Source organism: Mauremys mutica, chromosome 6 (genome assembly GCF_020497125.1).
Source record: "Mauremys mutica isolate MM-2020 ecotype Southern chromosome 6, ASM2049712v1, whole genome shotgun sequence".
Lineage (NCBI taxonomy): Eukaryota > Metazoa > Chordata > Testudines > Geoemydidae > Mauremys > Mauremys mutica.
The window spans coordinates 99,340,615-99,628,972 of record NC_059077.1 but is presented as its reverse complement, the minus strand read 5'-3'; the positions used below and the strand labels follow the sequence as shown (position 1 = coordinate 99,628,972).

The 288,358-nt window shown below is 42.2% G+C and overlaps 1 protein-coding gene across 2 annotated transcripts; it reads right to left on the bottom strand.

Annotated features, from left to right (window-relative positions):
* Positions 1–46,753: 46,753 nt before the first annotated feature.
* SLC24A2 (solute carrier family 24 member 2) lies at positions 46,754–251,394 on the bottom strand. 2 transcript variants are annotated; one of them, XM_045020327.1, is made up of 14 exons: positions 250,989–251,394; positions 249,396–249,515; positions 247,674–247,856; positions 231,009–231,142; positions 229,681–230,772; positions 138,170–138,208; positions 136,806–136,914; positions 107,470–107,520; positions 87,801–87,899; positions 85,718–85,824; positions 68,141–68,275; positions 52,523–52,612; positions 50,481–50,647; positions 46,754–47,003 (listed from the first exon to the last, which is right to left on the bottom strand). In XM_045020327.1, exons 5-14 carry the CDS (start codon positions 230,614–230,616, stop codon positions 46,754–46,756), a joined length of 1,983 nt encoding a protein of 660 aa, XP_044876262.1. In that variant the 5' UTR covers positions 230,617–230,772; positions 231,009–231,142; positions 247,674–247,856; positions 249,396–249,515; positions 250,989–251,394. The 2 variants fall into 2 exon arrangements, with proteins under 2 accessions (XP_044876262.1, XP_044876263.1); XM_045020328.1 differs by lacking the exons at positions 231,009–231,142; positions 247,674–247,856; positions 249,396–249,515; positions 250,989–251,394 and adding an exon at positions 244,153–244,183.
* Between the last annotated feature and the right edge of the window lie 36,964 nt (positions 251,395–288,358).

Here is a 288,358-nt window from a genome sequence, read left to right as displayed (position 1 = left end):
TATCTTTCATACTGTACTGCAGTTTTCTTCTAACAGTGTTAAGCCTTTGCATTTAAATAAGGAAATAATTCTCATGACTTTAACCACTTTTCTTTTTCTGTATTTCTTCTTATTTAGTGCTAGAATTATTTATTATTATTTTTCCCTTTGGAAGCATGGATACTGTGCAAAGAATCATTGTATCTCGTTTACGTGAATGATTATAATAAGAGTCCAGAAACAGTGGATAGTACTTCGATGTAGTTAACTGCAAGGTTATGCAATTGATCCTAAAACGAAGAGTTACATCAGCGCTCAGATCTGGCTCCTGAGGGCAGGGACTATCCTCTTGTTCTGTGTTTGTACAGCAGCTAGCACAAAGGAGTCCTGGTCTGTGATTAGGGTCCCTTGGCACTACCACAATCATTGATTGGCTACCTGTATTGACTTTGAGGCTGATTGGATGGAAACATTCCATGAAGCGCTTGTCTTTTTCTCTGTTCTTTATGTATTTGCCTTTCCTCAGTGAGTCTTCGAGTGAGTGGATGCATTTGTTCCAATGAACCTCCTAATGGGACACTGTGGATTTTGTGGTCATGTGGCTTTGGCATTATGCATGAGTGCAGAACAGTGATCCTCAGATGGTTAGAAGACCATGGACCGTGCAGTGTCCTACAGAGTGATTGTACATAATGTCTTCTAATTTTGAGGATCTAGGTAATTTATTTATCTAGGGGCCTATATGGATACCATAATATCTGGGTACCAAAGTACAAAGTGTCTGTAATAATATGGTCCGCTGGCCAATGTAGAGGATAAAAGCCCTTGATATTGGTATCACGAGCATCTTCTTTGCTATGGTGACAGGGGGCTGGGTTTCTGGAACACAAGGTTTTGAGCTCCTGTGCAGCCATGGAGTTGTTATAACTCTTACCCTTTTCCCAGCATAAATTACTCAGCTCAGACTGTGATACTGATACCATTGCTGTATGTGTGGTGGGGATTCTGGGCACACTGTTTATCTAGACATGTCTCACCTTGTGGATCTAAAATACACAAAAGGCATCTCTTGCTTTCTCTCCATGACCACAGCCAGGGCTGCCATGGAGAGATCCAGAAGTAAGAGTATGAATAGAGGATCCTCATCCAAGGACCAGAGATAATCCAGCACTCAATGTGTATTCCACATCTGATTGACAGCATACCACACAGTGGCAGTAACTAAGTGGAATTGGATAGGGTTCTTTTAAGCTTTTCATAGGCTTACTTCAAAAAGAGAGGTTACGTATGGGGAAGTAGTTTGTGAGATTATCTGCATCTTGCAATGGTTTCTTAAGCACCATTTAGACTATTGCATGCTTTAGGATGTGTGGTAATCTTCCCCTCTTAAAAAGTGTTAATAATGTCTGTTACTAGCATCCCAGATGCTCTCAACTCTCCTCCATCAGAGAAAAAGGGTGTGGATCACAGTCACAGGTGGTGGTTGGCATTCTGGCAGTGCTATGAATGCGACAAATTCTAAAATAAGAGGTATTGGGTTATTGGGCCTGTGCTTGGTATGTAGTCCTTGGTGTCCAGTCAGGCCCTCTTTGATGTGGGCCGTCATCTCTGGCAAGTAGGCTGATCATTCCTTGCAGCAAGAGTCGTTGGGTTTTGGAGTCAAGCAGAGGTGTTCAGTGGAGCATGAATTAGCAGCTGCTATGGCAGTAGAAAAGTAGACTCTCTTGGCCTCTTCCACTGTGTGGATGTGCATGCCCAAGAGACAAGGATTAGGTCTGAGGTTCTGATGGAGGTCACTGATTCTAATCCAGTTGTCTTTAGATTGATGAGTTGCAAAAGAAGAGGGGAAAAGGTCTATGGTGCTGGCAGGTTATAACACATTTGCACTGAAGTTAATCTCTATATAGAGCATCTATTTCTCCTCAGTTATATCTTCATCTGTACCTTAATTGTCCAGGGCTGCCCAGACTGAGGGGAGGGGACAAGTGGGGCAATTTGCCAGAGGCCCCAGGCCCCGCAGGGGCCCCCATGAGAGTTTTTCAGGGCCCCCGGAGCGGGGTCCTTCACCCGCTTCAGGGGCCCCGGAAAAATCTCGCGGGGCCCGGGCCCCCAGAGCTTCTCCCACTCCTCGTCTTCGGCGGCGGGGGGTCCTTCCACTCCGGGGCAGAAGGACCCCCCATTGGCGAATTACCACCGAAGCGGAACCCGCCTCCGAAGTGCCGGGTCCCGCTTCGGCGGTAATTCACCGGCGGGAGTGGGGGTCTTCGGGGCACTTCGGCGGCGGGTCCCGGAGTGGAAGGACCCCCCGCCGCCGAATTACTGCCAAAGCAGAGGCCCCCGCCGCCGAAGACCCCAGGTCCCCCGTATCCTCTGGGCGGCCCTGGGGGAGGGTGCACTTGACCCAGCTATCGGGAGCTATGCTGTCTGGCACACTAGAATGAATTTAGTCTAGGCTGGGCACATGCAAAGGAGTCAGCTGCGGGGAAGGAGAGGACATGCAAATCTGCTGGGAATGCGTGTGCACACTTAAAGGGGGGATGATTGCTAGTAAATATATTGTGGAGACGTGCTGGATACATGGAATCGTAATTGATTTTAGGTTGGGGGTGTGAATGCAGGCTAACCTGATTTTGCGGGGGCATAGATAGGCTGGTTACAAATGAGTCTAATTGGTGTGTTTTTGGCAGGGCATGCAAACTTGACTGATAGGGGAGAACACCAAACTAGCCTCTCCTTACATAACCATCTTCTACACCAACCATCCACAACTACCGGTGTTGGGAAAAAATAATCTACTAAAGGGTAGAAGAGGAAAAAGGGGTAGAGATCCGTGCTTTCTGGGCTCTCATAGTGGTTCTGTACTTGGGTGGTGGCAGCATTACCAATCCAACGTTAGACTGCCAGAGTGGGGAATCAGCCTTGGCATGGTTGCAGAGCAGTGGGATCATTTTGAACCAGAAACACAGAGCTCAGGATTTTAAAAGGACACATTTTTCCTTTTGGAAGCCTGCAAAGCCAGGGAGTCTTTTTTTTTTTCTTTTCCTTTCTTTTCCTCCTGATGGGGGAGCAGGCATGCAGAGGGTTCAGCCTGCAGAGCCAGGAAATCCAACAAGCAGGGTGTGGGGTTTTTTTTTTAGACTTTTTTCAGAAGAATTCGGTATTGTTCCTGGTGACTAACTGACTGACGTATTCCACCAAACAGGGGCCTGAATTTTAGAGATGTGGTCGGGGGGAACATTGATAATCCTAATTCAAATGGCCTATTTCTAGTCTCATAATTCACATGAAATTTTGTTTGTGGTGTACATCCAAGAATGAAGTTAGTCTGGGCGCACATACAGGTAATGAGATGGGGTGGGACGGATCACAAACCTGATAAAAATGAATGTGAGCACAGGCTTAATATTGAGGGGTAGTGCTTGTAAATGTATTGAAGGTAGGTGCTGGATACATACCCTCTTCCCCCACCAAAATCAAATCAAGTTTGTATGTGAGTGCACACAAACCACATTGATGGGGTATGGGCAGGCTAATTACAAATTAATTTAATTGGTGTGTGTTAAGGGGTGCATGCAATCTGGATTACTGGGGAGGAAGGCACCAATCTAGCCATCTCCTACATTACACATCCACAACAAGAAGTTTTTTGGGGGAAATGTAACCAGATGAAAGAGAGAAGAAGAAAAGGAGGCTGTGTTCAGGTGTGGTGCGTGGTCTGTTAGAATGGAAAGTCTAATGATCATTCAGTAATTGTTATTTTTAATATGGAAGTGCTTCAAACTGGGACACTGAGTCATCAATGTATTTATATATGTTCCCAACTGGAAGCACTAACATCAGTGGACAGGGTCATAGACTTTGTTAGTCAGCAGCATATGTACTCTATGGAACTGGGGTTTTAAGGCTGAACAATTACAGGTTTTTTTCTGTTCTTTCTTCATTTATTTATTATTATTTGGTTAAATGGGTATTTAATACAAACCACTACCAGTATAGGTTGCCATTTTGCATAAAATAATATTTTATAAATAATAAATCTCTTTATAAAAACATAAATAAGAGCAATAAATAAATAATTGACTTCCATAAATATCCTGTTACACGTAAATAGTAGCAACATCTTTTAAAATTCCACTGCATCTCATTTCACATGATGTATAAAATATCAATAGATTTCAGATAGTACTTCTAAAAATTTTGGTTTCCAAACTGTTTTGTGAGTTTGTCCTATAATTGAAAATTTTCTGATTCCACTTGGATTCTCTTGCCAGCACTGAGGCTGAACTGCTTCTCTGTTAGGAAATAATTGCTATCTCTTCATTTTCATCCTCATAAGCTCTAGGTTATAGAATATCAGGGTTGGAAGGAATCTCAGGAGGTCATTTAGTCCAACCCCCTACTCAAAGCTGGACCAATCCCTATGTTCTGCTGTTATACTGTTATTGAAATATTGGGTTTGCTTAGCTGAGAGCTAATAATAGCTTGACAGGGATAAGGAAGAATGCTTTATTTTGTAGAAGAAAGGAGAGCTTTGTAATAGATACAGACGGCTTTGCTTGATAAGTTTTATAGATTTTTTTTCTATATATTTAGATAAAGATTATGTTGTGTTAATATTTTATTGGTGGGTGTTAAATTTTGTGCTTTTGTTATTTGGTTAGTGCAAATTGGCTTGGAGCAAGATTTTTTTTTTGCTTTGTGGCAGAAAAAAAGCTAGTTGAAAAGTTCAGGGTACTGTGTATGTGAGGTTTTTGGAGGCTATAAATTTAATATAAAATATTTAAAATATATAAAATATAATTTTAGTTTGCCACAGCCGTCCAGAGTCCAATGTCCGAGCTAGGAGAGTCCTGTCTGGAGTCGCCAGAAACTGTTACCGAAATATCAGGTTTGCCTAGCTGAGAGCCAATAACAGCCTGACAGGGATAAGGAAAAATGCTTTATTCTGCAGAAGAAAGGAGAGCTCTGTAATAGATACAGAAGGCTCTGCCTGACACAAGTTTTACAGATTTTTTATACACATTTAGACAGACCATGCTGTGTTAACACTTTATTGGTGGGTTTTAAACCCCGTGCTTCTGTTATTTGGTTAGTGCAAACTGGCTTGGAGCAAGATTTTTTCTGCTTTGTGGCAGAAAAAAAGCTAGTTGAAAAGTTCAGGGTACTGTGTATGTGAGGTTTTTGGAGGCTTCTGCCTTCACCTACTGGCCGTTTGCAAAACTATTAAAAGGGCGGAAAGAGGGTACCAAATAGCTTTTACAATACTGTGGTTATACTGCATGTTAGGGTTCAGAGATGAGATTTGATCAGAGAAGAGTTGAAGCACATACATATACAGCAAACATACAATGTCAGCAATGTTAAAGGACCAATCCTTTCTTTTAAAATTCTTAATTGTCTCATAACTTCTTTGCATCGATATCCTTCATTCATAACGGTTTTCAAGTACACAAAATGTTACTGCAAGGAGGTAGGAGGGAGAAAAATTGTTCTCCTTAACCTCTGAGGATAGGACAAGAAGCAATGGACTTAAATTGGAGGAGGGGTGGTTTAGATTGGATATTAGGACAATCTTCCTAACTGTCAGGGTGGTAAAGCACTGGAATAAATTGCAGAGGGAGGTTGTGGAATCTCCGTCATTGCAGAGTTTTAAGAGTAGATTAGATAAACACCTCTCATGGATGCCCTAGATAATATTTAGTCCTGCCATGAGGGGACTGGACTAGATGATCTCTTGAGGTCCCTTCCAGTCCTCTGATTCTATGATTTTGCATTTTAAACACTGAGTAAATGAACAGAATATTATCACATAAAATGTAATTTGTGCAGTTGGAATTTCACAATAGGGAGTCAGTTGCATAATACAAGGTCAAGCATTATGGAGTGTTACAAGTCACTGTGGGAATAACCAGCAGAGAGGAGGGATTCCACTGCATCCTTCTGTTTTAACCTCAGTAGTTGCAGCATCCGGAACTGAAATGAAATGGGAATTGGTTGAAACACAAAAGGGAAAAAATAATTTCCATTGTATTAATCTCAGTTACTTAAATGAAAATATAATTTCTTCACATCAGAATCTCATGAGTCTTTTAGTATGTTGTTCATATTTTTTATAAATGGAACGAGGAAGCTTCTCAAGCCTTGGAATACAAGACATAGTTCTCATGAGGACAGATGAATGAACAGAAAAATGATAATCATAGAAATACACTACATATGTAACTGTCAGAGTACTTGGGCGGAGGTGCGAGGGGGAATATCACTACCTGATGACCAAAGTGTTGGTGAGGTGGATAAGGATTCCAGATGTGTACTTTGTTGCATGGTCTGCCAATTACCTACTCCATGACAGCACCTGATAGGTAGGAGATTGTGAAGATGTACAAAAATAAATAGTAGAAACACAGAAAAATAAATCCATGTCCCTGAAAATCCATTTCTAGTACAAGACAGGAAGAGCCTAAAGCTGCTGCTATGGAAATCAGTTGATCCTATAGAAGAAGGATCAGGCCCTATATAAGCAGAGTTATAAAATATCCACTATCTCTGTTCAGCTGTATAATTGACACTAATGTTAACAGCCGAGCTCCAACCTCTTTGGAACCCCCTTCAGGTAGCCGAAGGTTGCTATCAAATCCACCCCCATTCTTCTCTTCTGCAGACTAAACAAGCCCCGTTTCCTCAGCCTCTCCTCGTAAGTCAATGTGCTCCAGCCCCCTGATCATTTTTGTTGCCCTCTGTGGGACTCTCTCCAATTTGTCCACATCCTTTCTGTAGTGAGGGGCCCAAAACTGGATGCAGTACTCCAGATGTGGCCTCACCAGTGCCGAATAGAGGGGAATAATCACTTCCCTCAATCTGCTGGCAATGCTCCTACTAATGCAGCCCAATATGCCATTAGCCTTCTTGGCAACAAGAGCACACTGCTGACTCATATCCAGCTTCTTGTCCACTATAATCCCCAGGTCCTTTTCTGCAGAACTGCTGCTTAGTCAGTCAGTTCCCAGCCTGTAGCGGTGCATGGGATTCTTCTGTCCTAAGTGCAGGACTCGGCACTTGTCCTTGTTGAACCTCATCAGATTTCTTTTGGCCCAATCCTCCATTTTGTCCAGGTCACTCTGGACCCTATCCCTACCCTCCAGCATATCTACCTCTCTCACCCAGCTTAGTGTCATCTGCGAACTTGCTGAGGGTGCAATCCATCCCATCATCTGGATCATTAATAAAGATGTTGAACAAAACCAAAGTCATGCTTTGTATTTTTATCAGGCATGTCCCTTGGTTGTAATAATTCAAAGAATTTTTTAATAATCAGAATCCATGTTCACCATTTTTACTGGTTCCTTCTCTTTTAACTTTTGCTTTCCCCTTGGCGTAGGCAGGGAAACTCTTCTCCTTTGTTTAAACCTCTTCATTTCCTGTGGTTACATTTCATTTTCTGGTTCTCTTTCCCTAGCACAGACTGTGCTGGATTTTTCCATCATGTCAGGAAAATGTGTTTTCATTCAAAAAGAAAACTATTTTCACTGGCATTAGAAAGGAAAAATCACATGAAGAAACCACAAAAACATTTCTGTGCATATTAATTTGGTTAGCGCCTCCCAACTATTCCTGCACTTCTTGTAAGAAATTTCAGATTTTTGCATCAGCGACATGAACATTTCTGTAAAGCAGAGAAAGCAGACTTAGCAGAGCCCCCAGATCGCCATGGGCTACGCTCCCCAGTTTCTGGTTACTTTCCGTGGGTGTTGGGGAGGTGTATTCCACACCAGGGTGAAGTCTAGGGGAAGATGTGGAGGAGAGAGGGAAATAAGTCATGTGAATACGACGGCAGGCTAAGGTAACCAAGTAAACACAGAAGCCAAATCATCTTTCTCAGTAAATCTGTATGGTAACAGCCACAGGTGCCGGCTTCCTCCAGGCCCCAGGGGTGCTCAACCCCCCCCCCCACTCTGCCCACGGCCCCACCCCCACCCGCCCACTTCCCACAAGCTCCCACCCCTGCCCCGCCTCTTCCCGCCTACGCTCCTCCCCAGTTCCTGCCCCCACCCCTTCCCCAAACCCCTGCCCTGCCTCTTCCCACCCACTTCTGCCCCTCCTCTGAGCGTGCCCCATCCCCGCTCCTCCCCCTTCCCAGCGCCTCCTGCACGCCGTGGAACAGCTGATTGTGGTGGGTGGGAGGTGTTGGGAGGGAGGGGGAGGAATTGATCAGCAGGGCTGCTGGCGGATGGGAGGCACAGGGGGGGAAGGGAGGGAGATGGCTGCTGGTGGGTGCTAAGCACCCACTAATTTTTTTCATTTTTTCAGCCCTGGAGCACCCACGGACCTGGCGCCTATGGTAACAGCAATTCAGGGGTGCTGGAACAATTTTTATAGTGGGGGATGCTGAAAGCCATTGAACAAAAGTGTGAACCCCATATATGATGGAAACCATGCATTCGCTTCCTAATATTACTTCATGCTGGGCACCCCAGTGCCCCTGCTTCCAGCTCCCCTGCTGCATGTATGCAAACAGCTAGTCTATTGTTTGAGGAAAGTTAGTTACAAACTGCTCAGAGCCTGCTGCAGAGGATCCGTGCAGGGATAGAGCCCTCTGCATGTGACTCTTACCTGTGCCACATGGAAGTGAGATGAGGGGCCAGGGAGTAAGATGCTTTTGAACATACTTCCCCCTTGGGTTGTTCTTCTTACAGTTATGATCCACGTGGGGGGCCTTTAGCGAGCAGACGCGCATTGGGCTCTGGCAGTTAGTTTGCAATGTCAGCGGCACAGTGTGGAAAGACCTTGTGTTCCGTACAGAAACCAGAGCCTCATCTGTTTCTATGATGAAAAAGCTGGAGACAAACCTGTCACTATTTCCTCCCGCCGACCAACGGAAATCATCAAATGGCTCCTTAAAGAAATGAATTGATTCTTCCACGTAGCACAGCTTAAAAACAGTGTGATGGAATGATTGTCAGGAGGTTCCCCTCTGCACCGTAGCGGTAATGAATTAGACAGACTTTGAAGGAGAATTTGTATGGCTCCCACATGCTCTGTTATTGCCACATACCACCAGAGAGGGGGATACATTTTGGAGGTTGTGAACCAATCCGTTTATAATCCTTGACTTGTTTATACAGTCTATTTTACTTTTTTTGCTCTCGTTTTCATGTCATTGTGTTTTGTCAGTATAACCTGTAGGGTTCAGCTCCACCAAAGAATGAATGAAGGCAGAGAGACTTGAGCAGGAAAGAACTATTACCACTGATAGGCACAGCTACTGAAAAAGCCTCCACCATAAGAAAGAATAGGCATTTATTTGAAGTGTTAATTCCTTGTACATGCCTCTAAACCAGCAGGTCCTAAATTGAGGTGGCACATGAAGGACCTGATGTTGGTCTTCAGTGAACTGGCTGATCCCACATTCCTAGTACTGAAATTACTATAAATGCGTTCCTAGTACTACTTTTCTTTGTAAGCATTTGCTGTTCCTGCCACGAAGGTGTTACCTGATCTCGAATAGGTGGGGAAATGGTCCATAGAACAATTTTTGTAAGATTAGATCCACCTCATATACAGAGGAAAGACAAGCAAAGGCTTCTGCAATGGCACCATCTGTTGAGTTTGAATGTACAGAGGCTCCTATAAGCAACTCCGTATTTTCGGTTGCATGATAAAAGGGATTTCCAGTAGGGAATATGTTCTTATTTTTTCCCTAAAGGCAGATTGACAATCATTGTGAGAATTCACACACAATTTGTTTTTATACTATTTGAACATTTAATGTAGTGGCTGTTTGATTTCTTTTAAATAAGAAATCTCTGGATTTAGTGTCTGGCTTAAATTTGTCCTAGGCAGTGCTAGGATTGCCTAGTAGCGCTTCAGAATACTATCTACATACCCAGATTTGGCAGAGAGGTAGATCCTCACTAGGTCTGGTCTAATGGCCAAGGCCGGCTCTAGGCACCAGCCTTCCAAGCATGTGCTTGGGGTGGCACTTTCTAAGGGGCGGCACTCCGCCCCCCGCTTTTTTTTATTTTTAATTTTTTTTGCTTGGAGTGGCATTGCCGGGAGCCGGCCCTGGCGCAGCCACTCACCCTGTCAGCGCACGAGCCGGGATCCACGCCCCCTGCCCCCTGCCCAGCCCAGCGGCGCCCTGCACAGCCCACTCGGGGAAACACTGCACCACCCTGGGGAGACTCAGAGCGGCAGCGGCAGCAGGACTCCTCCTCCCTCCCTGCATCCCGGGCCCTGCCTCCCTCCCTCCCCAGCTCCTCACATATTCTGGGAGCCCCTCTCACCGAGCTCGGGCTGCGGCGGTGGCAAGAAGGGCTCCCAGAGTCAGGGCCGCCCGGGGGGGGAGCAAGTGGGGCAATTTTCCTTGGGCCCCATGGGGGCCCCCACAAGTATGTCGGAGGCTCCCCCCATCTCCATGTTCCCCGATCCCCCAGTGTCTTAGCTGGTAAGGGGGCGGGGCTGCGAGCTGCAGCCAAGTGGCGGGAACTCAGGCCCTGCTGGAGACACCACGCCGCTGCAGCGCTGTCCGGGAGAGGGGGTAAGCGGCATGGTAAGGGGCCGGGGCTGGAGCCGGGCACCCCCCTGACTCCATCCCTCCCCCAGCTCCGAGCCCAGCCCCTCTGAGCCAGGCACCCCCGACCTCATCCCCATCCTCCCCCCCCCAGCCCTGACCCCCAGCTCCGAGCCCAGCCCCTCTGAGCCGGGCACCCCCTGACCCCATCCCCCACAGCCCCAACCCCCAGCTCCGAGCCCAGCCCCTCTGAGCCGGGCACCCCCCAACCCAGAGCCCAGCTCTCTGCCCAGCCCTGGGCAACAGCAGCACCACCCCCAGGCAGCGACAGCCCATTGGCACCAACAATCACCATCACCCAGCAGCAGCCCGTTATGTAACTGTAAATGTAGACATACCATTAAAGCATTTAATGTTTTAAAATAATGCATTTAGTGTATTTTCAAATTACTACAAATTAATTTTTGAATGTATTTCACTAGTTATTTTTTACATTTCCAAATACATGTTACTATAGTATTGCAACATTTTCTTTTTATGGAAGGGGCCCCTGAAATTGCTTTGCCCTAGGCCACCTGAATCCTCTGGGCAGCCCTGTAATTGTCAGTCTGGGAGTTTATCCAATAGGCAACTTTCCACTAAGGCAACTATTAAAAATCAACAGCAATAGACTTTTCTAATTAGATTATTGATCAAAAACATCCTGAGCCATCCCTGTTTGTGAGATACAAACTAATTTTGTTTCTAGTTACTTTATTTCAAATGCCTTCAGTAAACAAACAATCAGATTTCCCTCTTTAAAACATTCACATCAACCTTTTAAAGTGGAGTCAAGGAAAGTTTCCTGAAATTAGGAAGCTGCTCAGTCCACTGTTGCCAAATTAAAATGGGATAACTAATAAGTATATAACAACTTACCCAGATCTCCCACAATCACTTCTTGTACCTTAAAAAAAAAATCTGTTCTTCTTTCAATCCAAACCAACCCCCACCCACAATGTATTCAGCTGCCACAGTGATGCACATTGTATAAATATGTACACAGAGGTGGGGATAGTTACACATACTGGACATTAAGGTTATTTTTCTACTGTGCAGAGGTTCCTTAGTTTCTCTCTCTTGGTAGGTTGATAGACCTGGACTGGGTGCTTGAATTTCATACCTACTTTTCTTGTTTTCCCAAATTCACATTACTCCTGGGGGAATTCTGCACACAATAGTTTAAAATTCTGTATATTTTATTTGTCAAAGATAACATAATATAATCACACCAGTTTCAGTTATTTTTGGTCATTTATTTCAAAATACCTGTCAGCAAGTATGTCTCTAACAGTACAGACAACAAAAATGATCCAGGAAAGGTTTTTTTGACATAGATGCTGTGGTAGGCATATTAATACAGAACTCTGAGTAATTCATTTAAACTACAATACAGAACCATATTTCCCGCATGCCTCAGAAGCAGTTTAAAGGCTTGAGGGAGTCAGGGGTAATGGAGGAGCTGAGGGAGAGGGAAGTAAATTGCTGGGAAGGATCCTGGGTGTGAACTTGGAGAATTGTTGGGTATGGGTGGGAAAAGTATGGAACAGGTTTTTTGGTGCGGGGTAAGGAGAAATTGTTAAGGAGATTCCCCCATGCAGACCCTGGCTGACCCCTTGCCTTTCCCATTCAGTCAGGCACATCTGCCCTTGTCCCTATGCGTTCCTGCACCCTTTTGTGTCTTTGCATCCCCTATCCACATGTATCCTTCCACACCCACTCCCCCTATCCTCATGTGGCCCTACACCCCTCCCCCTGTCCCCATGTGTCTCTGTGCCCCCACCCAGTCACTCCCCTGTCCCTATATAGCTCTACATCTCCTCCCGCACCACCATGTGGCCTTGGACCTTCCTCCCCACTGTGGCCCTGTGCCTCCAATCCCATTCAGCCCCTGCCCCAGTCTGTCCTCCCCCACTAGCCCTTATGAGCCCCTTTATGACACCCCCCCCCAGCAGCAGTATCATAGCTGGGGGGAGCAGGGGAGCGGCCGCTCCCCACTGAGCACATTTCCCCCAAAGTGACGCCTTTTTAATTTTTACACTATCCCCAGCAGTCTGGGTCTTCGGTGACAATTTGGTGGTGGGTCCTTCAGCTGCTCCGGGTCTTCGGCGGCAAGTCCTTCAGTCTTCGGCAGCAAGATGGGTTTTTCTTTCTTTTTTTTTCTTTGCTCTTTTGGCACCTTTTTTTATGTGTTCGCTCCCCCTGCTGGTAGAACCTGCCTACGCCACTGCCCAGCAGCCCCACACTGTCTGTCTCCCCATAGCCCCTGTCTCCTGACCTGGCGTGCTGCAAAGAAGGCAGGCTCTTTCTCCTCCCGCTGGCCGGGAGTTGCTGCTGTGGTCTATTGCCACAGCATCCTCTGGTGGACAAAAAAGTCAGAACTGCAGAAGTTATTTTCTGCTGAGAGCTGCTGCTGTTCTTGCGCCACAGTGCCCTCTGGTGGGGAAAAATGCAGAACTGCAGCAACATTTTGGCAGAGCTTTTTTGTATGCAAAAAAATAAAAATGTGTGATTCATTAATTATGTGCACGCACATAGAGTCATAGAATCTCAGGGTTGGAAGGGACCTCAGGAGGTCATCTAGTCCAACCCCCTGCTCAAAGCAGGACCAAACCCAACTAAATCATCCCAGCCAGGGCTTTGTCAAGCCTGACCTTAAAAACCTCTAAGGAAGGAGATTCCACCACCTCCCTAGGTAACCCATTCCAGTTCTTCACCACCCGACTAGTGAAAAAGTTTTTCCTAATGTCCAACCTAAACCTCCCCCTCTGCAACTTGAGACCATTACTCCTTGTTCTGTCATCTTCTACCACTGAGAACAGTCTAGATCCATCCTCTTTGGAACCCCCTTTCAGGTTGAAAGCAGCTATCAAACATCTCTTTCTATTTTTTGAAGAATGGGGTTGCCTATATGCCCAACCCCTATCTCACATATGTTGCTGCAAGGCCTAAAACTACACAATTGGGCTCTATTCATTTTTTAAAAATTGGATCCGATTTTTGTAAAGGGATCAGAGGTAATTGTGGGAGATTTGCATTATTTATTAATAATCCAATTTTTTGTCTTTGAATGCACTGGACTGAGCAGCTTCATACTTTTGGGAAATGTCTTGATTCCTATTTAAAAGGCTTATGTAACTGTTTTAATTTCAACAGTTATTACACTGCTGACTGCTACTTTTTGCTCACCTTGATCAGTTGAATTTGAACAAGATATGGCCTTTGTTGTATGGAGAACTGTACATAGAGTTAAAATGCATAATTTCCCGGGATTGTGTATGCATGAATGTATGTTATCTTTTTTCCCTTCTGTATTAGTGGATTTGTCTTGCTTTCATTTCTTTCGATGCACTATGGAAGTGGTCATACACTGCAGGTGTTTCCCCTAAGATAATGAAGGGCCATAATCCGTTTAATGTGGATGTAAGATTTTAACTGCAGTTTCTGCTAAGAACTTTTCATAGAGGCCCGGAGTCCACAGTTTGGCCTGGGCCATGAGGGCTGGCTAACAGACAACAATACATAGCTAAGAGAAAGCTGGGGTAAACAGATAACCTTGTGTGTTTCAAGTCATTGAGCAGAGTCAGCATAACTCTGAATGTAATTGGGCATCCTTATCACGAGTTATAGACATGTGAAGCACTGAGAAAGGCCTCATGGTTACTCCCTAATGCAGGGAGAAGATAGTGGGTACAATACCCCTCAGATCCCAGACAGAGTTCAGGGAGAGGCCTAATATGATTGACATAAGTTATGACACCCTCACAGATGTATGCCAATCCTAGCCCACAGAAATACAAAGGTAAACTTATAAACAATTGTTGTTGTTAAGAACTAATTACTACTTTTTTGCTTTAAATCTCCATGAATGTACCTGTTGGTCAATCAGGAGAGCTGCTACCTCATTCCCCTGAACTCCAAAATTAGGATTTAACCTATACACTCTAATAGCCATAGTTTGGGGATAATTACCTATGTGTCAGCAATACATTAATTTGGGCCATGGGTGGCACCATTATGTAACCTTATAGACCATTGGTTTATTGTGCTTCTCTTGTTTTGCTGCTAGAACCTATCCAGGGGCTTGGGAAAACCCATCCCCATTGCTTCTCTCCGCCCAATGAGCACCGTATATAATTTATTGTAATTAATTATTCTGCAGTGTCTCTGAGCCTAATAATCAAGATGATAATCTGCTAGTGCTGTGCATAATAAACTCCTGTGCTTGATGTCTACATGGTGTGGATTTATGTTTCTTCAATGAGAAGCTGAGAAAGAGAGAGGGTGGGAGATCAAAGCAGCACAAAAGTTGTAAGCACAGAGAGAAACTTTCTTGCCCACGATCTTGAGATTCCTAATACAATAATTCCTATAGGCGGATCATTCATCTGTGTGACATACACATATCTGTCTATATGAGGATTTTGTCTTCCATATGAGGATGTTAACAGATTAAGCCTCACAACACACCTATGAGATTAGGAAGTATTATAATTGCAGATTGGAAGCTGAAGCACAGAGAGATCAAGAATCAGTTTTTGAAATGAGGCTCAAGGTCTGGACACTTAAATATGTGTGCACAATGACATGTGTAAATGGGGGTTTAGATACCTAAATAACTATTGGCATATGCTGTTGAGGTAACTGCATAGGCCAGGACCTCTCCCCACTACCACTTTGGCCCTGCATAACATATCCAAGGTCACACAGCGAAATGGCAGCAGAGCTTGAACTAGACCTCACATCTTCTAAGTCCCTGACCTGGGCCTTAAACCACAAGGCCTAACAACCCGAGGCAGAACTTTTCAGATTCTTTAGCTGGCTGGACTGAGGAAACAGTGTTTTGGCTCTACAGACAGACCACTAGAAAGAAGGATGCGAGCCAAAGCTAGCTCATCTTCTTTCTTGAACGAAGAATGGACTGCTCAGTGATGCGGCCCCCTCCCATCCCATACTCGCTAGAGGTGTGCAGTGACCTTAGTATTTGTACTGGTGGTTTTCTTTGTCGCAGGATTTCTTTTCATGATCCACACTTTGGCTTCCTCCAGAAACAAGGAGGAGGGAATCTGCTGCAGTGGCTTCTTTATGTATATAAATAACTGACTCTTGTTGGCACAAACTACAGTAATGATACCAGTTCACTTTTGTGATCCCACTTTATATCATATCTCAGCTTACTATTGGTGGGCCCAATCCTGCTCCTGTCAAAGCAGTGGGACAAGATCTTCAGAATTGGGACCTTCAGAGCATGCCATGTTATCCTGTGGTGTATACGGTGTTAACTTGGAAGATGACTCATGTTGCACTGTAAAATTAAACCAACTGCCCCCACACAAAATCTAAGAGTGGTCAGTACAGAAGCAATGATGGGGAGGGGAAAAAAGAGGAATGAAAGGGGGTAAGCTGAAAGACCATTTCGTACAGAAATAGAAATGTTCCCCTCCTCCCCCCCCCGAAATTGTGCAGTTTTGTAACCGTGGGACGAACATCACTACAGAGGTATTTCTGTGTTCTCTGTAACTTTGATCTGATGGGTTTAAAGAATCCCGTCATCAGGCTCTGGTATCTCAACTTTCTCTCATTGTCCTCTTGACAAAGGCATTGAAAGGATACTGAATAGATATTTCTTTTAATGCTACTTAAGGGATTTTTTCCTGTGAATCTCAGTACTTCCGGGCTTTAGCACTGCCTTTGACCCAGATAAGATCACACACATAGCTCTTTCCAAACCAGTGGAGTCTGAGATTTCATTTTCCTCATAGAGCCAAGAGAAATATCTTCTCCAGCCACAGACCTTTAAAAAAGGAGCAGCTATAAGAATTAACAATATATTTCTTCTGAAAGGTTCTTGAGAGACACAGATATAATTCACCAGGGTTCCTCTCCAATTGTCCTATAAGAAAACTAAAGTGGGAATATAAAATGTTCTAACTATGTAACATTAATTAAGAGTAAATCAGATTTGTCTTAAACAGAAACATTTTATTATCTCAAACATGCTTTAGCAGAGGAAATACTTTTGTTTAATGGACATTGTATTAAAAAATGCTTCAATTGAAATTATCAAGTAATTTTAATCATTAACTTTAAGTTTTGCCTTGATATGTGTCACAGCTACAAACTGCTTTGTCTGCAGTAGCGTTTTACCACTTGTTAGTTACAATATTGTTGAGATTTCCTTCAAGACCTTTTCCACTTGGCTTATCCAAACACCTTGTCCAGTTCTGGGAGAACATTTTATCCAGTTCTCTGTGATCCAAAACACTCAATTCAACTCTGGATTTTGTCACACAGGTTCCTTTATTTTGCATACAGCAAAGCTACACTGAGTTGATCAGACTCAAACTTAGGTGGGTGGGCAAAGCGTGTACCGCACATCCAAAGTTACACAGACAACCTCATCCGTTATCTATGCTTACACATTACTTTGCATTTGCTATATATTAAATCACACATTTTTGGATTGTCTTGGTTACTTTGCAGGAACCAATCCTTGTACAGCATACTCTGTCCATATGCTGTTCACGTGAAACCTGATTTTACATGCCACATTTATCTTGTCCATAGTCCCTAGCATGAGGGTGTTGCTGCTTAACTAAGCTAGCACAGACATCCTGACTCTAGCATACTGTTTATCAAACCTCTATTTATAACTTAATCTTCCATTCACCTTCCCAATTATGCCCACTGAGAAATGAGGCATATTAGTTATGTCAAGACAGGCCTACTCACGTTAGCTAACACTTGGTTTAAAAACAACAGAAACCCTTTTTTTCCTGATGAAGACAAGGCTTGTGAGTCCCACTGAAGTTAAGGGACTAGATCCTTAACCTATTTAAATTGCTGTAGCTTCATTGAAATCAATGGAGCTATAGCAGTTTACACCGGCTGAGGATCTGGCTACTCACCGTGCATACTGTTAAGTATATGCATAAGTCTTTGCAGGATTGGGATCTTGGTAGAAAAATTCATGACCGAGGCCTGGTTCTGTTGGCATAGCTATTAGGGATGTGGGTGTGTTTGTTTGTTTTTGTTTTTTCGAACATAACTATGCTGGCAAAAACCCTAGTATAGTTGCAGTTGCAGGTATACTGGCAAAACTGTCCTTTTGCTGGAACAGCTTATGTGACTCAGGGAACTGGTATAGTATAAACTATACTGCCAAGAGGCCTTTATTTTTTTGCTGGTGTAATTGTGTCTACACTAGGGCTTTTGCTGATATAAAATGTAAAAAACTCAGAGTAAGTTTTGCAGACCTGAAGAAGAGCTCTGTGTAAGCTCAAAAGCTTCTCTCTCACCAACAGAAGATGGGCCACTAAAAGATATTCCCTCACCCACCCTGTATCATCAACACAAACAGTTATAGCAGTAAAAGTTTTAAGTGTAACCAGGCCTTGATGTCTGAACAAACTAAACATATGGTAAATGTAGTCCAACCTATAAAACATTGCACGTACAAAGAGCTCACATAAAGCAGAAACAGCAATTTAGTTGAACCATATAATCTTTATATAAAATAGTCAGTAATTTTGGCACTTTCAGTACTTTTCTATTCCATTTATGTAATTTAGATATGAATTTTAAAAGGACATTGTCAAGTCAGGTTAAATTTGACCCTAAATTAAGGTTATATAAAAACAAACTTCTATAAAACTGAAACCAATAGAAATGCTTCCATCAACTACTTTTTTTTCCCCAGTGGAAACTATTTAATATAAACAAACCTTCCCCTGGGGGGTTGGCAGCCCAAAGCAGAGTTTCCACTAGGACTGAGAATCTGAAAGTGAAATTGACGGGAAATTGGCTAGAAACATAAATGCAATTAGAGTCGAGCAAAAAATGCACAAAGTAACCAGCATAGACAGTAAATTCTATTTTGAAAAAATCATGATGAAATCCTGGCACATCTGAAGTCAGTGGGAGTTTTGCTACCAACTTTAGTGGGGCCAGGATTTCACTCATAAGGGTTAGTAACCAGATGTTATTTATAATATAGCTCTTATCTACACCGAATTTGTGCACCTTAGAAAGTAGTTTAGTTAATTCAGTGTAACCATGCTGTGGGGATACTCTTATCCCAGTTTGAGTGCCTGAAATCAATGCATTTTAAGGTGTGGTTTTTTAACCAAGTTTTTAATCTAAATCAGTATAAAGCATTCTTAGTCTGAAATTGTCTACATGAGGGATTTGCTCCAATTTAACTACATCGCTTTTGATTTAGTTAGATTAGTTTGCAAACTGTGTGTAGGCAAGGCCATCAGTAAGCCTGTTACTGTTACATAAGTTAGCCTGATAGCATCCCTTTTACATGTTTGTGTTCTGTAACTTGCTCAGGTAATTTTTGCGGAGAAAGATGAAGCCTCATAATCTCTTAGGATTATATTTTTGACATTTTAAAATTCTCATGAGGGGAAATAGCTGAGATTTTGACCCCTCTTGACCCTGGTCCTTTCTGAAAAGTTTTATTTTCCATTTCAGTATCCTATGGTGGGTTTTGTTTTCTCAACTAAGTCTGACTTAAATTCGTATGTGTAATAACCAAATGATGACTCACTCTAAAGAAACTATTGTGTAAAGGTAATGGCATTGGATAGTCTGCATGTACTGATTTGCCTTAGTGGAAAATCCAGCTGAAACTGTTCAGCTGCTCTCTCAATATTAATTATGATTTATTAATTAATTACTGCAGTGCCCGGGACTGCTAGTCATAGACCAGGACCCTATTTTGATTACAGCTAGACAGCTAGATTTTGGAACAGAACAACACATCTGTTGGTCTGCTGGCTCCTGAGGCTACTGTTCCTCTAGTAAAAGTCCAGTAGAAACAGTTTGTCTAGACTAGAGTTGTTGGTTCTGTTTTAACTCCACTTAATGGATTGCCAGTTGACTTAATTAACTAAAGGTAGAACACGCCTCCAACCTAAATATACCCATAGGGTTGACCAGGACCAGCTCACATGTCTTTGAGCACCATTGTCATAAGGTTGCAACAGGTGCTAAATAGTGTTTAAAGGTGAACACATTTGCTAACCACGCCTACTTTTCCAAGGGTAGATGAGTCCTCATTGGCTCTGTGGCTGGTTTACTATGGGTATGTCGACAGTACAGCTGGGTGTGTGTAGACAGACCCACACCAGCGCCTCTCAAACAAACATGCTAAAAATAGCAATGTGGACATTGTAGCACAGGTGCCAGCACTGGCTAGCTGCCCAAGTCCAAGCTCACCAACCCTTTGGGTGGCTAGTCTATGGCGCTGCTATTTTTAGCACATTTGCTTGAGTAGAGCTGGCATGTGTCTGGCTACCTGGGCCGGGAGACATGTTCCCAGCTGCATTCTTGACATATTGTATGTGTCCTTGGGAAAGTCATTGTTGCTCATATTTTCCCAGTGCATCCAGTTTAGGCATGCAAGTCAGGGTTTGCGTGCCTCTAACCAGGTGTTTGCATGCAACCTTGTACATGATGATAGAGAGAGCAATATAACCAACCCACCTGCTGCATTTTGTCGGAGAAAAACTCAGTTCTCGCTTTTTCTTTGGGTGCAGCAAAATCAAATACTTATTTCTCCAGTAATTACAATAGAGGGAGGGAGTGCCCTAGGACACAGGGTCGCCCCAGTCCCGGACAGGTCTCTCAACAGGTAAACAATTACAGCAAGCATTTATACCTTTGTTACAGACAATAACAAGCAATAATACAGACAATAATGAGCAACAACTGCATTTTGTTTATACATAAGCCATCCTGCTATCTTATTTTTCTCACTTCTAGGAAACACCAGTCTACATATTTGGTTATCAGTTGCAAGGTCGTAATAACTTCTTACACAGTTCTTTCCCTCTCGCCTCACACCATCCTCGCTTCTACAAGTCTCATGTCATTAGGGTTACAGTGTGGCCTAACTCTTGCTAACTACTAGCCTGACTCTTGCTAACGGACTGACATGCATTAAGATCCCCTTCAAATCCTTGTTAATTCTTTCCCTACTTCCACTATTTATAAGGAGCTGAGCAGGCTGGTGCAGTTGTCTCCTAGCTTAGGGATTTTGCCATCTTGTTTTCAGTAATTAGATCTCTTGCATGTGTCCATGAATGCACCTGCTGCTAAGCATTTAGTTATTGACTTGATTCCAAGAAAGAGTGCCCCTGCAGCAGCTTTGCAAGTGCCACATATTAATCCAGGTGAGGATAGCAGCTTGTACGCAGTAAAGAGCAGTGACCAGCTATAGCAGCCATGCCCTCTTTCTTGGCATGCTGAGATATTCATGCCTCTCATAGAACTCATCTTGCCATGGATCTCCTTGTGGGCAGTTTGTGTCCTATGAGGAAAGCTGTGGGGTTGCTGGATTTTCCTTTTTTTTTTTGCTTCCAAGAAAAATCTGTTCACAGAGACCTTGTGTCAGGCTCTGTGTCACTAGCTTAGCTCAAGCTAAACCATGGCAAATGTCAAAGCAGACTTATGCTAATAAGATTATTTTTTCCCCCTGATGAGAGACTCAGTTTGCCAGGGCTGACTTTCAGGTAGAGCAATGTGTGCTTTTGAGCAGTGTCACCTTTATTCTGGCACCCAAACTTCAATGGAAACCAAAAGGAAACTGAGAATCCCTGATTTATACCAATTAAACAAACTTTGGTGCCAGGCTCACTGGTGGTCCAAAAAGAGCTGGCTCTCCTCCTTGTTTCCAGATGCCTAACTTGCATTACAGACAGCTAAAAATAGATATCCCAGATTCACAGCTGGGATAAATTGCCCTTAATCCATTGATTTGAATAGAGCTATGCCAAAGTACACCAGCTGAGGCTCTGGCTCTTGTTATATACTTCCCTAATGTTGCTTTTCTGTGTAAGCAATTGCACAGGAATGTTACATGATTGCAAATGAGGACAGTAGGAAGAAAAGCAGTCTGCAAGCAGGGTGGATTGATGTAAATCAAAGCAATTTTAAGTTACCAATTTTAATTATGATTTAAATCAGAAAGCAGGAAACCTTGATTTAAATAGATTTTAATAGTGTTTTGCATTTGCGCTTTAAGAAAATAGCTAGGGCTGTCGATTAATCACAGCTAACTCATGCGATTAACTTAAAAAATTAATCACGATTAATCACATTTTTAATCACACTGTTAAACAATAGAGTACCAATTGATATTTATTAAATATTTGTGGATGGTTTTCTATATTTTCAAATATGATTTGAATTACAACACAGAATACAAAGTGTACACTTCTTTATATTTTTATTACAAATATTTGCACAGTAAAATATACAGATAAACAGTATTTTTCAATTCACCTCATACAAGTACTGTAGTGCGATCTTTTTATTGTGAAAGTGCAACTTACAAATGTAGATTTTTTTTGTTACATAACTGCACTTAAAAACAACAATGCAAAACTTTAGAGCCTACAAGTCCACTCAGTCCTACTTCTTGTTCAACCAATCGCTAAGACAAACAAGTTTGTTTACATTTACGGGAGGTAATGCTGCCCACTTCTTATTTACAATGTCACCAGAAAGTGAGAACAGGCATTCTCGTGACACATTTATAGCTGACATTGCAAGGTATTTATGTGCCAGATATGCTAAACATTTGTATGCTCTTTCTATGCTTCGGCCAGCATTCCAGAGGACATGCTTCCACTCTGACACTCATTAAAAAACTAATGCATTAATTAAATATGTGACTGAATTTCCCAGTACTATTTTACCTGCATTTTGCCATATATTTCATGTTATAGCAGTATTGGATGATGACTCAGCACAAGTTGTTCGTTTTAAGAACACTTTTGCTGCAGACTTTACAAAACGCAAAGAAGGTACCAGTGTGAGATTTTTAAAGATCCCTCCAGCACTCAACACAAGTTTAAGAATCTGAAGTGCCTTCCAAAATCTGAAAGGGACAAGGTGTGGAGCTTACTTTCAGAAATCTTAAAAGAGCTACACACTGATGTGGAAACTACAGAACCCAAACCACCAAAAAAGAAAATCAACCTTCTGCTGGTGGCATCTGACTCAGATGATGAAAATGAACATGCTGCTTTGAATTGTTATTGAGCAGAACCCATCATCGTCATGGACATATGTGCCATGCGAACATCTGTTCTTACTTTCAGGTGCCATTGTGAACAAGAAGCAGGCAGCATTATCTCCAGCAAATGTAAACAAACTTGTTTGTTTGAGCAATTCGCTAAACAAGAAATAGGACTGAGTAGGCGCTAGAGTTTTATGTTTTATTTTTAATGCAGTTTTTTTTGTACATAATTCTACATTTGTAAGTTCAACTTTCATGATAAAGAGATTGCACTATAGTACTTGTATTAGGTGAATTGGAAAAATGCTATTTATATATTTTTTTACAGTGCAAATATTTGTAATAAAAATAAATATAAATTGAGCGCTGTACACTTCATATTCTGTAATAATTGAAATCAATATATTTGAATGTAGAAAACATCCACAAATATTTAAATAAATGGTATTCTATTATTTAACAGTATGATTAATCGCAATTAATTTTTTTAATTGCTTGACAGCCCTAAAAATAACTAAAGAAAGGCTGATTCTCATTGCTTGGTAACCATTAAAACATGTTGATTTGTAACTAAATATAGCCTTTACACTAAAATGTGTAAATATAGCAGCACCAAATTGAGAAATTATATAGCTTAATTTATGTTTATTCAGATGGTTAAATTTTTATATTCTTGTTAGACAATGGTGAATGATGCATTTCTTATTTACTAGATTATTTTTTTTCTTGTAATTTGTGTTAAACTCTATTTGGATGAAAATTAAAATTCAATAAAAATACAAACAGCATTAGTGTTTATTTAAAAAAAACCTAATAGTAAATGTGCTTGATACTATCTTTTTTTTTATCAAAACATTTTGCATTTAAAACTGATTTATTAAACAAAGGAAGTATTATCTGAAGTCAGTGTATGGAACTGATTGATCTAGTTACTGTATCTGTCAGGATATTTAGAACTAGTAGATCTCATCCTCTCTCATCCAGTTTTTATTCTTAAGTTGGAAGATGAAAACAAGCTTTTCTGCTTTTTCAGCTCCTAATTGGTTTCTTAATTTCAAATGAACCAGTTGAATAAACTGAAGAAAGTATTTTCTCTGCACCTGCAGAAGGGGCTGCTGTTGTCAAAAACTTGTTTAGCATTTCAAACTCTGGTCAAATTATTGCCTTTTTTCCAGTCTGAATGTGTCTAGTTACAACTTCCAGCCACTGGATCATGTTGCACCGTTCTCTGCTAGACTGAAAAGCCCATTACTAAATATTTCTTCCCCTTGTAGCTACTTGTAAACTGCAGTCAAGTCACCCCTTAACCTTGTGTTGTTAAGCTAAATAGATATACTCAAGGAGTTCAGTCACTTATAAGGCATGTTTTCTAATCCTTTAATCATTCTTGTGGCTCTTCTCTCAGCCCTTCCAATTTAGCAACATTCTTCTTGAATTGCCTTGACTAGAGCCAAATGCAGTGGTAAAATAATCCCTCTGCTCCTACTTGACTGTTCCACTTAGGCATCTAAGCAGCATCGCATTAGCTCTTAGGCCACAGCATCACAGTGGGAGGTCATCTTCAACTGATTATGCACCACACCCCTTAATCTTCTTCAGAGATTTACTGTTTCCTGGGAGAGCATCCCCCCATCCTGTAAGTATGGCCTAGAGTCTTTGTTCCTAGATATTTGCTTTAGTTAACTTGATAGGATATTGGGTGTGTATACCTAGCAACAAATATATTGTGTATCTTTTATGAAACAAGCAAAATTGTCTCCCCTAAGCTTCCCCAATGTGTTGTTGTGTTTGTCATGAAGATTTTTAACTTGTCAGAGCTTGGACCCTTTCTAGCTTGCACAGTACTGAACAGTTTGGACTGACCTATGTTTGGAATCAAGCTTTAGTAGATATTATTTGTATTATCCTGGTACCATTGGGTAGGTGCTGTACAAATATAAAACAAAGATAGTCCCTGCCCTTAGGCGCTTACAATCTGTGATGGGCTTGATTCAGATTTCACTTGTAAATCAGGCATAGCCCCATTAAATTCAATGGCATTGTAGCTGTATACATCTGGTATAAGTGAGATCAGAATCAGGCTCACTAGCATTAGAGTCTAAGGATATAAATCATGATAACTGTGCTGGTAAGCTAAACTCAACATTGGCATAGTTACCAATGTGTGTACAGATTAGAATGAATTGAAAGTCGTTTTATGCAGTTTTATCAAAAAAGTGATTTCACCGAAACGTTCCTGCTGGAAAACTTAATTTTCCAAAGCACCATTTCAAAATAAAAGTTTCATTCTGACATGTTGATTTGGGATGAAAATGAAAGTCACTGATACAGTGAGATGGTGCTTTTTTTGTTTTGTTTTTGTTTCCCCCCCATCCATAAGTTGTGTCCAAAGTGCAGATTTCTGTAGGAGAGTTTAAGTGATGTAAAAAGGATAAACCCAACAGGAAATTGACTAAAAGTTTGGATTTGGAGAAACCAGACCAGGTTAGGTGCCTAAATACCTTTAATAATCTGGCCCACCAGCCTTTTTGCAAATCTCTTTGGAGATGTTCCTTTCTTGTGTCCTTTTGTTTCTTGTTTCTGATGAACAAATCCATAGATGGGATTTTTTTCCAACATGCCCTTTGTAGCCAAAGCCATGGTGTTGATGGGCTTTGACTCACTCCCACTAAGAGCTTTGTTTAGTTTCATGAAAGCCAAGCACAGGAGAGCCAATAGATGGGAGGTACAGTCCTTGGGGCTGTGTTGGATATTTACAGCTATGGGAAGAAAACACCTGTTTTTAGAAGTTAAGCAATGGACTATAACAGCAATGGACTACATAAACCGTAAGAGGGCCAAACAGCCCCTAATAAGTGATACACACACATTTCCTGGTGCTAAAGTGTTTCAAACAAGGACTGGAAATAGAAGTTAAAAGCCACCCTTAACATTTCCCAGTGTGTAGGGTTCAGCAGGAAACTTGGTGGCATAGAAACAGCATACCAAACATTTGTCTCTACTCCTCAGCACACGCACCCAATGACACAAAAGATGCCTTCTAGAGAGAGAGAAAACATCTGTGCAAAACTCAGCCTGACTCTCACTAAGTAAGAACAGGGCCAAAAACTAGAGTACTCTGGGAAACCAAAAGCACACTCCAACCACATAAGAACGGCCATACTGGGTCAGACAAAAGGTCCATCTAGCCCAGTATCCTGTTTTCTGACAGTGGCCAATGCCAGGTACCGCAGAGAGAAGGAACAGAACAGGCAATCATCAAGTGATCCATCCCCTGTCACCCATTCCCAGCTTCTGGCAAACAGAGGGTAGGGACACCATCCCTATCCATCCTGGCTAATAGCCATTGATGGATCTAGCCTCCATGAATTTATCTAGTTATTTTTTGCATCCTGTTATAGTCAACATCCTCTGGCAAAGAGTTCCACAGGTTGACTGTGTGTTGTGTGAAAAAATACTTCCTTTTGTTTGTTTTAAACCTGCTGCCTATTAATTTCATTTGGTGACCCCTAGTTCTTGTGTTATGAGAAGGAGTAAGTAACACTTTCTTATTTCCTTTCTTCACACCAGTTATGATTTTATAGACCTCTATCATACCGCCCCTTAGTCGTCTCTTCCAAGCTGAACAGTCCCAGTTTTATTAATCTTTCCTCATAGGGAAGCTGTTCCATACCCCTAATCATTTTTGTTGCCCTTATCTGTTATATAGTACTGCCTTTTAACAGCATTTAATAGGTGAGAGATGCTAGTTATGTTGTTGAATTTATCCTTCCAATGCATTTAACTGCTATGGTGATGGACATGGTTATAAATCTGAAGAGAGAAGATTTTTTACTACAATATTTATTGTAAGGTGTATAAGGAATACTTAATATTGCCTTGTATTGCTTAATATTACTAACCTGAGAAATTAAGTTAGTTTAAGTTTTATTCACGGTGTGTGATTATTGTATGATTTATGCTGGAAGTATCTCATAATTACAGGAATTTCCAATTACTATGTTCTCTGCATGCATTTCCCTCTGCTTTTGCATAGTTCCTTTTAATTCTTTTTTCTTTCTTTTCAGTTGGGGGCTTCCTTCTTGTCCACTTGTCTCTGAAGCTGGAAAGAGTATGCGAGATTAAAATCAATAAGAAATGAACTCCAAAATAAAAAGGATTGTATACAAATTAATTTATTCAAATTCACCCACAATTTTTTCAAATTACCCAATATGAACACAATCTCTGAAAAGTAAAACTGGGGCAAAAGCCATGACTCACAGCTATAAAAAGCACAGGCAACATCAAGTGAGTGCTTAGCCAGAACTTTGCCCACTGCGTAAGAGGGAAATGATAGTGACTATAATGTAATTGCAATATAAATTAGGGGAAATAACTTGTTAAACTAGCATCATACCAAAAAAAAATAAGTGACAGAGAAATATTACCAAGAAAATCCAATTCAAAACTCAAGATCTCCAAATTTCTCCATGACAATTTGTACACAATGCAAAACAAAATTAATAAAAATTCAGCATGATCTCTAAGGGAAATGTGAAATGTGCAATGACACACATTGCAATATCAATGAAAAAAATACACTGATTCGAAAAATGCCAAAAGGAATCTCTCTCTCTCTTTTTTTTTTACACAAATTAAGAGCAACTGCTGTAAAATCTTCTCTCCCATATTATAGTGGGGGGGAAAAATCATGAAGCATGGCTGCACAATCCCAGTCAGGCTGGCAAAGAGAATAACGGGCCAGGACTTTAGACATAAAGTATATTTGGATGGGAGGGGAAAACAAAAAAATAGTAATTGCTGAGACTTGTACCCTACTTACAGGGTGCTCATTCTGACCAGTGGGCTACAGTAGCATAATGGCAAGAGACTAAAGGGCAGGGACTCGATCTCTAGTTACCAGGAGGTCACTGTGCCAAAATGCCCCTAATCCCCCACATAGATCAAGGAGGGAGGCAAACTAGACCCTAAGTTTCAGAGTGGACAGTCAACTTCATCAGCTAAAGGCACATTAATGCCAAGTGAGAAGGGGGCAGAGACCTTGCCCTCAATTACAGGGAGGTCAGGCTGGTCAAGGTAACAAAGCCCTCAATATGTCCTATAAAAGAGAGGCTCATGATGTGCAGCCTAATTACATGTGACCGTAGTTGCGAGGTGCTCACTCTGTCCAGGGTCCCTTTCCTTCTCCACCTTCAGTGACTTGCTTGCTTTCCTTCTATTTGCTCGTGGTTTCTTACAGGCTCCCTTCTTCTTCTCTTCCTTGGAGGCGCTGGAAACAGAGAGAGGGAGAGAAGTTAAGACAGCCTTAGAACAGACCTCAGACTCCAAGTCCCCAGTGCAAACTGAGCGTGACCTAACGAGGCAGCCTTGTTTTCCCAGAGTCTGTGGACAGCCTGCAATTCTAGCTCCAAGAGAGTTCCACGCTGTCATCATACTCTTCATTGGGATTCCATTCCCTCCCCGGGGACACCGTGCTACCAAATACGTCCTATTCCTAAGGCAAAAATGTCTCCACATTTCTCCTTCACAGCTAGTACACACTGCAGCTCAAGATTCTTAATACAAAGAGATCAGGAGTTAGATGACCAAGGGCAGTGTGAAATTATTCAACACCATTGACTTCAGAACGCATGACAGCAGTATTAGTTTTGATCAGTCTTATTCCAAAACTGCCAAAGGAACCTCTCTTTTGGAACTTACCTGCAACAGCTGCAGAATGTGCCATCTCCAGCAGGATATTAGCCAGGAGGCTTGGCTGCAGAATTCTAAGCAAGCTGGGAAGGGAGGGTGATGGGCCAGGACCCTGGACAGAGTTTCTCAGGGGCATGACTAATAGAGACTGATGAGACCAGTGGGCTACAGTCGTATAATGGCAAGAGACTAAAGGGCAGGGACTCGATCTCTTGTTAACGGGCGGACACTCTGCCCAAATTCCTAAAATGCCCATAATCCCTCATGTAGATCAAGGAGGGAGGCAAACTCGACCCTGAGTTTCAGGGTGGTCAGTCAACACCACCAGCTAACTGTGCATTAGAGGGCAGAGATCTTGCTCTCAATTACAGGGAGGTCAGGCTGGTCGAGGCAGCAAAGGCCTCAATATGTCCCATAAAAGAGAGGCTCGTGATATGCACCCTAATTACAGGGTTGTCACGCTGGCTATATTGCCAACGGAGACCTGAGCCCTCATTACAGGGAGGTCACACTGCTCAGGGTTCCAAACAGCTCAATACCCCCCCATAAGCCACGGCTGTGTGACTTGCACCCTCATTACAGGGTAGTCACTCTCACTAGCTGGCCACAAGCGGATCATATCAAGAGGCCAAAAGCCCCTCTCAGCCTCACCTCTGCTCCTCCTTCATCCCCCTCACTTAGGCCTGAGGGGCTGCAGCAGGCTCCCCTCTCCCTCTTCCAGGCTGTCTTGTGTAAAATGAGTTAGCAGCTCCAAGCTGGGAGTTGAAACACCTAGATTCTATTTTTGGCTCTGCTATTGACTCACTTTGTGACCTTGGATACATCTATTGGTTTCTCTGTGCCTCAATTTAGGCCTCTGTAAGTCTATTTCAGTATTGTTCCCTAACTAATGGGGCTATTGTGAGACTTAATTGATTGGTCATGTCACAGAACTGCAAAGCATTATTATATGTTATTTGATATTTTGTTGACTTTTATGTCTAGTTTAGCATTATTGCCCTCAGCTTCTTAAAACTTAAATTTATTTCAAGTGAAATTACCTTTTTTATATGAGGTGTGTGTATTGCAATTAACTTTCAGCCTTATGGGCAACCAGTTATTGGAACATAAGTCTCACACTCAATATTTTTGGCTTTGAAGCTTCATTTTGTTTGAATCTTTATAAATAAGTTGTTATGCAGTATTAATACACCCTCTGCAAGCTCAGGAAAAACAGAGGCAATGGCAGCATTTGTGCTCCTACACTTTGAAAAATGAGAAAATAACATTAAAAAGAAAAACAACTCTCAGGTTTGTTTGTTTTTTTAAATAGGAGACACAGTTACCGTACAGAAAAAGAAAAGCTCAGTCATCACATAAATAACAAGATTTATTCATTGCGGTTGGGATTTTCTACTTATATCATTTTTACACTGATGTACCATCATTGATTTTAACAGAGGAATGCAATAGCTCCAATACCATTTTTAAAATGATTGTCTAAGGCATTTTAAAAATAGTTTGTAAGTAACATACTTGACATTTACATAATACATGATGGTATGATGTGGGGTAAGAGTTTTATTGGTGTTCATTTGTATCATCTGCACCCACCTCATTATTGCAATGGCACCATTAATCATAATTAATGCAACTTTCTCAAACTCATGACACTAAATCTTTTACATCAAACCTGCTAATCAAATATTATTTTTTCTGTATCCAGCAAAGTGCTGAGTACCTCTGTCTTCTATAAATTACAAAATAACGATTCCTCAGTCATTATATTACATTTTATTTACATTCCCCAGTTACAGCCATATGTTAATTCTCCAGTTCTCGTATTACAGTTCCATTCCCACTCTGGAAATCATATAGATCATATTATGCAACATGCTATTTTTCATAGAACATTTACTTCTCAATTAGATTTATAGTTTCCAAAATTCTACAAGCCCATGAAACGGTGTGTATCTGGAGTGATCCTGTTACTCTCAGTGGAGTTACTCTATATTTACACCAGTGTAGCTAAGAGCAGGATTTGGCCCAGCATAATTAAACATTGCAGAAATATGTAGGTAAGAAAAATAGCATGTTACCATTTGCCATTTTGGATATCACGCTGATGGTTCTTGGGTAAAGCACTGTGGCCTATTCAGTTTTTGGTCATTAGCTAATAACTGAGTTAGAGGATGTTGTTTTGTCTTGACACTTTGGAGACATGTATAACTCATTCAGGCTGGACTGTTGGATTAATATGTGAAAACCATAGGATAGATCCTCCCCTGGTATAAATCAGTGTAAATCCATTTAAATCTCTCTACTTTCAACCTTCTCTGGCATTATTTTTTTACCTCCTAGTGATAGCAATTGTGATTTACACAGCAAATGGAGGGAGTATGGTAATATGGGTGCTTTATACACAGATATACAGACAAGATCCTTGCTTTGAGGGCTAACAGTCTAAAGAGGATGAAATCTATCCCTGCTGAGACAGCCAACTTAGGGTCTATGCACCACTTAAATCTCACCTTAGCCATACAAGTGGAATTCAGGTGCCGCATAGGCCTTGTGCTGGCCTTCTCCAGAGGAGCCAATGTCACCTATGATGCCGAATATAATTGTTCTCCAACTCTTTTTTTTCAGAGTACGCCAAAGCCTGAGAGCACCTGCAGCTCACAATACAAAACCAGAGAAGATTTAATTGTTGAATTTTGTAGCATGGACACTTTTGCTTCTATGCAAAACAAACCAAACAAACAAACAGTTTCACTTATTTAAAGAGAACATCCCAAAGGCCCACAGATTATGTTAGTAAGAAATGTCTACTGATTAATCATTTTTCTATGTCTGTGGGCATGGGGTGGGAGAGAGTGGGAGTAGTAGTTTCTTATGTAGGGTCTCACATCTTTCTCTTCCATGCAGTATAATGCTGTTGCAGGGACATGAAATCTTGCTGTGGGCTATTCTGAAAAGTTGAATGCTGTTGAGGTTTCAGAGCAATGCATTTGAATGCTGGCAAAATCTAAGCCCAAGTGATCCTCCTCTGAGCAATTTCTACCCTGGGTTTCAGACGAGGCCAGACACACTTAAATGCATGTCGAGACGACACCCCAACTCCACCTATTAAAGGTTCATTTGGCTTGAGAACATGTTTGTGTTTTTGCAGATGATTACAAGTGGCAAGAAGGCTGAGTGCTTGCATAAAAGATATACGGTGTGAGCTTAATGAGCTACCTGATAGGCATGACAAAATGAAAGCAATCCAGATTCCCACTTATATTTTATCACAGGCCTTCAGAGCAACTTGCATGTGAAGCAAGACAAACCAAACTGCCTTGCGCTGATAATACTTAGCAACTGCTTTAAGTGACACGGTGTGACCCTAAGAGCATCCCTATGCCAGAAGGCAGGGGACTTCCTGGTATTTAGCAGTGAGTTTCAGCTGGCCTGACCAGCTCAGTGTGCCCCAATTCACTATTGTTATAATCTGTGATACTAAAAGGTATCATGTCACATGTCATTGGAAAACGAATCACTCACTGATCATTAATATTCTTACGTGATGTATGTATGGTCAACACACAAATGATTACACAGATGTGCTGGAATTATCACTAAAATGTGCTGAAATCAGGCATATTAGGGGAGTTGATAAATATTTTTTTTTTACCATGGTTTCACCTGCATGAATGTGTCTCCCATGTATGTTGATCAAAGACAAAGAAAAGCACAATTGCATCCAGGCAAACAAAGCCATCAGCAGAGCACATGGGGGGAAAAAGTGATCACTTGACAATCTCAACAAGGGATGGAAACTGCTTCCCCAGGAAGTCCTCCTGCCTCTTGAAGTAGGGCCAATGAACTTTGAGAATATACATTTCAAAGGTAGACTAGACTATAGAGAGAGGGGCAGAGAACCCCTAAGTTATCCTTTATCTGAGGAGACAAGGAAAACCAGTGCCTTGGACTTTGTGGGGATCCTGTCTAACAGCTACTCAGCCATTGCTAGAAAAGGAAGATTGATGAGGAAACTGCCTTGAACAAGGACTGTAGCTTGTTAAACTAGGTCTTAGTCATTAGAAAGCATATTTTTAATTTTATTTGTTTGTAACACTTTCTACCTTTATCCCTTATATTTGAACTCGCTTATAGCCCATCTTTTTGATTAAATAAATGTGTTTTACTTGTTATCTAACCCAACTCAGTGCTTTGATTGAATTGAAGTGAATATTAACTCTGTCAAGATAACAAGCTGGCTCTTGAAAGAAGAATGTTCTGTGAATGTGGGCTGTGCATTGCAGAAAGACATCACAGAGGAACTTGGAGGCTGGAATTCACTGATTGTTACCTCCTAAGCAAAATTTGGCTTGGGAGAGCCCTGAGGAGTTTAGTGGCAAGGCAGACAAGTTGGTATGTCATGGCGTTATCATACAGCTTAGCTGCAACAAAGCTTCTGCTTGCTGAGGCTGAAAGGGGGAGCCCGATGCTTCACAGCTCTGGGTATCCCCAGCAGCTTGCCACACGCAGGACTCGGTATGCACCCACCTTCTTCTAAAATGAAGGCTAACCTGAAGCTTGTCAGATAACCTTAATAGTCTGGTTATCAGTTTAAATCATCAGCGGGGTGTCACTTAATTCTCAGTACACAGGAGCAGCTCAACCAATTAAAACAAACCAATCCTGCAGGACTTTTGCAGTTCATTTAATTTAAACCAGGAGCTTCTAGGCCAAATGACTTCCATGGTTGTTTCATGTACGTTGTGCTGGATCATAACTTGGGAGGACTCTTTTTCTAAAACTAAAAACATAAAGTGGTTCTGTTTCCAACACCTGCTGCATCATTGTCCATTGGCTGGGTATTTTTCTTTCTGCTTTCCATGTTGCTTTCACTATATTATATGATGCCTGCATTCTTGGTCAGCCTGTCTCTGTCCTGCTTCCTGAGTTCCTTTAGTCTGAACATTTGTAATTGTGCTGCACTAGTGACAAGCTATTGTTTAGACCTTTTCCCTGGACATTGCAACTGCCCTTCTATTTGGAGGCATCGCTCCAGGGTCAGATCCGTTTTTCTCAACGGTCTCTCTCCTGTAACTCAGAATCCCACGTCCCACAAGTGAGTCCATCTCTAAATCAAGCATCTTTTATGTTGCCAAAGTTATATGTGGATGCTAGAGTTCTCAGTTCTGTAAGGATCTATTCCCTCGTCTGCTTCTTGGTTTCAGGTAAAAAACAGTGTCGCTCTACAGTCTCATTCTGTCTGGGATCACTAGTCACCAAACACTTTTATCAGCTGTTTCGGGCATTTTTCCTGGTAACAAACTTTACTCACTTTGCATCCTTTCCCCCAATAAAATAGTAAAAAAGCTTTACCTTTCTTTCCCCCCCTCTTTATTCCCCATGATCAGCTCTGTATACAGACTCAGGTGTGTACTTGTGCAATTTTTTTTTAAATATCTGGAAATCCAGCTTTTCCGGTGGCCTGAATCCCTGCATGCTGTCTGTCTGCTCTGTTTCTAGCAGCTGTTTTGTTTTCCTGTTAATCACACTTTCTTCCTTGCTGTGGTTCTCACTAGATGTACTGCTGCCACCGTGTTTCAAAGACCATGTTATTACCCAGCATGAGCGGACTTCATGTTTCTAAAAATTAAACCAGGTCTTTATTATGAGAACTATTTACAGAGACCTTGCAACAACAGCTACCATTCCAGCCATATGCAAACAGATTGTCTTCCTAATGCCTCTCTAAATATTTCCCTCCTGAAACCTGTGCTCCTCCTTCCAAGTTCCATACAAGCTGCTACAATGCTGAAGGTTGAAATTCTTCAGCCACTGGGGAGGGCAAGAGGCTGGGAGTCAGGACTCCTGGGTTCTATTTCCAGGCCTAGGAGAGAGTGTTTAGCATTAGGAGTGAAAAGCACCAGGCCATTATGGATTAAATCCATCCTTGTGCATCCATTAGCAGCTTTATGCGCCACTTAAACCCTTCAAACATGGCATATGTGGTATAAATGTCTTGTGCTGGCCTTATGCACAGGGGTGAATTTCACCCTCTGGGTCCAGTGGGATTGGGGCAGGTAGCTGTAGAGTTCAAATGGAATTAATTATGCCATTATCAAAATCATTCTTGATTTATGTGCATTTTCCAGTATTCAGGATTGGATGCTTCAATCAGCCCCGTTGCACTTTGCACCAGCTATTTGACACAAAACGAATTTCAGCCAGCTAAGTTGCCCACAGGAGAATTCCTCCTGTGCAGGGGGAATCTCCATAGCTGTAAAGCTAGCACTGCAGAGGTGAGGTAGTTGCCTCCTCTGATTGATGTCCGCCCTAACCCAATGTACGGGGAAGAACGGGGTGTGCTGGGGGTGGCAGGGAGCATGGTGGTGCTGCGCTCTACTACACTGATCCTCTGGTAGTGTATGGAGCTTATGCTACTGGCAGAAATTAGAGTAGGCCACCTGCTGCTTTAACATCTGCCAGCGCTGGGCATCCAAGGTTCAGGGAGTCATAAGCACTTTCCTGCCTTTGTCATGGTCCACAACAGATGCTCATACATAGTGGAGAACCAGGGCCTCTGTCTTTGACAGAAACATATGCCCTGATAACGAACAAACATTTTGCATTCTTCCTGACGCAGTGATGTTTGCAGCCTGGCAAGTAATTATTTAGTCAATGTATTATAGCAAGGTATTACAGTCGTCTTTACTCACTCCTAACATGCCAAGTGATTTACAACCTTATCATCAAGGCAGAAATAAATAAATAAATGAAAATACAGCACAATGTTTTATTTAGAGTGTGTGTGTGGGGAGTGATATGAAAGCCAAAATTATAAATGGGTTAAAAATGAGCTAAAGTCACGGAGGATAGATCCATCAATAGCTGCTTGCTACGATGATCTGGGATGCAGCCCCATGGTCTGGGTATCCTAAACTATTTCATCCTGTATCACCACAGGGCTTTATAATCTATAGATCATGTAATAATTTCAGTTAGCAGCACAATAAAAGTCAAATTAGTTGCACTAATTTGACAATTTATAGTAATCTGGATTACTGCAGTTTCCTACAGATTGTATTAGCATGATAATGGTATTTCTGCCACTGGGATTCTGGTGATGATACTCTTTGTTTTGTTAGTTTACATAAACTGAATCATTATGAAAGTTGAGTACTTAAACTCCAAGAGAAATGGGTTTGTAAATATTTTAAGTAATGTGGAGGGTTAATGGTCATAACGTCAGATGCATCGCATTTCCTTTCTCGGCTCCTCCTCGTTGAAGACTTCAACTACAGTATTTTCAAAAGTATTCAGCTCACATCCTCTGCTTCCTTCCCCAGACCTAAAGACCTGTGTAGTTTGAAAGCCTGCACATTCCACCAACAGAAGTTGGTCCAATAAATGATATTACCTCACTTATCTTGTCTCTCTGTGTTTAAGGGTGTGATGGACCTTTGGTCTGACTCAGTATGGCCGTTTTTATGTTCTTATGTAATGGTACAATCAAGAGAGGTAGAGTTGCCATCTGCTTTTTAGTCCCCTCTAGAGTTGGGGTGGGTGCGTCAGGGACATGCTGAGCAGTTTGTTTATGTGCACAGGGATATCCCTTGAATCCTCCAGGGATGACACTTTCATGGAGCTACTCTGCAATTCTCTGTTGAAGGTTTTTGAAGCAGGACTGCCTTATTTCTTTTGCCAGGGTAGAACACTTTCCGACACCACTCTGTGATAACTTCAGCAGACACCATTGCAGTACACAGGCTAGCAGCATACGGACCTGGGTGGCTTCAGGATGCCAGCAGCAGCTGTGCTGTCTCTGCCTTTGTTACCCTCTGGAGTGAGATCTCAGCTAAAATCACCACTGCCTATGGAAATGCCATTGCCCTATACTACTAAAAGAGGGGTCGGCAACCTCTGGCACACGGCTCGCCAGGGTGCTTACCCTGGCAGGCCGGACCAGTTTGTTTACCTGCTGCCTCCACAGGTTCGGCTGATCACAGCTCTCACTAGCCGTGGTTCACCATTCCGGGCCAATGGGGGCGGCAGGAAGCGGAGTGGGCCAAGGGATGTGCCGGCCATGGCTTCCTGCTACCCCCATTGGCCCGGAGCGGTGAACCGCAGCCAGTGGGAGCTGCGATTGGCCAAACCTGTGGAGGTGGAAGGTAAACAAACTGGTCCAGCTTGCCAGGGTGCTTACCCTGGCGAGCCGCGTGCCAGAGGTTGCCGACCCCTGTACTAGAATCATGCAACTGAGCAATTCCCTCACTTAGGAAAGGAATAGATAATAAGACAGAAAATATCATAATGCCACTATATGAATCCATGGTACACCCACACCTTGAATATTCTGTGCAGTTCTGGTCACCCCATCTCAAAAAAGGTATATTAGAATTGGAAAAAATGATTAGGGGTATGGGACAGCTTCTACCTGAGGCGAGATTAAAAAGACTGGGACAAAAGAGATGACTAATGGGGTATATGATAGTATGTAAAATCATGAATGGTGTGGAGAAAGTGAGTAAGGAAGTGTTATTTACCCTTTTGCATAACACAAGAACCAGGGGCCACACAATAAAAATTAGCAGGCAGCAAGTTTAAAACGAAGTACTGCTTCACACAATGCACAATCAACCTGTGGAATGCATTGCCAGGGGATGCTGTGAAGGCCAAAATTATAACTGTGTTAAAAAAAACGAGATTAAATTCACAAAGGATAGGGCCAGCAATCGCTGGTAGCCAAGATGACAGGGCTGCAACCCCCATGGTCTGGGTATCTTATGCTTTTAACTGCCAGAAGCTGGGCGTGAACAACAGGACATGGATCACATAATAATTGATTTGTTCTGTTCATTCCCTCTGAAGCATCTGGCACTGGCCACAGTCAGAAAACAGGCTACTGGGCTAGATGGACCATTGGTCTGACCCAGTAGGGCTGTTCTCATCTTCTTAATACATGATGAATGGGCTAGGCAGATACTGGTGAGTTGTGCTCGTCAGCTGCTGAGCCATTGGCTCATGAATATAAGAGACTTTGCTCATATGCCATTCCCATTTTCTCTGTATCTGCTTGGCCTTAAACAAAACAGAGGGGGTATGTGTGACTGTGAGAAAAATCCCCACAGAGGGGAGGACTGCTTTGTGGTCCTACAAGGACGTGAAGCATTTTGGCCCAGATTGTGATTGGCCCTTGCATGGTTATGCAAGGACATGCATGAAGGTGCACCCAGTCTCTACCCTTGTGTGGTTGTTCACAAGAGCTTCCCACCAAGCTCACAAGAGCTGCCCCCTCACCCCAAGGATGAACCTGGTGAAAAGGGTAGTGAGAGTGAGGGTGGGGTTTCCGGGAGAACATTCTAGGCCAGCCTAATATGAGCTGCACATCCTCTGTGAGAAAGGAGCAGTCCCAGCAGGGATTGGGCTCGTGGAAGCACAGTTTTTCTGGTACTCCAACTGGGCTGTGTGGTTCTCCATCTCTCCCTACTCAAGGCTGTGTGGTTAAAGCCACAGTCTAGTCCTTCATAGGTTACTATGACTTATAGGCCCAAGTGAAAAGCAGGCCCAAGCCTGTTCAGTGACATCAGCCTGGACACCCTCCCTTGCCCCCAATACTAATGCTCTTTCTAGGATTCCTCAAAACACCAGGGAGTTCACCAAGTGTCCCATGGTCTCCGTTCATCCAATGAACTATCCAGGAGCCAGTTGCATTATAGCTCCCAGCAGCTACTTCATCCTTGATGAACTTTATTTAAACTGGTTCTCACTATGGACTGTGCTAGAGATCTAAAGGGCTGGCAGCTGCCCAGAATTCCTACTACACTGCCTCTCCCAGAGGACATCTGCCAGATGTCATCCTGCAAATAAATGAGCATTGTGAAATGCACAAGATAGAATGTTCAAAGTTGCTGCCATCTGCTAGCTGGGTGTGGAAGTTTAATAGTCACATAAAGCATTAGAAGTTTGAGGTCTATAGAATTTGCAAGTGCATATTAGCAATTTGGGAAAATTCAGCCTAAGGGCTCTGAACCTATTAACTTGCTAGTTCTCTGCTCTTCTTTTGCAGAATAGGAGTGCCCAAGTACCTGTGCTCATAGCTCTATACAATAATACCACACCCCACCTATATACCAATCTGTGCATTTGCCAGGTATAATTTAGGTCTGCACTTACCCGAGGGAGGATGCTCTTGTGGTTAAGACATTGGACTGAGGGTCAAGAGACCTCAGTTGACTCCCCGCTCCTGACACTGATTTCCTGTGGGATGCTGGACAGATCACTTAGGCTCTAATTCAATAAAATGTTTAAGTCTCTGTTAACGCCAAATTAATTAACTTTTCCCACTGACATAAGTAGGACTGCTCGATAGCTGAACGTTAGGCCCATGCTTAAATACCATGATGAATCATGGTCTTGATCTCTGTGCCTCAATTCCTTATATGTAAAATGGGGATAATAATATCTCCTTATTATGACCCTTTGTCTATATTGTCTACTTAGGTTTCAAGCTCTTTGGGGCATGGACTTTTGTTTACTGTCTGTATGCACAGAATGTATCACAATGGGGCTTCACTCTCTGTTGAGGAAACGAGGTGCTATTTTAATGCAAATAATTAATAATAACCTATATTTATAATAGAAGTCATAGAAATGTAGGACTTGAGGAAGCCTGGAGAGGTCATCTAATCCATCCCCCAATTCTGATATCATTATAAAGTAACAATAAATAGTTTAACGTGTATTTTTCAGAGCTGTAACAAGAGACTCAAGACAGAAAGAATACTAAACAAAATGACATCTGTTTAAGCCTTTTTTTATATTTCACACTCAGAAGACTTAGTTACATAAAGTGACTTATATGAGGAGCTGATTATCAGTAGTACAAAGATGATACATTAGTGTGAAAGAGAGTACACAAGCACAGTGAAAAGTTCTGTAGTTATAGTGAAGTAGTACATTTGACAGCAAGGGATTATTTCCAAGAACCTATGTGTAAATAAATATAACTTTCATACTATGTACAAACTTGTATTCAGAGTATATATCAATGCAGAGTTATAGTACAGTTTCATTCAGTGAATAATGATCAACACACACACACACAAGCTGTAATTATCTCGGGGCTACACAAGTCGGTTTTCCATGACAAAAGATTATTTTACATAAATAAATAAGGCTAGGGCTCCGGCTTTCTTTTCCTTTAAGTTAAAAATAAAGGAACAAAGAGTTTGAAAACTGCTGCATTTAAAAAAAATAGTTTCTTACAAAAATAACATCTAGTTGTCATTTATAACATACTACTAAATTTTTCAAGTGACAACATATGGAGCTGATCTTGCAAATCCTTACTAGCATAAGTAGTTCTTATTCCTGTGAGTAGTCTTATTGGATTCAGGATTGCAGGAGTAGGCCCATTATGAGGAACTGAAACCAGATAACGAAAACAAAAAAGTAACATCTGCAATGTTTATTTTTGACAATAATTTCAAAGTTGTTGCTTTTCAGCAGATAGTTTGACTCTGGAGAATTTAAGATACTGTAGGAATTGTGATAGAAGTATCTTAGTTTCTGTAAACTTAAAACAGAAGGTGTTTATTTTACTGAGGTTTCATTTGGGGAATATATTAGAGTAGTGATGTGAATTAATTGTGATATTAGGCCTGAGACTTAATTCTTTGCAACCCCAAAACATCCAGTTTTGGGTGTACAAGGACTGCAGGATTGCTGCAGGATTAAATGCCTTACTGCAAAAATAATGCACATCATTTTTTAAAGTCATGCTGTAAATATTAAGAATATGGGCAAATTCTGCTTTCTTTTATCTCATTGTCTTTACTAAAGTTGTGCTTGTGTAACTGAGGGTAGAATATGGCCCATCGTATATGTGTTATTCTACCTATCTGAGGTCATTTTGTTAATTACCACATTAACATTTGATTCCTGTTTTGTCTTTTTTTCATCAGAAGATAGAATTGTCGTGTATTTGTAAGAAAGTGTCAGCATTTTGCTAACATATGATGATTGACTTAACAATATCTTATATTAAACATTATGTAACAGAGATGCAGAATAGATTATTTATTTAAAAATTAATGCCCATATTCAGAATCCAAAAATGAGCTGCCTTTTTTTAAATGGCTTTGCTTTACACTAAGAAAATTATGTAACATAAAATATTATAAAGTGCAATATCTTTAAACATACATAAAAATTTCATTTGGGTTACTCTGGTTTGATGATAGGGAGAATTTGCTGTAACTCTATACTTATGTACAGTAGAGTTACCCACTCCTAACTCATATACATAGTGTGTGTATGCGCATATATATGTGTTAGGAGTGGGTAAACCTACTGTACATCAGGTTATATATATATATATATATATATATATATATATAAAAACTTCTTATTCTGTAGGACATCTTGTTTAGGGCTATTTAGTCTTCATGAAATCATGAGTACAAACACACAATAGGCCTAGTACGAGCTTTGTCTACATAAGGAGTATGGGACTGTGTCTTACATTTATGTCATATGGGTACAATGCTTTGTATAACTTTGGTCTGGAACGTTTTGGTGGCTGCTTCTTGCTTTCATTCATACAAGAAATGATTAAGACTGATCCACTGACATTTCTGTACTTACGGTAACAAATTAAGAAGGATCATTTTGAGGAGTGAAATTAACTCCTGTGCAGCAGGTCAGTGCAAAACCTATGAACAACTTGAATCAACCTTAAGCGCTCAAATTAGGACCAAAAACTTCTAGGCCAAAGTTATTCAAATTATTTTATATATTTGCGATTCCTCAAGCTACCCATCTCACTCATATTAAGCTTCCCAGGAAACAGGAAAATATTAAACAGAATCAATTGGTCCAAGAAAAACACACACGCTATCAATTTTATTAACTGCTTCATCTTATTTACAAGGGAAGGAAAATAACTTCCCAAAATACAAGTGTTTAAACTATTACATCTATTTGTAATTAGTGTTGACTGTATGCTCTAAACTCTCCCTGAAGCATTTCCAATGTATATATTTTATGTTGTATATTTTTCTCTTCAATACATGCACACAACTCCCATTACAATTACATCTGTTTTGCCTGTGTGTCAAAACCACACAGATTCCAGGGGTAAAATCCAGGCCTCACAGACATAAATGACAAAATTTCTGTTGATTTCAGTGGGGCCTGGATTTCACCCCTGGACATGGTGTATCCTGATTCATACCCTCATGCAAATCCATTAGCTTCAATGAACTGACTAGTTAAGAGCAAGATAATATTAGGCCAAACCCAGACAATATTGAACTGGTCGGCATAGTAAGACTCAGTATCTAAAACCAGTGGGGTCTAACTCTTCTTTCAGGGAGCATGCAAAATTTACTCAACAAAATGATCTCAGTCTTTCCCAATTCCTTGTTAAATTTTTTTCACAATGTTTATATGAATAAACAGCATTTCAATAAAATAACGATAGTCAAATAAATATTTTATCTTTTTTGTTACATCTATTAGGTCCAATTCTGCTCTCATTTACACCTTTGCATCCCCAGTGATTTCAGTAAGGGTATAATGCAACAAAATTTGTCCCAGCCTGTTTATTTCTAATATCGAACAGCATATTAATGGACCTTCCCGAAGTCAGAGCTCCAAGTACTTACATTTTTTTTCTACTCCCATTAGCCTTGCACAACCAATACAGTTATTAATGAGTGAGTTGGATTCTATTCCTTTCTGTGCATCAGCAAGTGTTTACTACATTCCAATCCAACCTGTGTAATGTAACATTACTGAAGGCAATGCGGTTGCCTAAATGTCACTGAAAGCCTAATTTGGCCTGCAGAAACTTTATTACAGGTGATGATGTATAAGAAAGAACGAAGCTTGAATCTCAGATCCCAGGCTGAGTTTTAGGGCTGACAGAAAATAAACATGTTATAGAATCAATGAGCCACAATAAATATGGAATAACATAATGCCATTTTGCAGAATCACTGTTCAGCAGCCATATTTCTTGAAAGATACAGTGGGCAAAATGATAGCTGCATAAAAATATCCCATGTAAAAAGATTTCTAGGTACTTCAGATCTTTACAGAATTCAGGGTACTCATATATGTAACTTATTTTCTGGTAGATCTTCACATATAGTGATAACAATAATATAAGTATAGTGACCACAACATTCTTTAGAGTATGTTATGGACACTACATGGTAGGTGCATTACCATAACAGATATTATATATGATCTCTTGATAAGCATCTGAATAACTTGTGTCACCAGTGTATTTTAATTCTATGCTCTAGGAATATGTAGACAGTGAGATCAATTGAACAAACAAGCAGAATACAGACAGGCATTTGGAAACTAAACTGGCTCACAGTAAAATGCTACAGTTAATGTTGCCTGAACTGTTTGTTCCTGCAAAGATTTTTGCATCTTGACACCGCAGTATCTCCAAGCACCACAGTTCCATGCATCCAAATTATCTACCCCAGAGTTTCCAGCACAGTTGTCTGTAACTAGCAAACACTTGTAGGACCTAAACAGAATTTTGCAAATATGGGGCCAGATCCTCAAATGGTAGAAACTGGCGTAGTTCCACTGAAGTTAGTGGAGCTATGCAAATTTGCATTATCATTTGAATAAGGATTTGCCTGATAGACACAAGGCAGCAGAAGCTGCACGTTTTGTTATTCTTGGGGAGGGGTAGGGAATCACTTTTAATACCTTCCAAGATGAATGTGTTGGCAGAGGCAATCTAACACCACCAACTTCCTTGAAAGGGAAAGAATGAGTCAGGTATTTTAACATAGCACACAAATGCAGTTACAGTATCCCAGTGACTAGGCCTACTCAAAAATTGTCCTTAGAATTGTCTATGTGACCATTGGACTGAAACATTTTCACTGAATACCATCTTGAAAAAATTATTGTTCTTTCTCTACCATGCCACAATATTGTATCATATTCAGCTGCTAATGACTTTACTCTCCAGAGCACGTCACAGCTCTCCTAGTGCAACTCCTGTTACAGATGTAAATAGGAATGGTGGCTTTTCCCCTTCTGAGTGTAGAACAGATTCTGATGGTAGGTGCACTAGTCTAAATGTGGGGTAACTACACTGAGAGCTTTAGTGCACTGAACTGAGATCAAAATCTGGTTTGTGTGTTTTATTGTTTTAAATGTCAAACTAGTGTGTCTGAACTTTTTTTTTTTAAAACTAAACGGCAAATGCCTTTGTAAGCCTGCTCTGTTGGTATAGAACTACCTGAACATTATATACTTCCTGTCTTTATAAAATGATTTCTGTGCCATGCCTGAAAGATAATCTCCTACTAAATAGCAATCTATCATTGCATTACATTTACCTCTGTAGCCACGCTTGCTTGCTAGTTTTTCTGTTAGTTTTGACTGTCTGATCCTATTTATATCTCATGTGGCTGTGCAAACATTTGACATATACCTAATCTGCATATATATGGAATAAGCAATGCTTGGAAGATCAGCCTGAATAAATATGTTTCACTAGTTTGTTTAATTATACTGGTCAATTCTAACTTTCTTTTGAATTAAAAATGTATAATTTTTTGTCAGATTTCTCGTCTCCGTCCTTTCTACCTCCCTGAATTTCTCCTTTCAGTGTTGTGCCTGCACCAAGACCTCCTGGCTAAAGGGGAAAAACAGCTGCAGGAAACTGTTAGGCTTTTCAGGAAATGTCAGACATTGAACCTGGGGTATGTCCACCTGAGCCAGCAATTCAAGGTCAATGTCATTTTCTAACAGGGAAAGAATATCACTTGAAGGAGTGACTCACCTATTCCAGTGTAAGAAGATTTTAAATCTCATTTGAAACATAATGTGTCTGCTTTAAAGTACAGTCTTGTGAGTTGTTTCATAGCACTGCAGAAGAGACTTTTCATCACAGTGCACCTTGCTAGATGTTTCTGGTACTAGTCAGATATTTATTGTAACTTCAGCAAAATGCGTGTCCTCTTGTGAGTTTGTGCATTTCAGTATATTGTGTATGATTACACATACACCTCACTTAAAGGTTCAACACACTCACAAAGTCCTGCACATATTCTTTGTGGTCACCAGCTCTTTTTATTCCTCTCATCTTAGGGAAGAAGTTCTAGGGGCCACTTGAAAACTTTGTTTTTGCTTGATAAAGCTACTGTGAGTATTGTCATCTAAGATATCACAAAGGATTTGGTGGTTCCCTCGGGATACACACAAGAGTTGGGGTCAATTCTACCCTCACTTATAGCTGTGAAAACCCCCTGAGATCAGTGGGATTTTATTGGTGTAACTGAGTTCAGAATTTGGGCCCTGCATTTTTTCCTCACAGGACTTCCATTGCTTTCTGCTGAGGTCACTATAAGTATGTACCTGCTTTTACACAGGACTGTCTCCATATACAAAAATAGTGAGCCGGTGCCAATGGCACCATTGTAGGTAAGATTGCAGCACAGATAAGGTGATTTCAGAGCAATAGGGGATATGAAATACACCAGGTAAACTTCTGCTCACAGTTACACAGGCACAAGTGCCACTAAAAATGCAAAGGGCACTGCAGGTGTGTAATTAAGAGCAGAGTCTGGCTTTGTATGCAATTCTGTACCTGCGTATTAAATCCTAGGCACAAGAAGTGAGTAACAGACGTTGTAGTAACTGTAACTCCTAATTTTCTTGCTTTTGTTCATTAATATCTTAACTTTAATAATATATACTTTTTTCTTTTTGTTATAAATATATATTTCTTACTGTTTGATCTACTGTTTTCTCCGTTTTTATGCTCTATGCAGATATAGTTATGTAGAGATATAAACATACATACAAGGAATACAATGAGGGGCAAAAGTGCTGAAAGCATGGGATATAGAAAGAAAACATGGCCATAACATCAGAACAATCAACCAACCAAAATGTGCTGGACCCTCTGTTCATAGTCCTGGGCATAGTATTTCCACCAGAAACAACTCTGAAATGGGTCACTTCTGGAAAACAGATACACAATGAAATTGCATGAACTTTAACCAAACACGGACCTTGAAAAAACAAACAGGCATTACCCAAAATAATTTTTACTCAGGTTTCAAGTGTCCCATTTTATATCCAACTATAGGAAATGTAAAAGCTTTTTCTGTAGGAACACTGATTTCTCTCTCTTTCCTGGGCCTTTTTTGTTCTAATTTTGGACCTGCTTCTCCTCTCATGACTTCAATCTGAGCAGGAATGGGCTCTCTTCTTTCATGGGTCCCCTTAGACCTCCATAATAAACACATGCTACCACTTCAGTGACTCTAGAAGATTTCTGCCTGGGTTTCAACCTGCAACCCCTCCATAATACAATTGTTAGATCCCCCTTGCTAAATTCTCAGACTTACAGGGGCAGGCCCTCAACTGGAATAAGTTATCATAACTTCATTATGGAACTGTGACAATTTACATCAGCTGAGGATCTGCCCCAAAGCTGATAAGAAAGTATGCAAAGTGAAGGACTTATTCACGGCAAATAATGGTGGAAAATAGTCTATAAAAGGATATTCACTTCAGCAAGTAGGCAGCTTCCCATCATGCAGCTGCATCTAAATTTTATATGAAATACTACACACAAACAAATCCAGCCTTCTTTCTTATATGAAAAGGCAAGCCTACAGTGGTAATAGCATCAGAAAGACATTGGTACTATTTATAGTATTGCTGCACTATAGAAAAGTAGTGAATTCACTTAGTTGTGTTTTCTACTTGCATGCTGGGATGATGCTAGAAGAGGCCACAAATCCCCAGTTTGGGTTTCACCTTTGACTATCATGAGTCAGCCTACAGTTCATCATCAGTGCTAGAGCCAGAGTGTCTGGACGCTGCAGAGTTTAGCAGGATTCTATTGAAACATCATGTTCACTTTGCCAAGGGCTTCTAAAGGTCCGCAATGTGGATGTCCAAAATGTGCGCAAGCTCACAGCATATGAATCCATCTGAATGAGAGAAGTGTGCGGCCTTTTCTGTTACTCATGCAGATGCTGTTGGCTAACATCTTCCACTGATACATTCAACAGGTAACTACATAAATCCCAAACCAGAGGTTTGTGTTTCCCCGAAATGGATACTAGCGTTCTCCTTGCAAGGTTATACCTGTATGTATCTATTATTCTTTGTTTCTGCATGTAGGCATATATTAATATAGAGAAAGAGAGATACAAGGAAACATAGCATATGTGTAGTATATATAATAACTTGCATTGTTATAACATACATACAGGACCTCTGCTAGTGAACAGTGAGATCTTCCAAGTGCCATGCAAAGAAGCCTAAAGGTAGCTGATCTCACTTCTTATGTGTAACTGTTTTGTTCAGCAGCAAATGCATCAGCTGAATATTTTTTCCACTTCAAATCCAGCCCTTTTTAGACTCTTTATGTATTTATTTTTGTAAGGGTTGTGGATCCACTGTTTATTCTCAGGGGATGCTGTCCATTGCAGATATTTGTTTTGTTCGAGAAACGGCACTTCCTACTAGATGGAGACGGGACACAAGATCACTTTGTCCTCCAGAAGGACACTGACGATCAAGAATATGAAATACAGACCAAACATGGTGAAGCCCAAGAATTTATTCATCCTCCACTTGCAGAGTGCAATGGAGAGGATGACAAAGAGTAGCATGATGAAGAGGAGGACGATAGCACAGAACAATCCATTGCTGCTGACAGTCACCGGGACGAAGCCGTTAATTGCAGCATACATGAGCCATGGAAGGGGAAGACTGAAAAACACAAAGAGAAATTGGAAATGCCATAGTGAAACAAAAAGTGGTATTAAGAATATTTTGAGGCACTTCAACATAAAGCCATTCATTTAAACATAATGAAGCCCATCTAATAGGCTAGTGCAGGGACACAATAAAAGAGGCATTAGGTAACATACTAAAAAGAAAAATTCTGTACTGGGCCTTGGGGGATGGACTAGATCGGGCTGAGCAGCAGGTGTGGCTAGGCTGACAACAGACATCCTGTTTCACAGCAGTTACCTCCAGAAGAGGCCAAGGCACAGATTGGCAGGTTGCAGAAGACTGGGCCCAGTGCACAAGGTGGTGAAGTGAATGGGATTGCATATTTTTTGTGTCTATACAGCACCTAGCACAGGGGTCGGCAACCTGTGGCACGCGTGCCAAACATGGCACGTGAGCCGATTTTTAATGGCATGGTGTTGCCTGCCCGAGTCCCAGCAGGCAGCAGCATGCCATTAAAAATCCTGCCCAGCCCGGCCCGGCCCGCTCTTCTTCGCCCTCTGCCCCCTCCTGCGGGGGCAGGGGGCAAGGGGTAGTGGGCAGAAGCTTAGTCCTGCCGGCTCCCCTGCCTCATCCCGCAGTGTGCTGGGTTCCTGCCCCTCCGCCGCCTCTCCATTCCTCCCTACCTGCCAGCCGATCAGCTGATGGCCCTTGTGAGGGAGGCGGTTGGGGAGGAGTGGAGTCAGCATGCTCACTGCTCCCGGAGGAGGCAGAGAAGAAGCAGAGTCAGGGCCTTGGAGAAGGGGGGGTGGAATAGGGGCATATCCCCTCCAGCCCCCTGCCCTGACCCCCCTCACACACACCGAGCCCTCTGCCGTGACCCCCCTCACACACACCGAGCCCTCTGCCGTGACCCCCCTCACACATCCACCAGCCCTCTGCCCTGAGCCCTGACCCTCCTCACACACACCCAGCCCTCTGCCCTGACCCCCCTCACACACACCCAGCTCTCTGCCCTGAGCCCCACAGCCCCGCACACCCTCCAGGCTCTGCCCTGAGCCCTTTACCCCCCCTCATACACACCCAGCCCTCTGCTTGACTCCTTCACCCCCTCACAACCCCAACCCTGACTCTGGCACCCCCACACATACCCAGTCCCCCCCCCCCGACACCTGCACCCCCCTCACATGCCCCCAGCCCTCTGCCCTGGCTCTTGCACCCCCCGCACATACCCAGCCCTCCCACACCCAATGCACCCCCCACATCCTGACTCTTGCACCTCCCACATCCTCACTCCCACCAAACGGGAGCTCCTGCAACTCCCCCCCCCACATTCCCACCTGCACCCCTTGCACCAAATGGGAAACTTCTTGCAATATGTCCACAGCCTATGTTCTAAGTAAATGCACTGAGGATGCTTAGTGATTTAATGTGTGTAGGTATTATATTTATGAGTTGATTATTTAAAAACAAAACATACCACTGGGTTCACCATACTAATGAAGAGTGAGGTCCAGAGTCTCAGCTGAGCCCAAAGTGATGGGGTAGCTGACAGGTGGTGATATAAATAAACCATTTGTACTCCTCCCCAATGTCTGGGGACTGTTCTGTACCAGCCCAGCCAGTGGTGTAATTTAGAGCATCTCCAGGACTGCTCTACATTGCTTCAGCTGCTGATGGCCTGCAAGGGTTGTTCTGGGAGCTGGGATTGCTGGAGTGCCCCTTACACTGAGTGTTAGGGTGTTATGCTGTCCCTTCACCACACGGATCCTCCTGTGACTGACAGGGAATATTCTATCAGCCAAATACTCTCAGTTTAAGTGTGCTGTGTGTCAGGGGTCTTACCCCTGTGTGTAAGGGGTCTTACACACAGCGCATTTAAGGGGACAAGGATCTGCCTAAAGAATGCCCAGAATTTTTTGGCAAAACCCTTCACATGCCAGAAAGTGAGTGTGCAACAACATAGGAATGTCCGATTAAACTGCACAAAGCAGAATTTCGCCTTATATATGTACTCATCTGGAGGTGTGGGGAAGAGGATTGTGCCTCTGACTCTCCATTAACCATAATTTTACCCAAAATACTAAGTGGGGAATGGTGGTATATGTTTGTTCCTATGAGTCAGTACAGAAATGGAAATTCTGTATGGAGACGACTCAATCCCACAGTTTGTTTAGTCTCCACTCAAATACTATTTTAAGTTTCTCCCATGACAGCACTTTATCTTGTTAAAAGAAACTACACTTTATGGGCCATATTCTTTCCTCAGCGATGCTGGTGTAACTCAGTTGATCTCAGTGGTGTTGAACTGGAGGATGTCAATGAGAGGAGAATTTGGCCCAATAACTTGTTATTTGCACATTAGAATCAATCTGATTATCAAAAATATAATGCGAAATCTCCTCCTGCTGACATCTGATGGCAAACAAATAACTTTGGGGATGGTGATATTAGAGGTGGCCAGATTCTCAGTTCTTAGTCTTAGGGCAGAGATGGGGATGGGGGGGGGCAAAGGAGACTTTAAACCCTCCCACCCCTTCCTGTATTTTGAGGCAGCCAGGAACCTGCCTGGCCCTAATGTAAGTTAAAACAGCCTCAAGGAGCCTTTAACTTGTGTTAGGGTGACCAGATGTCCTGATTTTATAGGGATAGTCCCGATATTTGGGGCTTTGTCTTATGTAGGCACCTATTACCCCCCCCACTCCCTGTCCCGATTTTTCACACTTGCTGTCTGGTCACCCTAACTTGTGCTCAGCTTCCCATGGCCTCGATGGGGGCAAACAATACATTACACCTGTCCATACCCCGATCATCATTATACCAGGGGCTGGAAGCAGGGCCGGTGTAGAACCCTTTTGCTCTATAGTTGCCAGGGAGGCCCTCTGCACAGTGTGTATTCTCAGGGTGCCATTTCTCCCCACTTTAAGCCTCCCTTCACTGTCAGAACTATGTGAAGAGGCCTTAGAATAACAGAATCAGTGCCTGTGTGTCTGGATTTGTCAGGATTTATCTGGACAGTGGAACACTCAGTGGTACTGACTACAGCTGGGCAGGTACTGCAAGAACAAAAGGCATTCATGATCACTGATCACACAAACAGCTGTACCTTGGAAACAGTATGAACAAAAGGGGCAAATCCCAAACTGCTGACTAAAGCAAAGCATGCTTTAAATACGATACCTGCAACAATATTCTTAAAGACTTTTAAAATGTGAAATTTACCTGACTGAATGGTCCCTTACACACACAAACAAACAAACAAACAGCAAATTGGAGGCTCAAACAACTGATTCATAACAAGCTGATTTAACAAATATTCACTTTTGACCTGATTATACAGTAACCTTGATACAAATCAAGAAAGACAGTAAAGCATGTTGCATGTGTAAGATACTTTATTTTGAAATCTATTTCTGTCACATGCAAAAGAGCAGAAAACAATGGTAGCTAACACTATGACAAAACATTTAAGTTTTTATAACTTAGCCATAATTATCTTTGTGCAGTACTTACCCCACTGTTATGTCAAAGATGTTGCTTCCAACAGAGCTGGATACTGCCATATCACCTAGGCCTTTTCGTGCCACAATAACACTGGTAATTAGGTCAGGGATAGAGGTGCCTGCAGCTAATATAGTCAATCCCATGATTTCTTCACTTATGCCAATGGTCTCACCAACCTAAAAGGTATTGGGAAAAGTACAAAAGAATGCAGAGAGGTCATGGGAGGAATGGGCATTCTTTGCTGTAAAGTTGGTTAAAATGGAAAATCACCTAGGGGCACATTCTAGCCTCAATCTTTGGTAGGATGGCAATGGAAAGAGAGTAGACTATGCTCCCAAGTTTTTGGAACATGACATTTTTTAGTTTTGGAATTAAACCATCAAGATGACCCTGCTGACTGAGTGACTTTTCTAATACTTACTGCTAGTAAGGAGAAAAAGATCACATTTATATTATTAATGAAGCAGTCAGTAAGGGGAGAAGTGGTTGGTTGCTTCTTTAGGGCCAAATACTGCCCTGAGTTGCATGAGTTGCAGGATTTATCTGGGGACGTAAGAGGAGAGGGGTCTGTAGATAGCAGGCCATGAGATCTCTGTGCTAATGACAGTACATTGCTACTGCACCCACTGGTGCTTTGCAGCCCCAAATGAGCATTTTCTGCCAGTATGGGGAGGTGGTTAGACCCTCAGCTGGCTAACATGTCTTGCAGTGTCCTGCATGTGCTAGTAGGATATGCACACTGCTGTTTTTAAGGACGCAACAGAGTGCATATCCTACTGCTTATTCTATCCTGAGCCATCCTACCTTGTGCTCTAGGACCCACCACACAGCTAATAAAACTTTACTCCTCCTCCTTGACAACCATGGCTTCAGCAGCTAAGGGCAGCCCTTAGCTTCCAAGTTGTACAGGCAAAGACTTTGCTTTTAGTTGTGTGTAGCTTTACTGAAGTACAGTGGCATTTAAAGCCACTGCACTAGATAAATAATAAGAAATTACCAGTGTGACCAATTCTGTATATGTCTCAGAAGGCAAACCACCCCCACTAACGGCAACATCAGGGTTTGCAATAGAATTTCAACTGGAACTTGCAGGGGTTGAATCCTTCTGAACCTCTGTGAATCAAGCTCCATGGTTCAGCTGGTGAATCCCTCAGAAACCGAACAATGCATGATTTGCACAGCTCTGGTTTTCAGACAAGAACAAACACTTAAGAAAAATATGAGGCCAAGGAAAATGATGCTAAAAATTAGACAAACATGCAGAAATGACAGGAAAAAATGAATAAAAATCAGCACTATGGAAAAGATGTTTCCTTTTGTAGGTCACCTTTACAAGGATTCAACTCACTCAAATGTATTTCCATTAAGGCTGAATCTTGCAAAAAGAAAAAAATGTCCATTGAGTTCAATGGGAGTTTTGCCAGAGGAGGGACAGCAGGAACTGGGCTATTGTTAAGGATGAAATTCTCCCCAGCAAGCATGCAGGCCCTTTGCAAGACTCTTTGCTCCACTTAAGCCCTATGATGTTACTGTCAGGTGAGAGGGGTCATGGACAGAGTGACTGAGGAAGGGGTCTACATGCTAAGCCCATATAGGCCTTTGCATCATAGTTCCAGGCTAAAGAGGAGTAGTCCATATAAGATTTTCAAAGAGGCATTATTTACATAGCTATCAGTGAATGGTTATTGCTGGTTCTAATACGAACAGAATGATCAAACATTTGTCAGCAAATGTGCACAACTCACCTTTCCAGACACTGAGTAGTACTTTACTCTGAGAATCATTCCAGCTTGCAGAATAAGGGGTTACTCAGCATGTGGTAGGTTTGCAGAATCTGGCCCTAAATGACTAGTCACAAACTGAGACACACAGCTATGCATCCGAAGAAGTGGGCTGTAGCCCATGAAAGTTTATGTTCAAATAAATTAGTTAGTCTCTAAGGTGCCACAAGTACTCCTGTTCTTTTTGCGGCTACAGACTAACACAGCTGTTACTCTGAAACCTGAGACACATAGGAAAACTTACATTTCACACCTTAATCATTGTCTTACCTGATGTGCCCACCAGACCATTAAATAAGAAAAAACTGCTATCCAAGTGATTGCTCCAAAGAATGTGACAGGAAAAAATTTCCTGGAGGACTGAAAGAGAAATAAAACAGAAAGAGTGTGCATTTATGTTAAATATTGACCAATGCATATACAGTCCCTAAACAAATTCAGAATTACAAACATATAGTGATCTAAGAAAGTTAGAAGAGGATTAAGTAGCTGAACCTCTGCATGTCCTGATCCTGCAGTTCTTGCACAGGCAAACCTCCTGCTGACTTCAATAGCAAAATAGCCTGTGTCAGGATTGTAATATCAGACCCATAGCGATGATCCTGATCATGCCGAATAGTAAATATTGGTTTGCCATTCATTTTGTATATTCTTAGGTTGAAACTTGCTTCAGTGCTTTACTGAATCAGGGCCTTGACTTTGAATTTACCAAATAACTTTTATTCATAGACTTATAGACTTTAAGGTAAGAAGGGACCATTATGATCATCTAGTCTGACCTCCTGCACAATGCAGGGCACAGAATCTCACCCACTCACTCCTGTAACAAACCCCTAACCTATGTCTGAGTTACTGAAGTCCTCAAATCATGGTTTAAAGACCCCAAGGTGCAGAGAATCCTCCAGCAAGTGACCCGTGCCCCACGCTGCAGAGGAAGGCGATAAACCTCCAGGGCCTCTGCCAATCTTCCTTGGAGGAAAAGTCCTTCCCAACCCCAAATATGGCAATCAGTTAAACCCTGAGCATGTGGGCAAGACTCACCAGCCAGCACCCAGGAAAGAATTCTCTGTAGTAACTCAGATCCCACCCCATCTAACATCCCTTCACAGGCCATTGGGCATATTTACCTGCTAATAATCAAAGATGAATTAATTGCCAAAATTAGGCTATCCCATCATACCATCCCCTCCATAAACTTATCAAGCTTAGTCTTGAAGCCAGATATGTCTTTTGCCCCCACTATTCCCCTTGGAAGGCTGTTCCAGAACTTCACTCCTCTAATGGTTCATAAGGAATCAGTTTGAAAGTGGAAAACAGCTGTAACAGGCTATGATATTCTTTAGAGCCATTTTCCACTTTTGAAGTGATTCCTTGTGAATAAAAGTTATTCATATTCAAGCTAGTCCTTATCTTGAGGTCTCAAAGCACGAGTATCATTATCCCTGTTTTACAGATGTGGAAACTGAGACACAGGGAGGTGAAGTGATTTGCCCAAAGTAATCCAGCAGGCTAGAAATGGGAATTGAAACTAGGTCTTCTGAATGCAGGCGACTGCCCCATCCTCAAGGCCACGTGCACGCACTCAAAATATTCCAGGTACAATTAATATAAAAGGTTACTTTTTGCCAACAAACTCTATAGTGAGAATGTACTTTTTGTACAACCACAAATGTTGTTGCAGAGTCCGAAATGATAAAGAGGTACATTTTGAAGTTTTTAGCTCATCATATTTTACTTGGAAAAATAACCCTTTTATTTTCAATTAACATAGTAGGATGCAATTAAGATGTACTGGTTACTGTGGACCCCCTTTGCTTTGTTTTGTAGAGAGGTTCATCATAAAAGAAAGGTAAACCTGTACACACAATAATGTCTTTGAAGCCCATTAATGAGTTCCAAAATCTATATCACACCAAAGCAGACTCATTTTTAATTAGGATTTCTCCTTTACTAATGTCAAGCTTTGAATGTACAGTATTCTCATAACAAATTAATGGGTTATATTAAAATTCATTACTTATTTTGGTCTCTGTGCCTTTCAGTGTCATTCATCATCCCCACTGCCTTTTCAAGCCAGTCATACCTGTTTAAAAGGGAGAGCTTACATTAACTAGTTTGGCAGAGCAATCTTGATCGTAATTCTGTTTGGAATAATCACAGTGTAAATCGAATTGCTGGAGGATTATCTGCTACTTGAAGTCTTTAAATCAGGATTTGGGGACTTCAACAGCTGAGTCAAGGGAGAGAATTATTTCAGGAGTGGGTGGGTCAGCTTTTGTGGCCTGCATCTTGCGGGAGGTCAGACTAGATGATCATAATGGTCCCTTCTGATCTTAAATTCTATGATTCTATGAATTATGGCTTGAAACTAAATTTGTATTGCGAATGAATGCTTCAGCATTTGGTACTGCTGGCACAACTTGCTGACGAATCAGAGAGGGCAGTGCAGAACAGGGAAGAAAGTTGGCAACATGTGACCTCCAGAAGAAGGAAGAGGCGAACCCACATACCCCCAATGCAGATAGAGGTAAGAAACCGTTTTCAGGCTCTCTGCACAGGTACTATGGCGGAAAATGGCTTGGAAGAGTCATCTGAGGGAAGGAACCAGAAGGAGACCCCATCAACCAGAAGGCATGGAGTGCATTGTCCTAGGGATGGGGGTTCCAAGACCACGACACCCAAGAGGAGAAGATTAGTGGTGGTGTCAGGGACTCCCTCCTAAGTGGGATAGAGTCATCCACCTGCCTTCCAGACCAGGAAACTTGAGAAGTGTGCTGCTTGCTTGAAGCTAGAATTCAGGATGTGACGGAATGTCTGCCGAGATTGATCAAGCCCTTGGACCGCTACCCCTTCCTACTTCTTCATGTGGGCACCAATGATACTGCCAAGAATGATCTTGAGTGGGTCACTGCAGACTACATGGCTCTGGGAAGAAGGATAAAGGAGTTTGAGGTGCAAGTCGTGTTCTCATCCATCCTCCCTGTTAAAGGAAAAGGCCCAGGTAGGGACCATCGAATTGTGGAGGCAAATGCGTGATTATGCAGGTGGTGTTGAAGAGAGGGCTTTGGATTCCTCGACCATGGGATGTTGTTCCAGGTAGAAGGATTGCTAGGAAGAGATGGGATCCACCTAACAAAGAGAGGGAAGAGCATCTTTGCAGGCAGGCTTGCTAACCTAGTGAGGAGGACTTTAAACTAGGTTCACCGGGGTGACCTAAGCCCAGAGGGAAGTGGGGAAGTGGGATACTGGGAGGAAACACAAGGAGGAGGGTACAACAGGGGAGGCCTCCTGATTCACACTGAGAAAGTAGGGCAATCGGCTAGTTATCTTAGGTGACTGTTGTGACGGGTTCGATCACAGAAACCCCCCTGGGAGCTGCCAACTGATGTGTCAAGACTACCTCTGCTCCTGTTTTCCCTGCCAGCTCAGGACTCCAGCACCCTATCTTGCTGAGCCAAACACTCCCGTCTGCTCCAACAAAGACCCAGGGTCTGAATTACTTGCCCCAAAGCTGCAGGTTTACCTGAAAACAGCTCACAGAAGTGTGCTTGTCTTTAGCACTCAGATGCCCAACTCCCAATGGGGTCTAAACCCAAATAAATCCGTTTTACCCTGTATAAAGCTTATGCAGGGTAAACTCATAAATTGTTTGCCCTCTATAACACTGATAGAGAGATATGCACAGTTGTTTGCTCCCCCAGGTATTAACACATACTCTGAGTTAATTAATAAGTAAAAAGTGATTTTATTAAATACAGAAAGTAGGATTTAAGTGGTTCTAAGTAGTAACAGACAGAACAAAGTAAGTCACCAAGCAAAATAAAATAAAATGCGCAAATCTATGTCTAATCGAACTGAATACAGATAAGATCCTCGCCAGTTCCAGAATGCTCCCTTTTACAGACTAATCTTTTAGCCTGGGTCCAGCAATAACTCACACCCCTTGCAGTCTCTCTCCTTTACTCCAGTTTCTTTCAGTATCCTGGGGGTGGGGTGGAGAGGCTTTCCCTTTAGCCAGCTGAAGACCAAATGGAGGGGTCCCCCAGGGGTTTAAATAGACTCTGTCTTGTGGGTGGAGACCCCCTCCTCACTCCTATGCAAAGTCCAGCTCCAAGATGGAGTTCTTGAGTCACCTGGGCAAGTCACATGTCCATGCATGACTCACAGTCTTTACAGGCAGAAGCCATTGTCCACATGGTATCTTGTATATCTCCAGGAAGACTTCTTATGTGGATTGGAGTATTCCAAGATGCATTGTTCCCCAAGTGCTTCCTGATTGGGTACTTAACCTTGTGAATTCCTTCCTAAAGAAGATGACCAAATGCCTCACAAAGCTTACTTAGAAATCAAGCAAGTATACAGCCAATATTCTTAACCTCGAGTACAAAATGATATATGTGTACAAATAGGATGAATAAATATAGTAGACCATAACCTTTACAGAGATATGTTACATGGCACAGGCAGCACAAAACATATTCCAGTTATGTTATAGTCCCATAAAGCCTTATGGGAGGTACCGTCACACCTGTACATGAACGCAAGCAGCCTGGGAAACAAGCAGGAAGAACTGGAAGTCCTGGCACAACCAAAGAACTATGATGTGACTGGAACAACAGAGACTTGGTGGGGTAACTCACATGACTGGAGCACTGTCTTGGATGGGTATAAACTGTTCAGGAAGGACTGGCTGGGGAGGAAAGGTGGAGAAGTTACACTGTATGTAAGAGAGCAGTACGATTGCTCAGAGCTCCAGTATGAAACTGCAGAAAAGCCTGTTGAGAGTCTTTGGGTTAATTTTAGAGGCGAGAGAAAGAAGGGTGATGTCATGATGGGCTTCTGCTATAGACCACCAGACCAGGAGGATGAGGTAGACGGGGCTTTCTTGGACAACTAACAGAAGTTTCCAGATCACAGGCCCTGGTTCTCATGGGGGACTTCAGTTACCATGACGTCTGCCGGGAGAGAAATATAGCAGTGCACAGACAATCCAGGACGTTTTTGGAGAGTGTTGGGGACAACTTCTTGATGCTGGAGGAACCGACTAGGGGCCATGCTCCTCTTGATCTGCTGCGCACAAACAGGGATGAATTGGTAGAGGAAGTAGAAGTGGGTAGCAACCTGGGCAGCAGTGACCATGAGATGGTCGAGTTCAGGATCCTGAGAAAAGGAAGGAAAAAGAGCAGCAGAATACAGACCCTGGACTTCAGAAAAGCAGACTTTGACTCTCTCAGGGAATTGATGGGCAGGATCCCCTGAGAGGCTAAAATGAGTGGGGAAGGAGTCAAGGAGAGCTGGCTGTATTTTAAAGAAGCCTTATTGAGGGCGCAGGAACAAACCATCCCAATGTGCAGAAAGAATAGCAAATATGGCAGGTGACCAGCTTGCCTTAACAGAGAAATCTTTGGTGAGCTTAAACACAAAAAGGAAGCTTACAAGAAGTGGAAACTTGGACAGATGACTAGGGAGGAGTATGCAGGGGTGTAATCAGGAAGGTCAAAGCACAATTGGAGTTGCAGCTAGGAAGGGATGTGAAGGGTAACAAGAAGGGTTTCTACAGATATGTTAGCAACAAGAAGAAGGTCAGGGAAAGTGTGGGACACTTAGTGAGTGGGGGAGGCAACCTAGTGACAGATGATGTGGAAAAAGCTGAAGTACTCAATGCTTTTATTTCCTCGGTCTTCACAGATAAGGTCAGCTCCCAGACTGCTGCACTGGGCAGCACAGTATGGGGAGGAGGTGAGCGGCCCTCAATGGTGAAAGAAGAGGTTAAGGACTATTTAGAAAAGCTGGACATGCATAAGTCCATGGGCCCGGATTTAATGCATCCAAGGGTGCTGAGGGAGTTGGCTGATGTGATTGTAGAGCCATTGGCCATTATCTTTGAAAACTCGTGGTGATCGAGGGAGGTTCCGGGCGATTGGAAAAAGGCAAATATAGTGCCCATCTTTAAAAAAGAGAAGGAGAATCTGGGAAACTACAGACTGTGAGCCTCACCTCAGTCCCCGGAAAAATCATGGAGCAGGTCCTCAAGGAAACCATTTTGAAGCACTTGGAGGAGAGGAAGGTGATCAGGAACAATCAACATGGATTCACCAAGGACAAGTTATACCTGACCAACCTGATTGCCTTCTATGATGAGATAACTGGCTCTGTGGATATGGGGAAAGCCGTGGATGTGATATACCTTGAGTTTAGCAAAGCTTTTGATATAGTCTCCCACAGAATTCTTGCCAGCGCGTTAAAGAAGTATGGATTGGATGAATGGACGATAAGGTGGATAGAAAGCTGGCTAGATCGTCGGGCTCAACAGGTAGCGATCAACGGCTCAATGTCTAGTTGGCAGCTGGCATCAAGCGGAGTGCCCCAAAGGTTGGTCCTGAGGCCGGTTTTGTTCAACATCTTTATTAATGATCTGGATGATGGGATGGATTGCACCCTCAGCAAGTTCGTGGATGACACTTAGCTGCAGGAAGAGGTAAATACACTGGAGGGTAGGGATAGTGTCCAGAGTGACCTAGACAGATTGGAGGAGTGGGCCAAAAGAAATCTGATGAGGTTCAGCAAGGACAGCAACTACCTGAAGTGGAGTTCCAAAGAAGATGGAGCTAGGCTGTTCTCAGTGGGGGCAGATGACAGAACAAGGAGCAATGGTCTCAAGTTGATGTGGAGGAGGTCTAGGTTGGATATTAGGAAAAACTATTTCACTAGGAGGGTGGTGAAGCACTGAAATGGGTTCCCTAGGGAGGTGGTGGAATCTCTAGCCTTAGAGGTTTCTAAGGCCTGGCTTGACAAAGCCCTGGCTGGGAAGATTTAGTTGGTGTTCATCCTGCTTTGAGCAGGGGGTTGGCCTAGATGACCTCCTGAGATGTCTTCCAACCGTAACCTTTTATGATTCAGACTTTAAACAACAAACATTCCTTAAAGTCACTGTTGTTTTGGCTCTCACTCACATCAGATTATTTTTAATGAGCAAGTGGTAATGTTTTACAAGCTTATGTGAATGATCACTAGGACTGCTTGTGTGAGTAAGTGCTCTCCATTGGGAGAGCCTGTCTAGCCTGTAATTGTGGCTGGACTCTACAGCACTTCTGTCTGTGAAACTCCTTTTAGCTTTTAATTTTTGGGCTCACAGACTACAGGTAAGGCTTCGATTTAGTCATGGAGGTCACAGCAGTCACGGATTCTGTGACTTTACCAGACTTCCGTGACTTCTTGGATTTCAGCTGTTGGGGCTGAAGCCAGGGTTAGAGGCAGGACTGTGTGCCCCTGCCCTGCAGTTGGGGCTGGAACCAGGACCTTGCAGCCCCTGCCCTTCGGCTTCTGGGGGGGGGGCTGCAGCTGGGGCCACGCACCCCCCTCACAGCTTCCCAGGGCACTATGCCACCCCGGCTGCAGCTGGGGCTTGGCGGAGGCTGCAGCCAGGGCCGCGCACCCCTGTCCCGCAGCTGTGGCCAGCTCTGGAGTGAGGGCTATGCACCCCCCTGGTTGTGCCCCCTGCCATTGTGGGGGGCTCGGCTTGTTAGTCCCCCACCCCATCGGACTCCATTCCTCTCCCCTACCTATCCCCGGGCACCGATTGTTTTTAGTAAAGTCACGGACAGATCACGGGCTCCCCTGTGAATTTTGGTTTATTGCCTGGGACCTGTCCATGACTTTTAGTAAAAATAACCATGACAAAAATCTTAGTCTTAACTACAGGCCATTCTCCTGCTTAGCAAAACTCTCCAACCAGTAACTTCCTCAGACGGTGCATTCAGATCAAACCATGAAATCCTAGGTGAATCCTGCAGCTTCCATTTGAACTATCATTTCAGAATGTAAGATGTCTGATACATGCAGCCTCTGTCTGTTCCTCCATTCTCTGGAGCACAGCTCTCCCCATATAGGCATATGAGTAATTTCCAACTGCAGGGAGAGAATTAGGCTCAGAAATGTACTGAATGTTCCCATTACTTTCCCTGAACATGACGGCAATTACAGTCAGAGAGCAAGCACTCTTTGAATATTGTCCATTCCGCATACTTAAGTCAGTCTAAAGACTTCTTTTTCAGGGAGCTCACAGAAATTCAAGGCCAGCTCTACTATACATTACCTCCTCATAGACCAGAACCCACTCAACCCACCCACATTAGGCAGAACAGGCATTCTCCTGGGGCAGCACAATCTTCAGGGACTGTTTTGTGTGGGTGACTGCAAGCTAAATGGAGTGCCTGTAGATACTACTTGCGCCAACAGGAGGTTTTCAACCTTTTTAAATTTGCGGACCCCTAAAACATTTTGAATGGAGGTGGACATTTTAGACAGTCTGTGGCGCCCCAGGGGGCCCGTGGACCAGAAATTGAAAACAACTATTCTATGGTAACGACGACCTTTCGTGGACTCCTCAGAAAATAGAGAAGTCCATGGACCACAGGTTGAAAACCACTGGTGTAGGTAATCCATCTCCCTGACAAGTGGTAGCTAAACTGATGGAGGAATTTTTCCATCAACCTAGAGCTGGTCTACACCAGGGGTTAGGTCAGTAGAACTGTCTCTCAGGGGGCAGATTTTTCACACCCCTGAGAAACAAGCTATACCAAAGTACAGTCCCAATGTAGTCCCAGACCTGAAGAAGAGCTCTGCATAGCTTGAAAGTTTGTTTCTTTCACCAGTGGAAGTTGGTCCAATGTATTACCCCACCTACCTTGTCTCTCTAATATCCTGGGACCAACATGGTCAAAACAACACTTCTGGCTGCTGCAATGAGTATATGTAATTTTACTTCAGTGGGAGTAGGACTGAGCCTGAATGGGGCAAATGATTCAAAAGGATGATTTTTTTTTAGACATCCATTTCAGTATTTTCACAGTCCATTTTTTTCAACTTTTTGGATTATTTTCTTATTTTGTGTACATTTGTAGTGTTTTCTTTAACTGAAGGCAGTGAGATGGTGGTATGCGTGGTGTTGGCAATCAGCTTTAAAATTCTAGGAGAGCCAATCAGAGCAGAGGGATTTGCATATTCTTGTCATCAAAAATAACAATACTATGAATTATTCAAATTTTAGCTATTGGCCAATAATGGCTGTCAGTCAACCAGAGTACAGGGTTATCCATACCATATGGTTGTTGTAAAATAATGATATAGTGTTTATGCAAATCAGACATGGAATCAACTATAATGCAGAAAACTGCATAGCTGAGAATTATGTCAGTAACTTTAAAGCATACAAGCACTCTGACTGTCTAAGCCAATTTTGTTCCATTATAATTAGCTGATAAGCAGTAGTTCAAGGCTATGTGTACTTTAACAGACTTTACAGTTTAATTATCTATTTTTAAAAGAGAAAACATTTTAACTGAAAAAGTGCAAAATGTAAAACCTGTGCCAATTGTAGAAGCTGAAATCATGCACAAATCCAATAAATATTGTAATAATTTGCATACAGACGAATTTGAAAAAAAGAGTGGGAGTACTGTTTTTTCTGAGGCTGGATCTTCAAAAAAAATTAGATTGTAATTATTGTTAAAGTTTCTGATAGTCATCCCTGCGAGTAATTCACAAGCTCCTGGGAACAATCAGAGCTGTCAGTTCTAAAAATTTTCCTAGAAGAATTAGTCAGAGCTGTCAGACAGCAATTTTTCTCAACATCTCTTTCCAGTGGAGTATGCAGTTGTTGTAATGGTTGCTTTATAAAGATCCTAGCACCCAGTTTTATTACCAGTTGGCTCTGCTGTGGTCATGGTAACAGGACAAATCAAAAAGCATGGTTCATACAGTAAATATGCCATTTCCACTTAGAGATGTCGTCTGAATTTAGTAGCTTGAATCTAGATTTGTTGGACTGGTGTTTCTTTTACATAGTGCCTTCATTGCTCAGATATTTTTCCCGGGGCACATCTGTACAGAATTCCCAATGGTAGTTGAAAAATATCAGAGTTTAAAATGAAGAGGATTATGATCAAAGAATGTTTTCAGCAAATGTGTTGTTTCTTAGAGCCTGATCCTGCAAGGTGTTGAGCCTTTAATTGTTTGGCAAAAAAATAAAGGATTTTTTTACCTTTGCCCACTTTTATTACTAGCGCTTTTATTTTATATTTAATCTTAATACCTCATATATTTGTCTCATATGTACATTTATTTGTGTGAACTCTTTATTCTCTATTACTCTAGGCATTTGATATAGTTTATCATTCATTATATTTAGATCATTTAGGCTCTGATCCTGAAATTGGGTCTGTGCGGGCACATCTTTGTCCTTGTCCAGAGTCCTGTAGATAATAATGGTTCTACTTATATGGAGTCTCATTGTAGTTAATGGGACTCTGCCTGGGCACCAGGGGAAGATTAGGATTTTGTGGTGCCTCTGTGCCAGAGCACGTGGGGGCCCCTCCACACCCCTTCCCCCCCGAATCCCCTGACACTCCTGCTGGGGAAATGGGGTTGGGGCACAGGGGGGTCCGCTCACCTGGTGCTCCAGCCCCCACGTCCACCGGGTGGGTGGGCAGAGCAAGCTCCCACGCCCTGACCCTGTTCCCCGGCTGGAGCGCTCAGTGGGTGGAGTGGGTTGGGGTGCAGGGGGTGCCCATTTTTCTGGACCCCCAATTGGCTGGGGCCCCTGGGCACGGGCTCTGTTGGCCCAATGTCTAATCTGCCACTGATAGGCATAATGATTTTCCCCATGTTAGCACCATGGCAGAATTTGAGCCTTATTATATTTTCTTTTTTCAGAGTGAAAAGGATGGAGGCAGTTGGGGGCGGGGTCTAGTGGATCAAGCACTGGACTGGGACTAAAGATACATGGTTTTATTCCTGGCCCTGCTTCTAGTTTGGTGAGTGACTCTGAGGAAGTCACTTCACCTCTCTGTCCCTCAATTTCCCCATCTGTAAAATGGGGATAATGATATTTACATCCTTTGTATAGCTCTTTGAGATCTATTGCTGAAAAGCCCTGTGCAAATATGAGTTACTATTATTACAACATCTAGCTATTATTATTAATAAAGGCATTTGAACAAAAAGCCAACTGATAAATCCCTATGGAATAAATCCATCCGTAATGTACTGCCAGTTACTTCAACAGCATTACAGTGAGGATGGGTCTAGCTCCATAAGCAGTTGTCTTAAGTAAACAGTTTATTAAGCTAGCAAATGCTTATTAAAATGGGTCATTTACTGATTTAATTATGGAGCTGCTTTTCAACTAATATATAGACCACAGTAGTTACATTTCTAAAAATAAAATAAAATAGTAATTATCTGTACATTGGATAAATTCAGGAAAAACAAAAACAAAGACAGCAGGGATCCCACTGATTTAAAAATTGTGTTTCATGTTAGAGAGTTTTGCTAAATTTGGCATTCTTTAAACCATAAGGATTTATAGAACTGACTGTAGTTTGTTCTAGTGCTGGTAAACCCTATTAATACTTCCCCCTTCAGCTCAGCTAAAATATATTCAGAAAGGAAGGTAAAGGAGAAAAGGAAAAACACCCTCAGAAGAAAGGTATGGGGAGGACAATTTTCAGAAGTGGGCACCCACAGAGGACGTACAAAGCTCTATCTGGATTCTCAAATCTGCACTTAGCACACAAGTGCTCATTTTATGTGCTTAACTGCCAACACAAGCCTCCAAATAGGGAATTTGAATTTCCTATCAAAATGATCACATTTGCAAATTGTGTCCAAAGTGTTTAGTTTGCCTTCAAATCTATTTGACTGTTGCCATAGGTTTGCTCAAACCTTTGACTCAGACTGTACATGTAAATCTGAATTGTGAAGCACACTTTGAACCATCATAATCAACCACTATTTTGGGTGGTAAGGGTGGGGTGACAGGCAGGAGCAAGCCAGAGAATTTTAGACACAAACAAGCTAATGAAGCATCTGTGACAAGTTAGGCAGCTGGGCACAGAGAATTTCTGCAACCATCTGGTTAATTCTTTCACAGTAATGTTCAAAGTAAACAGCTTGTCACATCGATACATCCTGTTACCTATCCTGTTATTATTACATGTGATTACAAACTGCATATAATATTAGGCTCTGTTTCCTGCTATTCCCATGTGACAAGCCATTCCTTTCTGTGAATCAAATTCTTCTTTAGTTTCTGCCACCCATTGACTTTCAGTATATACATTTATACTTCATCCTTTGTGTTATGATATAGTATGTCCTATTGGGATAAATTATTTTTTGTCAATGGGCCAGATCTGGAGTGAGCACTTCTGATGTAAACCGTCACATGATTTTTACAGTCACTTGAATATTAATAAGATTTTTGATTTTCATTAAATATTTTTATTAACAACTGGTCTCACACAATATAAATGTTTGAGGCAATTGAATAAAAATTATTACAAGTAGTGTTGCAGTTAGTTTGAGATTTTTATTCAAAATAATGCACACCACTTCCCATGTCTAGGTGTAATTGAGAATAGAATTTGAAATCCTTTGTGTATAACTTTATACATCCTGATTCGTATTAATAGTCAATGAGACTGCAAAATAAAGACCAATACAAAACTGAAACCTGTATCATACTGTATGCTGTTATATGTTATTAAACAACACATTTTAAAATAGTTGTTTGAAATCTAAAAGAAAAAACCATTAAAGCACAAAAGTTAGAAGGGAAAAGTGAAAATTTATGCCTTTTGAGAACTCTTTATCAAAGAACAAATTGACAGTCTTATTTTAGCTTGTGTTCTTTGCACTGAACTGAAGCTTTTCAGTGTATGGGAGGGGAAATGTGATGGGAGGAAGAATTCAGAACACTGATTTAGACCCTTATACATTTGTACATCCCCTCACTTTGCAGTTTTAAATCTATTTTTGAACTGAGCAGAAGAGATTAAAACACTTACTGAGGTATTAATCGAGCTATTGACTTTTTAGCTTTCATGAGTCTATGAGCTATTACTGTTTCAATATGTAAATACGAGAGAGCTAGGACATGACAAACTATTACAGTCATTTTTATTAATATCCAACCTTCAGTGACTGCAAACACAAAGATCAGGACGAAATTAATGGATGGTCTGCATGTGGAAAGATTGCTGGATCTCATCCTAAAGTGATAACCAAGAGATTGTAAATAATATAAATACTGGGCCAACTCCTAAATCCATCTTATTCCGTTTTTACTCAGTCCTTACTCAGGCTAAACTTCCTTTTAATGAAAGCTTGCCTGAGTAAGCTTGCATTCAAGAGACAGTTATATTTAGGAATCAAACCTGTGTGTAAAAATGTTTAAAAAGTAACAATTAAGATTACTGTTCCTGAAAAAAACTAGAGAAAACAATATATTTTAAAATATTTTTTTACTTCTTTTTATTTCAGTGGGATGACTCGTACTTAACATAGGACATGTGCTTAACTCTCTCTCTTAATCAGAGCCATAACTGCCAAATGAAGATGAAATTTATGCCTTAGGCGTAATTAATCTTTTGATATTGTTTTTTTCTGGTTATTTTTCTTCTTGCCTTAATAAAACATTTGAAACAAACGAACCAAAATAAAATAAAACGCAAATGTGCGTTGTAAATTGTCTTGGGAGGACTCACGGGCAGATGTAATAACTGAAACTACTTTTAACTCATTTTTTGAAGCTGTCTAGATTTCACACTGATGGTATTAATGACCATTTTAAATGTAATTGTACTTGTGTTAAAACATCTTAAAAATAAAAAATGTTTTTTAAAAATTGATTTGTATAGGCCTAATCCCTCTTTCAGTTAGACCTGTACAACGTGCCTGCACTGGTCTCAGAACTGAATTTAAGTATTTAATCTTCCACTGTACTGTGTCGTGTGGTGAGCCCATGCTGTGCAGTGACCCTGTCAGATGTCACAAGCTAAGTAGGGTCAGATAAGCTAAGCAGAGTCAGGCCAGGTCAGTTCAAGTGTGGAAAATCTAAGTGCTGCAGGCAGTGGTTTTAGGGATCCAATAGGTGGCAATCTTCCCTTTGAATCAATACTGAACCAATACCTTAGCATGGTGTTCAGGGGTGAGGAGTCATCACTGGGATGGGATGCAAATCAAATGTTCTGATCAATTGTGGTAAAAAGACATCCAATGGCATTTTTAGTAAAAGTAGACATGTTAACCCCCTGTGTAGTGGCTCTGATAATTATAGTCTGCCTTCCTAAAACCCTTAAAGTGTCAATTAACTAAGGAAGAGCTCTGTGTAACTTGTAAAGCTTGAAAGCTGGTCTCTCTCACCAACAGAAGGAGGTTCAGTAAAACATAATAGCTCATCCACCTTGTCTCTCTATGGTACTCTTCTTCACTTTGCCATAAACTGCTCTGCCCCGTTAAAACCAGGATGGAGCTGCATTTTAATGCTGGATGAAGTAATCCCTTTAAATCCATTACATACCATTCCTCGCAGGGGTGTTGTGGGGCTTAATTAACTACCCCCTGGTATACACTTAATATTTAGATCAACCTAGATATGTTTCTCAGGTTTGTGAAAAATTCATACCCCATAACACCATAGTTATGTCGACCTAATCACAGCTATGTTGAGGCAACAATTCTTCTATCAACACTGCTACCACCGCTAGGTGAGTTGTAAGGTGTTTTAATGTCAATGTAGGTAATAGATGCCACTGTAGAGCCTGTAGTGTAGACATGCCCTAAGGGTCTGATTGTTCCCCTGACATTTGTGGGCAAACAGTATCGTCTTAACATTACAATCCTCTTTTTTGTTAGCGAGAGTCAGCTGTTACCCTAGTATTGTGTCCCACATTTCTCACTCCTGTGCATGTTTCTTGATTGGGTCCAAGATCTGAGACTGAAAAGGGGGGAGGGGGGGAGGGAAGAAGAGGGAGACTCAGAGACCAAGTCAGGAGGACACGCATCATCATTCTTTTAACTCACAGGGAATCAGCTCAGATAGTAATACTGGCAGAGGCTGCATTCATTTCTGAGTACAACCACTCTGAAGACTGACACGCCAATGGGGGTTGCTAGAGTATGTTTGTGGCTTCGAATCAGAGAACCATGTGCGTCTTAAGGACTGTTTGCTCTCAGGAGAAGCCCTGTTAGCACTTTGGCCATGCTGATGAGTTGCCAGAGGAAGCTGTGATGCAACCTGGTCCTTTCTTTGTAAAGCATTTTGAGCCTAAGTTGAAAGGTGCTTCAGAAGTGCAAAGTGACATTATTATATATAACCATTTTATTTGACTAAAGTTGAATGTTTAATTCTTCAAGTGAGTATTTAGATGTTTAGATTAAACTAATGTTTAATTAGTAAAGTGAGAAAGCACAGACTTTATTGCTGTTTCGGAGACACTAGGATACAGGAACTGTTAGGGGTCTGCACATTCCTGAAACTCCCTATCGGGTTAAGTAATGCATAGTGGACATCAAGAAATGGAATTATCAAGGCCCACAAGAAAGAGTTTCTCTCTTTGTGCCATAAAGATTTATGCAGATAATGGCAACACATTCACAATGATTAGGGTGACCAGACACCAAATGTGAAAAATTGGGACGGGGGCAGGGGGTAATAGGAGCCTATATAAGAAAAAGACCCAAAAATCAGGATTGTCCCTATAAAATTGGGACATCTGGTCACCCTAACAATGATACCGCCCGGATAATCATTAATACTTGGTTTAAAGTTGATGTTTGCTTCAGAATTCTGATGGTGTATTTTCTCCACGGGTGAAACTGCTGAAAAATCACAAACTCTACTTTTACATTAATTCACTAGGCTTTGTAAACCACACAAAGTTCTTTATCACATCTTTGCCTTAAAATAGAGGGATATTGAACTATATTAAAACTATGCCAAAGGGGGTTAAAAATGTTCTAGAAGACGGAGAAGTTTGAAACTGTTCAATGAAACCATTCCATTGTACAAAACACATCAGCTTATAACAACAGTGTGGTACTCACAGGCTTTCTGACATCTGGCAGGGTAATCCACAATGGAAAAACAATGGGGAAAACAGCAAGATACATGAGCTGTTTGCGTAGGGTGTCAGGCCAGGCCAGGCTGAGAGGCTGCTCTTCATCATCGTCCTCTGAATTCTGTCATAAAAATGGAAGTGAATAGAAGGTAAGTTAGGTGAATAAAGTCAGCGATCTCTTAGGAGAAAGTCATGTGAACTTCATGCTTCGAAGAAAGACTCATTGGCTGCAGCTATATTACAACTATTGGGCTTGAATTGCCAGTGTTGGTGCAGGAAGGTGCAAGCTGCACCAGCCTGTGTCCCTAAAGAAGGGCAGATTATGCTTACACTGCCAGGTATGTGATAGCAGCCACGGGGGGTGGAGCACTAAACTGCAGCTGGAGCTTCGCATGAATCCTGCTGGCAAAGGCTGCCTGGGGATGCAATGAATCAGTGGCCCCTCCATTGCCAATGCTAGCCATTCTTTGGGATTGCACTGACCAGCTTCAGGCATCCTGGCAGAGTGGAGATGTTGCCCAGTGGGCTAGTTTGCTTTATTATATTCACTGCTACTGTAGCCCAGTGGGCTAGCTCACCATCATTATATTTACTGCTTTGCCTTATATTCAGCAGTAATGCAAGAAACCTACAGGCCCATGTGCTGTAAGACATTAGCTTCAGCAAGTCAGCATACATATGTCTGGGACCTTTCACCTAGATAAATGGAGCTAAAGCATAAGGTCCATGTATAACCGCAACCTTTAACATAAAGGATGCGTTAAAGCAGGTAGGCATAGGGGCTTTCCTAACTTCATACCCTTTTAAGCTTAACAGATACACCACAACTTAGAACTTGGAAAGAACCAAAATAACCAGCTAGGACAGAAATAACAAACGTGATACCTAACCACAAAAGGGCCATAGTAATGAATTGACATATATATAAAATTGAGATAATTGAAATACTAACCTATAGAAAAAAGACACTCCAACATTAGTGAGATGAGAAAATACAAATAATAAGAAGGAAAAAATCTCCTACTGAATATGCATTGAATGTAACTGTGTCAGCATAACAAATTATAAAAGGGGCAGTAGGAGAGAGATGTAGTCCTTGGGAGGTGCCAAAATGATGGCCACTGGTGATGATGGGGAAGGTGATGGTGTTGAGGAAGATGATGGCTAACATTTCAGGTTGTTCTACAAGGGATGATGTGAGTATACGGATATGCAGCTGTACATTCTGTAGTATCTCCATCTATCTTACTGAGTTGGGGTGTTTGTAACTGTGCTAAATGTATTAATAAACATCAAAGGGTTCCTATATTGTGAATGTTGCAACTGTGCACATCAGGGTTCCCAACTATATAATAATTTGAATAATACTGGGCCTGATCTTGGGGCAAGAACCTGTCAACCCTCAAAGTGATAACTGGGGATTCTTAAGTAATCAATATAATTAATACATAATCTAAGACCAGGCTACAGGGATTGTATTCTTTTTGTGCCTCTGACACATCGCCAGACAGACTTCCACCACTGTTTCCTCCATCCTGGGTTATACTGGGCAAAACTAGAGTAACCCAGGCTGGAATCAAGACCATCCATAATGTTTTGCCCTCTGACCTTTCAGCAGCACATCAATTTTTTAGCAACTAACCAGCAAAACTTTAGGGAAAAACTCTCACTCACATGATGGACCTTCACTCCAATATTTTAATCTCGCTACACACAAGTGTTTTTGTTTGTTTTTACACCCTACTGTTAATTGCTTTTCAGCCACTTGCTTTACCACAGGATAAGCTTGGAGGGACTTCTCCTGTGACATGGGATCTTTATGGCTGGCTACATCACTTTTCCTCTGCCCTCCTTTCACTCCTTAGCATGCAGGTGATGTTGGACCCTTTAGGACTGCCATAGAATGCCACTAATGGGCATGACCTAGACTACTTTGACACTTACACCTGTTTTCTGGCCTTTTTGCCCAAGAGGCCAAATTCATTCTTGGTGTAACTCAAAGAGGCGATGTTAATGAGGTTACACCAGTTCCAACTTACACTGATCCAACCCCATGAAAGTCTCCCACTGAGTTCAGTAAGAGAACGCCCAAAAAGCAATACATGGTATAAATTGGATTTTCCTCAGAGCATGCAGAGATGTGCCTACTTTTAAAAGTTATTTTAAAAAGAGATTAGAATTGAGATCTCACACCTTTCTGAAAATTACATACTATTCTTCAAATAAGTTTATCCGGTGCTGTGGAACATTATCCTCATGTTTCTATGAATTAAGACCTTGTCTTAACAGTGCTTAGCTAAGGTTTTTAACGGTGCTGCAAGAGGCTGGTTTCAGAATCTACTATTTGGTAAGTTAATTGCACAGCTCTGTAATTTTGGGGGCTTATTAATAGTTCTGTTTCAAAATCCATTCCTAATTATCCAAATGTTTGGAAGGACTAGAAAATCATGCATTTGATGACTTTACAAGTAACTCAAGGTTGTCATCTCGATAAAGCGATCATTTAAAATGTCCCTATCAACACTAAAGGACACAAAGCCTGATTCTGATCTAAGTTTTCCCAGTTTTATATCTGTATCACTCCATTAGCTTCACTAGAGTTTTACCAGATTTACATAGATACAATCAAGCCCATATCCACAGTCCCCTCTTGATGTGTTCGTAAATGCAGCTGCCTTACCAATTATACACACGTTAAGAGAAGACCATATCTTGTTAGTTCCTATACGTCTAGAAATCCCCAACTAATCTGAGCGATGAAAAAATGACAGTGAACTGAAGAGTCACAGGTATTTATCATGACAAGGTTTTACAAACAGATATGGGTACAATTTGTCACACTCTCACCAGAGAACGTTAAGCATCTGAACAGTTTAAGAGATTGGCGTGTCCTTTTATCTTTCTGTACACTGCCAAAGCAGGCAGATGCTCAGCACTTCATTTCCATAATCTATGGCAGTTTGACCTCTTTAGAAAACCTGTGCAGGTGCAAGACTACTTTCTTCAAACCAAATCTGTTCTCTCCATCTCCAGATTCTGGTAGAAGCTACTAGGGGTGGGGGAATCAGATGAAGCTAGATACCTAGCTTTGAAATAATGATTATTGAGGTAAAATAGGAGCACAAAAGAAGCAATTGAAAGGTTGCCTAGGTAACTCTTTCTGAGTGGCCTGGGTATATTTCAAGCAGCAGACTCAGCAGGAATAAACCTCCATAAACACTAGTTTCAAAAACAGCACTGAATGACTAAGTATTTTCTGAATTATCATATTTAGAGATTAGCATCAATTAGTAATCTTTAATCATGGTAACTCTGAACATATATTGATATGTATATGGACACACACACATTTGTAGAACATGTAGATGTTAAACACACAATTCGTGCATGCAGTACTGTCCATTCTGATCATATGCCTTTTGATTCTGATTTTTGTTCTGTGTAAACCAGGACTAACTCCACTGGTTTTTAGTAGAATTACTCATGATTTACCCAAGTACTGATGAGTTCAGAATCAGACCCACTGTTGTCTTACATGGGCATAGAAAATATCGCAAACTATGAAACCTCAGAAGCTCACCACATAATTCTCCAGAGGGATGGAAAGGAGACTAATTATAGTGACAAATTTGGAGCTGGTGACATGAAAAGCGAGTTATCTGAACTAAATCAAAGTCTCTTCAATTCAAAACCAAAACCTTTTACTGTTTGCACACACTGGGAAAACAGCATCATTTTATTCTCTGGTTTCTCTTCACCGGGATTTAGGCACAAGTCTGCAGTTTATGTGGCAAACAATTTAAAACACAGCTATAAAAAAAATACAAAGAACCACAAGGCACCCACATGGCACTGTGAATGGCTATGGAATTATTAACAGGTGGCAGCTTCTGTAATTCTGCATGTGACTCTGGGTTCTAAGCAGAGATTTTGCAGACACTGTAGTAAAGAAAAAGGGAAGCATACACTACAATTGGTTGCAGGTCTCTTATTCTGGTGAAAATACTTAGCAGAAAGATATTGTACACATCACAAGTCATTATAACCTTACTAGGTCTGAATACTGCCCTTAGTCATATGCATACGAGTTCCAATGGCAACAATGGAAGTTGCGTATACATTATAATGGGCACAATTTGGTCTTTAAGGTCTAATCCTTCATTTCTAATTTGAAAGAGTAAAGGATGCAGAATCAGGGCTTGATTTGCAGAGTTAATGAGCTCCAACAACTCACATTGAAATCAACAGAAGCTGAAGATGTTCAGAATCTTTGAAAAATCTGACTAATGGGGAAAAGCAATACTGAGTTATCCACAAAAGGTTGGAGTGGAGAAAAGAAAAAAAATCACCACGACTCTGAGACAGTATAAGTGTTACACTCGGAGTCAACTCATCCCTGAACAAACTAGAGAAATACAACCTAGACGGAGCTACTATAAGTTGGGTGCATAACTGGTTGGAAAACCATTCCCGAAGAGTAGTTATCAGTGATTCACAGTCATGCTGGAAGGGCATATCAAGTGGGGTCCTGCAGGTATCAGTTCTGAGTTCAGTTCGGTTCAATATCTTCTTCAATGATTCAGATAATGGCATAGAGAATACACTTACAAAGTTTGTGGTTGATACCATGCTGGGAGGGGTTGCAAGTACTTTGGAGGATAGGATTAAAATTCAAAATGATCTAGAGAAACTGGAGAAATGGTCTGAAATAAATAGGATGAAATTCAATAAGGACAAATGCAAAGTACTCTACTTAGGAAGAAACAATCAATTGCACACATACAAAATGAAAAATGACTGCTTAGGAAGGAGAACTGTGGAAAGGGACCTTGGAGTCAGAGTGGCTTACAAGCTAAATATGAGTCAACAGTGTAACACTGTTCCAAAAAAAGCAAACATCATTCTACACTGAATTAGCAAGAGTGTTGTAAGCAAGACACAAGAAATACTTCTTCTGCTCTACTCTGGGCTGATTAGGCCTCAACTGAAGTATTGTGTCCAGTTCTAGGCGCCACATTTCAGGAAAGATGTGGACAAATTGGAGAAAGTCCAGAGAAGAGCAATACAAATGATTAAAGGTCTAGAAAACATGACCTATGAGGGAAGATTGAAAAAATTGGTTTTGTTTAGTCTGGAGAAAAGATGACTGGGGGCATGATAACAGTTTTCAAGCACATAAAAAGTTGTTACAATGACAAGCAAGAATTTTTTTTATCTTTAGTCTCTGAGGATAAGACAAGAAGCAATGGGCTTAAATTGCAGCATGGGCAGTTTTGGCTGGACATTAGGAAAAAATTCCTGTCAGGGTGGCTAAGCACGGGAATAAATTGCCTAGGGAGGTTGTGGAATCTCTGTGATTTAAGAGCAACGTAGACAAACACCTGTCAGAAATGATCTAGATAATACTTAGTTCTGCCTTGAGTGCAGGGGCTTGGCTAGATGACCTCCTGAGGTCTTTTTCAGTCCCATGATTCTATTATTCAATTATTCTATGAGTGAAATAACTCAAGTTAGACCAGTCAGAATGCTTGCAATATTTCTGAATTAAACCCATCTGCGGGATACATTTTTTTGGGAGTACTTTTAAGTGTAAATGGATTTCCGTGTCCTTACTAAAATTCCTGGTTTTTAATAATGATGAAACTTCATTTTGATGCTCTTTGGCTGCCTGTATGACCAGAAATCAATGTGCCAGTCTAACAATACTAGGTATATTTCCCTCATGAAATGACAAGAAAGAAACAAAGCAAGAGGGCAAAAAGATTCATTCTTTGGTGAGATTCAGTTGAGAAAAATGTAAGCAGATACCAATCTAGCACAAAGGGCACTGCCAACGAAGAATGCTAAAAACATACATTTGTGAGTGTTGTGAAGTACTTAGATATCTTCATTGCCTGGATTCCTAAACTGAGCCTAATAACAACTGCAGTTGCACAGAGGTCAGGTTAAAGTTAGGTTGAAAATCAGGCCATACATGTGTAAATGTCCATCTGTCCATGCAAATATACATTTGTGTAAGCAGACAGATGTGCCAACAAATTTTGCAGGTGCATTTTAAAGGCCTCATTTGAAAATGTGGATCAGAATATGCCAAGGAAAATATAACTATATATGTTATTCATGTTATGAATATAACTAATTCTTTAGTATTCTAGATAACCATCAGAATATATGAATTCTGTTCCTTTCAAACTGACTGCCTCAGTGAACTGTCAGTGAAGAGAATAACTTACCATTATAGTCTTTATAGTCTTCCCCATTAAACTTATTTAATACCTGTCACAGTACAAGTGTTTTTTTTATTAAGATACGTGTGAAATCTCTACAGTTATTCATAATACAATAACTGTACCAAAGATATTACACGAAAAGGTAATTTGTGTGGTTTACTTGCTACACAAATCTTAATTGTCTCACTATTCCCTCGTGCTATGCTCCCTGCCTCTCTCTGCCTGAGTGTTATATTGTTTTCTCTCATCTTATACTTAGACAGTAAGTTTTTTGGAGCAGGAACCATCTTTTTTTATGTGTGTATGAACAGTGCCTAATACAATGACTGAGCCTCCAGGACAGTAGACCCCAAACTGTGGGGCATGGAGGAACATTCGGGGGACATGGCAGGGCCCTGCCTGCCCCACTGAGAGAGTGCTGGCCAGCCCCACTCTGCCCCCAGCTCTGCTCCAGCCCCACTCCTACCCCAGCTTGGGTCCCTAACCACAGGCCCTGGCTCGCGACCACAGCTCTGGCCCCACTCCTAGCTATGGCTCCCGATCACAGTTCCCGGAGAGGGCCCAGACAGGTTCCATTATGAGTAAGGAGGGGGTGCGATGGAAAAAAATTGGGGACCACTGCTGTAAGTGCTACCGCAATACATATAAATAAATAAATCAATAAAAATGTACTAAGAACTACACTAGACAGATATCCCGTTTACGTGTTACATTGTGGGTCAGTAGGGTATTTTTGCAACAACAAAAAAATCAAGTTTTTATTTTACAGAAATGAAGGTTGAGAAAATAATTCTGTAATGTGTCTAGTTTACTCATAATCAGGCCATTTCTGAGAAAACTTTAGAGTGAAAAGTAACGACTGTATGACTCAGAGCATTTCAACAATGCCAACAGATGGTGACATTTCATCAGTAACTCTTTTGTTTATAACCAACAGATTATACCGATTCCCATCTGCCAAAATCATAGTGTATTCACTGCTTCTAGCAAACAGCAGAGAAGAACTGTCTGTTTAGATGCTTATGCTCAAAATATATTACTCAGGAAAAACAGTTGTTCATCTAGGACTGCAGCTGAAAACTGCATTTTGTTCTTGATGTAAAAAAGTCTGAAAAACAACCCACCTGAAAATTTATCAGTGTTACCAAGTGTGTAAATACTTATTAACTGCTTACAATAAATTGATTACATCTTATAACAGGGATCTCATATGAGTTAAAAATATTAAGTTTTGAGGCTCATTATATTGCCCCAAATTAGACAAGGACTATATATTTTTCTGTTTGTGCTTTTCTCCTGTATAATGATTCCTGACACAGATAATCAGCACAGAATTAGCATCAGGTTTCCATTGAAAATGGTAAAAAGGCAGACAGGGACCATTTATGATTCACTTTGATCATGTTGAAGGATAGATATCATACCATGTGTAAGAGTGTTCCTATCCACTTTCTGCTTCTTAGTGTTACAAAAGACAGTCGTGGCTATTTGTTTCTAGACAGTAGACACCACCCACCAACATGACCTTTCTTAATGAGGGAATTAAGATAAAAATAGGATGACATCTCAAAATGTCGCCTGCCTCAAATTGATATCTTATTGTTCAATGTTAAGATCTGCTTTTGTTCTACAAAAAAGCAAATCTCAGGCTATTTTATGTCCTCACCGAGACAGAGAGGAAGGACAGTTAAGTGGGTTAAGATGCTAGTCTGGGTCTCAATTCTGCTCCACCATAGACTTTCTGGATGACCTTGGGCAGGTTATTTAGCCTCTGTCTCCCAATTCCCCATCTGTAAAACGGGAGGATAATAATACTTCTCCCTACTTAACAGAGGTGTTGTAAGGCTAAATAAATTAAAGTTTGTGAGGTGCTGAGTTCCTACAGTAACAGTGGCCATATAAATACCTAAGAAGAAAGAAGAGGAACCTCTCCTTGTGGAATCATGTGGCAAAAATTCAAGTTATGCTACCCTGCATCTATTTCTTCTTAGGATACATTCCATTTACATAGATAACTGACATTAATGATAAGGGTGTATGAAAATCCTCCATGTACTGTGAAACCACCAGGTGGAGGCTAGATTTCTTTGGTTGGATTTTATGCTGATAAGGACTATGTGGATGTTTTTTGTCCCATATGCCATTACTTCAATCTGTATACCTTCTGTGTCTACTGCTGGAATCCTGGGAAACTAGAAAATCCTGAACTTGTACCCATTTATTTCCCTCAAAGTTACGCTGCAGCGTTCACTGGTGGGTACAGAAAGAGACATGTAGAGTGCTGTATTACAAACTATGCTCAGCAGGCCTGCAAATGGAAATAACAATCCTAGTGATCTGGAGATGCAACTGAAGAGTAAGCCCGTCTTGTAGCCTCTTTCCCACTGTCCTATTTTTCAAAAAAAAGAAAAAGGTGTACAGTAGAAAAAAATGTAGAACAGACCAATAAATAGCCATGGGAATACAATGATCAATCCCATTTTATGGCAGTGCAATGATCTCAAAGTTACATAAAAGTTAAGTTGACAAGAGAGATCTGCACAATTATTTCAGGATCAATGAAAAGGCAAAGGAGAAGATTTTCAGGCAGCAGAAAATGCTTACTGATCAAAAGAATATCAGGCACTTTGGGATATATTATTACCTTTCAACAAAGACTTTTGTCCTCTCTTCCCCTTTCTTTCCCAAACTGAAGCATTTAACATATTTTGGGAAACACATCCAGTGACTGAGAACACGCCTATATTTAGATTCAAATCATGCTAATTTGATGAAAAGGGCCACACATTCCTTGGAAGGGAATAAATATCTCAGACAAGAGCTTTGTCCTGAAATGCACTAACCATGTGCTGCTCTTTGGTGAAGAAAGCTAAATCCACTTTACCACAGTTGCTCAAGTAAGCTGTTTAGTAATCACACTGAAAACAATAAAGGTTTAGTGATGTGTTCTCATTGCATCCAAGGTGCCTTTTCTTTTCATGAAAAGTTATCTTTGAGATGGTTGGCATATATAAGTTTTCCAATTAGGTTTCCATGGAAACTGGTGAAAGGGTGTGTGTGTGTGTGTGTGTGTGGGAGGCAGGAGGAGAAGGTGTTAACTTGAAATTGGATGTTATTTTTAGGAAAGCCACAGGTTAGAATGATTACAGCTGAAGCGGCTTAATCAAGTACTTGTTAAGAGGGATGGCAAGGGAGAACTTTCAGAAGGATCATTTCTCTATATGGCAATCTATAAAATATTTAATGAGATACCACCACTGTCCTTCTAGTCCTCTTTTCATTTTGTCAGACATGCTCAGTACTAAGCTATAAATATACCGTGTTATATAACAGAACTTTCTCCTTCATGGAAACCTGTTAAAGGTCAAAAGGAAAACTACAATAACTAGGACTAAATCCAAAGTAAGATGGAATACACTGCAAGAGGGAAGAAAGCCTAGGTTGGCCAGGACAAAAAAAGGAACATTTTACAGATTGGATTGGAATTTTTTTTATCCCAGTGTATGTTTTTCCTCTCAAGAGGGCTGAACCAACACTCACTAAAGTCAATAGGAGTCACTCCTTTTAACTTCAGTGGGACTTGGATTGGACCAAACATTAATATAACTGGCTTGGATTGGTGGACAGGGCTACAAGGGAAGACCTCTCAAGACTTCTGCAAGCAGTCCATGGAGTCTGGCAGAGGTCCAGCAGAACTTAGATCCTCTACTGGAGAAAACTGGGGTCAGGAGATGAGAATTTGAAGATGGGCCTGGGAAGAAAGGAAGGAGCAAGATACTGAGGATGGGGAAGAGAGGAAGATGAATGAGGAAGACAAGAGAGAGAAAGAAGGTCGGAAGTAGGATGAAATTCATCCAGTCTTCTACAAGTGGTTTATAGGCCTTGTGCTGCACTCTGCATAGGAGTGAATTTCAGTCAGAGAATACAACACTGAAAAAACAAAAGAGGGAAGTGAGGAGAAATTAGACTCAGGAAAAAATGTACAAAAACAAAACAAAACAACAAAAAAACTAGAGAGAAGGAAAAAGGAAAGGGAAAGAAGGAAGAACAAACAGAGAGGTGTCAGACAGAGTTACTTTTTTAAAATAAAGTATAATTTCAAAATGTTATAAAATATAAAAAGCAAAAAAATAAAATTTCCCTACTCCTCTAGCTTTAGCCTCAGATCTCCCTAAGAAGCTCCTCTTCTCTTCTTTGCTGGGAGGCCTTTGCTCATTGTTTTAGTTTAAAAAAAAAAGTATTTGTAAACAAGAAGAAAGAGCTTATCTACACACACTTCTAGGGATGGTATATGGAAAACAATAATTCCAGTATTCAGATAGTGGCTGCATTTCACCTCAGACAAATGTGCATCAGATACAGAACGTCATAATACTATGTTTCTGATCTAAAGATTTAGATTGAGCTATCACAATTTGGACTAATGAAGGATAAAATGGCCAGAAATGTGACCCTGTGTATTCTTGACATGGGAACTGAATAACAGAAATATGATATGCAGGGGTGGCTCCAGGCACCAGCACGCCAAGCGTGTGCTTGGGGCGGCAAGCCACTGGGGGCGCTCTGCTGGTTGCCGCGAGGGCAGCAGGCAGGTTGCCTTCGGCAGCTTGTCTGCGGAGGGTCAGCTGGTCCCATGGCTTCAGCAGACCTCCTGCAGGCTGCCGCCGAATCCGCAGGACCGGGGACCTCCCACAGACAAGCCGCTGAAGGCAGCCTGCCTGCCGTTCTTGGGGCGGCAAAATACCTAGAGCCGCCCCTGATGATATGGTAGGCACAAGACAGAAGACAATTAGTTTCAGATCAGTTGCAGATCTTGCCGGTTCAGAATGCAAACAGGCTATGATAGCTTTCCATGATCCAGCTTCTGGTAGTAAAATTACATCCTGAGCACTCTTGCTCCCCAGCCATCAGTTTTCAGAACAGCGGTTTTGCCCTGAATGCAAATGTGGGGCTTGATCCTTCAACGTGGAGAATGCCTCTGACACCCTCAGTTGCTGTACCAGATAACTGGCAGATAGCTAATGTAACACTCATTTTTTAAAATGGTGCCAGAAGCAGTCCTGGTAATTACAGGCTGGTAAGCATAAAGTACCAGGCAAATTGGTTGAAACTATAGTAAAGAAAAGACTTATCAGACACACAGATTATCTTGATTTGTTGGGGAAGAGTCAACATGACTTGTATAAAGGGAAATCATGCCTCAGCAATCTATTAGAATTCTTTGAGAGGGTGAGCAAACATGTGGAAAAGGGGGATCCAGTGGATATACTGTACTAGGACTTTGAAAAGGTACCTCACCAATGGCTCTTAAGCAAAATAAGTTGTCATGGGATAAGAAGGTAGGTCATCTCATGGATCAGTAACTGGTTAAATGACAGGAAACAAAAGGTAGGAATAAATGGTCAGTTTTCAGAACGGAGAGAGGTAAATGGTGGATCTGTATTGGGACCGGTGGTGTTCAGCATATTCATGAATGACCTTGAAAAAGGGGTAAACAGTGAGATGTCAAAATTTGCAGATGATACAAAATTGCCCAAGATAGTTAAGTCCAAATCAGACTGCAAAGAGTTATGACGGAATCTCACAAAACTGGGTGTCTCAGCAACAAAATAGCAGATGAAATTCAATGCTGATAAATGCAAAGAAATGCATATTTGAAAACATAATCCCAACTACATATGCAAAATGATGGGGTCTATATGAGCTGTTACCATTCAAGAACGAGATCTTGGAGTCATTGTAGATACTTCTCTGAAAGCATCTCCGCTCAGTGTGCAGCAGCAGTCAAAAAAGCTAACAATGTAAGGAACCATTAGGAAAGGGATAGCTAATAAGACAAAAATCATAATGCCACTATATAAATCCATGGAACGCCTACACCTGGAATACTGCATACAGTTCCGGTTGCCCACATCTAAGATGTATTAGAATTGGGAACGCGCACAGAGAAGAGCAAAAAAAAAATGATTAGGGGGATGGAAAAGCTTCCATATGAGGAAAGATTAAAAAGACTGAGACTGTTCATCTTAAAAAGGAGACGACTAAGGGGGGTGGGAATATTGGAGGTCTATAAAACCACAAATGGTGTGGATAAAGTGACTAAGTAAGTGATATTTACCCTTTCACATAGCACAAGAACCAGGGGTCACCCAGTGAAATTAATAGGCAGCAGGTTTAAAACAAACATAAGGAAGTACTTCACACAAAGCACAGTCAACTTGTGGAACTCATTGCCATAGGCCAGAGTTGTAATGTTAAGGCCAGAATTATAACTGGATTTAAAAAGGAATTTGATAATTCCTGGAAACTAGGTCCATCAATGGCTATTAGCCAATGTGGTCAGAGACACAACTGCATACTCTTGTCCTTAAACCTCTGATTGTCAGATGCTGGGTCTAGATGATAGTGGATGGATCATTCCATAATTGCTCTGTTCTGTTCATTCCCTCTGAAGCACCTGGTACTGAACACTGTTGGAAGACAGAATGCTGGCCATTGGTTTGACCCAGTATGGCCATTTTTACATTCTTATCAAGATTCTTTGTGGGGGCAATTGCTCCTTTTACCTAAAATTGCACCTTAATTTTCACCCTGCCCCCCACTCTTTTTATTTCCCATAGCCTTTTTTTTCCTGCCTCTCCTCTTCATCACCTCCTACTCGTCACTGAGTTTTCCTTCCACTCTACTCAATGCCTGTCTCTCCTGCTTCTGTCTGGTCTATGCTACTTTCCCAGCATTGACTGGGCACTTCTTCTTACTCTTTAGCTTTAGGGTAGTACCACAGTCAGGCCCAGCTAAGACAAATATTCTAACAGTGTTCGAGCCAAAGAAAAGCAGGAGTACCTTTGACAACGGTCAATGTGCAAAAAAGAGAATTAGTGTTTATCTGATTCTTACAGAAGTATTTTAATGTTATGACAATCACAGAGAAACAGAACATTTTTTTTAAATTCCAGCTTATATGGAATTTATATTTATACAAATATATTTTTATGGATAGTTAAGCAGTGACTGTTTTGAAGGGTTTATAGGGAGATATTGTTCCCACATATCCAATCTTGAGTTTATGAAAGGTTGGCACATGTCAGTATAAGATATGGCCTCCTCCTTCCTCTCTTTCCCAGGGACCAATGCCTGCCTTAAAACACAAAGGAGACAATCTTTATTGTCATATACTTTCACTGTTTCTTTGCTTTAACCCATAGGAATGTACCTGTTGGACAATCAAAGGAGTTGCTTCATTCCTATGGACCCCAAATCAGAATTCAACATATATATTTTATACTAATAACATTTTATCCAAGTATTAATTAAAAGTTAACTTGAGACCATGGTGGAGACATTATGTAACCTGTTAACCATTGGCTAATGTGCTATCTTGTCTTGCTGCAAAACCTATCCCGGGGTGTGGAACAGTCTACCCCGTCACTTTCCCCCGCCCATGGAAAATCTATATATTCTATTGTAATCAATTGATTGACAGTGTCTCTGAGCTTAATAAGCAAGGTGACACTCCACCAGCGCTGTGTGTAATAAACTCCTATGCTTGACCGCTACACGGTGTGAATTTATGTTCCTTCAGTTTCAAGTGGCAATAATTGGAAAAGAAGAAAAGTAGAGAGACTGTGGAAATGTTGCCAGGAAAGACTGCCTCAAAAATGTAACTGGTAGTATTTATAGATTAATAAATTTCAAGGCCAGAAGGGACCATTGTAATCATCTGGTCTGACCTTATAGGAAGCATATATCTTTTAGAAAAACATCCAATTTTGGTTTAAAAATTGTCAGTGATGGAGAATCCAGCACAACTCTTGGTAAATTGTTCCAATGGTTAATTACTCTTACTGTTAAAATTTTACACCTTATTTTCATTCTGAATTCATCTATCTAGCTTCAACTTCCAGCTGTAGTCCAGCTGAGTGGTGACAAAGACATGAATAACTGAGGCCAGGTCACTGTCTAGTTGCTCTCTGCCTGTGCAAGTGAACCCCTAAAACTTTTCTTCCAGACTGATGGAGCTGAAGGTGCAAAATTACTCATGCATTCTTTAGGTTGTAAGCTTCTCTACTCTTGACTGGGATAAATAATGCATGTCACCTCTACTGCAGTGCAGTACATTTTGAGCATATACTAATGCCTGCAAGATCTGACATAAAAATTTCAAGCATTGCCTCACTAAAAGTTTTAAGTGGTTAGGAAAATAAAACAAAACAAAAAACAAACCAAGCTTTACTCAATATTGTAACCTTGCAATAATTTTATCTGCTTGTCCTGCAGTTATTTGAAATGAAACCATCAAATTTTCTGTCTTGGATGATGAGGCTGCTTGACCCATTTTTGAACTGGCATAGAATCCACTTCATTATAATGCAAAATGACAACAACTGAACCTTTCTATGAGATACAATTGCTTTTCCTTCACTGTTTTTCCTGAATAATTTCTCAGGAGTTAGCTATAGGCAGGATCGATTTCCTTACTAAGTTGTTGTAAACTGGATCCTTTACAATATTCATGTGTGCCACAAAATTATTATTCATCCACACCACAATAGGTTATTCAGTGCTATTGTAGGATAATAAAACCTAACAATGAACCTACTGAAATGGAATTAATAATATCACTCGCTGGATTTTTTTCTTTTCTTAAACACATTTTTGCTTAATGTTAAAACCAGCCTCAACATTTATTTTGGTTCAGCAATGAATTCAGACTCTCAGAACGTCTCCCAAGTGGACACTGAATAGGGCTGATCTGCACTGGGAACTTACATTGCCATAGCTACGTAGCTCAGGAATGTAAAAAATTCACACAACTGAGTGACGTAGTTAAGCGGACCTAACCTCTGGTGTAGACAGTGCTAGGTGAATGGAAAAATTCTTCTGTTGACCAGGCTACCACCTCTTGGGGAGGTGGCTTACCTACACCAGTGGGAGAACCCCTCCTCTCAGCACAGATAATGTCTACACTGAAGCATTCCAGCAGTGCAGCTAGAGCAGTGCAGTTGTGCCACTGTAGTGTTTCAAGTGTAGACAATAGTGATCTTAGCTACCTTATGAAAGCTGAATATTCTCCATGAATTAAAGTGTAATTTGTTGAGGACCCTTTTAAAAGGAGTGATACCCAACTACTTCGCTTACGGGGCATGTTTTGCTTGGCTGATGATGATTCTGTAGTATAGGGGGACCATCCATCTGGATGGCACAGTTTAAAGAAACTGTAATTTACTGTGCAAATTGCCAGCATCCTCTTCTTTTGACCCAACATTCAACTTCCACTTTTCACAGTCTAATTAACCAGGATAATAAGGCAACATATTTTTCTTGGTCTCTTTAAGTGGTCTTGTGAGTGCATTATTCCATTCCTATCTCCAGAGGTCAGATAACTCCTTTAACAGAGAGGATTAAAGGCATTTGGCCATATCTTGCGCTTTATAAAACACCTATGGGGTACAGCTCTCTTGTGATCTCTCCACCACTTGCTGTGTGAAATAAACAGAAACCTCTCCAGTTAGCAGAAATCACATCCAGTATCTTACTGTGCATCTTATGTTATTTTCTGGCTTGTAGGCAAATATATGAACTCAGATGACTTCCCCCTTGTAAATGCACTTTGACTATATTTTCTGTCCCTTGTAAGACATAAGTATGCAGAGTGTTGCACTCAATAATATAATTTTGGTTTTCATAAACTTGCTTTTTGGCATTTCATTCTTTCTTTTGTTAAAAGTGTCTCACCTAGGGCCTCCTCTAGCTCCCATTGAAAAAAACTGCATTTGACTTCAATGAGAGCTGGATCAAGTCCCTAATGAACAACAACAATTTTTGGTCTAGAAATATTAACCAGAGATCAGAGTAGAAATAAAACAATGGTGTTACTGTTCCAAAAGCCACCCTCCATAATACCCTCCACACATTTGAGCTGTCAAAATGAGATGCCATTCACAATAGATTGGGCAGGTGTTTAAATATGACTGTGCAGCTCTCTGACCCACTCAGTGGTGGGTCTTGTATATACCTATAGGCTCTCCTAGGTTCCTTGACTGGGGAAAAATAATCATCTTTACATATATCACACATCACCCATTTGTGGCATGAAATTGAGACACCGTTCATAGTAAAATGTGTAAATCTGTGATTCGTCCTCTCTTTTTTTACATGAGGGATGAAATAGTTAACAATGGTGACATTTGAATGGTCAGCAGTGGGCATCAGAGTTAACACCTCACCAAGACGAATGGGGCAGTTTACACCTTTCAGAGCTATTGTTCCAGGCTCCCTGCTCATCTCTGCAACTCAGTTACACTTAATTCTCGTATTTCAGGTTTTCTTCACCACCACAACTAGAGACTGTTTTATTTTCAAATTAAAAGATGAGATTCTGGGGAACATGATAATATCTTCAGAAAGGTTCTGGAATAGTGCATAGGCATGTATCAGCTGTTTCCAAGCCCTGAGATAAACCTTAAGGAAGGATGCCATTCTCTGCCATAAGAGGTCCGACTATGGCCTCAGTCCTGTAAACTTTTATCCACATACTTAATTTTCACTGACTTTAATGGGACTACAAAAATGTGTGAAGTTAAACATTTGCAGGATTGAGGCATTGTATGTATACTTCTCAAAAATAAACTCTTGGGCTGTGCTAAAGTAGTTAAAACATTTATTAAGGCTATTTTCTACCCTGACATTTTGCTTTTAATCAAAATCACTATTTTCCTACTGTAATTGTGAACTGTATCTTATCTCTTATAACTGCAGAGATAATTTTTGCTTGAAAATAGGCCACTCTCTCTCAAAATGGACCGTGTTCAAATTTTAATTAATATTTTTTGTAAAAATAAGACTTTTCATATTTGTAAGAGAATGGAAAATGCTTTCAAATTTCAAGGAATTTAAGTTTCAGTGTGACTACTTTATAGAAATGTGCAAAACAGCTGCCAGAATGAGGCTGAGGTGTCTAGGGTGGGAAGCAGTAGCAGAGTAGTGCTGAAGAGTAGAGCTCTAAGGTAACAACCGGGATAGCATTTTCCTGCAGTTTCCCAATGTGGAGCAACTTTTGCTAGAACTTACCTAAGGAAAATGCTAAGAATTTGTCTGCATAGTTTAAACTTAAAGTAAACCATGGTATGAACTTCAGTGCCAAGAATTGCTTTTTACGAGGTTTTCTCTCTCCATAGTGCCTTGAGCTGTAGCTTCAGGTCTAAGAACATGAAACAGCAAGATTCTACTTGGTAAAAGCCAACTCACTAGCTTTCCAAAATAGTAAAAACAGGCAGGAATATGTTTATCAGGGTAAAGAGAAAGAGAGAGAGAAAAAAATAAAAGACAGTAACCTCTTCAATTCCATGGGCAATGTTTCCATTTTGCACTGGTCCTGAACCATCATTTGGTGGTGTTACTTCAACTTCCACTTTTGTAGTATTTGGGAGTTCAATTTTTTCTGAAAAAAAAAACAGAACAAAGACACAGATAAAACACTGCACTCATATTTCAGTCTATTTGAATTATCAAGTGTTACAAGTGAACCGTTTATTTTTGTGTAATGCAATTCCTTTCCCTATGATCATTCAAGGAATCTTCTAAACAATGGGCATGTCAAAAATTCAGCTGTTATTATTAGATAAAGATGGTAATGGCCAGAAATCCTTGAACAATCAGAAGTCATGAGGAAGTGCTTCTAACAACAGCTGACACAATAAGACGTATTTTATCTGATGTTGCTGTACAAAGAAGTAAATATAGCTGTGTGGTTGCATTACTGCTGTACTCAGATTCGTCCTGAATTAAAATCTGAGATCACAGCAGCAGTGCAAAGTGCAGTATATCTGAGATTATTTAACTGCTTGTGGGCTATTTTCCTCAGCATTATGCAATATTAATAGAGTATTCCATCCAATTGCTTGACTCAGTGTCAAAGTGCATCTAGATACAGAGTAAGGTCATGGCAAGTGTCAAACTAATTCAGTTTTTACCAGATACATTTGATAATTTTTTCGTTTTTTTCCACTGCAATGAACATTAAGTGGTAAAGCAGTGGCTAAAAGAAACACGAAGGTGACTTAAGTTGTTGTTGTTTTAACAATGTATAAGTTTTGAGCTGAATATTCTTTTTGAAAAAAAAAAAAACAGAGTAAATGGGGTTGTGTAGGGGGTATATACGGGGCTGGGAAGCATGGTTTTTTTCCAATTCATAGTCAGGATATAGAGAAGCTGTGCAGCAAATCTGTGGCTGCTATTGCAGACTGCAGGTAACAGTACCCACTATACAACTAGTCCACAAACCTTTTTGGCTAGTGGATCAGCAGTGTGTACAAACCTATCAACCACAAGCCTGTTCCTCCTATGGCCCACCCCCCAGTCCTTTCCCCATAAGAAAGTTACCTTGCAGCAGTACTCTGCAGCAGGCTACTATGAACCCCTCATTGCAATCTCCCCCTTGCACAACAGAACCATTGCTATCAAGGTTTGTGTGTCAATGCAAGATAGGCAGGATTTGCCTCTGACAGACCACATCGCTTGCAGCAACAATCATAATACCTATCTGAAGGCAACATTTTGCTCTTAGATCCACACGATAGATCTCAAATCCTATATTCTCTTCTCTTCTCCTGGCAAGTGTGGAGATACAAGACCCACATAAAATGCACATTTATTTCAGGTGTATGGAAAATGTATGTAAGTGTCCAAACTGCACAGCTGGTGGATCTCAGTGAGTATTCTCCACATGCAGAGAGAACCCAATACCAGAGTCAAATGGCCTGGTAATGTTCTAAATAAATAAAGTATCACTGTCAAAATTTGGCCCTTATACCTGCCAAACATCAGTGAAGTCAATGGGGTTCCAGGGACATAACTGAGGATAGAATTTGTCTCCGTATTTTTATCAATCTTACTTTAGAACATTTCCAAAATTAGTGCTACATTCTTCTCTCCAACCTTGCACAACAGCTCTCTGGATGTTTTATTCTGTTTTCTCTCCATGCACAATTCTTCAGAATAGAATACATGGATGAGAGAGGAAAATTTAGCCCTATTTGGCTCAAATGGCTGACTCTAATGGCCTACCAGAAATGAATGGGTCAAAATCCAGAGTAAATCATGTAATGTCACTGGAGTTATTCTGCATTTACACATGTACAGCTTGAATCTGACCCACTGTATGAAATGGTCCATTGGGCAAACTATGAGCCAGATTTTTTACTCAATTATACCAGTCCAACCCATTTGGAGTTGCAGGTGCTAAGCATCTCTGAAAATCAGGTTCCCATTTGAGAGTCCAGATACGGATTTAGAGGGGTAACTTCAGGCACTCAAGGCTGAAAAAATGTAGGTTTATTTATTTTCTTGAGTAAGTAAAGTAACACATAGCAAATATACTCCAAACAATAAGAAATAATTCTGTACTCTTATACTTACCAGCATGATTAGCAGCCCCGTTCCGTCTTTCACTGTCTTCCACCTGGCACTTCTTTTTGGCAATCTTATGAAGAATTGAGGCCTTCTCTTTGAACTTTCCTAAAAGAAAACATTGTCATTGTTCAAGTGCAGCCATTCTGTGATGCTACATTTCTCTGTAATAACGTCCAGCTTTTGCTCTATAAATCAAAACCAAGAATTAATTTCTATCCATCCCAAATAGTTAGTTAGTGGTACATTCTTAAACTCATTATTAAACATTGTTTGACATTCATGCATATGCATATTTTTGTTTCTTACAGAGTTAAGAATTTAAAAAGATGTTTGTTCATGCCCTAAAACTCAAAGAGAATGAAAACATATATTATTTTTCTGGTGATACAAATAATCAAGTTTGCATAACAAAAGTACTAGTATAAAAAATGAAAGATGAATAGCAAATAAATAAAAATGCTATAACTAAAAACCACATTTCTTGTCTGATATAGGAACATAGGAATTGCCATACTAGATGAGCTCTGTGGTCCATCTAGTCCAGTATTTTGTCCCCAGTACTGATCAGTACCAGATACTTCTGAAAAAATGTAAGAATTCCGATAATGAACAATTTCTAAATAACCTTTCCATAGGCTAATTTTATTCCCAATCCCTGCCAGTTAGTGCTACATTGTTCTCCACAATCTTGTACAATAGCTCTCTGCATGTCATGTAATGGTTGGTTTATGCCCTGTGGTATCATAGTTTATGTTCCTTGTATGTTTTTATGCTAATATATGTGTTTATGATTTCTCTCTTCTGTCCCCTTCCTCCCTCATTGTAAATATTACTGATCAAGTAGAATGCAGGCTTAATTCAAAACAAACATATGACATGAAAGTCATATCCTACAATTCTTGCTCTCCCTAAACTCCCACTGAAATCAGCTGGAGTTTTGGGGGTGCAGACACTTGCATGGTTTAGGACAAAAAGGTATTTCATTAAAATCAAGCAATACTACCCAAAGGATACATTCCGTCAATTAACTACAGAAAGAAAAGAGACGCCAGGCATAAACAAACTTTGATTTAAATTAGAATGTCACCATTTCCAAACGTAAGTCATAATTATAATAAAATCAGCCTGTGCTGTTTACATGAAATGGACAAATTAATCAGAGGTCTAAAATAAAATAAAATAAATACCGCCTCTGCTCGCCCCCTTAAAAAAATTGGGAATGTTTAGGAAGCTGGATACCATAATGGAATAATTACACGCTAATGCGCCAACAGGTCAGCAACAATTATTTATGTGGGAATGGAATAAATGGTTAACCACAATCCACCTGCTGAGAAAAAATAATAAAAGAATCTTATGAAAAGTCATGAGCTTTGCCTTTTCAGTTGCACGTATTATTCCAGAAACATCACACTGTAAAATAAAGTGTTCAGCCAGAAGAACAGTAGGGAATATCATAGGCAGTTTCTTGTTCAGTTGCTAAAAAAATGTGTATGGGGATTTTGAAATTCTTTGCTATATAGTGCAGAAGGTGAAACAGAACCATCTGCAGAACAGTGGCAGTGAAAAGTAAGAGGCCAGCTCACCTCTTTATTGTGCAGGGTCAATGCCAGAGAATATAATTCAAAGACATAGAGGAAGAAGAGACAGAAAGTTGAATGAAGAAAAAAGGATAGAGAAAGGGAAGAGTCTGTAGTGTGAGATGAACTGAAGAGATGAATTGTTTAGCCTAACCAAAAGAAGGCTGAGGGGAGATGTGATTGCTCTTTATAAATATATCAGAGGGATAAATATCAGGGAGGGAGAGGAATTGTTTAAGCTTAGTACCAATGTGGACACAAGAACAAATGGATATAAACTGGACACTAGGAAGTTTAGACTTGAAATTAGACGAAGGTTTCTAAGCATTAGAGGAGTGAAGTTCTGGAACAGCCTTCCAATGGGAGTAGTGGGGGCAAAAGACATATCCGGCTTCAAGACTAAGCTTGATAAGTTTATGGAGGGCAGGGGCAGCTCCAGGCCCCAGCACGCCAAGCGCGTGCTTGGGACGGCATGCTGCGAGGGGCGCTCTGCCGGTCGGGTGGCAGGCAGGGTCCCTTCGGCGGCATGCCTGCGGAGGGTCCGCTGGTCCTGCGGCTTTGGTGGACCTCCCACAGGACCTCCTGCCGGCAAGTGGCAGAGTGCCCCCCCGTGGCATGACGCCATGCTTGGGGTGGCGAAATGTATAGAACCGCCCCTGATGGAGGGATGGTATTTAATTCATCTTTGATTATTAGCAGATAAATATGCCCAATGGTCTGTGAAGGGATGTTAGATGGGGTGGGATTTGAGTTACTACAGAGAATTCTTTCCTGGGTGCTGGCTGGTGAGTCTTGCCCACATGCTCAGGGTTTAACTGATCACCATATTTGGGGTTGGGAAGGAATTTTCCTCCAGGGAAGATTGGCAGAGGCCCTGGAGGTTTTTCACCTTTCACCCTCCCAACCCTCACCCCTGCCATCCCAGTCCTGAGCTCTCCCCCCCACCCGCACCCTCTGGCACCCCAGCCCTGTGCTCCCCTTCCCACACCCTGTGCTGCCCCAGCTCTGGGCTCCCTCCTTCCCCCCCACCAGTGCCCTCTCACCCACACACCCCCTGCTGCCCCAGCCCTGGGCTCTGTCCCCTCCACCCACACCCCCTGCCGTCCCAGCCCTGGGTTCTCCCCCCACCCACCTGCACCCTCCTTCCACCCCAGCCCTGGGCTACTGGTAACTTGCTCCCAGGGCGGGTCATCCAGCAGCAAGTTTGGATGTGCACAGAACACAGACAGGATTGGTTCCCATATGGTTACAGAACTGCAGTAAAGTGGAACAATTTTCAGCTTGTGTGATTGGAGGATATCTGGATGCATATTATAAGACTGTCCTCCATAAATGAGGAAAAGTTGAGGTGCCTTTATTATTCTTTTGTTCCACTCTTTGTTTCTATGGGGAATTTGCCAATGCAATATCACTGTCTTCCTTTTAAACAAATAAAACTAAAAAAAAAAGGCAATGGCTGTTGAAAATAGCAATTCCAGTCCTAAAAACCACTGGGAAGCATTTCTTGCTCAATTTTATCCTACTTTTTCTACAGCAAATCACAGTGTATCAGTATATTTGATTTGGGAGAAATGAAGTAACAGCTGCCCAAATTGAGCTTGAGCACGCCTGAATTTTGAGAGGTTCAGATCTGGAAGGCAGATTCCCTTTCTGAATATTAGCTAAATCTGGAAAGGAAAAGTCAATTTCTGCTTCCATAGCTCAGAAGTGGAAATCCTCCTAAGTGCCTGGTACTGTATCTAAAGCTTCCCAGGTCCAGAGCCTCCCTTCCCTTACTTTTCATTTTAAATTCTAGTGGGATTCACATACCTCCCTTACTAGGCTTCAGATAGAGAGGGGCACTGTCCATTTAGTCCACCCAAATCCTTCTTTGGGGGCTACAAGGTGAGGTCACACCAGTATCCCTAATCCAGTCTGGGGATGTCTTCTAAAGGGGATATCTGGGCCAAAGCCTTCTACTCTTTGGGCACACTTGTTCCCCATTCACAGTGCCACCCCGCTCTAGCAGTGAGCTCTCCATTCACAGCAAGCTGCAACTTGAGGTTTCAGCTACCATACTCCCTCCCTTTCCTGTTGATAGCGGCCAAGGGAATGCTGGGAAATGTAGTGCTTTCCCTGCTCCAGGGCTGGCTTTATAGGCAGGGAGCTAACCAAGGAACTACAGCTCCCAGGGCCCCCTGTTGGTTCTCAGCTCACAGGCTGGATCCCTGCCAGCTGCCGCCCCTGCAAATGGGCTGTCCCAAGCAGATGCTTGCTTTGCTGGTGCCTAGAGCTGCCCCTGTGTTCATGCTATTTTATGATAGTTCCTTCAGCAAGAATCATAGAAATTGGTGATGGAAAAAGCCTATTAGACTATCATCTAATCCATAGGTGTAGTTACATGAGAAGGCTGAACTGGGTTAATTTAAAGTGTGATTTTAAACTAGTTTGGTTAAACCAGTGCAAACACCTTCGTAGAGGCTCTTATTTGAGTGCAAGAATGGCTTTGTGTGGTTTAGTTTTTGTCAATTAGGAATGGGTTTAAACCAGACCGAACTAAGCCACTCTTAGGCCTGGTCTACACTAGGAGTTTATGTCGAATTTAGCAGCGTTAATTCGACTTAACTGTGCACCCGTCCACACGAGGAAGCTAATTAGTTCGACCTAGAGGGCTCTTTAGTTCGAATTCTGTACTCCTCCCCGACGAGGGGAGTAGTGCTAAATTCGACATGGCTATGTCGAATTAGGCTATGTGTGGACGGAAATCAACCTTAGCAGCTGTGGGAGCTATCCCACAGTGCACCACTCTGTTGACGCTCTGGACAGCAGTCCGAGCTTGGATGTTCTGACCAGCCACACAGGAAATGCCCAGGGAAAATTTGACATGCTCCGGCGCCTTGTGGATGTTCTGCAGGACCGCAGGCAGGAGGACAGAGCCCCCCTGCACTGTATCTGCAACCGCCCTCCCCCGCCACAAAGTCCCAAACCCCCCTCACCCAAAGTAACAAGAAGGAGGGGTGACAGGGGCCGTGAAAACTGTCACTGCACCCCTGCAGAGTGCACAAATACAAGAAGGCTCTCATTCCCTAAATGTTGAGAAGTCCTTCCCTTCCTGGCTCACCGAAGCCCCAATCCCAGTTTCATCCCCTAACTGTGTAGTTGATTATTAAAAGTAGTTTGCTGTTAATTACTATTTCCGTTAAGTTTTTCTATAGAAGACTGTCTATGAAGGGTGGGGAAAGGGGGTTGTTAATTGCATAGGACAGTCACCTTTACCAGGGTACAGACACGGGGGCAGGATCAACAGCAGGTCACACACACAGTGCAGTCAGTAGGCACCCTGGTCGGTCTGGGAGGTGTTTTCCATGTTCTGTGTGGGTGGGGGGTACGTGACTTTGTGGCATGGGAGGGCGGTTACAGAACTTATGCAGCGATCCTTGTCCCAGACCACAGAGCCACACAGCAGGGGAATCTGTAACCGTCCTCCCCCGCCACAAGGTCAAGTAGCCCCCGCACACAGAGTCCCGAAAAGGAGGGATGGCAGGCTCCGTTGAAACAACCAGTCCGGCACTGCAGACCGCTCTAGGAGCAGGAGCCTGTCATTCCTCGAGTGTAGAAGCGGTGTTAACATCACTGCACACCCTACCCACCACAGTCTGCGTCCCTGTTTCAACCCTTTAACGCGAATTCATTAATAAAGAAAATGTTGTTAATTAACAATGTTCCATTAACTTTATTTTTAAACGTGTGTTGGAAGGGGGGAAACGTGGTGAACGGGGTATGTAACCACAGAAGAAAGTCAACAGTAACTGAAGCAGGGGCAGGTTCAGCTTCTCTGCAAAGAAACTGAACAGTCACAGGTTACCCTGCTCCCTGAGGAACCTAGCTTTCAAAGCCTCCCGGATGCACAGCGCTTCCTGCTGGGCTCTTCTAATTGCACGGCTGTCTGGCTGAGCGTAATCAGCAGCCAGGCAATTTGCCTCAACCTCCCATCCCACCATAAAGGTCTCCCCCTTGCTCTCACAGAGATTGTGGAGCACACAGCAAGCTGCAATAACAATGGGGATATTGGTTTTGCTGAGATCCGAGCGAGTCAGTAAGCTCCTCCATCTCCCCTTGAGACGTCCGAAAGCACGTTGAATGATGACAGTTACCCAAGACCACCCTCGACACATTTTTCCCCCCAGCATGCATTGTGGGCAGAATTCAAATGGGCAGCGGGGACTGCGGGAACTGTGGGATAGCTTCCCACAGTGCACCGCTTCCAGTGTCGACGCTTGCCCCGTTAGTGTGGACTCACAAAGCCGAATTAGTGTCCTTAGTGTGGACACACAAATTCGACTTTGTAAGGTCGATTCCACAAATTCGAATTAAGTTAAATCGAACTAATCTGGTAGTGTAGACATACCCTTAAACTGAACTAAAGCTGCCCACACTTTTGCACTAGTTTGATATCAGTTTAAAAACTGGTTTAAATTAAACCAGTGCAACTTTCTGCTGTAGACCAGGCCCATCTTTCTCCCAGTGCCAGGTTTGTCTCTCCGATATATTTTCTAACCTACTTTTAAATGTCCAAAGAGATGAAGTATCCATCACTCCCTTTGCAAGATTATTCTATGGCCAGAGATCACTTCAAGGAAGTGCTTCTTAACATTAAAAGAAAATGTTATCTTTTCTACTTTTTGTCCAGTAATCCTAGTTATGACCATTATATCACTCTACCTCCTTCTTCTCCATCCTTGGGGCCACAATGTGAATGGCCTCGCACTGGTGCCCAAAGGGGTGGGGCCAGCCAGCAAGTACATAGTAGAGAGACTATCCCAGGTGATCACCTGTGCACTGAGGAGGGGTGGGAGGAAGATGGGGTAATGCCTCCCCCAAACTCCAGTATGGGGAGTTTGCCAGGCACAGGAGGAGTGCATGATGCACCCTTTCACAGAGGGACAGAGCCCCACAAGGAATCCTGACTGAGCCAGAGTGCTTCTAATCATTTGCACTTGGCAAAACGCTTAAAACTTTTCATTTCAGACCTGGATTTTGTCACAGTTAACCATGCCTTTGTCACTTCAAGTTTGGATTAGTGCAGTACACCCTAAATGGGGCTTGTATTACACCTATGCTCTATGATTTGTATTGATCACCAAATTATTTCTAGGGGAGTTTAAGGTCTGGGTTTTGCTCTACAAAGAACTAGGTGCTGTGGGACTAATTATCTGAGACACTGCTCCTCCCCTCATAAAATACTATGACAGTTGAGATCAGCCAAAATGCTTGACTTCATAGACCCCTGGGAAGCACAGGTGACCTAGAATCATTTCCCACCCCTTGGGTTGATATAATCTAGATCTAATGACCTACAAGAAAAGCTACAGGGTTCATCTGCTTTCTTACGCTTTATCCATGGGGTGAGGGATGTTGAATAGTTTGGGAAGGGAGATAAAAGGAAGGAGGAGGAGGGGAGAGAAGTCTAAGCACTGCTCTACATTCATTATAATTTAATTAGGGCTTCCCTACACATGAAAATTAATCTAGAATATGATAGAGTGTGAATTTAAAATGGATTAGCTATTCCCGATTAACACCACATATAGATGCTCTTATTTCAGAATTAAAGCACCTTATTCTGAATTATCTTAATCAGTGGAATTCCAGAATAAGAGCAACCACATATGGCGTTATCAGGAATATTTTAGGGACATACATGGTTTTCCCATGGCACCTCTTTTCCAGTTGTGCCCCTTCAGCAGCAGAGTGCTGTGGTTCTGAGTAGTTATGATGATGTACGCTTTTCTTCTTTAAACAGAAAATTAAAGAAGGGAAAAAATGTGTAGGAGTGTCCATGTGCATGCATGTGTGAGATACAGAAGATGAGTGACTGTAAAAATACAATTCACCTATTAGGTGATCCTTGCATTCTTTCTAAAAATATGTAAAACTCAGTGACAGCTTGGTGCCTTATTACTGTAATTAGAATTCATTCTGAAGAACAAAAAGGGACAGGACAGACACTTTTCCCCATTTCTTTTTAGTGTAGAACAATGACCCTCAACTTTTAACAGGCGAAGAGTCACTAGTTCATTAAACAGAAGGCCCAACTCTTCATTCCTTGTGAGTGAAAAGCTCCCCGTGACTTCAGAAAGTCCCCAAAATAATTACACATCATACACTGCCCAGTCCTGCAAGGAGTCAATGGAGATTGTGCATGCTCCCCATCTCTTAGGAGGTGCCCAGGTTCAGGCCCACAATATACAAATGTATATATAATGATTATATCAGAAAGAAATTCTATCTCCTCTTAGTTTGCTATCACGGAGTAAATGTGGATTCAATCCTTCCATCTGTGTGCTTTCTGAGGGGTTGTGTTTCAGTTTCTGTATCTTTAAAAAACAAAGTAGTTGCCATCTTCGTTAGGACCTTTCACGATACCTTATTCATACATGAAAAAAGAACCACATTCTAGGCTAGGCAGAAAAGCCACCTGCTTGAGCACCATTGCTCTGGGCATTTTGAGTAAACTCATCGTTGGAGGGCAAGAGAACTGATTCAGTGAGATACTGAGGTCAATCAAAAGGATGTCTTGGCCAACGAAGCATGTGAAGCAATTCATTTAGATCAAAGGTCCATACAGAACTACCGATCCATTCAAGACTTACTTGGTAAAATGATTGTAAAAAGAGGAAAAGCAAAATAGGCATTCTGTGGCTAATTTCTGTCTGTGATCAGGACAAGCCCAGGACTGAGTATGGCAATAACTGCATTTAGAGAGCCATTAGTGAGACAGGTCAGACTGAGTTTGCATTAAGATGCTGTACAATCAATATATTTGGCTTTCAAATGGCTGTTTTGATGATACATCAAGAAATATCCATTTTGATGAATTCTGTTTTTTTTAAAAATCAATAAATGTACCATTTATTTACCTTTCAACTCCCTTGTTCTCCATTAACCTCTGATAAAATGCAAAAAGCTGCACTTATGCAGTCTAAGGCTGTAGATAAGAACTCAAAAGTCAGGAAATGATAGAGTTCAGGTTGCCCATACAACTTTAACTCTGTCCATTAGTGCTTATGCCTTATGATAGAATGTAATTACTGACTAAAGTCTCTGAGCTGTGCTTTGCAGTATTTCTCTTTCTTTTACTCCTCCGCTATTTCTTGAAACTTTGACCTTTTCACTCTTCTGGCAAAGAGGGTGAAATCATTTCCCTACTAAAGTCAATGGCAAAATTCCCATTGGCTTTAATGGAGAATGTTCAGACTTACAGCACGTATTTGTATGGGAGACTGCTAATCACAGACCTCCACTTTTGAAAACTTATGGTACCTCTTCTCTTCCAGATATGCACAAATTTTGGGGTGATAATTATTTCACACTGCACAAAGATTTGTTCAGTCATGTAGTGCAACATTCTTCACAGAGACAAACAGTCCCACAGACCTTACTATTCTTTCATGGGAGTGGGGCACAGTCACCCCAGAATCATAAAAAGCTTGGAATACACTTTAGACACCTGCTACTGGCCAATTAGAGGGAAAATATATTGCCAAGTTTTGTCCTCAGCACACTATTTGCCTGTCTAGCCCATGAATCTTGGTTCAAAGAACTTATAAAACATATGTCTTCTACAAGACTCTTCCAAAGGTTCACTGCAGATATCACTAAACCTCCATTGATTCCCAAAGGTAACAAATGTATGCGTTTGCTACTGAGAATTGTTTTCACTAATTTGTTAATTTATATCCTATGCCTTATTAGAAAGCCTCCACCATCACTAAATATTTATATAAGTATTACAGTCATGATCAAGGTGTGCTGGAATCCTTACATTAATTGAATCCAATCCAATAATTGCAATTGGAACTGAGTTTCTTTTGTAAGTCCAATTGTAGCACACCTCTAAAATATACCAAAAAGTCACACTGGCTTCAAAATTGGTAAGCTAAATATGGAACAGTTCTATAAAATCTGTTCTACAACATCTCAAATAGATACTTATTTTATATAGTGAAAAAATGTTTCTTCAATGAGCCATATGAGCTGGAAAAGTGAACAGAAAAGACCAAAACACAGAAACCAGAAACCATATTTTGTGATTCAAAAAACAAAGCAAAACAAAAGAAATAAAAACACAAATAGGGTTAATGCCTACAAAAAAGAGTCGGATGCACAAAAAGCTACTTACAAAGCAGGTACCTTTCTGACTGCTTTGGAATTTAAAATTAACGGATTTGTTGCTAATCTTTTGAGGTGCTAGTCTCTCACCTTCTGAATTCAGCAAGAGCTGAAGGTAGACAGCCTCTATCACGATTTGGATTCCAATAGAACAGTCCCAAGAAATCTACTCACAGGCTCGCAACTTTACAGCAAAAGCTATACGAGGGAGTGGGTTACAAAAGGAATCCTGCAATGTGATAACACACCTGTTGCTGTGTTTTATTTAATGCACTAAGTAATGTATAAGGCTCAGAAAGGATGACAAAAGGAGATGTGATGTAAAATATAGCAAATGGAGATTCTATTTTGTGAAAATTCCAAATGGAAAACACTAAAATACCACACTTTGATCTAAATTAAATTTCTAGAACACTATCTCCTGTTTGGTTTTTTTTTGGAAGTTATGCAGAAACAATGATGACAGATCTCTTTGGGAAGCTAAAAGGAATCATAGGGTCTCATCAGTATTAATGTTGCTACAAAGAAAACAAACAAAAAGAACTTATTATTTCCTTACTTTCTTTATTGGTAGAAAATGTATAGTATGGTCTCAGATGATATAGCTGTATTACCTAAAGTACATGAAGCTTTGGGATGGAAATTGCATTATGCCAATCCATAAAGGGTGCTTTCTAAGATGACATTTTTCTAGGTTCTTTTAATATCAATAACACACTACATGCAGCATATGTATGGTAATACATAGCAGTTACCTACTTTATTCATAGTATATTTATAGGAATAATTTCTCTCATGTATTTATACTTTATTACTGCAAGACTAAAGAAAAATCAGAAGATCATGAATGTAGTAATTGTAGCATTTTTTTCAAATGGTATACTTAATAAATATTTTAAAATTAAAGAAATCCCACCAACCTCTTCAACCCTCAGCCCATAATAAGAAATGAAGTAAATACCTTTATTGAAACAAATATCTAAGATGAGATTTTCTGCAAAAGGCTTAAATGTAAATGTCATAGCTTAGTGAGTTGGGTTAATGAGCCACTGAAGGAAATTGGGTGGTGTATTTAAACAAATTAGCCACCAATTTATGTCAAGCAAAAGCTCCTTTCAAGCAAAAGAGTTTATATTATAAATCGTTGCTACCTAGACAATTTCATACAAGCTAACTGCATCTGGATGCTAGCTTTGAATGGACACCGGGCTGAGTTTGCATCTCCAGTAGTAAAGAGTTTACTGTGTTTGGGTTTGTCTAGACTGAGAAAATAAATCAGCTTTGTAAACACACTCACACACACATTTTAACTAAGAAATTTGAACATGACTTTGTACCTAGCATAGACACCTTTGCACCTAGCATAGACAGAGAGATCTATGTTTAAAATGGATTAGTTGGTCATTGTGTCTTCTAGGCATGGGCTGACCATGAGCAGCAAACATATTTCAAACAAATCCCAGTCTGAACTAACTCTTCAGGGTGTTGGTTAAACACACTGAGACACACCTCATGAGGCAGTGTGTCTATTCTTCACCTTTGTTCAAAGAGACCAGAATTACATACATAATGTGAATAAAAAATACTGGCATATGCTGGTTCTTTGTCTACTCATTTCTTTTCCAGAAAGGAAAAGACTTTCTCCAGAAGCCCATATCCTTAATTAACTATTCAGAAGCTATGACAACATATTTAAAAATGTGTTAGAAATCCATCTTGAGTGGAACCTAACGACAACTAAACTTGTCTACATTAGTGCAACAAAAAGCCTTGGAAAAGCTTTCAAAACATTTACAAATGCAAATATTATGCAAATTTTAAAGTTCCAAAGTAGGCAAACAGTACTTCCAAAAATCATCAGTTCCTCCTCAAATCTATCACGTATCCTGATTATGGATATATAAATCCTCCCACTTAAGTATATTGAGTCTCTCTTTTCCCTCTTTATTTTCCCACTCCTCCCAACACATTACTTTTCTTTCCTCTGCTGTTCTTAACCATCAATTCTATTTCTCCCTGTAATTCATTAGTGCACACACCTCCAGGCTCTCCCTTTCAGTTCCTCCTCCTTTCAATGTACCCCTTAAGCAAGGCTCCTGCCTTAGCAATTGCTGTTGTTATACCGCAGCTCCCTCCCCTCTCTCCCTTCCCCCGATGGTTACTCATCCCAAGGCCTGGTCAAAAGTTTTCCATTCAAACATTTGTTCACTAGAAAATGGGGTTTTCAACTAAATGAAAGTTTTTGCAAAAAGTATGTACTATCCTCAAAAAAAAATCAATTTTTTTTCCATCAGAAAGGCATTTTCCATGAGTTTTGGTTGAAAATTTCAGTTTGCAGCAGTTTTTGGTTTTTCAGTGGAAAGATGAAATTTTCATGGACAATTGCGATTCAAACTAAACATTTGCGGTTTTTATCTACATTTAGCACAGAACTCCCCCTCCCCCCATTTTCTGATCAGCTCTTCTCTGGGCTCCTCCCCTAGTAGCCTCTGGGTGTCTGATGGAGGAGAGCGGAAAAGCCAGTCAGCAACCAGATCACAACAGTTAGCCGTGGCTACTCTCATGCTATCCAAAGCTGGAGACTCAGTAGGGCAAGTGGAGGAACCAGAAAGTAGACCTGAAAGCTGAGATCTTTTGGTGAGTTGACATTTTCAGCCCTGAAAATACCACAGTAATTGTGGTATCTATTTGATGTAAAAGGGAGGCAGCCAAAAGTGGAGAACTAGCTACTCTGCTGCAGCGCTAGAAGCATTTTAGAAACAACTTCATTTATTCATTCTCACTACGAACATAGCAATAGCCTACTTACTGTGAGCAACAGCAGAAAGGGGTAAGTGCTAAACAGTCTGAATTTGTAAGGCCACTACAACAGTAACCACCGGTTGTTACCTTGCAGAATCCACTTCCATTAAGCTTGCGTCATTTCTAAACAACTGGGGTAAAATGGAATCTGAAAAGCCTAGAATTGTACTTTCAATGACACTGTTCATAACTCAGCGAAGAGACCAGTTTTAAATGGAACTTTCGTCTGGGTACAAGCCACTCTGAAGAAGTGAAATGATGAATGAAATACAGCACAGTTCAGTTCTAGTCAATGGGTTTGGGCACTTCAGTATTATTTCTTTCCGGTCACTGGGTGTAGATTTGAAAATGAACTTGAGACTCCAGGCTCTGGTTCATGTGAGATTATGAAGAATACTGGTAATACCTCAGGCTATGTGTATACTAGAAGTGCTTTACTGGTATAAGAATCCTGGTTTACAATACCAGCAAAGCACTCCTAGTGTGCATGCACCAATCCCAGCAAATCTGCACTGTCTCCTGGTATAGTAAACCACACCCACAAACAAAACAACTGCAGTTTTGCCAGTATGAATATGTCTACACTAGGGGCTTCTGCTGGCAGTTATGACAGTCAGGGATTACACCTATTCACCTCCCTGACCACCATAGCTATGCTGGCAGAAGTCTGTTGTCAGGGGCGGCTCTAGGCATTTTGCCGCCTCAAGCACGTGCTTGGCGTGCTGGGGCCTGGAGCCGCCCCTGTCTGTTGTATAGCCTTAGATGGAAGAGACAGAAGAGAGGGGAATCAGAGATTCTGGACAAGACTCCCTCTCACATTCAGCTACCTAATTAGGAAACAGAATCGCTATCAAGTGTAGATATGCTCTCTGGAGCTGGAAATGGAGGAAGAAACAGGCAGGAATATGTTCTGCCAGATGTCATGAAAATTACTAAAGGCTAGTGGAGTTTAAATGTTAAAATAATCTTTACAAAATTCTCTTCTAATTTTAAAAGGATCAACCTGACATAGTGATGAGACAATAGTACATTGAGTAGCCCTGCAGAAATTGTGGGTTCAGATATAATATTAGATTTGGGTTCTTGCCTGCTGATCTTCACTGGCCCCCAAAATTTCTGCCTTCATTGAAATCAGTTGGGTTAGATGGATGTAACTGAGGGCACAGTTTTTCTGAACTAGTACCTGAGGAGAGTGTTTAAAGTGCTCTGCTCTTCTAGTACCACCATTCAGATATGTATAGAGTAGTCTAGATCAGTGGTCCCCAATCTTTTTCGTTTGGCAGGCGCCAGATGACGAGCCACGGAGGACCGTGGTGGCGGACGAGCATCTGCCGAAATGCTGCCGACAAGCAGCAACGTCAATAGGCGTCACAGCCGAAATGCCGCTGTCACGTTATTGATTTGAACAGGGACCATATAGAACATGGTTGCAACCAAAGTCCTGTAGTGGCACCAAATCTTATATAAAGGGGGTCAAATGAAGTGTCTAAGACAAGGCTATGGTTTGCTGGTTATGATTATACTGTCTATACATGTGTATCAATTTTGTAGTTGAAGTTATGAATATTGGCTCTATACTGTCTGTATTTCAAACTTATGCTATGCTTCTGGGAAACATCCCAGACAAGTTGGTGTTAGCTCTGCCTAGCCTGCTTGATGCCCCATTAAGGACCATCAGCTACACAATTGACCATTGAGAGAAGGCAGATACGCCTTGTAACTCAGCAAAGTATGCAGGAACTTGCCCACGTAACTCCAGACTCCATTTTGCTGTAATTTTCCACTGTAAGAACAAAGAGGTGTTCTTACACCTGGAAAAGACTATAAAAGGCTGATGCCTCATCTCCATCTTGTCTTCAGTCCTGCTCCATACCTCTGGAGGGATTTTGCTACAAACGGAAGCTCTACAAAAAGGACTGATGACCCATCCCAGCTGTGGATCTATTCCAGAGACTTGTTTTGAACCTGCAGTTTATTCTATTGCTGCTGCAAGCCTGAACCAAGAACTTTGCCATTACTGTATGTAATTGATTCCATTTAACCAATTCTAGCTCTCATCTATATCTTTTTCCTTTTATGAATAAACCTTTAGATTTTAGATTCTAAAGGATTGGCAACAGCGTGATTTGTGAGTAAGATCTGATTTGTATATTGACCTGGGTCTGGGGCTTGGTCCTTTGGGATCAGGAGAAGCTTTTTTCTTTTACTGGGGTGTTGGTTTTCATAACCATTTGTCCCCATAACGAGTGGCACTGGTGGTGATACTGGGAAACTGGAGTGTCTAAGGGAATTGCTTGTGTGACTTGTGGTTAGCCAGTGGGGTGAAACGAAAGTCCTCTTGGTCTGGCTGGTTTGGTTTGCCTTAGAGGTGGAAAAACCCCAGCCTTGGGCTGTGACTGCCCTGTTTTAAGCAGTTTGTCCTGAACTGTCACTCTCAGTTGGGTCCCGCCAGAACCAGCATCATTACAGCCACCGACAAGCAGCATCATCCAGAGGCATCGGCGGCATTTCGGTGGCAACGCCTCTGGATGACGCTGCTTGTCGGCAGCATTTCTGCAGATGCTCGTCCGCTGGCCAATACGCGGGCGCACTTAGATGCCCCAGTGGAAACCATGGTGCCCGCAGGCACTGCATTGGGGACCCCTGGTCTAGATAATTGCCAGAGTTCATCCATATTACTGTTCCTTCCAGCTTGAAGAAAACATACTAAAAAGGAAGGATAGGCTGTGACTTAATAGTTTCACTGCTGCCTTAATGTAGTTGATTTGTGATGGTCCATGTAACTTGCACAACACTTTGAAATGCATATATTCCAATGTAACATTACAAAGGAAGATCAATGCATTCCTGTGCAGCACAGAAGCTTCCGTGTGGATCAGTTGTCAAGACTAGGGTGACCAGATAGCAAGTGTGAAAAATTGGGACTGGGGGTGGGGAGGTAATAGGAGCCTATATAAGAAAAAGAGCCCCAAATCAGGTCTGTCCCTATAAAATCGGGACATCTGGTCACCCTAGTCAAGACATTAAAATGGGAAAGTTTTTCCAGATGAAGAGATAACAGAACTCTCTTTTATACAAAAGTACAAGATTAATTTTGAAATGGACAGATCATTTAATCAACTGTGTGTGTGGGGGAGGGGGCAAGTGAGAGGAGGGATGGAATGTATATACATTTATGTTATTGTAATAATTATTTATACTCATTTGGCACTAGATTCTGTTCTCAATTAGAACAGTGGAAAACTGGAATATCTCCACTAATTTCAGTGCTGTTGTAAACAATTTCATTGTTGTAAAGGGAGGAACTTCAAAATGTACAGCAAAAAACATTTTCAATTCATACAAGTCACTTTTATCCAGTGGGAGTCAGTATTTAACAAATCCAGAAATATGAAAGCAGTATGGTCCAACAGTGGAAAGAAGGCATCAGAAGGAACTGCAGTTCAATGCAAAAATAACATAAATAGGCAGACACTTTGAAATACACAATTGTGATTTCAAGATGGCTGTGTTACAGGAAGTAAAGTTGTAACATTAAATACTTTTCAGTCAATCATCATATAGTTAGCTTAAGCTAACTAACTTGCACATACTACAGTGCTGTACATATTGACATGGATTTTTCTAAGCATTAAGAAACAAATGATATTTTATGGCTATGACATAACATCACTCTAACAACATGCAGCTATAAAATTGACATCCCCCGCCCCTAAGATGGCAGTGGAATTTTTCTTTTGATCTATTTGTTGGAGCACTGCATAGCATGGATGGGTGCAGTTTGGTCTCAATGGAACAAATATTACCTTCCCAGTCTATGTAGAATACAAGCTAGGTAATTTTTGTTATGGTATCTAACTTCATGAAGGAAGAGAGGAGACTTATGAATGGCCTAGTCACAATTAAGTTATCCTAATTCTTTTACAAATGAAGTTAAATGTTCAAAAAGAATCAGGTACCATTAAGCTTAGAAGAATTGTTTAATATTATTCTGCTTCTTTGAGGCATGTTATAGTGAAGAAGTAGGTTTTACTGTATGACTTGGAGATATAGAAGAAAGGACTTTTCTCAATATCCTTTAGGAGGATATTCCAGAGCCTTGAATCTGCTGTTGAGAAGGTTTGAGCGCCAGCTTCATTGAATCTATACAAAGGCTCTGCTAAGTGTAGTACAGATGACCACAGTGGCCATAGGAAGTCATGGAAGAAGAGGCAGTCTCTGAGATAACATGGCAGATTCCATTTAGGGCTTTGTAAATCAGAAACCTGAATGGGGAAGCAGCATAAATTGTGAAGCATAATATGTTGTCTTTGACTCATCCTTTATAGGAGCCAAGCTGTCATATTCAGCAATAGTCCTAATCATGTCCAGCAGGCATCGCAGGCCAGGGGAAGTTGAGTCTCCCCAAACAGCCAGGGGTGGCCCCGCCCAAGCTCTATCCCGAGGCTCCCACCTGCTTCCTACTCTGCCCATGTGGCCTGGTTCACGTGCTGCCCATGGCCATAGTTTCTTCTGGAACTTCTTACCTAGGGCCAGTTACAGAGCATTACATCACTCTGAAGGTGATGAATTCATGAAGCATTGTAGCTTGGTCATTTTTTGAGAGAAATATATACAGCATTCTTACTAGCCTAAAGTGGAGAATTGTGCTTTTGGCAGCAAATGCTATTTCATTGTTCTGGGTCAGTAATAGCCCAGGGCTCCATGCTTTTTCTGTTTCTGTCTAACCCGTTTTTCAATGGAAAATTGGGTTCTCAATTTTTTGTCAAAAAACCAAACACCCGAAACTCAAAAAGAAAAATCAACCCCCAAAATATTTTATTCTGGAAATGCCATTGTGGTTCCTCATGAGAGTTCTCTACGGGCCAAGCTCCCTAGCTAGCCTTTATCTCACATGATGCACTGCGTCTACTCACCAAGAGGGGGACCATGGTACACCATGGGAGATGTAGTTTGATTAGAGAGCCCAGCCTCTAGAAGAGAATGGGGACATGAGGCACCACAGTGGCATTTCTGAATAAAAATATTTTCATTTGCAGTCAAAATATGGATTTTGATATTTTTGTCAAAAAGTTAAAATTTTCTGCAGGAAATTTCTCCTCCCCCCTCATTTTCTGACTATGTCTAACAACCTCACTGTTGCTTGGGAACAATATAAACCAGAAGCTGCTTTATTCACTGGGATATCTGTCATACAGAACTGTCTGTGCTGAAGGGAAAAGGATATATAGAGCTGTGTGACAGCTTTTCATTAGTACAGTTCTACAGTATAATTATATCTGAAATCAGCAATTTTTTTCAGGCATTTTATTCACTGGTGGAGGCGGCGGGGAAGAGGAGCGGTCAGAAAGTCAAATACTGTGGCTGGGTAATGTACTGATCATTAATAAGCTAACATTTATAGTCATGCAAGATAAGAAAAGTCCAATCTTATGCTCCAGGCCATAAAGTTGACTGCCACAAGGTCAGAAATGAACTTCCTCTCTCCTCATTTCACATTCAGGTACATCTAAGATAATGCTAACAGAGGTAGGATATCAGACTAGACGGTACAACCTTTTGATCCTGTTGAGCAAATCCTTATGTTTCTAATGGCAGTTTCTTACTTGGTTAACGTAGCACATTATTTTATTTCATATGAAGTCTATGCTATTATGACAAAATAGGAATAAAGTAGTTTGAATTCATATAACACATTGTATAAGACTATGTCTACATTTAAAATGTGTAGGTGCAGCACTTCAGTGTAATCCACCTCCCTGAGAGGCAGTCGCTAGGCAGACAGAAGAATTCTAGTACTGTTTACATCGGTGGTTAAGTTGGCTTAACTACATCTCTCAGGGATGTGGATTTTTCATGCCCCGGAGAGAGACAGCTGTAGACTAGCCCTAAGTGTACCAGCTGGACAACCATGCAAAGTATGGCAAAGCTTCAACTTTCATGATCTTCCATGCGAGTCGGCAGCCAGTTCCATCTAAGGAAGAGGTCAGCATCTTGCAGCATGGGAGGGGAAGCTAGTGAAAATAGAATACTCACTGACTTGCAGGAGCAGGCCTTTGGCTATGAGATGCTACATGTTTTATTTCTCTGAGGAACTAACGCATGTACAAGAAACAAAAACAAAATCATAATAAAACAAATAGTTTTGAAGGCTTCTATTCAAATATCCTATATTTCAGCTTGATTTTGGATACTGAAAATATCTCATTTTAACCAAAAAAAAAATTGAGCTATTTGTCTCATATATGCAGCATTAGAAATGAATATGAACACATGGCCAATTTTTACAGCAGCCTCAAGCTGGTCTTCAACTTTGAATGTGCAATTAATTACAAGTCCAAATGCTACTGTAACCACCCATTTGGCAGATGCAATCAGGTAGTTAGACAATAGTCCCTGATTCTGCAAACATTTACCTCCCAATTGAGGGAAACATCCCAATTAAGGAAATGTTGACTGCACTAGGACTTAAACATGTAATTAAAGTTAAACGTGTCTCAATGCTTTCCTGAGTCAGAGCTATAAGCACTGACCTTCTAAGTTAATCATAAGACTCCCATTGGTTTCACTGGGCATTGGATAGGCCTTAAGTACTTCCTACTTATAAATGTTAGCAGGATTGGAATCTTAATGCTAACATCTGTGTTGAAGTTAACTATGCCCTCAAAATTATTCCAGAAAAACTGGAAGGCATTTTAAAAAATCAGGTTAACTCATAGCTGTTGAATAAATCAGAAGACTGAGGTCGTTAAATAATTCTTCTCAGACTTTGTGGTTAGGTCATCCATAAATGAGCATATCTTATTGAATGTGTTATGTCAAAGCCACAGTATAAAATATATAGATATAAGTATACATTATATACTAGTATATACTTACTAGTATATATGTAATATTTACTTCAGTGAAAACATTATCTGTTGTATGTCTTTATCTGAAAGAAACAAAACTGCAAATGCAAATGACAAAAATGTGAAAAAAAAGAATGATGGCGGATCACACACTGTCGGTGAAATCATGCAAAGAGGAAATACATAATACCTCAAAAGAAGGAAGAAGAAAAAAAAGAAAAAGCAAACACGTAAAAGGCACTAAAAAGACTTACAAAAAGCAAATACAAACAATTCTAAAATATTTCTTACCTTCTTCAGTCATTGTGTCATAATATTTTAGTTTTCCATATGATCCAAGCTCTACAACATTACAGTAAAAGACACAAAGATAAGGAACCAGCAGACATTCAAGAAATCTACACATTTGCACATGTGCTTAATAAAATTCAGAGTGATTATGTAAAATTTCTGCAGAATTATAGGCATACATGGACTGTTGAAATGGTGAACAGTGATTTTTTTCACTGCAAATTTCAGAAGTCACTTGCTACAGTGAAGTGACTTGACTGGATGGGATTTGGGGACAAGCACTGTAGTTAAGGACTAAGACTATATCTACACTAGAGACCTTACAGAAGCACAGCTGTACTGCTTCACCTGCGCTGCTGGAAGGTCTCCTATGTAGCTTCTTTGTGCTGGAGGGAGAGAGCTCTGCCGCCTGCATAATTAAACCACCCTCAATGACCGGTGGTAGCTATGTCGGCAGGAGAGCATCTTCTGCTGACAGAGCTCTGTCCACACCGATACTTTTGTCAGTGAAACTTATATTGGTCAGGGGTGTGGTTTTTTCACATGCCTGACAGACAAAAGTTTTACTGACAAAAGTACTAGTGTAGACATAGCCTAACTTTCAGAGAGATGAGTGATTTGTGGTACCATAATTTATTTTAGATACTTTACAGAGGACTGAGTTGCAGAAGTGCTGAGAACCTGCCCTTTGCAAATCAAGTTATTTTAATGTGTTTCAAGTTGGGCACCCAAAAATTGAGGCACCCCAAATGACAGTCACTTTTTGAAAATGTATGCCCTAATGAATGCCCTAATGAATGCCCTAATGAATGGGTCTCTAGGTTTGGAATCTAAAAACAAAGGATCTAATGGTGGTTCCGATGCTGACTTGCTGTTGGAACGTGGATAGTTAACTTAGACTTAGTTTTATCATTTGTAAAGCTAGATAATTTGTATTTACCTACTCCATGGGGTTATGTGACATCTACTTAAAAATGTTTGTAAAGAGCTATATGTGTACATAGTATTTATTAAGGCCAGTCAATGGCAGAAGAAGGAATAGAACTTCGGAGGACCCTCCTGACACTCAAGCCTGTGCTTATTCCTCTAGAGAATTTGGTTTTTGTGAGGCATCACCTCCTCTTCATCCAGAAGTTAATTTTTTTTCTGTGAAGCTTTTTCTTTCCAGTTTTGCATGATTCATTATGAATAATTTCCAGTCTTCCAAAATGTTATGTAAAATGATATTTGAGGGATTCAAAATCATGCAAAATGTACTGGAGAAAAATTTTGCATAATTGTGACATTTTTCATCAATTTCACTCAGTTCTACCTTTAATGTAAAACTTTAATAATTGCACTTCTGAGTATTCAACACTTAGCAGTAATAGCAATCTTAAAATTTATAGATATCTAACAAGCTGATGAGGAATTTTCAGATCAATTATTCTTTCCTCATATTCATGAAAGCACTTAAGAAATTAATTATAAAAATGCTAGCCCATTATTTTGTTCTTAGCCCATTGTTTGGAGCTGATGTACTGCATGTTCTATTCAAAGAGTTGTTTTCACTTGGGTAAATTTCAATAGACATCTTGATCTTAGTTTTCATTCTAAGGTATTATGATGATATGCAAATCTGGTATTAAAAAGATCCTTTGTTTCTACTATCAATTTCAAACATTTGATTCTGTTAGATGAGCATTTCTGAGGCCACTGACGTGATACAGGGAAAACTGGCATAAAAATAAAGTCTAAAGTCTTTTCTTTATCACTATGATTTTTAAAGTGCTGTACACATTACACTATTCACTGTAAAATATTGTGTTACATGAATAATCAACATATTAGCAAAAATTGATCATATGTAATGATATATATTCATATTTGTACAGTCTCTGTTCTTTTCTCCATGAGTATGTAAATGTGCACACACACACACATACATGTATATAAATATCATTAGTCTCATTTAGAGCAAAGAGAAGTCTACTGAAGAAAGGGTTTTATATAGTTTTGTAAAAATAAGACGGTTACTCACCGTTGTAACTGTTGTTCTTCGAGATGTGTTGCTCCTATCCATTCCAGTTAGGTGTGTGCACGCCGCGTGCACGTTCGTCGGAAGATTTTTACCCTAGCAACACTCGGTGGGTCGGCTGGGCGCCCCCTGGAGTGGCGCCGCTATGGCGCAGGATATATACCCCTGCCGACCCATCCGCCCCTCAGTTCCTTCTTGCCAGCTACTCCGACAGTGGGGAAGGAGGGCGGGTCTGGAATGGATAGGAGCAACACATCTCGAAGAACAACAGTTACAACGGTGAGTAACCGTCTTTTCTTCTTCGAGTGATTGCTCCTATGCATTCCAGTTAGGTGATTCCCAAGCCTTACGTAGGCGGTGGGGTCGGAGTTAGATGTTGCAGAATGCAAAACTGCTGAGCCAAAGGCTGCATCAGCTCTGGACTCTTGGACCAATGAGGCAAAGGTGTGGACCGAGGACCAGGTAGTTGCACGACACAACCCCTGAAAGGGTATGAACAGCAAAGAATCCTGTGGCACCTTATAGACTAACAGACGTTTTGCAGCATGAGCTTTTGTGGGTGAATACCCACTTCTTCAGATGCAAGTGGATGAAAGGGTATGTGAGCCAGGAAGGCAGCAGAGAAGCCTGAGCCCTGGTGGAATGTGCAGTAAGGTGGTTCTATGGAACATGGGCCAAAACACAGGAGGTGCGGATGCACAACGACATTGAAGATGAAATCCTCTAGGAGGAGACAGGTATGCCCTTCGTCCGGTATGCCGGTACGACAAAGGTTTGGGGGCGTTACGAAAGGGCTTTGTCAGCTCGATATAGATTGCGGACGCCCTATGGACGTCTAGGGAGGGCAATTGTTGCTCTCCTTGCGATGAGTGTGGCTTCGGAAAGAAGACCGGAAGGAAGATATCCTGGTTGATATGAAAGGCCGACACCACCTTAGGGGGGAAGGTCGGACGTGGTAACAACTGCCCTTGTCCTTGAGGAACACAGTATACCGTGGGTCTATCGTGAGAGCCTGAAGCTCGGAGACTCGTCTGGCCGATAGAAAGGCTACAAGGAAAACTGTCTTCCAGGACAGGTGTCAGTGAGCATGTTGTCAGTGGCCCGAATGGGGCAATCATAAAACTGGTTAGAACCAGGTTGAAGACCCAGGTTTTGGTGGGGGCCAACTGGGGGGGTATAACGCTCCAAACCCTTGAGGAACCTATAAACCACAAGGTGTAAGAATACGGAGTGGCCACTCTCCGCTGGGTGGAAGGGAGAGATGGCTGCCAAGTGTACCCTTAAGGAGGACCGCGCCCGGTGCTGCTGTTTGAGAGACCAGAGGTAGACCAAGACGGAATGGATCGGGACCTCGGCGGGAGAAACATTGTGCGTTACATAGCAGCAGGAGAAACGCTTCCACTCTGCCAGATACGTTAACCGAGTGGAAGATTTCCTACCACCCAGGAGAATCCTGTAGAACCGAGGCTGAACAATGTAACTCGGATCGGTTCCGCCACGCAGCAGCCATGCTGTGAGGTGCAGGGATTACAAGTCCGGGTGGTGAAGCTTACTGTGATCCCGCGCTATGGGGTCTGGGCAAAGAGGAAGGGGAATAGGGTTGGCTACCAACAGGGGTAGCAACCTGGTGTACCAGTGCTGCCTGGGTCACGCTGGAGCAATCATGATCAGGTGCGCTCTGTCCCTGCGGAGTTACAGCAGGATCCTGTGAACCAGCCGGAACGGTGGAAAAACGTACAGCTGATGACTCATCCACGGCATCAGAAAACACCTCCAAGATCGAGCCCAGGGAGAGGCCTTGGAATGAAGAGAACTTCTCTCTCTTTTCGTTGTCGCGAGAGCGAAGAGGGCTACGCGGGGAAAGTCCCACTTCCGAAAAACGGAATGGATAATGTCCGGAGGAAACGACCACTTGTGAGACAGGAAGGATCTGCTGAGGTGATCCGCCAGCTGAAATGCCTGGCATACAAGGCAGACTGCTCTCAGCTCTGGGAAATCGATGTGCAAGGCCAGCTCTTGAGCCGACCGAAGGCCGTGAGTGCGAAACTGACCCAGGTGAGCACCCAGCCGAGAGATGGGGTGTCTGTCATGAGGGACCCCGAGGGGTGAATGGGACAGCATGCCTGGATACACCAGGGAGGGCGCTGACTCCCGGTCGAGGGAGCCTAGGATGCTCAGGGGGAACGAGACGACCATGAGTATGCTATCTCTGCCCGGGTGGTACACCAAGGTGAGCCACGATTGAAGTGGACGGAAGCGAAGCCTGGCATGTTTGGAAACAAACGTGCAGACAGCCATGTGACTCAGGAAAACCTAGGCAAGTGCGAGCCAAAGTTGTCGGGAAGGTCTGTAGACCTTGTACAATTGTTACCATCGCCTGAAACCGAGGCTGAGGTAAGCAGGCTCTGGCGAGACTGGAGTCCAGGATGGCCCCAATGAATTCTATTCCCTGTGTGGGAATCAGAGTGGATTATTCTATTGATCATCAGGCCTAGACACAGGAATAGGTCCATGTCGATGCCCACATGACTGGTAACTTGGGCCCGGTGGGCCCTCGAATGAGCCAATCGTCTAGATACGGAGAACGTGTATCCGACGGTGGCGAAGAGAGGCGGCGACTACAGCCCTGCACTTTGAATACACTTGGGCTGTATAGAGGCCAACCGGGAGGGCCGTATACTGGAAACGACGGTAGGCCCCAAACCGGGGGTACCTTCTGAGTGGAAGAGAAATGGCGATGTGAAAATACGCGCCCTTCATATCGAGGGCGGCATTCCAGTCTTCGGGACATCGTGAACTTGTTGGGGTCCCGCAGGTCTAGGATAGGTCTGAGAACTCCCTTCGCCTAGGGGATTAGGTTTCGTCCTTAGATACGTCCTGTATAGCTCCGATGAAGAGGAGCGTCCGCACCTCTTGCAAGAGGAATCGCTCGTGAGAGGGGTCCCTAAGAGGGACAAGGATGGGTAGGCTTTTTTTTTTCCCCATTGTGGTTAGAAGGACCGCAATTTTGGCTCCTTTGGGGTCCTGATTGACGCCTACGACCGCGTAAGCGACTCCTGCTGGCAAAGTCCTGTCTTTGTCTAGTCGCAGGGTAAGAGCAGTGAGGCTGGGGATGGAAAGGTCGGCGTTGAAGCACCAGTGTGTGCATGCCGAGAGAGAGAGTGCAAAGTGACCCTGCTGCCCTTTAGGCTTTGCAGCCTAGGGCCAGTTTTTTTCAGAGAACAGGCCTTTGCCATTGAAGGGCAAGTCCTGTATAGTGTGCAGCAGCTGCGAGGGAAGGCTCGATAACTGGAGTCATGAAATGCGCCTCGTGGCAACACCCGAGGCCAGAGTCGTGGCAGCGGAGTCAGCTGCATCCAACGAGACCTGAGGGAAGCCCTCACCAGCTTCTTCCTTTGTTCCAGGGCATCGAACTCTTGATGGGAGTTCTGAAGAACCGACTCTGTAAATTTGCCCACCGCCACCCATAGTAGCGGCTAAGCAGGGATTGCTAGTTTGCTACACAAAGTTGCAGGGCTCCCGCCGAGTACATCTTACGGCCCAGTAAGACCATTCGCTTAGCCTCCTTGGATTTAGGGGCTGGTGCCTGTTGGCCATGGCGTTCCATCCCATTGAGGGACTGGACGACAAGGGAGCAGGGGGGGGGAGATGTACATATAGGTACTCGTACCCCCTGGAGGATACCATGTACTTGCATTTCGATCAGAGGAGGGCCCGAGGAGTATGTTCCTGCCCCTGCCTCATCTGGGGAGGAGGAAGAAGAAAGGCCAGGGACAAGCGGGTCCTGTGTGGGCTCGCGCTCCTGGACGACCTCCTGATCCGGTGGGATCTGGGAGCCCAGTGGCTGAACCGGGGCTTCCTCTGTACCGGTCGGAGGGGAACGGCTAATTGTCGCCTCTGGCACCCAGAGCTCCGACGGAACGGAGCGAGATGGGACCACCGGTATGCCTCTGGCGTGGTAGTATGCCCAAGGTGACTAGAATGACCACTGATAGGTCTCCTGGAAGACTCTGGAGGGCACATCGGAAAACCAAGTACTGCGCATATGAAGTGTCCGCACGGGGCAACACTGATGCGTGGCTGGATGGCCCTGGAGGAGCTGAAAGCCCTCGGTAGAGTCTCCCTCTCTAACTGACGTCGCTCGACGCGGCACCGGGGATCGGTACCGGGAGACATACCGGTACCGAGAACGGGACCTGCCACCAGAGCTGTGCCAGGCGGTCGACCGAGAGCGCGAGGCTCGATGATCAGGAGTGGCGACGGGAGTCCCGGTGCCTGGGGTGGTGCCGGGAGCTGGATCGGTGCTGAGTGTACCGGGCCGGCGAACGGGATGCTGACCGGTGCCGCGAGTACTACTGGTACCGAAATGGAGAACGGTGCTGAGACTGCGAGCGGCGTCGGGACCTCGATCGGTGACGGGACCGAGAACGTCTGTGGGACCGCGATCGTGAACGGTGCCGCTCTGCGGTGCCGATGCCGAGTGGCGTGAGCAAGACAGGCTCGCCGATAGACAATATAACCCACACTGGCGGTGCCGGGGGTTAAAGCCGCGCAGGCTCTGCCCTTGCCATCAACTCCCTCGCTGTGGAAATGTTTCCGGCGTGGAGGGAATAGTGAGCTCGACAATAGCTCACACCGGGGAGCGTTCAGGTGCTGGACTCGACGGCTCTTGCGTGGCCGGAGTCTACGGTGCTGATACTGTCGGTGCCGCAGCAGGAACCGGTGCCGGGCAGTGCGACGTAGTAGAGCGCTCGGGCTGTGGAGCAGGCATCTCAGACGCAGCTAATAGCGAGCTCGACCACGGTCCATACCGGGGAGCTTTCCAGCACCGGACTCGACGGCTCTTGCCTGGCCGGAGTTAACGGTGAGGATATTGTTGGTGCCGCGGCAGACATCGGTGCTGGGCGATCCGACTGAGCATAGCGCTTGGCCGCGGAGCAGATGGCTCGGACGCAGCTTCATAGCGAGTTCGACCACGGTCTTTACCGGGGAGCTTTCCAGCACCGGACTCGACGGCTCTTGCCTGGCCGGAGTTAATGGTGCGGATATTGTCGGTGCCGCGGCGGACATCGGTGCCGGGCGATTCAACTGAGCATAGCGCTCGACTGTGGAGCCGGCGGCTCGGACGCAGCTTCATAGCGAGCTCGACTACGGTTCGTACCGGGGAGCATTCCAGCACCGGACTCGACGGCTCTTGCCTGGCTGGAGTTAATGGTGCGGATATTGTCGGTGCCACGGCGGACATCGGTGCCGGGCGATCCGACTGAGCATAGTGCTCGGCTGTGGAGCAGGCGGCTCGGACGCAGCAAGGATATTGTGCCTCGTCATCCTCCAGGAGAGGGATCCATGCCGAGTGGAAGCCAGCGACGGCCGGTGCCGAGAGGCCTTGGTGGTACCGGCGATCCGGTGCCGAGGGAGCGCTCCTGGAAGACTAACCAGGGCTCGGCGCCGAGAGCGGAGGAGCAAGAGCTGCCTCCCTCAGGAGCTGTTTGAGACGAAAGTCCCGCTTCCCTTTGTTCTCGGATTAAAGGCCTCACAAATGCGGCACTTATCTGTGAGGTGAGATCCCTCGAGGCACTTAGGAGAGGATCTCTTGTTGGCATCGGCTTGTGGCCGGCCGAGCATTATAAAACCCTGTGGACCGGGCATCGGACCCGGCACCGGGTGAGGGGATGGGGATAAACCCAGAACCCCTGTGAAATAAATACACTATACTATACTACAAACAAATAACTACAACTATAAACATCTGAACTATATACTTAACGAGAGAAACTACGAGTAGCTAGGGAAGTGGAGGTCAGCTAAGCCGCGCTCCACTGCTCCAACGACCGACACGGGCGGTAAGAAGGAACTGAGGGGCGGATGGGTCGGCAGGGGTATATATCCTGCACCATAGCGGCGCCACTCCAGGGGGCGCCCAGCTGACCCACCGAGTGTTGCTAGGGTAAAAATCTTCCGACAAACGTGCACGCGGCGCGCACACACCTAACTGGAATGCATAGGAGCAATCACTCGAAGAAGAACTTTCTATAACAAAGGAAGTTCTAGTCTGTACATGCTGGTTTTAACCCTAAAAAAAAAATACGGTGATGATTTAGCACCTGAATTCCTTACCCAGACAAAACTCCCACTGACTTCAGCGTGGACTTTCCCTGAGTAGGGAGCTCAGGACTGGATACATTGTTTTAGTTAGAACTCTGGTTATCTTAACTACAGGGTTCAAATTTTAACAGTTCTTCCTCTTTTAAACTTGCTCTCCCTGATGTCTGTCCCAGTTCCCCTGGGATCAGATGCACTGAAGACTTGGGAGAGAAGCCAGTGGAGGTTCTTGACAGAGAGAAGAGTGAAAGGAGGCCCTAAAGGAAAGAGGAGCAGTGAAATGGGACCAGGAAGTAGATGCATGGGAACAAGATAGCAGATAAGGGGATGGATATAGTAATCAGGAAAGAAGGGGCCAGTGGGGGCGGGGGCAAATGGAGTAGGGGATAGGAAGGGAATACAGCACTGTGGGAAAGAAGTCATCTACCCAAGAGAGGTTGGGAAACTGACAAAACAATAGTGTGGAAAGGCACTAGTGTAAGACAGGGGACCTGCTGGGAATGGGATGAGACACAGAGGAGATTTCCAACAAAGGAAGGGTGAAGAACATAGACTCAGATACCCAGGCAGAAGAAAGCAAAATCACAGTAGAAGGGCACAAGAGGCAATACAAAGGAAGGAAGACATATGCACAATAAGAATGCATGATGCCAGCACTGGTTGTGTTCCTGGAGTTTAGATATCGTGGGTGTGCTGCCAAGACCAGTAATTTCAGACTAAAAGGATTAAAAATCGTGTAAGTCTCACATTGTTAGAAAAACTACTGCCTGGGAAACTCAGACCTTGCAGGTGAGAATACATTCCCCAAAGCTTTTATAGTCCTGCTCATGCTTCGCACAACCAAGAGGGTAGTGAGCGCACTGCACACTGCACTATTTTACAGTCCACTGTACTTACTGATGTGAGTTATCCCATTAACTTGAATAAGACTACTTGGGTGAGTATGTGCTAGTCAATAGCAGTATAGGTAAAAGAATTGGGTGCTAAATGGATACAACAAAAATGAGAGTAAAAATGTTAGCAATGTCCATTCTGTCACACTTTGCCATTTGGTATGTCATCTTTGGAGTTCCATGGATGCAGGCATTTCCAAGACTACAGCTCTTGCATGGGAATTGCAGCAGTGATGGGTCACGGTGAATAGAGCATGACACAGACCACTGAAATATCTGGGGATTAAAATCCAGTAAACAGACAATATAGGATGTGATATGATATAACTAACTTTGAGATTCCCTCCTCAGATTGAGCCTACTTTCTGAAGATTTAGTCCAAAATTTTCAGACTTGGGTGCCAAAAATTGGGCACCAAAATCTATATATACAAATTTGTTGTTAAAATATTTCACATTAATATTAACCTGATATAAACCTTCCAACAGGTAGATTTTACTGAGTACATATTTTGCACCTATTGTGCAAAAACTAGGCTGTCTTACTGCCACCAGTGTCTCATATCTTGGAATGTGACAGCTTCTGTTGCACAAGCCCTGGAGTGCATCTGACCTTTGGGGTTCATTTGAAATCTTCCCATTGTAATAGATCTTTCATTTTTATCATCTTGCCATTGAAAGATGTTTTAAGGGAGGGAGTGAACTGGTTTGCATACAATAGGGACCTATACAAATGTTCATCCAAAATTCAAACTGAATTCTACTACCATTTATTTATTTTTGGAGGCTCTTTGAACCTCCTGATTTCAGTCAGAAACGAAATATTGTGAAAAAAATTATTCTTACTGCTGTTTATGATTAGAGCTGGTTGGGATTCTGTGTCTGGGGATTGTCTGAGCCTTTGTTCCCTGGATCATCTTTGATCAGCCTCAATCAGCCTTGTGATCACCCTCCCCTGTGTGATTAACAAGGGGATAGGGCTGACCTAGGAGAGAAGACCTTAAAAGCCAGAGGCTAAGTGACCAAGGGGAGCTAGCAAACGGGATCACAAATAGGGGAATTTGAGAAGGATCTTGTGGGCGGGAGTCATAATATAACTACTATGATTAGGAAGGGACACATCGCCAGTGCCAACACTGCTCCAGTCTCCTCCACCTACGCCTGTATCGAGACAGACAACCTAACCATGGATGCCTCTACACAGATCCTGGTGTGGATTTGCAGAAACTGTGGCCTGCATTTCCCACTCTGAGAAAGTTAGGTTGGGGGGACCATCAAGTGTGAAAAGTGCCTGCTGGTGGAATCTCCCAGGAAGCAGGTGGGAGAGCTACAGGAGAAGGTGGCTAGGCTGAGGAGCATCCGTGCCCATCAGGAATTCCTCTAGAGTATTCATATGGAGACATCCAAGGCTGAGGAAGCTATCCAGCTACAGAAGATTGCTGTCACACCACTGGGGGAGAAGGATATGGCTCTGTCACAGAGAGGACCCAGGCTGCTGGTTACTTTTGGCAGCAGGCAGCACAGCTGCCGACTTCCCCTCTGCCCGGTGGGTGCTTGACCCCCCCCATGCCCACCTCCCAACCTTGCCCCACCTCTTCCTGCCCCTGCACTGCCCTCACTCCACCCCTCCCCCAAAGTCCCCACCCCACCCCACCCTGCGTTTTCCCATCCCAGCCCTGCCCCCTTCCCACCTCCATTCCACCCCTTCCCCAAAGTCCCTGCCCTAGTCTGCCTTTTCCCACTCCAGCCCCACCCCTTCCCCCCCATTCTCCCCTTTCTCCAAGTCCCCATCCCTGCCCTGCCTCTTCTCCACCTCCTCTGCCAAGCACGCTCCATCCCTGCTTCTCCCGCTCCCTCCCAGAAAGTCCTAAGTGCCGCCAAACAGCTGTTAGGCAGGGGGGGGGAAGCTGGGAGGGAGGGGGAAGAGCGGTGTGCTTGGGGGTGGAGGGAGAAGGAGGCAAGGAGGGAGGAGTTTGGCTGCCAGTGGGTGCAGAGCATCCACTAATTTTTCCGCATGCTTGCTCCAGCCCCAGAGCACCCACAGAGTCAGCGCCTATGGCAGGCAGTGCTCCACTCCTACTCCCAACCCACCCACCATAGTGATGGAAAACTGTTATGCTGCCCTGGCAACAGCAATGAGGAATCACCCCAAAAGGTGAAGGAGGAGAAGCCATGTACCCTCAAGCCTGGGAGGATGGCAGCCACCACTTCAACCTATCAAGGAAGGGGAACAGCATACTTGGATATAGACTGGCTAACCTTGTGAAGAGGGCTTTAAATTAGGTTTGAAGGGGGCAGGTGACCAAAGCCCACAGGTAAGTAAAAAACATGGAGATCTGAGAAAAGGGTTGGAATTTGGGAGGAGTATGGGCTGTTGTAGCAGGGATAAAGGTGAGACAAGACAGAACTGGCGGGGAGGGATCAAATCAGTATCTTAGATGTCTGTATACTAATGCGAGAAGTATAGGGAATAAGCAGAAAGAACTCAAAATGCTAGTAAATAAACACAACTATGACATAGTTGGCATCACAGAGACTTGGTGAGATAATCTGCATGACTGGAATATTGGTGTAGAAGGGTACAGCTTGCTCAGGAAGGACAGCCAGGGAAAAAAGGGAGGAAGTGTTTGTTACCTTATACATTAAAAATGTATCTACTTGGACTGAGGTTGAGATGGAAATGGTAGGTGGAAATAGGACACAGGCTTGTTGAAAGTCTCTGGGTAAGGATAAAAGGGGTAAAAACAAGGGCGATGTCATGCTAGGGGTCTACTACAGACCACCTAACCAGGAGGAAGAGGTGGATGAGGCTTTTTTTAAGTAACTAACAAAATCATCTAAACCACAGGACTTGGTGCTAATGGGGGACATCAACTACCCAGACATATGTTGAGAAAACAACACAGCTGGCACAGATTATCCAACAAATTCTTGGAATGTATTTGAGACAATTTTTTATTTCAGAAGGTGGAGAAAGCTACTGGGGAGAGGCTGTTCTAGATTTGATTTTGACAAATAGGGAGGAACTGGTTGAGATTTTGAAAGGAGAGGCAGCTTTGGTAAAAGCGATTATGAAATGGTAGAGTTCATGATTTTAAGGAATGGTAGGAGGGAGAACAGCAAAATAAAGACTATGGATTTCAAGAAGGCAGACTTCAGCAAACTCAGGGAGTTGGCAGCTAAGATCTCATGGGAAGCAATTCTATATATTTCATTGTAGAATTGCACCTAAGACAGAAAGAACCATATAATTACTCAGTCAATAGTACAGTAATAATTTTGAATAACATAACTCATTGTTCATTTGTTCAATGCCATATTCCATGTAAAATGCACCCAGGCTCTGTGTTGACAGATTGAGTTTTGGATGCTCTGGTACTTTGCATAAGCTTTTATGGAATGAAAGGCTTGAGCCCAGAATTTGAAGGCCACATTTACCACTGTTATAATAGTGAAATGCTCACTGACACTGTACTCATTTATGCCAGCAGTGAGTTTGGCCCAAAGTATCCTGTAATGCTACATAAAATAAACTATTTTAAAAAGTCAATACTGTCAAACTTGCTATAAGGTAAATATTATTGACACTTACCCTTTTCAAGGAAAATGTCAGGCCAAACTCACAAAACTTCAGTATTTATTATTTTTCAAACAAAAAGAATACACAGTAGTTGTTTTAATAATTTGCTAAATTTTGCATTGTATACTTCCTATATATATTTCAGGGAATATTTAGGGTAAACAACAAACATAGAGCTAACCTTATTATTAAATTAACCTAAATCTAAAGCAATTAGAAAATTTTTGAAGAGTAACCACTGAAGGTTGCAGGGTTACCTTATCTTGAATATTTTAAAAATCAGAGAAGCTGAAAACCTCCATTGCTACACAGTGAAAGTGGCAATATATTTGACATTTCTGGTATCTAATTCTTTGGCTGTGTGGACATTAGGGTCTAGATGTGGTGGCAGTGGATATGTTTGTATGTGTGGGTAGAAATTCTGCCTGTGGTTTACAGCCTGTAGAATTGGATGGTTTGTCTCATATGTAACATGGGTATTTTATCTCTCTAATGTATACATTATCTGTTAGGGATACAATCAGATTTGTGAAAGCTCCTTTCAATATGGTAGGGAGTGCTGCTTTGTGTTCATCTGATTTTTTAAATCCTGTTGTCTGTGGATAATGTTAATTTGGAGCTCATTATCAATACCAGTTGGATAAAATATTTCATTCTATAACTAGCCAAGACTAAGGCCAAAAGACAACATCTCCTGTCTCAGTATACCCTATCTGCCTCAGAACCAAATTCTACAGAGGAGTCTTAGGCACTCAGATAGGGTGACCAGATGTTCCGATTTTATAGGGACAGTCCCAATTTTTGGGTCTTTTTCTTATATAGGCTCCCATTACCGCCCCACACCCTGTCCTGATTTTTCGCACTTGATATCTGGTCACCCTACACTCAGATCTCATGGTGATGAGTACAACATAAAAATGTAGCCTGAAAACACTTATGCATACACTTAACTTTACTCACAGGACTTCTTCAAAGGGACTACACCTATGAATAAAATAAAGCATGTACATAAGTGTTTGTAGGATTGGCATCATAGATAAATATACACAATTACAGATATAGATAAAGAACAATAGAAATGTAGGTTTGGAAGGGACTTCAAGAGGTCACCAACCATCTCTTTCCCCACCCCAGCACACTGAAGCAAGTATACCTAGCTCATCCCTGACCGATGTTTGTCTAACCTGTTCTTAAAAATCTCCAATGACAGGGATTTTGCAGCCTCCCTTGGTAACTTACTCCAGTACTTATCTATCCTAACAGTTGGAAAATTTTTCCTAATATCTAACCTAAATCTCCCTTGCTATAGATTAAAAAGATTACTTCTTGTCCTAACTTTAGTGGACATGGGGAACAATTGATCACCATCCTCCTTATAACAGCCCTTAGTATATTTGAAGACTATTATCAGTTGCTCCCTCAGTCTTCTTTTCTCCAGATTAAACATAATCAATTTTTTCAATCTTTTCTTATAGGTCAGGTTTTCTAAACTTTTTATCATTTTTGTTGCTTGTCTCTGGACTTTCTCTAATATGTCAACATCTTTCTTAAAGTTTGATGCCCAAAACTGGACACAGTACTGAAGCTGAGGCCTCACCAGTGCCAAGTAGAGTATGACAATGACCTCCCATGTCTTGTGTCTTGACACTCCTGTTAATACACCCTGAATGATATTAGCCTTTTTCACAAATGCATCACATTGTTGGCCTATTACCAATTTGTGATCCACTATAACCCCCAGATCCTTTTCACCAGTGCTACTGGCTAGTCAGTTATTCCCTGCTTTATCCTTGTGCTTGTGATATTTCTTTCCTAAGTGAAGTACTTTGCACTGATCCCTATTGAATTACATCTTGGTGATTTCAGACCAATTCTTCAATTTGCCAAGATCCCTTTGACTTCTAATCCTGTTCTGCAAAGTGCTGACAACCTGTCCCAGCCTGGTGTCATCTGCGGATTTTAAGCATATTCTCCACTCTGTTATCCAAGTCATTAATGAAAATACTGAATATACCAGACCCAGGACAGACCCCCTCCAGGACCCTACTAGATATGTCCTCCAAATTTGACAGCAAACCATTGATAGCTACTTTATAAGTACAATTTTCCAATCAGTTATGTACCCACTTTATACTAGATCACATTTCCTTAGTTTGCTTATGAGAATGTCATGTGGGACTGTGTCAAAAGCTTTATTAAAATCAAGATAAATCATTTCTACTGCTTCCCCCCTACCTAGTAGGCCAGTAACCCTGTCAAATGAGGAAATTAGGTTGATTTGGCATGATTTGTCCCAAGGATTGTCAGAGGTAATTTCAGCACATCAGGTGACAGTCCCAAGGGGATCTTTGTAACCAAACCCATCACATTGGCTATTACATATGACCCTAGTAGCCTCTAGGAACTTACAAACTGATTGCTTAACAACTTGTTTCAGTATCTTTCCAGGTATTGAATTTAGGCTGACTAGTCTATAATTCCTTGGGTATTTTTTGTTCCCTTTTTTAAAGATAGGTACTAAGTTTGCCCTTCTCCAGTTGTCTGGAACTTCACCCATACTCCATGAGTTCGCAAAGAGAACCACAGAAGGGTCAGAGATTGCTTCAGCTAGCTCCTAAAATATCCTAGGGTGAATTTTGTCAGGCCATGCTGACCTGAATACACCCAATTTATCTAAATATTCTTTAACCAATTCTTTCCTTATTTTGGCTTGTGTTCCTTTTCTCTTGTTATTATACTAATTGTGTTAAGCATCTGGTCACAATTAACTTTCTTAGTGAAGACTGAAGCAGAGTATATAATAAACACTTCAGCCTTCTTGGCTCTTCTTCCCCACTACGTAGTGCACCTACACTCTTCATCTTTCTCTTGCTCCTAATGAATTAATAGAATTTCCTCTTATTGCCTTCTATGTTCTTTGCTAGATTAAACTGATTTTGTGCCTTAGGGCTTGTCTATGCTACAGGTTATGTTGGTATAATTTATGTCACTCAGGGGTGTGAATACGCCACCACCCTGAGTGACATAAATTACATCAACTTAAGCGTCAGTGTGGACAGCACTATGATAAGCTCTCACTGATGTAGCTACTGCCTCTTGTGAAGGTGGTTTTATTATGCTGATGGGAGAGCGCTCTCCCATTGGCATAGAGCATCTTCATCAGATGTGTTACAGCGGTGCACTGCAACGCTATAACACATCTAGTGTAGACTAGCCCTTAGTCTTTTAGATTTTCTCCATATATGCTTGTGCTATTCTTTTGTACTCCTCTTTAGAATTTTTTCCACATTTCCATCTTTTGTAGGATTCCTTTTTGATTTTCAGGTAATTAAAGAACACCTGATGCAGCTATACTGACCTCTTAGTAATCTGCCTATCTTTCCTTTGCATCAGGATGGTTTGCTCTTGTGCCTTAAATACTGTCTCTGAGAAACAGCCAAGCTCTCCTAATTCCTTTTTCCCTCAGATTTTCTTCCATGGAACTTTACCTAACAGTTCTCAGAGTTTGTTAAAGTCTTCTTTTTTAAAGTCTATTGTCTTTATTCTGATGCTCTGACTCCTCCCTTTCCTTAGAATCACATCATCTATCATTTCACGATCACTTTCACCTAAGTTGCCTTCCTCTGTCAGATTTGCAACCAATTCTTCCCTGTTAGTTAGAAACAAGTCTAAAATGGCTGACCTTGGTTACTTTTTCCACACTCTGAAACAAGACGTTGTCCTCAACAGATTCAAAGAACTTTTTGGACAATTTGTGTTTTGCCGTATTACTTTTTCCAACAGATATCTGGATAGTTAAAGTCCCCCATTACTTGTCAGGTCTTGTGTTTTGGGTATTTCTGTTATTTGTTCTAGAAATGCTTCATCCATCTTATCCTCCTGATTTGGTGGTCTATATTAGATCCTCTACCATCATTTTGCCCATATTTTCCTCCCTTTTATCTTTACCCAGAGACTTTGAACTGGTCTGCCTCTCACCCCCTTTTAGACACCAAAACAAGTGTATGCATTCATGATGTACAATGCAGCACCTCCTTCCTATTTTCCCTGGCTGTCCTTCCTGAACAAGCTATACCTCCATACCCATATTCCAGTCATGAGATTTATCCCACCAAGTCTCTGTGATGCCAATTAAGTCATAATTTTCCTTGTGTACTAAGACTTGCAGTTCTTTCTATTTATTCCCCTTTTGTGTATAGACATCCTATGACCCTATTGTAATTTTCCATTTTCCCCAAAACTTCCAGCCCTCTGTCAAGGTCACCATTTTTTATACTTACCTGTGGACTTTTGTAACCTGCCCCCTTTGAACTTAGTTTAAAGCCCTCCTCACTAGGTTGGTGAGTTAGTGTCTGAAGGTGTTGTTCCCCTTTTTCATCAGGTGGACCTCCATCATTTCCCAGCAGTCCTCCTTGATAGAATGGCATCCCAGGCTCAAAGAAGCCAATGCCCTCCTGTCAACACCATCTATGCAGCCTTGCGTTCATCTCCATGTTGCATCTGTCTCTGCCTAGTTCCTACCCTCAACTGACAGAAAGGACAAAAAATACCACCTGCACCACTGACTGCTTCACCCTCATTCCCAGAGTCCTGTAGTCACTACTGATCTGCTCAGAGTAACACCTGGCAGTATCATTAACACAGATCTATCCTTAATTTTCCTTCCAGAAGAATCAACCTTTGAACCAAAATATTGAACTATGTGCACCACAACATTCTGAAATGGAAGGAAGAAAGCAGGTGGTGAAAGGAAAATGTAGAAAAGAAAATGGATACATGATGGGGAAAATGGTACCTGACTCAGCTAGTGAAGTTGAAATAAGTGTGCAGTTAATGGATCTCTAGTCCCTGAAACATTTGTGACTCTACTTCCTGGAGAACATAACATTTCTGAAAAATGTTCATCTCCAGATTCTGGGCCTCCCTGCTGATATTGAGAATTATGGCCCAAAGGCAAACATTTCACAAATAATTAATAAATACTCCTTAGAAAATGAAATGCAGTCTTATATTACAGACTGAAGAGATTTTTCATACAACAGGATATATCCACAACTCCAATATGTGGGAATCAGCAAGCAGCTGACTGCCCTTCACAATAAATAGCAAGTACCTGCCATTGGTAACTTATGCTTATTCTCCTGTGCCCCCTTGACTGTATGTGGCTTAAAGCTAGCCATGGAAAAAGAGAAGACCTAATATGCCTAAATACAAGAATGTTTATTTATTATCTTATCATTCTGGTCCACTCAAAGTCAAAGAGGTTCTCTGTACTGTCTTGGTGTTATTCAACTGTGCAAAAAGTCTGCCATAGAGAACTAACATAAGAGGTTCAGCATCACCTGTTTGCTGCAGAGCTGTGCAACATGGAAGGGCTGGAGGGTCAGTGACAACACAGATCTAACAGCGAAGCTACCTCATGTATATGGAAGGGGTTGAGAGACAGGGGTTGTAGGCACAGCAGTGGGCTATGGTAGCATTGACAGAGCTCTGCTGGTGCTCCCTGAGCTGTGGAAGGGAATTCCATTCCCCTGACCCTACAGATACGAGAGGTCTACTCTATGTTCATTTATAGCTCTTAGGCCTTGTCCTCACACAAAAGTACCATTTCAACTATACTGGAATGGGAGAAGAAAAAGCTATACCAGTGGAAGGCACCTTTATACTGGTGTAATTGCATCCAGACCAGGGATTATACCAGTATAACTATTTTTTTGAGTGAGGGAAGAAGGGGGAAATCACACCTCTAACCAAAATAGTTATACTGGTGTAAAATCTGTGTGTATACCAGGCCTTAGGCTCTGTGCTCTAAGGCGCCGATTCATCAAGTAACTTTAAGCACCTAAGTAGCCCCACTGGCTTGGGCCTTGCCTAACTTCTAACTTGACCTGCTAAAAATCAAGCTAAAGCTATTAAACTGTGTCTATATTGGTCTTAACTGGGATTTTCAATTGAGGTAAACTCTTTCAATTGAGCTAACTCAAAAGAATCTTTTCTTCTAGTCTAGACAAGGCTTAATGGAGTGGAGAATCAGGTTTATGTCAGTATAACTAAGATGAATATAGCTCTGTGACTGAGAAGACTGAGAATAAAGGCTAAGATCTATTGAGAGATCTGTAAAAAGCCTGGAATGTATTTTCTGAACAACTTTAAACAATTTAGTTTGATAATTTTGTTTTGATTGCATTGTCCTATAGTGAGAAGGTGGTAGGTTTGGCACATGAAATTTAAAGAGTTTTGCAAAAAGTCAGAGTCCTGAATGGAAATTTTTGTGTTTGTCAATATCCTACATTTTTTTTAAAGAAGTGTGTAACTGCATTTTGATTAACTGTATATTTGGAGGTGACTTTAAGGAAGCGGAGAACTATTTTTTATCTTTGCCACATTGTTTATGGATTGGTAATCAAGATTTGTGTATTCATAATAGTCAACTTCTCCTTGGTTATATTCTGAGGTGGATTTCCCAGCACAGCTCACTATATAGTTTTCCTATTTTGAGGATTTTTTCTCACTTAAATCCTTAATTATAAATTCTAATTTGTTTTTTTAAAATTTTTTAAATGCTTTATGGAGTCTTCTTTGCTTTTCATTTATGTCTCCTAAAAGAAGACAGAAGGTCAGATCGGGAGGAGTGATAGAAAAATTCATATCATGACAACAAAAGGGATTAGGTTCTCTCTCTCTTCCCAATCCCTTTTGCAGCCTCTGCTAGCCATTATTTCTTTTGAGGCAATTTAATTAGCTGATCAGAGATCTACCCCTAAACAAATGGTAATAGAGGCCACTTCAAAAGTTTTATTAGACACAATTCTAGCAGCTATTCTATCTAAATTTGAATCAAAGTTGGATTTGGTCTCATCAAAGATGTTAGATTTAGAACAAAGACCCACCACAGTTGAAAAAATGCTAAAGCTCTAGCAGAGAAGATTAACAGAGCACAGGTGCAAAATGAGAGTTCTAAACCTCTAGCAGGGATTTAATGAAAGATAATACTTTTGTACATTGAAAAATAGAGGTAATGAAAAAGTCTATATAATCTACTAATAAAAGGATATCAGGCATTCTGGAATTTAAAGGGGAAAGAGTTATTTTGAAAGAATTTCTTGTTTGTTCAATCTCACACCAAATTTGATCCCACTCCCCATCTTTTACATATTCCATAAACCTTGCAAGTCTTTCATAGTTTATTCATTGTCTGTTTCATCTGTCTCAGATGGCATAATCACAATGACTCTGATATTGCTGTATGACACAGAATATGTTATGACTACAGCATGCAGAAGAAAAGGGAACATTTTTTTTTAACAAAAAGATCTTTTTTTTCCCTTTCTGATATTTGCTGAAGTACTCAAAAACAGAGAAGAAAAGTATTGGTACAGAAGCCTAAATTCTTATTAGACTTTCAAGCTTCCATGATGTTTTTTGCAAAACTTAGACTTTTCTACTCTGTTTGTACAGCATCACCATATGGGGCACTGGTCCATGACTAAAACTTGAAGGTGCTATTGCAGTACAAATAATAAATAGTAATTGTAAAAGTACAGCTTTTCTTGCATTGATGATGCCAATGTCATCTCATTAACACATTTAAGTAGAAGTATTTAAGGATACTGAAGACAATAGGCTCATCCTCTTTTTCTTTTATCACACCTTCTACTTCTTGTGTCATGTCACAAAGTACAAACCCATTATTCCTGGATGCAGAGCTTGCAGATGTGATCCTGCTCAAATTGAAGTCAAAGGGAGCATCATCATTGTATTCAATAGAAACAGGATCAGACCCCAACATCCTGAAGAGATATCATCCATGTGGCTCCTGCTTTTATGCTAAATAAACCAAGGAATCAATGACACTTTTTGACATTCTATTTTATTTCATAAACACTTAAAAAAAAACAGAACAAAACTAAAGCCCTCAAATGCAAATTGATAAATCAACTCAAAATATTACTCAAAAACAAAAATCTCTGCACTATTCTAAAATATCATTTGCCTTGTACCAAATGCACATATCTTTGCAGAAAGTTCAAACTCTCCAGCTATCAAAATTAGATTTATTTCTGATATGTACCACAGGGAAAGCTGGAAATTCAATTTTCTATTATCTTTGGCTTTGAAATCCAAAGTAATGCTTTGAGATTCCCTGAGGAGAAGAGCTATTTAGCTTGTTTCTTTCTCTGCTTTATGATAGATATTAACAGGGCTATCTAAAATACCATCTGTAGCTAGCCAAACACATTTGCATTTAATTGCACACAATCCAAGATCTCTGTTTTTGCTATGTTGTTGCTCACCTTTTGGCTAAGCTAACAACAAACATCTTTCACATAGTCTTAAATGGGTTTTTTTTTTAAGTTTAAGGTGAACTGAAAAGGTTTTTTTTTTTTAAAGTGGCTGAAATTCTAAACCAGTAACATATTATTTCTAGAGGCAAAAATTTCCAATAATTCCCCATTAAAGAAAAATGTCTAGAATCTCATTCTCCTTTGCTTTCCTGAAAAGTCATGAAGTTTCTGTGTTTGGTCTAGAAAAACACTGAAAGTAGGGCATTTTGCTGCATTGGCTTCTTTGCTTTAGATGCTAGGGATCGCTCCAGATCTTTGCAAAGGAATGACAGAATCCTCAACTCAGTGAGATCTCTCCTTTGTCAATAAAGATCCCTGGGACAAGTTATAGGGATGCTTGTCTCAATGGGAGCAGGGGAAGGAAATATCTGCAAGGTTCACTCTGTGAATATTTCTCTTCAGCTCAGTTTTACATATATGTAGCCATTAATTCTCTTACTAATAAAATGCAGGCACCTTTGTGGTGAAAAAAAAAGCAAATATAATAAATCACAGCCTTTTCAGCATCAGTACATTATATAATAGGATATTTTGGAGGTGGAGTATAGAAGAAAACAGTAACCATCCAACTGGATAGATGCAAGATATAAATCTGTGAATTTGGGCAAGACACTGGGTGCAACTGTGCCCCAGGATTTTTTAGGCAGAGAGTCTCCTCTGTGTATGGGTCACACCTTTCTCACATGGCAACAGGGGAGTCAGCCATCTGTCTAGCAGAGTTCTTCCTACTGTCCAGACCCCAAGCAGAACACTTTGTTAGTCTGGGGATTCGTGAGTGTTAACAAATGGAAATGAGTGGGCGGCCAACAGCCCTGCAAAGATTCTTTGGGAAAATTAATATATCCTCAAGTTATATTAACTTTCTGGAGCCTCCACACCGTGACTGAAATCCCTCTTTGAGTGGAGCCCTTTGGACAGCCACCAGTAGGAGAAACCACAGCTGCATGGTTGCAATACAGCTACACCTCGACCTCGATATAACACGACCCTATATAACACAAATTCGGATATAACGCAGTAAAGCAGTGCTCTGTGGGGGGGGGGGGCGGGTCTGCGCACTCCGGTGGATCAAAGCAAGTGCGATATAACGCAGTTTCACCTATAACGTGGTAAGATTTTTTGGCTCCCGAGGAGAGCGTTATATCGAGGTAGAGGTGTATATTGCCAGGGAGTAGGAGGAAGAGCTGTCAGGACACAGAGCCCATAAGGGATGGGGCCTTGGCACAGATGGTCCTGCCTCTCACTGTATCTGTGAGACGGTGGACAGGTTCTACAGCCTGTTCTATGTAGGGGTTGGGAGGGTAGACCTGGCACCTCAACACAACAAGTAGGGAGAAATATTTGCAGGGTGAGCCTTGCAGCTATTTCCTTTCCCTGCTCCCATTGAGACAAGCATCCCTATAAATTTTAAAATGTGCCAGTGATCTTTATTGACAAAGGAGAGATCTCACAAAAAAGATGGTACCCTCAATAACATAATGCCCATTAGTGTCAGGCAAGGGCATTGCTTCCATACTCATTTAGAACGACTGTTTGCATCATCAACACTGCTTTCGACATCTTCCTGGGTTTTCCTAATCCAGAAAAGTGTCATTCCAGATAAGGCTAGAACCGTATAGAATCTGAGGTTTGACATTCATAAGAGAAAAATTCAGTAAAGGTCATTGATTCTCATGTTGTTTGCTTGTGATCAGCTGATGCACATTTTAATGGGGGTTCCTTTTTCCACGTGGAGCTGATTAGAAATAATAAATCATTTATATCCTTTAGAACATGTCTGGATCATTTAGGCTGCATTTGATGATGAACAATTCTGTATCATTTGCAGTTGGCCTGCCACCAAAATTACACTAAGTGCTTCTTTGTTTTTGTTGTGAGAGTCCTTGACAGAACAACAGTTTAAAAAGGTTGCCTTTTCCAATAAGAAAATAAAGATGTGGGGTAGGAATTTATATTCTTCATTAGCCTGACAAAGAGGGCTGAATCCTGATGGGCACTCAGGCCCCTTACTCCCTCAGAGTAACTACAGCCACCCTAAATGATCCTGGGAATGGTCAGGTGGGCACAGTATGGAGCAGCTTCTCACCCATGCAGCAGCCACTCATCCATTCAATGGGTGGGTCCCACTAAAGCAGAGATAAGCTTCACACCACCCTGACAAGCCTTCCACAGGTTTCAGCCCCCAAGTTTCCCCTGCAGATGTCCTACAGAAGCTACTGCAGCTTTGGAGTTGCAATAAACAGGAGCAGCCTATACAGGGAGACGAGGGCCTGAAGGAATGTGTGGTCCCCAAAATGTTATCTGGTAGAAGTGGTGGGAATGGTATTGGAGGAGTCTGTGGTTCTGGCCTCTGAACGCATTTGTTTGTTGGTTGATGGGCTGTTTCCTGCCATTCAGAACTGTCATTTGGTACTCAGGAAGAGGACACCACTTGGTCCTCTCACTGTCTGTCCAATTTAGACCCCCTGCTGTCAGTTAGCTGACGCTCAGGGATGCAGGGGGTGGCATTTTTTCACTGCAGTGTCACTTCCTGGCAACCCCCTAGCAATACATAGCATGGGGAGAAGAGAGTCTTGGATTCCACTACCAGGGATGGAGAGCAGCAGCTGCTGACAGCATGCTGGCTGTTGGTGAGGAGGGCCCCCCTCCCACCTCATGACTGCATGCAATATTGCTCTGTGGGTGTGAAGCCTGGGCAGGCTGCAGTGTTTTGGCAGGTCTCTGCAAATGCTGAGTGTGCATCAATCAGGATTTGTCCAACAGATCTTCAGATGGTTAAAATGATGACCATGGGTCTGATCCTGTGAGTTGCTGGATACCTCACATGTCCAACTCACAAGGTAGCTACAGTGGAATTAATTCAAGAAGGAGAGGTAAAAGAGCAAGGATTAGGAACACAAAAATAAATCATTCTGTCTGATCTTTTCTTTGGCTCATGGAGGTAATTTTCAAAGAAACAGTTTGAATGGTAGAGGTTATACTCTTGGGTGTTACTAAATGTAATGCCTGCACAGACTTTGTGATGTTAAAATAAATAAGGCAGGCAGGCTAGCTCTTACTGAAAGATCTGAAGGATCCACATTTATAACCTATAGAATGTAGTAGAGATGAAACCAGTAAGATTTATTGAAATCATTCAAAGCATGTTATGGGATTTAATAGAGGATGATATCCCTTCCACAGAATTTTAAAACCAATGTATAGAATTTAATAGAGAATTGTATCCTTGTTATAGAATTCTATAGGTTGATTTAAAAATTCTATAGAAACATAACATTCTCTTTTAAATCCTATTGGATTTTTTCATACAGTCTAGTGCTTTTTACCTCTTCTCTTCTATTTTTTTAAATTTGATGTTCAAAGAAGACCCCTGCTTCCCTGCGTTAAATTGGTGAAGGGTCAGAATTTAAAATACCTAAGGTTACTTTAGCCTGAGATCTGTATTTCTAAGTTCAAAGTGTGAAAGGTAAGATAGAGGCACAATGAAATGCCCTTTTGTATATTAAAAAAACCATGAAAGGTCTTTGCAGACAGAACCTGAAAAGAGATTTCGCAGGTTTTTATTTCCAAACATAAAAAACAAAATAACAAAAACAAAACAAGTCTCTTAGAATAATGACTAAGCCATAGTAGTATGGTGTCCAGAAGATTAAGACAATCAACCTGTGAAGCACTAGACACTACAATGATGGGCGCAACAGAAACCCCCCAAAATAGATAGATATGGTAGATGGCTTGACCTGTGTAATCACTGTGACCATTTAACAGCAGTATTTGAACAAGAAAGAAATTGTAGAGACTGCCGAGAAGCTAGCACAGAGGAGAAGAGGAAGGGTGGGATATTCACAGACCTATAAGTTGCTCCTAATAAAAATAAATTGAGGGATTTTCTGCAGCTTCCCAGCTGTAAGGCCCTGATCCAAAGTCCATTAAAATCAATAGGAATCTTTCCACTGACTTCAGTGGCCTTTGGATCAGGACCTAATTATACATGAGTCAGTACACTGAGTCTGATCCTGCAGCCCTTGTTGTCATGAGTAATATTGATAGAAGTAATTCATCTGACTTCACCAGGACTATCGAGTGAGAAAGGGTTGCAAGGTCAGCACTTAAGCAGTAATGAATTTGGCACAGGACATTTCCTGGAGATTAATGACTGGCTGGGAATAGTTGATGGTCTGAAGCACAGCCAATCATTAATCTTAATCCCCAGGAAATGTCCTGCTGCAAGGTCATTATTGCTATAATAAAATAAAAATGGAAAAAAACCCAATGCCACATTGATTTTGTTTTAGTGATGCAATTTCAATTGATATGCAGAGATCATTTCTAGCTAATGAAAGTCCTATACATTTGCCAGTCAGACTGGTTAAATTGATAGTAGTGAACATCTACACTATGGCCAAGATTTTCAAAAGCAGAAGCCTAAATTAGGCTTTTAAATCCATATGTGGAAACCTACCTGATTTTCAAAAGTGCAGAGCATGCAACAGCTCCCACAGACATGAGTAGCTGTCATTAATTATTATTAATATTTGTATCAAACCCACGTGTGTTAAGCAGTTTGCAAAACAAAGAGTCGGAAAAAATTCCTGCCCCAAAAGACCTTACAATCTAGAATTCAGACACGACACAACAAGCAAAGGTGAGAACAAACAGGAGGGAAATGGGGAGAGGAAGGACAGGATCACATCAACAGAATCATGTGGTCGTGACTAATAATTCATGTATATTTTGCGGTGAGTAAAAATTGCTTTTGTTATTTTTTTAACATAATTGCAATTTATTTCTTGTTTTCTTCCCATAAGAAATGAAGTTTTAAGTGTCTGAATAGGTAATAGTGGTGGCTTGACAAGTGAATTATTCAAGTGTGAATACTATTAACTATTTTCACTTAAGTACATTAGGTGCCAAGGCAAATATTAGGTCACATAGATCAAACTAACTTTTTTACTTAACAGACCAACTCTATGTGTGCATTCAGACCCATATCTGCTGACTTCTTTTCATTCTTGGTAGCCTTACAAAGCCATCAGGTCTGGGAGAATGAGCTAGATTATTTTCTGGCACATCCATTTTCTACACATTGCTTATTGAATTACAAGTGTAGAATTTTTATTACCGATGTTAATATATGAGCTAGAAAAAAAATTAAAAACATGACTTGATTTTCCAATCCCAGAGTGTCAATGTTGTAGAAGGTTTAGTAAAGATCTGTAGAACTCTCCATGTGTCTGCTTTACAAACCTCTTGGAATGCAGAAGATCTGAAGCCCTGAGACTGAAGTCTCTCTCTGAAGATGTTTGAACATAAACTTGGTAAGCCATAGCAACAGAATATGAAATCAGATAGTTATTTTCACATGCTTTTCCTAGACCAGCCTAACAGTCATTACTATATTTATGGGCAAATCAGGGTTAAAATCCTTGTCCTATTGAAGTCAATGGGAGTTTGATATTTGCACATGCAGATAGTCATAATGGTGCCTAACTAGTGATCTATACATTAAATTAGTGTGGTCTATCACAGTAATTACATATGCAAATGTAGGCATGCAGTTCACAGACATTTTTGCATGTGCAAGTAGGTTTCTACTTTTTGAAAATTTAGCCCAGTGCGTCTGTTAAATGAAACAAAAACGTGGCTAGACTTTCTAAGAAATCCAGTTAGAAGCCAAGAGATTGTTCAATTCCAATTTGTAAAGTAAAGTCATGCCAGGATGGACATGAAGGCACGGAAGAAAACATGGGAAAGGTGACAGAGATGATGGAACACTGAAGGAAGCTTCCTCGGATATAATTTAAGATGAATGCAATAACCACTAAGCAACGCTGTATTAAATAGTATTGACTAAATATTTATTTTACTAACATGGATTAACTACTATATACAGCAAAACATTACTGAGTTATTTGCTACAGTAATTACATGATCTGATTTCTAAAAGAGCCCAGCACCTACAGCTCCCAAATTAGAACATAGATTTAGAAAGCTCTCCTTCGGAGACTATTCTAATGAGATGATCCTAAGTTCCTCTTTGGTACATGTTATATGGAGCAAGACTTGCAATGGGGAAGAATCGTGGACAATGGTATATAGAGGAGTCAGTTAGGCCTGAGAAACATATGAAATATGTTAGGCTAGGCAAACAGGTTCTAGATAAATAAAAACTGGCTGATCATTAATCTTACTTCTGAATCTTTATTGAGGCCTGTATTGGGGTTCAGTTAAGATTAAGTTCATGTGATTCCCTCTTCCACCAGAACCTTCCAATTTTCCTTTGGTCTTCAGTCTCTCACTAAGGCCCCTCCCCTGTTGACTGACTCTCCCTAATCCGTTTTTCTGCAGCAATCCTCTACGTAAACTCTAGTAACTCCTACCTTTAAAAATGAGTTCAGGAATCCCATTTGTGTCTAGGCCCAAGTGCCTCCACTTTGAATTTCTGTATACTCTAGCACGTGATGTGATTGGAATAGTTAAACCGGAGTGTGCAGTAGCACAGATGGAGCTAGGGACCTACAAACTTTTCTTTAAGGATGGGAGAGAAAAATGGAGGGTTTTTTTGGGGAAAAAAAAAGCATTTACATGCTGTGCTGGTGATATATCAAGCTTCTGGATGATGGAAGGTCTGCCTCACCGGTAGGTGGAGATGGGAACTGAGTTGGGATTGGGAAAGGAGTTGCAACATTGAGAATATCTGTTTGCTTTGACATTAATAGATTCATATCTATCCTCTTGTATGGTTATTCAGATGAAGGATTTCAAGTGGGTTGCCCCAATATGTTTCCTAGTTTACTAGGTATGGTAATAGGACTAGGCACAGTTTGTGACTGACTCTATGCTACTTAAAGGGGCAGATTTTGGCAGTTGCATAATGCAGCAGCTATTAAATGGAGAAGTGCAGCCTCAATTGCATCAATAGAGAGAAACCACAGGGCTTCTGTAAGACCAAAAGCAGTGGAGGCTGCTTTCAGGTGGATATGTGTTTTGTGTTCTTAGTGTCCTTGTGATAATGGTATAATTCTAACAAAAATGATAGCCATATTTTTTTTTGGCAGATTAAAGCAACAAAGGGTTTGGATTTGTACTATAAACCTTTCTGAGTGCAGAATTAATGGTGTAGATAACAGAGGAGCTAAAAATATGACACTTTCATTTTGCATAATAAGTGTTAACTTGCTCGTCTGGAGAGTGAAATGGAAAGGGAGATTTACTGCTTTAAAGTGATGCAGAGCTGTGTTTATTTTGTTTGTTTTTTATTGTGTGAAAAATGCTTGCAATTTAAAAACATACCCAGTGAAATCTGATTTCTTGGTATGTACTATGAAGAGTAATTTAAATGTATTAGGGTGCTTCATATATTTTATAATCACTCAAGTTTGGAAGTGACCAGGGCTTTTGATATTCTTAGAGATTTAGGACCATTTGAGCCATTCACATCTTTTAGGAGGAATTATAACTTTGAAAAACACATGATTGCAGAAGACATACCTTATTGCAGCAGGGAAAAGTCATGTAATCGGAACACACACTTCACAAATAAATACCTGGGTTTGGATTTTTGGAAATCCACCTGAAGGGAGTGGTGGACAAGGTGATACTCAGATCAAACCAAACCAATATACAGTTATGTTTTCCATCTAGAGGATCACATAGTGAACACATTACTCAGCACTTTGATAATATCAGCAAAAGTGTGTGTGTGTGTCTGTGTGTGTGTGTGAGAGAGAGAGAGAGAGAGAAAGAGAGAAAGAGAGAGACAGAGAGAGGTGTGTGTGTGAGTGTGTGTGTGAGAGAAAGATGGGGTGGATGGGGTGGGGGGAGTGGGTTTCAGATCAATAATGGCTCTGAGTTGATTGTGGAGAATCACATTCTATCTGGTCTCAGTGAATATCCATCCAAAGCCAAGATTGCAATATCTCAATGTAGCCTGCATTCCATATTACAAGTTAGCTCCATGTTTAGCTTCCCTGTTATATACTGACATCAAAGCCAGGAAGAGAAAATTGACATCCCACACAAGTAGCAGTAAAAACATCTTTCTAATTTTTACATCCTTGCCCAACATGAACTCTGTTCAAGCCCAAACTAGACAGAGAGAGAGAGAGAGAGAGAGAGAATTAGTACTTACAGTGCATCCACCAGACAGTCATGATTATTACTGGTATCACAGTGAAAGCAATCCCTATATGTCACAATCCTTCATGGGACTGTATATTCTGTGGCATTAGAGTGCAAGCCCTCTCTCGGAGATTGCAAAAAACAAAAAAAACAAAAACGAGCAAACCAAAACCAAAGAGAAAGTACTTCAGGTACAAACAACATTTTTGTGAGTAAAGGGGAAAATCTTTTTTTGTTTTGTTTTATACATCAGAGAAAGAAAAAAAATTATTGGGATACCTTCGGCAAGTGGGTCGAGTGTGTGAATCATAAGCTGAAAGATGCTGTTTCTCATTAGACTGTTGTGGAGAGATGCAGAGCTCCCGCCTCGCTGGAGACGTGGCTTGGTCTGAATGAAAAAGGAAAAAGGAATTTAGCCTTTTCTTGAGAATGGATCCAGTAACACTATGAGCTGTATTCATCTCCCAGTGAAAACATTTCTGATTTCCACCGGTCAGATTTTGTACTAAGTAATGTCACGTATACACCCCCTTTCATCCCAAAGGATCCACTGGTCATTCATCAGTAGACTGGGACTCAGGAGATGTGGCTTCAATTCCTGGTTCTGCTACAGACTCCCCCGACTCGTTGGGCAAATCAACTGACCCCTTTAACTTTGTCCAGCCTAGGATTTAAGGGTGCGTTGTTAGAATGTGTAACTAATATGTTCTAAAAGTCTAGCATAGACAAGGCAGTGTAGACTTTATGTGCTAAATTTGTCAAGTTAAAACCTAGAGGGGATTCTTTTAGGGGGGAGAAAGAGCAGCTGACAGTCATGGCAATCTTTAGTTTCATTGTGGAACGATCTAGCTCTGTCCTGAAGTACACCAGCTTCTCATTTCAAATGCCTGCAGTCCATTACAGACCATTAGATATCATCAAAACGATGTAGAGAAAGGTAAAAAACCCACTCCATTTATACGATAGCAAGACAGGCCTTAGGTCAGTTATAGTAACAATGTGTGCCTCTGCCTATGGTTTTCCATCAGATGCTGTTGGCAAGGTTGGAAAACAAATAAAGGACTTTCAGAATGATGATAAATAATGTGCACACATGTGCATGCACAGACACACAAAATAACAGAGCTAAAATAAAAGATCTTTAATATATTTTAACAGGCTTATAAACACCTAGCAGAGACTATCTTTCCTGTGCCAATAATTATATAGTATAACAGCAGCTGCAGTTGTACAGCCACACGATTCTTAGAGAATACAGCCATTTTGTGGATGGCAATATTCACAAAACATTCCATTTGGTTGGATAATAAATAATAATCAGAGCCAACAATTTGTAAAACTAACAAGCCCCTGACAAACCAATTAAAAAAAAACAGCTGAAGGAAATATTCTGTTTTCAATGAAAGCATGTACAGGGCACATACATTAATTCTTGGTGCCAAATGAAAAATTATAGAAACTGAATACCAGAATTAACTTGTCACTTTAACACTGGAACTTAATTATTTTAAATTGTATAGCAGCACTGGGGGCGGGGGTGGGGAAGGATGATAAGTTTATTAAAATGCTGAAGTGTACCAAAGCAAAGTAAGATTTGTCTCAGAAACAAATGCCCGGACATAAAAATACAAACTGCTGCCTACCGTCAGTGTTTGGTCATCCTTGTCCCCAGCATTAGCTGGCTGCATGCATTGGAAAAAAAAAAAGAAATGTCACATGGCACATGCATACATTTTCAGAGAAGAACATCAAACAATTGAAGAGGTAGTTAAACAGCATGTACTTGTGTACTGAGTGACATATAGATTCTATGGGCTAGAATGTGATTTCACAGCTCTGGAACTATGTGATGTTAAAGACCTTAAATATTCTGTAGGTACTAGGTAATAGTGGATTCTTTTGAAAAGTTCAAGCTGAAATGCTCCTGAAACCTCTTATCTTTGCCTCTGATATGTCACTGAATTTCAGGGTCTCAGTTATAGCCAGCTGTCTAAATACTGAAGTCCTGATTTTTTATACAGTCTTTAGTGAGGCAAACTCACATTGGCTTTGATGGGAGTTTGCCTGAATGTTGAGTGTAGTAAACTCAGTAAGATAATGAAGGTTGGACCATTACTGATAATGATTCCAAATGATGATCTTGATATCTTAAAAAAAAAGATGTTATGAGTCATTATATAAGCTTATTTTTTTAAACACCCATCCTAATTGTCAGGATCAAACAGTTACGAGCCGACAACATGGCAGCAGAGTATTGTCCTCCCATGTACAAGACTCAGACTCTGGGGTGGATTTTGAAGATATTGCAAACTATAAAATAGATGATTTGTGTCCCACAGATATTCTTTCACTCTTCTGAGCACAATAATGGCAAGACAATGACATTCATAGGATGAAAAACTGGGGAAGACTTTGGGTTTCTCTGCAAACAAGTCGACGCAGCGATCCCTAACCAATGTTATATGCCTGGGTTGTTGTGATGAACAAAAGATGTATTAGTGATGGTAGCCTGGATGTTTTGTGACACCACAGAACTATGTTTCTATAAATATTTTTTGGAGGCTTGTGATCATTGACAATAAACAGAGTCATAATGTTTTCTTAAATCTGCTGAAGCCCACAGTACAGTGTTAATTCACCAGAAAATACACACAAAAGCACTAGTGAACTATGATTAATAAAACACTGCATACTCTACCTGTGTTACAGTCAACCTCATGCGATTATGCCCCTTCCCTCAAAAAGCAGTGTTGTAACCATTTCCTCCATACCAAGCTTTCTTTCTTTCTATCAAACAGCTCAACAAATGGTGCTATATTCTACAGCACAATCCCCAGGGGGAATTATCCAGTGCAATGAGCTCAGCTTTTTGACACACATCGAGATTAACTGTTAACACGCCTTCTCAGTTAGTGAATTTAACCTTGGGGGTTAAGTAGGAGAGAAATAATTATGAGCAAATACTGATACTGATTCAGTTCATTTTTGTTCTGCAGTGAGCAGAGGAAGAACAGGACTTAATTCTTTATGTCCAAAATGTCCCCAGCTGAGAACATCAATTTGAAGAAAAGATTATGTGAGAAAAGGCTATCTTCTGGTTTGTAATGGATTCCCCCCATCTCTCAAGCCAGGCTGACTCAGTGCAAACAACAACTGGGAAATAGCACCTGGGGAGAGAGCTTTTATTAGAACTTAAAAAAAAGAAAAGAAAAGAAAATTTCTGCCGTAAAAGGTCAACAAAACGTGCTCATTTATCTTTAGACAGTATTTTGATGAGTACTGTTTAATAATGGAGTGTACATATATGTATACATATATACATTCTATAAATATATATGTACACATATATTATTCACATATACTTTCAGGGGTTGTTATTGTATTATTCCTTCCCCACAAATCTGATCTGTGTTCATACTGGGGAAAATTCACTCCAAGGTGAAATTTTCACCTAAACAGGGACAAGGCTGCCCGGGGAGGGGCAAGTGGGGCAATTTGCCCCAGGCCCTGGGCCCTGCAGGGGCCCCCAAGAGAGTGCTCTGGCCCCGGCCCTGCTTCCGCCTTCTCCCACTCCCCGGCGCCTCAGCGTGCCGTGTACAGGAGCGCCCCTGGACAAAGCTAAAGCGGCGCGGCTCAGGCAGGGCCTGAGCTCCACCCCACTCGGAGCCGCATGGTAAGGGGGTGGGGCTGCGAGCTGCGCAGCCCCGCTGGAGTCACGCTGCTGCAGCGCTGTCCAGGGTCACTCCTGGACGCGGCGCGCCGAGGCTCCAGGAGAGGGGGGAGGCGGGGATAAACAGCATGGCAGGAGGTCGGGGGGGGGTTGGCTAAGAGGCAGGGAGTCCTGGGGACAGTCAGGGCACAGCGAGGAGGCAGAGGTTCTGGGGGGCGGTCAGGGAATGGGGGTTGGATCGTGGGCATTCTGGGGGCCTGTCAGGACTCAGCGGGGCGGGAAAGGGGTCGGGGCAGTCAGGGGACAGGGAACGGGGGGTTGGTGGGGGGTGGGGTCCCAGGGTGGTGGTTGGGGAGGGGGTCTTGAGGGGGCGGTGATGGGACAAGGAGCAGGATGGGTGGGGGATTCTGAGGGGGGGCAGTCGGAGGGCAGGAAGTGAGTGGGGGTTGGATAGGGGGCAGGGCCAGGCTGTTTGGGGAGGCACAGCCTTCCCTACCCTAAAGCTCATTCAGCAGTTTGAGGCTTGCAGACAGCTATTTAACACAAAGAGCCAAGCTGTTATCTTTTCCATGGGGGAGGGATCACATGAGAAGAGCAATATCCAGCAGCACCTACCCTCCTTCCCAACCTTACTAAGGGAGACCCCCCTCCCCTGCATTTCCCGAGGCTGCAGAGGGGTTAATTCAGTGGTTCTCAAACTTTTGTACTGGTGACCCCTTTCACATAGCAAATCTCTGAGTGTGACCCCCCCATTATAAATCAAAAACACTTTTTTATATATTTAACACTATTATAAATGCTGGAGGCAAAGCGGGGTTTGAGGTGGAAGCTGACAGCTCATGACCCCCAGTAATAACCTCATGACCCCCTGAGGGGTCCTGATGCCCAGTTTCAAAACCCCTGGGTTAATTTAATTTTAGCACCCTGTGTCCATTCACATGCATGTGCTATTTTGAGCATTTCAATTTTCACAACATAGGCTCATCCCAGATTCTGGAACAAGCTCAAATGCTCAGTTCATGAAGTATGTACATAAGCTATACTAAAGAAAAACCCACAGTAACCATCTCCAGTGTGTGAGGGACCCCGTGGAGCCAGTCTCTAGGAAACAGATACATTCATGGAGGTTAAGTCCATTAATGGCTATTAGCCAGGATGGGTAAGGAATGGTGTCCCTAGCTTCTGTTCGTCAGAGGGTGGAGATGGATGGCAGGAGAGAGATCACTTGATCATTACCTGTTAGGTTCACTCCCTCTGGGACACTTGGCATTAGCCACTGTCAGTAGACAGGATACTGGGCTGGATGGACCTTTGGTCTGACCCAGTATGGCCATTCTTATGTTCTTATGTTCTAAGCTAAATGAACCCAAAGTTATGGAGACAGATATGGAGTCAAGGAAGCCAGCAGAGTATCAGAAACCTGGAAAAATCTCTGACTGGATGGGCTCCGGCGTTTGGTCACAAGCTGAGGTGATTCAAAAGTTTTGGATTTTTTTTTAAGCAGAATTTTTTTTATTGTTTCTTTAAAGAAACAAAGCAAGCAGCAAATATTTGACCACACTTCTGAAACCCCAAACCATGTTCAGGTTTTGGCAGACTAATTTCAGCCTTTCAATTAAAAAAAAAACAACAAATTTTGAAGGAAAGCAGACATTGTCCGTGATTTTTTTCTGCTTTTTAAAAACCCCTAGTTTTCGATCCAAAAAAAGTTTTGATGGAAAATATTTGTCCAACCCTTTTAATGAGCTTTAGTGCCTTTTAGCACTAGCTGATGCTGAAAACCAGTGATACCTTGTAAAGGTGACTTGAAAAGAAGTTTTCTCAAAACTGGGTTTGTGCCGAGATGCAGAAGGTTTTTAAATGTTTATTTTTCCCAGGGCTCCCCGGTGGGGGTGGGGGGGAGAGAAAGTGGGGCAATTTGCCCTGGGCCCCGCAGGGGCCCCCACAAGAATATAGTATTCTATAGTATTGCAACTTTTTTTTATGGAAGGGGCCCCTGAAATTGTTTTGCCTCAGGCCCCCTGAATCCTCTGGGCGGCCCTGAACAGGGATCAGCCCAAGACCACTTAAGTAGCTCTTAAACCCCCAAAATAGTCTCATTGAGTTCAGTGGGCCTAATAATGTGAGTCAAGTTACTCTTATTCGTAAGTGTTTGAAAGACTGTGTCCTTAATACGAATGATAAAAATTATCAACAAAGGCTTTTGTATTTGAGGAGATATGTGGTCGAGTCCATATCTTGCATTTTGAAAAAAGATCCAACCAAGGATGAGAAAATATTACTGAGTTTTAGCCACTTTTTTGACATGATCTTGCAAGGTGCAGAGCACCCTCAACTCCCATTAAAGTCAATAAGAGCTGAGAATGATCAGTACTTCTCAGAAGCACCTACCACTTTGTAGGATCAATACATAGTCCTGTCCAACACCCCTTCAAATCAGTGGAAAGACTGCCAATGGCTATAAATGGGAGCTGGATCAGGCCAGGTAGATATATTAAGATAAACAGCTACCTTGCTTAAAAGAAAATGTATAGCCTATACATTTTAATTTGTACAAGATAATCGTTGAAGTAAACAGAAATACTGGATTTTGGCAATACATATTCCATTTATATTTTTAAAAAACATTTCAGTAGGATGGAAATATACTTCTGAAATGGCAAAGGTATTCTCTCTTTCTACTACTGCAATATGAAGTATAAAACTGTTAAATGGATATTTTTTCAAATGTGGTAAATAATATATTTGTTCCTGTGCTGAAACCTTATATATCAAGTTGCATTGCAGAAGAAATATTCATGACAAAAATATAAATAGAAGTTTGGGAAGAAAATGCTCACACAAACTTTAACAGCAGCAATGCAAACAGTGGGCCCACATTTGAGTTACTGAACACCATCAGTTTCCATGGACTTCAGTGGTAGGTAGGACATTTCACATCTTGCAGGATTGGATCCAGTGTCTCTAAGTCTTGTACAACTGAGCATACTTTTTGGGCCCGATCCTGCAAATACTTACACACGACTAACTTTATTCACATCCGTGCTCCCACGGAGCTCAGATATTTTTGTCAATTATTTTAAAATCTCTTAATCTATTTTATATTAATTATAAACTCTTTAATACTGCAGTGCAAGCACAATTAGTTCAAACTGATGACTGACATGAATAAAGCTTTTTATAAACTCCAAATGATATCAAACAGGCTAACTGTATTTGTGTTGTACAGCATATGAGCCAAAAAAAAAAAAGTGGAAAAAGACTACACCAATACAATATTTCTGTTTGAAAAAAATACTTTTGAATTGACTACTAGTGTTAATGTTAAAGAGACACTGTCAACTAAAAATCACATATTGCATAGAAGCAAATTTTATTATTTGTTATAATAATGTCTTAAAATCAAATATATTTGTCACTACTTATGCCCTATTTTTATCTTTTTGTATTTTTTTTTTTTTAGTTTGGACAATGAAAAATCAGCTAAGCCCATTTTTCTTTTGTTTCCAGCCAGTTTCACATTCAGGTTCTCAGTGCTGCAGCATTTGGATTTTGAACACTTCAGGGGAATATTTACATTCAAAAATATTGTTTTCTTTGGATTATCTTAATTGGAGAAGCCTATTTTTATTAGTCTTAGGTTTTATAAAGGCTTACATATTTAATATACAATTTAAAATTTGGCCCAAATTTAAATCGATTATGTTTCTTTAAACCAACTGTGAATACAGTTTTTTGTACATAGCTACAATGATATTAATCTTTTCTTTAGAAAACAAACATTCTGTACAGGAATGTGTGCACTTGTATCAGGACAATCACTACATATTAGCTCCTTTTTAAACTGCTATTTCCATCCTTTTATTTTGACTTTTTAATTTCTGCATTGCAGATAGTTCTAGAAAAGATACTAGGAGATGAGCACCATACTCATTGTAATTCCACATCATAATTAACTTACAGCTGTTGACAGGGGCGGCTGTAGGCATTTCGCCGCCCCAAGCACGGCAGGCAGGCTGCGTTCGGCGGCTTGCCTGCGGGAGGTCCGCTGGTCCCGCGGCTTCAGGCACGCCTGCGGGAGGTCCACCGAAGCCGCGGGATCAGCGGACCTCCCGCAGGCAAGCCGCTGAAGGCACGCCGCTGAAGGCACCCTGCCTGCTGCCCCAAGCACGCACTTGGCGTACTGGGGCCTGGAGCCGCCCCTGGCTGTTGATATTTTTATAGCATTGCAAAATACATACAATTGCATTCTGATATAGTATCCAGTAGACCATACCTTATTGTGCTTACACAATAGTATTCTTCTATCTTCATATCTATATGATGGTTAAATCTGTAAGGTTTTTCATACCTGATCTTAGAGCCCCGAGCATTTATTTCAGGAACAATCCCATATCTTTCCTGCTTGCTATTAAGGCTGGAACATTGGAAGCCCTCCCATATACCTATGTCTACACTACCACTTACGTTGGTATAATTTATGTTGCTTGGGGGTGTGAATAATCCACCCCCCGAGCGACATACGTTACACCAACAGAAGTGCAGGGGTGGACAGTGCCTTGTTGGTGGGAGAGCTTCTCCCACTGACCTAGCTACTGCCACTCATTGGGGGTGGATTAATTAAGTCAATGGATGAGCTCTCTCCTGTCGGCTTAGAGTGGCTACATATTTCATAGATAAAGCTTTATATCTGTTTTTCAATTTTTTTGGTTTAGCCTCTTACTTTAAAAACATCTAAAAAAAATACCCTTACATGATGATGTCATAAATACCTCCACCATCTGGTATAACACTGTTTGACAAATATCTGATAGTGATTCATGTAGATATTAAATCTGATACTCAGTGGGTACAGCCTGTCCAGAATGCCGAACTGACTGAGATTATCCATCACCTCTCTCCCTGAAATGCCAGCATCCAAGGAACTGACTCAAATTACATAAACTGTTAGCAAATACTTTTCAACAGAGGCACAAGGGAAGAACAAAAGCGTGGCCTTGCTTCCACCTGCCCTTACTCACCTCCTTCTCATGCTCATGCATTATGGTTAACCAGAATCTGTCTATAACTGTGACATAGTTTAGTTAGACCCAAAATTGACATTAAAGTCCATGTAATTCTTTCTTTAAAATAATTTTGATTGTTCTAAATTACAAATAATAAAAATACAAATAATGATTTATTGTACTTTCCCTCTAAGAAAAACCAATGTCCGTACACGAGTAACATACTGGCTGGAAATCTGTGCAGTGAAAAATCTGTGTAATCCACAGATGGCATTGTTCCTCTCAGAAAATATTTTTCCCAAAGAATGGGCCAAATTTTGAAGAATTCTCACCAAACAGCTACATATTCTTGCAGGACTAATGAACCCTCATGAGGATTCTCCCAAAAGCTAAGTGCCCAGGCCTGATGATCAGTATTCTCATAGTTCTCCTTGGTCTAGTAGTTGAGCTGTCAGGGTAAACATCTATCTCTATATTATCTATCTATGCATTAAACCACACTAAACACCGTCCTATCTGGGCACCATCACACTCCAGCTCTCCATCGTTTGTGGGGATCATTTCCAGGAGTGGGGAGATCAGATGATGGGGAGGAAGGATGGGGAGCTAGGAAGACAGCAGCTCACTGTTGCCCTGGTCACTCCTGCCACCAACATGCCCACACGATAGCTTGGTGCAAAGTTAATGCACAGTGGATCAGCCAGGAACGTATATGAGTTCCCAACCTACTCATTCAGTGAGGCCTCCTCTAAAGAGGTGTTTGGGGTGCAACAACAGTTGGCAAGGCCATGGAAATAAGGGAAGAGCCAAATTGCCATGGGGTGAGGTGGTGGAAGACAATTAAGGGGCACAACACCTCCATATGGATGTCTCTGGCTTCCAGTGAGTCTTGGGGAAGCTTCAAGTTTTGGGACTTGAAACCTCTGCCACTCCAGAGAGAAGGGATGGCTCTGGCTTCTAACAGATCTCAGAGAATCTTCAATTGCTATCCCTTCCAGAAGAATGGTAAGTAAATCCATGAGTAAGTTTCTTCTCCCATACACAGGAATACCAAACCCATAAGTAGTTAATGGAGCTGCTCCTGCTTCCCTTGAAATCTGTAGGAGTCCTAGCATTGAATTCATTGTGAGCTGGATTGGACCCAAAATTTGTACAGTTTTGAACATAAGTGCAAAATATCACCATCATCAATAAAAGACACCTGGGAACTTCAATTCTCTATCAGATGATATCTTTCCAATTCACTCCAAAATCAAAATCAAGAATGCATCTGGATTTGGTTTAATTTGTTTAGGAATATATGCTTAATGATCTGTGATAATTAGACAATTGTACAGTCCCACTCTTTGTCCTAAACACAAACTAATTACAAATCAGATTAGGCATTCAATTCAGTTTGTTATGGTATCAAACAGTGAAAGACAGAAGTGTAATTGGCTTTCAACATCCTTTTTAAAGTTTGGACACAAAAATTGGAAACAGCTTTCCAGTAGTGGTCTCACCAATTAAGAGGTAATTATCAAATCCCTGCTCCTATTTGATAGCCAAGGATAGGCTAGTTTTTGTGAGCTGTCAGGCTGTGATTCAGCTCTTTAGGTGAAAGGATATTATACAAGTTTGACATGTCTTTTCTCTTATCTTAAATATTTTCTTAACATTATAATAAACTAAAAGAGATTAATGATTTACTGGATGAGCCATCACTGGAAGTAATGAAAATACATGATGTGCATTGACTGGTAGAGTATAGTGCATTACAAACTGTATTTAAACTCTGTAATCTGGTTTCTCTGATTATTTTTCTGATATAGAATGTGGGGCCAAGGTTAGGGGCTTTACAAAGAAGTTGTCCCAGGTATATTTTATAGGTACATATATTTTTATGGATGTCTTCTTGCATTGCTTTTCATAAGTAGCATATGGCTCATTGCAATTATACAGGTATCAGTAAGTCACTGTTTGTTGGCTCTGAAGAAAATTATAAAAGGCATTTATTTTAGGATGGAAGGTACCCAAACCTTTTAAAGAGATTGAGGTTTGATTTGAAAATGGGTGAAATAAAAAACAACTGCATTTCAAAAGCACCCACTTAGAACAGAGAAGCATAACAACGGTAATGGGGCATAATGGAGAAAGTCCTACTGACTTCAATAGGAGATGGATAGTCCTCTTAAAATGTAGGTTCCCAGGGAATGACAGTAATGTGCTACATATGCATGATGTACTTGGCATAAGACCATTATGCCATTTATCCCTAAATTATCCCTAAATGCTGGAATGCATTAATACATAGCTAAAATTCATTATGGGGAGGAAAAACATACAAATACAGCTGGATAGATTCAGAAGCAATTCTAGAGTCTGTCTGGAGACAATCTAAGTTGAAGTAAATTACCAGGCCCCTCAAAGTGTATGTTTGCACATTACACCAACATAGACATCCTTTAGGCCCCCTTAGACATACTCACTTATTTAGACTCCTTCAGACTCAGAGACCACATTCAGAGGTGTTCTGTAATTGTGGGTGGGTATCTTCTCAATGATCCTCACATACCCACTCTTCTAATGCCAAACAGAGTCTAAGTGAGTGTAGTTTACATGCCAAAAAGCTGGAAGGTGTAATTTATAATGATCCTAACCTACTTTAACTTAAACCTTCTGCTGAATGCTCAGGGTGAAATCCTGGCCCCACTGAAGTCAATGGAAGCTTTGCCACCCTCAATATGTAAATTACATAGGATTTCACTCTCAGTAAGTAAATTACACTTCCTTAGACTGTTACCTAATTCCCTTAGACTGAGAGTAACTGAGAAGGAGTGTGAGGGATGGTCTACACTGGGAAGGGGATATCAATCTAAGATACGCAACTTCAGCTATGTGAATAGCGTAGCTGAAGTCGAAGTATCTTAGATTGATTTACCTCGGGTCCTCACGGCGTGGGATCGACGTCCACGGCTCCCCGTGTCGACTCCACTACCGCCGCTCGCTCCGGTGGAGTTCCGGAGTCAACGGGAGTGCATTTAGGGATCGATATATCGTGTCTAGATGAGACGTGATATATCGATCCCCGAAAAATCGATCGCGTCTCAACGTACCCTGAGTATGAGGTGTTCTTTCTTACATATCATCCGATGTGAGTTAAAGATCACCTGAATGTGGCCTGTTAGAATCCAAAGCAAATCGCTTTGTAGATCTTATTAAGAAAAGAGCTGGAGAAGCTAAAGCTCCCCTTTTTACAGGAGGGCTTCCCAAGGGAGAAAACATCTTTACTCTATGAACTAATACATTAAGTTTCACAAAAGCTGTTTCCTGAATTTAGTTGAGCTTGCAAGCCTGCTTTACTTGCCCATATCAAGAAATTTCTGAAGCGAATCCTGACCCTGAACAAATATTGAGACACATTTTCAAATTTGGGTGCATGAGTGCATCTGCAAAACGTGTGTACATTTCTGTTTGTCAGAAGTCCCAGCTCTATGCATATCTAAAGGGTTTTATGCCTTCAAATCAAGTATTTCCTAAATACCAGTTTGTTCGTGCAATTACCTAGTGTGTGATGCACAAATTGAATCTTATCATAGATATATTAAGGAATTGCATCTTTGTTAATTTGAGAATGACAAATAGGTGGCTTAAAGAGAAATCAGCTGTTAAATCACATTCTAGTCTGAAGCCAGTTGCTTTAGATCCAAATTTTGAGACATTTACTCATGTGAAATAGTACCTTACTCCTCCAGTCGGTCAATGGGACCACTCCTGGAGTAAGTACCTACTGAACAGGAGTAAGAGTTTAAATCTGGCCCACTTGTCTTAACTGCTCTGAACTTACTAAAAATCAGGTATCCTTGATATTTGGTTTAGGAGAGCAATGTAATAGCACAATAATAAAGGCCCTGTGATAATTTAATTAGCATAATACCAATCATAATCATGTAGTTTCAAGATGTCATTTTAATCTTAATGACTTGTCATTGAAAGGTTTGTCTCTTTTTTCCTTTTAATTGCAATCTAATATTTTTAAAGACATTGTTACAATTGTTATTTAAGTCAACGTCATTTTTGGCAGTTTATACAAAGGGAAAAAGGAGAGGATTTTTTCAAAAATGGGAGACTAAACTTAAGCTCTTATACGGACACTTAGATATGTACCTACCCAAATTAGCTGCCTACGAGTGTCAGATTAAGTGCATAAATATAAATCTGTATTGGCTAGCTTCAGGTACCCAGATTTGAAAACTAGGCTCATTACTTTTAAACATGTTTAATTAATATGCTGCTATTGTATTCATAATATGACAAGTTAAAAATACATTGGAAGAATGTTATTTGAGTGCTTGATGTGTCAACCTAAAAGTTAGGAAATGCCAGAATTAAGGTTCCCTGTGTAACCTTAATTTGGTCCCCTTGTGTTTTAATTACATGATCACATACTGTTCTTTCCATTGGACCCTTATCTCATTCAATGTACAGGATGGATGGTGCTCCAGGTGCAAGGCAGCTGTTCAATATTTCTTATTACCCTCATTGTTTAAGATGTGGCCGTTGGCCTGCCTTACTCACATGATCTAAAACTTGCAATTAATACAGAATTATTAATTTCCTCATGCTCTTTTCTATGGCACTCATCCCCATAGAATCCAAGTGTTTCATAAACATTCATGAATTTATCTTCACAACTCCCATGCAAAATGAGAGAGGAGTACTATCCCCATTTTACAGGCAGAGTGGCTGAGGCAAGAGGACAAAGTAACTTCACTAATCCAATTTACAGCATCAGTAGCAGAGCCAGCATTACAACTCAGAACTCCTGATTTCCAAACCTGTGTTCATGCTGCCCAACTGCCAGAGCTGCTGAGCATCCACAGCTCCCACTGACTTCAGCTGCAGTTGTCTCAGGTTGTGTACTCAGAAAGTGAGGAACATTCATTTAGTGAAGTTTTAGTAAAAAATTGCAGAGACCTGGATAGAATCTAATTCTGCATGTGATTCACTTGCCTTAATCACAAAAGCATGCTTTTTCTTCTCATCTCATTTCTTGCAGAAGTTGGAAGGCGTGTAGTGAATGCGACAGGGTCCTATAGTTGATAGCCTCTGTCACTACACAACCCTCATTCACTCACTGAGCACCATCCATCCTGTGCACTAAATGAAGCAAGGTCCTGTGAATAAAAATAATATGTGATAATGTCATTAAAGATTGAATCAAAATGTAAATACCCAAGGGAGCAGAATTTAGAAAATGCTGGAATTAAGATTGCCCAGGAAACCTTAATTTTGAGTGCTTGACTTTGCTGCCTTAGGACCTTTACTTTAATATAGTTTCCCCCACTTTTTAATTTCCAGGTATTTCTTTAAAAGACAGAGCCAAATTCTATTATGAGAAACTGACAACATCGCCACCATGTACCAGCAACAACATTCTGCACAGGTTACATGTTAAGCTACAAGACAAACTACATTAGCTGGAGAAAACTGTTACCCTGTGTGAACCAGGCCACACAAAAATCAACACAAACTCAGAAACAGGGTTTCATGCACAAATAACCTTGCTTTTTCAGACAGCATATAGAAGGCCCAATATATGACATGCTCTTTTTGAGAGGCAGTGTGGCTACCGGGATGGGACTTGGATTCTAGGCTCAGGTTGTGTGGCCTCTCAGTGGAGTGAGAGTCCTTGCTTAATAAGGCTCAGTCTATACTAGATATGTCGGTATAATTATGCTGCTCAGGGATGTGGACATAGGCTAGGTCTACACTGTGTGTGTGTGGGGGGGAGTCGACCTAAGATACACAACTTCAGCTACGCTAATAGCGTAGCTGAAGTCGGGGTATCTTAGGTCGATTTACCTGACCGTGAGGACGGCAACGAGTCGACTGCTGCCACTCCCCCCAACTCTCACGCGCGGTGGAGTTCTGGAGTTGACGGCAGAGCGATTGGGGATCGATTTTATCGCATCTACAGTAGACACGATAAATCGATCCCCAATAGATCTATCATGACCTGCCGATCCGGCAGGTAGTGTAGACATACCCATAGTGATGTAGTTATACCGACCTAACCCCCAGCATAGACAGTGCTATGTCGATGGGAGGGCTTCTCCTGTCAACATAGCTACAGCCTCTTGGGGAGGTGAAGTACCTGTGACGACAGGAGATGCTCTCCCATCAATGTAGGTAATGTCCTGTAAGTGGAGACAAGGCCTAAAATTAAGGGGCTAGAGTTACTAGCATAAGCTAAAAGTTATAAGTCTGGAACTCATGGTCTCCTGGTTCCCAGAACAGGGCACCCTCCCCTAGGCTAAAGGATATTTTAATAGAGGGTAGGTGGCAGCTGTAGGAGGAGGATGCAGACAATCCATTTTGTCTGTGCTTCATCTGGAGTTTGACCTCTGAGTGACATGCTGAAGTGAGACCTCCAGGTGGGTGCATACAAAGAATGTGGATGGTTTTTGGGATGTTTCCAAGAACAAGGTGTACTGTGCCAACCACAGACAGGAGATGGTGATTTTTTAATTTTCATAACCCAACCAAATCTGAATGGATTACCATGAATCTAGCAAGGAGACATTAGAGCTCTTCATAGAAACAGTTGCATCAATTGTTATGGTGGAAAGTGTTACTCAACCTTACTACAGGTTAATACTATAGTGATTCACATTGATCTATTGATGATATATCTGCACCAGGAGAGACACTGCACTCGAAAGGTGATTCATCTCAAGGGAGGCCAGGCAGCGGTATCACAGTCTTTCTTCCTTCAGGATTTCTGATGTGGGAGGGCAGCTGTAATTTCTGCTGAGGACTCTATAGGAGTCCTACTAGCATACACTGCTGAGAGGATATGCTGAATCAGTGCACTCTCTCTCATGCCCCCTTTCTGGCTGGTATCAGTGCACTCTCTCTCATGCCCCCTTTCTGGCTGAATCAGTGCACTCTCTCTCATGCCCCCTTTTTGTCTGTGCTTCATCTGGAGTTTGACCTCTGAGTGACATGCTGAAGTGAGACCTCCAGGTGGGTGCATACAAAGAATGTGGATGGTTTTTGGGATGTTTCCAAGAACAAGGTGTACTGTGCCAACCACAGACAGGAGATGGTGATTTTTTAATTTTCATAACCCAACCAAATCTGAATGGATTACCATGAATCTAGCAAGGAGACATTAGAGCTCTTCATAGAAACAGTTGCATCAATTGTTATGGTGGAAAGTGTTACTCAACCTTACTACAGGTTAATACTATAGTGATTCACATTGATCTATTGATGATATATCTGCACCAGGAGAGACACTGCACTCGAAAGGTGATTCATCTCAAGGGAGGCCAGGCAGCGGTATCACAGTCTTTCTTCCTTCAGGATTTCTGATGTGGGAGGGCAGCTGTAATTTCTGCTGAGGACTCTATAGTAGTCCTACTAGCATACACTGCTGAGAGGATATGCTGAATCAGTGCACTCTCTCTCATGCCCCCTTTCTGGCTGGTACTTTTCACATCACCTCCTTTCCACTGCTGCATCCTTTCCACCTCACTAAACATTTTGCCACTGGAGCCCTGCACCTGGATTTCTGCCAGCTTCAACTGGCAGAAACCTAAACTCAATATATCTGAGTCTGAAAGGAGAAAAATAAAATAAATTATGACTGAAGTATATAAAATAATGAATGAACAGAGAAAGCCAGCTGAGCACTGCTAAAAATTACTGTTTTCCATAATATCAGAACAAAATGGCACTCAAATGAAATGTAAAAGGCAACAACACTTAAAATGGATAAAAGGGGAAAACTTTAATCACACAATATATAATCAGTGGAACTCACTGCCACAGGATATTGGCAAATAGTTTAGTAAGAGTTAAAAGAAAGATTGATCACATTTATACTACCATTACATGCCATTACATGACCTAGGATAAAACTTCAAGAGCTACCAATAAACATACTTCAAGAAGTACAGTGATCACTCTTTGGGATCAGTAGGAAATTTCCTTCCATTGCTTAGCATTACACAATTAGGTGCATGATGGGGTTTTAAGCCTTTCCCTGAAAATTCTAACACTGGCTACTGATAGTGACAGGATACTGGACAAGACAGCCCTTTGGTCTCCTTAGCTATGAAAATTTCCATGTTCTTATTCTTTCTGTGTTTGGGTTAGCATCTTCTCAACACCACAGAACAGCACTCCTCAGAGCCTGAAAAGATTCTAAGTGCAAGATCAAAATGCCCTGGCTGGCACATTTTATGACTCACCAAACATCAGTCCCACTATATTTTGGGACGATCCACCTTCCTGATACAGATAAGATTTTTCAGTTCTGATATTAAGGCATGTCAGACTATAAAGTCACTGAAATCAAGCCATACAAAATGCTTATACTTTTTTAGTCTGATAGGAAGTTAACCTAATTCTGAAACATTGTGAAAGGAAAATAGGAAGAGTAGAAGCAGTTCATTTAGTTCATCTAAGAACTGGAGCATATTATATTTTCTCAACAAAAAGGAATTGCTTACTCTTAATGCTGATTCTCAACCTCAGGCCCAACAATCTGGTTCTCTCTGTGATTGACACCCAATAGCTACTGTCCTTCTATTTCCTCTAAAGATAATTGCCCCCAACTACAGTTTCCTCTCTGGTGCCAAATCTCCTACTGTGTTTCCATTGCTTTCTGCCTACGTGTGTTGGAGGAGACACACCTTATAAGGCTTTCATTGTGTTCTGGCCAGAGTGTAACACAATGGCTAACAGACACAGTAGTGAAAAGAAACAGGATTTGAACTTTACTGAGGAACATGCAGACAAAATATAAATAATGTAGGAATCTACTAGAGTCACCAGAGCAAATAGGAAATTCACCAAACACTTCTTGGTTGCATAGATCCAGCTACATCAGCAAACAGAGTTGGCTTTAGTATTTGCTCCAGAACTGGAAAACATTTTGCCACCAAACCCATGCATCCCCACTCAAAAAAAAAAAAAAAAAAAAGCTCAGACTCCCATTTCACTCTCTCAACCCCTCCCTCTTGACTCTTTCCCACCATGATCACAGCCCACTCTGCACTAATGTGAATCAACACCATAATATCAGTTTTTACAAATATCTAAAGTAAACCTGTGCCCTGGAAAATTGGGAATAGCCTAAAATAAACTGAGATTCTAGGCCCACCAGGTGGAGGATTAAATGTGCATTCCAAAGAAGTTTAGAATTTACATTTTTGCACTTTACAAACATTATCTATGTATTTCCCACAACCCCTGTGTGAGGTTGGTAAAGTATTATTAGCCCCAGTTTGCAGAAGTGGAAGCTGACACACCAAAAAGTTATGGCCAACATTATCAAATGTGGGGGTATAAAATTAAGCACCTAAATCCAGATATCCATCTTTAGGCACCCCAATTTGAAAATTTTGGCCTATGTAACTTGACAAAGGCCACAGATGGAATCAGAGCTGTGATTGGACTCATTCCCTTCCTGTGTGCAATTATGGTTTCCCATGTTTAAGAAAGGTGAATTCAAACTAAAACAGATGCAGAGGTCTACTAGGATGATCCGAGGAATGGGAAGACTACCTTATGAGAGGAGACTCAAAGAGCTTGGCTTGTTTAGCCTAACCAAAAGAAGGCTGAGGGGAGATATGATTGCTCTCTATAAATACATCAGAGAGGTAAATACCAGGGATGGAGAGGGCAAATGGATATAAACTGGCCAACAACAAGTTTAGTCTCGAAATTAGGTGAAGGTTTCTAACCATCAGAGGAGTGAAATTCTGGAACAGCCTTCCAAAGGGAGCAGTTGGGGCAAAAAACTTAACTGGCTTCAAGACTGAGTTTGATAAGATTATGGAGGTGATGGTACGATGGGACTGCCTACATTGGCATGTAGCCCATCGGTGACTGCCAGTAGCAAAAATCCCCAATGGCTGAAGACAGGACACTACATGGGGAGGGCTCTGAGTTACTATAGATAATTCCTTCCCAGGTATCTGCCGGGTGGGTCTTGCCCACACGCTCAGAATCTAACTGATTGCCACATTTGGGGTCAGGAAGGAATTGTTCCCTGGGTCAGATTGGCAGAGACCCTGTAGGGAGGAGAGGTTCGCCTTCCTCTGCAGCTTGGGGCATGGGTCACTTGCAGGTTTAAATTAGTGTAAATGGTGAATTCTCTATAATTTGAAGTCTTTCAACTATGATCTGAGGACTTCAGTAACTCAGCCAGAGGATGGAGTCTATGGGCTGGTCTACACTACGGGGGGAAATTGATCTAAGATACGCAACTTCAGCTACGTGAATAACATAGCTGAAGTCGAAGTATCTTAGATCGAATTACCTACCGTCCTCACGGCGCGGGATCGACGTCCGTGGCTCCCCATGTCAACTCCGCTACTGCCGTTCAGGTTGGTGGAGTTCCGGAGTCGACAGGAGCTCATTCGGGGATCGATATATCGCTTCTAGATGAGACGCGATATATCGATCCCCGAGAAATCGATTGCTACCCGCCGATACGGCGGGTAGTGAAGACGTAGCCTATTACAGGAGTGGGTGGCTGAGGTTCTGTGACCTGCAATGTCCAGGAGGTCAGACTAGATGGTCACAATGGTCCCCTCTGACCTTAAAGTCTCTGAGTAGTCCACTACACTATGCCACCTCTCATACTACTGACCCGCTGTTCCTTGCAGTCATAGACATAAATGAACCTACTTGTATGCAGACAGCTGGCTGATAGGGAGCTTGTTGGTAAGGCCTATCAGTGGTAACATGGGTGATGCGGCCTCTTTCCTTTGTAATAATGCATAATTTGGCTCTGCTAACAACCACCTAACACTAAACCTGTTATGACAGTTTTGGAGGAGAATTACTATTGTGAGTGACAGGAATTAAGCCCCAAGAATGAATTAACATCACTAGCGGTGGTTAAATAGTGCATGGAAAATAGAGAGGTTCTATAGTTCTGAAGGTTTGAGTAATACAGCAGTGAGTAGCAAATAAATACATAACAACCGTACTGTATATTAAGAAGTAAGGTCCTGTGCTTAGGTGCTAGCCTGGGACTTGGGAGACCCATGATGAATTCTCTGCTGCACCATAGGCTTCCTGTATGACCCTGGATAAGTCTTGTAGAATGCTCTCTCATACACTACATCCCTATAGCAAGAAAAGTAATGGGGATGGGAAGTGTATAAATACAAGCCTGAGATCTGAATAGTAGACCAGAACCCACATTGAAATACCTGGGGAGGGCAGTCTATTTAAAAGAAAGAATACTCTTTAATTTGCACCATGAATGAGCAAATACTTTGCAGTTGTTTGAACAATCAAACCCTGACTCCTGCAGCCTTGTTTTAGACGAGTTTGTTATTGGTTCTGATAGCTTCCCAATATTTCCATATAAGTACCTAGATTTTCTTGTAATGTACCATACTACTGTACCAACAATTGTCTGGTCATTCCAGTAAAAAAACCCTCTAGTTAGCTAAGAGAAACCTTTTACCCTTGTTGAATTAATCATGCAAAGAAAATTATAAGATAAGCACTCTGAAATCATTATGCTTTATGCAACTTTAATCTGTCTGGAACTATCCCATGATACAGTCTTTGGTTTTATAAAAAAAAACAGTACTCCAATTTCTATTAATCAGACATCCAGGTCTCAAAACAACTCATAAGCATGTAGAAGCAGTCATTGTAAATACATACAGCACAGACTATTCTCTTCACAATCTTCACCTACACTTTGCAATCTCTATCTAGCTAAGTCATCATGAAAAGTGCTACTCTCTTGTAAGAATTTCTGGGGCTCCAATCAAGTTTTGATGAGCATAAGCCACTACCTATTACACAGTGTTTCTAGACACAGAGTTTTTATATTAACCAAAGTTTATGTTAAGCATGAAACAAGTGTATTCGATTTTTGGAGCAGCACAGACTATCCATGTGTAAAATAGTCTGTAGCTAATGTGAAGAATAAGCAGACTAAAATCCCTCCTGTTTCCGTCTGTCAGCCTCATAAATTTGTTTTATTGATAATTGTATAGGAAATACCTTAGTTTATATATGTTATGCAAACACTGCAAAAATTATAGTTGTGGTGTCTCTGTTTGGACTTCTCAAAAGACCAGGCAACATCTGAAAAGTGCTTTATTGTGGTTATTATTTTTCTTTTAATCAGAGACTGAGCTTATTAAATGGGAAAGAATCACCATGGCTACTGGTGACTAATTTTTGTTCATAGTGTCCCCTTTGCAAATTTGAACTCTTTTATATCTAGTCATGGAAATCTCCTCATCATATCACACACTTTGAGGATTTCAATTATTTTTCAGAATTCTGGTTAAGGGGAATTATTTATCAAAAGCTACTCTTTCTAGATCACAGAGGCTTAGCAATTACATGTCAAAGGTTAGGGAGATCAGGTAAAATCTGGATCTGAACAGGAATGAAGACATGAATAAAGAACTGGTTCTTGTTTTGGTAAAGACAAAGCTTAGCTCTGATTCTGACCATCACACCATGTAGCCCAATTGAAGTCCAAGGGCTACACTGGTGCTAAACTAGTATGAGATCAGAATCAGACCCAGAATGTTTAGTGCCATCAGAACTTGGCACTTAAACAATATGAAATACAATTACATCAAAGATCATTTTTATTTTGTAGTATGTGTTTTCCTACAAATGTTATTTTTACATCTTCAGCGTGCTACAAGCTAATGGGTCAGACACCACTGAAACAGCAGCTAACATGTTGGCAATTCATAGGTCTCAAACTTTCTCCAGATGTTATTGGCCCCTGGCTACACTACAGGTTTCCTAGAGAAAATGCCCAGAGGCACCCTCAGGTGGAGTAGAACTGCCATAGCAGCTCCAAGGTCGCCCCTCTTCTATCTCTTGGCACAGAGGCTATTCCAAGGAGAAAGGGGGTATGGTTAGGGTATGCCAATGATCTGGAAAGCCTCAGGGCTATCTCTGTCCCTAGGCAGCCTCAGGACCCAGAGATCTTGAAGTGTCTTAAAGAAACAGTGGCCCCACTCCTAGGGTCTTGTACCAAACACAGCTCTGCTGGGCTAGAGGATCTAGGCCCAAGTCACTTTCTTTAAAACGCTCCAACTAGGCTCAGGATGAGAATAGGTCAGTTGCTCTAACAGGATTAAACTCTAGAACATTTTTAGAAAAAACAAATATCAGAGGGGTAGTCGTGTTAGTCTGGATCTGTAAAAAGCACAAAGAGTCCTGTGGCACCTTATAGACTAATAGACGTATTGGAGCATAAGCTTTCGTGGGTTCACCCATGAAAGCTTATGCTCCAATACATCTGTTAGTCTATAAGGTGCCACAGGACTCTTTGTCACTTTTTAGAAAAAACAGTTAATGTTATGTCCCATCCATACCAGCCAACTGCATTATCAGTAGCTGTTTAAAAACAAAACATGCTTAAGACGGTTTCCTTACACTGAGGGAAACAACTGTAGATTAGCCCTTAGTATCTTTCCCCTCATTGGCTTCCACAGCATTCAGAGTCACAGAAAAGACGTTAATAAAGAAAGTACAAAAATCCAAAACTTTAAACTAAAACTGCTAACTGGCCCCTTGAAAAAGAGGACAAAACAGAACTGATAATAGATGAAGCCTTTCATCTCTCATTTCCGTTCTGATTTCTGTCTAGTGCCTAGTGGAAATATTTCCTCAAAACAAAGGACACACCAACTGGCACTAATTGGCATCCTTTTTGGCATAGCAGCAAAAAGGTACAAGACTGAGTGGGCCTGGAGACTGAGTGGGTCTCTCACCAACAAGGCAGAGACATATTGTCTAACAGGACTCTGTGGAAGTTGCTGACCATGCTGTACCTTTTTTTGTGGAAAAATCGATTTCAGTCTCCAGGGCCATCAGTTTCATCAGCAATTCGTCTGTACACAAATATTTTAAAATAACAAAGACACAAACAGCAGAGAGGCTCCTATGGCAGGAACTCATTACTACAAAACATTTGGTTTCAGAATAAAACCAATTAGTGTGCAATGTTGCAAACATTTAAAAGTAAAAATTATTTTCTTCACTCTCAGAGTCATTATTCTGTTCTGAGGGGATATGACTAGAATTTTCTTTAAAAAAAAAGTAGCGAGGAGTAAGAAAGCAAAACATCAACACACCAATCTCTCTGACCATGGAGAAACTGAACATTGTATCCACAGAAGCAAAAGCTATCCTTGAATACATCCTTTTATCAAATAAGGACAGACACTGAGAGATTGGAAATTTAATTTGTCAGAACTTCTCCTTTCTGTCCAAGAAAATGCCATAGTTGTGGACAGAATTCTAAGCTTCAGTGGTTAGAATTTGTGGAATGCACGCTAACTTACCCCAAATAGAGCTCAGAAACAGGGGGTTGAATTCTGTCATCAAAGGTAGACTTGGAAGCCTTAGCTAACTTCTTGCAACAGTCACTTCACACAGAGAGATAATTTTGAGTACTGGGTAAAACTTTGAAACATGAAACATCAATAGCGTCACTCAGCCATGCCATTGTGGACCATGAAAGGAACCCACAGTAACAGGGTCACACAGAATCAAAACAGTGGAAGAGTCAATAAATGGAATCCTTACATCTGATAAGCAAACTGAAAATACAGGAAACCTGCTGAACAAAAGACAAAGATGACGTATCCAAAAGAAACAAAAAATCCCCAATATTGAAGGCAAAACAAAAGCTTATATATACTACACATACTCATGAAAAGAAAGAGAAAGGGATTCTGCTGAACAAATCCTAGTTATACACAAACTTGTGGAACATAATTTAGCAACAGTCAGATATACAGTACAGATACATTTACGCATGAATTTGCTTAATGCACGGTAGCGCCATGCCTCCCAGTGCTACCTATTTTACACGCAAGACTCGTTAACACGCGGTACAGGAACTTGCTATGTAGCACTACAGATTTGCTCACTAACATAGAAATCGACAGGAAGTGCAGAGCGGAAACGTGTTGTATGTCTTTACCGCTGACAAGGGGGGGGGAAGGGGCAGCAATGTTAAAGCTGCAGCGCTTTAAGGACGGTCCTTTGCTGCGGCAGCGCTGAGCCACCGACAGGGGAGGGGGGCGCAACGTTAAAGTGCTGCCGTGGCAAAGGACCCTGAAGCGCTTTAAGGTCCCTTCCCCTTTTGCCCCACCTTGGCCATCGATGGGCAGGGGGGCAAAGGGAGCAGCTACCCCAGGGCTGGCGATTTAAAAGGGCCTGGGGATCCAGACACCACTACTGCAGCAGCAGCATCCGGAGCCCCAGGCCCTTTAAATCACCACGGGAACCCCAGGCGGCACTGATCAGGCAGCCTGGAAGGGCTGGCTGGGGGATGCTGACTCCTAGCCCTGCTCCTTCCACCCGAGGCCCCACCCCTTCTGGGGGCCAGAGCCACCCCTGCCCCGTACCAGTAAGTGTCCCGAGTTACTTTCACCCCTGCGTAGTAATAATAATGTTTTATTAGATTACACATTTGAATTTATATTCTTGCAAAGCGCCATTAACAGATAGGCTTGCAGTATTTGGAACACAGTGAATACGTATTAATCCTAGATAATTATACATGTATATATAGATATCTTAAGATATTTCAGAATGGCCCTCTTAACCCGCGGTCCGTTAACACGCGGTCGTGATGGCTTGACTCCCGACATCCGTGCATAAACGGGTCTGTACTGTAGTAATACTTCAGATTCTGCTTACATAACATTTATGTAGAGAAAACAAATTTCTCTGGTATTATTGCTGCCAGGGGAATTTCCTGCAATGATAGCATGTTTACTATTAAATTGAAATGGAAGAATTCAAAGTCTTTACAGGAAATTCTTCATTATAAAGTGTATTGCTTCTAGTGGAGACTACAGTACTACTTCATTTAATTATTTCTGGCATTTTATCTATCATACTGTGAGCTTCTGAACAGAACAGAGAATTAATGTTGTCTCTACTTTGTTCTTTTTCATCAAGAACCTCAGAGTTTATTTTGACATTTGTGTTGGCTGGCTTCTTGATGGGAATATTTATATTCTTTTCCTCTTAAGTCATTTTTCTTTTTCATTAGCAAAACAAATCTAGTCTCTCTATGATTTAAAGTCTACTCATGCCTCACTGATGATCTGACAAAGGATCATTTTACTTGCCTAATCATCTCTTTTCTCTGAAATACAGGCCAATTCAGCACTCGTAAATTAATGCGACCAAGAGCCCGTGTCTTGAACTTATCACGCCTGTGGCTATGGGATGTTTTGATTTTGGGGGAAACTAGAAATATAAAAGTGTGTCCCAGCTTTCATTTATTTAAAAAAGTTTTGAGCCTGTTTCCTTGTGAAGACAGCCTTGAAAACACAAGTTTACATAAATTGATGTCAGCCAGTCACTAGGGTCAGAAAGAACAAGCAGCTGGACTTCACTTTTGTACCAGAACTCTGAGAGGGGAATAGAACACCCAAAGATCTTCTCCCACCGTGCAATCACACTTATGTAAAATTAGTTGGTTGAGTTGAGGGTATATCGCAAAGAATCATCCTACTGTCCTTTGTCCAAAAATCCTTAGGCATATTATTATTTGTATTGCGGAGCCCTAGCCATGGATCAGAACTACATAGTGCTAGGTATTGTACAAACACAGAACAAAAAGATAAAACAAGCCCCAGCCTACAGGTGTGACCATGATGGTAAGTAATTGGTTATGGTTGGAGTATATGTATATGTGTGGGAGAATGGCAAAAAAAATAATCATGTTCAAGTGCAGTTGTGATATTCACATAATTAATACACATGCAAAATTTTCAGATATAATTCTGTCTACTTCTCTTGAAATGTGGCCCCTGATATCAGATTAAGGTTCCAGATTAGATAATCAGATGGACACTTCATCAGTTTTATTGCTTTTTTTAAAAAATCACAGAGTGAAAGATGACATACATTCAGATTTTTAAAGTTATATCACACTCAACAGCCAACACCTCTTGAGGGTCTAACAAAAAATATCCCTGTAGGAATTTCAGAACTTCCAGGATTTTACCTCTTCTAGTCTGGATTCACATCTTTATATAGAATTGTTTTAAACTGAGCATAGCTTGATTTATATGGGGCTAGTCTCTCCTGATTGCCAGAAATACAAGTAATCTTTCTTTCTCACAAATTGTGTCTGCATAAAGACTTATCAATGTTGACTTACAGGAGTACTTTCCACTGGAGCAAACATGAAAATTGAGAACTCCAATACGAAAAGAATTTTTAATCAGCAATTTTCTGTCATTCCTTTACTATTATTTCACATATATTGGTATGAACAAATACTCCCATGCAGTACAAATTCTCATTATTATCATGACTGTTATAGCACCAATAATACTTCTCATAAGATAAGAATGGAATGACAGGATGAGGATGTTTTCTTCGCACTTGCAGGTGCAAGGTAGGTGGTAGTAACTAACAACAGTTGGAATGTAATGCTAACTTGTTTTTATCAAAGTATAAATGGTGAAGTCTTAGGAGGGGCAACTTCATATCAGCCTAGGGGACAGCATCCTGTTATGCTGATTGAGCCTTTACCTTGTCACGGTAGACATGTGTTAATGTCCCTGTGACCCATTGGATGGGGTGCTAATACTGTGCTGTACTGACAATAAACCTGGCTGAGTGCCTTCACCACCAATCTGAGCGTGTGGTCTTTCTTTATGAGTAACAAAGGTCTGCTGAATCAGCAAGCTGCACTCTTTGCTAGTGGAGATAACACTGGAGCTTCAAGAACAGGAGCACTAGCAGCATTAACAACACTGCAGCACCAGCACCACTTAGTAACACTAACAACAAATATGTTTGCTGCTTTGAAAACAGGTCAAAAGGCAAGCTCCCTGCCTGGAAAAGTTTACAATTTAAATAGATGTAAAAAGAAAGGAAGGAAGATTAGCAGGCAACTGAAGTAATGTGACGCAATGCTGAAATTAAGCAAGTCTTAGAGTCATATTTTTTTTTACTTTGGTTTGTTAAGTTTAGTGGCTATGATTTTCAGTCATTTATTAATTATTGATTTTGCTTGATCATGCAGAAAAGTCATAATACCATATGTGTGACATCACAATCTGTTGTCACAGAAGTGGCTATCACATTATAAATTCTGCATTATGGCTTCATTACAGGATCAATAAGGAATGATTGTAGACCAGTGGTGTCCAATCTTTCCAACCTGAGAGCCAGATATATTAGTTCAAAAAAGTCAACTGGTCACAATCAATTCTTTGGTGCAGATTTTATGTGCTGATGCTGCCCACAATTCCTATTTCAAGGATTATCTTGGAATGGGGATGGTCCTCAGAAAGCATAGAGCTGGCATAAGCTGGTTTGTGTGTCTTCCTTTCCTGCAACCTTTGGTGTTGGGATCATGTTGTGAGCAGAATGGACAGTAGCTGAAGTGAACTATGTTCTGGCTATCCTGAGCTAATATGTGGACCTTTGGGAACCATAGCCAGTTGGTGCAAATTAGAGCAGTCCCCAAGCTGCTCTAGTGGCACCAGGGAGAATCAGGGAGCTGTAAGTGGTTGGCCATTCTCACCTTCTCATCCCTCCTCCCCCTTGGGCTGCTAAGTCATGGAGAGTAACAATTCTTTGAAAGGTGTTTCCCTAGGAGCCAGAAGAGCTAGTCAAGCTCCTATCCTGTTTTTCCCTGGGGCTCCTACAGCCCAACATGAAAAGAAACAATGGAGCAGCTAGAGACATGCAGTATTCCCTCCCCTGCCATGAAACAGCCAGCTAGCAAAGGAGCTGTGGCAAGGGAGGGACAGCAGCTACTGACAGCACTCCCAGTACATGTCATTGCTGCTCAAGTGGCTGCAGGGAGACAGATGTAGAGGCAACACCTCCTACATCCTCATTTGTAGAGATTGTGATGATTCAAAAGACATCAGTTTAAAAACTGCAAATGTGGCACAGGGAGCATGTTTTCAGTTCATAATTAAACACATTTCTTCTTAAGAGTCACCTTCAAGAGCCACAATTTAATGCCTCGAGGGCCTTAAGTTGAACACTGCCGTAAGCAGAGGGTGAGGGGAGTACACCATTTTATATTTGTGTCTGATTTATTTCATAGTTTTCTCCAGGAAGGAAGTCACTCTTCAATACATTTCTCTTTCCCTGGATGTCATCGTGACTTTTCACCAGTCACTGCATTAAGTTCAAATGCTCCTGAAAAAACAGGTGGAGGATAGTGTTGTCTGCACAGCTGCTGCTTCATAATTCCTTCTTAACGATACCTCTATTTTTAGTTGTAGGTGACTCATTCTTGCATGTAGGTTCGGAGAGAAAAACTTTCCCTGTGGCTTTTTAAACTCTTCCTAAACTGTTTGTAATTCCAGTGTCTTAATCATTCATTCGATGATTGTTGTTTCAAAATATCCTGGCCAGAAAAGTAGAATGGCCACTGACACATCCCCAGAATACCGGACATTCGAGTACTTCCCATCTTTGAGATCCCAGCCCCACTGCATCATCCCCCCTATAGTTCATGTGAGGTAATGCAGCATAGAGGATACAATTTTAAAGAACACTCTATACCCACCAGTATGACCTCGCACACATGTCACTGCTGTGAGGAAGGAGTAGTGTGCTCTTCAAAATGGAATTTTCTATGCATGGTACCAGACAAAACCATGTTCAGTTTTATAACAGTACTGGACAGAGGACAAGTCATACAAAAACAGGACTGGCCCTTAAAACTGGATGAACGGCCTGTCTATAGAAAAGCATGATTCAGGTTTTGGGGTCAGATTCCTGAGTGCCTAATTTTCAGATTACCATCCTCAGGTAAAGAGTCCCCAGGAAGAGGACTATTTGGTGGTTTGTTTGTTTTTTGGTTTGTTCAGGTTTTTTTTTTTTTAATACTTTTTGAATTAGACTTCCTGTTTTAATTAGGCTCTGGAGAACCAGAAGATGAGCTGTCCCTTCTTGGAGCATGCTTTCAATTTGAGCTTTCTTTAGACCTCCTTGTTTCCCAACAAGGATCAAGCTCTGTCAATGTCTAGAAGTCATAAATGACCTTTGCTATGGTTCTAAAGATTTTACAGGGTACAGCCCCTGTATTATACAAATATGAAGTACTGACCTTAGTAAACTTCACTTCCTTAAAATAGCAACTTTGATAGGAACATCTGCAGCAAACAACAGATTCAGTTATGGCTAAAACATATATACATACAAGGAGATATAACTAGAACCCTGGCATCCTTAGCTCCTTAAGCTTTGAGCACTTAAGCTAAAGGAGAACCCATTTAAACTGATAGCAACAGCAAGCCCCTCAATCCTCCCCATGGTCAACATCACTGTTGATGGGAAATTTTAAGGAAAAAAGGCTATTCTAGAGTCACATGGTCTGAGAGTATGAAAATGGCAAATTCCCTTTGCTTTCATACAGCAAACATACTGTTCTCATACTTCAGCAAAACTACACAAAGAACTGGCCCCCTCTCTGGCCTTTTTGTCTCTCTAGCACACAAAGGGAGCAAAAAGTTTCAGTTCCAAAGGTGGTGTAGATTTGACATAACCAGCTTTACAGCAATTCTTCCCAGCTATCCCAACGAGGGTTGGAGGGGGCACAGCCATAAGACCTTATGTTTCAGCCATTTCTGTCTACATAACTGCCTCTGAGGGGCCCATACAACTTGGATCAGCAGGGCATAAAGGCAGACCCACAAGTCTAAAAATAGATAAAGGTTCTTAATGATGGGCAAAAAAGAGACTAATAACATCATAATGTTGTAGGATAAGAAACTTCTACCCCCTCCCAATGTCATCCGTTTGCAATAAACATGTGTTTAAAGAAATAAAAAAACCAATATAATAGCAAACAGATACAACCTATTTGATCTTTGTTCAACTGCAATTTTAATGTGAAAAAGACCTTTAAATATTTTTGGATATGTGCTAAGAGAAATTGAAAATGGTAGTTTCTCAGTTCAATTCTGAAGACTAAAAATTAGGGTTTCCTGACCTTTAAGTTTCTCTGCAACATGTTTGTAAATGTAGAATGCAATCCTACGAGCCTTAAAGTTCCACTGAGACTTCTTGTTTAAAGATTACTCAGATGAGTAAGAATTTCTGGGATTGGGACTGTAGTTTCTATGAGCAAATACACTAGGATTTTATAAGCTCAAAAGGGCTTGTGAGAGTAACAATCCCTAAAACCTATTAAGCTATTAAGGTAACCAAATAAAGCACCTGCATTTTGGTCCGACTCCAATCTAACGTTACAGCCCAACACTTTCTTACAGATGTAAAGAAGACTGGAGAAATAGAGCTCTCTTCTCTGAAGGATATCACTTTTTATTTCAGCTTCACTTATAAGAGGACACATCATAAAACCTCTTATAACGTTTGCTTTATGGGGGTGTTATGCTTTCCATACACAAAGATTAGCCATATACTTTCAGTCTGAATAACTTATTTTCAAGGGAGAAAATAAAGCAAGGAAGAACAAGGTCAAGTGAAGTGAAGGGATTTGGGGAAAACTTTTCAAACTTCTTTGGACTGAGAATGAATGGAAAATTTCAGTCCCACATGAGTTTTTTCTCAGACAGTTATGAATATGATACAACAATTAACTAATTAGATGGCTCTCTTTCTTTAGTGGATTTTCAACTAAAATTTAACTCAGGGTCAAATTTCCAAAACTAGATGCCTGAAGTCCATTGATAAACAACAGGCTCCCAGAAGTGTACTTTTGAAGTACACTTTTGAAGGGCAATTACCACAGCTGTGTGTGCACACTTTCTAACTGCATACATATCAGACCTAGGATATAAATTTGCTAGACCTAGGAACTGATCATGCAAATTCCAAGTCATGTGAAGAAGGCCATTATGTTATTATTAAATTGGGCTAACAAAAACTATGGCATTTACGGTTTCAAATATTGTTATATGTGCTGTGGCTCTTTTGGATTATGTAACCAATAATCAATGTTATTGATCAGCAAAGAAAAAGTGCAGAAGTATCTTCATTCACGTTTGATATATCCCAAGTCAAACTAAGGTAATGTGTAAGACTCTTACGCATTGTCTCCTTTAAATTCAAATTGGCATTATTTACATAATAAGGAGTTGGAAGATGAGCTTAGCAAGCTACATTTTCTTGCTATGCTGTAAATTACACAAACTTACATTCCTTTAGACTCTCTTATGCTCAGGTAGACTCTGCAGGCCAAATGACATATTAGTAAGTGGATATACTCTAAGAGATATTAGTAAGTGGATATACTTTCAGCGAGCTGAAAAGAAATTTAAGTGTGGTGGGAAGGTAAAAGTGTATTTTACACCAAGTTTAAGACTTGCTCTAGACTCCTTTACACTCACCTCTGAACTTGCCCCCCCTTTATGTAAACAAATTAATGTTTCTATGACATCCTGGATCCAATCCAACTCCCATTAAAGTCTATGGAAAGCCTGCTATTGATTTAATGAGAGCTGAATTAGCCTGTATATAAATAAGAGAAAATGGTTTTCCAAAACAATAACTGAATAATATAATTAATCAACAAGAGATGAAAGAGACCTATCATATCATCCAGTCCATCGCTTTGTCAATGAAAGATAGTTCCCTTCAGTATATTATCTATTGGTTTCTCTAGAATATTTTAAAAGTCCCCAAGCAATGCGTTTCCACCACTTCCCTTTGGCAATTCCACAGGCTAATGGATTTTACTGTCAGGAAGTTTCTTCTGATACTCTGATTAAATTTTCCCTTTCTTAATTTCATCCCACTACCCCTCATTGTCGGTCTATTTATCATACTAAATAATTCCTTTTGCATTTGGGAGTTTATGCCCGTTAAACATTAGTAGACTGTGATCACACCTTTACAACTTTTAGTCATCACTTAGCTGAGACATACATATCTTTTCATATCAAAGTCTTCCATCATAACTCAATTACTGCAGCTCATTTTTGTAGTTGTTCTTTGAGTTGAATTCCTTTTAATTTGTCAAGAAATGAATGCATGTCCTGTCAAACCAATTCTTCATCCCTTCAAGGGATGACTGTATCTGGTCTAAATTCATTGGTTTCTTTTATCTACATACCGTTTGCACTGTCACAAAGTAGTTGAACTGTGTCCACAGCCTATACTTTAGACCTCGTTTCTCAGAACGTTACAGCACTGCCACATGTGCTCCACCTCCACCAATGGTAGCAGCTTTGAAGTTCCATTCATCTATTTCTTCTATAAGCATATCTGTGTCTTTTTCCATGCTTCCTGCTAAGTATGGAATGTCTTCCCACTTCTTGTCCATCAAGCCATGACCCTCCCTTAAATTCAAGATCAATTTAAGGACTCACTTCTGCATTGCCCACAAGAGGTGAGTCGATAATATGACAATCAACTAACAATAAAACCTGTGTTGGTATCCCCTATAGGCTTCGATTTCCTTCCTGTCTACTCTGTCTTGATTGGATTGTAAATGCTTCAGAGCAGGGGTTATCTGTGTTTTATGTCTCGAACAGTATCAAGCACATTGTTGGTGCTAACCAATAATAGCTGTATCAAGACTTTGATGGAACTCATTTGATTACATTATAGCACATAAAGGTTGGCTCTTGGGGTTCTGTTGCCCTATGCAAAACAGTGAATGTCCATATCTGATACCTCTAAGCACTGACACATTTGCTACCTTTGTAGCCACCTCTTCAGCTTGTGTGGTAGAACCAGCCCTCATGCTGCAACATGGAAATGCTTTACAATAATATTCATTAGGGGCCGTACTATAATCTTAGATGTGACAACTCACAAATGTATCTTGAAAAATCCATTACTATATATGTGTGAGCAAAAGCAGTAGTGGATTTACCACATGAGGCAGCAATGTATACTATGCTCCCATGATTACACTCTGAAAATATTTATTTTATAATTTTTATGGTATCTGATTGCAAGAAAATATCATTTAAAAGGCACTGTGTCTATCTGGTAAATATGTAATCATAACCTAATTTGCTATCTCTCCTTGAATGTGCAGTCTCCATTTTTTTCAATTATTGCATTAAATGTTCTTCAGTTTTAGCCTTCTTTCCAATCCCAGCAACATACTTCTAATTATAATCCACAGGTAAAGACTGGAAATGAATTGCAACTGAACCAACCAAACGACACTGGCTCCAATAAGGAGCAGAAAAGAAGGGTCTGTTTCCATGGCAAAATATAACTGCAGGACACTAAATTCTGAAGGAATATAGAGAAACTGGGAAGAAAGCACCTTTCTTTAGAGGTCAATATCAGAGCAGAACTGATCTTTAAATATGCTATATGGCTGATTTATTTATTTTTCTGTTCCTCATTCTTTGATTTCAGCTTTCATGTTGGGTAATGTTCATTTACCATAAACCACATCAGATGCAGACATTTGTAAATAAGCATTAGATAATTAAATCTAAAGCCGAGATAGCAAATATTGACGACCCACAAATATTCAGTTTACTGTGGGTGCTTAAAAATACTTTATTTGGACCTGATTCTTTAATCCTTAGTCACATCACTGAGTAGTGTTTACTTATGTGGGTAACTCCATTGGTACCAATCAGTTACTTGCAAGAGTAAGCATTACTAAACATGATTAAGATTGCAGAATTGGTCCTTTACCAATATATTGTTAACACATTTGTTATAGTACCATTGTATGGTTCTTATCTTTTCTATCTGTATTATTTGGGCAGATTGCAAAGTGCCAATCCAACTTTAAAAGTATTAGTAGCAACTTTGATCAAAGTTAACTTCCGCTGGTATTTTTGAGTTTGTTTTGTTGTTTCCATGTGTTCTTTCTAAAGATCTCAAAATATCCGTATCCAAACATTCAAGAAGATAAAAGCTAAATATGTACCTATTGCACATAGGTATATTCAGAAAAATACTTTCCTCTAAGTTATTTTGCATAAATTTGTTTGCTTTAAAAAGGAATAAAATTAGAACCAGACGTAAATCGCATTTAAATATAAGATCATTAAACTGTCCAAATTACTCTTGCCAAAGATGCTTTATAGTCAGCTTAAACCAGCTGTGTTGTCCCTATGCAAATGAAAAAGATAAGCAGGATCTGGCATGCAATCAGACTAATCTCATATCTCCATCTTCCTCATGATCTGCTGCACAGCTGGGACACAAATGTCTCTGACAGTGCAACTGTTAAGGGTAGTTAGCATGAGCAACTCCATTTTGTAAGTTCCCCTATTTTGTATCCATCATTAACTAAAAGCGAGCACATCACATACACGGCTCCCAAGGGTAGCATTAAAGAAAGATAAAGTCAGAAACAGGAAAGAGGATAGGAACACCGCTGTAACAACATAATTAAGGAAAAATTCTAGTATGCAAGGTAACAGCTGGACTGTGCACTAGCCAGCACGAGGACAGTGATTAACTGTAATAGGCTAAAGATAAGAAAATGGCTTGTTTATTGGTTAAGGCTTCCGATTCATTAGGGTAGCATGCACTCCTAAAAGGTATATAACTTCTATGTAATCTGCAGCCTGGGTCTCTCTCTGACTAGCAGGGGGACACCACGTTTGAATATTGTTTGAACCTTGTGCAATAAAACTTTGTTATTTGGACACTCTGTAAATCTTTGGGTTTTGTGCCTCAGCCTAGAAACGAACGGTGCGTGGCCTACAGGTATAATTCCCAAAACAACACAGTGAGATCAGACAATGCCCCTTGCCAGCTTTCTTTTACTGGTCATTGCTCCTGACTGAACACCCCCTACTTACAAAGCAGCACCTTACTGAGCTCCTCAGACATTATTTCCTATGTAGCTTCAGAAGTAGCTCAGAGCATTTTTCCTGTGGAATAGAGATTACCGACAGCATGGGAATATCTGTCCATAAAGTTTTGCTGATTTAGAGCTCCGTTATGATTATTAATAAAATGCCTTCCTATATTACTCAAGGGAAAACATTTTGTTTTCATCTTAAACTACAGCTTTGTGTATTACTAAATACTTTACAGCTTGCAATACAATGGGAGGTAACTTAATATCTAAGCCAATTTATTAAAAGGTGACTTTCACAATAAGACATTGGGGTTCTTTTTACTTGTAGTTTAAGAAATGGATGTGGAATGGCACAAATAACAAAGGTCAGAGGGGTATTTAGCACATCTTAGAGAAGATCCCTTCATGTCCAGTCTTACGACAGCTATATGAAGCTATTGGTGGTATCACAAGTTGTGATATCGCACCTACCATAGAATCCTATTGTACATGGGAGCCTAATCGCAGCAATGCAGTAAGGGAATTCCCTTCCCCTCAACACACACAATTTTGTTTAAACTATATTCATTTTCAGACGAAGTATATGGACCTGTAACCATGCCAGCTGCCTCCCATGCACCCACTATTGGCCTTAGATCACTCTGCAGGCAGCCTGCCTTAGCTTCCCCTTCTTAGACTGTTCAAATAAACTTTACTTCAGGCTTTGTCTTGGTGACAAAGTACCTCTGCATGGGGACTGGGTTTACTAATACAAAATAAACTGTAAATAAAACTCAAACCCCCAAAACAAAGTCCATTCATAACTCTACACCCAAAGTTTCTCTTCCTTTTCCCAGGCTCCCTACCTTGAGAACTCTACAGTCCCTCCCTTGCTTGGACAGGTCTCTCCCAGACTTCCCTGCCTACCTAGAGAGCTCTCTACCATAGCTCCCTGACCTTCCACTCCTTCATTGCACCCTGCTGCTGCTCTTTATAGGGCAATCAGCCTGATGTCTCCCAGGTATGGCTCATTCTGTAATCAGGGTCAGCTAGCTAGCTCCAGTCTTCCAGTTCTTAAGGGGCAAGCAAGCCACCATTTTACAGAGCCATATTCAGGTCTCCCATTCCTATGTGAACATTCAGAGTAACTCCATTTACAATAACAGAGCTACTCCGCTGCGATAACCAAGAACAGAATTTGACCCATTATACCAGACCTTATTAGGTTATTATAAAGAAAATTCGGAGTCTGCTCATCTGTAGTTGAACTCTATTTACTTCAGTGAGAGTGTTCCCTGAATAAAGACTGATTAAAGATTTCCAGATTTGACTCACATATTGCACCCAAATAAAATAAGTACAAAACAACTAAGGGTTCAGTCCTGTCACCCTTATGCCATGAGTAATCCTTCTCTTATATGTAATCTCAACAATAAGGTGATTTGTGGGACTAAGGATTACTCATAGTGGCAAGAGTTGCAGGCTTGGGGCCTAACAAATCATAAGGAAGAGAAGTAGTGCTATGGGCACATATAGACTAGGATAGAAATAACTCTAGGGTAGGACTCAATCCTTCAAACTCTTAAGCACCTGTTTGACACATGAGTAATCCCAACCAGGCACATGTGAGTTATGCATACATTTAAGTGTTTATAGGACTGATGCCTAAATTTTCAGTCAGATTGAGGTCTGCTTTCCTATTTACAGGCATAAACTGCAACTAACAATTCTGGATTTAATTAGTGGCAGGGATGATTCTCCAAGACTTCTGTTGAGAGTTTGCTCTAGTGCTCGGAGATGTTGTGGAAAGGAACAGTAGCCTCCCAGCACTGATTTCCTCTACTAATAGGGAACTCCTTTATTTGGTTGTTGGTAATAATGCCATCTAAGGAGATAAGGGCTCCTGAGAAGCTCTACTGGCAGAAACCTCTTGACTGGTACACAAAGTCGAAACTGACCAGGATGAGGTAAGAGATATACAGATCAGGTATCTCACTGCTGTTTGTCCTTTCCCCCTGCATGTTGGTTAAGCTCAGTAGGGGAGTCTATTGAGGAAGCTGGTGAATTTGCGGAGATCTCACCAGAGACATTGCCATTATTTATTTTTGGAGCCTGAAGTAATGGAAATTTCCTTGGCACCAAATAAGGTGTGAATTTAACTTTTTTAAAACAAGCTATAAACTGTTAATAAAGACCAAGTAATAGTCCAAACCAGGACAAGCAGTCTTAATTCAGTTTCAGGAAATTTCGTTAAAGAGGACATGTAGTTTCAGGAAATTTTGTTAAAGAGGACATGTAGGGCCAGCTGTGGGGAGGGCATGAGAAATGACCCCCTTCAAAAGAGGCAGACATTTACAGTTTTTATGATTTCTTGAGCACAAGGACTGCTTGTTGCTACCACCCCAAGTGGCATTGAGCATCCCAAACCAAAGAGGAATACATGTTGCACCCTTTTAAAGGGAACTGCAGTTAGCCCACTACCCCCATAAGTAAAGGAGTTCCAGGAAGTATAGTGCCTCATGAGACACAATGCCTTCCAGAGCTTCCCATTTGGCACTGAAGCCTCATGCTACTCTCAGTGCGGAGTAGTGCATAGCAGAGGACAATCTAGTCTTGAGCTACCAAGGGAAGTTGAACAAAGGCTGGTGCCCCAGTTAACAGTATCATAGTGCATTTAGGAAGATTCTGGATGTGAAATTCAATCCACCTACCAGTTGGAGAAAGCATTTTGAGTCAGGTGCTTCTCCAGTTAATCAAGGTATTCAGGGTGATAATGTGGAGAGACAGCCCTCTACTGCCCTGTAATCATGTGTTCTTTCCCTTTGATTAACAAAAAACCACCACACACACGAACTTCACCACCATCCCTGTTGCTATTTAAGAAAAAAATTCCTAAAAAAAAAATTAGGAAAGCCTGTTCATGTATCCCCTGATATATCTTGGGTATCTACCCTCAGGAGAGTCACATTTGATGTATTAAAATTGAAATATTCAACTCTTGGAATTTAATAGGTGTCAAATGCTAAGACCGTGTATAGACAAATGCAGAGCTTTCTTGCTGAGTCACAGACCCAGCACTCAAACCCTACACTGAGATTCTGAGTAATACTGCTGAGTCATACCAGCAGGTGGGGTCTAATTGGCTTCAACAAGGCCATGAAATGGACGGCAGGGGTAACAGGTGACTAGGACAGAGGAGCTTTTCTGGGGAAACTGCAGGAACTACCAAGCTAGGGAGGGATGAAATTTAGGCTCAAATTTACACAGAATTGAAGTGAATTTCAGCAATTCAGAATCTGTATACACTCAGAATGGACAATGTTGCTATGTGCTGTTAAACAGCTCCCTGGGCTCAGTCCAGAAGTGTCAGCTTCTCAGTGATGGCTGAACTGGCACCTACGTATAATTTGTACATGAATTTGTTAAGTTAGTAGTGTTCTTTACAAGAAGAGGTGGGACACGTTATCATTATGATGAATGCTATTATTCATACTATCGTTAAACATCTAGAAAGACACAGTGGGGGATCAACACTTTGCTATTTGCAACAAGCCACTAAATTGCATGTTTATCAACTTTTTCAAGCTGCTTGGTCCAGCCTTTGCAAGGATAATGGTGTCCTAAACTATCAAGATCTTAGCTTCATTGAAGGTTTAGTTTCATTAAGTCAGATAAGACTCTGATCACCTTAGCAGTTCTAGCAGAGGTGAGGGAGGAGGTATCTCAAGAAGCTTACAAGTACTTTTGATATATCATACCAATGTCTGTATTATATGAGGTCTGAAGAAATACAGAAAGCTTCAAAGTTTAAATGAAGAGAAAACATATTTCTGTGCCATGAATATTCCTTTAGGCCTGTCTCTGCAAGTTCTCTGCATGTCAATGGGAGTTGTTGTGTGGGTATCCAAGGGTAGAATTTGGCCCTTAGCCCTGGATTCCGTAATAAGTATGTGCTAAACCTGAAGAATGTGCTGAAGTCCCATTGTCTTCACTGGTACATAAGTATGTGCTTAAGTGCTTTCCTGAATGGGGATGCTTTTCTGAATAGGGCCTTCAAATATAAAGGGAGCAGGCTGAAGCTTTCAAATGTGTCCACTAAAGTGTGGATACCACAGTCTTGGTGACCAGTTTGCAATTCCTGGGACCAAATTTTCAAAAGTGACATTTTGGCCTCATTTTTAGAAGGCTCAACTTTAGACACCTATGGTCTAACTTTAGACACCCACAACTCCAGCTGAAGTCAGTAGGCCCCGAGACTGGGTTACTTACCTTTCTTTCCCTTGCTCTTTTTTCCTTCCACAGAAGGCTGCAATACAGCTGTACATTCACTGCAATTTTTGAACTTTTGGGCAGTAATTATTAGGCCTGTTTGGAGCCTCAGACTTAACTGCTTGAAGCTCTTTTATGAGGTTACAGGTTTAAAAAATTGAGATTTAAACAACAGTTCTGTCATGCTTACCACATGGAAGCATAATGTTCAAAGTTATGCAGGAAAGATGCAGCCCTTACGAGGGCTGGCTATATAGTAATTTCAAATGCTCTCACAGAAAAGTATGAAGGATTGAAAAATAGGATGACAACTTAGAATTTTTGTTTTTTGAATTATTGCAAAATATAGTACCTATTCAGGAAAACTTTCCCCATCCACAGGCAGTGTTTTCGCTGCAAACATTGTACTGCATAAGTGACAAAAACTGGACATTCAGTGGAATCTTTAGGTATTAAATAAAAGTTTTGAGGTGATTCATGGTTTGCAAGGCCTTTACTTAGATGCTTCCTGAAACCAAAATGAACAAAGCCCATAAATATTAAAATAAATTAATTACTTCAGCCAAACATTTTGGGAGGCAGTGCCATGTAGCAGAAAGAGCTCTGGACTGAAAACCAGAAGGACTCAGATGTATTCCTGGCTCCATCACTAACCTAAAGGAACAAAAAGACTTTAACTCTCTCTGCCTCTGTTTCTCCATCTACAAAATGAGAACAATGATACTACTTATCCTTCTTTGTAAAATGGTTTCAGATTTACAGATGAAAAGTATAATAAAGTTTCTAAATATTATTTAGCTCAATCACACAGTGCCTTCACTACACTCTTGTCAATAAGTGTTTTGTTTCTATTTCCATCCACTTTTAGTGGTAGCACATCCATTTTGGGGACTCTTTTTTTCGATGTGGCAGACATGCACATTTCAAGATCCACCCTTTTTAGTACCTGCTATTACACATGCTCAAGGCTACTGTTTGTTACTTAAATTCATAAATACATCCAATGCCAAAGATCTGTGGCATAGAATTGATATGCTGAAATTATTTTCTGTTGATTCTATTATCTTCACAAAATTAAACTCTTCCTTTTTCAATACTTTAATGAAAGTCTTCTGGAATAAACTAACTGAACAAACAGGTTGAGCTGTGAGGACACTATAGGGACATAATCAGTGTAACTAGAACTGTCAGAGTAAAATTTATAGCATGAGGATTTTCCATTAATGTGTAATAAATGTGTAAAACCTTCCATTTATAGTCTCTGGAGTTCTACTGCTATATTAGATAAACTTTCCATTTAATGGTCGAGCAAGCTGGAGTTTACTGAACAAAGCATATTGGAAAAGTATTTTATCTAATTAACTGTATCAGTTTCACCTGGAAATTGTTTTCTGATATACACCAATCTAGAGGGACTGATATTTCAGCAAGACTGTTGATCAGGCAGATCAGTCACTTTGCTGTATCTGAAATGTATGATCTCAGATCTTCTGGTTTATTCCCGTTCTTCAACTGCAGTTGAAATTGTATTAATTATATAATGAGACTATCTGGGAAGGAATTAGCCACCCCATCCTGCCAAATGAAGCTGGGATCCTGCTGTCAGTTAGTCAATTGTAAAACTTCCCTTGATTTCAAGAGGGTCCCAATCCTGGAATTGAGTGTGCACATTACAGGATTGTCTGTACAACTTGCCGTTGATTGGGATGGTCTTCAAAGTAATAGAACCAAATGAAGAAAATAAATTCCATGTAACCATTACCCCTTTAAAAAGCTTTACTGATAATCTGGGATGAAAGATTCTGAAATTAAACAGGCTAAAAGCAGAGTTCTCAAAGCTTTGCAAATATGAGATATAGTACAACTCATGTAGCTGTGAAATCAGGGTTTTGTTCTTACTTTTTATATGCAGCTAATGCTACTTAGTGAAATGTATTCACAGTAAATACATCTGAGCGATCTTACTCTGCACTCAATTTCTCCGACAATAGGTCTAGAAATTGTGATGATCATGGAAACTTAGCGTCTTATGAATTCTAAAAAGTGCTTCAATACCTTGGGATGCATTATTGTAGGCCTCTCCCTTGGTGATTAAAACCAAATAGCAAAATACACATGTAAGCTTCAATCCTTACACAGGCCTGTCTGTTTTTCACAGCAGCAGGGGACATTTAGTTGGATTTGGGATAGACTTATGTTGGTATTGTGCTAATTGGAAATGGATTATTTAATTATTCTTAGTTTTCATAAATAGGTGGCGAGATTGTTTAATCAGCACATTTGGTAAATCTCAATAAATCTTCTGCTTCAGTTAAGCCTTATACCTAAATTTGATATTACTCCATCAGAGTTTTGTTTGCTTTTTATTTGGACAAAGAGTTATTCTCTCTCCAAGGTGAAATTTAGCCTAGCACACAGGGCCCACTCAAACCCTTAACCTATAGCTTCGGTGGTGCATAGGGTGGTGCAAGCAAATTGCACACTATACAAAATAAGGCCAGAATAGCATTAAGTCATTTGTCAGATCAGCATATTTGTAGGAATCCAATCCTCCTCTCCCTGTTATGGACCCTATACATTTTGTATCTTAAAAGACTCTAAGTGAAGTAAGTCAGTCCATTTTTCAGTGCCAACCTTGGCTGTAACACTTATATGGGTCAAATCACGTCCATTGTTATAGTTGCTTTTCTGTTCCACAGACAAAGGCTACAATTATATTTACTCACTCAGTGTAGTGTATTCCACTCTGTATGTGGAGGGCAAGATTGGTGTGGACTTTGTATTACAGAGCAATAATTAGTATCACCAGTCTTCTCTGTTTCCTTGTGTTAATGGTCATTGAGACATGGCTATGCTAGCCTTACTGCAATAATATTAAATATATGATGAAGGAATTTATTCTTCTACATTTCTTAGTTAATATCTATCTCTGGGTAGTGTGCATGCTACAGAATTTTGATTGTTCTAAACATTCTGAAATTCTTTAACTATCATCAATCATTGATATTCACAACTGCATGCGATAGAATAAAATCTGATACTCATTAGTGGCTGACTAAATTGCCTTATTCTTATCAAATCCACAAGTTGAAAACTTGCTCAGAAGAGTCATTTTCCTGATATTGTTATAAGGCCTGCCTGTTCAGTGCTCCCCGCTGACTCCAGCCATTCTCACTGTGATTTTTAATGACTCAGAAGCACACTTATTTAAATGTGAGCTTAATAAGATTTTTCTGAAGTTCACACATTCTGCGCTCTCCTTATTTAAATAGCATAGGGCAGGCTGCTTTGCAAGTTTCTCACTATTCTCCCTGTACTTCATATGCTTAACTGGGCTTAATGAGGAACACTGAAGGTTAAATTCTGCAGATGATAATATTGGTGTATTGATTGTCTGAGAATCTCTGTATATTAACAACGCATTGGAAATCAATCTGAATACATGAGACATGAGACATAGCATGGCTCTGACAGTGTGGGATAAGGCAGCGAGTCTGACATTCACTACAGTCTGTTATGCCCTAGTGACTGTTCCACCAAAATCTCTCCACTGCCAAGATGACAGCCATGCAGTTCCTGAATTCCAATCACCAGAGAGTGAGCAAACCAGCAGACAAAGGGGTCACCACTATAGGCCTCAACCATAATGACTATGTCAATGAGGCCAAGCAACAACTTCCTGACACCACCCACTCAACAACAAACACTTTGTCCAAATCATGGAAACAACCACGGCTGTTCCTGGGTCACCTTGGGGAAGAATTTCGGGAAAAATGCACCACAAAACCAATGATAAACCTGAAATATATCAATAATATTTTCATCCTTTGGACAGATGACCTAAACTCCTTCATCGGCTTACACTACAACCTCAACAACTGCCACCCGTTCATCAAACTCTCTAGAACACTCCCACGCCAGCATCAACCTCCTGATCAGCTTCAACAATGGAAACCAATAGACAACTACAAGAAACCCCTGTATCACCACACTTGCCTCCACGGATCCAGTAATCATCCCAAACACACCAAAAAATCTTTTATCTACAGCCAGACCGAATAGACAGTCAGACAGAATATGCTCCAAGGGAAAAAGTCTGAGATTAACACATTAAAAACGTGTTTGACCAAACAAGGATGCTCCACCAGAGAAGTACATCTCATCATGGAATGTCCCACCCAAATACCCCCAGAGAACCTACCTGAATAGAGGAAAAAAACACCAATTGCACACTCCTAGTTGTCATGTACCACCCCACACTGGAACCCATAAAGGTATCATGAAACAATTACAACCCATATATGAGGGGATCACAGCCTGAAAGAAATCTTTCCTGAGCCTCCTATTCTGGCCTTCAAACAACACTCCAAAGGAAGTGTCCCACAGACCAGGACACACCAACTCAAAGCGGCATCAGAACAGAACTCTGCCAGAACAACAGATGCAAAACCTGCAGATGTATCTCCACTGCTACAATGATCAACACCCTCCACAACACACCTTTCAAGATCCATTGGTCCTACATACACCTATCACAAAATGTGGTGTACCTCATCCAGTGCATGAAATCTCCAATATCAACTCTGTGGGCAAAACCAGACATTTGCTACACTGTCAAAGGAACTCCACAGAAAAATTATAAAAGCCAAAAACATTCTCTAACCTGTGGGTGAACGCTTTTCACAGAGTGATCACTCCATATCAGACCTGTCAGTCCTCATCCTCAAAGGAAACCTGCACGACACCTTCAAAAAATGAGCCTGGGACAGAGGTGAAAGTAAGCCGGTCTGGTCCAGCGTACCAGTAAGAAAATGGCTGCCAGTACACAGCCGACCATACCAGCAGGGCCGCTGATGGGGGAGGGAGGTGGCAAAAGGGGCTGGAGCCCCGGGCCCTTTAAATCACTGCTGGAGCCCCAGGTAGCATAGGGTTGGGGCTTGGGAGAGCAATGGTCGAGCATCCCCGGGGAAATCAGAAAGTTGGCACTTGTGCTCTTAGCACAGGGAGGATTTTACTATCTGAACTATTTCTAGAGAGGAAACAAGGAACAACCATGCCTGGGGAGAAGACAAGGTTTGGAGTTTGTTATACTGTAATTCATTTCTTTGTAAATGACCTGAGGAAGGGAGCGAATTTTGTCCCTCTACGATATGCACGGACTGCTTTGGAGAGTGGTGGGGGAGGACAGCTACCTGTTCTGATGTAGGCACCACAACAAGTTTCATGTTGTTGGTTGCTGTACATGCATTGACTTAGAATCCCAAAGCAAACCTGCAGCTTTGAGGTAACATGAACTATAGCTGGTTTTGGATATATTAAAAATTATTTAAAATTAAGTAGGGCTGTTTCCAAAGTGACCAATCCCAGATAAACCAAGGTTTATTTCCTACTCAATCAGTTTTTTAATATACTTGTTATTTCTTACAAATTTCTAGAATCCTATATCTAGATCTTAAGCCACAGGGGCTAGCAAACACCATCAAGAAAGAGTCAGCAGGGACTGTTTTTAAACCACAGCCCTCTGAACTCTCCTATCCTAACAAGTCCAGAGGCTCATCCATGCTACGTCATGCAAACATTTTAATCAAAATTAAGTCAAATACAATTCCAAGTTCCACAGCTTCAATAGCATTCACTCCCTTGAAAATCATAGCATCAATTTATTATAAGTAAATATATTTTAATTTATTAGAACCCATACTTCCTAATATCTCTAGGTGAATTAAATATCTACCACTGTCTTTTAAAAAATCACAGGGAAAAGTACAAGAGAATTCTATTGACTTAAAGAAATAGTAGATTCAAAATTTACTATGACATTTTTCATTGTTGGCACAGTAAAATCCATTTCATGTGCTTTGTGAACAGATTCCACACATCTGAACTAAAAGTTGTAATGATGTGACAGGATACACAGAAAGTTTAAATATTTGTTAGGGCATGGCCTCCTGAGGTCCCTTCCAACCCTGATTCTATGATTATGTCATATAACTGGATTTTACAGAAATTTATAAATATGGCTTTCATTTTAATACAGGTAAATTTCTCTCATTCTTGCAAGAAACTTGCATATGCAATTATAGCATCTCTTTGTGCAAACCAGATGATGATGTACACAAATGGGAAATTATGGTAATGTATGCGCACAAGTACCTGATTTGTGCATGCAAGCTCAGTAACCGCAATTGAAAATTGTGCGCAAATGGAAATTTACATTGCTTAAAAAGAATGGACCCTATTCAGTATGGGTGAGATTCTGTGATTTGCCTCTTAGGGTATGTCTACACTACGAAATTAGGTTGATTTAATAGAAGTCGATTTTTTAGAAATCGATTTGATACAGTTGATTGTGTGTGTCCCCACTAAGTGCATTAAATTGGTGGTGTGCGTCCACAGTACCGAGGCTAGCGTCGACTTTCAGAGTATTGCACTGTGGCAGCTATCCCACAGTTCCTGCAGTCTCCGCCGCCCATTGGAATTCTGAGTTGAGCTCCCAATGCCTGATGGGGCAAAAACATTGTTGCGGGTGGTTGTGGGTACATGTCGTCTGGCCCCCCTCCCTCTGTGAAAGCAACGGCAAAAAATCATTTCTTGCCTTTTTTCCTGGGTTACCCGTGCAGATGACATACCACAGCAAGCATGAGGCCCGCTCAGCTCACTGTCACCGTATGTCTCCTGGGTGCTGCTGATAGACGTGGTACTGCAGTGCTACACAGCAGCATCCCCTTGCCTTGCCTTGCGGATGGCAGACAGTCCATTCGACTGCTAGCCATAGTCGTCGTCCCATGGGTGCTCCTGGATGGCTTTGGTGAGGTCGGTCGGGGGTGCCTGGACAAAAATGGGAATGATTCCAGGTCATTCTTTTCTTTAAGTTTCATCTACTGGAGATTCAGCCCTGCCTGGAATATCATGCCAGCTGAAGGCTTCTGCCTCAGGCTGCTCTCCGAGTCGACAGCACTGAGAGGTCGCAACTACCCCAGCCTACCCGTTGCTCCCATGGCTCATGAAGCCTGGACAGTAGTAAGGAGCAGTTCATCTATAGGCTAAGCAAGTGCATAATAGTGGTAGAATGTGCTTTCGGATGTTTAAAAGATCACTGGCACAGTTTACTGACTCGGTTAGACCTAAGCAAAACCAATATTCCCATTGTTATTACTGCTTGCTGTGTGCTCCACAATATCTGTGAGAGTAAGGGGGAGATGTTTACGGTGGGGTGGGAGGTTGAGGCAAATTGCCTGGCCACTGATTATGCGCAGCCAGACACCAGGGCGGTTAGAAGAGTGCAGCAGGGCGTGCTGTGCCTCAGAGAAGCTTTGAAAACCAGTTTCATGACTGGCCAGGCTACAGTGTGAAAGTTCTATTTGTTTCTCCTTGATGAAAACCCGCCCCCTTGGTTCACTCTACTTCCCTGTAAGCCAACCACCCTCCCCTCCCCCCCTTTGATCTCCGCTTGCAGAGGCAATGAAGTCATTGTTGTTTCAAATTCATGCATTCTTTATTAATTCATCACACAAATGGGGGGATAACTGCCAAGGTAGCCTGGGAGGAGTAGGGGAGGAGGGAAGCACAGGAGTGGGGTAGTTGTAGGGGCACCCCCTAGAATGATATGCAGCTCATCATAGAAGCGGCATGTCTGGGACTCTGACCCGGAGCAGCCGTTTGCCTCTCTGGTTCTTTGGTGGGCTTCACGTGGCACTGCTGCGGTTCCCTGTTATAATCTCTGTCTTTCATGCCTTGGAGATTTTTTCAGATATTCCAGCATTTCATCTTTTGGAACAGAGTTCGGATAGCATGGATTCGTCTCCCCATACAGCGATCAGATGTAGTATCTCCCATTCGGTCCATGCTGGAGATCTTTTGTGATTCTGGGACTCCATGGTCACCTGTGCTGATCAGCTTGCTACGCTGGCCAAACGGGCAATAAAATTCAAAAGTTCGCGGGGCTTTTCCTGTCTACCTGGCCAGTGCATCTGAGTTGAGAGTGCTGTCCAGAGCGGTCACAATGGAGCATTCTGGGATAGCTCCCGGAGGCCAAAACCATTGAATTGCATCCACACTACCCCAAATTTGACCCAGCAGGGTCGATTTCAGCGCTAATCCCCTTGTCGGGGAGGAGTACATAAATTGATTTTAAGAGCTCTTTAAGTCGACAAAATTGGCTTCATCGTGTGGACGGGTGCAGGGTTAAATCGATCTAACGCTGCTAAATTCAACCTAAACTTGTAGTGTAGACCAGGGCTTAGAGATGAGGCACAGAACCTGCAGTCCAAGGAGAGGACTAATGACTGACTTCCATAGTTCTTGGAGCAGTGGAATCTTCCCTGACTGATATGGGACTTTTAGGGCTCCTTTATGCCACTTTGACCCTTGTATTTGGTGTACTGGGGCTGGAGCTGAGGTGAGGATCTCACCCTATGTTTAATTACCATGTGTCATTTGTTTTCTTCCCTTAAACCACATGTCAATTACAAATGCATAGAATGTAAATCAAACTAATTAAAAACAGAATATCTGATCTGGATTAAACAAAAGCATGTAATTCTCATAATATTTTATGATAGTGTACAAGCATTCAATTTCATACAATTGGACACTTCAAAGACTGACCTGAAATAATAGTCTTCAAATCAGCATTAAGTAAAACCACAGAGGAGAAATTCTACCTTGAATATCTGTATCATACACATGAGAGAATTCAAGTAACCTTTCATAGGGCTGGTAAAGTGTGTCATACAGGAGCACACTGCTGTCCATGGTATTGAAAGGAGCTTTTATCAACAGAACTAAAAGCATTATTCCCAGAAAAGAAACTCTTAGTTCAAATGGAGTTCAGGTTGTAAGTATGTATCAATAATTTACGGGCAAAATCCTTAGAACATGGCAAATTTTAAAGTCTGCTAGGGTCTTGCTAAGACAATCTAATTAAATGGGAAGTGTTCAGATGCTACAATAATGGGCACAGAAATCCTGTAAAAAGATACAAAAATACAATTGTCTTAAATCTTCCACTTCCCCCTATTTTGTCCCCTCCGCCCCACAAAACTTCCCAAACACTGGAAAGTATTGAAATATAGCATTCAGTTACATGCCTCCTCAAATCTATTGTGCTATTGAAGCCAATTGACATGTTAAACATTGTATATCATGCTAGTTCAGCATCTGGGTGGCTGAGGACACCTTAAACCTCAAATACTTTAGCACCTGAAGCCATCTTAAACTATTTCCATAGCAGCTTATATAACCTGATTACAACGTTTAAGATGTTTGCATGCCAAGGAGTTCCACTACTGTTCACAAGGTGAAATCATCTAACTTTCTGAATCTTTCCATCTCTCAATCACCTCGTTCAATTTCCCTCAAACATATCAGAAATATTCTACTTTTACAGAAGATACCATCTATGCAAGTTCAGGTAGTTTGGTGTGGCTCTGACAAGAGGTAAAAAAATATCAAATTTACAAGAGAAGGTAAACATCTAACTCACTTACGGAGTCAGTGCTGTTTGTTTTCAGTTTAGTTTGCTCTTGTCTTTTTCTGAAGTGGACAGCTAGTTTTATTAAGATCTATCCAGCAGACAAATCACTAGGTGTTAAGTTTTACCAGAAAGAGCCTTAACTAAGCATAAATTCTCTTTAAAAAAACATTAATTTCAGGAACAAAACCTAACTCCCACTTTGCAGTGAAAATATTGATCCAAAGCTTCATTCTCTAGCTGCACATATTCCCATCTCTCTTCCAATGTTCCTTTTTGCGTGGAAGGAGGTCCTAAATCTGCCAATCATTAACACAATAGCTCCTTTGATTACTGAATCGCTCATATGTACACAGGAAGCCTATGATCTGAAGGGCCACTCCAATGCAGAAACTTCACCCCACAATTATTTGTATGAAATATTTAGATTCAAACTAGTTAAAGTATATATATAATAACTACTTTTACAATTTATATTCTTGGGAAGGAAGCTCCAACATTCTTCCTATTATTTCTTTGTTAGTTTCCTTTACCCTTAAAGGCTTAATTTCATGATGACTCTCACATTATTTAACAAAAGCTGTCCTAGTTTGGAGTCCACTCTTTGAATCAGCCATGATGACAGAATGATGACAAAATGATTGCCTTGTTTGCAACCCTCCCCGCCCCCCAATACACCAACTCTACACCAAAGTGACCACAGAGAGGATCTGGTTCAAGAGGTAGCTATATGGTTTAGTTGGGGTTGGTCCTGCTTTGAGCAGGGGATTGGATTAGATGACCTCCTGAGGTCTCTTCCAACCCTAATCTTCTATGATTCTATAGCTAAGGCTACGTTTTAGTCATGGATATTTTTAGTAAAAGTCATGGAGAGGTCACCAGCTGTAAACAAAAATTAATGGCCCATGACTAAAACTTGGGGGGGAGAACAGCTTGGGGGGGTGGCCTTGGGGGCACCTCAGGTACTGGTGGGGGGTTAGCGGGGCTGAGGCAGGTTCCCTACCTGGCTCCTGGGAAGCAGCAACCTCCAGCTCCTTGCTCCATGTGCTGCCTCCACTCCACCCCAAGCCCCAGTTTTGCTGTTCCCATTGGCTGGGAACCATGGCAAATGGAGATGCAGGGGCAGTGCCTGCGGGCAGAGGCAGCACATGGAGCTAGGAACTAAGGGAGGGGTATTCCTGTCACCCTTCCATGGAGCCCCCACCTCAAGTAAGCACCACCCCGCACTGCAATCCTCAACCCTGAGCTCCCCGCCCAAACTTCTGCTGCTGGGGGTTGGGGGGGCTGAGACTGCCCCAGCAGCAGCTGGTGTGACTGGCCCAGGGGCTGCCTGAGCTGCTCAGGCAGTTCCCAGGCCAGCCGCACAAGCTGCTGCAGAAGTCATGGAGGTCATGGAAAGTCACAGAATCCATGACTTCCATGAACTCCGTGACAAACACTGAGCCTCAACTATAGCTGAACCATTTGGTAATAATGACCACAATGTAATTAAATTTAGCATCCTTGCAGGGGGAAAAATACAAAAAAAACCCCAAAAAACATAAACCCAGCATAATAAATTTTTACTTTAAAAAGGAGAACTACACAAGAATGAGGATACTAGTTAGACAGAAATTAAAAAGGGCAGTCTCAAGAGTATAATACCTGCAAGCAGCATGGAGACTACTTAAAAACATCATAATAGAGGCTCTGTCTAAATGTATACCCAAATCAAAAAAGACAGTAGGAAAACCAAAATAATGACACCATGGCTTAGCAGCAAGTAATGGAGGCCACTAGAGGCAAAAAAGGCATCTTTTAAAATCTGGAAGTCAAATCCTAATGAGGAAAATAGAAAGGAGCACAAACTCTGGCAAGTCAAAGTATAATAAGGCAGGTCAAGAAAGAATTTGAGAAACAATTTGCTAAAGAAGCAAAAACTAACAATTGTTTTAAGTACATCAGAAGCAGGAAGCCTGCCAAACAGGCAGTGGGGCCACTTGATGACAAAAGGTGTTAAAGGAGCACTCAAGGAAAAAAAGGCCATTGCAAAGAAGGTAAATGAATTCTTTGCATCAGTCTTCACTGCCGAGAATGTGGGGGAGAGATCCACAACAGAGCTACTCTTTTTGGGAGCTAAATTTGAAGTCCTAAACTGATGTATTTTAGAACAAACTGATAAACTAAACAGTAATAAGTCACCAGGACCAGATGAAATTCACCCAAGAGTACTGAAGGAAATTGCAGAACTATTAACTATGGTATGTAACCTATCCCTGAAATCAGCCTCTGTATCAGATGCCTGAAAGGTAGCTACTGTAACGCCAATTTTTAAAAAGGGCTTGAGTGGAGATCCTGGCAATTACAGACTGGTGGAACCTAACTTCAGTAGTAGGCAAACTGGTGGAAACTATAGTAAAGAACAGAATGATCAGACATACAGATAAACATGATTTGTTGGGAAAGAGTCAACATGGCAGCAGGTTTAATACAAACAAGAGGAAGTATGGTTTTCCACAACACAGAACTTACCTGTGGAACGCATTGCCATGAGATGTCATGACAGCCAAAAGTATAACTTGTTTAAAAAAAGAACTGGTTATGTTCATGAAGGATAGGCCCATCAATGGCTATTAATTAAGAAGGTCAGGGATGCAGCCCCATGCGTGGGGCAACCCTAACCCCTCTGACCAGGGGCGGCTCTCTCTTTTTGGCCGCTGTTGTGTATTTGGTTGTCATGGGTTTTGTTACTATGGCAACTGAGTTAGACTATTAAGGGATAGCTCAGCCGGTTTCAACCGGCTGAGTGAGCTCTCTGTGTCTGTAAATAAAATGGAGGTTTTGGTTAGCTGTCTGCTCTCTGGCCTCAAGTGATTGCTTCCTACACCGGCTGCCCCAAGGACATAACACTGGCGACGAGGGTGGGATCCTGGTGCTGCTCCAGTAACAGAAGAAAGTAGAAGTCAAGGTAAATACCAAACAAAGAAAAAAAGCTGCTTGTTTGCACTGATTGTGAAAGTGAAACTAAAAATCATGGCTACTCTGACCAGGCCCCTGGAGCCTTTTGATGAGAATACAGAGCAGTGGCATGTGTATACTGAGCGTTTTGAGCTTTTTGGTATTGCAAATGACATTATAGAAGCGAAGAAGGTGCCAATATTCTTAACTGTTGTAGGGGCTAAAACCTACTCTCTGCTACGCAGCTTACTACACCCTGTTAAGCCTGAGACTAAATCTTACAGTGACATTGTGGAAATCCTGGGGTCTCATTTCTCCCCAAAACCACTGGTAATTGCTGAAAGATATAGGTTCCACAAAAGAGACCAAAAGGAAGATGAAACAGTTGTACAATTTGTAGCCATTTTAAAAAAGCTAGCAGAACACTGTGAATTTAAAGAGATGTTAAATGATGCCCTGCGTGACAGGTTAGTGTGTGGCCTCTGCAGTGAAGCTATACGGAAGCGCCTACTGACAGAGGCTCAGCTTACATTACAGAAGGCTGTTGATATTGCTGTCTCCATGGAACTGGCTACAAGGGAGGCACAATACATCGGTGCACCCCCTAGGGTGCAAAAAGTGTCACAAGAACCGACCCACAAAACTGTGCAGAGTCAAGAATGTTACCGCTGTGGTAAGCCAGGACACCAGGCATCAGAATGCTGGTGTAAGGACCTGGTGTGTCGACACTGTGGCAAAAAGGGACACATTGAGTGTGCCTGTAAACAAAAGAAAAAGAGGCCTGTGGTCTGGCCGACAAAAAGAGGAACCTTGCATACCCTAGAGCAGACCCAGGATGATCAAGGTGACACCGCCTCACAAGAGGAAGTGCCACTGCATGTTTTGTCTTTGGCAGCGGGCTCACATGAATACTGGGTAACCCCCTTATTGGAGGGCAAACCTATACGCATGGAACTAGACACCGGTGCAGCTGTCTCGCTGGTTCCTGAGACTGTGTATAAGGAAAAGCTACAGCATCTTCCGCTTAAGGCAACAAAAACTGTTCTGAAGACGTATACAGGTGAAGCTGTGCCCATGTTGGGCACTATTGATGTTAAGGTGGAGCTCAATGGACGGGCGGCTAAATTGCCACTGTTTGTGGTGAGAGGTAACTACCCAGCCTTAATGGGTAGGTCTTGGCTTGGGAAGATTCAGCTGAACTGGGCAGAAGTGCACCGGATGACTAAAGAAGAAACCAGTCTAACCCCAATACTAAGGAAACATGCTGCTGTTTTTGGAGATGATTTGGGAAGTATGAAGGGAATCACTGTGACATTGAACATTAAACCTGGCAGTCCACCAAAATATCTGAAAGCCCGAACTGTGCCATATGCCATCAGGCCAAAAGTTGAAGCAGACCTGGAGTGCCTGGTCACCAATGGAATCCTAATACCAGTTACCCATAGCTCATGGGCCACTCCTATCGTTCCAATAGTGAAGAAAGATGGCTCTCTCCGGATTTGCGGTGATTTTAAAGTCACTGTCAACCCAGTGTTGTGTGCAGAGCAATACCCGCTTCCCCGCATCGATGACCTCTTCGCAGGCCTGGCTGGGGGACAAAAGTTCAGTAAGATTGATCTGAGTCAAGCATATTTACAGATGCACGTCGATGAAAAGTCCCAAGAGCTGTTGACTATTGTGACTCATAAGGGGCTTTATCGATACTGTCGCCTACCCTTCGGAATCACATCGGCTCCCGCCCTGTTCCAGAGGGCTATGGACCAGATCTTGTGTGGCTTGTCAGGAGTTCAGTGCTATCTGGATGATATCCTGGTCACTGGAAGAAATGAAGAGGATCACTTAAAGAATTTAGAGGCTACCCTACAAAGACTGGAAGAGTATGGCCTACGAGTTCGCAAAGACAAGTGTGAATTCTTCAAGCCCTCTGTTGAATATTTGGGACACATCATCGATTCTGCAGGTCTTCATAAGGCCCCTGCAAAAGTTAAAGCTATTGTGGAGGCTCCCCCACCTCGAAATGTAAGCCAGCTGCGCTCATTTCTAGGACTACTGAACTATTATGGAAAGTTCATCTCACAGTTAGCCACACTGCTAAAACCACTTCATGAGCTCCTTGGGCAGAACAAGGCCTGGAAGTGGACTGAAGCCTGTGATGTTGCATTTAACAAAGCTAAGGATGCATTGTTAAATTCTGAAGTTCTAACGCACTTTGATCCATCCTTACCCCTGCAATTGGCCTGCGATGCTTCCCCTTATGGAGTGGGAGCGGTCGTGTCACACATTATGCCTTCGGGAGAAGAAAGACCTATTGCTTTTGCTTCACGCACTCTAAGCAAAGCAGAAACTAACTACGCCCAAATCGAACGTGAGGCATTAGGAATTGTTTTTGGAATTAGGAAGTTTCATCAGTACCTGTTTGGGCGAAAGTTTACTCTTCTTACAGACCATCGACCTCTGACATCAATTTTTGGACCCTACACAGGCATTCCCCCATTAGCTGCTAGTCGTATGCAACGTTGGGCATTGATACTTTCTGCACACACATATGAAATCAAATATCGGAAATCCACTCTGCACGGCAATGCAGATGGCCTCTCAAGGTTGCCTTTACCGGTCAAACATCAAGATAGTGCCCAAAAGGAAATCTTCTACTTTGAACAGGTAGAGAATACACCCATCACTGCTACTCAGATAAAGAAGGCAACCCGTGTTGACCCAGTATTATCCCAAATTATGGACCTGGTGATGCATGGAAAATCTCGACAAACCTCTCCGGTCTCACCCGACCTTGTTCCCTACATGTCCAGGCGGACGGAGTTATCGGTCCAATCTGGTTGTTTGTTGTGGGGGAGGCGTGTCATTATTCCACCACCCCTGAGATCACAGATGTTAGAACAGCTACATTCCGGTCACTGTGGAATAGTGCGCATGAAGGAAATTGCACGAAGCTATTTTTGGTGGCCTAGATTGGACAGTGCTATTGAAGAGAAGGCAAAAGCTTGTATGTCATGTCAGGGTGTAAGAAATGCACCCCAGTTGGCACCCCTACACCCATGGGACTGGCCTGAAAACCCGTGGCAACGTATTCACGTTGACTTTGCTGGCCCCCTTGAAGGAAGCATGTTCTTGGTGGCAGTAGATGCCCATTCTAAATGGCCAGAAGTCTCTATAATGCAGTCCACTACTGCAGAGAGTACTATTCAAAAACTACGAGGACTCTTTAGTCGTTTTGGTCTGCCAGAACAACTTGTGAGCGACAACGGACCGCAGTTCGTCTCTCAGGAGTTTCAAAATTTTATGAAGGCAAATGGGATACACCACATCACGTCAGCACCATATCATCCGTCCACCAACGGAATAGCTGAAAGATTTGTGCAGACAATGAAAAACGCTTTGAAATCAGCAAAGGGACAACACTCCATTCAAAAGCGTCTGGATACCTTCTTACTTTCCTATAGAAACACACCTCATGCTACGACCCAGGCTTCCCCAGCCTTTCTAATGATGGGACGACAGCTGCGCACTTGCTTTGATCTGCTGAAACCTTCTGAACCCAGACAAACTGTGCAACATCAGCAGCAATATCAAGTCATCAGATGGGCACCCAGAGCAAAAGACCGAACCTTTAGCCCAGGACAGCCAGTTTTGGCTCGGAATTATACTTCCAGAGCTAAATGGGTCCCGGCCACAGTCATCACTCAAACAGGACCTGTTTCCTATACAGTCCGGACTGCAGAGAATCTTACCTGGCGGCGACATGTAGATCAGCTGTTGCCAGGTCATGCCAGTCTTCAGGACGCATCTGCAGTTGAGGGGTCTGACTTCACCCCTCCTGGTGAGACACCGAATCATGAGTCACCTGTTCCTGACTGTTCTCCTCCATTACCGCCGGCAGCTGAGATACCCTTTTGCCCAGCACGAGCTGATACCACCTCCTCACCTATTCGTTCTGCGGACCCTGAGCCCCTAGTACTTTCGGGTGCAACAACACCAGAAGTTCGCCGTAATCCACCTAGAGACAGAAGGCCTCCTCATCGGCTGGATCTTTAGTTAGGGCGAACCCACGGTTATGGGGCAAAATAATCCCCAGGGTTTAGCCGGGAATGGAGGCAGTCTACCCTCCTTCTCTAGTTTAGTGTGTGTTTTATTTTGGGGATGTTCTTATTGGGGGGGAGGAATATGTTGTGTATTTGGTTGTCATGGGTTTTGTTACTATGGCAACTGAGTTAGACTATTAAGGGATAGCTCAGCCGGTTTCAACTGGCTGAGTGAGCTCTCTGTGTCTGTAAATAAAATGGAGGTTTTGGTTAGCTGTCTGCTCTCTGGCCTCAAGTGATTGCTTCCTACACCGGCTGCCCCAAGGACATAACAGCCGCCCCAAGCAGTCATGCGCAGGAGGCGCCCCGGAGCCGCGGGAGTAGCGGACCTCCCGTGGGCATGACTGCGGAGGGTCCGCTGGTCGCGCGGCTCGGCTGGACCTCCCGCAGCTGCGGACGGTTCGCAGGTCCGGCGGCTCTGCTTGAGCTGCCACAGGCATGCCTGCGGGAGGTCCAGCCGAGCCGCGGGACCAGCGAAGCGTCCGCAGTCATGCCTGCGGGAGGTCCACGGGAGGTCCACTGGAGCCGCGGGACGAGCGGACCCTCCGCAGTCATGCCTGCGGCAGGTCCGGTCGTCCCGGGGCTCCGGTGGACCTCCCGCAGGCATGACTGCGGCAGGTCCGCCGGCCCAGCCTGCCGCCCCCCCGGGAAAGGGCCGCTCCACGCGCGTGCTTGCCACGCTGGGGTCTGGAGCCGGCCCTGCCTCTGACTACCAGAAGCCAGGAGCGGAAGAAAGAGGTGCATCACTCCATAATTGTCCTGTTCTGTACACTCCTGCTGAAGCTCTGATATGGGCCACTGTCAGAGACAGGATACTGGGCAAGAGGGACCACGGTCTGACCCACTGTGGTAGTTCTTATGTTCTATTTACACAGGTGCTGCAACTGCAGCTAGCATTCTAGCTCTGTGCACTCAGAATGACTTCCTGGTGCCTCCTCCAAACTCTTCCCTCAGGCCACATGTGATCCTCCCTCTAAATTCTAGGCAGGTTGCTACAGCCCCCATGCAATGGGATTCCACTCTATGCAGTCAGTATATATCCGTAGCCCACAGATATGGCACCAGTTCCTTTGTCAGGGGCACGTGATCAGCCATGGAGGAAGTGTAGGAGTTGCCTCTATTCAAGTTAAAAGAATGCAATGAGAAGAATAAAGCATTTAAAATATACTTTACTTATTTAACAACTGTAGTTTAACACTAATTATTTATGATAATATTTCAGAATGTACTAACTACACTACAACAGATATAGTAAAAATACTGACTGACTATAGTCTTGACTATAGCAATCTGCTGTTAAATCTTTGCTGAGAAGTGTGGAGACACTGCCAATTTTTGGATTAGTGATATATGGTCCAGTGGGGTTCTAATGTATTCTCACTTTAAATCAGATTATAATTTTTTACTTCTCTCCAAGATAATCCTCATGGCAAATAACACCCAAAGGATATTTAATTAAAAAAATGTATAGCTGTCTTCAAAAATTATATAGTCCACTTAATGTAGGCAATTGACTCATTTCATTAAAATCAGTTTTTAAGAACAGGTTGGACAAACATTTGTCAGGGATGGTCTAAGTTTCCTTGGTCCTGCCTCAGCACAAGAGGCTGGATTTGATGACTTTTCAGGGTCCCATCCAGCCCTACATTTCTGTGATTCTATGATTACATGGTACATATGTTGAATAAGTAGGGCCAAATCCTCCTCTTAATTACATTATTGCAACCCCACTGAAGACACTGGTATTGTACCAGTGTTCATGAGAGGAAAATTTGATCTGTAATCTCTTTGATTTGTTGTACTGAGGGACCTGTGTGTTCCATAATTCAGCAGCTGGGCAATTTACAAAGCAATCACCTTGCCAGAAAACTGTTCTCCAGAATCTAGGTATTCATTTACCCAAACAAACAAATTAAATAAATAAATAAAATAAATAAAAGCAATCCAGCCCTTAGGGTTGTGAATATAACATTCCAAACATAAACTGCTGCAACATTGTCTCTGAGTCTGCCAACAACCTGAAACTATACCTGAAAATTTTGTAATCTCTCCTCATTCATGGAGTATTAATTCTGTAACGTAAGGTTTACAAATTAAACATCATAACTGCTAACACTGTTGACATGCGAGCGTTGTATACAGAGGACATGCAAGCTCAGCCCATTGCCTGAAGATGATATTCCTTCTTTGAATATCATGAATTGCCACTAAATCAGGTATTTCTGCTTGTCTTCATTGCCTTTCTATAGTAATAAAAAGAAATGGTACTTTTATTGAAAAACATGGGCATGTCAGTTAAGAGAAGGTTTTGATTTGAATCAGCAAGACCTTACTGACCTTTTCAGAATTCAAAATAATGTGAAAAGTGATTTCTCTCCCTTCACACTGATAATTGAGTACCTGCTGGCTAATAAAACAGTTTGGCTCTACATATTCTCTAGTTCTCATGCTGATTACTCACTTAAGGTAATTACTGATTTCTAAGCTTTAAATAGAACACAAGTAGCATTATCACAGGTGCCTAGCTTACTTAAAAATCACTATTCATTGTTTTACTGAACATCTTTGCATAGAGCAACTGAGATGGTTATTCTTGAATTGGTAAAATCATTTGGGGCTAGATTGTGACTTTAGTCTTTGCAACTGAAGTTAGATGGCTGTTATATTTCTCTTCTTGCAGTGCATGAGCTGTCTGCACACAGTTCTTAATAACTTACTACAGGAACCTAGGAAGATTAAAGTCTGGAAGGGACTGATAGATCTACTGATACATGCTATTACAGTATGTTCTTGCTTTGAATTTCCCCGTTTTATTATCATCTTCATTATCATACAGTACCGAAGATGATAGTGCACTGCATTTGTGGAGGAAAAGAATTATGACTTCTCTATAAGACTATCAAATATTCAGTCGATCTTACAAAACCTCCTTCAAAGATATTTTGAAAAGTTTCCACAGAAGGAAAGATAAGAAAAAGAAAAAAAACCCAGCAAAATTGTTCAAGATTGCTAATCATTTTACTCAAATGTTTTCAATCATGTACTACTTGGTCACAAATCTTCATCTTCCTTTGTGTTGGGCTTAGTGAGACAAACATACAGAGTACCAGAAGCGATTTGAAAGCATACTGCTTCTGGGCAGGTTTCCCTAAAAGGAATTCCACTGTGCAACTTCACATTCACCAGAAGGGTGGAGAAGCACCTCTGCATCCCTTTTTCTGAGGAAATTGCTCTTGGCTGCATGAGCTAGAAAAATAGAGCTGGTCTTGGTCCGAGTGCAGGTATGTACGTACTCCGCATTCTATATGATGATAATACTATGCCCACTGGCAAAAAATGTACTCCAGGCATTGACTTAGTGTCAAAGGAAATACGCTAGAGACTGTTGTGCCCTCATCATCTCCTGTTAGGGTTTGAGGTCCACTTCAGAGGAAAATCCAACAATCCTATTTGATAGATGGATGCAGAACACTTCCCACCAGAATAAACATCAGAAAGGCAATTATACCATAGTGGTACCCAGCCTATGAAAGCTGTGTTTGGTCTCCATCTCCCACTTTCAGGACTGCCATTTGCTTGTTGCTCCTGTACATCCCAAGCAATGTGGGAGCAACATACTTGATACTACCCAGATGCAGAGATCTGGCAAAACACCACTGAATATCAGTCAGTGCATACATTGCCATACATGAACAGATGCATTTCAGCTGTCATTACAGAATAGAGGCCAGATAAAAAGTAGCCCATTGTTGGGGTAGACCAGACTCCATAGCCCCCGCTAGACAGGTGCTCTAGGAGAAGGTCAAACAGGGCTGTCTGGCCTGCTAGCCAGTCATGGCCCATGTCGTTTTGTGGAGCAGCTCTTTCTGCTTCAGTCTACAAGCTTTGGCACTGCTTTACTTGATCACTTGGGCCTTCAAAGGGTTATGCATGCAATTTTCTCAATTATTTTGCCTGCACCTTGTAAAGTGCTGCACCTTTGTTTGTCAGCCAGCTCATTGCAGCCTTTTCCATCAGTGGACAAAATGGCCGACAAAGCCAAGGGAGTGTGACTAGTCATGCACAACCTAGTACCCCTTTAAACAAATCTTTGTGCAGATCTACAGTCTTTATTCCTTGCTATCTCTTCACTCGTTCTGTTCTTTGAAAGTGTCACACCCCAATGGCCCAAAGGGTCCCCTGTGGAAGGCAGATCAGCATTGTATATTGCTAACACTATTGCAAGCATTGCAGGGCATTTTGGGAAGGGTCAAAGGTGTGAGTGTGGAATGGAAGATTCCTTTGTAGGTCACATGAGGCTAGAGGGGTAAGAAGGAAGAGAGCAAAGAACAGGTTAACTCTGTGCTCCTGCTAGGCCCAAAGATAAGACCCTGACTCCAGTTTGCGCAAGGCCACAACATGCATCTGACTCTCGGCTGCCTGCCAAGGAAGAGGGGGGTCCGGAATTTACCGATCAGCTGTGAGAAAGGAAGATGCAGCTAAGCAGACCTGCAGAGGGAGCCTATAATGAGCGAGACAAGTGAAGGCCAGGCTGGAGGAAAACACAGTCTAGCCGGTGTGTTTTGGGAAAGTTGAGGAGACCAGAGAGAGCCAGTTTGGACTGGTACAAAGAATGCCAGAAAAAGAGCTTGCGGAACGAAACACCCCCAAAGGCACCCTGGAGTTAAAAATCTTCCTGAGAGCTGGAGCAATTCGGAGATCAACAATGGAACTTGGATGGCCTGGGCCCTGGACAGAACTCCCGTCCACCCTACCCCTTCTTCTTCTTACATTACACCCAGGCTTGGCCAGCTGTGGGTAGAGCGTGTGTGAGTATGAAAGCGGGTTAGGGCTTGGGGCACTAACGCTTTCTTCCTTCCTCTGAGTGATGGGGGGAGCACCCATCACTCTCCACTGTTATTTTATTATTGTATTAATAAAGCTTCATAATTTAAACCCTTGGTGTGTTTCGTCAGCTCCTCCACAAATGATCCTGTGGCCTCAGCCTGATCACCTGACGCCTCAGGCAGATTGGTAATTGAAAACTGTCACAAAAGCCGTGTGGCAGTGGGCAGATGATGACAGGGACAGGCAGAGGATGCTGCCAGGTGTCCCTAGTCACAAACCTGCATTCAGGTGGTGCGAGAATGATGGTCTTCCGTTGTTGACTTGGAGTAACATTGGCATCTATATCCTTCTCATGCATCAGAGCAACCTCTTTAGGGATAGTGCTGCTCTCCCCAATCTGGGGAAGAGGGAGAAAAGGATCCCTAAACATTGCTCACTCCATTATTGACTTGCTAGTATGCTGTGACCAGCTGGTCATCCAACTGTGCAGTAAAAAGCAACATGACACACAAAGAACAATGAACATCAGTGAAAATGTGTATTTCAATAAAGCTCTTATGAGCAATTGTCTGTTTCTGTCTCTTCCTTTTGAATGCATTAAACCAATGATTAGTCCATCTTGATCATCCAATTGAGCTCTTCAGGAAGCTGCACCTTTTCTAGCAAGATTTATTAGGGAAGACATGCTACATCCCAAGACATGCTTTTATCATTAATGCATGGCTGGCATTAAAAGTGCATTGCTATACTGTCTCCCAGTTGATTTTTTCTTTATAATTTACAAAGCATTTGGCAGTCACTTTTCCACAGTTTGGTTTTATGATTTTCTGTTGCTGCTGCTATGCTAGTGATGTGTTTACAGCTGATGTAGGGGTCAGAAAAATACACTTCATTAAAATGCTTTTGGCTCTGTAGGCTGGATTGCAGAGGAAAGCAGTGGCTTCTTTAAATAACCAAAACAAAATTTGCTGTGAGGCTGCATAGCTTTGCTCTTTTAATACCTGCAATGCATTAAGGAGAAAAGCTTGTCCTACCTAGACACTGTTGCTAGCTATAGCAGGATTTAAGGCTCCAAGTCAGTGAGGTCAATCCTGTATTAGTAACATTAGTCATTTCCATGAGAACCATTTGTGATGCCACATGTAAAGAATTATGATAGTGTCACTGCATGGAGAGGAACAAAAAGAAGAGAGGTTGTAAAAAAGACAACTTACATTATGCCTATCCCCACTAGCTGCTCTAAATATTTGTTTCCCATTAAGAGCTTTGGTTGATTAGTGACTGATTAAGGACTTCAGGAGTGGACTCAGTAACCAAAATAAAAATAACTGATACTACAAGTTACAGGATGGCAGGTTCTAGGGCTCGTTGGCTAAGTCATCTTAATGCCAGGTGATAGAAACCTACATAAATATGAGGAATTATTTCTGCTGCCAGTGGGTCATGTTAACTACAAATAGAATATAATAAGGGTTGGAACCTCTCTCTGGGCCAAAGGGAGCTAAGGGCAAGGAAAAATCCTAGAAATAGTCAGGCTCAAGAGAAAGCTTAAGCTGAAATTTGCTTAGTTTTTTTTTAAATAAAAATTAATAAAGACAAAGCCCAGGAAAGAATCATATATATGGATGCTATGTTTAGAGCAGATTAGAAATAGAACCTACTTGTACTATACAGTACTTGCATCAAAGAAACATTTTCAGTGGAGAAATTGTTAGTATATTCTTCAGGATTTTTTTAGCAGCCTGTAAATACTCAATGAAAAATTCTGTGCTTAAGTTTACCTGAGTTTCTAAACAATTATATGTTCAAAGGATACCTGTTTATGTAAATTGATTTTCCACAATTGGTTAAAACAGTAAACTCATTTTTATATAGCCTTAAAATAATGCTCTCTTACTTTATTTCAAGAATTCTAGATTACAGTAGACTGGCCAGTAAGGGTATATTTCTTCCTGAAACAAGACGAGTAACATGAACTGGTATGGTATGATAGTCTGATGCACACATTCACTAGTCTGCAGACTTCTCTGCACTATTGAAAGAGCATTTGATTAGTTACACATTATTGGAATATAGATAGAACAACAGCAGTTGCCTGAAGGAAGACCCCAGATTAATTCAACAGGTTTGGCAGTTACTAAATAAGGGCTTGTCTACACCGGGAAATAGACTGGAATAGGTATTGCAGAAATGCTATTCTGCACTAGCTCCCCCATGTGGACATTCTTATTGCACACTAAAATTGCCTTTGTGTGGTTCAACTTAAGCCTGGTCTACACTAGGCATTTAAACCGGTTTTAGGAGCGTAAAACCGATTTAACGCCACACCCGTCCACACTAAGAGGCCCTTTATATCGGTATAAAGGGCTCTTTAAACCAGTTTCTGTACTCCTCCCTAACGAGAGGAGTAGCGCTAATATCGGTATTACCATATCGGATTGGGGTTAGTGTGGCCGCAGATCGACGGTATTGGCCTCCGGGCGGTATTCCACAGTGCACCACTGACTGCTCTGGACAGCAATCTGAACTCGGATGCAGTGGCCAGGTAGACAGGAAAAGCCCCGCGAACTTTTGAATATTTCCTGTTTGCCCAGCGTGGAGCTCCGATCAGCACGTGTGGTGATGCAGTTAAAAATCAAAATAAAGAAAGAGCTCCCGCATGGACGATGCGGACGTGATCGCTGTAAGGGCAGGCAAATCTGTTCTATCAGCGCTCCGTTACAGAAGACGAAATTCAAAATCATTTTTAAAAAATCTCCAGACAGATGCCATAGCAGGGACTCAGCGCACTGCTGCGTGACAAGCGTAACGGAAAGCCAAAGAATCAAATGGACGCTCATGGACTGGAGGACTCAAGCTATCCCACAGTTCCTGCAGTCTCTGAAAAGCATTTGCATTCTTGGCTGAGCTCCAAATGCTTCTAGGGTCAAAAACAGTGTCCGCGGTGGGTCAGGGCATAGCTCGGCAATTTACGCAAACCCCCACCCACCCCCAGAAGTGAAAGGGAAAACAATCCTCTATTGACTCTTTTACATGTCACCCTATCTTTACTGAATGCTGCAGATAGACGCGATGGTGCAGCACTCAACACCAACATCCTTGCTCCCCCCACGCTATGGATGGCTGATGGTACAAAATGACTGGTATCCGTCCTCATCATCAGCCTATTAGCACATGGGGCAGTGCAAAAGGACTGGTAACCATGCTGACTAGCATCTGTTAGGTCGATCAAGGGCGCCTGGTCCTAATTTTTCCTGGTAGATGGTACAGTATGGCTAATAACCATCATCATCATAGCAACAGGGGGCTGAGCTCCATCAGCCCCCACCCTTCATGTGTAAAGAAAAGATTCAATTGCCCCTGAACTAGCAGAGGGATGCTGGGCTCCTCTCCTACACACTCCTTACTGTCCTGTCTGGACTATCATAGCAGCTGGAGGCTGCCTTCCACTCATATCTCACTAACAAGTCACTGTGTCTTATTCCTGCATTCTTTATTACTTCATCACACAAGTGGGGGGACAATGCTACTGTAGCCCAGGAAGGCTGAGGGAAGAACGGAATCAACAGGTGGGGTTGTTGCAGGAGCACCCCCTGTGAATAGAATACAGCTCATAATTGCTGCAGGATCTGACACAGAGCAGCTGTGCTCTCTGGTTCTCTGATACAGTGGTTCTCTAGTACACTTGCCTATATTCTAGGCAGGACTGATTCTATTTTTAGATACCAAAAAGGAGGGATTGACTCAGGGAGTCATTCCCAATTTTGGCTTTTGCGCCCCTGGCTAAGAGCAGCCAGGGGCACTTATGACAGCAGCAAATGGAACAGTGCAAAAGGACTGGTAGCCACGATCATCTTATTACCAATTTATGGTATGGTAGATGGTACAATATGGCTGATAACCATCTCTGCTATCATGCAAAAGCAAAAGCATGCTGCTGTGTAGCGCTGCTGAATCGCCTCTGTGAGCGGCATCTAGTACACATACGGTGACAGTCACAAAAGGCGAAACAGGCTCCATGATTGCCATGCTATGGCATCTTCCAGGGCAATCCAGGGAAAAAAGGCATGAAATGCTTGTCTGCCGTTGCTTTCCCAGCGGAAGGAGTGACTGACGACATTTACCCAGAACCACCCGCGACAATGATTTTTGCCGCATCAGGCACTGGGATCTCAACCCGGAAATTCAAAGGGGCGGGGGAGGCTGCGGGAACTATGGGATAGCTACGGAATAGCTACCCACAGTGCAATGCTCCAGAAATCGACGCTAGCCTCGGACCGTGGACGCACACCACCGATTTAATGTGTTTAGTGTGGCCGCGCACACTCGACTTTATACAATCTGTTTTGTTAAACCGGTTTATGTAAATTCGGAATAATCCCGTAGTGTAGACGTACCCTTAGTTCACTCTTACAGAGCAGAATAAGAGTGTCTGCATAGGCAGCTAGTGGTGAATATCTATTGCTCTTTAAATTCACATCCTAGCTTATTTCACAATAGCTTTGCCATGTAGACAAGCCTTCATTGTAAATGAACATTGGCAGACATGACATTAAGATACTCTTCAATGTCCCATGCAATTAAAAATATTACTACAGGCTGAAGAAAAACTTGAGTTTCAGGGTGTGTATGGGATAGAGGGGAGAGGTGGGTTGGAGACACAAATAACTCGTTAAATAAGAATGATAATTCAAGCTAACTTTCCATCTTATAACCAAAAGAAACAAACTGATGAATGAAGAGTGTTATGTACCATTATTCATTGAGACAGCACAGTGAGGTGACTGTGAATTTTAGCATACGTGAATGAAAGTTAACTCTGAGTTTACCCAGCATAATGAAAATTTAAGAGGCCTAGAAATTAATTAGAAGTTATCTAGCACGACGTAAAGCTTATAATGATTAGGCTGTAGAAAAATGAGACTCAGGAAAACAAAGGGATCAGGTCAGGAACAACAATTATTATAATTAGCTTGGAAGTCTTGAGTCTCAATGTAATGTCACTCCTATGGGAAAAGATTAATTCAGATATCTTAAGCTGATATTTGTTGAAGAAAGATTGCTCATGGAGTGTTTTTATTTGGTTTCCATTGTTAAAAGTGAATGTTGCCCGCTAATTATTGTTATTTAAAATAGTCAGACTATTTCAGTTTGCTTTATATTGCATATGTTCAAAAATCTAGCAGACATTAATTTGCCACTCTGCATATTTTCAGAAACAAGGTAACTAAAAATAAACCATGACATACAAATAATACTGTAATCAAATATTTGTTTCATCCCTTCCTTCTCTTGTCTAGTTGTTCTGTGTACTAAGGTGTGATTCCACAAGCAAAGTGTCAATTGTCAGAGCCTGCCTATATCATTTGCACTTGGGTATAAAACCTTTTCCAGAAGGTATTTATTGTCGTTAGAAAGCCATTTTCTTCTATTTTGTTAGAATCTACTATATTTAATCAGTTTAAAAAGTTATGTTTGTATGAGAAAATCCTGTGAAATATCGTCATTGCTTTATTCCTATCTCCCACCCAAGAGGTTAACAGGTCAAGCAACAACAAAACCCAGTATGTCAGATCCACATGTTGCTACTATAAAAAGAGATTTCATAGAATCATAGAATCCAAGATCAGAAGGGACCAATATGATCATCTAGTCTGACCTCCTGCAAGATGCAGGCCACATTAGCCGATCCCCCCACTCCTTTAGCAAGCGACCCCTGCCCCATGCTTCGGAGGAAGGCGAAAAACCTCCAGGGCCACAGCCAATCTACCCTGGAGGAAAATTCCTTCCCGACCCCAAATATGGCGGTCAGCTGAACCCCGAGCATGCGGGCAAGACTCTCCAGCCATACCCTCTGGAAAAAGGTTAAGAATATCATATCATTGACCCATTGTACTATTTACCAGTGTGGCACTTAATTAACCTATTGAGTAAGCCCGGTATCCTATCATACCATCTCCTCCATAAACTTATCTAGCTTAGTCTTGAAGTCATGGAGGTCCTTTGCCCCCACTGTTTCCCTCGGTAGGCTGTTCCAGTATTGCACTCCCCTGGATTTCCACTGGAGACCAGGGAGCTGATTAACTTAGCCCACTTTAAGCAATGTTTCTACTAGTTAATTACAAAGCTCTTACCATAGTGGAAGATGTGACTGTTTTGGGTGATGGTTTCACAGGCTACTAGATACGCACCCCTATCAAAAATAACTTCCGATACACACCAACAATATATTTTTTAAATTATGCTAACCGAATGCTAGGCTTATCATCAAGAAGGGAAAAGTTAGGAAACACCACAGTTAACACTGCCTGCATAAACTTAAATCTGCCTTCTTGCATATATATATATATATATATATGCATTATGCAACAGTTTTGGTTATATAATAATGTACAAGTTCTTAAAAATACAATAGAATATAAAATCTTTTTCTGTTTCCTTTGTAGCCCTCTGATCCTGATACCAGCCTTGTGCCCCAGCACAAATTAGAATGATCTGAGAACTTCTTTAACTTATTCTAGCAGCCTGAACGACCATTCTAACAGCTTGGAATTGCTGGGACACAGGGACACTGGCCATGCCTCCTTTCTCTCAAGTATCAGAGGGGTAGCCATGTTAGTCTGGATCTGTAAAAAGCAACAAAGAGTCCTGTGGCACCTTATAGACTAACAGATGTATTGGAGCTTATGCTTATGCCTAAGCTTATGCTCCAATACATCTGTTAGTCTATAAAGTACCACAGGACTCTTTGTTCCTTTCTCTCAGATATCCAGCCTATAAGCCACTATGGCCTGTTTACACCACCTGAAGAGCTGCCAATGCAAGTGGAATCATCAAATGGCCATTAATTTGATTGTAGTGTTCCTCTGTGCAAAGCACCCAGAGCAGGACCAAGGATCTGGTCTGTGGTATGAAAAAAGTAACAAATATCTCAAGCATTTTCAACAAATACCTCACATTTTGCACCAATAACAGAAATAATTTAAAGGTTTTTCCCCTATACAGCTTAAAATTTTCTTTTTGATTTTTTGCCCTTTCACTGGAATTTCTTACATAGGAGGCTTAGAGTCCAGGCAGACAAATGATTGCAGACACACTAAAGTAACTTCACATTTAATTACCTCACACATTCACATCAGAGTCTTGATTTAGTAATGCTGCATTGAGCATTTTGGAGCAGTTACTTAAGGTTATAATACACACAAGACAATTTCATCTGCAGTATCTAAAATATTTATTGAGAGGCATGCAATTTAAAATACATAGTAATGTGTGATCAACTGCCAGTGAGTATGTTTTGAATTATTCTCTCTCTCTCTTTTTTGGGCAACTTTTCAAACAAGCTTAAATGAAAAGGCAGTGAAAACTAGAATTTTGCATTTGAATCCACATGGGACTGGATTGACACTTTGCTATCTATTCACCCTGACGAAGGGGATGTACGTACAATGCCCCAGAAACAGACCAGAGGCTGAATTGTGACTCAGTCATAATTCAGTACCTGATTCCCGCTTGTGCTCAATGGGTGAAGAAAGCCGTGCCATCTCCTGAACTGGTACAGCTTTCTTCCCTTTCCACTCCAATTCAGCAGCACTGTGTGTTTTGCAGGATTAGTGATGGGGTACAACATGTTTCAACCCTGAGTCACTGGTTCAAATGCAGCCTAGGTTGGAAGGATCTGAAATGTAATTCCCATCTGATGTTCAATGTGAAATGAGTTTGGTGAGTTTAAATCAGCACCCAGCAGATGAGTAACCAGCTCAGAAAAAATCCTTCACAACTGTCAACCTTGTTGGTACTGTCCAAAGAGAGATTAAAATATTGAATAGACATGTGGCCAAAACTACCCTTTTAACCTTAGAGGGTTAAGCCAGGGCTGCCCAGAGGATTCAGGGGGCCTGGGGTCTTCCCGCCGCTGAATTTCTGCCAAAGACCCGGCACTTTGGCAACGGGTCCCAGAGCGGAAGGACCCCCCCACTGCCAAATTGCAACTGAAGACCTGGAGTGGGAGATGCTCCGGGGCCCGGGCCCCATGAGAGTCTTCTGGGGCCCCCGGAGCGAGTGAAGGACTCTGCTCCAGGGCCCTCGAAAAACTCTCGTGGGGGCCCCTGCGGGGCCCGGGGCAAATTGTCCCACTTGCCCCCCGCCCCTCTGGGCAGCCTTGGGTTAAGCAGCTTGCACTGCAGCTACACTGGCTATGCTGTTCTGTGTATCAATAGATAACCTCAGGGCTCACAACTCAAAACCTATCCCACACTGTAAAATTCATTAAAAAAATTCAATTTTTTTTACAATGCTACATGGCAGCTCCTTTGGAGGTCACCAGCAACTTCTGGTTCCAGAGTAAGCCATGTTCCCATCTGGGAGCATAAACTATATGTATCAAAGAGTAGAACTCTGTTAAAATATATGTATTAAAACTATTTGAATTCCTATGAATAAGCTCTCCTGTGAATCACTCTTTTGCCTTCTATGTACACATGGAGTCCGTATCTACCATCAAGTTCCTTCAATAAAAAAGAAGCTGAAAAATAAAGTTAAAAGTCTTGTCTTTCAAAATGTCTAAATATACTTAATGAGCCTGAGTTTCAAAATGTTCAGTATGCAATAGCACGTGCAAAATATTCATGCAGTTTTATGTCTCTTTATACACACAATTACTCTACCTGTACATGGAAATAATTGAATTTGTGAATGTAATCCAATATGTATCCACACTCATAATAACCTGTGTGTTCAAATTAGTTATTGAATTACACCCTCATTTTTGTATATCCAGCTTGTATAACTTATTGAAAACCAGGACATATATATTTGAATAAACTCAACTGGAGTGCACATGAGGACCAATCTCTGTCCTGACATTTATCTTCAGGAATGAAAAACGGATGGATAACTAATTAGCTACATGGTCAGGAAAATGTTCTCTCTTCTCCTTACAAGTGAAAATAAATGTCATATAGGAAATAACATATAATGTTTTAGGATATGTGCAATGTATATGTTTTAGTTCTCTGTCATTCAGGTCTCAAACTGCTTTAGATGGTGGATAAAACTTCCAAGAGTGCCCAAGACCCAGATTTTAAAAGATATTTAGGCACTGCTCTACTCAGCACTGCAATGCCTAAATTACTTAGGAGCATAAGTCTCATTTTCAAAAGTGACTTTGGGTATGTCTACACTGCAATAAAACACCGGTGGCTGGCCTTTGTCAGCTGACTTGGGCTCACAGGGCTCAGGCTGCGGGGCTATAAAATTGCAATGTAGACATTCTGGCTTGGATTGGAGTCCAGGCTCTGGGACCCCACTACACTGCAATTTTATAGCTCCGCAAGTCCTAGTCAGCATATATGGGCCAGCTGCAGCTGTTTCATTGCAGTGTAGATATACCCTTAGGCATTTAGGAGCTTAAGTCCCATTGATTTTCAATGAAACTTAGGCTCCAAGGACACTTGAACACTTTAAAAAATGTTACCCATTAGGTATGGAAAATTATAATGCATGAAATATATTACAATAGATACCAACTTATCAAATAGTTATTTGCAAATTGATGTTATCTAGGTAACAACACACTTATGTGTGGAAATAGCAAAAAGCATGAGCACGCTGTGTAACACAATATATATATACTGTGTACATATAGTTGGAGAATATAAACATTGCCTGAGTCATTTTTTCTCACCATACATATAAAACCAATAAAGCTTTGTATGCTTGGACATTGTGTTTCCTTTCTCTGTCAAATATTTTACTCATTGTATTTTAATGGTGTGCACTGTACATGTGAGGTAAGACAATATAAAACTTAAGCTAAATCTTAAGTCTCAGCATGATAAAGTGTGAAGCTGTCTCAGACTCACCCTATGGAGGACTAATTTTTTTCTCTTCCCACACAGCAATTATTATTTAGCAGTTTATTTTATACTTTTTATTTTTAATCCAACTACTCTTAAAATCTGAAATAGTTCAACTTCTGGTATAGCCACCTGTAGTGAGGCAGCTGGTCCTAACCCCTTGCCAATTATGAGTGGCCATTATGGACTGCAGTCTGCCCCAGTGAATGGGGGGTAGATGATGACTGGCAGTAGCCACTGAGGCAAGGTGGGTTTACAGGGTTGGGGGTTCCCCTGGGAGGGGAGACCCAGAGTAAGGGGGTACTGCTGGGGGCAGAACCCTGAGGAAAGGGGCACTGGGATCTGGGAGGGATACAGGGCCTAAGGCAGGTGAGACACTGACTGGAAGGAGGCACTCTGGAGCTGGACATGAGCTAATTCCCAGGATGACCAGCAGGAGGCACCATGGCAGTGAGTTGTTGCACTGCTACACCACCTCTTCCAACCCAAACCTTGTTTTAGTATTCTTTAATCTGTACTGTATATTACACTGTTCCTTGTAACTATGCATTGTTAGTAACTGGCAGTACAGAACCTGTCAATGTTCAGAGGTATTTTTTATGTATGGCAAAGTACAATTTAACTACCTACTTCAAGTGAAACAGCTGCTGCAAGCCAAAATAAAATGGTATAAGCTAAATTTGATTCTGGAATCCATAAAAGGCAGTTTTGATGTCAGAAGTATGAAAAGGTCAAAAGTAGACAACTAAACTGGATCCCACACTGCACAAATGAATGCTTCCAATACCCCCCAAAAAAGTCTCAAGGCAAGATGGATAAGATGGTGGGAGTTTTGCCATTTACTTAAATGGGATCAGGAATGGCCATAAAACCAAACTTTTCACACTCAGCTACCTAAAGTTAGGCACCTACAACCATATTTAGACACCTATACCTAATCAGGAGAGCACTTACTCATATACTTAAATCCCATTGGCTTAGAGGCTGTCTACACTTGGAAATGAAGGTGTGATTCCCAGCTTGAGCAGATATACTCAAGCTAGCTCTCATCAAGCTAGCATGATAAAAATAGTAGTGTAGCTGTGGTAGCCTGATAGTGGTGAGCGGCAATGTGGAGCAGCCGCCCCAAATATGTACCCCATGAGATCCAGGTGGGTTTGTACTCAGGGCAGCTAGCCTATGATGCTGCTTGCCACTGACCAGGCACTACTATTTTTAGCACACTAGCTCAATGAAAGCTAGCATGAGTATGTGTATGTAAGCTGGGAGTCTCACTCCTAGCTCCAAGTGTAGATGGAGCCTGAGAGTCAAGCACATGCCTTAATAATGTTGCAGCTATTCAGCATCACTGAATATCAGGCCTTAATATGGTCTGATATTCAGTGATGCTGAATAGCTGCAACATCTCAAGTCCTTTGAACAGGTGGCATACTATATAACAAACCAAACATCTGTGAATAATGAAAATGGGGTCTGCAGGTCACTGGAGACTCTATCCCTTATGCCACATGAAAAGTGTTCTGATACACAAGTGAAATCCAACACAAATTAAACAATTCACTGAAGGTTTCACTTTTTCAGGAGATCTTATGATTCTATCAGTATATGCAACAGACATATTAAAATAGAGCTGGGCCAAAGTCAAAACCACCAGAGATCTAAACATCCTCAACATTTGGGGAAATTCAGATCTGGATCAGAATTTTGCAACTGCCCCTCAATTATTACGAGTCAAACCAAAACCCTAGATACAAATATCCCTAAATCTTGGGGGAAGGTGGGATCCAAGAACTCAGAGGTAACGCTAATGCTGCTTTAAAGCTTTTAATTTTTTTTAATCATGCATGCAATGTATATGATGAATAATTTACATATATACTACATGTTATGGCAGGAGTTGCCAGATGGCACCATTACATGTAGTCTTTAGTTCTTTTTCTTATAGTTCAGGCATAGTTTTAGTCCTGGTGGTGTTTGTCAGTTTTGTGATAGTTTTAGTGGGAGCTGAGGCAAGCCACAAAGGAGTTTGTTTCTGCTTTAACATTTCTAACTAGAGTAAATTCTTGAGGCAGAGATTTTCCCTAGGAACTGGCCTCTGGTCTTTGGGCCGAGACCCTTGAAAAAGGGGACTACCTGTGTGCTGTTTGTGGCCACCTCTGTTCAAGGACTGGTGTATATCTGTAATTAAAATAAGTCACACTAAGAATATAACCAGATTCCCAACACTGATTTCTTTTCCAATGGGAAGCTGACCTACAAGGTCCCATCTCCTCCCACTCAACAGAGGGTTATCACTCCACAAATGCTGCAAATATGCAGTTTCCTAGACCCTTTCCTCAATTTTGCTGTTGTACATACAGAATACCTGAGTTGAAACTTTAACAAGAGTTTAAAAAGCATCTGAATATTGATCAGCAAATCATTGCACATTAATGTGAATTAATCTGATAGTTAACGTGGAAAACATTTTCTCTGGTCTTTTCTCTTGATCACTCTCTACAGTTCTCTTGACAAAACAACATAAACCTCAACTCTCTTGCTGACACTGAAGAGACAAAACTCAAAATTTGTTCCAATCTCAACATCAGCACAAGTCATCTTATTAATGCAACAGCTATCAGTGAGCTGGATAATTGCTGATGTGTCTAGTTTATAGTGTCAGTGAGTTTCTCACTTCTACCATTGATAACGTCAGATAATTTATAATTCCTTCCATATTAGAACTACCACAGACTTAAAGTAGAACAATAACATAGACTTGCTAATAGTATTGGGTTGTGTATTCTTTATTTTTAATTGAACAGTGTGTTACTAAAACCTTGTATACATTAAACTGTTTTTTGTGATTTAAAGTATGTGGAAGTAGACTCAGTGAATTATTCTTTTGAATTCCATGTACTCCTTTCATGTGGCTTTTTCTGAGACTGCATTTGCAAAAAGTGGTATTCAGTATGCAGAAAATGAGTGCACAAAAAGAAAGAGCTGAAGACAGCTGAGAAAATATAGTATCCTCTGGTATCAGTACTATAGTATATGATTCCCTACCATCTTCCACACATTTTATACTAGCAAAGAATCCTGTGGCACCTTATAGACTAACAGACATTTTAGAGCATGAGCTTTCATGGGTGAATACCCATTTCATCATCACTTGCATCCGACGAAGTGGGTATTCACCCACGAAAGCTCATGCTCTAAAACGTCTGTTAGTCTATAAGGTGCCACAGGATTCTTTGCTGCTTTTACAGATCCAGACTAACATGGCTACCCCTCTGATACTTGACATTTTATACTGATGCAACTCCAATGGACTTACCAGTCAGCACATACAGCAAGCTAGAACTGTATACGGTGACTCTGATTTGAACCACTGATATCTGGAATGTGATTTATGTAACAACAGAATTCAATAAAAAGTTCACTTATGATGACAAGCATATCATCTGCATATGCTACTTCTGACATATAGCAAATCTTATTACTGAAACTGATTGGAAAGGACATCTAGAAACATGTCTTCACTGTTTCAGTTGTACATCTAATCTTATTTTTTGAGCCCATCAATTTAGCTTATTTCTCCTAAATTATATACTCAGGGCACATAGTGCCCTTGGTCTATGTACATAACTGCCACTGATACCAACAGGAACTCTGTTACAGATCAAGGGAAGCATATTTCTATTAGTTTTAATGATGCCTATTACCACCACACAGACTCCTAACATATATATTTTCTCAAATATTTAGTTCTCTGATGTAGCCTGTGTATTTTCAGGATGTTAATTTACATGTTAGATGTGCAACTTTGCCCACAATAACAAAATATTTGGGAAGCACAGTGCCATATTTTATGAAGCAAATTTCACAGGGCGATATACAAACACAAACATATATAACAGCCAGTTGCAACTAAACAATGCTTATAAAGTGCTAGAAATATTTCCGTACATACCTGAAGAAACAATTTCCACAAATGTTTTATTAGCACGGATTTCAATTTAATAGAAAACTCTCTCATGCTTCACCTTCCCTCCCATTCACAATCCTATAACATCTGTGGCAACTATAGCAATTGCCTACATGAGCAAGTAATATTAGAAAAGTGTTTCTGTTTTAGCTTTCCTTACCACCATGGAGCAGCTAGAAACAGGGAGAGCCAGCACCATGACACCAGTCAGTTCATTGCAGTGCAATCCCTGGCTTATATGTGGAATGGGTGGAGTGCTCCTAGACCTTCTCCCTGTTCCAAAAATACATTTAATATACTGTCCTCTGCAGACTGCCAGGAAGTGTTTCATGGTCTACAGTTTGAGAAACCAGTGAAATAGATCCACTGACAGCAGCAGCAGAGGAAAAGAGAAAACAAAAACGCAAGAGCTTAGGAAAATAGGGAAAGTTACTCCTCCTTGTTCATAGGATCATCTGTTTTCTTTTCTCTTCTCTCCCACTGCTTTCAGTGAAGTGGTATACAAGCTAAAATCTAAGAAAGCCCAAGAACAGGTCATCTGGCTCCAGCCAAGGCTTAACTCCCATCTCCCCCAGGCACTTTCACCCTTACTTCAATGAAAAAGTTTGGTTGCTCACACCCATCTCTCTCAGGTCTGGCAACTGAAAAATTAGCAATGTTTGAATTTCAGGTTTTTGGGTCAATTTCATATATTCTACAAAATCCATGATGGCCATGAAATAACTTATGATTAAGAATGAGGTATGAGATCAAAATCAGTCCTGGTACAGGCAAATGGAGTTCTTTCTTTGATACCCTCCCTCTATTTCCAAAGGCTTTTATAATAAAACTAGTAGCTTAAAGCCTGTACTATTGCATGGGTGTAATTCAGTGGTTCTCAACTGTTCCAGACTACTGTATCCTGCCAGGAGTCTGATTTGTCTTGCGTACCCCAAGTTTCACCTCACTTAAATTACTGGCTTTCAAAATGAGATATAAAAATACAAAAGTGTCACAGCACACTGTTACTGAAAAATTGCTTTCTTTCTCATTTTAACCACATAATAAAAAACTGATTGCAATATAAATATTGTACTTACATTTCAGTGTATAATATATAGAACAGTATAAACAAGTCATTGTATGAAATTTTAGTTTGTATTGGCTTCAGTAGTGCTTCTGATGTAGCCTGTTGTAAAACTAGGCAAATACCTAGATCAGTTGATGTACCCCCCCTGGAAGCCCTCTGGATATCCCGAGATACATGTATTCCTGGCTGAGAACCACTGGTGTAATTCACAAAGTCATGAGTGTAAAAAAAGCCAAAAGTGGCTCAGACCTTAAAAAGTAGATAGTAACAAATGGCAATATTCTAATAAAAAAGAGCTCTCAAGCTTATTTGTAGCTGTTTCCATTGCTTCATACTGAATCCCCATTTTAGGCTTCAGAGAGATGTTTGGGGTGTATGCTGGTTGTGTTGTATGAGTGGTTGTGTTGGGAGATTTGTGTTGATTTGTGCAGGTGGCAAATGAGGGGTATGAGTTGTGGTGAAGGTCTATTTGGGGTTATTGTGTATGCCAGTTGTGTTGATTTGTGAGGGGGTAGTGTTGTGTTGGAAGATTTGTGTTGATTTGTACAGGTGGCATATGAGGGATATGTGCTGTAATGAGGGGCTGTGTGTGTTTGGGGTTACTACTTGCATGGTTGTGGGAGCGGTTGTGTTGATTTCTGTCTGGAATGATGTGCTGGGAGATTTGTGTTGATTTGTGTGGCTCGCAGTTGGGCCAAGTAATCCACCATCTGTGCAGTCCCCCTCATACAACCAGTTACTCTGTTGCATGTAAATTAGCTGTGGAGTAAAGGTAGCGGTTGGTTGAATTGCCCCATATATCTCAACGGTTTAGGACTCTTGGAATGGTATAGATACATGCCTTATTGTAGCTGTACACTGCACAAGTATAATTCATAACATCAAAATGGCAGAGAACTTAAAAATGGTTTGGTAACAGACTGTGAATCTCAGTGATGATTCAGCCTGGTGATATTCTGAACAAAAAGAGCTCTCATCCATGCTTGTTGCTGTTTCTGTCACTTCACACTGACTCAACAGACATTTTCAGTTCAAGAGAGTGACGTTCCTGTATTGTATAGATAGCAATAATTATTATTTTGCACTTTCATTGGGCCATCTATCTAAGGCTGTCATGCTTCCTCAATGCAGACCATGCTTCCTCTATATACCACAAGTTATTTGAAAACCACAATGTTTGTTAGTTGTGGAGCACCAGACTTGCCAATGCCACTGAGTCTGCATAACTGTATGCTAGTTTTTTCCTTTGGGTTTAGAATGGTGGAATAAGTACTTCCCATTGTTATTTTAGGACCTGTATACAAACTAACTCAGCCATTATAAATCCTCAGTCTTTTGCATTAAAAGCTAATCAAGGCAACGTACAGAGGATCCAGTCAATAACGTAATTCTCTGAAAATAATAGAGAAATGATTATCTAAATTTAGCAGACATGAATTCTTATTGAATTTGTCTAATGTGTTTTTACAATGAGTAGTCTCCATGTACGCATTGAACTTAACTTTTATATATACTAATGGTACTCCACCAGCAGCTTATTAGTCATATGAAACTCTTTGTGGAGTTGCAGCACTCGTGACCTGGTCAGAATATTTGTGAAGCAGTCTTTCCATAGGCTTGACTTGCATATAAAAATGTATTTTAATTTACTTAGTGGCAGCACGATGCAATGAGTTTGCATCATCCTGTCATGTGACATCAATACCACCATATAGCTAATATAAAGAATTGATGAACTCTTTGGAATTATATACTTGGGGATAGGTATGTTCAAGAGAGGAAGTATCTGGAGGTGTGAATTCCCACTCCATCAAAACTGGCTGTGCCTCTGAAGCCCTGATTGGCAGGGGGACAAACAAACAGGAACAGGACAGTGAGATGGAAGAAAATTCCACCTCAATTTCCTGTGGTAAAGTCACCTTGAAAGGGAAAGAAGAAGGACATGGCAGCATGAGCAGTGGGTAGCTGTGCCTACTGTTGCTGCAGGACCACAGCAGGAGAAAAGTGAGCTCTGGGTTGGGGAACAGGTCCAGACAGCAGCATAACCACATGGCCCCAGTTAGTCTGCACTGCGCTGCAGCTGAGAATCAGCTGGAGGCAGAGACCCAAATGGAACGAGACCCTGAATTAGTGACTGAGCAGGGTGGTGCAGTGTGGCTGTGCAATACATGTTGTGTCCTTGGGAGTGTACCTTGCTGCAGCTACTAGGGAGATAGCAGAGAGCAGAACTGACAGAACCCACAGGTGAGGGGGTGACCCAGGGACCAGACACAGGGGGCAGCCAAGACTCAGCAGAGAAATCTGAGTCAATACTAAGACCGCAGCAGCAGATACTAAATGCAGAGACCCAGACTTGGCATTGGCACTGTACAGAGACTCAAGCTGGGGCAGTTTGGATTTGGACTAATCAAGGTGACTGTTACTGATAAAAGGAGTGTTTGTACTGAGATGGCACTGACGCGATTCCTGGGTGAATCACATGCAAAAATAAAAGAAAAGAATGAGCCAGTAGCAACTCTCAATCCCATACCGGAAAATAGTTAGCAAAACATTAGATTAATTTAACCAGTACCTACTTTAACACAAACACTTCCTCTTGGTAGAGAGATGGGCCTTGCAGATGGTCTAAAGCTTGACAGACAAGCACAATTCCAGACTGAGGGAGGTAGTTTCCAAAGTTGAGGGTCCCCAGTGGAGAACATCTGCCAGTAGGTCCCGCTCTGTTATACCAAGAGGGCTCCAGCTAAAGTGCATTCACCGATTACAGCTGTTGCAGTATCAGCACAGCAGTATTTATGTATGTTTCCTTGTTCTAATAGGTACTACTAAGATGCCTAATTATTATCTGTCAAATTATTAATGTAAAGAGAAAATTAATCAGCTCTCTCCCTTTTCTGGATATAAAGGCTGATTTTTTTTAAAAAAAAACAACCCTAAATTATCCACTTATATATTTGTAAGAATATATATCAAATTTCATTTAATAAGTTGATCTTTTGAACCACTTTATTATGGATACAGATGTACAAATGATGTTACCAGAAACATTTTAATGGTCATATAGCTATATTGTATCATTCTAAAAGATTTTGTCTACAATGAATCCTGAGCATATTTGAAAGCAATATTTAGAAATGATTTTTCTTCAATTGATGCCTATTATATAATGTCATTTTCCTTGCTATTACTTTAATAAACAATTTAACTGCATCTTTTACAACAGTAGGAAACACTGAAAATTGTTTTGAGTATCTGGTATCTAATTTGACAAAAAAAGGTTTCCCATTCACTTTGCCAAGGAGTAGTCATTTTAAAAGGCAAAATAAGAAATGTATGTTACTGTAACATTAATGTCCTAATCTGTCCCCTTAGTAATACTTTATTTCTGAAAACTTTTCCTCCAACGAAAATACCATTTACTGGTCTGTTCCAATTCAGTGGGTTCAAATAATACCATCCATTCTGTCAAAATAGGCACAGGAAAGTAGAATAAAAGATAACAGTTTTATGTCTTGATATTCTATCACTCACAGACTAGATTACTAGAGTATCCCACCAGCAATACAGTAGTCACTTTGGTTTTGAGATTCATAACTTTTTTCCAAAAACTACATTTTTGGATGGAAATGATTGAACCTGATCCTGTGTGGTGCTGAGGGCCCTTCTCTCCAACTTACATCAGTGGGAGCAGAAAGCACTCAGTACTTCAGAATGAAACCCTTTGTGCCTGTTCTCAGCCCAGAAGTGGTGTCTTGGTGCATGTGCGGTTTTGTTTGTGAAGGTCTGAAGAAAATCAGTCCAGCCACTTGGGAATTATCAGATAGCTGCGGGTGGAGGGAGGGAACATAGAATCATAACTCTGAATGTTCTGACTTTTGGTCCCAATTCTGCTTCCACTGAAATCAATGAAAAAATTCTGACTTGCTTCAATAAGTGCAGGATCAAGCCTTTTTTGCAGTTAACACATAATAGTAATGTAAACATTTTTCTTCAGCAGAAAAGAATTGTGGTCCTGGTTTTGTTTGAATATCATGCATTACTCTGAAAGACATTTTTGTGGAAAAAATGCTGTTAATCACAAATAATATTCTTGCACAGGAAAATTATTGAGAATTAAGAAATGTTTTCCTGTCCTTCCCCATATATACTGGCATCTTTGGCAATAACTGATTACTCTGTGCAAGTTCAGAAACTTGTCTCAGACCAACAGAAGTTGGTCCAATAAATGATATTACCTCACCCATTTTGTCTATTTGAAAAACAGACTCTCACTCAAATGAACATCTCCTGTTCTTGTAAGCATTTCTTTGCTAGTCCCCACTGGGGCAGAGGGTGGGGGGTAATAGGAGTCTATATAAGAAAAAAAATTGGGACATCTGGTCACCCTAGTCCCCACTATACTGCACAATTATCATGTCTCCCACCTTCTTTGAAATGCCATGGCTGCTACCTTGTGTCAAGATTAGTTTGCAGTCAAGATGCTGGCCATTGATTTACTTTCAGACATTAATCCAATCAGGCAAGCAGAAATAAAGCTTCCTACAGCTCATTGTAAAATGTTCTACCAGGCTTGAAAGCCACTGGTTTCTAAGAAGATTAAATGAAAGAGATAACCACATCTAGACTCCTAAATCCTAAACTAAAGCATGAGTTTGCAATTTGGTTCTTTCTTCTTACTGTACATACATGTCTAACTGCTGTCATATGCTGTTTTAAGACTAAAGCTCTACCTTGTTTTTTGTATTTATGCATCAATTTTTTTCACTATGGTCTTCAATATAGCAGAAAAGGTTGCATGGCTTTTGCCAAACAAAAGCCACCCCTAATAAATGTGCAACTGCAGACTAGCATAAGATTTAATTAAACAAAATGAATTTTTTCTGTCTGGGGTAATCTGTCTGGGGCTTACTGTGGCAATGGGAGCCCTAACCTAGCTTCCCAAGCTTCTTCAGGGGATGGCTTTCCCAAAACCCAGGTCCATTTAGGGTTTGTCAGGGAACTGGACCCTTTATGGAACAAGTTCCTGCACTGGACACATGCCACCTGCTAAATTACAACTTGAACTGTACCTGCTCTTTTATCCCACTGGATCCCTGAGCTGCTGTGGAGAAGGTGAAACCCTCCCCACACATGCCAATATGGTAATGAGAGGAAAGTGTCTTCCCTCTCCCCGGAAAGGTGGCAGGGGAAGGGCTCAGGCTGGAGTACAAGGTTTGTACAGGGGCCATTGGATTACCTAAATCCCCAGATGTACAGGGGCCATTGGATTACCTAAATCCCACCATCATGCCAACCAGCTCAGGTGATGCCTCCCCTGCCAGCCACTCTCTGGAACTCTTAATGGCACCTTTTTTCCTGCCCACAATTTTGAGGTTGCAGGAGTTGCATTCTGGTGGTTAATAAGCAAACCTGGGAAAATAATGCAAAACATGTTTCAAATATCTATGTTCCACATTTTTACTGAATTAATTTAAGTTGTGCTTTCCCCCCTTTTTGTTTACTGTCCATGAATTTTCTGGCAGAAGAATATATGCCAAATCAGCAAATTTTACACAATTTTTGGAGAGTAATTGCAGAAAATGAATTTTGAATTGGTAATTGTATTTTTGAGCACCTGATTCTAAGAGTTATGCTCTCCAAACAATGATTAGAAATAAATGTATTTTGTGACAGATGTGTCCTATCAAAACTGCTCAAAATTAATATTTAACTTACTGAATATTCTCAATTAACCACTTGCAAACAAACTACAGACAATGAATTTGTCTCACAAAATACTCACTAAATTATTTCAAATAATGAAAACAATTCAGATTACATTGTTATATTTCTGGAACAGAAAAAGGTGAAATTCAAGAATGAAAAAAATTTGCACCCCACCATTTTAAAAAAAGTCAATTTTGCATTAAAATTTTCATTTTTAGGAAAAAAAAGGAATTTTGAATGCTCCCTTTTCCTTTTTTTTTGAAAAATTCTGATCAGCACTAAAATGTATATAATGACAATAAACAGATACAGTCAACAGCCATAGCAGATTTATCTTTTGCTCAAATGGTAATGACCTGCGCATTTGGAGCTGGATGATCTGAGTTCTATCTCCACTATGAAGTTCTGGGCAGCCAAAATGCGAGTGTAGTAATAATCAGAGTTCTAAATGGTCACTGATTAACTGCACTGGTTTTAGCAAAGGGATTTCAACTCCTGTGAAACATTCAAGCATTGTTATAGTTAGGGAAGTTCATGTAACTGCCTGGTGTAAGTATATACCGCTTCATACTACTGGATGTAATCAGAACATGCAGCCATGTGTCACAGACCCAGGAGCCCCTTAAGGGGGATGGAGTGGGCAGGGGGTCCAGCTCCTCTATCCCAGCCCTTGACCGGAACTGAAACTTTGGCTCAGCTGATCTCCCATCAGGACAGAAGGGCAACCAGGCCAAATTTGAGTGGTGTTGTAGACCCATGCGCCTGCTTACCCCCCAACTTGCTGTCCTTCCCTCGCCCATGGAGAGAAATGGAAAAAGGGGCACTGGGAACCCCCAGCCCCTGGCAGGATTAGATCCAGTCTTTTGGTGCTTCTTAGGGAAACAGAGATGCAGGAGGAGGATGGGATTTGGGGCTCCCAGAACTGCCTGGCCCTTGATGAGGATGGTGCTCTTCAGCATGACCACCTCTCTGGGTAAGAGCTTAGGGATGCGGATGGGGCAGGCAGACTGCAGGGCTGGGTGCAGGAGAGCTGAGCACTAAGTGCAGGGCAATATGAGGGAGCAAGGGGCTGGGTGCAGAGGCAGTGGGGTTGTGTGCAAGGACAGAATGCATGGGGTTGTGTTCAGGGGGAGAGCATGGAGAGAGAGAGAGAGCTTGCAGCTGGGGGCAGGGCAGAGGAGGGAGAGCTCTGGGTCCTCTTTAGAAAAATTGTGGTTGTGCCCCTGCATAGACCCGATAACTGCTCTCAGAAATTCTCCTTAAGCACAAGCAGTGAGTGGGAGCACTCTCTGTACCAGCCAAGAAGGAGGAAGAGGAGCTGTGGAGGAACCAAGCCCCCTCCCTTTGTCGCCTACTCTCCCCCATCCTCACTCACTTTCACCGGGCTGAGGCAGGGGGCTAAGGTGCAGAAGGGGGTGAGGGCTCTGGGGTGGGGCTAGAAATGAGGGGGTTGGGGTACAGGAGGGGGCTCTGGGCTGGGGTGCAGAAGGGGATGCAGGGTCCGGCAGCGCTTACCGTGGCTCCCAGGAACTGGCTGTCAGGTCCCGGCAGCCCCTAGGCGCCTGGGTGCTCCCCTTGCCTGCCAACCAGGAGTGGATTTACCATGAAACAATCTGTGTAGTGGAACAGGGCCCCCAACAGCAGGGGGCCCCCAAAATGCAGGACAAATATCTGATAACCTGCCCCTGAGTCCCGGCCAGTGGCGCAGCAGTGCTCAGGCAGGCTGCCTGCATGCCATGGTTGGTGGCTCCACACCACTCCCGGAAGCGGCTGGCTGCTGGCATGTCTCTGCATGCCCTTGGTGTGTGAGTGTGGGGGGGAGGCAGCTCCACGCACTACCTCCATGCCAGGCAGCGCACGGAGACCCGCTGTCCCCCTCCCCACAAGGAGTGCGCAGAGATGTGCCAGCAGCAGCGGAACAGGGCTAAGGTGGCTCCCTGCCTGCTCTGCCTCCCTACCTTGATGCCGCTTCACTCCCGGAAGTGGCCAGCATGTCCCTGAGGCCCCTGGGGTGTACCTTGCCCCTGCCCCAAGTACAGACTTCCCATTGGCCAGGAACTGCAGCCAATGGTACCTGCAGGGGTGGCATCAGTGGGGAGTGGCATGCGGAGACCCCCTGGCCACCCCCCACCCTCCCGCCACCTAGGAGCTGTTGCTGGAGGGATGTGTGTGCCATTCGCTTTGGGAGCCGTGCTGCCTGAGATAAGTATCACCCCCCTGCCCCAATCAAGTTACCTCATTTTTTTTCATTTACTTCCCATTACTTATAATATAGGAGGAGGAGGGGGGAAGGGAAAAAAAATGAAAAACATGGGATGGTGATAAGAGAGAATGTTCTTTTTCTTGGCTGGGTCCTAAGGGGGGACCCCCAAAAATGAAGCTGCGCCCAGGGCCCCACTAGCTCTAAATCCACCACTGCTGGCAGCCCTAGGTCTTGATCATTCTCCCATTATTTTTCCACAGGAATTTTGCCATTTACCTTAAATGGGAGTAGTTACAGGCAGTGTATCTATAAATTGCAGCCAGGCTGGCTTCATTGTTCCTCATTCCCAAAACAAACTTGCTTTGGATTTGCATCTTGAGTTGGTGGATTTAACTCCCACAGAGACCATTTTTTCTGGCATCCAACATATAGGGAAGAGAATCATTTGTTTAATTAATCCAGGCTTTTCAGGTCATTTTTTTTCATAATTAATTACTATTTGTATTTCTGTAGCACCCAAGATCAAGGTCTCTATTTGCCAGGCACTGTACAAACATATATGAACAGGTCCCCTTACCTCAAAGAGGATACACGATAAATTGAAACAAGACACTACAAGTGGGTATAATAAACATTAAGGGGGATGGGAGGACTAGGGTAATATTAATAACATCATGCAGATATATCAGCTATTGCACAACATGATGTTTTCAAATTATTTGAGAGGTTTATCTTGTAATGGATACCCGGATAATATGAATTATTTCCAACTACCCCACACCCAACTTTTGCAGTATTATTGCAATTCCAGAATTCCAAGATACATTAAAAAAAAGTTGTTTTTCATTACAAATGTAAATCTGTCATGTGTTAACTAACTAATCACTGTGACAGAACTGAATCTAATAGGAAATCAAAAGGATTTTGATTTATTTGATCTTTAAGCACCTACACAGTAGATTGATTGAACAACAAAATTAGCACAATATTAAATATCAACTCCAAAGAAAGTTCAGACTCACACCCCCAATCCCTGCCAACACAGAGAATCTCAGATTCCTCCCACACAGTTCTTCAAGCAAAAGCCTGTGTAAGTAGATAGGCCTTGAAGTCTAAATACTGGGTCTGTCAACGAACCCTCAGCTTCCTTAAAGGGTGTTCTACATTAGCTAGAGCTGTTCTACAGCAGTGTAAAAGGGTGAAGTGTTGACACTAGGTGGTTATGCAATAAATGTCACTGGTAATACCATTTACTTTAGGCTAGTCTCACAGCAGTAAGCAGTTAAGAGGTGATAAAGCAGGATTAATTCCTGAGCATAATTTATGATTAAATTGCCAGTGAAGCTTGCAGTAATATTTCCTGATGCGTTTATTTCTCCTACAACATAAAACAATTCTACACTGTTCTATTTTTTCTTTAAGTGTTAGTGCTTTTTAGAGCTGTTAATACCATCAAGCATATGTCTTTTAAGCCTGTTCCCGCACCTCACTGTAAAAAAGCCAGTCAAGGTCATAGATATTTATGGCTATCCACTTAAATGAATATATTTGTAACTGGGTGAAGAAGAGTAGATTGATAATAGATCAATGCATAATATCTTAACTGAAGAAATAATTCTTCTCTGAATTTTATTGATAAAATTGGTTCTCTTTGCGCATACAGTGGGACTGTAAAAATTGCCAAAATAAACTTTCAGTTACAGCTGATTCCAGAACAGTAGTGGATTTTTTCTAAGCTGATTTGGAAGCAATGTGAGCTCTGAACCTTGCACCTGCTGTTGTACCAAACACAATAAAAAAAATAACTCCTCATTGACCTCTGAAGACATAGGACCTGTTCCTGCTCCAGTTTAAATCAATAGGTGTTTTACCAATGACTTCAATGGGGTCAAACAGGGACCGTTTTATATTGGCTGTAGAGCTGGCTGGAAACATTTAGACAAAATATTGCTTCATTAGAATTTGATGATTTGGCAAAATCAAAATATTTCACAATCTGATTAAGTTCTGATGGAATCTTGCATGGGTTCCAGCAGAAATCTGGCCACTTTCCTGCCTGGCTCTTCAGCAACCCACCTGGTGTGCTGTTGATGACTCCAGGTTTCCAAGGTCTGTGGCTCTGGGACAGCCAGACATGTGAACTGCTTTGGGGCCAGGAAACCCAGGCCTTCCAGGACCCACAGTTCCAGAACAGCCCTGCCATGTGGACTGCCTGGGGATGGGGATCATTCCCTTTTGTAGAGAATTTTGAAAGTTTTTGCTTTTGTTCCTAACAGAAACAAAACTAAACTCTGAAATATCAAAATCCAGCCACACAACAGAATTACCTTTCTCTGCCCAGCTCTAATTGGCAGCAAAATAACTGGCCATTTCCCCCATAGTAATAGATATTAAAGACTCATAGACGTTAATGTCAGAAGGGACTATCCTGATAATCTAGTCGGACCTCCTGCACACTGTAGGCCACAGAACCTCATCACCCACTCCTGTAATAGAGTCTAAATTCTGGCTGAGTTACTGAAGTCCTCAAATCATGATTTAAAGATTTCAAGTTACACAGAATCCACCATTTATTCTTGTTTAAACTTGCAAGTGACACATGCCCATGCTGCAGAGGAAAGCAACCCTTAAATTTCCCCCAGGGATTCTTCCAATCTGATCCAGGGAAAAATTCCTTCCTGACCCCAAATATGGCAATCAGTTAGACCCTGAGCATGTGGGTGAGACCCACCAGCCAGACCCTGGGAAAGAATTCTCTGTAGTAACTCAGAGCCCTCCCTGTCTAGTGTCCCATCAGGTCCTATGTCTTCAGAGGTTAATGAAGAGTTATTAGTTGATTGGTTCTACAGCAGGTGCATGTAAAATTCATTCATAGTGTCATACAATATTTTCCCTATCAAATGGAGCCCCAATTAGCGCTGATGTAATTAAGGGTATTTCAGTCTGATTGTGACTAAGTACATGTATAGACTTATATGAAAATTGTATACATTGGACCACATCTCCTTCTCCAAACCTGTCGTATGCCATTTGTCTTCTTCTTTTGTAAGCTCCTTAGGACAGGGACTGTGATTTCACATGTGTTTGTACAGAACCTGAAGAAGAGCTCTGTGTAAGCGCAAAAGCTTCTCTCTCACCAACAGAAGATGGGCCAATAAAAGATATTACCTCACCCACCTTGTACAGAACCTAGCATAATGGGGTCTTGATCCAGACTGGGCCTCTGGATGCTACAATAACAAAACTGACATTAAATATAAAAAGATATTTGCGAATGTGCAAAGATGATACAATATGGGGCAAAAACATTTTGTAATATGGAGTTATAGAGGAATGTGTGCTGCTTTCAATGGCTCAAATAATCAAACTCTTAACAACACGCGTACACGTTAAGTTACAATGCCATTACTATGGCTTTAAGAAATATTATCTGACCTGTTTTTAATTAATAGTTCTTTTAATAAGATGATGGATCTGTTCTGACCAAAGGTGTTAAATCTTCAGTCTTCCTTTCCCCTTTGTAATTAACACTGGTTATATGATCAAAAACTTTGTGGGTGGCCATGATGTAAGAGCATTTATTTGTCTCACATTTTTATGCTGCCACATTTAGCCTGCTAACCCAGGGGAACACATACAAAAACAAGATAATCTGAAAGTGAAAATCACTATAATCATTGCTCCTCTGAGGATCAATTAATGGTAGATGCTAGGAAAAACTGAGAATAATATCTGTTTAATGGTTCCAACTGCTGCCTAGAAACAGCTAGTAAGAATCATGTGCATCAGTGAGAATCCTAAGGTTTAGCACCACTCCAAAGTGTAACTTTAGTGTAACTTTAGAAGCACCATATATTGCTCTCTGAGCTACTGCAGTGATTTACATAGAAGTCTCCTCAATTCTTTTTAAGAGAAATACAAGCAGATAGTCATTGTGTTTACACCTTTAAGTCTTGATCAGGCCAGAATTTGGCCCACTAATTTTAATGATGCAATATTTTCAAATGGTGAGGAAAATCCAGTCTCCTCATTGTGTAGGCATGCAGGATCCCAAAGGCAGTGGGACTGGTGTGTGTGGAAGGGGAAAGAGGCAGACTGGCCAGCTGTGGACAGGCTGAGGGAGGGAGATTCCGAACTCCTTATGAACCACAAAATAATGCTTCACAACCTCTCTCTCCATTGTCGCACTAGAGGGAAGGGAGCAAGCTGGGATAGGGTAGGTTCCTGGCTAGAAGGTCTGCAAACTATGTGGATTCACTGGTGAAAAGTGCTGAGTAAAGTAAGCTCAGCAACCCACAACAGTTACTTAAACGCAAGGCTTTAGTAGGTGCCACATTTACTCTGGTTGTGCATGGTGACTAAGATTTTACCGTAAGCAATTATATATTGGATCCAACCTGGTAATATTCAATAGGGTAATTTTTTCTATTATAAATATCTGAAAGAAGGGCATTGCCTAAAGATATCTGAAAATTTCACTTGTTAATTGCATGTCATTTATGGTGCAATTAGTGCAATTTACTGTAATGTGCCAAGTCTTTTAAATCTGTACAGAGTACTGCACCTCTTAAAGTAGCATATGTGACACTGAATGTTAACCTATTAAGACTTTTCAAAACAAGAAAGTCAGCAATAAGATCACTTCAAACCATGTCTCACTAGTAAAAATAATTTATATTTTAAAGATAATTTCTCTTAATATGCAGATGCTTATTTAAAACTGGCTAGTACATAACTTTAAGCCTATTTGTCAAGAATGTTATTCTCTCTGAAACAGATGTCATTTCACAACATTTCAGTGCCACCCACATACTATTTTTAGTTGCCAAACAGATCTGGTTTTGGATATTTACCAGGTGATGAGATTTGAGTCTTTCAGCAAAGAGTATCCTTGTCACAAAATCTTGTACAAAAAACCTGAAACCTGAAAAAGCCTTCCTCAAAATGGTCCATCACCTAAAATGATGTGCTTTACTTATGCTGTTTTAACTGGACTTAAAACTGAAAACCAAAGAGTACTGTGAGAAATTCCAGTTTGAACTAAGGAACAGATTTGAGGCACTGCCAGAGGCAGAAGATGGCGAGACACAGACTGTACCCGTAGAAAAATGGGCACTGCTCAGGGACAGTGTGATTCAAGCTGCAGCTTGGATATCAAAATAGACAGACAAAGAATTGGCTAAGCCAAGAGACCTAGTGTCTCATCAAGGAAAGAAAAGAACTGAAAGAAAAGCTACCAAATTCTAAGACCAATGAAATACTGAAAAAAGCAAAGGATAGGAAACCATAGGGCTGTTTACCAAGTGGCTTAACACTGTGTGGAAATTTCAAAACAGGAAATGGACCAATAAAAAGCAAAGATGGAAAAATGCTTGCAACTGAGGTAAAACAGATGGGCAGAGCATTTCAAAGAAGTCCTCAACAGATGCAGCTCCACTCCAGTACCAGATTTCGAAACATCTGAACCTGATCAACTTGACATTAACAATGGTCCAATATAGATGTCACAAGTGGGCTGCAGTCAAGAAGCTGACAAATAACAAAGCAGCAGGAGATGACCAAATCACAGCAAAAATGCTAAAAGCACCTGTTACCATCACCCAACTGAACCGGACACTGCTGTTCGATTAAGTTTGGAGAAAAAGAGACCCCTCCAGATCAGTGGAAACTCTGAATCATTGCCAGAATACCACAAAAAATGTGATTGTACTGACTGAAAGAACTGGAGACAAGTTACACTACTCTCTGTTATAGGGAAAAAGCGTTATACAGTGTGATGTTACACAGGATGAAGTGACAGTGAATGTGAAGCTTAGAGAAGAACAGGCTCCTTAGATTTTGTACAGTTGTATGTTTATTTGTACCTCTCTACTTTTACCCCCATGCTGGTTTTTGTTTTACTCTTCCCATCCTTTATTTCAATCCTTACCTCTTTCCTTTTATCCCCTCCATCCAACTAGCAAGGGCAGGGGTTAATAAATGTGGTTCTTTCTAAAAGCTCTTCCATGCTACTCCTGTATAGGGTCACTAGTCAGAAACTTACAGCTTCCATGCCAGGCTGTGTGTCATCCATTCACAGCACTTCCAGCCCATTGCTGACTTGGAAACCAAAGACCAAGGTTGGTTCTGAATTGTGATGTGCTGCTACTACACTACTAGGTTTGCCCTTATGTTCATATTTTAATCATCCCCCTGTACCTCCCCATTTGACTGTCCACTTTTGTTCTGCGTCTCTTCTCTGATCTCTTCCCCCTTTTATCTGTCCTCCTTCCTTCACCCTCCTTTTTGTAAACCCCTACAGAGCTCACCATGCTGCTCAGCAGGTTGTGCTTCCCCAAAGGCAGAATGGAATTGAGGAGGAGGATTATGACAATTTTTCACTGAGCACTGTTGGTATGTTTGGTGCTGTAGAAAATACTAAGGACCACATAGGCTCCCCCCCAAGGAGCTTGCAATCTGTACCATTCTCATCCATTTCACTAAACTGTTAGCCTGCCTTTGCTCACATCAACTTCTGCCAGATTTTCTTAACCTGTACTTTTTTTTAAAAGGGGGCGGGGATATTTAAATTTAAAGAACAACAGCTGGAAAACACGGGATTAAAGTGAACCCACATTAAATTTAAACCCCTCAGCATGCAGATGTTCCTGACTAGATGCACAGGCATTTGCACAGATAATTCATACAACAAGAGAAGACTTTCTGTTTGCGCTTCAGTGCTCACAATCTACTGATGCCAACTATACTTCTCAAATCTATGTGAAACTCAAGAGGCACCTAAACAATATGGTGACACACGCATTAGAAATATCCTTGAGAAAGACTAACAGACAGATAGATGATTTCATATGTAATTAAGACCTATTTTTAATTTGATAGGAGATATTAATATAGATTTATATTTAAACATTGGCAGGGTGATCTACACCATATCTATGCAAGTAGCTAGATGGACAAACAAAATGATTTAAGACTAAAAATACACCAGAAGACTCAGAAGATTGTTCTTTATAGGATGAAATTCACCCTGTGCTGTATACACTACTTACACCCTGCTTTAGCCTTAATTATGAGGGCTCCCGCAATGGGGTGAATTTCCCTCTTAGAGCGTAGCAAGTTTCTTGCAGACTTTTACTGAAAGGGACTGATAATCAAAGTATTGCCATCTACTTCAACAGGACTTTTAAGCTTTTCAAATATTTTGTGTCTATCATGACCATCTAGATTTTTTACTCTTTGAGGTTGAGATTTGTTGCTAAGCCACTTAACCCTTCAGCTATCCAGCTTTATGATTCTTTATTTAGACCTCTCAGAACTCTGTTGACCTGCTGTCAGATTACAATAAAGTCTTAAAGATAAATACCATAGACAACAGTTTTCTTGGCTGACCACTTTCCAGTTTACCCGTGATAGAGCTGGTACTGCACATTTAGAAGAAACAACAAAAAGGAATAGGAAAATTATCTAGTGAATCTTGCAAAACCCAAAAGCATGAAACAGCCTTTGCAGTAAGAGTCCCTGAAAACACCCTTAATCACTATCTAGTGATTGCAAAAAGCTGTCTCACTATTCCATGCCCCACAGAAAAAACATCAAAGAAAAGCCAATTTTGCATTAGGGACAATTACATTTGTTGCTTTTGAATATAAGTATGCTAATTTTATAATTTTTTTACCATAGCACTTTTCTTATGGAGGAAGGGATAGTATGGAAATAAGGCAGTCCTGCCTTCAAAAATCAAGAATACCACCTCTGCAGCTTTTCTAATCTCCATTGGTTGAGGAGTAAGCATCCATGTGCCACTGAGATTAACCACTCAATAAGAATTTTTATTCTCTGCTTTAGCAAATGATTGTACAAAGTGAACCCTTTAACATTTCTATAGGACAGACTGCTGCATTTTCCTTTCCCCCCGCCCCATTTAAAAAGCAATGCAAAGCAATTATCCAACACTTTAGATTAATGGTAAATAAATGAATGCAGAATTACAACAGGATTCTTATTGAAGCACTTACTGTATGACAGCCCTGTTATTATCAAATTAGTTAATTCTGATAATTTTTTTCATATTGATAATGAATAGATTATTATTTCAAAGTTTTAATAGAAATTTCCAAAGTCTTTTACAATCTGACTCATACAAATATGTATCCATTCTCTCAGGGTCCACTTTCCCAGTCTTTTCACAAATATGGTGCAAAGCTAACTTCTCTAGAAAAAAGGTGACAATTTTATGATTCTTTAATACCCATTTTACTTTAGCTATACACACACATGAGTGAACAACTGATGGAATGCACAGGCTGAAATGGGTATGGAGTCAGCTTTAAGAAAATGAATTAACTATTCAAATATAGTAAATGAGTGAACTTTGCAAAATGGCTTTTGTCTAATTAGTCAAGTCTATCAAGAGTACTTTAGTGTGCATTCAGAACACTTTATTTGGATTTCAAATATTTTATTCTTCTGTTCTGTAAAGAATAAATAAATCCTTATCATGATGTATGTCCAATACACTGTTACTTTATAGACTGAAATAGACCGACCTGGATAATCCAAATAAATTGACAGATTCCATTTTTATTTGGATGAGAGAAAAACTTCAAATAGTATAACCATGTTGTATGACAGGTTATAACATCATATGTCTTGTATAAGAAGATTAATAGATAAGGTAATCATGGACTGATTAATTATGAGTACTCTATATACTGCAGCCGCTTCCTACAACACGTTTAGTATAAACACGTTTAGTATAAAATATGATTGTCTTTACAATTCCTAACCAGAGAATTCATTCTTAAGAAGCAGACCTATTTATACAACTTTCGAAAGACCCTTTATTATTTAAGGCAAATAGCTGTTTGCTATTTTCCTTCCATTTTTAATTTTCAAACAGAGATGTAGAGAAAGTTGACAGCTCTGTTTGGGGAAAATGGATAGAATACAAAGGCCAAAAGGAGTCTCTTTATATATAAACATTATTATATATATGCTAAAGCTGGTCAGAAAATGAAAAACATTTCACTTTCCCTCCCATTTTCATTGAATGTTATTTTGATGGAAATTTTTCTGATCATTTTCTACATCTTCAGTCCCACAACTAATAGCACCTAGGTGGACTGCAGTACCATGTGAAGCCCCATTAACTTAGTTGGCATTCTGCACAGGTGCACCAATCTGACTGTATGCTGTCAGCAGCAGGATTGGAGCCCATACGTATATCTATCTGTGTGTATACAATACACACACACACACACACGTATACAGAGACACGGAGAGATCAAGATCATTAATTTTATTCTGTTCCACCATTTTGTGGCTGCTGCAGAAACACACAAAATGGTGGCTAATTCTATCATACTTTACTGAACAACAGAATTTTAACTAATGAAAAAAATTGACTGTATCATCTATGTGTAAATAATCCCCCCATGCCAACATCTCATGTTCATATACAACTAGGCTCTCAACTAAACCCCACCCAGATGACAACATGCAAAGTTTGCACAAGTATTCTAAAGCCCTGAGACAAAATTCCACACTGCCTACATGCAGTATTTATGAAGTCCGCTTTCTAATTAGCTTAAATACCTCCTTTTTAAAGACTCTCTCTTTATAGTTATCTTCACCAAGTTGATGGTAACCTGATCCATTGAATACCATTGCAAACATCTCCAGCTTTCATCACAAGGCCCAAATATGAGGCTTATAACTGTTGTATGTTCAGCTGACAGATAATGTGCAATAAAGATATTTGTTTAAATTAAAGGCCCAGCCCTTTACCATTGTAATCATTGAGATGTTGCAAAGAAAAATAAAAAGTTAATTCATATAAAAATTATTAAAAAGTGATGAAATCATGTAAATCCAAATAACTGGAAAAATAACAGGATCCTCTCTGTTCTACAGATAATTTTACAAAAGATGTACTTTTGTATATTGTTCCAAATTTGTTTACTTGTTCCTGGTGAAGAAAGTGCTGTGGTAGTCATAAAAAAGGCAGCATTTGCCAAGACATACTAAAGCTACTGTCTAATTTAAGAGTATGGTGGGGGTGGGGGCTGTAATATCTCAAACACCATGATATGGTAAATGTTGACTTTTGAATGGTTACCCGTGTGGCTTGGACTATTATGGAGTAAAAAGCTACTTGGAGTAAATAAGCTTCAAAAAGCTATTACATGCCTTATTTGCCAGTTGATTGATATAGTGGACTATAATGGAAATCACAGAAATATTTGGTAAAACCTAGAAACCTCCATGTCACATATATTTACCACATCAAGGGTCCTTAAGAGAGAAGCATTTCAGATTTATCTACATATTAAAAATAACCAACCTTTTGTTCAGAATCTGCCGTTGTTACCTTCTCAACTTTGTTCCTGTTGAAAATTTTTTTCACACATTCTTCTACTTGAACGTTGAATTTCATGAAAGTCACATAACAAAAATAAGCTATCAGTAGTGTTAAGCTCTCCCACCACATGATTAAATTATCCAAAAAAAAGATTATTAGCAAGATCAAGTCCATGATATAAAAGGACACATCCCTAAAGAGCGGCCACCAGGTAAGATTCAAGATCTCTCTAGAAAATAAAGCACACATTCCAATAACAAACAGGATATTGAATACTGCAGATCCTACTATTGTTCCAATGCCAACATTACTGTGAGATATGAAGACTCCTATCAAAGATGTGAAGAGTTCTGGAGCTGAACCACCAGCAGCCATGAATGTTGCCCCAGCCACGTCATCAGATATGGCTAGCTTCTCAGTGATGACAGTCAATGAAGGAACAAAGAACTCATCACAGACTATGGCTAAGGCTATGAACATGTAAATCATTCCCATGATATGGAGGATTACTGCCCCCCTTCTTCTTTCTGCAAGAGAAAAAAGGTCTTTCGGGTACTCTCCCTTGGAGTGTTCTTCTGTTGCATTATTGTGTTCCGTTTCATATTTCATAGAAATAGGCGAATCTGGAGTGCCATTTTGATTTTGTTCCTTGACATCCAACAGAGTTCTTTGATGCCCATGCATTGACTTTTGGCTACCTAGACTACTGGTCATCTCTGTGCTATGTGGCTCCATCTTGAAAAAGGCACTAATTGAAAGAGAGAAAGTGCTAATGGCCATTATACTCATGAAAAGACCTATTATTCGTATCAGTCTCAGTTTTTTCCTGACATTCTGATGTCTCCTACACCTAAACAGTGGTTCCTCCAAACACCATTCTTCAAGGATACTTGCAGCAATGTTTTTAGAAAGAGCCATTTTTTGTTCTCTGCAAGATGTTGTGGCCCAGAAATTCAGTATCAGACAGACTGTTCTTTCATACTTCTTCCTGATTTTAACGCTAAAGGTGCTTTCACGTGCTTTTCCAGAATCAAGTACTTTTATGCTTCAGATGGAGTATATTCGTCATTCATGCTTAAAAGGAAAAACAACTTTTATTAATATTATAACGTGATTAGAAACCTGACTTTTTAAAAGATGTTTTACTGTACATGATTAAACAAAGAGTTTAATATAAAATATTAAACATTTTTCCTGTGACTGTAAAGGTTTTAATTGCCCACTTCCTTTTAAGTAGTCTCCTGCAATGTGTGTTAACACCTTACACTTATCAGTCTATCCCACACATTTAGCTATGACACTCTGGTTACCTTTTCCAGAACTGACAAAAAGTTGTGTGAAGCTCGAAAGCTTGTTTCTTCCATCAAAAGAAGTTGGTCCAATATAAGATATTATCTCACCCACTTTGTCTCTCTTATAGGCTGGGACCAACACGGCTACAACACTGCAAACAAAAATTGTAATGTAGTGTCATATTATATCCAATCAAAATGAAGCTTTCCAGCAGATACAGCAACAAAATGTTTGTTTTAATACAAAAATAAATTCTGCACAGGAGGAAAATCCCGTGGATAAAAATCCATCAGTAATCAGACCATTTCATGCCATTCAGAACTAAGTCACTCATAGCAGATGACAAATAATTACAGCAGAGACTAGGAGCTGTCCCCAAACTATATCTAAAAATGAATAAACTATTGTGTTAATGGATACTACTAAAAGTATTCCTTTTCTTCATTATTTGTCACTCTGATTACACAATGCCTAATTCCCAAATGTTGTGAGAATATATATATAAAAATATTAACCTAGGGACAAATACGGTCCTATTCAGACCTATTTGCAGCTCAAGCAGTTTTAATTTAAACATTAAATTTAAATTAAACAATCCTGCAACAATCATTGAATTTTAGGTAGGAATAACTCTGGTGACAATAGGATTGAAATAAAGATCAAATACATCTATGTCTTCTTTATGTCCCATTAAGACATGGACTTAAAGTCCCCTGGATTCAAGACAAAGGCTCCCATTGACTTCAGCCTGCTTTGGATCAGGCCCTAAAACACCATAAAGTGTTTGGACTACCGAAGACAAAAATATCATGTATCAATATTTTTTCTTTGTTTTTTGAACAGTAAAAGCATACATGACGTATATCTTCTAAAAACTTAAGTGTCCAATCCTCCAAACCCTTAAGCAAATAGTCTTGACTAACACAAATATTGCCATTGAAGTATATGGGACTATGTGTGCAAGTAAGAACATAAGAAAGAGTTTGGAGTATTGGGCCATTAGTGTGCTTTAACACAGAACAACTACTGGGAATAATGGCTGTTTAAATTAATGAATTTAAACTTTTTTTCAAAGGTATATTTTAATACAGAAAATGATGTATACAATCATTAGATATTTTATGCTGTAAGCAATAAAAATAATTACCATTACGATTGTGTACTGAATATGCACGTAGAAAGACTTTATATCATGCCACTTATTCAGGACATTAAGGTAGAACATGTCTGATTATTTCAGATTATATGAAAGGTTAAAAATAAATTTAAAAATACTTTTTAAAACCAGTAATTACTGTCTTGTTAAATATAGCATTTCAAATATTATCCATATTTGTGCATGCAGCAGTTGCACAGTCAGATCAATTTTTTCTTGATTTTATTAAAAAATTGTTCCCATTTCCAGATGATGCCAGGGATATAAAATTTTGTCAACAGCTGATAGGGGAGATATTTTATTTTCCATTTTAGATTGACTCCCCACCAGTCTGCCACAAATAATATTAAACAGTCAAGATAAAGAAACATATTGTTAGTGGCTGTGCTTGCAATTTACACAACCAATGATCAAAATAGCTCTCTTGAGATATTTATAAAGGGAAATCAGAAATATAATTCTAGATGTGTGAACTGAGTGACCTCCCCAGTTTCGATAATTCTACAAAATACCAATTAGATAGATGGACAGACACCCACACTCAAGAGATTTGAGCCCATAGGATAACACATAGCTGCACTTAACACATACCTAGGAATACAGAGGGTAAACCCCCTTTGCACTGACTTTCTTTTTTAATACATACCCTTCCTCTGGGTCATTGCAAAGATGTCTCAGACACACACATAGGTACCACTAACTCAGTTCCAACTTTGCAAAACTTTTCCTTTCTCCCACCCTGCCCCCCCCACCCCCCAATCTCAGAACCACACTTCATATAAAGGTACTTGGGGAGGGGGAACGATTTCCTGATTTCTCGCCCACCTCAAGCTTCAGCTTCACTGCTGTGCAACTGCACCATCTCCTTACATCTCATGTGACATCACAGGGCACCCCATGATGGGGGCTGTGTGTTGGGAAATATCTTGCCCCATGGAGGAGGGGGGCAGCCCCCCTCAGAGCAGGAAAAGCGTTTGGGATGGGTTTGCCTGCTCTGAGGAGGAGCTGCTCCCTCCATTTGGGTGGGTTTGCTTCATTCAGAAGGGTAACCAAATTGGGGAGTGGGGCCCCACAAAGAAACCATTTAAAAGGATGGGGGGGATTAGATACCAAACGATCAGTGTGTGTGTGGGGGGGGCAGTCCTACCCCCTCTCGCCCCCCCTTTCCCTACCTCTGCCAAGGGCCAACGGGAAGGTGAGGGGATTAGCCCGGAACCCCCGCTGCCCCCAACTGCCGCCGCCCCAGCCCCAGCGCGGGGCCCAGCACTTACCGGGGCGCGGCGCGGCGCTCTCCCGCGCCGGGCTGGGGCAGAAGCGGGTTCGCATGAGTGAAGCCCGCACGGCGCCGCCGGGGTTACAAGCCGGGACCGGGACCGGGACCGGTCCCCTCCCCGCCTGGAAGTGACGGGCAAACAAGGGAGTAGTTGGTGCTGGATGCTGCTGTCAGCCGGCCGCCGCCGCCTCTCCCCCGGCCAAGTGAGAGGCTGAGCTCCGGGTGAGACTGACCTGTGCCAGCTGCCCAGCATCCACCGCCGGCCCTTTCTCCACCCCGCTCCGCTCCGCTCCGCTCTCCTCCGGCTCGGCCACTCCCTCCCGCCCCGCTGCCTCTCCGCTCTGCCTCCCTCGCTCTGGCACAGAGGACACAGTAAGTCAAGGGGCGGGAGGCTCCCCTCCCACATCAGTCTGTAGCTGCCAGCAGGTGCACATGTGCCTCGCTGGATGTGCCCGCTGAAGGTTATGACACAAAGTCACAGGGACCCCCCGAAGCCTAGCAGCTCAGTCTGGGAGATACATCGCTGCAGTATGGAATGAGATTTTCCTATCAGCCTGTCCTATTTTCTTTCCCTCTCCTGCCTCCCCCTTCATACAATGAAGTTAGGGATGGTGAAAGACAGGGCCACCGAGACTTCCCCAGATCTGAAGAAGAGCTCTGGGCGGTTTGAAAGCTTGTCCCTCTCACCAGGAGAAGCTGGTCCAATAAATCACCCCACTTACCTTCTCTCTCTAATATCCTGGGATCAACAGGGCTAAAACTACTCTGCATATGGCCGTAGAGACTGATGTGTTTCCCCAACTTGCAAAAATTTTCCCTTCCCAGCCTGAAGTGGGAGGAAAAGTGAGAATCACAAAATTTTTCACGACCGAAAAATATGGAGAACATTTTGGTTTGGGTCAGTCGAAAGATTTAATTTTAATAATTTTGAAATCTTTCATTTGTTTTTGACCTTTCCCCCTTTCACCATTTTTTAGTCTACATTTACTAAAATTTTAAAATAAAGTGTCATTTTGACTGAAAAAACTGAAACTTTTCAGTTTGAAAATGTCAAAATAGGACGTTTTAACAATTAACAAATATTCCAGTGGGGGGGGGGTGATCTGGAGATTTCTTGAAACCCACTGTTTTGCAATAGTTTCCACTTTGACAAATTGGCTTTTTTGGGGGGAGGGGGCGACAGCCTGTCAAAAAATTCCCAGCCAGCTTGACTGAAGATCTCCATCCACAGAACAGGATAGTGGCAACATGAGCCATCCCATCCCATCAACATGCCTCAGCTCTAACTGCGGAGAAACAAGGTGAAAGGAAAGCTCTCTGCAGCCCATTAGTCCTTGGCCTCTGTGTTGAGACTGCCTGCTCAATGTCAATTGCAAGGGTGATTTGGAGTTGTGGATGCTGGATCAAGACTATGACATTTCCTTATTTCATATGGCCACTAGATAGCTACTGGTAACTTGTTTTGTTTGCTACTAAAATAGGCTGAATTTGACATGGCAATGTGATTAAGAGGCAGATTTTTAAAAGGTATTTCAAAAATGCCTAGTTCCTATTTAAATTAATGGGAGCGAGGCACGGACATACCTTTAAAGATCTGGCCCTAAGATCAATTATTATTTTTTTAGAAATAAGAGTTCTCACATAACTTGGCTGTCTTCTCCTTCTGTTTCACTCACTGATGCCACAGTCCAATAGTCTGTGCTATCACATTTCAGTCCCATGGAAGCCATTCTGTTCACAGACATGGAATTGTGTGGGGTTACTGAATGAGTCAGATGAAACGGGGAAGCCTGATCACAAGGGAGACTTCATTAGACACACCAATATCTTGGCAATTATCCATGCTAGGATGAAAAATATAGAAAAAGTATATTATGGGATTATCAAATTGAACTCAATTAAAACTTTTTTTGAAGCTTTGTAAAGTGGCTTGATTTCCCCTGTAATATTTGAATATTTAGATAAAATTGTGATTAGTTACATGTGATGAGTGATTTTAAACTTGAATCAGACCCTTTGTTTATAAACTCTTTGGGGAGGACTGTTTCAAAGTTCCTACCATATTTTGTGCACTATATAAATAAACAACAACAACAATAATAATAATCAGGAAGAGAAAACAAAGAGCATAGATGCAAAATGGAAAGTGCACAGAGAGGTGGGAAGACAACAACCAAGCAGCTATACCCATTGCAATAAAAAATGTCTTATTTTCTTCAGCCAAGTGTTTAAATACATATTTAGGCACCTGATGTTCTGAGTAACCAACAACTTCTATCAAAGCCAGTGGGAGCAGCTAGATGGCTCAGCACTTCTGAAAATTGGACCACTTATTTATGTGCCTAAATGAGGGCTTAGAGACCTAACTTCAGGCAACCATTTTTTGAAAATCTTGGCAGTCTTATCTCCTTAATAATAACTTTTTTCATGCGAACAAGAACAAGTCTACAGTCTGACAAAGCTGGAGAACTCCTGCATTTGACATGAAATCAGCAACTTTTTTTAAAAGTTAGAAAATTGATCCTTGTCTTCAGAAAATTTAGGAAGTACTTTGTTAGTAAAATGAGTTTTAAATAACTTTAAAAAAATGTTTGCTAAAGCATGGCAATGTCTCCTTAAGATTGAGAGCAGACCAACTCATTCCATTGAGAGAGAACATACTATCAAGAAGGAAGGACAAAGTAATGCTCATGATTTTGTATTTCCTAATACTTTTAATTTTTTGCCACATTGGGAAGGTAATTTAAACATTTTATTCCATTTATTTTCTTGATGGGGAAGTTTGGGGTTGGGTGTTAGAACAAAAAAGCAGTTGTGAAAAGTTATCAAATGGTAACCATTTATCTAAGAATAGAAATGGCTCTAATACACATTTTCAAAATTTGCCCAGACACTAATTAGAGATGTGTAAACCAAAATCCCAGCTCCCTCAAAAATAGGGCAAGTTCAGATCCAGATGCAAACTTTACAGTTTGAAACTCTGTCTTTCAACATATATATTTTCCCAAGAAATTGTAATGCCTTATTATGCAATATCAGGTAACTGCTGTGTGTTTTCAAAATAAAAATATAAATTACCTCTAAATGAAAGCTTAACAGCACTTTAATTCTATGTTATAAATAGTTCCTATTACAAATTAAAATAATAATAAATACTGACTGTCATCTGAACACACACAATCTCTTCCTAGATTGGTCTTGTACTGCTACTCTATGCAGGGAATGGTAAAGGCTAAATGTCACCTGGACCAAGCAAAACATTAAAAAAAAACCTGACCCAGTTACTTCAAGACCTCCCCAACCCCCTAGACCACTCATATTATTGTGGAGTGAGTGTGGGGGAGTCAGGATGGAAGGGTCATTTGGAAATGCCAAGACTCCATCTACTCATATTTTCTGATCTGTTAAATCTTCCAGTTTGTGAGAGACTCCTGGATTTCTTGAGCAGTAGCTTAATTTCCCTGAATGGGAACACTACACAGCCAGACAGAGGGGAGAAACTCAAAGGGCAGCATGTGGCGAGTCAGAGGTAGAGGGATATGGTGGGACAGTTGGACAAAGGGAGGGAGGGAGTCGAGACACGGAAGGAAATTTGAAGGGAGGAATGTGGGGGATACACAAAGGACATATCAGGGGATGGAGGAGCAACTCAAATGAGGAAATTATGGGTTTGACAGAGAGAATTTATTGATTTGACAAGGAGGAGGAGCAAGGAATTGAGATATTTGATGGAAGAAGGGAATTATGCAAATGAAGTAATGCATATTCTTCCACATATACATTGGGGCATTATTTGCATGACATCTTCAGCATTCCAAAGAGATAGCATTAACAGGTATGTATTTTCATGGTGGGGAGTCTGGAACTGAATAAATGGAGGATCTCTGTTCTGCTCCCCTTTCAACTTCTTCATTTGGGATCTTTTCCAATACCCACTAAAATCAATGGAAAGACCTCCATTGACTTAAGTAGAGCTGGATTAGGTCCTTGTATAGCAGAGATTGCAGAATATTAGTGATGAGATCGACATTGGGGGAGCAACATAATAGATTTAAGGCCTATACTGTGTGAATCTGAGGTCTTGTTCACATGAATACTTAGTTCACAGTAAGCTGGGGTGTAAATCGCTCGTGCACTAGCCTGCAGCAGACTAACTGTACATGTAGATCCCACTGCCAGACATTAATAGTTTGTTAGCTTGCTTTGATCTAGTCCCATTTCAAAGAGAACTAGATCAAAGCAAACTAACAAACTGGTAATGTGTGTCAGCAGCGTTCACATGGACAGTTAGTCTGCAGCAGGCTAGTGCAGGGTAGATTCAAACCCCAGCTTGCCATGAACTAATTGTTCTTGTAGACAAGCCCTGAGAAATAATTGGAAATGGCTTCAGGTTTCAATAGCTCACTAACGTAACTCTATTTGGAATGATCTGGCCATTCATATTCTGAATAAGTTTACAATGAAACTCCAGTTAACAAATATTGTTAGTGTTCACTTAGAGCTAAAGAACAGCTCTGTAAGTATGTCCACTAGTTCTGCTTTCCTTTCATTCTGCTGTCCATCACACTGAATGTTCATTCCACTGGACTGTTAGTTCCTGGCAAACAGAGAGCAAATTCTACTCAGTATAGCCATACATCTTGAACAAACATAAAAATACAAATGTTTTGATTGATTTAATGAAAAACCAGGACATTTCAAGCATCCTAAAAGTAGTTATTGGGACACTGGGACATCAAAATAAAAATAGGACTGTCTCAGTAGAACTGGGACATAACATCACTTTACATACCCAGTACTGGCATTTGCAATGTTTCTAAATCTACTGCCATTTCAGCAGATGACAGCAGCTATGGTCTTAGTGGGGTGTTATGGAAATAACTAGAAGGCCATAGAATATTTTTCTAGATGAATATCAGAGGCCAAGACTAGGTACACCAACCAGAGTAGGAATGTTTGAGGAGCATATGGGCATGGAAGAGGTTCATAACATATTTACAGGGTCTTCGTAATTTCAAGTTAGTGTCAGGGCTTGAACTGCTCATGCTATTAATAAACAATACTCACATAGAGAAGATGACCCTTAGATACTAGAGTCTGCTCATGTATTGATATTTAAATCTATTGCAGACTATACTCCAGGGACATCCCCAGTGGCAGCAGACCTATTACTGAAAATCCCTGCTGATCACCCAAATTCTCCAGAGGCTTAGGATGATACAAAGGCACGCGTGTACCATTTTGACTGGCTGTCCAGAATCACCTCAGAAATAAAAAGTAATTAAAATAGAAACCAATCCAGATACGCAATTACAAACCACATCCAATTGTGTAAGACATGTTTTGATCAGATATTATTGGGGGTCCTACACCCAAACTGTTACTTGTCTCCAGTGAATGGGGGATTCTCTGAAGCTGATATGTGAGTACCTATGGCAATTGTATGGTAGGCCCACAGTTTGTATAAGCTGACATAGTGAAAAGGCGGCATGAAAAACACTAGGACTTCAAAAACTACTGGAAACAAGCCTGAATGCTCATGTAGTGGCCCAACATAGGTAGGTCCTGAAACACAAGGACCATGGAAGTCTTGCACACTGACCAGAAAGACACACCTCAAAAATCTCTCATACCCACATTATCATCCAATAGGCTATGAAAAATAAAAGCCCTAATCCTGTGTGAACAAAAGTACACACCCGCATGGTAGCCATTAACTATATTTCTAGATCTGTAGAAATTCTGCTTCCCACTAACCCCACAAATTACAGGCCAGAAAAAAAATAAAAAGCTAACCCAGAAACTATTTGACTCATAAGAAAAATCTCTCAGCTAACAGCCTGAATACACTGAATCAAGTAATCATGTTCTGACACAACTACAACATAGTAGCAATGACAGGAACATAATTAGGTAACATAATTAGACTAGGTTTCAGAGTAGTAGCCGTGTTAGTCTGTATCTGCAAAAAGAACAGAAGTACTTGTGGCACCTTAGAGACTAAGGCCTTGTCTACACTACAGGACTATTTCGAATCTACTTAATTCGAATTTGTGGATTTGACCTTATGAAGTCGAATTTGTGTATCCATACTAAATACACTAATTCGAACTTCTGAGTCCACATTCACGGGGCCGGCGTCGACTTTCGAAGCGGTGCACTGTGGGAAGCTATCCCACAGTTCCCGCAGTCCCCGCTGCCCATTTGAATTCTGGGATTTCCCCCCAATGCATGCTGGGGGAAAAAATGTGTCGAGGGTGGTTTTGGGTAACTGTCGTCATTGAACCGTCAATCACGCCCTCCCTCCCTCCCTGAAAGCGCCTGCGGGCAATCTGTTCGTGCACTTTTCTGGTCAGTGACAGCGTGGACGCCACAGCACTGCAAGCATGGAGCCCGCTGCGATCCTCGCCGTTTTCTCCTCCTCGCACTTTATCGTCCACCTCTTCCACATTCAGCTGCTGAGAAATTGGGCTACTTTTCAATGGTTCTGCAAGCACTGGGGGACCATAGGGGACGTTTTACCAACATGAACGTCGGATGGCCGGGCAAGGTTCCTGATGCATGTGTTCTCAGGAACTGTGGGCTGCTCAGACGCCTGCTGGAAGGTAGTTTCTTCCCGTACCACGAAATAACTGTTGTGGATGTGCATTTGCCTATAGTGATCCTCGGTGACCCAGCCTGCCCGCTAATGCACTTGCTCATGAAGCCCTATACAGGCGCCTGGGACAGCGACAAGGAACTCTTCAAATACCAGCGAGCAGCGTGACCTGTGACTGTTCAGTTTCTTTACAGAGAAGCTGAACCTGCCCCTGTTTCTTTACCCAGTTACTGTTGACTCTCCTCTTCGGTTAAATACCCCGTTCTCCCCGTTTCCTCCACTTCCAAGACACGTGTAAAAATAAAATACATGTCACACTGTTACTGAGGAGAGGTTTCTTTATTCATGACTTTTCGTTAAAGGGTCGAAACTGGAACGCAGACTGCGGTGGGTAGGGTGTGCGCTGATGTAAAGACCGCCTCTAAACTCAAGGAATGACAGGCTCCTGCTCCTACAGCGGTCCGCATTGCCGGACTGCTTGTTTCAACGGAGCCTGCCATCCCTCCTTTTTGGGATTCTGTGTGCGGGGGGCTATGTGGCCTTGTGGCGGAGGAGGACGGATACAGATTCCTCTGCTGCGTGACTCAGCGGTCCACGACAAGGACCGCTGTATAAGATCTGTACCTGCCCTCCCCGCTAAAAAGTCACATCCCCACCGCCCACACAGAACCTGGAAACCACCTCCCATACCGACCACGGTGCCTGCTGACTGCACTGTGTGTGTTACCCGCTGCTGATCCGGACCCCGTGTCTGTACCCTGCGAAAGGTGCCTGTCCTATGCAATTAGCAACGCACTTCCCCACGCACCCCATTCAAACACAGTCTTCAGTGAGGAAACATGACGGAAACAGTACTTAACAGCAAAGTATTTTTATTACTTAAGTACACAGTTATGGGATGGGACTGGGATTGGGACTTGTTTGAGTCCGGAAGGGAAGGACTTATGCAAACGTAGGGTATGAGAGCTTTTGGTTACTTGAGCACTCTGCTGGGGTGCAGTGACAGTATTCACGGACCAGGGCGGGCATCCTCCTGGTTATTTAGGGTGAGGGGGGTATGTGACTTTGTGGCGGGGGAGGGCGGTTGCAGAGATACTGCCGGGGGCTCTGTCCTGCAGCGGACCTGCAGAACATACACAAGTCGCCGGAGCATGTCCGTTTGCTCCCTCAGTAGTACAAGCATTGCTTGAGTCGCCTGCTTGTGTTCCTCACGCCACCTCTCCTCCCATTCGCTGTGTGAGCACTGGTACAGAGAGACTTTCTCCCTCCACTGCCTCTGCTGGTCCGCCTCGGCTAGGTAGCAGCCCACACATTCATCGAAAATCGTGTCCCTTGTCTTTTTCTTTCGCCGCCTAATCTTCGCCAGCCTCTGCGAGGTGGATGCTGTGGAAGGTCTGGAGACAGTGGAAGCTGTGAGATGGGAAACAGTTAGTTAATTCCTTGCAATGATACTTTTTTGCGAACAATTAACTGAATCTAGGCTGTCTCTGTGAATTTTTTGTTGAGACCCCTGTGCCTGCTGTTGCACAAATCATTTGCGCGGTGGATTCTGGGTAAATGTCGCCAGTCATTCCTTCCTCCGGGAAAGCAAGGGCAGACAATCATTTCGATCACGTTTTCCATGAAATGCCCTGGCACACGCCATAGCGTGGCAACAATGGACCCTATTTTGCCTTTTGTGTATGTCACCGTATGTGTACTGTATGCCGCTGATAGAGGCGGACCAGCAGCGCTACACAGCAGCATGCTTATGCTTTTGCATGACAGCAGCGATGGTTACCAGGCATACTGCACCGTCTACCATACCATGAACTGGTAAGAAGACGGTAATAAGATGGTCATGGTTACCTGTCCTTTTGCACTGCGCCATTTGGTGCTGTCATAAGTGCCCCTGGTCGATCAGCCAGGGGCGCAAAAGCAAAATTTGGGAATGACTCCCCGAGTCAATCCCTCCTTTTTGGGTATCTAAAAATAGAATCAGTCCTGCCTAGATTATGTGCAACTGTACTAGAGAACCACTGTATCATACAATCAGAGACCACAGCTGCTCTCTGTCCAATCCTGCATAAATTTTGAGCTGAACGCTATTCACAGGGTGTGCTCCTGAAACAACCCCAGCTGTTCATTACGTTCTTCCCCCAGCCTTCCTGGGTTCCAATACCATTGTCCCCCCACTTGTGTGATGAAGTAATATAGAATGCATGAATAAGACACAGGTAGTCGTTTGTGAGAAATGAGTGGAAGGAAGCCTCCAGCTGCAATGATAGTCCAGAGATGACATTAAGGGGTGTGGAGGAGGGAGCCACTCATCCCTCTGCTACTCCAGGGGCAATTGAATCTTTTCTTTACAATGAAGGGTGGGGGCTGATGGATCTCAGCCCCCTGTTGCAATGATGAGGACGGTTACCAGCCATACTGCACCATCTACCATGAAAAATTAGCAACAGGCGGCCTTGACCGACCGGTCCCAAGCAAGTTGGTACGGTTGTCATGGTTACCAGCCCTTTTGCACTGCCCCATGTGCCAATAGGCTGATGATGAGGATGGATTTCCATCGTTTTGTACCATCAGCCATCCATAGCGTGGGGGGAGCAAGGATGTTGGTGTTGAGTGCTGCACCATCGCGTCTATCTGCAGCATTCAGTACAGATACGGTGACATGTAAAAGAGTCAACAGAGGATTGTTTTCCCTTTTACTTCTGGGGGTCGGGGGGGTGCGTAAATTGCCGAGCTATGACCCGTCCCACCGCGGACACTGTGTTTGACCCTAGAAGCATTTGGAGATCAGCCAAGAATGCAAATGCTTTTCGGAGACAGCAGGAACTGTGGGATACCTTGCGTCCTCGTTCCCCCTCCCTCCATGAGCGTCCATTTGATTCTTTGGCTTTCCGTTACGCTCGTCACGCAGCTGCGTGCTGAGTCTGTGCTATGCCGTCTGTCCGTTTATTTATTAAAAATACTTTGGACCAGGCGTAACGTAACATTTCTTCCCCTACTTAGATGCAGGAGTCTAAGAGCGAGATCACCGTGAGGACAGGCACTGAAGGAGATAGAGAGCGCATGCTGCGTGAAATCTAGCACGAACCACGGACCTATGCAGCCGTGCTCTGGGAGGCAGTGCTCCCTGAATACCGCATGAAAGCCTCGCGCGGAAAAGTGTGCTATCACGGAGCACCCAATAAGGCAGCTCTCCCCAGGAACCTCCTGCTGATGCTTATCGATTAACGGCAGGAGAGCTTCGTGGCGTTCTCCCAGGAGGATTTGTGTTCTATCACCATATATACAGAGACCTCCTTTTCACACACTTCAGATTCCTGTTATATTAAGAATAAAAGTTAACATGGTTAAAGCACTTACCGACTGCTCCTACCCCTGATTCAGGATCCGGGTTCCTGGCCGGGGAGGGTTGGTAGGGGATCTCCGTGAGGGTGATGAATAGATCCTGGCTGTCGGGGAAACCAGCGTTGTAAGCGCTGTCGCCTGCCTCGGCCGCTTTGATTTTTTTGTCTGGTCCTTGGTTGCATGTAGTGTAGACCAGGCCTAACAAATTTATTTCAGCATGAGCTTTTGTGAGCTACAGCTCACTTCTTCGGATGCATAGAATGGAACACACAGACAGGAGCTATTTATACATACAGAGAACATGAAAAGGTGGAAGTATGCATACCAACATACTGCCACCTTTTCATGTTCTCTGTATGTATAAATATCTCCTGTCTGTGTGTTCCATTCTATGCATCCGAAGAAGTGAGCTGTAGCTCACGAAAGCTCATGCTGAAATAAATTTGTTAGTCTCTAAGGTGCCACAAGTACTCCTGTTATAATTAGAATAATATCCTCAAAAAAATATCATAAAAATAAATTGTATTTTTCTAGTCCCAGTATAAAATGCCGGAGTACACATTTGGAAAATATAAAAAAAAATAGATTCAGCAAATAAAACACACTCTGGTTTGAGTCTGATAGAACATTTTTGTTCTTAAGTGAGAAGGCAGGAAATAACTAACAAGTAGTCTGACCATCGGCCTGCTAAATCGTGACAATAAACGTTATATCACATATCTACCCCATTGGTATGTGTAAATATAGATAAGAAAAGAAGAGAAAGAATTTGCTATATTTAATTTACTGTACCACATGTAGACACTAGCTGAAGTCATCCAAGAGATAAATCATTCTTCTTCATCGGTTTCTATCTCCAGAAAGATTCATGCAGTGGTGTTTATTAGGATTCTTTTTTTACATTTTTATTTTGCCTCCTTTCTTGTTGTTACACAGCTTAGACTATGCAAGGGCAGGTGTATGTCTTTTGTGCATGAGGAGAAGGGAACCAAGTGAAAAAACCTGAATGGCAGCATCTAGAAGTATTGTGGCAGCACATTCTGAAGCTGGAAGATACTGATGAGGGAGGTTACCATGACTACCAAAGGCGGCATATTTGAATAAAAATGTATGTTAAGTCTTTTAAATGCTAATTGTAACTGGGGAATGGGTGACATCTAAAATTGCAAACACTTTTTCAATACTTTACAACTTATGATAGTGTAAGGAGAGGACTAAAAAAGAATGTCAGATGTAAACACTATGAAGTTAAACAGAAAGAATGACATAGTTTACATCTTTAAAGTATATTATATTATTTACTTGTTCAAAATAATAAATTGGATAGGTACCTGTTAAATGTAAGCCAAAAAGCATATGAAACACAAAGGCAATATATATTAATTGGTAATTATATTCTAGGATGGTATGCAAAGAAAAATTTAAAAAGCTTTTATAATCTAAAATTATTGCTATTTAACAGCAGTTTTCAATAGACTACATGGTAGAGACTGTTAAAATTTGAATTTTAAACTTCTAGCAATGGAATGAAACTCTTCCATCCAGAGATCCCATGATGTTTCACAAACACTGAGTAAACCTCATCACCGACTCCAGATTAGGAAGGTAGATATTATTTCTATTTTGTAGGAGGGGAAACCAAGATGAAAAGCTATGAAGTGAAACAGAGTCACTGTCAGTGTCAAGATTAGAATCTAAGTGTCCTTACAGACAGTTCTGTGCTCTAACTACTACACAACTCTGCCTTCATGGCAGCAGCCACAGGCTCAAACCAAAAAGTATTTATCTACAAGTTGTATTCCACTGTGGGTTCTAAGCACTTGGAAAAATATTGTTTTTAGCATTACACACTATTCTCATATTAACATTTTAGGCTTAAACTATAAGGAGCTAATTTCTACTTACAATTATACTCTCCGTGCACCCCCAACTGATGTCTAATGTTATAATAATTTACTGCCGGGTGTAATGCTAGCAGTAATTTTGGTATAAGTTAGCAGTGTGTCAAACTAAGCACACCAAGAGGGAATCCTTATATAAGGATCAGTAGTGATTTAGCATTAACATTTTTGTCCCTGTTGTTATTCTCTGTGGGTTATATTGAGCCCTTTTCTGCACAATGTCAGAACAATCAGGTTTTGTGAAGGAAACTAACTGGGAATTAGGAGGAAGGAATTGTCCAAGGGAATTGAGATCATACAGTGCTGATGGTACACACATGGAATCTTGTGTGAATAGATAGTACTATGTTGGATTCACTCTTTCCATTCAGACAGAATCCAGAGAATAAAGAGGGGCTGAATACTCTCTCCTCTCCTTTTTGACATCTACATGAGACTGTTCAGAGAGACAAAAAGAACAGGAGTACTCGTGGCACCTTAGAGACTAAAATTTATTCTCTAAGGTGCCACAAGTACTCCTGTTCTTTTTGTGGATACAGACTAACACGGCTGCTACTCTGAAACCTGTCATTATTCAGAGAGACAGATATGGCTACAGACTCAGATGCTGACAATATGCAGATGAAACTCAACACAATTTTATATCGCCTTCTCCACTGATGTCTCAATACCTATAAGAAATCAGCAGAAAAATGAAGACTCTGACCTCAGCTCAGAAAAGCTAGAAGTGATATAGATAGGAAGGGGGAAACACTTTAAGGAACTTATCAATATACTACCTTTGCCCCTGAGAGAGAGACCTTCAGACTACAGATCATCAAGGTGGTGTGAAGATTTGGGGGTACTCTTATACATCTCAGTGTTCTGAACAAACATTGCAAGTGGTGAAAAACTCCTTCTACCATCTTGGCCTTACCACAGGCCAGCCATGAGCATCTAGTTGTAGTGTAGCTGTACTCCAAGTGGCTTGCAGATCAGGACCAGTACTTTGAACTCTGCTGTGAAAAGAATGGGGTGCCAATAGAGTTTGTAAACCACTGATAAGATGTGTTCACATTGGCCTTCATTGCTAATGAGGGATCTTGTCAGTGTCATTCTGTTGGCCTGATCCACAGCTGGTGCAAAGCAGCGTAGCTCCATACAACTATGTCACTTTACACAAGCTAAGGGACTGGATCTTTGTGTTCAGGAATAGTGAGATGTTCAGCAATATCCTGAGTCTTCACACCCTTTTAAAGCCATGTAATGAGTTGTGCTGGGCACACACAGACCAGAAACAAGCACCTAGCACTTAGCATTTATTTATTGCATTCTCAGAGGACACAGAGATCAGGCCTAAGAGTCTGTCCTCCTCCTTTTTGTACAGGGTGAGCAAGCAGTAACAGACACATTATTGCCTTTGAATTTAAGGCAAAAAAGGCCATGTATGTTCTCCTTTATACCAGTGTGAAACTAGCATAAATCCATTATGTAGGTTACATGGAGTCCTAAAATCACAGGATCAAACTAAGCTGAGTTATACCTGCTAACCCCTAATCTAAATTTGGATCACTGCCTTACAAGATATAATGGTTAATTAACTCTACCAGATACAAAAGTCTGTCTTTCCAGCTGAAGGAAGAGAACGTTGTGTACCATTAGAGTTTGTATTCAATTAAAGGGATTATACAATTAGTGGTGCCGTATAGTTATTTACTGATTTAGTAATTCAGCACCATTATTTATTTCTTGCTCTTGCAATCAGAATGCTCCCTGCAATTTACTACATTTATCTGAATGATACTTTGACCGAGTTTACATTTTTGTAAAATAAATAAATAAATAAAATTCTTGATTATTGCTCCAGCTAGATTTTCAAGCATGGTAGGTCATTAATAACCATTAAAGTGCTTACTTTAAGTGAGACAGATTTAAAGTAATTTTCCACGGTCAAAACCAGGATCTTCTGAAAATGATGCCGTTGTGGTTATATCAGTGGAAATGTGATTATATTTTTCTTGTTCATATGCACTTACATTTTAAGTACACTTAAGTCACTACAACAGAGCAAATACCCCCAAAATGCTTTATAAATATTAATTCACATTGATAAGTTAATTTGATTTAACTGTGTTTGAGCCCCTTTTATGTTTGATTTCAGTGAGCATTTAGCAAACTTCTTAACTGTCTTCAGGAGCAGTTGCTGCTTAATGGATAAACTGCAATACTCTCATCAGTAGCTTGGTCACTCTACATTTTATTTCATTCAGAAGTCTTGGTTGGAACCCTCTATTTCTGGTGTTCACAATGCCAGTTCCTCATTGTAGGCTGCAATCTTAGTTATACCCACTTTTGGACTGAAATAGGCATTTCCTTGTCAGTGTGCAGAGCAAACTTGGATCAAACTCCCACCCCCTCAACAAATCCATTTACCTTCACTGCTGTTCCATTATACATTACTTCCCCTCTTCTTCTTTGTTGGTCTGCAATAACTACATTCAGATGTGCGGACTTCTTGCATTTCTTATATTTAATGTATTTTGAACTATTGATTTTGATCTGTCTGGTGATCTGTTCTTCATATCATCTTTCAGTTTCCTCTGAAACAAAACAGCCCTGTAATAGTATAACTCAAGATTAATGATCATCCCACTTAGCTAATTAATTTTAAACAAAAATAGCCCTCAAAGGGACAGAAGTTAAGAAAAACTAGTGAGCAAAGCATTATGGACACTGAGTGAATGCCAAGCTGACTGGACCTCTAGCAGTCAGAAGGAACTGAGAGGTGATTGGGGCCACTCCCCTTTTAGATTTGTATAACCCTGTATGATGGGGGGCGCCGGGGTAAGCAACCCTAATGGCACTGATGAGTACAAGATTCTGAGCTTGTGCCCTGTGGACCACAAGTGGAAATATGCAAGCTGTTCAAGCTGAACAAGAATCTGTGGTTCTCAGCAGAATTTGCAAAAATTTACTAAATAAATGGGAGAAACCAGGAAATCTCAAAGAAGAAAAATTAAAGACCCTGCTATAAACTTAATGATGTTCATGATGGAGATTTTATGACTTCTTGTAATAATGGTTCCTTTGGCCCCCTACCTTACAAAAAATGATCAGGCATAATGCTTGCTACTGTGAACTATTAACATTCTTAAATACTATGCCTAGTAATAAGTGTTTGCAGGGCCAGACCCTAAGATAATATTGATCAGTGGTAAAAAATGGTATTTTTTAACGTTGTACACACAGCATGTGTGACACATGCAATTAATCCTAAGGACCACAAAAACTAACAAATGCATAATAGTAACAGGAAATTTATGCTACACACAAACAGAATATCAAGAGAGATTTTGGGTGCAAATAAAATGATATTTACAAGATATATTCAAATGACAAGCTGTCATGTATCCAGGTTCTCTATAGATGACAAACCAAATTGTTAGGAGGCGTACTTTCAATAGTTAGATGTATAGCAGTGCATTGAATTATCTTGCATTTATGCAGTGCCTTTTATCCAAATATAAACCAATGCCCTTCAAAATTTTACTAACTTACAAATTCTACATAGAGAATTTTTTGCCCACTACTGACATACACTGTCCCTGGGGTGAATCTCAGTAATTGTTTTAACAAAACAAAACAACACTACACAAGAGTTCAAGACAAAATGTGAAAAATAACTTCTCCAATTGAAATTATAGAGGAAATACAATAACGAAATCCATGCATACTTTAACCAGCTCCAACTTTATTACACTGTAATTCAGTGTTTTTGCTCAGACAGGAATGAATGAACAAACAAGTGAGAAATCTTTTGGAAGGTGGGTCTAACTTGTCCAAAAGCTCAGATGCATTACCCATTTGATACTCTAAAGGTCACTACAACAAGTTCATTACATTAGGGGCAATTTATGAAGGCAGAATGTAATTACCTGAGTTGGAATTTGGCCAGAGATGAAAGTTAATCATGTGATCTTTAATAATCGGGACCTCTGTTTTGTGTCATATCTTAAAGATGTCAATTGCAGCAGCCCAGTTCCTATAACACCAGGTTTGAATGTTTGCTTGGTACTGACTCAGAGGAACAATCGCCACCTACTGAATCACCACCATCACTTTCCGCCCTCAAAAATCTCCCTTTTAGGCACTGACCTTGCCCAATGCTGTTTTGCTTGAGATCGGATGTCATTGCAGCTTGATGTAGTACTAGTGGAGGGAATCAGTCTAAGGATTGTCAGTAACACAATGGAGGAAAAGAAATAGCAGATGTATCTGTATGGGGAAAAATATACAGAACCCAAGGCAATTTCAGTATTTGAAAATGTATTATATGTATGTTTCAACTATGTCTTGACATAGAGAACAACGTTCGCTCAGAAGACTCTTAAGGTCCTTAAAGGATAACTGGATACATGTGGATTTAAGAAGCTTTACAGCCTTTTACTTGAACTCCTTGCAATTCAATTGAGGCCTGATCTTACTCCCATTAAAGCACGTTAGTGTTTCCTTTGACTTCAGTTGCAGCTGGATTGAGCCATTGCATGGGATAAATGAATACTCTTGATTTGTGAATTTGAAAATCATTTTCTTTATCTCTAAAGAATGTGCAGGACACAAGGGATTCAAAATTGTTAATGCAAAGAATTTTACAAAATACAGAAAAGCTAAAAAGTTACATTGAGGTTAGCTTTATCTTAATGCCAAAAACTAGTGAAATATATCATCGGGGTTCCTCTGCAATTTCATTTGCTTTTAAGAATTATTTATTCACTTGATTTGGGTTATCCCCTTTTGTGTACTGAACAGGTAATGCCATGTGCCACCTCACTACTAAAATAAGAGCATAATTATTCACCAGACACACACAAAAATTAAATGAAATCAAGTAGCATAATCATGGTATAAAATATTGCTAAGTTCTCAATTACATTTGATACACAAGTCTTTGTATTTCTCAAAGCAGCAGTGGTCAAAGTGATTTCCAGTTAGGAATGATGCAATAATATAAAAGCTTAAATTGCACAACAGCTCTAGATAAAGAGATAAAGGATCTTTCTGGAGGCTTGTGAAATCTGTATCACAGGCATACACAAAAAGCTAATTTAACTATAAAAGTAAATCAATAATTTCAAAATGTGGAAAAACTTTTGTAAGAAATATAGTCTGCAGTGTCTACTATTGGTTACATTTTCAGATGAGTTTGGCACAGAATTTATGCTTAATATAGGAGTACAATAATTTTAAGCAGATTTTTTTATGCATTCTGCACTTCTAAGTTCCAAATAGTCTGGAATAATGAAAATGTGAGTTTTTCAATTATATGGTTATAATGATTTGGCTCTAGCCCCACTGTTTGTCACCCTCACTCATCATGCCACATCTATAGCTCTTTGGGGAAGGGACTGTGTCTTTTTAGACTTTCACACTTTTGGGAGCTATGAAAATAATAAACAACAATATAAAATCAGGGGCGGCTCTATGTATTTTGCTGCCCCGAGCACGGAAGTCCGGCGGCTTTTGGCGGCATGCCTGCAGGAGGTCTGCTGGTCCCCTGCCTTCGGAGTACCCACAGAAACGCCGCTGAAGGCAGCCTGACTGCCGCCCTCACGGTGTCCGACAGGCCGCCCCCTGTGGCTTGCTGTCCCAGACACGTGCTTGGTGCGCTGGTGCCGTCCCTGTATAAAATACTCTAGGACTAGGGTCAAATGCTCCCCCCTGCTTCTGCAAACAGAGAAGAACCTGTACCCATAGATCCTGTCTCAGGCATGAGGGCAGCATGAAGAAGGGAGTGCAGCCTCCAAGGTGCATTCTTTCTTTCCCTCCAGCTCCCCACATTCCCTCGGCTGGAGCACTGTGGGCTTCAAGCTGTATGGGTACAGAAGGGTAGATCAAGAAAAGAGGGTTAGTCCAGCTTCCCCAAGTCTCTGCCTTCACCCCCAAACCTGCAATTAAGTTACAGATCTGTGGCAAAAATCTCTGCCTGGGCTGATGTAGCTGTAATGAGTTCACTGGAGTTATAGCAGCAGAAAATATGGTCCAAAGTCTGCAACAACCTATTAAGATCCTCAGACGATCTTGGGAGAAGGGTGCATTTAGGAGATGGAAGCCCCAGCTTCCTGCTAAAGGAAGAATTAAAAGGAAAGCCGGTGTTCCCTCACCCCTACACAGCAATAACTACGGCCCTACCAAATTCACACTCCATTTCAGTCAATTTCACAGTCAAAGGATTTAATAATGAAATTTACAATTTTTACAGACATTTAAATCAGAAGTGTCACGGTGTTGTAACTGTAGGGGTCCTGACCTAACTGTGAAGTCAGCAAATGTAAGAGTGGCATGGTGTGGCATTGCCACCCTTACTTCTGCATTGCTGCTGGCAGGGCGCTGCCTGCAGAGCTGGGTGCCTGGCCAGCAGCTGCCACTCTCTGGCCACCCAGTTCTGAAGGCAGCGCAGAAATAAGAGTGGCAATACTGCAAGCCTCCTACAATAACCTTGCAACCCCTCCTCCCCCCATAAACCTCTTTTGGGGTGGGAGCGCAGTTGGAGAAACGCTGGTCTCCCCCATGAAATCTGTATAGTACAGGCTAAAAGTAGACAAAAGACCAGATTTCATGGTCTGCGACGTGTTTTTCACAGCTTTGAATTTGGTAGGGCCCTAGCAATAACCCCCAAAAGGGAGATTTTTGTCCCTTATTTAGGAAAAGCGGACATATAAAATGTATAATATGGTACATATCCTTTTTAATAAAGCATTATTGCTCCATGATGATGATTATGAAGCTGTCTGCAGGGCAGAAATATGCATAACTAAGGCTAAGATTTTGTCACGGATATTTTTAGTAAAAGTCACAAAGAGGTCATGGGCAAAACTGAAAAAAAAAATCACAGAAGCCGTGACCTGTTCCTAACTTTTACTAAAAGTATCCCTGACAAAATGGGGATCTGCGGATTCCCACATTACTTCAAGTGGGGCAGCTGCAGGGACTTAGAGCTGCCTGCAGCAGCTAGGGGCTGCAGGGTACCCCTGCTGCCTGCAGCTCCAGGTGTCCTCCGCTGCCCATGGGGGGCTGGGAGCTCAGGGGGTTTCCCGTCACCTGTGGGGACCAGGAGCTTGCGTTTCTCTGCAGCAGCTGCCCGACACCCCCAGAGGTCTGCAGCGGCTGGGAGCTCAGGGGTTCCCTGCCACCCCAGCAGCAGGGAGTTGGAGGTCCCCCCGCTGCTGCAAGCAGCAGGGAGCTGCAGGGGCCACCAGAGTTGGCAGGAGTACCCCACATCTTCCTGTCCCAGTGGGCGACGGAGGACCCTGCAGCTCCCAACCTCCACAGACTGAAGTCACGGAACCCCCTGGAAGTCACGGATTCCATGACTTCTGCGACCTCTGTGACTAAATCGCAGCCTTATGCCTAACTTATACTCATGTAATCATACGACTTTTGCCAGCAGTCAGTTGTTGTATTAGCAGATATTCTTGGTAGAACAGTGGATGGACACCAGAATAGATGGAAGTCCTGCAGGAATCTGGAAAGATAATGGCAGTGGATTAACAATTATAGTGTGCTAAAAACTTCATTGCAAACACTGGATGTCTACTGAGTCTTCACTGACTGTGTTATTCAATCTGTGGCCTAGTTAGTCCAGGACAGTGGTTCTCACACTGGGGCCGCTGCTTGTGTAGGGAAAGCCCCTGGCAGGCTGGGACTGTTTGTTTACCTGCCGGATCTGCAGGTTCGGCTGATCGCGGCCCCCACTGGCCGCGGTTCGCTGCTCCAAGCCAATGGGGGCTGTGGGAAGTGGCGCGGGGACAAGGGATTTGCTGGCCGCTGCTTCCCGCAGCCCCCATTGGCCTGGAGCAGCGAACTGCAGCCAGTGGGAGCCGCAATCGGCCAAACCTGCGGACCCGGCAGGTAAACAAACCACCCCGGCCCGCCAGGGGCTTTCCCTACACAAGCGGCAGCCCCAGTTTGAGAACCACTGGTCCAGGAGATCAAACGGATGAAACAGTCATGAGATTTGCACGAGTTGCCTGTTTTTTGTGTGTGTTTGAAGTACTAGCAGCCTAATTAGAACTAGCAGCTTTATCCCCGCTTTGTGTTTTATTGTTACAGGGATTTTGTTGGCTGGGATGCTGCTTTTGAAATAGAAGGCCTCATCCGGCAATAGAAACTGAAAGTGTTTTCTTAATGCAAACACTAATTATTAATTGGATTTGTTTCTATACAATTCACATTTTGTCAGTTTTTTTAACAAATACAGTAATTCTATTAAACTGCTGATTAATACATTCACCTTTATTATTTATTTCCAGCCTTTGTTACAAACAGGGTTCAACGTTGTCTTTTATTAAATCAACACAGTTTAAAGCTCAACTCCACTATTTTTCTCTGCTCTGCAACAAATCTTAGTAAATTGTATAGGTCCATATGCTGCGTGGCAAAGAGGTGAGCAAAAATCTGCAGCAAATGGGTTAGCAGGTCTGCAAGGAGGGGAAAAGTGGGTAGAGGGAATCTTTCCCTCTTCACAGCCATACCACATGTTCATGTAAATGGGGAAAGGAAGCAGGTCCAGCTGGACTGGAGGAGGACTATGGGAAACATACTGGTCTACATGCCAGGTTTCCCTTGGAAACCAGTGCATATAATAGTCAAAGTTACATATGTTTTCTTGTACAGGACAGTGTACATCATGCAAACCTGTTCAGAGAGATCACAGGGGTCCACGTGGCAGCCAAAAGGAACATGGCAACTGCAGATATTATACTGCTAATTGTTAGCTTTCATACATTCCACAGGCTATGCTATGACCCTGCCTATTCTCTAGCCTTGCCACCATAAAAGGAGGGCATGTGGCAGAAATGTAGCTCTCTCCCCTCCTTACATTTTTTTTTATGAGGGAGGGGAATGATACGGCTTATCTTCCAGAACACTGAATTACTGTTGTCAGGGCATAGATGATGAATGGGTATGGCTCAGTCTTCCCCTACTTCTGCTTCTGCCACTGCAAGAGCTTCTCCTGGGGAATCAGGTCCTTATCTATTCATAGTAATAACTGATATTATTTTCTATTAATAATAAATATCATTTCATTCAAATCCTTCCTAAAGATTTACTGAAGTGATGCTCAGAATTGAGAAAACTACACTGTCCCTCATCTGGATTACCCAATCTATTATGTCTTCTTGACTAAAAGCAATCTGGGGTGAAGCCTCTCTCTGCCTTCCTATTATATTGTGGGTACTCAGACGAAAACATCTTGTGCCAAAAATTCCCATCTGGCGCTGAACAGTTTGAATTCTGCTATAGTGTACTGGGGCCTATTGTCTCAGCATAGTGTATCAGGTATGACATACCTTACAAAATGCACCTTCAGTTTCCAGATCATAGTTCTAGTCTGAGTGTACTCTAGATAGAGAAGGTGGGTGAGGTAATATCTTTTAATTAGACCAACTTCTGTTGGTGAGAGAGACAAGCTTTCGAGCTACACAGAGCTCTTCCTCGGGTCTCTACATAATCCACTTCCCTGAAATTGAAGTAGTAATCTACTCTCTCGCATAGTCCATCAGTTTGACCAGTGGTTCTCAAACTGGGGCTGCTGCTTGTGTAGGGAAAGCCCCTGGTGGGCTGGGCCAGTTTGTTTACCTGCCAAGTCTGCAGGTTCGGCTGATCGCAGCTCCCACTGGCCACAGTTCACTGCTCCAGCCCAATGGGGGCTGCGGGAAGCAGCGGCCAGCAAATCCCTTGTCCCGCGCCGCTTCCTGCAGCCTCCACTGGTTTAGATATAAGCAGAGAAAGACAAAATAAAGTAATTCTGAGTTTTTTCCTAGTAGAGCTACAGTCATACATATTTGAAGCTAAAATGTAAATTAGAAATCACAATATTTGTGAAAAATTCCACTGAGAACTCTTGGCACGGCTTGGATAATATGAAAATTTAGCAACAAAATTACCTTATCAAGTTGCAGTCCCATTTTCAGCCATTAAATTTAGATCAAGAACTAATCAATGCTCATTTTGCTGAACAATTTAGGACCCAAAATAATGTAGTATTACATTAAAATACTGTCAGAAAAAAATTGGAATACATTATCTATACAGCATGTAAATTGTTCATTACAAGATGAGTACAGTTGAGCACCATGGCATTAAAATGCTGTTTGCTATTCAATAGCAGTATTTATGATTATCAAACAAAACATGATTCCAATCTTATTGAGTGGGTGAAGATTTCAGTGTAGGATGAGAATTTTTTTGTAATGAAATGGAAAGTAGAGTGACCTAACAGGTTCTTATTTCAACCAGAGTGAAAATGTATGTCTGCATTCATTAACATGCTGAAATGCTAGTGTAGACCTGAAGATGTAATATAAAACATTGAAGTTCTTTAGAAAAAAACTCTACACACAACATAGCCATTAAAATATAATTTGTTTTATTGTGCTTTTATCTGATGGGGGAAACTTATATACCTTTCCGGGGGTCCAGGAGAGGTTATTGCAGTGTATTGGTAACTTGAGTGTCACTATTGCTTCAGAATTATGTAATTGCAAAATTAATAATTTCTGTTTAAATTTTTAAAGGATTATCTTGTCAATATAAAACTTGTGTTCATTCCTACTTGGTCAAAACATCCATTTCCTTCAGTGAGAGTTTTGCCTGTGCAAGGACTGAGTAAGGATTTCAGGATTTGGCCCCATGTATTTAGGAAAATGTAGTTAACCAGGCTACTAAAAGCACGCTAGTTTACTAAAACTTAGAAAAATCCAATATACCCCCCAGCATCCACAGATTTATTTTTGGATTTCATTAAACTTAGAAAGTAAAGCAAAATGGGTCAGTTTGACTTTTGTTTCTTAATAGTACTTAGCTCCTATATAGCACTTTACACCTTCTAATCGAGTGGTTCTCAAACTGGGGCCGCCGCTTGTGCAGGGAAAGCCCCTGGCGGGCTGGACTGGTTTGTTTACCTGCCGGGTCCGCAGGTTTGGACGAACGCGGCTCCCACTGACCGCAGTTCACTGCTCCAGGCTAATGGGGGCTGCGGGAAGCGGTGCGGGACAAGGGATTTGCTGGCCACCGCTTCCTGCAGCCCCCATTGGCCTGGAGTGGCGAACCGTGGCCAGTGGGAGCTGTGATCGGCCAAACTGCAGACCTGGCAGGTAAACAAACCGGCCCGGCCTGCCAGGGGCTTTCCCTACACAAGCGGCAGTTTGAGAACCACTGTTCTAATCTCTGTCCAGTAGTTAACAAATGAATCCTCATGACACCTATGTGAGGTAGGTAAAGGTATAGACATTCTTTCTTCTCTATTTGTTGACTATTTTATAAAACAGCATTACACAATCGATGAGTGTTCTTGTTTCCTTCTGGACTGGCAGACAGAGAAAGCAAGCAAACTTAAGTTATAGAAACACAACAAGGTAGCCATCCCAGCAAACAGCGTGAGACCCAGGCATGGCAGAGCCTTGACTGTGCCTCAAGCTACATCTGGAGGTGTGGGAGGGATTCAGATTCGTGTATATATATAATTTCTTTACCTACTTTACATTACCAATTACACTTTGCATTATACTTTAACACTGATTATTATGTTTTACATTTTTGCATTACGTGCATTTTGAACAATAAAAACACATTAATCACTTTCAACTCCTTTCAGTTTTGTTTCTGGTCCCTTTCACCTTCAGGTTCTCTCTCTTACACTGGCACAAAGTTACAAAGTTTGGGTTCAAACCACTATTCCTACTAAAATTATTAGGAAATAAAACTCATCAAAACATTGCTACTGGTTTTAGGTTTTGTAAAAGCTTAGTTTTGCACAATTTAAACAATTGTCTGGCTTTAGATTATCATAGGTCTGGGTTGAGGCATACGGACAGGATCGTGTTGAGACATTTGTATTGCTGGTGTCTACTCTGTAGCTGTTGTTGGGATGAGGGGGCAGGAGTGTTTGTGGAAATGGTGGTTTTCAGTCATGAGCTTTAAGTCCAGCACCATCCACAAGTACTAATGTTCACTTTAAAGAAGATACAGTATTTTTAGAAAAATAAATGTCTGCTCTCTGCCAATGGGGTAAATTTTTAGAGTTGAGTAAACTTATAGTTGCACAATCTCCACTGATAAACCTTTACTGTGTAGCTTAGCTTTATCAATATATAGATGTTCAAAAACATAAAGATAGTGGGGAAAAACATTCTGGTATTCATATTGATGGTGCTATTTAGGATCAGATTTAGCATAATTGATGTCCAAGGCCCACATGAAAAAGTACCACTCTGACCCAAGAAAATAAAAATCTTGTGTGTATAAGGGAATATGATTAATGGCCCACAAACCTATCCAAATGCAGGGCACTATTTCAGTTAGTAGCGTTTGTAAAGAACAGTGAAAGATTTCATATACAGAGGTTTTTCTCACTGTCAGATGAGCTCTAATCTCATTTTAATCTCAGTGGGCTATATTAAACAAAAGCAGAAGGTTGGATTTTGAAATAGATTAGCCTTGACCTCACAGAGATCAGATTGACTAAGTAATCAGGTGTACTTAAATTGCTGCTGAGCAGTGTTTCTAACCGGTAGCATCAGAAGAAAAAAAATATTCACTGATTTTATGGAGTAAAATAAATATATGCAAAACTATAGAAATCATTTTTATTTATTATATTGGGTTGCAGTTCATGTATTTTAAATTTAGCATGAAGGGGATACTGTCAGCCTATCCCCAAATATTCATTATACCTTCTTAAGGAAAGTAACTCTCAGGCAGCATTGGTGGAGGATGATATACAAATGCTCTAAGTTTGGGTTACCAAGGTCACGCAGTTTTAAAAATTTATACAAGTCTTTAAAATAACTCTATTATAATACACAAGCTCCCAGAATGCTGCATGAAATTTAAAATGCATTTTTTAACCTAGACAAGTTGACAATGACTTTGAAGTTAACAAACAAGCATATGTTTGCATTACTTCTCTATTGCTGCAACATTTGGGTGTGTTGTAAGGTAGCAAGCTAAAGCCTGAGTGACATCAGACACCTAACGTGGAAATGTCTAGACCAGTGATTACACTAAGGTGTTGGGAGCCACATAAAAATCTATCCATCTACCTAGGTAGTTAGATATAATTAAACCAATTGGGGGGATATAGGTCAGTGGTTTGAGCATTGGCCTGCTAAACGCAGAGTTCTGAGTTCAATCCTTGAGGGGGCCATTTAGGGAAGTGGGGTAAAACTCTGTCTGGGGATTGATTCTGCTTTGAGCAGGGGGTTGAACTAGATGACCTCATGAGGTCCATTTCAACCCTGATATTCTATGAAACATTCATGACAGTGGAACAGAACTCAAACTCCTCCTTTTCTCATCCTCCCCAAGTATGGATAAGAAAAAAGCCTCCCTTTTTGAAGGGACTCATCCCAACTGATTCCATTCCTTTCACTTACCTAGCTGCCTCCTCCTATGTGGCCATTAATCCTCTCTTTCCAAGGCACTGCTTCCAACTTGCTTCCTTTCCATTCCCTCCAGTCACACTGCCTGCTAGACCAATGTCACTGTCTTGTCAACTGGTAACAACTGTCCCAAGCCTGGTGCCTCTGCTTTGGAAATGCAGGATGTAAGCAGTAGTTTACAATTAGAATCCAGCCTTTTGGGTTTTCTCCAAGTCTTTAAGAACACCAAAGCACATTACAGTCTCCTCTTCATTACAGATGTTTTATTTAAAATGATTTTTTGGTTGAATATTGTTAGTTATTATTTGTTGAACTCTCACTCAGCCTTACACAGAATATAGAGCAAGACCTAGACTCATAGATTTTTAAGGTCAGAGGGGGACACCATGTTCATCTAGTCTGACCTCCTGCACATTCCACAGAACCTCATCCACCCACTCCTGTAACAGACCCCATAACCTGTGGCTGAGTTACTGAAGTCCTCAAATCATGACGTAACGACATTAAGTTACAGAGAATCCACCATTTACACTCATTTTAACCCAGAAGTGACCCATGCCCCCTGCTGCAAAAGAAGGTGAAACCCCCCCCCAGGGTTTCTGCCAATCTGATCCTTGGGCAAATTCCATCCTGACCCCAGTTAGCATAGTACCTACTTCAACGACTATAGGATCTAAAGGCCCCTTATTCTGTAACACTTGCTACCAGGCAGAGTGCTTATTACTGTGAGTAGTCCCATGGACTTCAACAGGATTATGGACCTCATTGAGACTGTTCCAGGGTCGACTGAGTTAAACCATGATTTAAAATCACCAAGTGGAAAGCTTTGATTTAAATAATACATTTTAATCAACTTTTCTGTTTGTACTTGTTATTTTCAAAAGAAAGGTGCATTCACATTGGTTGATATAACCATTAAAACATGTTGATTTACAACTAAATAGAGCTTTTACACTAGATTTAGTGCACCTTTTTTGCTTCCTAGGTGGGTACACTATAACTATATACATTTATTTAAGCAATTCTATAGATTAATATTTTTAGCTTCTTATTAATTACTTGCACATTTTTAGCATGTTAGAAAAATGGTAAACGCTATATTGCTTATTGGCTAGATAATTAAATACTTGCTCATCATTTGTGTCATGTTGGTACTGGAATTTAAACAAACACACAAAACAGCTTATAGAATTTAATTTTATTAAATAAAACAAACCCTTAATACAGTACATGACCTATTGTGCCCTATTTATAAAGGCTGACCTCAAAAGTTAGATGTTTTCCCCCGATTCATTCTTTATATAGAAGAGCAGCCTTTAACACAAAATTTGTGTAGAGGCTCATGGACTCATATTTATTTTTTATTTAAATGTTTAAGAGATTATAATAAATTTAGGCCTTAACATATTTTGTATAATATTCAGATTTCATTTTAAAACAGATTTATTTTTAAAAAGAAAAACATTATAAATTTAAATAACAAAATAAAAATGTCCAATTTACATACAAAAATCTGATATTAAAAAATCATCAATTTGTATCCACCTTGGACTGTTCATAGCTGCAAGTACTATACTCAGTGGCAAGCAGCTGCAGGTAAGAGATGAGTACAACAGGACCAGATGAGTAGCAAATGGATCATCACACAGAGCTACAGCTTTTCCCTCTCATCAGTGGTGGATTAACGCATAGGCTGATGGGGTCTGTGCCCAGGGGCCCAAGCCAATTTGGGGGCCCCCACAGGAGCAACAGAACAGGGGTAGAAGTGAGGTGCCACTGGTGATGGAACTGTGGCCCTGCCTCCTGCTCCTCCTCCTCTTCCCTGTGGGGCCCCACCCCCATGGCTGAGCTGGGGTAAGAGCCATCCGGGGAGCCTGGGCTGCTATGGGGAGCCCCAGACCTTCCACCTTCCCTGGGTGGGAGCCGGGGTGCCTGAGAGCAGCCCCCAGCCTGTGTTCCCACCCCTTGGGGTGCGCTGCCCAGGGCAGGTAGAAGGTCCTGGGTTCCCAACAGCAGCCCAGGCTCCCCAGGCAGCTCTTTCCATGGCCGGTTTTCAACCACGACACCCAGTTGAAAAGGGACCCTAGCGGTTCCAGTCAGCATTGCTGCCGTGTGCTGCCCCACCCTGAGTACTGGCTCTGCAGCTTCCATTGGCTTTGGCCAGTGGGAGCTGCAGGGACGGCACCTGTGGGCTAAAGACAGTGCATGGAGCCCCCTGGCCGCCACTGTGCCTAGTGGCCCCAGGGACATACCAGCCACTTCCAGGAGCCATCCGAGGTAAGCGCCACTCAGTCGGTGCTCTGAATTGCAAACTGGGAAGTGCTGCTTTATTCCTACCCATTAAAAAGTATTTTATTTGTTTTTGAGCTCTCCACATCTTAGGGTTTAATCATCATGGGGCAAATCCTGACCCTTCTGTGAGTGCGGAAGGCTTGACAGGCAGCAGAACCAGAGTGGCTCACCCAAATAGATGTTTGAAATAGAGGAAGTGGGTACTCCATACAATGGTTTACATGCCTTGCATACCATAGAGATTTACTCCACAGGACTCCCTCTGCTGCAGTGCAGAGGGTGTTCTTGGGCGGGATCCAAATGTGAATGCTGTATCAGCAACCATACATATCTACCTATCAATCTCTCTGCTCTGCATAAGGGAGCTGTGGCTGCAAAGGCTAGTGTAGCCCTGCAGCTGCCACCAGATTGTGGCTTCACAGGTACTCCAAAGCCCTGAAGGATTTCCTTCCTCTGCAGGGAACCCTTGCCTGAAGCGTATTTGCTTAGGCTTGCCACAGGAAATATGATTTGGCCCTTGTGGAAATGTAAAGAATCATGGAGCAAATCCTCAGCTGGCACAAACTATATCTACAATGGGGCTATGACATTTTACACCAGTTGGGAAACTGCCCCATGTTAACTGTATTAAAAAAAAGATAGAGAGAGTAATTTGCTCCATGTCAGGAAAAGGGAGCTTATATAATTGTTCCTCTTTTGTTGTACAGCTGGATTCACAAAGCCTTTGTATAATTCATGGACTCTCTCACGTGCATAAGCTCAACATTGATGTGATACAGCAGTTTTTAAAAAGTTACATACATTACTGTAGGTTAATTAAATATGAGCTTGGCAGTCAGAATTGTTTTTTGAAATGCCAGCAACCTTCAAATGATTTCGGATCACATTAAAAATGTTGATTAGCTATTATATTGCATGGGGGGTATCCATGAGTCATCAACATCTACTAAAACAATATTCCACTATTTGAACAGAACCACCATCAAGGCTGAACACCCATTGCTTTGAAATTTGACCATGTAAACGTTTGAATCATTTATTTGTGCAGATCTTTGCTATGTGCTTCACATCTCATTCCATCTGCTCTGCTCCCTGATCCTACCTATTATTGGATGGTGCTGCCCATCATACCTCAATGCTACCAGGCCTTATCCTTATGAAGGATACTTCAGTACACACTAAGGGGTCAGGAAGATTGCTGGGGAGTGGAAAAGAAATTGAGGGCTCCTAGGATCTTGTGAGGTTTGGAGATCTGAATCCTGAAAAAACAAACCCATTAAGCCTCTGGTTCTGCTTCATGCCATCCTTGAACCAACTCAGTTGGGTGTCAACACATTTTTATCAAATAATTTACGTCCCTCACCCCCCACTTTGTCCCTCTCAAAAACACTCTGTGTGGTCTTGATTTTCCTCCTAAAAATGGTCCCTGTCCATAGTTCTCAAATTATGGCACCTGTGGGATCTGCAAAATAAAAGCCATTTGAAGTCAGTGAAGATTTTCTAAAGAGGGCAGAATCTGCCCCCAAATTATACATGTTGGAACCCCTCTCTCTTCCCTCAGTTTATCAGTCTTGTTGGAACAAAGAGACATTGAACACGTCTGATGCATCAATTTTAAATACATTTAACTGAATTGTGAAAGTTCTCTGTAGACATTCAAAACACAAAACGTAAAAATTTTCAGGGTGCATCAGGAGGGCTGGGGACAGAAATTTAATGAGTTGCTATGAGACTCCAGTTGGGATTAGGTTTGTTCTACTCCATGAGTGAAAGCAGGGCTCACCTGATACTTGTATATCCCCAAACTGTAGGTAAGAGCAGGAGAGGATGGTCATGAATCACTTCCCTGTCTGCTGAATGGGAAATCAGGAAGTAGGGCAAGTTGTTCCTATCACCACACCAGTCATGAGGGAGTAGATAAGGATAGGGCCATCTTACAATTTTCATAGGCGGTGTAGGATGCTAAGGTCCCCAAAAGCAGGGGGAGAGGAGAGGAGGGACAAACATGGAGCTTTTTGCTTTGCCTGCTTAGTTCTCTCACTAGCTGGCCACACTAAGAAATATGATTTTTCTAAAAGCTGGGGTTTTTTTTTAAACTTCCCAACTTTTCACCAGTAACAAGCCTAAAACCTGTTTACTGAAATGACCACTCTTTAAGGCATTGGGCTCGAAGCCTTCTTTCTCTTACACAAGGGGAAATCTGGAATAACTCTTCTGTGGTCATCAGCAGGGTCACAAGTTTAAGTGACAGAAGAATCAGGCCCATTATCTCTTCCATGCCTTGGAAGAGAGTTAAAGATGAATGAACTTTACATTTTAGATGAGTCTCTTGTAATTTAGGAAGAATGTGAGTGAGTAATATCTTATATTGGATCAACTTCTGTTGGTGAAAGAGACAAATTTTCAATGCAAAGTTGACGGAAGTTGATCCAATAAAAGATATTAGCTCACCCACCTTGCCTTGCTAATATCCTGGGATCTTACATTTTAGAGAGAAAGCGGTTAAAATGGAAACTTATTCTCTTGGCATATGTGATTCATACTATAATTTCCCCCACCATCCTGAAACAGATTATCACGAGACAAGACAGCCTTTTATTTAGATTTAAGGATGTCTGCCCTTAAAAACAACAACAGCAAAAAAGTACCTGTCCCTTTCTTCCTTCTCTCCACTTAAATTTGATCTTTTCATTTATAAGCATTTTCTGAGTTGTTTTTGCTGCTTGTTAAAGGCCTGATACAGCATGTTCAATAATTCAAGACTGAGCTAAAAATGGCTTTTAATCTACTTTCCTCAAATATCCTCTGGGACTGAATCTAGGAGAATGTCAGGAACAACAATTCCATGCTCCAGCTGTACATTTAAATGTTTTCTTTTTCACAAAAATCCCATCTACCAGCAAAGGTAATTGAAGTATTTTAGGGTATCATTGAATACTGGGATCCCGTTACCATGGTATCCTGCATGTTCATGACATATTGTAAAACTCCATCCTAGGATTTATTGCTATGGATATTTCACATGAAAGTTCTTGGGTTATGAGATGGCAATGTTTTTTCTGAACAGATAGTCCACTAGCTCCATCTTATAGTTTTCTTGGATTCATTAGCTAATAATGCTTTCCATTCTGCATCTTTTACCTTTGAGATTGCAAAGTGCTTTACAAGCATTAAAACTAGAAACAAATCTGTGAAGTACCCATTTTAAATATGAGTTAGTTGAGGCACAGAGAAGTTAAGTGATTTGCTAAGTCAAGACTACAACCCAGTCATTATGATCAAAGTCTGCTGTGAAATGTCGGATTCTCCAGCTGGCATAAAACTGCCTCCACTCAGCCAACATTTTCATCTGGGAAATTTGCAAATAAATCACAAGTTGTATTGTTTGCCTCCTTACGTTCCCTGCCTTACTTTGAGCTAGTGGGTTGACTCAGCAGAAATAAAATAGCAGTAATCATCATCAGCAAATCTATAGCAGCATAAATCAAACAAAATCCAATAAGCAAGACATACATGTCAAATAGATTAATCTAACAGGGGGTGCACCCATCACATCCATATGGAGCCCTTCCTTCTCACAGGCATTCTTCTGTCCCTTCAGCAGCCTGTGCCCTGATCGCCAATTGCTCCGTTGCACACCTAGACAGTGCCACAGAGGAACATTTCATGGCTAAAAGAATCAGTGTATTCAAGAAAGATAATGGAACAGCTGGTGTAAATTGTCATCGCTCCATTGAGGCCAACAAGCATAACTGAAAGCATTGATTTCAATGGCGCTGTTACAATTTACACCAGCTGAGCATCTGCCCCTTAACGTATAAAGGGTTTGACTATATTTTATACATAACAGAGTGAACCCGTGTGTGTCTCCCCTCTGCTGGATAAAATCAGAACTGCTCGAATGGTCAGGACCTCAGTGCTTTTAGAGAAAAAGGACCCGATCTGATTCTATCTCCACTGCTTCCATGAAGTTCCATGTGCATTATCTCTGTGATATCCCTAAGTGCTGTAAAATCAACACAGTAAAACTGAGAAAATTAAGACAAAAATATTCTCTCTCCCTTCCCCACACCCCAGCTATCTCATTTGACTATTGTGATCTCAGCTGTTAGTTGTAAGAATACAAGTGGATAAAATATCAGCTAGAAATTGGATGTTTAGTTGACTGTATCTCTTCAAGATCTAGCTGTATGCCTCTCTGGAGTGCTGGTATTAAGGGGACAATGGTATGTAGGATGAGGTTTCTGAATTCAAAATCCCTGCTCCCTTTTCACCAGGAGGTAGAGTGATGATTTTATATTTTACTGCATAGATTTGTAATTATATTTTTATGAACATTACTAATAAGTAATATAATAAAATAATGACTGTAGGTGGTGCTCTCTGTATCCCAAGCTTTTATACTATTACAAAAGGTAGAGAGCCTCCAGCTCTTATTTCAGTTCAGTGTCTCAGCTTTATCTGATAAAGCATAGATCGTTTTTATGTCACTCCTGTATCACTATTTTAAACCCCTGAAACATACTGTTATAGAGCAACCCTGTCGGGCGCTCTCCACCCCCCCAGTACCATGACACAACAGGCATGACGCAACCAGCATGCCTGCTTCAATTTCCCTTTTCAGTGTCCCCAGGAAATCCACTTCAGGCTCTCTTACTTAAATAATATCCCTCCTTGGGGCAAGTTTATTCTCAAAGCAGAGTTCACTGAATTCCTAAAAACCATCCTCAACATAATCCAGTTCCCACACCCTCTCTGCTAGGAGTCCTTCCATACCACACTCTGGTGTCTTCCCTGCACCTAGGCTCCTCATCAGTCCTCTTCTGTCCCTCTGACAGGACAGCTCTACCAGCTGGAGTGCAACCCTGTTCTTCCCAACACGAATCCACACAGCCTCTCTTCTGGAGGAGCATCCCTCACACCTCCTGGCCCTTGTACTGTTCCCCTGGGCCCAGCTTGCATGTCAGCAGACAAGCCCTTCTGCTGCTCCCCTGCCTTCAGCTCCCTCTGGCCCTTGGCTGCAGCTCTCTGGCTTAGAGCCAGCAGGCACCTCACTCTGTTCCTGCTCCACCTGCCTTCAGCACTCTGGCTCTGGGAAATCAGCCAGCAAACCCCTCTTCCTGCCCTCCCTGCCTTCAGCTTCCCCCTTGAAACACTTCCTGCTTCCACCCAAAGCCTCCTCCAGTCTCTTACCTGATTCTGACTCAGATAGCTCTAGTTTACCAGGTCTCTCTCTCATTAGGTCTCTCCCTGCTCCCTGGTCCTTTAAAGACCTCAGGTGCTGCCCCACCCTCTTAATTAGCAAAGTGGGTGCACCTGTTCTGGCACAGGGGTGCTGAACCTACTTCATTTACTGGGGCCAGCCACCCTGTCATACATACCATGTGTGTTTACTGTTTTTTTGCCTCTCTCTATCTGCAATATTTATAAGGAATGTTGTTTGTTTAAAAAATATAAATTAAGAGCTATATCATACCATTGATTTTTAAGTCGATGGAGAATTCTGTTTTAAAATTGCTGGTACAGAATGGCCCTAAGTTAATTTGGTTTTAGTTAAAGGTAACCAATCAACAGCCCAGGAGACAGAAATATTTTCTTTGTTCACCAAGCGGGCGCAAAATAGAGAATACTGGAGCAATACTGCTCTGAGAAGACCAACTCTAGGGGTAAGAAGGTAGCTTATTTCTCATCAATGAGAAGTCTTTGGCTAAAATAGTGCCACATAGGAATTTCTTTCTTGTGCTGTGGGCCTCTCTCAGCTGTAACAATAAGAAAATGCAAGCAGACACTTTCAGGCAGCATGCTGTTTTCTGGGAGAACTGTTTGGAAGTGACACCTCCTGGGGACCTATCTGAGAAGCCAGGAGGCTGAAGTAGCCATATTGTATCCAACGAAGTGGGTATTCACCCATGAAAGCTCATGCTCATGCTCCAATATGTCTGTTAGTCTATAAGGTGCCACAGGACTCTTTGCTGCTTTTACAGCTCCAGACTAACACGGCTACCCCTCTGATAATAAAGCTGGAGTTTGTTAACTACTAGTGAGATCTTATATGGCAGAAGATCCAGACACAACAAAGCATAAAACATGGTAGCAATGATAATTGAGTCTTGGACAGCAGGAGAGACCATTCAGAGCTGCACTAGAGAGAGCAGAATACTTTTGTGAGTACACAGTTTGTTTTGCAATACAAGGTTGGCAACAGAAAATGGAGGGGCTGAAGCCTCCAGGGACATGATGTGAGAAAAATGCCACATCTGTGACAAATTTAATCATTTTGCAGCCAAGTGTTTGTCCAGAGAGATGAAAAATGAATCCAAGGTACAGAGAGTAACCAAAGAGAACAACAGTGAGTATGAGGACACTATGTGGGTGACCAAACAGATGGTATACACAGTGCAAGAAGATCCTAGTATGAAGCAGAAACAGTTGTATGCAGCCATGTTATTTGGGAAGAAAGGTATTTGATTTCAATCACATTGTGGCACAGATTGTAACATTATCCCAGTCATTTTGGTGAACCCAGACATACAGTTACAAGAGATTACTCAGCTGTTAACAATTCACCGCACCACCTCTTTAAAGCCCTTTGGGAAATGTAAAATTAAATTAAGAAATCCAAAGGACAAAAAGAAATACAGACGAGACTTTGTGGTCATAGATGGTGAGACAGCAGTACCACTTCTGCGCAGCAAGGTGGCCCAAGCCATGAACCTGATAAGAGTACAATTATGAAAATGGACAGTGGGGTGGTATCACCTGGAATCAGAAGATGACACAGAGGTATGTTTCAGGAAGATAGCTAGCTAGATGGTGTTTACAAAATAGAGAGTGACACAGAATAAAACCAGTTAAATAGTCAAAAAGAAAAAAGTACCTGTTGCATTACTACAGCCCCTGAAACACCAACTGCAGAGCCTACAGAATTGTGGAATTATACCCCTGGAGAGAAGAGCATGGACTAGATAATCTGCCTTGTGATGGTAAGAAAGCCACCCAGAAAACTGAGAATACGCATAGACCCAAAACCATTAAACAAACTTTGAAATAGAACAATTTGCCTCTGCCTACAACTGAGGACATATTATCAGAGATGTCTAAAGTGACACTTTTTACAGCATGCAATATAAAATATGGATTCTGGCACACTGACCTGGATGAAGAATACTGCTACTTGACAACTTTCACACAGGGGCGGCTCTAGGAATTTGGCCGCCCCAAGCACAGCGGCATGCCGCAGGGGGCGTGCTGCCAGTCCCGCGGCTCCGGGGGACCTCTTGCAGACGTGCCTGCGGAGGGTGCACTGGGAGGGCGTCAGGCAGCTCCGGCGGACCTTCCGCAGTCATGCCTGCGGGAGGTCCACCGGAGCCGCGGGACCACCGAACTCTCCGCAGTCATGCCTGCGGGAGGTCCGCTGGTCCCGCAGCTCTGGTGGACCTCCCGCAGGCATGACTGCGGAAGGTCCGCTGGAGCCGCCTGCTGCCCTGCCAGCAAAATGCCACCCCAAGCGCGCGCTTGGCGCGCTGGGGTCTGGAGCCAGCCCTGCTTTCACAACCCCATTTAGAAGATACTGATGGTTAAGGATGCCAATGGGAATCAGTCTGGAACCAGAGGTACTCCAGAACAGATTGATCCAATCATTGGAGGGCCTGATGGAAATCTGGACAATATTAGACAAAGTGCTGATAATGGGAGAGGGTGACGATCCAGAACAAGCACAATAAGATCATGACTACAAATTACTACAGTTTTTACAGAGATGCAGAGAAAAGAATATTAAATTGAACTTAAACAAGCTCAGGTTGAAAGTAACTGAGGTACCATAGTTTGCACTTGTTTTGAATTCCCAAGCACTGAAAATACCCCCAAAGAAAGTGAGGGCAACTAGAGAAATGCCAAGACCCAGCAATGTTAAAGGAGTCCAGAGATTCCTGGGAATGGTCAATTATTTGCAACAATCTGTTTGAAAGGTGGAAGATCCTGTGGCAGCTGACACATCAAGACACCTTGTGGGAATGGATGGATCAACACAAGCAAGCATTCCGGAAAGTAAAAGATGATTGGGAAGGCTTCCATTTTGAAATATTACAATGCAGAGGAACCCCTGATACTTCAACGTGATGAATCTGAGTCAGGTGTAGGGCCTACCATGCTGCAAATGGGACAGCCTGTCATTGTCAGTGACAGAGAAGGGCTATGCTCAACCCAAAAAAGAGTTAATAGAAAAATTTCAACAATACACTTACAGTCACACCATGCACATAAAATCTGACCATAAACCTCTCAAAAGCAGCTGGAGAAAGCTATTTTTCAGTGCATCAGTGCATCAAAGTACTTACAATGGATGATGATGGAACGACACAGGTATGAAATACAGATCAAGTATTGCTCAGGCAAAGACTTGATGTTGGCAGACACCTTGAGCCATGTGTACCCGCCACGACCCAGTCATGAGGTATTTATCTGTAGAGGCAAAGGTGAAGACAATAAATATGGTACTGTACTTACCTATCTCAGAAGAAAGGCTGAGAAAGATACAGAGGTATAGAGCAAAACAGAGTGCTGCAGACACTGAAACTCATGATGCTACAAGGATGACCAGTGACAGAAGACCAATTACCTAACGAGAACACCATTCTCTCAGATAAGAGACAAGCTATGTGAACAGAATGGCATTATATTTTGGGGAGAAAGCGCAGTATTTCCTGCAGCTCTTAGAAATGAAATTATGCACACATTTTATTTGTCTCATCTGGGAATTGAAGGTTGCTTAAGGTAAACCAGAAAGACCGGTCGTAACCTTACACAGCAAAATCCATAAACTTCAACAACAAAAAAGACTATAAAAACAGGGTGCTTTGCCATGGGACTTTGGGTTCATCTTGCCACACACCAAAAGCATCAAATCGCAACTGACAAAGCCCTGCTCCCCTCTGTGACCAATCTGGATGGCCACTAGATTGATCCAGACTCTGTACTGGTAACTATAAACATCAACTGGTGGGACTGTGTGTGTGTAATTAAAAACATATGCTAACTGTTGTATTCTCAATAAATGCGGCATGCTGCCTTCTTCCCTATAAAAATCTCATGTGCTTCTTATAAGTGTAACATTTTTGGTGGAGAATGCGGGTGGCAGCATACTATTTCCTGGGGGGAACTGTTTAGAAGCAGCACCTCCTGAGGACTTGTCTGAGAAACCATGAGGCTGAAGAAGCCATAGTGTAAGCAGCCACAATAAAACTCGACTTTGTTAACTGATCCTGTGTCAGAGTGAGATCTTATATGGCAGAAAACCCAGACACATTGAACCATAAAACTAACTAGGAACTGGTCTGTGATCACTCATTTGTTCCATACAGGCCATCAAAAAGCTATCCGATGGAGAGGAAAGACTTCTAGCCTGTTACCAAGTCGGGAACATCCAGTTCTACTATATGGAATACTAATGTAACTAATTGTCTTATTTTATTTTGAACAACTGGACTAACTCCCAGGGAATTCCAGCACACTGCTAACCCATCAGATCAGGTACACAATTCCCCCTTTTCTGTGCTTTTTCGGGTCCCTCAACCATCTAATCCCAACAGATCCTGAGTCCACTGAAGTCAGTGGCAGATCTTGCATTAACTTCAATGGGCGTAGGATAGGGTTCCTAATTAGTAATCATTTATTTGTTCCTCAGTTATGTATTTCAAGTAGTAACGATTCTGATCGACAATTTATAAAATCATGGATTTGTGGGGAGGAGGTAGTGTCTTCATCACATATAAATGAACCCAGGACAGAACCTACCTACATTCCCTCAGCAGAATGAGTCAGGTTCCATGTTCATTGAGAAGTACAAATTGGGAATTTGTGACAATGTAAATGTTAAAGAATGTGATGCTTCAGACACAATGTGAATTTAATAATTACCTGATCTCAAGTGAAAAACACTTTAAAAATGAAAGTTTCTCATAACAAAAGATAACTTTTATATTTGCACTGAATTCACATTTTAATTCCTGTTTTTTCATTGGATTTATAGCCTTAGATATATCCACTGTTGATTTATAATCCTTAGAACCTTAGAATTCTTTGGGTGCAGGGTGGGGTCGAGGGAGCAGCTACATCCAATGTTACTAGCAATTTAACTTTCTTCGGTTAGCTCACTGTTAAGGTTAAGATTTTATCACGGTTACTCTTAGTAAAAAGTCACAGGCAGGTCCCTGGCAATAAACAAAAATTCACCGAAGCCCATGACCTGTCTGACTTTTACTAAAAATAACGAGGAGAGAAGGGGATGTCTGAAGCCCGAGACCCAAGGAGGGCTGAGAACCTGAGCCCAACACCTGCCATAGCTCCAGATTCCCCCTCCTGCGGCAGCTGGGAGCTCTGGGTGTCCCCACTGACTGACAGCTTAGGCCATGTTGCCTGGGAATTGAAGCAGAAAATGTCACAGAGGTCTCTGAAAGTCATGGAATCCATGACTTCCGTGACCTCTGTGACATAATCTTACCCTTACTTATTGTGAAGTGACACACCCTCACTCTGGTGAAGAGGAGACTAATTAACTCTTCTAGGCCTGTTCAGTTCTAACAAGGCCCACCTGCAAGGCTTGTTCTGCCTGGAAGAAGGGGGAGCTTAAAGGGAAAACCTGCCATAAAAAGGGGTAGTGAACAGGAGGAGGGCTGCTCAATCTCAGAGACTGCTGACAGAAGAGACAGGCCAGCAGAGAACGAGACAACAGCAGGCTTCACCACTCCTGAAGCTGCATGGCCTAGCTTCACTGCAGTATGCCTCAACAGGAGCGGTTGGAAGTAGATCCCATTAATAGACAATAAACCCGCTGATAGACTAAGCCCAGAAGGCTGAATCTAGGAAGACTGCCCGATAGCCACGCCACCTTTGCCTTTCTTTGTTTTCATATAGAGTTCCCTCTGTCATAAGGGAAAGAGAGGGGAGAGGACCTTTCTTTTTTTCAGTTTGTTTTATTCAGAGAACCCCTATGTGCTAGAACTGGGAGAAAGGACATTATAAATGCCTGGAAGTGGGATCTGGGGGAGGGATATGAATCCCCCCCCCCATTACGCATATCACATAGGGCAGATTCTCCATTAAAAGTTTGTAAGTGTGGCCCTACTACTAATTCCCATTTCAACTCATGCTAAAAATACTCCAGAAATGTGGTATTTTGTCACTTGTGGTTCTGAGGGGAACAATAAAATGTTTTCTTTTCATCTTAAAGGATTAAGATTTTGGTCAAAGCTTCATAGTGCTTCTCATTGTATCTACTCACCATATGCTGAATCTGACAAACATTCTTAAAAAGAAATGCGTCTGAACTAAAACTCTACATCCAAACACCTCTAGACCTTGGGGAAGCTCAGATACATGTCTGATATATATGTCTATCTTGGCTCCATTCTATAAAGAGCAGCACAAATCACCTCAATTTAACTCTTCCTCCCCCCTCAAAATGATTCTTGCTTAGGATTACCCCTCACATTTTAAAAGCCTTTCTTTGGAAGTAAGGCTGGGGAGCTGCTAATACACTGGACAGTATGTCAGCCATTGCACCATTCCCATCTTTACTAAGATTGTACAGTAGGAAGCCAGCTCTCCTTTGAATGCAAGATGGCAGTGTAAATGCACTATGGCACAGCCAGTGAGCAAATTCTTCATTGCACAAGCAGCAGACGTAGTTGCCACTTGGCTGTTTTGGCTTGGAATCTAAGGCACAAAGCAGAGGCAATCTTGAAAACCATTTATATTTATTGCATTTTTTTTTGAAAGAGGCTACAAAAATTTACAATGTGTATGTGAGGGGCAGATTTGCTCCTGAGAAAAATGGCCTAAATCCACCAGGATTGGCCATGTCTCTACTGTACATGAAACAGACAGGGCCTATCATCAGGGAACTAGTCAGCTGGAAGAGGCTTCACTGGGAAAATGTACTACATCAGTGGAATCCTGTTCTCTTTTTTATGAGCTGCAGCTCAGAGATACAGTGCAGCAGCTGGTATATGTAGTTCTTTGCCACCACCCAGTGGGTAGAAATGGGGACTCACTTTCAACTAGTTCTAGGGATTTATTCTCCCCTTTAGGTGTATTATGTGCAGCCCAGTGTAAGTTAGAACTGGGCTGCTTTAACTTTTTCTGAGTGCCAGGATCCCAGTGGGATTTACAATATGGGAGGCAAAAAGATGGCTTAAAACCCCCTGTTCCTTCATTTAATGTAGCTTAGGAGAAACACAGAATCTGGCCCTTAGTAAAAACATGGCATCTTTAGGACTTTTTAAAGCTATTTATTTATGTTTCATAGGGATTTTACAGGTAAATGTGCACGTAAAATACAGAGGGAAAGGCAATGTTTAGGGGGTGATATTTTTATATAGAGGTCAGGATATGAGTCACAAGTGTGTGGTATAGCATTGTTCCACAAAGGGATTAGATACAGACAGGTCCACAGAAGCTGGTGGAGGGTTTTTATACAGGCAGAACACAGTATTTGACACAGAAATGTCATTCTCAGATAAGTATGTAAGAGTTAATTACAACAGAACCTCAGAGTTATGAACACCATGGGAATGGAGGTTGTTTGTAACTTTAAAATGTTCATAACCCTGAACAAAACATTATGGTTGTTCTTTCAAAAGTTTCAAGTGCACATTGACTTAATACAGATTTGAAACTTTACTATGCAGAACAAAAATGCTGCTTTCCCTTTTTTTTTCTTTTAGTAGTTTACGTTTAACACAGTACTTTTTTTTTTGGTCTCCGCTACTGCCTGATTGTGTACATCCGGTTCCAACTGAGATGTGTGGTTGACTGGTCAGTTGATAACCGTGGTGTTTGTAACTCTGAGGTTCTACTGTATTTGTTATCGAATATGAATGAAATACATCTTTCTAGATAGTACAGAGCAATATTAGCTTCTGGTTAGTTTCTAAATACCTGCAGGTTTTAGGACCATAATGTACGTACATGTAATATGCTGGGGTACCCTTAGGGGGTGAGGTGGAATATTTAGACAGTCCCTTACCCATTTTCCACTCACACAGGAGAGACTCACAAGGAAAGGGGAGGGAAGATGGGTTCACACACTCCTAGTCCCAGGCAGCTTCCTCGCCGGACTATGCCAGGCTGAGTCAGCCCACCGTGGGTCGGATCTCCTAAAGATCCACTAGTTACCGGGCTAGCCCGGTAACAGCCACTCACACTGGTGTACACACACACACACCAAGGCCTCTTTTTCTTCCTTTTTCTTTTTTTTTAACCCTTTTTTAACCTTTTTATCTCTTTTTAAATTTTTTTTTTTTTTTTTTTAACCACGATGCATCTTTACCTGGTCCGGACCAATACCATGAGGCGGTATGACAACCCCTCTTGAGGCGGTAAAAACCCCTCAGCACCGGTGCATTCTAATGCATTACCTATGCATTACCTTATGCATTTACCTATGCATTTACCTTGGCCAACTCAGCAGTTCCCAGTACTGCTATAAACTAACCTTATTGGGGCCTCTCCCCAATACCACTTTGCATCTGATCCTGCTGCACAGTCAATAAGTTCAGATGGCGTGAGCCCAACAGAGACAGACGTCCTCACGGACAGTCCTCCTCCGATACCCCAATAGAGATTTCAAAAGGTCTCATACCTCTCATGTGGCGCCATGGGGTTCGAAGGGGAATGATCCGTAGTAGCCGTCTGTGGGTCCGTGGGCGTTGCCATCCCAGACGAGCCCCCAAATTGTCGAAGAAAAACTTAGTTCTCGCTTTTTGTTTGGGTGCAGCAAGATTAAATACTTTATTATTTCTCCAGTAATTACCATGGATGGAGAGAGTGCCATAGGACACAGGGTCCTGGACAGGTCTCTCAACTGGTAAACAATTACATCAAGCCTTTATACCTTTGTTACAGACAATTTCTAGCAATCATGGAGACAGTAAAAAGCAACAAATACATTTTGTTTATACATAAGCTTTTCTGCTATCTCCCTAGAAAAACAAGACTGCAAGACTGCATATTGCAAGGTCGTAATAACTTTCACACAATTCACTCTGTCTTACATTATCTTGCTTCCTCACGTCACCAGGGTCACAGTTAGCCTAACTCATGCTAACTAACATTCATTAAGATCTCTTCAAAACCTTGTTAATTATTTACTGGCTTCCACAACTTGCTGACCTGGGTTGTTTTATATGTAGATAAAAATTTCTTCATGGCAAATATGGATAGCATCCTATAGGTGGCCCTCTGACTTGTATCTGTAATATATGTGTCATGATATGTGATGATACCATCTGTAGAAAGTGGCTCTTCTGGGATATTGAAAAAAATGTGTTGTACACAGGACACTTTTTATATATCAAATATTTACAGATAGCAGAGGCTAGAACTATGGTTCTCTGTTCCTAACAAACAGGCCTCTACCACGTGAGCTAACAGAATGATCTTTGGGGCCCTGCTTCAGAAAAAACCTTAAGCATCTTAACTTGGGCTTTACCAACTTGCTTAACATTAAGCAGGAGCTTAGGTGCTGTTCTAAATAGCAATGCTTTCCAGAATCAGGGCATTAACTAGTAGCAATAGCAGGCTCTCTATCCTCTCTGTTGGCCAGCCACAAGAGGGAAACACCATTTACTCACTCTTACACACAAAGCCAGTGCTTTATGGAAGGCTGTTACAGCATCCAATCAACAATAATTTTTCCACTGAGAAATGTTTGGTACTGGAGAACATCGTTATTTTCTTCTCTTAAGCCTAGGAACACTAGATCAAGCTGTTCCAAGTGGTATCCTTGCGTGAAGCAGCCCACCCTGTACATAAGCATAAAACCAGAATAAACTAGAGCTCAAAAAGTTATTATTATCTCCCTCTTCTAGGACACTGTTCAAATAAACCAGCAAAGGCCTGATGCATTGGGATTGGCAGAATTCTAAGTGGTGTTAAAAGAAACAGATAGCTAATGTCAAGGAAAAATGCAGATATAAAACTATGTTGAAATCAAAACATTGCAACAAAGAAGAAGCATGGACCACCACAAAAAGCTATTTCAGGAAAATAGATTGGGATCTGATAGTGAGTTAGACAATAAAATGGCCTTAATGTCACATGCAAGGTCAGAACTGAGGTCTAATACACAGCTGTAATTTCAACTGGCAGGATTTTCAAGACGAGGGCAATATATTATCAGAGCTCTTGTCTCAGAACAGAGTCAATGTAATTTTTTTAAAATGTCTGTGCCCAACGAATAAGGTTTCAAAAGTATCTGAGACTGTGTGGAAACACTGACTCCTTTTCTACAGGTCTCTGTAAAATGGCCCTTTCATTTGGTTCTCTAAAAACAAAGCAAGATTATTTTAAGAAGACTATATTAAACTACTGTGAGGCAGATTGTTCTCACCCTGCGGTGCATCCCTGCAGAGGGTCAGGCACAGCCAGTACAAGGATTCTGAAAATGTAGCATCTCCACCTGTTGTTAGCAGTGTTTGTGGTAGGCCCATGGCTTGGGATGGTGAGCATATGCTGGCTCCCATTCAGAGGCCTTGACCATACACCCAGCAGCTATGCTTGAAATACTGTCCTCACCGTGACCAGTAGTTTTGGAGTTTGGCTCCCTGAGTTACGATAGAAGTTCTAGCAGAAAATTCTGCCCTATATTTTGTCCCATAGAACCCAAATGAAGTCAGTGGGGTTGCATATGGTTTAAAATGAGGGGAAGTAGAAGGTTTTAAGTTCCTTGGAACAGTGACTGTGCTTTCTTTTGTGTTTGCAGAGTGCCTAGCACACTGGGGACACTACTGGAAACAAGCAAATAATAAATTATATAGATGAACTAGGGACTGGGATCTAGGGGTATTTCTCGGATCACAATGGGTGGCACCTAGAATTAGTTATTCCTTGTCCTCCATATAATGGGAATTTCAAGCTAGCACAGGTATCAGTACAGAATTAGTACTTGGCTTCTTTCAGTGTGTCTCTCTCTGTGAATGGAAAGCACCTAGCACAATTTGGGGATTTTGCAAACTAAATACTCAATCATAATAATATTCCATCACAAATAGTTCATCACAAGTATGAGCTACCAGTCAATATGATGACAGCAGATCTGACTAACTCTCACTGTAATGGTTATGAGGATGCAATGAATGCTGAGTCCAAGGCCAGAAAATTGCATATCCTAACTATTTTAAGAGGTAATTTCCCTTGGAGAGTTCAGTCAACACTTTAGCATATTGTTACACTGGAATTCCTGGAGACTCTTCAAAAGGATGTGTCCTTTCAAACATCAGAATACAATAGTTCTACACAGCATCCTGTGGATTGTTCACAAACTGATGATGAGATAGTGCTACCAGAGCCCCCCCAAACAAATCAGTCTTATTAGCTGGGCCAGAATCTGAAGAATCTGCACATCAAGGAAGTTCAGATCCAGCTATGAATTCTGATTTGAATTTTGCAGCTTGCTCCTAGCTCTAAAATTGACCAAATCAAAACCTCTGATCTGGTTGTCTTTGATCAGTGGGGAAGTTCAGAACCTTGTGGCGGATCTCTGATTTTTATAAATTGTTCCACAGGAGAATAAAAGAGAGGAAGCAGTTAAGCTCTTGGTGAATGGAAAATCATGGTTGAGAAGAAAAGGCACTTTCAGTGCTACTGAAGGTTGCTGGACCATTCATGGATCTATGTATTGAGATCAAGAATTCCATTGCTCAAGAAGAATTGAATGAGATGGAGTTCTCTATTTAATACACATCAACAGTGTCCATCACTGAAATAACTGGGTGCTGAGAACAAGAGCCCCGTTAACACTGTATGCTATCTCCTCACACACAACTTTCAGAACTAAGGACACCAGTTACAGAATGTGTATTCAGGAAAGACTCATTACCATGTCTGTGTTTTGCTCCTGAGTATGCTGCAGACCAGTCTAGGCTAAACGTGCAGAGGTTAATGGTTTTGCTGATTAGAACTGTTGTAATTGTGTTAAGTACAAGGTTTACTGTTCACTTAAAGCCATGCTTGAATTGCATCATATTGTGTGGCTTTTATCTTATCTCTGCCAGAGAAAGAGTAAAAGGTTCCTGTTACCCTGTGTGTGTCTTCCCTTTGTGGACTATCCAAGTATTAGAAGGCCACCTGGCATTTTCTGTTGGAGCGCCTACAAATGCCTGACTTTTGAGGCTTGTAGCAGAGGTGTGAAGGCTAACATACAAATATGCATAATAGCTTTCATACCATCAGGTCCCTGCTCTTGTGATCCAAGTAGAGAAGCTGCTCAGGCATCTAAGGAGGAAACGCTGAAGAGAAGCGCTGCTGCAGGAGAGGAGGCATTCCATTTGGGGCAGTGCAATAGGGACAAACTAATTAAACTTCATTCTTTACAGACACTACTAGAATCCCTGGAATCACAGCGACATTCCTGAATTTGAAACAGTTTGAGCAGCTCTAATATAGAAAGAAAATGAAAATCTAATATACTAGTCTTAGTTCCTGCATATCTACTAGTATGTAGAATAGGGTACAGCAAATTAGATTTTCATTTTCTTTATGTAGAGCTGTTCAAAATGCTGCAAATTCCACATTTAAATTAAAAAATGGGAAGAAATTACAAATTTTGCAAAATTTCTCCTGTTTTTCTGCAAACTTTAGAGCTGGTTGAAATGTTTTGAATTTCAAAATTTCAAATTTTATAAAATAAACACAAAAAATTGCAAATCCTCCCATTTTAGACTATTTCTATTATAATTTATCTATATATGTATAATACTAATTTAGGTCTTTCTCTATCTACATATAGATATGGAGATAATCAGACAGATAAATAGTAACTGGTTCTGCTCTCTATTCCACCAGTTTTAAATTGGTGTAACTCCAGTGGAGTTTCTCCTGATTTATGCTGGTGTAAATGAGAGCAAAAACAGGCATATATATATATATATATATATATATGTGTGTGTGTGTGTGAATTAAAAAGCATCTTTTTCATTTTGCTTTCATTTAATCAAGTTTTTCATTTTGTAAACTACACTGTTGTAATAATGGTGATAGAATAATTCCACTGCAGACTGTCCTCTTGTTTATCCTCTACAAAAGCAATAATTTGTTGGGATGGTACGTGCCATATGTTATGGCAATAACATTATATAGCTTTTTAATTTTTAGGAATTAGACTCTATTATCTATTTTTATTGCAGCAGTGTCAAGAGGCCCCTGATCAAATTAGGTCCCCACTGCAGCGTGTACTGTATAAGCACATATTAACAGAGACCCATATTTCAAAGAGCTGACAGTCTAACCATAAATGACCTACACATGACTTCCTTCAGCCCAGCCTCTCAAGGATTCCATGATCAATCCTTAAGTCTACAACAATTTAATTCAATATGTATTCCACTGGCCACCACCAATGTCTTGTTTCTCTGTACTGTACTAATGGGATGACCAGAAGTTTAATTTTACTGAGATCAGCTCTGTAGGGAGCCAGGGTGGCCCCCTACCGAGCCGGGCCAAGACGCGCTGCGTTCCCCGCCGGCGGAGGCGGGGCCACGGCGAGTTCGCTCCGCTCCCAGCGGCAGGAGGGGCGGAGCAGGCCGGGACGCGCCGCACGTTCCGCCGGAGGGGGCAGGGCCAGGGCAAGTCCGCTCCGTCCCCAGCTGTGGGAGGGGCGGAGCGGGGGGTACAAAGGGCAGGGCCCTTTGCTCCGTGGGGGCGGCGCCATGGACGGAGGCAGAGGCTGACGCCGGACTGCTTCCGCCCGACCCAGCTGCTGACCCCGGGGAAACTGAGGACCCCGAACCCCTTGAGGAGCCGGAGCTACCCGCTGCGGTCTATCCGACCGAGCCGGAGGTTTGTGTATCCGGACCTTTGCCAGCGGTCCCCTGCTAAAGGGGCCCGCTAGAGACTTTTGCCGACGTTCCCCTGCCTGGGGCGCGCCGTGGACCACTGCCCGCGGTCCCCTGCTAAAGGGGCCCGCTAGAGACTTTTGCCGGCGTTCCCCTGCCTGGGGGCGCGCCGTGGACCACTGCCCGCGGCCCCCTGCTAAAGGGGCCCGCTAGAGACTTTTGCTGGCGTTCCCCTGCCTGGGGGCGCGCCGTGGACCAGTGCCCGCGGTCCCCTGCTAAAGGGGCCCGCTAGAGACTTTTGCCGGCGTTCCCCTGCCTGGGGGCGCGCTGTGGACCAGTGCCCGCGGTCCCCTGCTAAAGGGGCCCGCTAGAGACTTTTGCCTGCGTTCCCCTGCCTGGGGGCGCGCCGTGGGCCAGTGCCAGCGGTCCCCTGCTAAAGGGGCCCGCTAGAGACTTTGCCGGCATTCCCCTGCCTGAGGGGCGCGCCGTGGACCAGTGCCCGCGGTCCCCTGCTAAAGGGGCCCGCTAGAGACTTTTGCCGGCGTTCCCCTGCCTGGGGGCGCGCCGTGGACCAGTGCCCGCGGTCCCCTGCTAAAGGGGCCCGCTAGAGACTTTTGCCGGCGTTCCCCTGCCTGGGGGCGCGCCGTGGGCCAGTGCCAGCGGTCCCCCGCTAAAGGGGCCCGCTAGAGACTTTTGCCGGCGTTCCCCTGCCTGGGGGCGCGCCGTGGACCACTGCCCGCGGCCCCCTGCTAAAGGGGCCCGCTAGAGACTTTTGCCGGCGTTCCCCTGCCTGGGGGCGCGCCGTGGACCAGTGCCCGCGGTCCCCTGCTAAAGGGGCCCGCTAGAGACTTTTGCCGGCGTTCCCCTGCCTGGGGGCGTGCCGTGGGCCAGTGCCAGCGGTCCCCTGCTAAAGGGGCCCGCTAGAGACTTTGCCGGCATTCCCCTGCCTGAGGGGCGCGCCGTGGACCAGTGCCCGCGGTCCCCTGCGAAAGGGGCCCGCTAGAGACTTTTGCCGGCGTTCCCCTGCCTGGGGGCGCGCCGTGGACCAGTGCCCGCGGTCCCCTGCTAAAGGGGCCCGCTAGAGACCTTTGCCGGCGTTCCCCTGCCTGGGGGCGCGCCGTGGGCCAGTGCCAGCGGTCCCCCGCTAAAGGGGCCCGCTAGAGACCCTTTGCCGCCACTCCCCTGCCTGAGGGGTGCGCTGTGGACCTGTGCCAGCGGTCCCCTGCTAAAGGCGCCCGCTAGAGACGTTTGCCGGCGTCCCCCTGCCGGAGGGGCGCTCTGTGGACAATTGCTAGCCTGCTCGTGCCAGAAGGGCGTGCCCCGGGTCCCTCCCCCACCGCCGGCGGAGGTAGCGACGGCAGCCCCGGCTTACAGTGGCACCCCAGATGGGACCTTGACCCATCCCTGCCGGAAGGGATCCGACCCAGGACGCAGTGGCCGCCCTGGGCCGGACATGGAGGTGGAGGCCCTTATTAAACTCCTGGCCGAGAGCCAGCAGCAGCAGCAGCTCGTGCAGCAGCTGGGAGCCCACCAGCAGCAGCTGCTCCAGACCTTGGGGGTCCAGCATCGAGAGCAGCAGGCCCAATGCCTCCAGCAGCTCGCCACCCTGTGGTCGAGCCCCGGCGGCGCCGCACCCGGGGGGGCTGCGTCCCCCGCACCCTCCGCCCCACCGATACGTCTGGCCAAGATGGGTCCCAACGATGACCCCGAGGCGTATCTCGTCACCTTCGAACGGGTGGCGACAGTGGCTGGGTGGGCCCCGGATCAGTGGGCGACTCTCCTGGCCCCCTATTTGACGGGGCCTGCGCAGAAGGCGTACTGGGGACTCCCCGACGATGAGGCTCGGGTGTATGCGCGAGTAAAGGCCGCCATCCTGGACGCTCTCGACATTACCCCCGAGACCTTTCGACGGCGGTTTCGGGGAAAGCGATATCCTCCCGGCGCCCGGCCCCGAGCCATCGCCCAGGAACTACAAGACGCGGCCAGCAGGTGGCTCCAGCCGGAGCGTAGAACCGCCGCGGAAGTAATAGAACAGGTCGTTATTGAACAGTTCACCCACATCCTCCCGACCCCCGGGCGGGCATGGGTGCTGCGGCACCGACCTCAAACCCTGCGGGCGGCCGTAACCCTCACGGAGGACTTTCTAGAAGCGGAGGCCCCTCTAGGGCCGGCAGCCCGCGGCCACCCGGCAGGACCAGGCACCCAGAGGCCAGAGCGGGGCCCCAGCTCCAAGCCGGGAACCCCGCCCCGGGCCCGGCGCCCAGAGGGCGGGGGGACCTCTTTCTCCCGACCCCCTGAGCCGCCACCGCGTACCGGCTCCGGACGCTGGATCCAACCCCCAGGGCCTGGCCAACCCCGCGGGGCCCCCAGCGCCCCCACCCGGTCCGCGCGCTCAGAGCTAGGCCCCTGCTTCCGGTGTGGCGAGAGCGGTCACCTGCAACGCGACTGTACCGCAATGGAGTGTGACTTTGGTCAGGTGTATGCAGGGGAACGACGAGCTCGCCCGCCCTCAGCGGCCAAGTTAACGGCTCCCATGGAGGTCGCCGGGACCCACGTGGTGGGTCTGATCGATTCCGGTTGCGGACAGACTCTTGTTCGACAGGCACTCCTTCGGGAGGGCCAGAAAACCACGGGGGAAGTTCGGATCCAATGCATCCATGGGGACGTGAGACCGTACCCTACGGCTCAGCTCCCGCTCACGCTAAACGGAGCAACCCAGCTGCTGAGCGTGGCCGTGGCCCCGTCCCTGGCCTATCCGGTCATTCTAGGCCGGGACTGGCCCAGGTTTGTCGACGTGCTCCGATCCGTGGGCCCGGCCGAGGCGTTCGAGGGCGCGTCCTCTGAGCCCGATACCAGCCCCCGTATACACGCCGACCTGGACGACGGCCCCCTCCCGCCCCCCGGCCTGGATGGACGGAGGACCGGGGACCCCGCGGACGGCACCTCGGACTTTAGTCGGGATCAGCGGGAGGACCCTACCCTCAGGTTCGCATACGAACAACTAGCCCGAGTCGAGGGGGATGTCGTGGACGCCCGCCGAACTACCCACTGGCCTAGGTTCGAGCTCCGCCACGACCGCCTCTACCGCGTGGAGCGAGACCCCCGAACCGAGGAGGTTCGGACCCAACTCGTGGTTCCCCGCATGCACCGGCGGGCCGTCTTGAAGCTGGCCCACGACATCCCCGCCGCACGCCATCTGGGGCCGGAGAAGACCGCAGCCAGGGTCCTCGCCAGGTTCTTCTGGCCCGGTATTCACCGCGAGGTGAAGGACTATTGTGTCTCCTGCCCGGACTGCCAACACGCTGCCCCCGCGGGGGTCCGGAAGGCCCCTCTGGTCCCCTTGCCAGTCGTAGGGGTGCCATTTGAGCGGGTGGCAATGGACCTCGTCGGGCCCTTCCCCAAAAGCCAGGCGGGGTATCAGTACATTCTGGTGGTGATGGACTATGCCACCCGCTTCCCCGAGGCCGTTCCCTTACGCAGTATCACCGCGCGTACTATTGCCGCCGAGCTTCTGAAAATCTTTGCCCGGGTAGGCCTCCCGCAGGAGATTCTCACCGACCAGGGAACCAGCTTCACATCTAAGCTGTTCCAGCAAGTATGTGCCCTGCTGGGGATCCAGAAATTGCAAACCTCCATATATCACCCCCAGACAGACGGACTCGTCGAGCGGTTCAACCGCACCTTGAAGGGGATGCTACGACGCTTCCCCACACAGGACCTCCACCAGTGGGACCAACTACTTCCTCCTTTGTTACTGGCGATCCGGGAAGTCCCGCAGGCGTCTACGAAATTCTCGCCCTTCGAGCTCCTCTATGGACGACGACCCCGCGGCGTGTTGGACCTCCTGAGGGAAACGAGGGAACACACCCCGTCCGCGGCGCAAGGTCTCCTGCAGTATGTCCTACGGCTATAGGGGCGTCTCGCCCAGGTGGGTGAGCTGGCTAGAGAAAACCTGAGCACCGCCCAGAGAGCTCAGGAGGGGCAATATAATCGGGGCGCGCAAGCCCGGACGTTTGCACCAGGGGACCGGGTCCTCCTCTTACTCCCCTCGGAGGAGTCGAAGCTCTTCGCCCGCTGGCAGGGCCCCTACGAGGTGCTTCGACGAGTGGGCCCGGTTACTTATGAAATCCGACAGCCCGGCCGCCGGAAAGAAAAACAGGTCTACCATATAAACTTGTTAAAACCTTGGAGGGAACCGGAAGGGCTACTGATTGCCCCGTACCCCCCCGAGCCAGACCTGGGCCCGGAGCCCCCTGAGGTCTCTGAAACCAGCCGGCCCCAGCTCGCCGAGACGCTCACCCCCGAGCAGCAGAACCAAGCCACCCGCTTGATAGACGCCTTCCCCACGACCTTCACCTCAAGGCCCGGAAGGACTACCCTGGCCCAACATGTGATCCAGACCGACCCCGGGGTGGTAGTCCGGGGGACGACGCGGCCATTGCCTCGGCGAATGCAGGGGGCCGTGGAAGACGAAGTCCAAGCAATGTTGGAGCTCGGGGTTATTGAGCGCTCCCAGAGTGAGTGGCGGAGCCCTGTCGTCCTTGTCCCCAAGCCCGACGGGAGCCGCCGATTCTGCATCGACTTTTGGAAGGTCAACGCCATTTCGAAGTTTGATGCTTATCCCATGCCTCGCGTCGACGAGCTCCTGGAGCGGCTCGGAGACGCCCGATATATTACCACCCTAGACCTTACGAAAGGATATAGGCAGAGCCCCTTGGAGCCGCAATCTAAGGAGAAGACTGCCTTTGCCACTCTCTCTGGGCTATATCATTTCACTCGAATGCCGTTCGGCCTCCATGGGGCCACCGCAACCTTCCAAAGGTTGATGGATCGGGTTTTGCGACCCCATACTACATACGCTGCGGCTTACCTCGATGATGTAGTCATCTACGGCAGCGACTGGGAGGGCCATCTCAATCAGGTAGCCGCTGTCCTCCGCGACCTTCGCGCCGCCGGACTCACAGCCAACCCCAAAAAGTGCCAAATCGGTCGAGAAGAAACTACGTACCTGGGCTACACCTTGGGCCGGGGGCTGGTGCGGCCCCTCATCGGGAAGGTTCAAGCACTCCAAGCGTGTCAGCCGCCGACTACCAAAAGACAGGTACGGCAGTTCCTGGGCCTAGCCGGCTATTACCGACGGTTCATACCCCACTTCGCAACCCTTACGGCCCCTTTGACCGACCTCCTGACGAAGGATAGCCCCCGCCGAGTGCGCTGGTCGGCCGACTGTGAGGAAGCCTTTCTAGCGGTCAAGGCCCGGCTGTGTAGCGAGCCGGTACTTTTCAGCCCAAACTTCCATCGCGACTTTGTCGTGCAGACCGACGCCTCCGACGTCGGGCTTGGCGCCGTCCTCTCGCAGGAGGTCGACGGAGAGGAGCACCCGGTTGTTTACCTAAGCCGGAAGCTGTTCCCCCGAGAACGGAACTACTCCGTTCTGGAGAAAGAGGCCCTGGCGGTTAAGTGGGCAGTGGACGCCCTCCGCTATTACCTCCTTGGTGCCCCCTTTACGCTTGTTACAGACCACGCCCCCCTGAAGTGGCTTAACGACATGAAGGACACAAACCCCCGGCTGCAACGGTGGTACCTCACGTTGCAGCCCTACGCCTTTTCGATCCGGCACCGGGCGGGGCGCGAGCACGCTAATGCGGATTTCCTGTCCCGCCTCGGCGAGGCTGAGGACGCCAGCTCCAACGATTGAGAGCTGGATTTGAGGGGTGGGGTATGTAGGGAGCCAGGGTGGCCCCCTACCGAGCCAGGCCAGGACGCGCCGCGTTCCCCGCCGGCGGAGGCAGGGCCACGGCGAGTTCGCTCCGCTCCCAGCGGCAGGAGGGGCGGAGCAGGCCGGGACGCGCCGCACGTTCCGCCGGAGGGGGCAGGGCCAGGGCAAGTCCGCTCCGTCCCCAGCTGTGGGAGGGGTGGAGCGGGGGGTACAAAGGGCAGGGCCCTTTGCTCCGTGGGGGCGGCGCCATGGACGGAGGCAGAGGCTGACGCCGGACTGCTTCCGCTCGACCCAGCTGCTGACCCCGGGGAAACTGAGGACCCCGAACCCCTTGAGGAGCCAGAGCTACCCGCTGCGGTCTATCCGACCGAGCCGGAGGTTTGTGTATCCGGACCTTTGCCAGCGGTCCCCTGCTAAAGGGGCCCACTAGAGACTTTTGCCGGCGTTCCCCTGCCTGGGGCGCGCCGTGGACCACTGCCCGCGGTCCTCTGCTAAAGGGGCCCGCTAGAGACTTTTGCCGGCGTTCCCCTGCCTGGGGGCGCGCCGTGGACCACTGCCCGCGGCCCCCTGCTAAAGGGGCCCGCTAGAGACTTTTGCCGGCGTTCCCCTGCCTGGGGGCGTGCCGTGGACCAGTGCCCGCGGTCCCCTGCTAAAGGGGCCCGCTAGAGACTTTTGCCGGCGTTCCCCTGCCTGGGGGCGCGCCGTGGACCAGTGCCCGCAGTCCCCTGCTAAAGGGGCCCGCTAGAGACTTTTGCCGGCGTTCCCCTGCCTGGGGGCGCGCCGTGGGCCAGTGCCAGCGGTCCCCTGCTAAAGGGGCCCGCTAGAGACTTTTGCCGGCGTTCCCCTGCCTGGGGGCGCGCCGTGGACCAGTGCCCGCGGTCCCCTGCTAAAGGGGCCCGCTAGAGACTTTTGCCGGCGTTCCCCTGCCTGGGGGCGCGCCGTGGGCCAGTGCCAGCAGTCCCCCGCTAAAGGGGCCCGCTAGAGACCCTTTGCCGCCGCTCCCCTGCCTGAGGGGCGCGCTGTGGACCTGTGCCAGCGGTCCCCTGCTAAAGGCGCCCACTAGAGACGTTTGCCGGCGTCCCCCTGCCGGAGGGGCGCTCTGTGGACAATTGCTAGCCTGCTCGTGCCAGAAGGGCGTGCCCCGGGTCCCTCCCCCACCGCCGGCGGAGGTAGCGACGGCAGCCCCGGCTTACAAGCTCCTACATATAGAAAGCAGGATGGCTATACTGCCTGATTAGAAGGTGCCAATCAATCTCTGGGATTCTGGGAAGGAGAAGGGAAAAAGAGGCTAGTTTCAACTGTGTAGCTGGTGTAGTGTTTAAATTGTTGAAATTGTAGCAGTGTTTGTATTTGCAAATGCATTTTAGTAGCCATCTCACAGTGAATGTTAACTTACAGAGTGATGTCTCTTTAGGCCTTCTGTATGATATTACTGGCTGATCTGTGTAACCTGTGGTATGTCATTGCTTACTCACAAACGAGTACCATTCACTACAGTAATGTTCAAGTTATATATTCTGCAAATGGCAATTTTATTCAGGCAGAACTTCAGTAAAAATACTGTCTATTCATTCCCAAATGTGTTGTGAGGCAATGCACAGTTCAAATTGTTGCCTAATGAGCATGTTTATCCCATATGTTATCCTCTTGTGAAGCTCAGTGTTGCAAGGGAAAATGGGACGGTAGCTTCAGTTTTTATTGTGTTCCTGGTCATTCTGAGAGCTATTTCCTTTTCTTTCAGGGAGATAAAGAGACACATATTATGTGGGCAGAAGATGCTGTGTTCTGGTCAATAACACAGGCCACAGAGGTCAACGGCTTTAAGCCAAGCCTGTCTGAAAGCCCCTATAAATGTTCAAAGGTGGGGGAGGAAGATTTAGATACTGATGTGCACTGTCTGAGCAGAACGAGAGATAGTTGACATAAAATGCTACTCTGTAAAGGAGAACAGCATATTAAGTCTCATAAAAATCTACAACAGGCTTTACGGTCTCCTCAGCCTGGGAAGAATTTTGCCCACCCAAGCTTTATTGTACAGCAGAGACAAATAAAAGAAGGTCTGAAATGAAAGCAGTGAGGTCAACCTATTCTGAGAATCAAAAAGTGAAGTTTCATATCCTCTTTCTTCTCCACCCCTATTGTTTTTTGTCATCACCTGGTTTGATTCAGCACCTTCAGAACAGTCAGTTTATCATTGACACAGTGATGCAAAACCTCTATTCTCCCTGCTCTCCAAACATTTCCAACTGTCTTTTTCAAGGTCAAAATTGGGCACCAGGCCAAGGAAACATATTCAGACTGCTTGAGAATAAGTGCATAACTCTACAAGCTCTGGAATCCAATTCAGGTTTTTCAGTGCACTTTGTGAAAATCATTCCAATCAGAAAACTCTCTGGAACCTTGTGTTCTCTATCAATAGAAACATCATAAACTTAATTTCTATATATATTTGTTTTACGTTGATTAAGTAAAGGGACAGACGGTCAAAGAGTAAAATCAAGTGCTTCCTTTTATAGTTGATAGTAGTAAACCAGGGGTTGGCAACCTTTCGGAAGTGGTGTGCCGAGTCTTAAGTTATTCACTCTAATTTAAGGTTTTGGGTGCCAGTAATACATTTTAACGTTTTTAGAAGGTCTCTTTCTATAAGTCTATAATATATAACTAAACTATTGTTGTATGTAAAGTAAATAAGGTTTTCAAAATGTTTAAGAAGCTTCATTTAAAATTAAATTAAAATGCAGAGTCCCCCAAACTGGTGGCCAGGCCTCGGGCAGTGTGAGTGCCACTGAAAATCAGCTCGCTTGCTGCCTTCGGCACCCATGCCATAGGTTG

Coding starts and splice junctions, on each gene's coding strand:
- SLC24A2 (XM_045020327.1), bottom strand. CDS start 230,616: ATGGCTCTTTCTAAAAACATTGCTGCAAGTATCCTTGAAGAATGGTGT. Junction 68,276..85,717: donor TTGCCCATGGAATTGAAGAG/GTTACTGTCTTT, acceptor TTTTTATGACAG/AATTCAGAGGACGATGATGA. Junction 47,004..50,480: donor ATCTTTGACATAACAGTGGG/GTAAGTACTGCA, acceptor TGTGTTTTTCAG/TCTTCCCCTTCCATGGCTCA.